The sequence below is a fragment of the Oxyura jamaicensis genome, chromosome 4 (assembly GCF_011077185.1).
Source record: "Oxyura jamaicensis isolate SHBP4307 breed ruddy duck chromosome 4, BPBGC_Ojam_1.0, whole genome shotgun sequence".
NCBI classification, from domain to species: Eukaryota; Metazoa; Chordata; class Aves; order Anseriformes; family Anatidae; genus Oxyura; species Oxyura jamaicensis.
This window is the reverse complement of record NC_048896.1, coordinates 22,805,696-23,037,976: the sequence shown is the minus strand read 5'-3', so window position 1 is coordinate 23,037,976 and position 232,281 is coordinate 22,805,696. Positions and strand designations below refer to the sequence as shown.

Sequence of the window (232,281 nt, the reverse complement as noted above, 5' to 3'; positions counted from 1 at the left end):
TATATAGTAATGTGACGGTAAATTAAAATAAATAAATAAATACCTGAATCTTCTACTTAGAGCATAAGGCACTCTTATTTCTCTTAGAGACTTGTTTTTCCCTGAGACAGGTGCAAAAATTTTGCAAAGATCTGTTCAAAAGACCAAAGCCAAAAATGGGGAGTTGAACTCCGAGCCCAGGGACAATTTCCAGGATCTGTTCACAAAGTCCTGCAGAGGGAACGACATCGCCCTGCTGCAATGCCAGTGGAAAAGAGGAGGGCTTTAAAACTGTTCTTTGTTCAATATTTCCAAAGTTTTAAAGTTCCTACGACAGCTTCAAGGCATTTTGCTGGATGGTGGCAGGAATCTCTTGAAAGAGAAGTCCTCAGAAGGGTGGGGAAGGCAGCAAGTTAGCCAGGAGAGAATCATCCACCTAGGCGAAGTACTACAGAGACTCCAAAGCTTCAAAACCTTTCTTGAAGTGTACGACTTTGACATGGTCCTGCTGGGGAAGACTGAGAGAAGCGAAGGCAACTTTCCCTGGAACAGCACGGCAGAGGGGAGGGGGCAAAATGAGGAGCTGGGACAAAACGAGGAGCTCACCCCCAGGCTGCGGGGAAGCCCCGTTGTTGCCTTGTCCCTTGGCAGAGCAATGCTGGCCAAGAGCATCCCTGGCCTTGCTCCTGGAAACTTTACTATGGGGAGAAAAGCAGCCAGAGCCTGCATGGCACCACCTGTCCAGAACAGTTCAGTAGCAGGCAAAGGTGCGCCAGGCATCCAGCTAGCACGGTGGACACACCACTTATTATGGTTTTCTCTCCGTGCCGTTGGGGCACCTTTTCCTGTAACAGCCTTCCCTGTTTTTCAGAAACTTCTCCCGGGGTGTCTTTCCCAGTTACGGGACCTGCAGACAAGGCAGGTTAACTGCTTGGCCTGTGATCACTTGTGCCAAGCAGCATCAGGGGCATCTCTGCGGAGGCAGACTCAAGTGCCGGCTTGACCCTGCGTGCCAAAACCAAGCCCCACGGTGATTTCAGGCCCCGGAGTCGTGTGGCAGTCACTGCCCATGTGGCTGTGAAGATAAACTGAGCACAGCCAGCAGCTCCTGCTCAGACTCGTCCTCTCGATTCATACCCAGATGCGGATTTTCATAGCAAAGCCCAGCTCTGGCTCAGTTGCCGCTGGGTTTCCCCCGGCGGGCCGGGCAGTTTGGTGAATCCCCGCACACATTTGCCTAGCTGCCGGTCCCCAGGCTGCTGGAAGTTTCTGCTTTGGGTAGGAAAAGTGAAACAGACGTGGACGTAGCGAGAAAGGAGAACTTGACAGAGATAACATAATCCCAGGGTGTTTGAACTGCCTTGGCAGTAGTCACGGTGGTTTTGATGCACGACCAACGTGTACACTGACAAACACTGTGGAAGAAAAGCTTGCAGTCACTGCTGATCGCTAATACTTGCGCATGCTGAGTGGTAATTCTGAAAGGCAGAAGGAGGGTGAGGATCTAGCCCACGACTGTACTCACACCAACCACATCCTGGCTGCCAGTAATTCAGAAAAGCGGCCCTGGCACCTCGAGCAGCGCGTTTGTCTGTGCCATCACCAACTGAAACACGTCAGAAATATCCTAGCAGCTTCTGCATTTTCTGCAGCAGCTGCGCCTTTGACTCAAATCAAAGCCTCGCCTGCATTTTGGGGTTTTGTTATTTTATTATTTTTTGAATCCAGTGGATCCTCCAGGAATCCTTCCTACGGCACCTACACAGACGTGGTGCAAACACCTCCCTAGGGACATGAGCAGAAGAGCAGCGCTCTGCTCGGTGGCTTTGCTGTGCTTCTGCAGCCATCCAACAGCTTAACACACACAATTTAGTGGCAGAGACAGAGAAGGCCTCAGGCTGGTTCTCTGAGGTCAAAGATTTCCTTGAAGGCACTGAAAAATAGATGGCGTGAAATGAGAGGGGAGGCAGGCGAGGCATTTATGGCAAGGAGAAGAAAGCTCACTTTTTGGCAGAGGGTGGCTGGAGACTTTACATGCTGTAGCAGACGAGGGAGGAGAACCTGTGACAGCACTTCCATGCGCACGAGCCAGGGGCAGAGCAAGGATTTGGTCTGCAGTAACGGGGTAACTTTGGAGATGACAAGAAAGTGACCTGAGCTAAGAAAACCAGGAGTAAAAAACAAAAACAAAACAAACAAAAAAGCAAAACAAACAAAAAAAAAAAAGAAAGAAAAAAAAATTGCCATGTGCAACAGAAACCCAACCCTGATGTAAATGAGGTGGGGACACCAGCCATCCTGCCCCTTGGAGAGGATCCGTGTGCTGCACTAGAGAGCAGGTAAGGGTCGCTAAGAGTCGGTGTTGAAGACGTCTGCGGTGAGCAAAGCCACGCTGGAGCTGGAGCCTCTCGGCCGCACTGAAACCCGCTGCACTCGTGGGGAGTGAAAGTGCACTTCCAGCACACCCCTCCCATCCCAGCACCCCTCGCGCGAGACGGCAAAACTATGTCAAAGAAGAAAAAAAAAAGTACCCCCAAGAAAACCCCAACGGCAGCGAATTGCCACCGCTGCGGTTTGTGGTCCGTCACCTGCTTCAGAGATAGATGTAAAGACACATGAGGGAGAGCCGCACACGCACCTGCTTCGGTGCCACTCATGCCTTTCAATTCCCATTTATCGTGTTTAGAAAACTCACGGGCATTTCCACCCTAACTGGGAGCAAAGCCTAAAGCAGAAAAATCAGGAGCTCGAATCTACCCAAAATAACACTGACCAAAGGGCGCAGCGCAGGGGAAAGGAACAACTGAGCTCCTCCAAAGCACTGGGTGAACCTGACCCCCTGCAAGCCGGCCCCAAAGGCTGGCAGAGCTTTATTTATACTCAGAGGCAAAACAGTCGGCGCTTACCGAGGCAAGCTCCAGGTACAGAAATTAAATTTCAACAGGTGAGCACCAGAATTAGAGAAATTCTAACAAAATCAGCCCAAAGCTAGGTCATTCAACCACATACCAAGCTGACGCTGTCCTAGAGCGAAGGTACGTGGATGTGCTAACGATGTGCCATGGGAACAAGATCTCATTTTCTGCTCTGTTCTCCTGGAAGCCAGAGGTCTTTTTGCTGAAGGGAAAGCACAGGAGGCATTAAGCAGTGCACCAGAGCACGCCGCCCAGCCTGAGTGCAGGGGCAGTCTCTGGGACTGTCCGTCCACCCTGGGGATGCAAATAGCTCTGGGCAATTGCAGGAGAAAACCCCCAGACTGCGTGCTAATTTGCACTTGTCGCCAGAAAAGGATGCAGGAGAAATACCCAGCACCCCCGCGCTTCAGCGCCCGAAGCCCTACGCCGGTCTGTCTCAAACACGAGTTAACCTGAAATTAACCCAACGTTGAGCAGAGGAGAAGTGCCATTCCTCAAAGGCACCCCGGGAAGGCACGGCAGGCTGCATTGCACGAGGTGGGAGCAGACCCCCAGGGCTCTAGCAGCGAGCCCTGGTGGCCGCAGGCACACTGATGGGCTGAGCACCCTCTGCGCACATTTGCATGCGGCGGGCGCGGAGGAACCGGTCCAGACGCCGCAGGTGCAGGGCGCACCGTTAGCGGTTTGCAGGGGGACGCCGGGCTGACCCCGACACCAGAGCGAGTCAATGGTGAGATGAAACGAAGTCAGAGCGCGACAGCGAGGGAGCCAATGAAGCGCCAGCCCCTGTGTTATAAGCGAGGCTTGCCTGTTGGCACACCGCTTGTGCCACGGAGCTGGTGGCTTCCCTGGAATGGAAAAGGGCACTGGACGTGGGTGAGGATGCTCCAGCACCTGAGGCGGCTGGCGCGGTGCACCAGGGAAGCAGCTGAAGACTCAGAGCGGCAGGGTTACGTTGCTCGCTTGTCCTGTTTCAGGGGGACTGCCGAGTTGTGGAGGGAGAAAAGGAAGCCTGACAAATGCTGTGAAGGCCACAAATACAACAAAGTTGGTGGCACAATGAGCCCTGAAGGACTGAGAACTCCATACCTGAGGGAGCAGCCTCCTGAAGGCACATTTTAATTGTCCGAGGTGCATTGCACATCATTCCTGTAACTTATGTAGGCAAGTAGGAAAAGTTTTACCACCGCCCTCCCAAGGAGGGCTGCAGCATGGTCTCCTCCCCTCCTTCTTGAGGAAGACCTTGGGCCTTCCTTTGAGAGGCCGGGTACGTGAGCTGCGGACAGACACCTACTGAGCAAGTGGGGTGCAAGCGTGTTGGGGAGCAAGCTCTCTGGGCTGATTACCAGGGCTTTAAACTAGGTTTAACGGGGTTAGGGAGGGGAGCTAAAAGTGACAGAGAAGGGCTGGGGGAAGTCGTCACTACTGTCACTGTTGAAGACAGGGAAAAACCTCTGAGCTCTCCCATAGGACTGGCTGAGGGCTCCTCAGAGAAGGAAGCGTTCCTGATGCCCCGCCTGGTTTCTTCTTCTTGCATCCCCCCAGGGGTAACTGCACCTGCTGCTTCCCTGAAGTGCCTGTACACCAATGTGTGGAGCATGGGAAATAAACAGGATGAGCTCGAGATCTGTGTTCGGTTGCAGGGCCACGATCTCGTTGTGATCACAGAGACGTGGTGGGACAGCTCGCATGACTGGAACGCTGTCATAGAGGGCTGTGTCCTCTTTAGGAAAGACAGGCTGGGGAAGTGAGGGGGTGGGGTTGCCCTTTATGTGAGGGAGCAATTAGAGTGCACCCAGCTACACCTGGGGGAGGGTGAAGGACAAGTGGAGAGCTTGTGGGTGAAAATTAAGGGGTGGGCTGGTATGGGGGACACGGTGATGGTGGTCTGCTTCAGGTCACCAGATCAGGAGGAGGAGGTCGATGAGGCCTTCTACGAGCAGCTAGTAGCCTCACGATCACAAGTGCTGGTCCTCATGGGGGACTTCAATTACCCAGACATCTGCTGGGTAAGCAACTCGGCCAGGCACACGCAGTCCAAACGGTTCCTACAATGCGTTGAGGACAATTTTCCGACGCAGGTGGTGGAGGAGCCAACAAGGCAGGGGGTGCTCCTGGACCTTGTCCTTACCAACAGGGATGGCCTTGTTAGGGATGTGAAGGTTGGGGGCAGCCTGGGATGCAGCAACCATGAGACGGTGGAGTTCCAGGTGGAACTAGGCAGAGGAAGTAAGGCTAAAAGCAGGATTGCTACCCTGGACTTTCGAAGAGCCAACTTCGACCTCTTCCGGGACCTGCTTGGGAGTATCTCATGGGCTAGGCTGCTAGAAGGCAAGGGTGCTTGTGAGAGCTGGGCTACATTTAAGCAGCACTTCTTCCATGCTCAGGATCGGTGCATCCTGAAGAATAGGAAATCGGGGAAGGGGGGCAGGAAACCTGCGTGGATGAGCAAGGAGCTCGTCGATAGGATCAAAAGGAAGAGGAAGGTCTATGAAATGTGGAAAAAGGGCCTGTCCTCTTGGGAGGAGTATAGACATGTTGTCAGGGCCTGCAGGGACGCGATGAGGAAGGCTAAAGCCCACCTAGAGATGAGGCTTGCCAAAGAGAGAAAGGATAATAAGAAGGTTTTTTCAAGTATGTAAACAGCAAGAGGAAGACTAGGGATAATGTGGGTCCCTTGCTGAACGAGGAGGGGGGTACTGGTCATGGAAGACGTCGAGAAGGCAGAGGTACTGAATGCTTTCTTTGCTTCAGTCTTTGCTTCAAGGACACTCCCCCGGGACTCCTCACTTGTGGCAATAGGACAAAGGGTCTGGGAAATGGAGGGCTCCCCCCGGTGGACGTGAGAGTGGTTCGGGAGTGTCTGAGTGGGCTCAACACACACAAATCCATGGGTCCCGATGGGATGCATCCACATGTGCTAAGGGAGCTGGCAGATGTGATTGCCGAACCGCTCTCTCTCATCTTTGAAAGGTCCTGGAGAACGGGTGAGGTGCCTGAAGACTGGAGGATAGCCAATGTCACTCCGGTCTTCAAGAAGGGCAGGAAGGAGGATCCGGGAAACTACAGGCCAGTCAGTCTCACCTCTGTCCCTGGAAAGGTGTTGGAGCAGCTTGTTCTGGATGCCATCTCCGAGCAACTGGAAGAGAAGAATGTTATCAGGAGTAGTCAGCGTGGATTCACCAAGGGGAAGTCGTGCTCGACCAACCTCGTTGCCTTCTATGATGGCATCACCAGCTGGGTAGATGGGGGGAGAGCGGTGGATGTCACCTACCTTGACTTTAGCAAGGCTTTCGATACCATGACAACCTGCTAGCAAAGTTGAGAAAGTGTGGGACAGAGGAGTGGACAGTAAGGTGGGTTGAGAACTGGCTGACTGTCCGAGCTCAGAGGGTGGTGATCGGCGGAGCAGAGTCCGGCTGGAGGCCTGTGACTAGTGGTGTTCGCCAGGGGTCGGTGCTGAGTCCGGTCTTGTTCAACATCTTCATCAACAACCTTGATGAGGGAATAGTGTCTGCCCTCAGCAAATATGCCGATGACACAAAGCTGGGAGGAGTGGCTGACACACCAGAAGGCTGTGCTGCCATTCAGCGAGACCTGGACCGGCTGGAGAGATGGGCAGGAAGAAACCAAATGAGGTTTAATAAGAGCAAGTGTAGAGTCCTGCACCTGGGAAGGAACAACTGGAAGTGTCAGTACAGGCTGGGGGACGACCTGCTGGAGAGGAGCTCTGAGGAGAAGGACCTGGGGGTCCTGGTGGACGACAGGTTGACCATGAGCCAGCAGTGTGCCCTGGTGGCCAAGAGGGCTAATGGGATCCTGGCGTGCATTAAGAAGAGCGTGGCCAGCAGGTCAAGGGAAGTGATCCTCCCCCTCTATTCTGCCCTGGTCAGGCCTCACCTGGAGTAGTGTGTCCAGTTCTGGGCTCCCCGGTACAAAAAAGACAGGGACCTCCTGGAAAGAGTGCAGCAGAGGGCCACAGAGATGATACGAGGCCTGGAGCATCTTCCCTATGAAGAAAGGCTGAGAGACCTGGGTCTGTTCAGCCTGGAGAAGAGAAGACTGAGAGGGGATCTTATCAATGTGTACAAATATCTGAGGGGTGGGAGACAGAAGGATGTAGCTAACCTCTTCTCAGTGGTTTGTGGGGATAGGACAAGGGGCAACGGCTGCAAAATAGAACACAGGAAGTTCCGCACCGACATGCCAAAGAACTTCTTCACGGTGAGGGTGATGGAGCACTGGAACAGGCTGCCTAGAGAGGTTGTGGAGTCTCCTTCTCTGGAGATATTCAAGGCCCATCTGGACACCTACCTGGGCAGCCTGCTCTGAGGAACCTACTTTGGCAGGGGGGTTGGACCCAATGATCTTTCGAGGTCCCTACAGTTCTGTGATTCTTACAGTCTGATGTCTTGATTAACGCAGCTAAGGGCTGGCAGGTTTGGGACAAGGGATTCCCCCCCAAATACTCGTGGTTTCCATTTTAGTCAAGTCAGTAGTTAAGCCATCTCCACATCATTTGGCTTGCAGAATAACCCATGACTTATTTCTCGAATAGCTGACACATTTTCTAGTGGTTAGCTCCCAGATGTACGGAGGAGCACTGAGAGGCACCTCTCACGAAGAGGAGCACCACTTGCTTCCTAGCCCGATAAAAGCCTCTTCGGCCACAACAAAAGGCCTGCCCCCGGCATCCAGTGGCACATCTCCGCTTCACATTTATGTCTGTGACTCATGTCCCTACAAATGTCAGCTGTTTCTTTCCAGACCATCCAGGGCTGATTGCCACAGCACATATGACATTTGCTTCTTCTGTTTTTCACCTGTTCAAAGCCGTGTCTACACGTCTTGTGCTTGCGGTAGCTTGGCATTTCCAGTCCAACCAAGCAACGGTGCATTCATCCATCCTGCCTGTAAAGTTCACAAAGCACACTGCTGGTTTAGCACACACCTCACATCAGGGCTCACTCGATGGGTTCCACTCTGATCAAGTTACCCAAAGGTGACAAAAACTAGCTGAAAGCTTTGCCAGTCCCTTTTGCCCCAGGAACCACTTCTTCAAGAGGGATTTGCTTCAACAGCCCAGGATGAAAGACCTAAAGGACGGGAAACCAGCAAGGCAGGGTGAAGGACAAAAGGACATGAGGGGCTGCGCGGGGTGGGAGGCAACTGATGTCTGGCAGTGAGTACAAATAGCAAGGAGGGGAAATCCAAGTCTCCACGGAAAAGGAACAACACTGCTGCTATACAAATGTCTTCTGGGGGGACAAGCAGCCCCCCCAGCCGTGGAAAGCCCCTTCTCAACACTTTCTTGCTGGACCCAATGCTCCTGAATCAGCACTTCAGGCCCCATGAGCCGACACGGCCACCTCGAGCTGCTCTCAGCAGGGAAGGAGAAATCTGAGGCCAACTTCTGCAAGGGACTTAAAGCCACCCCAGCTGAGAGAAATGATACCGAAAGGGTCCTCTCGCAGCTAAAATAAGCCAGCGTCTCTTCGGGGTGGTGGGGTGAAGGCTGCCCAAGGTCCCAAGTAGTGCCTCCCGAGGCAGGAAGGTTTGGGAGCTCTTGCCTGCTGCCCAGCTGGCTGCAGGGCACAAACAGGGAGGTGGATGAGAGGGCAGCGGTCATGCAGAGAGGAAAGGCTTGGGGAGATAGTGGAAAGTGAAAACAAGAAGCATGAACCCACGAAACCATGAAATCAGCTTTGATCTTTCCTCAGCTTTTATCTCAGTCGTTGCGTGCTAAACACACCCTGAGAACTGATGCGGCCTGAAAAGTCTCATCTGTGGCAGGGCACGGCCTTGGGCTGGAGCCAGGACGTCCCTGAAGCTATCTGCACATCTCCTCTTCCTCTCACATCCCACCTGCCTGTGGCTCAGGTGGCTGCCTGTCACAGGCAAGGCACAGAGCATCTCCTGGCTTGAGGTTTTGCTGCGTCAGAAAGGTCTCTCTCTCTGTACAATCGCCACATTAATCCCACATTTGCATGCAGACGTATTTTTAGAACAGGAAGGAAGGTACGTTGCTATTAGAGAGTACACGAAGCCCACAGAGGGCAGGATTAGCTTCCCAGGAGAGGCACGAGGACCTGTTGTGAAATGCCTGGTAGCAAAACCAAGCCCACTCTGGCTGTTTGGAGGAAAATCACCCAGCCTGTGGTAAGGGACCCACACCACCAGCTGGCTCAGTGCAGATAGGCAGCTGTATGGGCTGCTCGAAGAGGAGTAGTACACGGGGCATGTTCTGGGCTTTTTGAGGTTCATTCCCACCTTAGAAACATTTGCAAGTAAAAAGGAACCCAGTATCTTGTCATGTGGTTTTGCCTAGGAACCTAATTCATGGTAGAAATGTTCGAGTCAGTACAGGCACCTCGGTGATAGATACTCTGCCTTGCTCAGTGCTGGGCAGCCTTAGGCCATGAAAGGCCAGGGACACTGGTAACAAGTGCTTTTATATCGCAGAGTCACACATAAATGCAGATGGTGTTCCAAAACCAGGATGCTGATAGAGCTGGTATGAGGTGAAAAGCTTATCTGGAGGCTGAGCAATAGAAAGGAGAAAGAGGCGCAGTGTCTGCTGAGCCCTGGAGATGAGACTTGGAGTTTAATCACATTCTTGACACCACTATAGACCTGCTGCCTGCTTGAAGATTTAACAGGGCATTGAGACATGTCGTGTTTCTCCAATCTGATAAACTTAACCCTACAAAACGGTCACAAAGGTGTGCTCATAAAGGCCTGGAGCCAAAGGCAAGTGCTGAAAGCGAAGTCATTTGGAAACTCTTCTGCCTACAGTGGTACTTGCTTGGGTGATTTCCCAGGGCCCCAAAGGGAGAAAGACATCTCCAAATACCTTCATTAAAGGAGTGACCGTGCTGTTTAGTCACTTAAACCAATCCTTTTTTTTTTTGTCCAAAGCAAAAAAAGTCAAGCATTTCAGAGGCCGAGCAGAGATGCAAGCAGCAAGAGAGCGTGCACACCCCGACACCTCCTGGTGCCTTCAGGCATAATGAGATACTCAGCGTGAGCATTGCAGAGAGCTTTCCAACTGGGAAATATCCTTTCTTGAAGCAGAAATACTAAATAACTGTAATTACCATGATAAAATATTAATAATTAAACATTAAATCTCACTCATTTCCTAATTGAGGCAACATCGGTGTTTCCGACAGTCTGACATAATTGATAATCCGAGGGAAACTTACTTTCATCTGTCTCAATAAATATTTCATCACCGTCTCCTGTTAAACACACTCCACAGGTCATCCACAAGATAAGCTCCTGCCCTCGCCTGCACCTGGATTTTTCAGAAAACAGCCTTTTCTTTCCGTTTATGTGCTAAGGAAAGACAGAGATGCACACACGGCTTGGAAGAAAAATAGAAACAATATCCTATAGAAAACCTGGATTCTTTGACAATTCAACTATTTTGATGTAGACCCCCCCCCAAAAAAAAAAAAAATTATTTTCCTTGTTCAGACAATATAAAAAAATCTTCTGAGGGTCTGTAACATCTGTGCTTCAAATGAAGTAAGTTTCACAGATGAGGGGTACAGTGATGTGATCCAAGCTGAGCTGATTTTTTTTTTCTGATTACGGTCCTATATTAAAGTATGTTTTCCAATAGCAAGATGCACCTGTTGCACGGTGCTGTGACAAATGGGACTGTTACATAAATCGGGTTTGGGGTTGTATTTGGGATTTGTATTTTAGATCTGTGCTTATGAGAGGATTGCTATTTGCTAGCGAATTGGTTTGAATGCAAATTTTATCTCCTTACTCTGCAGGCTGCCTGGATGTCTTTACAGACTTGCGGGCTGTATTCCACTTTCATCTCTGAAGCTGACTTCTCTTTTGCCATTTCTCAGCTGCTTTGCCATGTAAATAACCTCTCAGCACTGTGACCTTCCTCCTTGCCATATGCATCCACTGCATGCAGGGGCTGTGGAGGACACGAAGGGACTGAATTTCAGTAAACCAAAGTTGGACATCTCATTTGACAAACAGGCTCGTGGATACTGTAATTCCTTCCTGTGCTCGCTGGATAACTAATTTCCACCCCCCCAAAAAAAGGTCTGAACACAGCAGAGCAAGTATCTGCACTACAGAAACCAGAAAAGGTGAGACATTAAGGCTAGAAAAGGGTTTTCCTTTCCAGGACAGGCCATTTTCTTTCCCACAGTCCTTGCCGAGGACATTTGACTGGGTATTAACAGCCTCAGTGGCAGGTAGATGTGGGTATTTCACACTGAGGCAGGTTTGGCTGCGTGGGAGGTTGAAGTGGTACACAAGGGAGGTGCTTAGAAAGGCATTTCTCCCACATGAAATAAGGTGTCCACATAACACAAGACTTCAACATAACAAAATGAGGGACTTTCCTTCTCCCTCTGAGTACGGGACAGGGGAACGCAGGCAGCCTCAGTGCCCACATCGTGTAGATACAGGATTGAGACTTGCAAGGGCAGAAGTGAGCTCTATTAAACAAGCCAACAACAACAAACACACACCAGCTAGGTTCTCTCTTTGCAGTGACACCACTGGATTGATGTACAGCAGAGCAGCATCTCAAAAAACCCCAGACCCCACATTTCAGAGCCACAGTCACCATTTCATTCCATAGCAGCCGTCTTCAGGCACACCTACAAACAGTTTATGAGACGCATGTGTTAGTGGCCAGGAAGTTCTGTCCTTCTTACATGAAGACATACAATTTTTTTTTGAGGAAAGCCCCTAAGAACGGCTGCATGGAGTGAGATACACAGCCCACTTACTCATGGAGGGCAGGGGCCCGTGGTGGATGCCTGGAGAGGGGACAGACAGGAGCACACCCCGATACTTCTCCCTCGCCTGTTTCCAGCATTACGTGAAGAGCTGCTGGAAAGCCGGGTCCCTGCCAGGCTGGGGACTCGGCACCGCCAGGGAGCAGCAGACACTCACGCTGTGGGAGGCAGCTCAGCAGCGTAGCTGCCAGATAGAAAAATAAAAGATAATGGAATAAAAAGTGAGGCTTTCATACAGTCCACAACGTACGGAAGTATCTGAATGATAAGCAGATTGCAGCCAAAGCAGATTGACTGTATGTGAAAAGATTTAACACTATTTTAGGTGTTACATTGGACTTTAAGGGGGATTTTTCACCGCCCCCTTAAGAAAGGGGATGGTCAGAAATATGCCTGACCCACCAGCTTTAAGGTTTTTCCCAGTTCCTCCCTTCTGTCAGTGACCACGATGCAAGCAGGCTGGAGGTGGCCAATGCCCAGTGTCGTCAGACCCAAGCGCAGGTGGGTTCTGCACCACATCCAGGGTGCATGGAGATGGGAGGCAGCTGAGAAGGACGAGGAAACCAGCTGTCAGGGTGGGAATGAACAGAGGAAATGCAGGCCTGGGAATGGAAAAAGGCACTAAGAAGCAGCAGCCCTCCTTTTGCAGAACGCTCAGGTTGGAGATCTTTGCTCTGTTCCCAGGCAAGAGCAGTGACAACCTGTGGAACTGGCTTGTCTTGATGCTCTGCAGCAAAACACTGTTTAGGGTAGGTTTTTGGGTGGGGAGAGGCAGAGAGGCATCCTGGAAATCTAGAAATGCCTGTTAGATCCTACGGCCCCTGCAGCAATGTAAAGGGACCATCTGCTAGAAGACTGCTATGCAGAGCAGCCATCACCCTGAAAGGCCAGGAGAAGGAGATGTAGGCAGCAAAACCCTCTTTTCCCTGCACTGCTGCAGGGCTGGCTGAAGGCTACAGGGTAATTAAGCAAGAGAGGAAAATAACCTGCAGCCACCACATCGTTTAGGATTGTCCCTCAGTTACCTAGAATGAAAGCAAGCTGGGGCAAGGAAACTCAAGCTGCGTGTTGCTGCGCAAAGTGCTCTGTGACTGAAAGCACGGGGATGGAAGGGCAGCAGGCAGGCAAGTAGTTCTTGTACTGCCCTTCAAAAGCTAGCAGCATCCTCCAGACATAGTGTTATTCCACAAATCGAGCTGCAGCAGGCTTATGGATGATCACGGGGATGCCTGACCTTATAAAAGGCACCTCTGTGCAGAACGCAGTGCAAGACCCCCTTTGTTAGTCTGACAAGCTGCATGTGTTGTATGCTGCCAGGCTTTTTTTTTTCCCCCAGTCAAGCTAGATTTTTTTTTTTAGGAATTCTGCACAAAAAAGCTTGTCCATGTGCAATGACTGCTTGATATGTATATAATGGCTGTGCTCCTAACTGGAAAGGCTGTAGGCTAGGCTTAAGCTGAGACATGAGTGTTACTGTTCAGCTGCACACCTGGGAACCACCGGAACCTGGTGGGGTCACTGGAAGCCAGTGTGTAGCACACTAGAAGTGGAGAAATCCCATGCCTGAGGCTTCCCCTGGGAGCAGCTGGAGCACCAGAGCGCAGACCACCTGCTTGGATCCTTTGAACGTGCATTTGTGCTTAACTGCCCAGGGAGCACACACTGGGGATCACAGAATAGTCTAGGTTGGAAGAGACCTCCAAGATCACCGAGTCCAACCTCTGACCTAACACTAACAAGCCCTCCACTAAACCATATCCCTAAGCTCTACATCTAAACATCTTTTAAAGACCTCCAGGGACGGTGAATCAACCACTTCCCTGGGCAGCCTGTTCCAGTGACTAACAACCCGTTCAGTAAAGAAGTTCTTCCTAATATCCAACCTAAACCTCCCCTGGCATAACTTTAGCCCATTCCCCCTCGTCCTGTCACCAGGCACGTGGGAGAATAGACCAACCCCCACCTCGCTACAGCCTCCCTTCAGGTACCTGTAGAGTGCAATAAGGTCACCCCTGAGCCTCCTCTTCTCCAGGCTAAACAGTCCCAGCTCCCTCAGCCACTCCTCGTAAGACTTGTTCTCCAGACCCTTCACCAGCTTTGTAGCCCTTCTCTGGACTCACTCAAGCACCTCCATGTCCTTCTTGTAGCGAGGGGCCCAAAACTGAACACAGTACTCGAGGTGCGGCCTCACAAAGCTGCGGATCTCTGCTTTCAAGATTCCTAAAGCTCCTCTTTAGGATTAGGAGCAGGACTGAAGGTTACAGGAGCTCAAAGTGAACTTTGTTACTAATTTTGCCTGGTTTTTTTCTTGGAAGGGAGCTTTGCATCCAATAGACACACTTCGTGTGATTTACTGAACAGTAACGCAGCCAGAAGCTTGCAGTGTGACACCTCCAGAGATGAGATAAAGGAGGCAGAGGAGCAATGCTATTACCCTGACATCCAGCTAGACCTGTAAACCTCATGAGAAGAAGCCACCAAGTTACAGTTACTCCATCCCCCAATTTGCCTCTGTAAAGTGGGAAAAAAACAGGTAGTGACACATCATGAGCTAATAGTTTTGTGCAGTGTTTCTTTGTTTTGCAACAGCCGGTATTTCTGAGTAAGGGATACAGGTGAAAGCTTACTCAGTAAATCAAACACTTCAGCAGGAACACGAGCTGTGATATAGAAGCACGTAAACGCTTCTCTCTGGATAGCCACCGGAGGGCAATAAGGAGCTGGGGCAGCATTTTCCCCAGGCTTTGTGCAAAGCGGCACCTGGGCAGTGCTCGGGCCCAGTGCTGGTTGCTGTAACCCCCCGGCTTACGGTTAGTTGGTTGTCTGAGCATCGCCTGGGCCTGGCTTTTCCTGTTCGAGGGAGATCCTCCAGCCAGCGACAAGAGGACAGCAAAGTCACTGGAGAGCGATGCAGCCTTATAGGAAGGGCTGATAAAGCGCATTTCCATGCGGAATGCCTTCAGAAGCTAGGATTTTTAGCACCTTGGGAAAACAAAACAAAATAGTAGTTAAACAATGCTTTAATCTATCGCACAGGAACACCTTATCTGCTCCAATGCTCACTGAGCACCTGTACACAAGTGCAGCAGACTCTCCTGACCATTTAATGTGTCACGCTGAGGCAAATGACATGTACCTGCCCCAAACCCAGCAAGTGGGACCGGCAGACCACGCAACGCAGTGGACAGCACCACAGGTGTGATTCATAGCAGATTTACACTGAGCCTCGCCTCACCCAAAGTGCTTTCTGTGCCTGACTTGAATAAACCCGGGAAAGAGTTTAAAGGTCACGGTGCTAAATGCCATTCCAAGGACTCCTTCCTGCCTCAGCCCCAGGACTGCATCCGAGAGCACTTTTTTTTTTGGCTATCCAAGAAAGGCATCCCTGGAAAGTGCCTCCCAGGTCAAAGCCAGCCAGGCATCCCAGCTGCCTCTCAGCCACCGACATGCTGGGAACATATTTTGTCCCAACAAAAGACCAGAACGCACCAGGACAGGTCCAACACCAGCCTGTCCCGAGGACAGACTGCTCTCCTGAGCAGGAGGACAGGCTTTGCAGCCTGCTTAGCCAGCAGAAATGTTTGGGAGGCAAGAAGTGAGTCCGAGGCAGTGCATAAAGCCTGATCACACACCTGTGTCCCACTTCCAAGCTGTCAGGCAGACAGACTGAGGCTGTCACTAGTTTCACCTTCTCATCGACAAGGTCACAGCTATTTTTCCCACTCAGCTGATATTTCCTTGTGGTATTGCCTCACTTTCCGAGACCCGGAGGTATTTTCTGAATGGTTTGAGGGTGTTCACAGAAATAGCAGCACACTCACACCCTCCTCCCCCAGCCTCTCCTAGGTTAGTCACCATCCTGCCTAACCTCAGACTAACCTGCAGGCAGGGAGCCCACGTTTCTACCACACCTATGGAAAAATCCTCCTTTTGAATTGTAGCTGCCCTGTGTTACTTGGAACCAGAATAAGCAATTGTACTCCAGGGTTGCTACCAAGCTTGGCAAAGGGCTTCCTGATGTCTTCCAACACATGAGATCTGAAACATGGAACAATTAAAGCTCATTATTCTCTCCTGCATGATGGGCATTGGTCTCAGGACACGTGGTGAGTGCCCTGCACCTCTGTAACTGGGTACCTGACAAAGCAGTCCCTCCGGAGCTCTGCTGAAAGGGAGACGAGACACTGTCATCAGCCTCAGGCCAGACAACCTTTTTTTTCTTTTTTTTTTTTTAAAAAAAAAAAAGGCAAAGAAGAAATTTCTGTGGCTGCCTGGTGCCCTCTGAACCCCAGCTGCACCAATACTGAGCACTGAGTCACTGGTACGTGGCAGGGGCACGGCTACCTGGCTCAACACACTACTTCAGCTGTAAGGACCGGAGTGCCATCTCAATCCCCTTCACACTCATGCAACAACAATTCAGACTACACTTTATCTCCCTAGTTTAGCAACGCAAGACCTGGGACTCCCAGTTCACGAAAATCTACATAGCCACTTGACTCCAGCTTGCGCTGGTTTAAGCAAAACGCCAGTCGTGTGCCATTCCATACCCCAAACCTCTCACTGCGGTGTCAAAACTTCCTCCCCACCTTGCACTGCAAACACGCTCTGGGAATTTCCACCTCCTCTGCAGTACCTTGCAGCAGTTCATGGAAGCAACAGGTCTTTACACGAGCCTGAGTGAGTTTGCTGTTCACAAAATCCCTGCTCCTCACTGTTTTTACTTTTGAGATGTGGTAGCTTTTTCCGGAAGGCTAGCTACGTCGCTGTACTCTAAAGGAAACGGGACCTTCACAGTTCATTTGCGTTTTGAAATGCACAGAGGAAGCTGTGGCTTATTCTAGAAATAGTCACAAAGAAGAGCCAAACATTCTTCCCCTTTTCACTCTGGAAGGAGCCTGGGACCCGTCAGCAGCTTTGTGCACATCGCTGTTCACACTCAGAGAGGTTATGTACCCAGCAGCTGTTTTAGCACATTTGTGAATTGACTTCAAGTTACAAGTACTTACATTGGAAGTAAAAACATCCACTGTCCCAGCACCAAACCTCCCTTCTGTGTGCATCATGTTCACCAAGACAGGTTGGTTCAAAGACACTATGGCAAAGTTTCAGATGGAAGAAGTAAGGAGCCTGAAGCAAGAATAACAGAACAGGGGTTTATAAAAATACATAGTTTCTTTCCTCCTCCAGATTCCAAACAGCCCGGGCTCTGGCCTGTCCCCCAAAACCAGAAGGCCCTGTCACAGGGCAGTAGGTCTCTTCCTTGCTCACTGTTCTGTTTAAACAGCTACAGTCCTCTGAAGCTAACGTTGTGAGCCCTTCCAATGCTTTGAAATGGCTCAGAGGGAAGGACCCTGCTTTTCCCCCTCCCTTCCTGCCCCAAGCTCCTCAGCTCCTGAGATTTGGTTGGAAAAACCACAGACAGTTTTAGGGTCATTCCTTTTCTCCACAGTGAACATGAGGGTACAACACGATGCTCATGAAGTGTTTGCAGATTCTCTGCTCCCCGGGGCTGTTTGCAAAGGGTGCATCTGCTACAAGCCGGTAGCAGTGGTGTGTCAGTGTCTGGGCTATTGTGTTCTGTGCCAGACAGAGAATTTGCAGGCAGGCTAACTTGACAGCTTACAGAGGAGGGAATTGAGAAAAAAAAACTGTCCAGCTGTGGAAAGTTTAGGACTTACCAAAGGAGCACATCAACCTGATGAGTTGTTGTTTTAATAGGATACAGTTTCAAGACCTTGAAGTGGTCATATTTCCTCTCTAAGTTTTCTAAAATGTGAAGGTGAAGAGACTCCTGCAGTTCACAGGGACCTTGGAGCCAGAAATTCAGCAAGTCTTCAGGGCACAGATGTGGAGAGGCCCAAAGACCACACCGTCAACATGAGCCTCTCCACTGTAGGGCCATTCAATTCCTGAGGCATACTGGCTCCCCTCCTTCCTTCATCCCTTCCCTTCTTACTCCTCTGCTTTCATCTCTAAGCCAAGCCTTGTTTGACATACAGAATACATTACAGCACATCTGTGCCCAGAAAGAACGAGCCAAAAGCAACCCCAAAGGTTATTGCTGTGGGTTCAAAACTGGTACAAGTTTTGAAGCACACCAGTGTGTGCTTCTCATGTCAACTTAATTAGAGACAAGAGACTCTTTGCTGCTTTTCCTTGAAATGCCTTTTCAAACATTTTGAGAACTACTGTATCACCACAACATTTCTTCACAGACGGTGAATTTCAGCTCAACTGCTTCTGAATTGAACTGTATTGACACCTACAAGTCCATGCTCTTCCAAGGACAGCGTGTACCACCTCATACCCCATACCTCATAACACCTACCTGAAAGAAAAGCCCCCTGCCACACGAACAGACACTTCTACTTGCATCTGAAATAAGACAGAGCTAAGGCATACTCCTATCAATAAAGAAGTTCCTAGTCAAGTTAAACAGCAACAGCCAGCAAAAACTACATGTAAAACAATGGGAAAAACTGTACGTACTCACATATTGAGGTCTAATGCCCATCAGGAGCTGTAAAAGCAAGAGGCCCTCTTCCTCTGTAACTCAGCTGTGCTTTACAGCTCTACTCCTAGAAGGCTCTCTGCTAAGAAACGTGGCCACCAGCTTCCTTGCAATCAGCAGGGACTTGCTCCACCTGGGTCAGATAGGGGCTGGTAGGCTGCCGGGCACCTGTGAAGCACTTCCACCTAGGAGCCAAGGCAGGTGAAGTGAGCACGTGCATGCTTTGGTGCATCTCTCAGCTGCCCGGTGATTGGCACCAAGGAGGAGGGATGAGTCAAGCTAATTAGAAGAAGACAGAAGCAAGTTTAGGACATGTACCCCCTGACTGCTTCCCTCCAAGTCTTCTGTCATCCCTTCTCTGCAGTAATTTCCAAGCTTAAATTTTACAATTTCTGTTAGTTTGCAGAAGTGCCTGACCTGTGAGGAGAGCATGTTTTTTCTTTACCGTACAATCCTCCGCATCCTCCCAAACGCTGGGACAGCAGAGTCGTACTGTACCTTCCCAGCCAGGGGCAAGGTAATTCCGGGCATTTCCTCTGCAGACAAAGGACAGGATGCTAGGGGAACTCTACGAGTGCACGATGAGTTTTCTTCGTCGTTTAGAAAATTGCTTCCATAAAGCGGTAGTGAAGTGAGAACACGTTTCCCCAAATCCCCAAATGTATTAGTAGAGCACTGTTTCTTTCAGAAGCATGCAATGGCCCTTTATGCTCTGCTGTTCTCTCCCCTCTGTTTAGCATGTGTCAATCCCTCAAGTGAGAAGGTCGTTTAACACTAAATTTGTGCTCAAGGAATTGAAACAACATAATTAGCAGGTTCTCCTCTCTCCTTTTATTTTGCTTATGCATTTCCAGTGACCCATTTTACACGGCCTTTAGTGCTGAAGGGACTCTGCAGACAGATTTTCCCTACTTGGTAGTATTTCATCAGATACGCAGCCTTGAGCTTGCTTTTCCCTGCCAGTGATTAAGAAGCTGCAGACTGCAAAAGAGGCAGTTTCTCACTATTTCTGCTGCTTTGTGGCAGGCTATGCAGAAAAGCCCTACAACAAAGCAGTGGGAAATAGAGTTCAGATGAGTGATTAGGACTGACACCTAGTACAAAAAGAAAAGTAAACTGCCTTTAATATTTCCTTTCTCTTTTTTTTTTTTTTTTTTTTTTTTTTTTTTTTTTTTTTTTTTTTTTTTGGTGTTGAAGCCTAACTCCCTGAGAAAGCTAATGAAACCACAGGATAAAGCATATGACTTTCATGAGATTATTTTCCTTCCGAGCCTCCGAAGGCTTCGTTTCCTCTTAGTACAGGTAACACTCATGCCTAAAGAAAACTTTAGGAAGTCCTTGCTAGGAAAGCCCTATGTCAGGGTAGTCACATTCACAGACACCCACTCCATTGGTGGGCTGCAGGCTTGGATCACACAAAACTCATCTGCAGCACGATACCCCACAGAAACGCAATGCCTTTGTTTAAAAAATCCCCTTATGGGCTGCAAGCAGAGGCTTGTGGAGCTGCAAGTGCCCTGCAGGCTGCAATTTAAACACCTCTGTCCTGGGTGATTTATCTGTCAGGTACGTTCTTTTCCCTCCCGGCTCTCCCTATTTGCAGGTTATTTTCATCTGAGGAAGTTTCATTTCTGTTGATGCTAATGAAGCTGAACGCAAGGAGAAGACTCAGATTTCCATCAAGCCCTCCACTCCCCAGAGAGTCAGTGTGAAGTCAGCTAAGAAATCATTTCCCTCAACATCTATTATCTTCCCACAATTTCTTCTCAACAGACTTCTCCATATGAAAGCATTTCCCTGCCATTTCCCATCAGCTGCAGATAGCAGCAAAGAAAATGTCCTTTCTCTCATCTTTGGCTTGCCTCTGCATTTCCACCCAGCCTTGCAACAAGATTAGCCCCCAGCATTTAAAAGTGACAGACAGCCGAAGGACCCCGTTTATATGGTAAACCTCGCCCCCCTCTTCTGCATTTAACCAAACCTTGCCTTGAAGACTTTTTGCCCCTTCCTCCTCCCACAGGCTATTTCATATGCTGGTGACAGCTGTGACATTTCGAGCCGCAGGGTCGTCTGTTCCTCTAAGGACAGGATTTGGATTTTATCTTTTGATTTTATCAACACATCTAGCAAGGGGCAGGGACCAGTGAAAGAGGCAAGTGGTCAACAAAAGCCTGAGAGAGATTTGGGTAGGTTGTGGGTCCAAACTTGGAAGCAGTGCAGAAATGAAAGGCCTCCAAGATCTGTAGCACCCTCTGAATAAGGAGCTGACTCTGCTTTACAAAATCTGAGTTAACAAGCGTGCTTTAAAGAAGGATACCCAGCTACAATGGCACAGGATCTTCCCCAGCGGTCAGCATCAATTTCACAGGAAGACTGTAAGCAATTTCTGGACAAAGGGAAACAAACTGGAGAAAGACAATACTAGTTCCTCCATGAGGCTTGTGTCTAAATTGGAAAAAAAAAATACAGCAGAGGTAAAAGGAAAGTGAAAAACCACTTGCCATCACTGTGCTATTAGGACACACGCAGCATGTTGCAACACAGCACCACTGGCCTTCACATCGCTCACTGGATCAACACCAAGCAAAGAGCTGGCAGCCTGTTCCAGGCGGGTATTAAGTGGGCTTGTGCAGCCTGAGTGACTTCGTGTTTTGCAAGGTCAGGATTTTGGGAAACCAGATGCTGCCTGTCACCACTTCGTGGTGTGGAGGGCTGTGTCACAAGGACAGGCTTGGCTGTGTGCCGGAGGGGGGAAGAATCACCTCTTGCATCATTCTCTGAATTTTTCCTATGTCACTCAGAATAGCGTATGCTGAATTTTTTAATGGCTGTGCGCAATGCCCCATCTGATGTTCCTTCTTTGGCCTTGATGTCAAGGTAAATGATTTCTCCTAAGCCCCCCAACCCTGCTTTGGACACTATGCTTCCCTACCTGCACACAAAACAGTCAGCATCACTATTCAGCTCTAAAAAGTGCTTGTGACTACAGATGAAATTGTAAAATGGCTGTTCTCCATTATACTCTGTGTGATCTTTGCTTAGATTGACCTGCTTAAAACTTTTAAACTCCAGGTCTGGCCAATTACTCCTGGCTCAACCTACTGCAAGGTATTTCCTCTTCGGAAATTAAAATGAAAAGACCGGCCTGGTCTCACAGTGCAAATTTGAATTTCAGACTTCCTGAAGTTCAGGAGCATTCTGCCTTTGTTTTAATCCAGCCCACAGTTAACGCAGGACAGTCTTGCTTGCTTGCTTGTTTTCAAGAACCTGTTACTAAGATAAGAACTTACTCACGTAAGCATTTGCAAAGCTCAGGTGTTGATCAGGTATTTTGTTTTCCCAAAGCTTTCCCTCCGGCCTAGCCCTAGGGTGTACACGACGTGAATGGTGGAGCTCATGAATCTCCTCGACTCCTTCGGAAAGTATTGGCAGCTGGAGGTGTTCTGCTGCTGGGAAAATCACGCTCTGCACCATCGGTGGAAAAATGCGGTTCCTCTTTCGCATCCAAATGGGCTCTGTAAACCTCCTCTGGAGATCTCTCTTTGACAGCAAGCTCCATGAAAGTGATTCCAACCCTGCCCATTAGTGCTGGAGGAGACAGGTGATGTGCCAGCCCGAGGGAGGTGGTCGCAGGATCCCAGGAAGGGTAGGTCAGCAGCCGGCACACAGGGGCAATACTGGCTGTGCTCCAGACTTCAAGTACTGTGACTGCTATACAAACCGTTGCAGGAACAATTCCTTCTCACAACTTACCTCCTCTCTTCTCCAGAAGCAGTGAATCCACACAAGGATTAGCCCAGTCCTTGAGCCACTTTGCAGCCCTGATGACACCACCAGACCGAGCCTGACACACACAGTGCTGGCAGCAGTAGCCTGGGGATGTGCAGCTTCCCTCATCCAGAACCAGTTGGCGAGGCGAAATCTGTGTGCAGGTGTGAGGGGTTTTCCACCCAGATGGGCCAGTGGCCTTACTCAGCTGGGTAAGTTTCCATAGCATAAGCGTGTTTCTCAAAATCAGCCTCTCGAGGTCGGGTTTGAAGCATGGAGCAGAGGAAGTACAGAGAAAAGTGTGCCTTTGTTACCTACTTGACAAAGGACTTTGATCTCCAGAGCTGACAACCTAACACCTCCAAGAAGTAAGGCATTTCACAAAGCACTTTATTTGCCTTTTGTGAGACATGCATGGCATTACTTGGGGGATAAGTAGCAGTTACAGAGCACTGTCATCTACTACTGCTTATTGAAAAACAAAACAACACATTATTTCCTGGTAACAGCTGAAAAAATACTCTCAAAAGACACAAACTGATCACAGAGCAGCAACATCAAGCCACAGCCAGCACAGACCTTAATGCTCCACACGCTACAGAGTCTCAAAAATTGGACGGAAAAGATCTAAAGGAGGCAATAACATAAAAGGTTGAACCTCAGCAAAGAAGAAAATGATTTACGACCAGAGCCAGTGTAGATTTAACCCTCTGAGGACTGAAAGCTCTATACCAAAATTGTTCAGCACTGTGACTTCAGGCAAACCTTTTGCAAGAGGTGAATCAGATGCATTGAGAAGACAGGCTTCTGTAGGAACTGCCAAAGCCATAGAATCACAGAATATCCCGAGTTGGAAGGGACCCACAAGGATCACCAAGTCCAACTCCTGGCACCACACAGGTCTACCCAGAATTTTAGGCCATGTGACTCGGTGCACAGTCCAATTGCTTCTTAAATTCAGACAGGCTTGGTGCAGTGACCACTTCCCTGGGGAGCTTGTTCCAGTGTGTGACCACCCTCTCTACCAAATAGAGCAGGAGTTAGCAACACTAAAAGTAGAAAAGGGGAAAGAATGAAACGACAGCTAATTTACAAAATAAATCACTTTTATATAATCAGGAGGAGAGGGGTTGCAGTTCCCACCTGCACAGCAACCTCTTACTCTAAGTGATGTGCAAAGAAAGGCTTTCCACATTGCTCTCGTTCTTGTCATATTCACGCCGGTGGCTCTTGCTTCTCGCAGTGCTCCCAGCACGGTGCTGAGCTGTTCCCCTCAGGCCCAGCTATGCCTTGATTGCTTCTAATAGCAGGGTATCTGTTGTAAATTGCACACGTCCAGCAGCCTCTGCAGCTAAGCATCCCCTAAAGGAACTAGTGGGACAAGGCTGAGCCATCTGCAGTCACTGTCTTGGGGAAACAGCATCTCTTTTTGGAGAAACTGATGATATCCTAAAGAACCGTTTTCCAAAAGCGGACATTAAACAGCAATATTCCGCATAGGAATGGCAGGTCCCACTTCCTGCTTAACTGCACCCAATTCCCAAACATTTCCGCACATGTGCTTGCTGCATATGCAGCTGCCAGGGGCCTATATGACCAGGGAACTCGGAAGGAACAGGGCTCTATAGCACCGTTCCCTCACCAGCTGACAGGTTACTTGCCTGCTTTTTCTTTAACTGCACATCTAAGATCCAATGTCTTCCACCTTGTAACTCTGGCCTGGCAAGAGCAAAGCAGATTGCGAAACATCCCGGGCCAAATCCCCTACTGGGGAAAGGGCTGCACCCTGAGGACAGAGCACTACATTAAAAGCTGGCTGAGCTGGGCAGCAGGGCTGGCCCTGTAAAGGCAGCAGCCAAGTGTTTCCATTTTAATCTCTCAGGCCTTGATGTCCTGGGAATGCTGAACTAGTCCCTGGGGAACAAAGGGAGCTGGGGACAAAGAACAGCACTGGTTCCTTCTGGTGCCTTTGGTGGCTGAAACCTTGCTGGAGTTGCTGGGCCAGTGACTGCGGAGTCGATCCTGATGGAGATTTTGCCTCCAGGACAACCTTGCTGGAAGAGCTGAAAGGTGGAAGAGGCCAACACTGAGGAGCACACGATGGCACAGAGCCAGGAGCTGTGGACTAAAAGCTTTGGTGCTAAATCAGTCCAGAAGAAAAAAAAAGCTGCAGGATTAGTAGGTGCTCAGGAGTCAAGCAGTGCTGCCAGGAAAAAGCAGAAGCACTGTCACAGGGATCAGACACCAGTGGAAATTAAAGCTGCTGTTATTTCCCCAGAAGGAATTGATCTGTATTCATCCTGGAGATCTGAGAAGAGTGCTAAGCTACCACCACAGGAGTTCTTGTTTATTAAACCAGCTAATAGACAAAAGGATAAGAAACCTGAGATCCTTAGAGCCAGCAAATCAGCCCTTAATTATAGTGCTCTTTTGTATTTTAGGAGTACCTGCAGATGCCAGGTGAGATCTTTACTACTGCTAGACACAAATGGTAATTGGATATGCTACAGGCACAAGTAAGTACACCTTTTCCAAACACCCACGGCCACGGCCTTGGAAATTTACCTGCAAGCAGTTACTGTAGCAGTGCACTGCTGGTGTATAAGCAAATCTGTTCTAAGTACTGTGCTAAATGTTGGTCCTTTCTTGTTTTCTCCATCCCTCTGCCTTTTTCTGAACGCAGCAGAGCAGAAGGATGAATCAACCTCCCCTGCCACCAAGAACAGCCCCCAGGAAACTGCAAGAACCCTCTAGGCTGCCAGAGGAAAGAAATTCTCTTGTGGATGAACACACCGGTGTTCAACCTGTTGTCTGCACTGCCTCACTGCCAGACAGAAAGCCTCAGTGTGTGCTCAGCACTGGAAGAGCTCTTGCACACTTACCCTTGCCCTTACCAGCTCCTGAACCAAATTATGTGGAAGCAGAGTGGAAGCACGTTGCTGACTTGGGTATTTAACAAGTGGTACACGCATTAAGGACAGTCTGCAGCCTGCTCACAGGAGCGAAATGCCACAGCCTTTACCTGTTACCCCAAGATCATCCTTAACAGCAAGCACTGGGCAAGTAAAAGTGAAGAACAGTTTTAGTACAGCCCCAGTGGCAATATAGCAGCTATCTTGTTTGAAAAAAGTTGCTGGAAAATAAGAGGAAGTACTATTTATTTCTAACCATACCTCTATGCAAATCTATGAGATACGCTGTTATACATCAGGGTAAGACAAGCTCAGGACCCGGAGCCCCACTCTCACTCCAAGTGTTCACACCACAGATTGCTCTGAGAGCATCCCCTGTGTAATGCAGCTCGGGGGAAGGCATCTCCCATCCAAGTGTTAAATTACACAGTGAAGAGCTGTCGAGCTCTTCACTAGGAACAAAAAGTTCAATACGTCTGTTATTGCATGTTCTTCTCTGCTTGGCCGGAAGAGCTGCACACTTTTTTCCTTTGAAAAACAAAAAATACAAATTAATAGGCACCAACAGCCCGAGAGTGTACATGCATGCAGATCTGAGCAACTCGGCACCATCGCTGGGTTGATGTTAAAGAAAACAAGACCCTGAGAACTCGTGAGAATTTAATGAGCTTGGGGGCAAGAATGAACCCTTCCCATGTGCTTTAAGGAATACTGCAACAGCTACTGCAGTGCGGCGGTTGGTTGTGGAAGTAACCAAAGTACACGTCCTGACAGGGCAACAGACTGCTGCTGGTGAGCCACGTGTGATTTCACAGCTGATGTAAGCTGCTGCCTCGTCATGCAATCAGAGCATTGAGAGCACGTGGCTCCTCTTGGCTGGCCAGAAGGGCAAAAGATAGCAGGGTTGCACTTTAATGGAGCAACACGAGCCCAGAAAAGCAAAAAAGGTGAGACAGATGACCTCTGGATGCACCAGCCAGTGGCCCTAGCATGAAAGCACAGCTCAATTTGGGAAGTGGCAATCCAAGAAGAGGGGTTCACCTCGAGTGGTATACCCAAACAGCTTCCTATGTCGTGGCTCAAATCAGGGACAGCATGCAGCTGCTGTGGGAGCCTAGAGCAGACTTGTAGCACTCCTTCTCTCCAGATACAGCCCAGGAAGAGTACACCACTTATTTTCCTTGGACTCAGAACAGATTTCCCCTCGTGTGTCTGACAAAACGTGCCAATGTCTTGGGCAAGGAGTTGGAATGCAAATTGCACCTCGCTTCTGATCACCTGCAGCACAAACAGGCTAGTGGCCTCTACTTTTGTAACCTCGGCAGGACAAGAAGCTCAGAGCAGGGGTCACCTCAAGTCCTTCTGCTCCCTAACAGTTAATATTTGAGCTCTGGATGAAAACCAGATCCTAGATCCCTGGCTGTCACGGAACACAAGAAAACTAAACTTCAGACCACAGTAATGTTTTAGAAAGTTCCTTGGAGACTTGGGATTATAAACTCAACTCTAACCTTTGCAAAACTCTAGCCCCAGCCACATGAAATCCCCAGAGAGCAAGCACACAGGCCCTCACAAAGTAAACAGATGTTGCATTTCGGCTGTTGCATAACTTCAAAAGCAACTCTTGTTAGCTTGGTCCACGCACCCACATGAGAGCAAGGTGGGCAAAGCTCTAGGTGCACACACAAGGCTGCTGAACCAGGACTCCTAAAGGTGCAGCACAGGGCCTGTCCTGCAGCCACGGGGCATCTGTCCTCACAAAATGCTGAATACCTCCTCCTGCAGGGACGAGGCCAACCAGGGAGGTTGGCAGTCAGCCTTGACACCAGCCCTGCCAGGCAAAGCAGAGGCAGGATTACAGTTGTGTGAACCCCTGAGCTGGTACATTTTGATGTATTTTGATGTAGGAGCTTTACCTAAATCCCCCACTGAGAAGAGACCGGTGGCCTAGCTCCACTCCCACCAAATCCACGAGCTGCTTTCTCAAGAACCCCCATGCATGCAGCTTTCCCGCAACAGCTTTGTAGTTCTCTTTTCAGCTTATTTATCCTTTACAAGAGATACAGGGAAGAGCTATTCCTATCTTTGTTCTACTGAGGGGGCATAACGGAACTAAGAGATCAGCAATGCACAGAAGGTCAAGGAGGAAGCGTGAGAGAGCGAGGAGATGAGTTTGCCTTTCTAGGTCCAGGACGAGACTTCTCCCCATAGGGTAGTTCTTCTCCCACCGACTTCACTGGGTGGGAATGGAGCCAGCACCAAGTGCTCTGGAAATTTCATCACAAATGCTTCCTTCATTTAGATATTTTAATAGTGTTTACATCTCTCTGATGAAGACATACTTACTGCAGCCAAAAAAAACCCACCAGCACTCTTTGAAGAAGAAATGAAATGCTTCATTAATTCAAAAATTGTTGAGATCGCAAATCAGGAACAGAACATACAGGTCTAGAGGCAAGACTACTAATAATTCATGAGCAAAATGTTATGTTTATGCAACACTAAGGATGAGATTTTAATTGCTTATTACTCTAATTGATTTCATTCAGTTGTTATGGCAACTTTCTCCCTTTGGTATATGCACGATATTACACTGTTGCAGGCGTAAGCCATAAAATGAGGCTGTGTGACACAACACGGTTGCAATACGTGTTGTAAAATAAATACTGATTATCTGCCCATGTGAAACGTAGGAGATGGACAAGAATCAAGGCTGTCTAGCACCTTCTACTCTAATGCTCCACTATTACATGCTGATAAATCCCGGTTTCTCCCAGCTGTCCTTAGCTGATGTCTTGCCCTCTTACCTGCACCACTAACTCCTCCTGGATTTCCCTACTTGCCCTGCTTGAGCAAACACAGCTCAGCCATTTTGTTAAGAAGCTAGTCAGAAACAGCCCTTTTGTCAGCACGTTAGGCATTAACTCGTCTGTATTCTGACACTTCTCCAGAATAGCTTTTACACAACAGGAATTCAGAGCAAGAGTTTGAAATCGGACAGTTGAGAGCCTTCAGTCAAAACCATGCCTTTTGGCATTTAGAAGGTATTCAGTATAATTAACCAAAATCACCCAGCACAGGCTCTGCTCAGCTCCTGCCTGGTCTCTTCCCAGTGATGGTGAAACTAAGGTTCATGTCTACAACATACTCACATTCTGTGCATTGCAAAACAGAGCTTGCTCTCCAAGCATGTACACTACTGAGCCACAGACTGCTGGTCTCTGCCACATGGGGACTTCATTTCTTAATCTTACAATCTCTTGGGATTTGTCAATCCAACACACATTGAGCTTTAAGGGAGCTGAGTATAGCAACTGCAAGTCACTGTTGGGAAATGTACCTAGTAGTCCTGCCCCTTCAAACAGGGAAATTGAGATTGCGGCAGCAGTGTCCTTCAGAGCAGCTGTCCTTACTGCCTGGATCAGCCTTCCTGTCCACAGCTGAAAACAGAGCCTGCTCCAAGAACTAGCAGAAACAGTACTTTCTCCTCTGGAAAATAGAAAAACAGGGTGTTGTTAAAGACCAGGGCCTGAATACACCGAGTGATTTATGCTCCAAGTTTTTACTGTGCATGTCACTTGTTGTGTAATTGCGTGGTGGAGAATTCAAGTTCCCTGTTTAAAAAGTCCATTATTTACTGATAGGCTGACAGTTCACTGGAACAGAAACAGTTCCACTATTAATGCCTTGCAGCCCACTTCACCCAGCAGGTTTGAAAGGCGAGCAACATGATACCATCTTGAGATCCTGTCAGAAACCAGGGCTGTCCACGTGAATGTGAACTGTCAGCTCTTCATTTGAAATAGGTTAGGCAATATGCTATTTCACAAAGGCACAAGGCAGGGGAGGAACAACCTAGAGCTCATACAGAAGCTGTACAGCCAGCTGCTGTCCCAGGGGGATCCCTTTCCCACAGAAACGTTCCCTTTCAGCCTCGTTTGCCCCCACTCAAACCTGTCTTAGTGATAGGGCAGAGCACACACTTAAAGCTTTGAGACCGCAAGCATTCAAAGCTTACCTGGTGCAAGAAAGCCCAAAACAGCATTTAAAAAGCACGCAGAGCTCTGCTATTAAAAATAAGCCAACCACCAAAAGCCCCATTCTTTGAACAAAGCCAGGCAAACCTCCTCTGAGGGATACACATCTTTCTGACCTGGCAGAAATCAAAGATACGCCCAAATTACCAAACCACAGGAGTGAGCCTGACAATGTTCTCGCAAGTTTCTTTTCATGCTGGGACCAACTTGAAAGTGGCTGAATGGTGCACCTGAAGCTTCATTAACCGGAGTAATCTCACAGACTGTTAGCTAACCTGAGGATACCGCCCGTGGCTTCCTGCACTCACAACAGCTCACCTACACAGCCACGCATCACCTGCCAGCTCCCGAGCAAGGTGGGTGCTGTACTGAAGTGACCTGAGTGGGCACCTACGAAGTAGAAGCTGAACGTCTTTGCTGCAGCAGCTTTAAAGTTCAAAGCGGCACAGCTGACAGCCAGGAAGCTTAAAACATTACACTGGGTGCTGCCAAGATGAGTGGTTCCAATATATAATTGTCTTTTAGTGGTGCACTTGAGTTATGAGACATAGGAGGGAGTTTCATGGAGCTTTTTTAGAAATAGCTGGAGTCCATCCCTCATCTGTCTTGCGTGGGAAGCGAGAAGCCTCAGGGTATTCCTGTGTTTAAAGAAGTAGCTATGAAGGCCATAAAGAACCTGAAAATTACCCGTTATTATTCCCAGTGGATTATTTTAACAGTAGCAGTAGCCCTATGCTTCCCACACACTCACTGCCAATGAGCAGCAGTGCTCACTGGCAGCCTCACAGCACCCCATTCTTTCCCAGACTCTGCCCAGAGAGAGCCCAGCCCCAGTGCTCAACACCCAGAGGCAGGATTTCCCTCCACAGCAGCAGTGCCTAGGGCAGGAAGACAGGCTGCCTGGTAGAAAGAGCACCTGTTTTCTACGTGCGTAGGTCCTAGCTCCCTCTTTCAGTCCTTCTCGGGCTGGGAACAGCTTGCCATAAGAGCCATTTAGAATCACAGAATCTATCACAGAATCTATCGGAGAATCCATCTATCTGTTGGAGAATCATAGCGTCTATCATGGAATGCGTCGCAGAATCATGGAATCTCTCACTGTATCTATCATAGAATCACAGAACCTATCATAGAATCTATCACAGAATCACAGAATCTCTCAGAGAATCTCTCACAGAACCATAGGATCTGTCACTGTATCATAGAATCTGTCACAGAGTCATAGAATCTGTCACAGAACCTGTCATAAAATCATAGATTCCATCGCAGAAACTCCAATTCCATCACGGAATCTATCGCGGAATCTGTTGGGGAGCTGTGGAATCTGTCACAGAATCTATCTCGGAGTCACAGAATCTCTCACTCAATCTGTTGTGGAACCTTGTAATCTATCTCGGGATGTATCGCGGAATCATAGAACCTGTCACAGAATCATGCAATCTATCTCGGGTTCTATCCTGGAATCATGGAATCTATCTCAGCATCATGAATTCTATCCCAGGATCTATCATGGCATCATTGAACCTATCCCAGGATCTACCAGGGATATCCCTGGCTCTACCCCAGCATCATCGAATCTATCCTGGGATCTATCCTGGCATCCATTCCGGGATCTATGAGGGATATCTCGGCATCCATCCCGGCATCTAGAGGATCAAGGAGGATCTGCTGCTCTCTGATCTTGCCCAGTACAGAGATGAGACTGATTGGCCTGTAGTTCCCCACGTTTAGCTTTTTTTCCCTTTTTAAAAGGGGGGTTATATTTCCCTATTTCCAGTCACCGGGAACTGCACTGGATCTCAGCAACTTCTCAGATATGATACAGTGGCTTAACCATTTTATCTGCCAGTTCCCTCAGTACTTTCAGATACATTTTATCAGGTCCCATGGACTTGTCCACCTTTATGTTCCTTAGATGGTCTCGCACCTGATACTCTCCTACAGTTGGCAGTTCTTAATTCTCCCAGTCCCCCCTTGCCTTTGTGACTTGGTCAGTGAATCTCCTCTCACTTTTCCTTGCTCATCCTGAGTAATTTCCAATGCCTTTCTTCCCGCACTATGAAAGCTCATTGAGGGCCTACAGTGGAGAGCCAGCCAGCCATTTAGGGCTCCTTAACCATTATTTTGAAACAGAGACCAGAAATATTTCCTAAGATGGGCACATTGACAGGAAGAGGAAACTGATTCAAGTTGTGATTTTTTTTTTTTAATGACTTATTGTAGATCTGATTGTAATGATAGATTCATCCAGCAATCGTTTCACCCAGAAGACTGCAAACAGCAGCAAGCACAGATCCAGCAAAACCCAGGACACTTGGTGCATGACCATCCCTAACTTCACCACTAGTGGGAGCTCTCCTTTGCCAGATGGAGAAACACCATCAGCAAAACTCATCCCAGCACACAGCAGAGCGCAGCTGCGGCTGGGTGATAAGCAGGGGATGCCTCTCACCAGCTTTCAAAACTGAGAGCAGCAAAGCTGAGAAGAGATTCGCATCCAGCACCAAGCCACGCACAAAAGGGTTTCTTTGCCAACAGCTTACTGAAACTTCCGGAGGACCAAGGAAACAGCTGGGATACCACACAAGCTAGATAGCAGCAGAAGAAAGCAAGCCAAATGCTTCAAGTACAACCAAACGTGACTCACACCAGTTAGCAAATACAGCAATTGGTTTATTTTTGTTCTCAGCTGGAACAGGACACAGTGGGTTCATTACTTGTAACCAGGGTACCGTTTCCAAAGTGAGCTTCCAGGTGCTGACTCGCAGAAAGTGTACAGTGTTCGTATCATACAGAGTACACAATAAATTAATATCTACATGCAACATACCTACAAAAGTTACAAGGTAAAAAAATACAGTATTTTCTGCTCATTTTTTGTTTTAAATTTTTTTTCTGTACATTTTTAATTTACATTTTTATTTACATTTTTTGTAAACTTTTTGTATTTTTATAAAACTGAAATTGTGTAACAGTTATGAACTTACAGCACTGCTCATATTCTAAAACAACTCTTCCACCTACAAACCGGCCTCTAGCTTCTTTGCTCCTTCATTTCTACTTTGGCACCACCACGCTTCACACCGTTATTCTGAGTTAATTCTGCTTGCTACCTGCCATACTCTCAGTACAGGAGTGCAAGCATAGTTCAGTTCATGTGCTTCATTACAAAGTTTAGGAAAAACCATTACATTAACTACTTCATCAACATCACATTTACCTGATATTACTGCATAAGATCAACGTTTCCTGCACTAACTGCTTTACAGAAGCATGCAAACAAGTCTGATTATGACTCAATCGATAACATGAATATACTGAAATCAACTACAAGGGTTAAATATTCAAAGGAATGTAGACTCCAAGATTTACCATGTCAAAAAGCCTAGGCTAACAATATGGACTGACATGTTAACACTAAGATTTTAAACACACTGAAGCATACATCGTGAGTTTCAGTGTAAGCTCATCTGTATTAAAGAAAAATATGAAAGTAAGCCCTGTCACACTTTATGCTACCACTTTTAGTAAAAGCTCGTATTGACTAGAAATCTCTTACCATGCACACTCCTAATTTGAAACAGGGATTCCTGAAGTGTATGAAAAACTAAGCTTGAAATGAAAACTGCTTGAAAAAACACAAGATTCTGCTGAAAAGGAGCCCAGCACATGAAGTGTTAAAGCAGTTTCAGTATTAAGAAGGCCCATTTGATGGTAAATCATCACTTCAGTATGGTACTGTGTGCACACCATGCCACTTAACCCACTCAGCCAATTTGATCTCATCACAAAACGCCGCAGAGCAGAGGGGCTCTCACAGGAGGACTCTGTGCCAAGCCCCTGCCCAGAGCAGCACCAACACTGAGTTCAGAGAAGCTGTTCAGGGTTGTCACACTGAAGCCTGAGAACCTCTTAGGACAAAGATTGTGCAGCCTCTCTCAGTCCACTCCCATGCTCGACTGTCCCCATGGAGCCCAAGTCTTCCATTACTTTAACTGAAAATCTCCCATTTCAACCTATGTGACATGGCTCATTCTTACTCCATGAATTTCAGTCAAGGCCATGAAATAATCATTTCAGCAACCTTCTCTCGCATACTGAAAGGTTGCTGTTCAACCCTACTCCCCCTCAAAGCGCTCTGTGCCAAGCTGAGTAACCCCATTTCCCCCAGCCTTTCCTCACAGGCCCCGTACCCCAGACCCCCTGACCATTTGGCAGCTACATGTCAGACTTAAACAAGCTGGCCCAAAACCAGACGCTGCTCCAGGCAAGGACAAGTGTCAAGTAAAGGGAAGAAAAACAAACCTATTTCCCTCAACCCTCAGCCTGTTCAGGCAGCCCAGTATGCTGTCAGCCTGCCATGCTGCCAGGGAACATCACTGCTTATGTTTAGCTGCTAAGCATCGGGGCCACCAGGTACAGGACTGCATTTATCCCTGTTGACATCAAAACTATACCTCAACTTTTTGGCTGAACTGGGACCTGAATGGGAGTTGTGTTGTTTTTCCTTAAAAGTTAAAAAAGCAAAAACAAGGCAGGCATTCAAAGCATTGTTGTACCACAGCAACTCTTGCCTTAACACAGACGGTTTACAGAATACCACCTCCTCTTATTATTGCCGAGACTATGGTGCATTAAAAAAATCTTAACCAACTACAATCAAGACTTAATGCGAAGACTGAGAGTTAAGAGTTTGCCATTTTGTTTTAGTTTTGAGTTCAAAGAAGAAGGTGCCTTCCAGATCACTGGGAGGAGAACTGCTAAGGCTTTCTTCTCCGCTGCTCATGTCTTCACAGGAGTCTTCACTGGAAGGAAGAGTAGGAAAGATTTTAAACAAAGCACAACCCCGTGAACGAAGTAAAGTATTCCTCAATCCTGTGTTTTCATGCAAACTGCTCTGCTCCTAGCTAACATTTCAGAACTAAACACAGCTCAGCACTAGGGCTTAAGTCATAACAAGGTACGGCTTCCTTTTTCCTCATGCCACAAAAGTCCTACCAATCAAGACACCAGTGCTCCACACTTCTAATGTAAATGATTTTGTAAGACTTTGTAAGCCTCCTTTATCATCTCCAAGGAACACATCCCACACCCCAAAGCATGCCTTGTGCTTCTTGAACACCACAATGACGGTTCCAGTTTTTCTTCTGCTAAGATGTATTTTTAAGTCTACTAATCTTTTCAAAGGTAACATTTTCTCAAAAGTTACTGACTAAGCCTCATTATTCAGTGTTACCATTAGTACTTCCAGAAAATGAGGACCTCCCCCAAGGTAGCTGCCAGTTTTACCGACCTTTCGCTTTCATTGAAACAGCCACCCTCTGGTATCGTTGGCAACTCAGGAACGCTGTAGTAACTGTTCTGTAGATTCTGGGCTGTCCGTCTTGAAACAATCCAAACTAGCTTTTTATGATCAGGCTTGCAACATTCAGGAGAAGAATAATCTGCCAGGCATTTCGAGACCAGTTCCCTCCAGTAAAGGAGGTCACTATCACTTATCTGGAAAGTGAAAAGACAACTGAATTATTATATTAGCAGGCAGAAAAGATAACCCCTCCCTCCACTTCACCTTAAAGGAAGTGGCTTAATTAAACAGTCAGTCAAGAGAAATGATATTCCTAACTGTCACACCTTTGTCAAGGTGTGCTGCTTTTGAAGGTGAACACCTACCTATACACCCCCTAGAAACACGGGTCTGAGTTTGAGGAACAGTTGCCTGTCAGTGGCTGTTAACATTTTCATTGTTTCCACAGGAAAAACGAGACAGAGCATTTTTGAGAGCTTTACTTCTGTGAACACAGCACAGCAAGACTAAGAGAAGACAGTGTACGAGGGTCCTGGCTGCCCTTTTAATAATACCATCTCTTCAAGATAATGTCATATTTTAAGAACTACTTCCATTCCTCAAGAAACTGGGTTAGTTCAGGTTGACTACAACAGTGATAAGTCTGTTTTAGAGTTATCGCTTGCTACAACATGCAGCTAGAAGCTATAAATTTTATGAGAGCTATTTAGACAAAAAGAATAACTTGCCCTGCAGACAGTTTAGTCATACTAACAGACAGTAGAAGTCTTTAAAACATGCAGCTAGAACTGTACAAGTTACATCAGCTGCTTGTTAAAACATGTATCTTGTAGGTATTAGATCAGCAATTCTTCTCATTTTATACATTTAACCCAGTTTTTAAGCTATAATCCTTTTGCATGTCGGGTAGTTGCCAAGATGTGCCACTGAGAAGTGACTACTCAACCTCATTCTGTACTAAGGAGTGGTTATTTGCATTTGGCATTCTATCAACGGAGCAGTAAAAGAAGAATTTCAGACATGCTTAAAGGCCTGTTTCATGGCTCGTTTCAGCTGATGCCAAGCACTACCTGTGCAGACTGTTTGCTGACAGCAGGTGTCCCTGCATGTAACACTGCACATCGTTAGCTGTACCAGCACCAGCAACTGCGAAAATAACCTACCAAAAATACTTACCTTTGAATGCTTTTGAACACGCAGAAGTATCTCAAACAGCTCAACAGATTTCAAAGTCTGAACTTCAAGAGTGAGAAGGCACAAGGCCAAGACAGATGGCTAGAAGGACAAAAAACACTGTTCAGCATACACGAATCAAAGTCTACTCAGAAGTCAACAAAAAGCTACTTCGACTTACTTTTGCTTTAGAGAAGACTAGACGACAGTTGCAAGCTTTTAGTTGTGCTTCCAATTTGTCGAGATTCAATACTTCTTTCCTGTAAGACACCCAAGAGAAGCAGCATTCATGTCAACAAGCATTAACACATCAGGAAGTAAGACAAAAGGAGCAGCCTCCTCTCTAGCCAACCCCATAATCATTTTAAGATGCAGCTGAAGAAAAAAAAGCCTTTGCAAACAGCATCAACATGCAACTCAGCTCACCTTTCTGAGGTATGACAGAGTACAATAGTATGGTACAAGTGCAAGAAAGTTAAGGCAGTAGTAGCTTTAAATTCAAAGTGCAACTTTTCTGAAATTATCTTTTCCATCCGTTTCAGGTCGGACACAGTGCATTTACATTGGCTGATCCGGATAATCTCATGAGCAGATGGAATATTGCATTCTTCTTCAACTACTCGGGCAGCCAGCTGGAAACAACAAACTCCAATGCAGGATAAATGCTTCGGTTTCACCTAGAAGAGGAAACACCATGAATACTTCCCGCCTGTATATGCGGTGCTTACCAAACAGGGAAAAACAGCTCACCCAGCCTGGGCGAGTAACTTTGAAATATTTACAGTTCAACAGAAAGACTGAACTTATCTCAATTAGGCCTGACATCAGTCCACTCATGCGCCTGATGCAATCATGACTAGTTTCATCACTTAGGTTTCACCAAAACAGAGCCAATACGGCAGTATCGACCTGTCACTGCCAAGTTGAAGGACGCCGAAGTTCAACAGCCGAGCACTGAGCACCCTCTATTGAAGCCGTTCCACACTATTACACTATGAAAACATGACAAAGCAAGAGCTGCACTACCTCCTTTCTCCAAGTGGCAGTGCTCACTTACTCTTTTAAAGCCCAACCAAATCCGGCCCAAGCTTGTTCTAGGCAGTCCTACCCCTCAACAACTTGTCCCTATCTCTGCTGTTCTCTGCCATACACCAGGAAAATGTTTTATGCAACCCTGAGTCAGGCCGGAGAACAGATCCAACTCTAGATGTTAATAATTCTGCCAGCTCAGTAATGTGGAACTGATTTAGGTTCAAACTGCCTGCCACAAAGCAGCACAAACACAAAAGAAAAACACCCAGAAAGTGATCTTTTGGCATTCGTTCCAGCTCAAAACTAAGCTTCTATCACAGTACTTGTATTTAAGTACTACCACTGTACCTAGAAGTAGTTTTCAAACTTTTTTTTTTAATTTAGTTCTTTATTAAATCATACTTGGTCTTTTGCATCTGCCTGGTAAAGGCTACAGACTTACTGTAAATAAAATAAACCATGTTGCTACTTGCCTTTAAAGTTAAGAAGAGGCCATAAAGTAGTAAATGTATCACCACAATATAAGCTCATATTTCATGCAAGAACTGGACTCTACCTCCAAGCTTGCCTATGAGCACTTTAGCAATGTCACTAACCTAAGATCAGTAAATAGCCCGTTGTCTCCTAGAGCACAGTCTTCCCCCCCATTTGTCTGGAAAGAAAGTTCACAGGAAACCTGTATATTCCCAGCTGACACTACAGCAGGTCCCCTTTCCCCCAGATATACCTTCATAAGAGCCAGGAATCTGTCCAAAATGTTAACAGCCAGAACAAACGTTTCAGTTGAAAAACCAAAAAAGTTGGTCAGACTCCAGAGATCTTCCACCTTGGCATTCCTTTGTCTTGGGCACAGAGTATTTTCATTCTGTGGCAAGAAAAGCAGAGTCAGAATTGAACAGTGGACTGTCAACACTCCCAAAGCAATCTTATCCAGACTAAAGGGAAACAATTCTTTGTTTTCCTCCCCTTAAATACTTCCTATTGCTGTCTTTTAATCTAGGAAGGTTTCAGTCACATACCTGAGACTCAAAAGACACTCACCAGCGCAATACCCAAATTTTTAAGTGCACGCTTACCATATGACAATTCTCACCAAGTGTACGCACACAGAGATTCCTAACCTTAGGGAAACATATGCCCAAAACCAGCTAATCCTCTGTTCTGCCTGACTGCAGATAACTACGCAAGTACAAGTTCTGCTTTCAAAACAAGCAGGCTGACTAATTTCACATAGATTTTTCCCATCAAATATTAAAGCAACAACAACAAAACTTGCAAGTATCTGACAGAACATAAGCTTTCCCTGAACTCTGTCAGAAACTCGGGTCATGAACACGGAAGTTTTTATGCTCAGTTTGTTATTTTTCGCTGATAAATACTCCATGTTTTGTGGCTCATTTTCCTAGGCTTCGCTAACGAGAAAGTAGCCGTTAACCCTTTGTTAGGCTGCCTACTTACATCCCAGCCTTCCTGAGGTGGGAAGGAGAGCCACAGCATTCTAGATGCTGTGCGACCCGAGGTGTGAGCGGTAACTATCACACCCCCAGTGGGGGTGTTGTCCTGCTCGTCTCCCTTTGACAGCACAACGCCTTCAAACAGCAGCAGCTTGAGAACAGCGTTAGAACAAAAGCCGGAGCCCCTCGGGGAGAAAAAAATCCAACCCCCTCCCCCCTCCCAGCTGAATCCTCCCAGCTCCGAGGTTCCCCCCTGCCCTAAGAGGACGGCCTCCCTCTCCCCGGACGCCTTCCCCCAGCCTCCCCTCACCTCGGCCGCGCTCTCGATGAGGCTGAGCCCCTTCTCGCGGGGCTGGAAGCGGCCCTCCTGCTCCAGCTGCAGGTTCAGCTGCTTGAACAGCCGCAGCGCCTCGCTGCTCATCTTCGCTCCCCCCCCCCCGGAGCCGGGGGGCGCCTCAGGGAGGGAAGGAGGCAGGGAGGGAGCCGGCCGCTGCCAGCTCTCACCTCAGGCGCTGCCGAGGGGGCGCCGCCACCTCCCCCCCCGCTCGCTTCCCCCGGCGGCGGGCAGGCCGGTTCCCCTCAGCGCTCGGACGCGGGGCGGCTCCCCCGCGGGCCCCTCATCCAGGCAGGGCCGCCCGCGCCCGAGCCCCGCAGCGAGTCACTGCGATGCCCGCGGCGCCGCCGCCATCCTGAGCCTCCCCCCCTCCGGAGTCCGCCGCCGCCGCCCCACAGCAAAATGGAGACGGCGCGGCCCCGCCCCCCCGGGTTTGTTCTACAGGCGGAGTGATCCCTGCTAGGTCCGGCCGGCGGGCGTAAAGTAGTCCGCGCGCAGCCGCGCACCCTAGCGGAGCGCTGAGAGGCTTCGGCGCTCAGGACCCACCGCAGCCATCGGGATAAGCCCCCGCCTAGCGGGCGGCGGGACAGAACGGCGCTTCTCCTAACGAGCGCGAAGCTCCGGCGGAGGCACACACTGAAAGTCTCATCACTCCTTTAAAGGGCCCCGGGACCTTTGTGGCGCCTCGCCCGTTTCAAAAAGTCCGCCCAAAGCCTCCCGCTCCCTGATTGGCCCGCGGCCCCCCCGGCCCCCGCTCTGCTCCCCCCTCCCCCCGCCCCGCCCCGCGCGTTGTGTTGTTTACCGGCCGCGATTGGTCGCCGGGCAAGGGCGGGTCTCTGCCGATTGGCCGGCCGAGATCTGCCTCTGCCCCGCCCACCGCCGCGGGCCCTAGCAACGGCCGTGAGGGGGCGGGTGCGCGCGCGGCCGGCGGGAGCGCGCGGCGGTGGCAGCCAGCGGTGGTCGTCAACGGTCGTTCCCAGTCAGCGTCCCCGCGGGGCACGCCGAGCCGCCCTGAAACCTGTGCCCCGGTGCCATAAAGCAAAGGGCGCGAGTACCTCAGCTCCCCCGAGACCCACGTCCCCCTCACGCTGTGCCTCACAGGCTCCAGGCCCCTTTCAGGCTTCAAAACGCCCCTGCGGTGCTTTGTGTCAAGGGCCCGGTCTATTTACCGGCTTAATTTATCGTTGGGTGGCTCAGTTTTAAGACGCACGCTTCCAAGCCTCTCATAATCGTGGTGCGTTTGTGTTTAGGGAGAGGACGGCCAACGCGCCAACGGTTGGCAGTGGCTGGTGGTTGCCTATCTACCCGCCAGCCACAGGGTGCATCGAAGGGCATCCCTGCAGCCTACCAGGGTCGTAACAACAAAATAAAACAGGATTTCACAAAATAAGTCATCGCCTTGGGGATTTGTGGAACAGCTTCAGTGCGTTCCGTGCTCTGCCGGTCTATTTTTCTGTGGACAAAGGCACAGGAACAAACGTTGTCAGACAAAACCAACGAAACCACGATGACTCGTGATGTGTACACACTGGAGACAGAAATCTGTGGTGGCAACTTGAGCAGATTAGCGTTCAGTTTGATCCAGGGAGGCTCCGCAGTTTCAACAAACAGAAAATGTTTATTAAATGTCGCTGTCTGGAAAAATAAGCCGCCTTCTCTACCAAACAGTCAGCAATGTTGCTATGCCAATCTCTATTTCTAGGCACAGTTACTGTCTGCTATGCCAGCGATGACGGCCAACTATTTCTTCAAGTTTATTTTGATGACGAGCACTCTTGGACTCCCACAAACATGCACAATGTCTCCTTGAGATGTTCCTGACGGGACGGCGCTCCTGTGGTACCGAGAGAGGGAGTTAGGAGAATCTTATCAAGCAGAGATAGAGCGCTGACGGCATTAAGCTAGGATGCTACTTGGTGTCTTTGCTAACTATGGTGCATTGGGCAAATTAACTAAAGCAAGAAGCCTTGGGCCCCTTACCAAGATCAGTCTCCTAATAAGAGTGTGAGCCTGTCTTAAGGAACTGGCAGAAACTGGTCCTGCGGATGGACAAGAGCCAAGGAGCAACTGAGTCTCACAAAGACAAGAGGTCAACTAGTGGTGACGAGGAAGAGTCACCAACCTTCATCCCCACGACCCCCTAGGACCACCACCAGGAGACACTGCCCAAGCGCAGATGGGAGGAGCTTATGGAAATGACTCCTTGGAGCTAATTTTAATATGAAGCAGGGACAGGTTATGAATATGTATAGGCACATTGTGAAACTGCATGCATATGTAACTCTTTGCTGCATATAACCAAAGCAAGTTGCTGCATCAGGTACGCACGACGTTGGTGGGACTACCCCCCATGCTGCCCAGCGCTGAATAAACATACCTACTTTACAGTCTTACTGATTGTGGGGTCCGTTTTCCGCAAGTCATCATCAGATATCTCTGAGCAGCCCGAGTTATAGCACCCCTCCGAGGTGAATGAACTGGCACCGCAGCTGACGACTTCTGACTGAAGCCAGGGGATAAAAGTAGTATTAGAATCTGCAATAGCTGCAGTTCTGCTCCAGTTTGAACAACAATGCTTACTGTTAGCGGAGCTGGCTTCAAACCGCCTGCTTGCAGCGACACTGTGTATGTGGTGCGTGCAGGCTGAGGCTGTGAGCTGCAGCCTGACACCAAATCCCCTTGGCAGTTCTCTCTTCTTTCCCCCACATTCTTCAGTGTGTCTTGCCCCCACTGAGATGCAGCATGGATGTTCTCCCTCTGACCGCTGAACTACACAGCACTGCAGAACATATCTTCCAGTTTACCTAAATGCCAAAAAAGGTTCGTTTGCTAGACACGTGGCATGACAGCTAAAAATACTAATTTGGCCATCTACTTGCATTCTCTTTACTAATTTAAACTTAATAGAGCACTCTGCAAAATGGTCATTCGTATCCCCTGTAATTGGAGGGGGGGAAATCTGTTACATGCTCGGCTGTGCTTTTGTGCAGCTTGGCATCAGATGGGTGCATTTTCTGTGCTAGGAGATGAGGATTGCTGCCCCTCTTTCTTTCTCCAAAATTACCTGAGCTGTTGCAAAGAGCTGAGCTGGCCTGAAAAGCAACAACAACAAAACACAAAAAACCAGAAGGATCCTTAGTTTAATCAATGTACTCACCAGCATCATGTTTGGGATTATTAACAGGGAAACTTAGTCTGCTCCCTGTGCTGCCTGGACCTGGTACTACAATCAAGTGTTGAAGGCAAAGGAGGAGTCACGGTAAGGTCTAGAAATATGATCTGTATTTTTTTTTCTTGTGCAAGGAACAACTAATTTTCTTTCAATGTGCCATTTAATTGTGATTAAGGGAAGGTGGGGGGGGGATAAATGTTTCCAGTATCATGAGAAAACACAATTTATCTATTCTGTGACATGCTGTGCTTTACAGAATAGCAGTTCCTTCCTGACATTCTTTGGGAACCTAAAGATACAGTAAACAAAAAGTTTCAAAGTCCTCAGCTACAGATGCTATAGCACTCATTAGGTAGAAAGTACCAAAAGCTTAACTTAAAAGCTTTGCGTTCCGTAAGACAAGTTTTAAACTAAACAAGGAAATATTTATTGTTTGCTTGTTGTTATGTGAGACTTTTCAATGCCATCAAATGGCATGAGTAATACCTTACAAAGGTAATATTTTATCTAGTCTTGCTAAAGCATCTTCCAGTACAGCTTGGCAAAATGTGCCCTGGCAGGTCTGCACAGCAATTCATTGAGAATTGTTAGGATGGCTAACAGCTGTGTGTGGACTAGCAGATGATATCAGAGATGTTAATTGGGCCTTGTGGCACGAGCACTTCCAAACTGAAATAGGATTACAAACCTTCATGATTAAGGGACACGCGGTAATTAACACTCTAGACACATGCACTCAGAGCTCAGCAATTGGTCACCCAGGTAAGAACAATAAGGGTCACTTGGAACAACAGTTCTATTTGAACCACTTAAACAAAGAGCTTCACATGCTTTACAGCCACTAATTAATCTAACTGCCCTATTGCAATCCCATTATACTGGTATGGAGGTTAGTGGCAACAGGGAAGCAGCAGAAGTGCTAAAAACTGGGAGGCAGAAGGCACTGGAGTCACGACTACTTCTCTCTCTTAGGCCAAACTGCTGCTGTATGATGGTTAGGGACTTAGCCTAATTCAGGGAAAAAAAAAAAGTGTCCACTTTGGCCAACATCCATTTTTTCTGCAATGATGCAGGAGACAACAGCTCATGCAGAACTGGTGTTTTATTTGAGAATGATACAAGCTCTTTTAAGAATATGGGTAAAGTATCAAACATCAGGAGAGCCTGCATCAAATGAGATAAGCCCTAGAATCTTTCCCCCCCTTAAGAGGCATAATATTAAAAAAAAAAAATCCATTTTAATTACATGGTGTGATTTACATTTGTGTGGCTCTTGTTTAACTGAGGGGAGGAAAAGTAGGTGGTGCTTTAAGCAAATAAAATACCCTCAGTGTGTACATTTTTATACATAAAGACTTTGTGTGCGTGTGCCCAAAATATTTTTCAGGCTCTTGTTTGTAGAAACACTGGGACCAGTCCCTGGTGATAAAAGCTTTCAAATCTGAACCCTTTTCATAGGCTTCTCCTCACTAGGCCCGTTGTAAAGGAGCAAGTCTAGGAGATAAAATGATGCATAAGTCTCCTGGAATTTAAAATTTGCCCACCTGACAGCCCCTACGGGAGAGTGCTACTCGATCCTCTAGTAGCCATAGGAGTCAATGTCCCCAGCGGTACAGCTCCTGCCTTCAATACAGAGGTGTGTGATTTCCCACCTGTCACCTTGTGCTCATGGAAGTCGGTCAGGTTCAGAATTCACAAATAACTGAATTTATTCAGATTTATTACGTGCTTCCTAAATGAAGGGAAGGGGAGCAAGGCTTGCCGACCAAAGATGAATGCAAATATGAGGTTGGTGCTGAGGAAAAGGTTCTCTGGCAACATGAACTCACCTAGAGACGAGCAATGACAGTGCATGTATGCCTGAGTGACCCCACCCCGAGTTCAAAATAGCTGTTGAAATTAGGAAGGGAGGGTGCAGAAAAAAGAAACCCAGCTTGTTTGCTCAGGAGAAGGGAGCTATACTTAGCAGAAAATATTTTGAGCAGACAAGAACCAAACACAAACCAATGGAGACATAATCAATTTAGGACAGACTGTTAAGTTTTTAGAGACTGGGATTTTGTTTTGCTGCTACAGCACATGGCAGAACAGTGCAGAAATAACATCTAACAATATTAATGGCTGGATGAGAGGAATTTCCACAGAGAAGGAAGCTTACCACCAAGGGAAACACAAGTTAGTCTACACAAGAACATTTATAATAGCATAGCTATGTTGTTTAGGTGCAATCGCTTTGTTTTGCAAAGGTTAGGTTTAGCTATTTTTTTGATGTGTGTCCTGAAACGCTTTTCCTACACATCCAGAGAGTAAACCTGGCTTGTTTGTTTGGACCTTTCCTAAGCTGCAAGGCCTGCCGCGCGTGGCTGACTGCAGGGCACCTTCAGCAAAGCAGCTTGCATTTCTGGGACAGGCCAAAGGCAAAGGGCCCTGGTTGCATACAGAGCTGGTTGTACGTACCCTAGGACTCCAACTTTCTGTATGTAGACAGAAGGCGTTTATCATTTGTTTATATATTACAGACGTTCACGTACACATAAAATTATGGATGCATTTAAGCTGGTATACAGCTGCCATGTGCTGATACTGCATGCTTTGTTTTCTGAAAAAAAGCTACCGTACGTACACCATACATAAGTACTCCTATACCAGCACAGCTGCACTGAAGTTCTGGGACAAGAGGAAGTGCTGCAGTGTAACTTACATCACAAACCCTCCCAATACTAACAATGCCTATTAACAATGTGTAATATGCAGTGGTACAGCTCACAACCAAGGCACTATAGCTCACAGGCTGGCAGACCTTTAGAGATGATGAAATGTTAATGTGAAACACTGAAGGTGACTACTTTGGACTTCCATTTTTACTCCATTTTTTCTCTGAGTTCCAAGACAAGTTACTGGAAGAGAGATATCAAAAAGCCCATGAGAAAACAGTTCTTTACTAGAAAATGTTTGTATTCCCTGTATAGTAGCTGTCATAACCCTTGCAAAACAGCTAAAATCTGAATTGCTTGTAACTAGTCCTAGTGCTAACATCTTGATTTGTGAAGAAAACCCAAGCCCTCATTAATGATTTTAACTGATTCAAAAGGATTTTGTTTCAGCAACAACATCATGGTTAGATAGGCCCTTATGTATTCTTTCACAGCTCTGAGCATGCCAGTGTGTGGTATGCTGGTAACCACAGAAATCTATCATCCCTAATGCTGACAGAGCGCTAGGAAATGGCTGGAGAGGCAGCGAAGCTAGTCATCAAGCCTGATTCTCTCTGCCCATGCTCTTGTGAAGACCTCTCTCTATGCAGGGTTGAAAAGATCTATAATGGTATTAAGTAGCTAACTGCCAACCTCAGAAGCACAGTGTCCAACGCAACCTACTTCTGCAATGTTATCAAAACTCATTTCCTGGGCCTCAAAAACAGCTCTGACAGAAGAAGAGGAAGGTGGAACTGCACCCACACACCAGTGCAAACACTCACGTAAAGGTGCGAAGAGGAAGGCACTTGTCAATGACTTCACCTGCTGTCATGAAGGCAGCATTTGCAGTTTTGCTGCTCCCAGGTTGTTGTTGCCCCACCTTGTTCAAATTCCACTCTCTGTGCAGCAACAGAAAGGAAGGAACCAGGAGAGACTCCAAAACTGTGACGTATTTCAGTGCTTACCCAGTTAGTAAAATTATTATTCATGATTCCTGTGCTGGGGAGAGTTAGGCGAGCTTTTCATTAGGCCCCTTGCAATTCCTTTGTGAGTCGGTTCATTCTCACTGATTTCCATTACAGCCATTGTCAGAAATCTATATTGCATCTACAGGTCTATTAAAATATTTCTTCCTGTCTTTTTTAGATAATAATATCAAAAGCATACATCAATTTCCTGCAGGAAAACATTGCAGGGAGCATTTGTAATGGCAACTGAAGATGCAGACCTGAATTTGATCCCGCTGACATTGCTGTGCAGCGAGGGTAATCTTTTAGGAGCAAACAATTACAGCAAATGCCTGAGCAACGTGCTTCAGTGCTTTTATGGCAATAATTTGCCTTCAGTGCAAGTTAAATTGGCTGAAAGGAAGCTGTATGTTTCAATAACCTTGTGCTTGTCTAAGCATGACCAGGTAACTAGCAGTTTGCTTAAAGGTCTCTTTTAAGAACGATCTGTAACTGGAAGGTGGGTTTCATTCACTGTATATTTTTGTCACTTATTTCAAGCGGGTTCTTTTATTTAATTGACAAGATAATTCTAGGCAATGTTGTACTTACGGCTTTTTAAAGTTTTTTTGTCTTTTTTTTTTAGAAAGGTAGTTGTGCGTAATTTCAGAAGGCATTTTCAAAATCATATGGATTCGACTTAAAAGGAATTTAAATGAGTCATTAAAAGTTAAGCCAAGAAAAAAAAAAAAAAAGAGCAGTCATCCTGTTGAGTAAAATGACTTGCTAGGAGGCATTCAGTTCGAGGACTAGGAATGGATATTTTAAATTTATTTACAGATTTAGTATGGTGCAAATCCATTTTTTATAATTTGGATTAAAGATGAGATGAAAGACCCTTAGCACAAAGCGTCCACAAAGCACTAGAAAGATATTTCCATCTTGATTTCTATTTTTTAATGATGCAATGCAGGTATCATGAGAGAAAATAGGTAAAACAGCAAAGCGTACACGTTATGTGCCACGGAGCTCACTCAAGGCTACTGGGAGACGACATGGTGAGTCATGTATTGCAGCTGACACCTCATCGGCTCTTTGCAGGAGCCCTGGCTCAGTAACAGTGACAAATTTCTGGCTACCAGATATCTCGTCTGGTTTCTCATCGTCCCACACTCTGCTGTTTCTGAAGTCATTCTCCATTTCTCACACACTTGCTTTTCAAAGATCATCCGGTCTGAGTTCTTGAATACAATAGGCCATTAGAATTCACTTAAGCACATCTTCTAATGACCCAGGCTTAATTTGAAGGCCTAAAGAGATGAAAAAATCCCTTAATTAACTAATGTGCTCTAAACAAAATACTTCTCACAGTCCTTGTAGAGGGTTTCTTAAATATACCTTATTATATGTCTTTGGCTAGAATTGAATTCTTCGGGGTGATGTCTTTTTTGCTTTGCATAGGGACAGGCATTGACCGTAAACAACACATCATGTCAACCTGGATATTCTCCCCTTTATCAGACTATGCAAACACAGACTGTCAGCGATTATCAAAGTCAGAAGCTTTTTTCTAGGCTAAGCGTAAAAAATGTCACGCCTCAAGGCTAGTGGCTTGGTTATTCTTACTCAGATAGCTAGCACTTGGAGTTCTGGAGGTGTCACAGAGTCTGCTGATGTTGCTCTTTACTGCCTGTGCCAGCAATGAAACACTGGATTTTTTGCCCCTCTATTTCCAAACCACTACTGCCTTCATTCATTTCATGTTCATCGGTGCAGAATGTCCTTCTCGTATCTCCCAACAATAATTTATACTTTGTTCCACAAGATCAATTGCTCTGTGCCAGTGTGAACAGAGATGTACAAGTGCACAGTACCACAGATGTTTTCCAAGTAACAGCTGCAGGAACATTTCCAGCATAGCTCCATCTTAAGCTACTATATCCAGGCACATTTCACTAACATACTCTTGATACTTGCCAGAAGAAATAAGTCAGATGTACAGTCAGGGCATAACTCAGAAATACAGTCAGAAATAATTCAGAATGTACTTTCTCAGACGTACACTCAGTGGGTAGCTTTGCCGGCCTGGAAATATCTGGGTTTAGCTCAAGAGTTCAAACTGCGTAAGCTTGTATTTAGGATCACATAGCACATGGTTCCCTAAATACCTACAGGGTGTGCAGAAAATCCTCCAACACCTTGCCTAATCTGTGTCTGCACTCCTGCTGTCAGTGGCAAAGCTCCCATCTCCTTCAATGGAAGAAAAGACAGGGCCCAGCAGCAAGGGTTCAGGAGCTAGGACAGGAAATGCAGACTGCTGTTTCTAGCAGAGTTGCCAGGTGATTGTCACTGTTGTAAAATCTGTAAAACCTTCTGTCCAAACGAGCATCAGTGAATATACGTAATCCTGACCCAGTCCGAGGAGCACAAGTCACTATGTTACTGGAGAGAAAATTGTCCATTTAAAAAAGTATTTATGCAAGTTTCACAGAAATACTAAAGATCTTGCAAGATGGTTGACAATATAAACTCCTGCAACGCTGCCGTGAACTCTCCAGGACATAAAATACCAGTTCTACCTGATGATGTCTACAGTGAAGTATAACCACAGCCAGGGTAAATAACATGAACAGAGTTTAAGTTGTCACACAGAAAAGGAAGGAAAATTGTATGTTCTGGAAGGGAAAATGTAAGAAAACCCGTATTACATGAGCCAGAGAGAATGATTTGTTAAGGTATTGTTACTCACGTTTTCTCCATTTCCAAAGACCATGATGAAGTTGCTTTAACTGACGGCTTGTTTGGAGTGAGTATGCTCAAGAGTACATGGCTGTTGTTGCAGCATCTGGAAGATGTAACAATGCCCTGAGACACGTAATGTTCTCTGCTTTATAAGAAAGTTCTGGTTTTCTTTGCCTTTGCATGAACCTGAGAATTTCTTTGAATGCAGCAGGGAGACAGCCCAAGACTTACAAGACACATGAAATCAGGTCCAATTACAGAAAAAATAATAGATTCAGCTGTTGCTCTTAGGAATCTGTCAACTTTTAAAGTCAAAATCCTTTCTCCCTTTCTTTCTCCTTCTCTATTTTTAGGCAGTGTAGTATGAAAGCAGCATGCTTTCCTTATTGTGGGAAGTCCTAGGAGTCACACATCAATGTTTAAAGATGGCTTAATGAGTTCTTTTTATAGGAACTGGGAAAATGGGTGGTAAGAAAAAATTAAGGAGAACCACAATGGTAGAGGTTTCTGCTATAATCATCTTTCAGAATGAAAAATATCAGGGAAATATGACAGGACTGCTTTTTATGAGAAGATATTAGAAAACCGTTCTGTCTTCATTAATGGCAGTTATGTTATGAACTTCAGCAGCCAGATTATGCATGAGAAAGCATTTTAGCCATTTTCAACTTCAGTGCAGCCTGACTCCAACAGTAGCTGGAGACTGAGTGCTTCTCTAACAGGTATGCTGTCAAATTTAAATTATGGCTAAAATTGCCCGGTGGTGAGTTGATTAACACTGAGCTCTGTTCCCATGTATTTAAACATTATATGCATTACACACAATTTGGAAAACTATTCAACCTGATTTAACTTTGAAGTTAGTCCTGCTCTGAGCAGGAGTTTGGCCTAGAAAACCTCCACAGGTCCCTCCCACCCTCAGCTATTCTTTGATTTTATGACTATTTATTGCAGTTAACACCTCTGCGTTTATAATGCCCCTTACCTTATTGATCTTCGACTGTGAAAGTAGATTATTTTCTGCTTCTCCTGTAGTGCTTCCAGCACTGTTACAAAAGGCTATAAGAAATTATACTGTAGTTTAGAAAGGAATTCAAGAAAATACATCTCTTCAAATCTCTTAAAATCAAATGATGTAAGAATTAATCTTAATGTCAGATGACGTTTATTTGAAAAGGCTTTTTCCAAAACTGGGCAATGTTTTATCACGCAGAAGGTCAAAAAGGTTTGGATGCAGACAGTTAAGCTGAGAATGATTTTTTTCCATATAGTAGTTTGGATTCAGGCATGTTAATCATATACACAAAACAAAATTAAGCAGAACTGTACATGAAATATTACCATCAGCAGCTGGCTGTTCCACTATATCATTCATGCTACCCATACTAGAAGAGTAAAATTGGAAGTACTGTAAAGGAAGACACATTCCTGTCTGCCATTGGCATTCTCACATGTTGCAACAAGCATTTCTGACTAGTCATCTATTTTCTAGGAAGAATGATTGATTTACAGGTGCAATCCCTAGGGTGACAGACACAGTCTGAAGGCTGTACAATTGCAGACTGAGTTAAATGGAATAGTTGAGAACATTTTCCAAATAGCAAAACAAACCACAGAAAATAATCTGTTCTGAGTGAGAAAATTGCCTAATATGGAGCTGTTTATTTAGTAAAACTAGCTCTGGTAAGAATGTTAATTTAGTTCTTGCATTGCTCCCCTCCAAGTACATCACTGAATGTGAAAGAAGGACTTAATTTTCTAAACGTAAGCACGTATTTCACTGATCTGAATGAAAGCAGAAGTGTCCCTTGGTGTTTCAGAAGTTCTGTGGTGAAAACAGATAGCAAGAGACCCGATCCTTTTCAGCTCAAATCACAGGGTTTGTTTTTGTAGTAAAGAATGTATATTCCTGCTGTTAGGAAGAAGTTACGTGAGACTGCAGGAAAACAGTGTGGCAACAGCTATGCAGTCCTGAGAGGCCAAAGAGATGTTACACTTCAGTCATCACTCCTGTGATTCAGCTTACAATGATTTCTACTGTCAACAGACTTTTAAGCAAGCGAGCCTCAGCTCTCCAGACTTGCAATCAAAACCAAGTGGCTACATACCTGAGAGTCTGCCTCTCCCTGCGTGATAAGGGTGATAGCTTCTGATAAGGGAAAGCACTAAAACTGACAATGGGTCTAAAAGAGGCAAAACAGATTGCACAATTGCAGTTTGTTGACTGCATGTGCTACACATAGCCGTGGCTCTTCTTTCTGGAATCTTTACTAAAAAATGTCTTAGGTACCTGAGACTCTTACTGCACAAGACTTTTTTTTTTTTTTTTTTTTTTTTTTCCTAAAGCTGAAAAGGCTTTGGACAAAACTCGTGGTGCTTTTTTTCTTGTCTCTTTTAGAAAAAGTAAGCAGGCTGCATGAGAAAGGGGGCTTACTTGCTGCTAGTGTCTCTTAGTGGCCAGATGCTTCTCCCTGTTCCATCCCAGGACTACAATTTAGCTTCAGTTTCGTGCATGGAGCAGCTGAATTCTTCTTGTGAAACTGGAGCCAGGGTTTGTCCAGCTGCAGTGCAAATCTACATTTTAATCTGAAAGAAATGGATGAGCCCACATCTAGTTTCTTTTTTCCCTTGCCACATATTTCAGGAATATAACATTTATTTTTTTTTTTCAAAGGACAATTCATTATTGCCTGTAAGAACAAGCATAGCAGGTGTAGTAATAAGACAGAACATAGGAATTGTGCATGCCCCATATTAGAATTTGTATGTACTGACTTCCATACTACTTGGAAAATTAGCATTCCATTGATTGACTTAATGCAGATAAAGGATCACATTTACAAAAATAATTGTTTTTTTTTGGATAGTTCAGTTTTCACAGAGGTTAAAATCAGTTCAGTCAGTGTTTAAACCCATTTTATTCCTCTTTGAGAACTCCTATGTGCTCGTTATTTTTGTTTGATGACCACTTACTCCCAGGGAGCTGAGCAAAGCCTATCAGCTAATTTCACCATAAATCTGTTTTTCAGGTTTCCCTTCATTTCCTTGTATTGCTCTTCCCAATGTCCACAATATGTTTTGAAAACTGGGCCTCCGGACAAAGAAAACAGTGTGTAACTAACAGTGTAACTGTCTTTGCAGCTTTTGAAAATCGCTTCCTGGGAGAATGTTCCGTTCCAGGCATTGAAAAGAGGAGTTTCCCCCAAGAAGTCTTTCCGAGCCCCAGGTAAGCCTCGATGTGATATTTCTACAGCACTATCAGCATACGTATCTCCTGATTGCTTTGATGAGCACTCAGGTGCCTCTGCATGGGTTTCCTCCACCAAACAGCCCAAGCTCAGCCTGCCTGCTCCAGGCTCTTCCTCTTTCGTGAGGAACGTGACGTTAGACGACAGCTCTACCACTCACCAAATTTTATGTCTGAGTTTAGTTTAGAAAAGAACAATACAACTTCGTGCATTTTTCTTTAAGCGTTTGTGGGCTTTGTTCTTCAAAACAACATCAACTGCCTTCTCTAGGCTGATCAAAACTTTTCTTTTTCAAAGACCTCGGGTCTGTGATAAATACAGAAAAGCTGTAGTTATTAAACAGCTGGAGTCAAAGCACAAACAGAGGAATTACTAGACTCATTCTGCCACGTTACACTGAGCTCATCCAGTTAAATCAAAAGAGTAATTATTATTAAAAGTTTGCATTTCTCTAGCCCCTCGGGATATTCAAATGCTTCACAAATACTTTAATTTTGCCTTATAACCAACCCAGCATGAAGGTAAATTTTCTGAAATTGTTGTCTGCAAAGATATTTGAGCTCATCAAACTTGCTTGCCTATGTTGGACTTTGTGTGCACATAGGTTGGGTGGTTATGAAAATTAGTATTAACCTTTGCATCTGTAGATTTAACTGACTGGTCAAAAGTCAGGCAGTAAATAGCACTTGGGTCTCCAAAGCAGAGTGCAGAGCCAAACCACAAGACCATCTGTTTTGCCTTCTGAGGGGTGTTTATAGAGCGCAGATAGAAGTGTCTGCTGCAAAGATGTATGGCCTTCCCCTTGCCACACACATTTGGCTGTGAATCCAGCAGTGCCCTCCTCTTCCTCTCCATTCAGTGGTGGAAAAACAGGTATTTTATACGCAAACAAACAGCTGCTACAGGAGATGCCTTATGTGTGTGATGTTCTTGTTCCGCTAGCGTGGATCTCCCACTGGTCTTGTATTTACTGGTTTGTCACCTCCCTAGAGTCCAGCCTGTGCTCCAGCAGCAGCCACCTGTGCATCAATTTATGCATGCGGCCATATGCATGCACCAGGCCGTGAGCCAGAGTGCTGTGAGCCCTCTGCATACCCAGACAGCAAGTCCACAGTATGTGCTGCCAGTGCCAATGCCGCAGTCCCTTCAATCTCCTTAAAAGACATGCCTCATCTCCCCCAGAGGGATAAAAATGCCTTCTCCCCACCACCAAACTGCACTCCTTTGGCTGACGTGGTGTTTGGGGTCCTTACACTGTTCCAAGGCAATCAGATTTCTGCACGATGCATCAAGTCCCTGCATGCTGAACACCTGCTTGTAATGGCCTTCTTCCAGGTGTGCCTCATTGCATTCACCAGGTTACTTTTTTTTCTAAGCTTAATATTGTCTCTTTTACTTTCTTTCTGGGCCACAGGCCCAAACACATAAAGTTCTTGCTGGTTGTCTCCATCTCTTTCTCAGCGCTCTCTCTAAATCCCTCGGCCTTGGCAGCCACTTTCTCATGGCAGCCTGCCCACCCCAGCCCTCAGCTGCTCTGGGCACATGCCGTGTCTTTCTTTTCAGAGGGCGTGCAGCAGTGCTGCTACTTTGACCCTGGCGTGGCTGTGTCCTGGCTTCAGGCACCTCGTAGAGGGGCTGGAAATGTTTTTGGGAGCCCTCGCCTGTGACTGGCCACCCCGCTAGGACAACCTGCTCTGAGGTCCGTCCAGTGCCAGGTGGCTCACTGCTCAGCCTTGGGATTTCCTCCACAACAAGTCCCAGTCCGGTAGCTGGCTGCTTTCCTGCGCTGCTTCCAGCTCGGCTGGGCGCTGCTTCAGCAGGCCCTTCCTACTGTGACCGAGGACAAAGGACTGTAATCACACGTGTCCAGCTGAGGGCATATCCAGCGCGAGAGGAATAAAAGGCGCTCTGTTGCGCTACTTGAGCACGAGAGGTTCCTGCCAAAACATCGATCCCCCAGCCTGCTGGGCTGGGGATGTGCTGCACTGCCTGGGGCTCTCTGTGCTGGCATGCGAAGTGTTCTGGAAAGGGCCCTGGAAGATATCCCCTGAGCAAATACTCACAATGCACACAAATTGCTGGAGCTGTGGGAGGGGAACAATCTTGGGACAGTGCCGGGCAAACCTCCGGTGAGAATTTCCCAGCCGGGAGCATCAGCTCAGTTATCTTCCCTCAGTCATGGCCAGAAACTGCCTGCAGGCCGGGAGATTTTGGAAAGCCCTAGCTGCTTTACAGGCTCCTGAAACGCAGGCAGCGAGGCCCTGAAAAATCAGAGTGAAACTGGGACACAGCTAGGTAAAATTTCAGTGGCTCTTGCCATTTCTGCACTTTCTTATCTCATTACAAAGGGGAAAAAGCAGAACAACGGAGGGGAGCAGCGCGCAGCAGGCTTGGATTCGGCAAGCACGCTGCAGGAAAAGAGCTTTCATCAGTTACCAGCCGTAAAAAAAGTCTGACACACATTTTTCCCAAACCAATTCAGGATTAATTTGTCAGGAAATAAATAGAAAAGACGCTCAGTGGTCTCCCTCCACATGATTCATGTTGCTATCTGAGGAGGAAATCCTTTGTGTGCCATCTGACCAGCTCCTAGCTGCAGACACTGGAGGAGCGTACAGACAACGAGTTGCCTTTGCTCCAACTTCTCGCTGTTCTCTCTCCATCTCAACCTCTAGTGGCACGGCAGGGTTTTTACCGTTCACCTTAACACCGCCAGGGTTTTGTTCCAGGTACCTGCCGCGGCCATGGCAGCTGCTCCTCACGACCCCCGGGAGCGTTTTACCGGCGGCGGGACTCGAACCCGCGGTTCCCGCCGCCGCCTCCAGTCAGCGCAGCGGCCCCGCCCGGGGGCGGGCAGAGCCTGAGGGGAGCCGCGGCACCGCCCCTTCCCCTGCTCCCCGCCTGGCTGCGGGCTGCCTCTCGCTCCCCTTCCCCTCCTTCCCTTTCCCCCCCGTTTTATTTTATTTTTATTTTTTTTCCGACCCCCGCGCGGCGGCGGCGGCGGCCCGCCTCTCCCTTCGCAGCCCGTCGCCGCCGCCCCGCCATGGCGACATGAACCCGCCGGCCGCCGCCGCCGCCTCTCTCCTTTTCCTCCTCTTCCTCCTCCTCCTCCTCCTCCCGGCCCCGGCCCCGGCCATGGGGCCCGCCCGGAGCTGAAGAAGCCGCGGAGGAGCCCCCGGCGCCGCCGCCGCCCCGCCATGGGCTGCTGATGGCCAGGCCCCGCCGGGCACCCCGCCGCCGCGCAGGGGAGGTGAGGCCGGGCGGGAGCGGGGGGCGGCGGGCGGGCGGGCGGGGGGGGCTCCCCTCGCGTCCCCCTCAGGCCCCGGGGTGCCCCCGAGGCAGCGCCGCCCGGCCCCAGCCTTTGTGCGAGTCGTGCCGGGCTGCGCCGGCCTGCTGCTGCCCCTGGGGGCAGGCGGGAGGCTCCATTTGAACATGCAGCTCCGTGTTGACGCGGGGTCGGGCAGCCGGAGCGGTGCGGGGCTGGCTGCGAGCCCCCCACCGCCTCGCAGGGGCGGGTGGCTGTGCCCACCTCTCCCCCTGCACACGGGCTCTGCCAGCTGGGCAGCGGTTCGGCTCCAGAAGCTAGCCGCTCCGTCTCCTCATGTCGAGGGCTCGCTGTCAGATCCCTGCGGCTGACCCAGGTTTGCTCTGACTGCGGGGCCGGGGTGGCTTGCCCTCATCCCCAGGGCATGGGGCTGCACAGACCCTGGTGTGGGATGTGGGAAGCCGATCTGGCCTCACCCCAGCAGGAGCTGAACTTCCCCATGTATCTATACTTCAATTTTCCCTGCACCCCTCCTCGGAGTTCGTGTACAGTTTGGTATTCAGCAGACCCCATCTCAGATGCTCCTTTCACCACGGCCCTCCTGCCTCCTTCCTGTTCTGTATGTTCTGGCCCAGTCCAGAGCTTTATTTGCTTATTGGCTGGCCTTATTTAAAGTTTCTCCAAGGTGGCTTCTGTCCTAGCATCGTTGCACGACTGACAGATGTTGCTCTGCCTTTGCACAAAAGGTGCTGCTCTGAGGATGCCTGCTGGGGCTGGGCTTTCCCGCTGTCCCATGGGGCTGCAGCCGGCCCCCATGGATGCTCCCGAAGCTCTGTGTTAGGGAAGCAGCTGTAGCTCACCCATCCCTAATCCTGCACACCAAAGACCTTGGTACGGCTTTGTATGAGGAAACAGGCAAGCCAGGGGTTGGGACCTAGGTTTTTTGGGGCAGCGCGGCACCCAGAGCTATGTGGCTGACATCTTACATTAACACTGCGGTGCAGTCAGCGTTTTCCTTCCAAAGTGTGTCCTCTCCCTGCTTTCAGATTATTTATCACAACCACCCAGACAGACCTACTGGTTTAAATACACACCAGTCCAAACGTGAGGCCACCTGATGTCTTGGCATATCATCACCCTGGGATAAACTTTTCAAGTCCATAGCTGGACCCAGGCGTTTGCAGCTGTAGCATCACCCCTGTAGTTTCAGTCTCATGTTTTCCCCTCTTACCTGCTCCCCAGCTTACCCTGCAGAGGCAAAGGAGTGAGATCACGCCCAGCATTGGTGCTGTGTTTCTTTCAGCACACGTCCCGCCCTGGGCCCACACAAAGGATGCTTTCCTTTGCACATCCACAGCAGCACCCTGCTAAAAAGCAGTAGCTAAACATGACCTCACACTGAACTGGATTTTCAGGAGCACCTGTATTTGCAGGTTTAATCTTCGTGTTTTTCATGTGGTGCTTTTTAGGAAGTGAGATTTGGTGCAGCTGTCACACAGGTATAAATTATATCTTTAACCTGGGTGACAGAGGAGCACAGCCTGCTGTTTGTTTCACACTGCTCTGTAGCCTGCTGGGGAGGAGTTCAGTATGGGCTGAGCAGGGCTACTGGCTTCACCAAAACTAGTCAGAGCATTCTCGCTGCCAAATGACAACCCTTAGGACTTGGTTGCTTGAGCAAGGAGCAAGTTCTGGTTAGAAATCATGCGTCTCCAGACAGTGAAACCCAACCATGGGACCCGAAGGTCCTCTCGTGACCAGGAACAAACTGCAGTACTCCCCTTAGATCCCAGTGGGGCCAAGGATGCTGCACACCCAGCTGCTGTCACCTGCTCCTACAAAGCAGCAGGAAACCCATCGAGGAGGTGGATTTCAGGGGGATTCTGGTTCACTGACAATGGAGAATAGTTTCTTTCAGAATTCAGGACAATAATAGCTGTTTCTGAAGGCCAAAAAAACAAGATGAAGTCACTCAGATGTGAGGAAAATATCAGGTGTCTCCCTTCGGAGTACAAGGCAGATGCAGTCTCAAGTTTTCCCTTCCTGCGCGTCTGCTAACTGCAAACGTTACCAACGCCGTTTTGGTAGCCATAAAGGGGATTTGCGCTCGGTGTGCAATAAACTCCCCTACACGCTCCCTGACAAATAACATGTTACTGCAGATACTTCGTTTTGCTCAGCAGCCCAGACATCAAACGTGTGCTGTGCCAGGATGACGGGAGGTGCTGCACGCCCCGTTTGCCAGAGGCTGTGCCTTTTGCTGCGCTGTTGCCATACGCAGATCCTGGTCGTTTGCAGGGGTTGCTCTCAGCTTCACTGGTCTCTTGGCTTGATCCCCCAAATCTTCACCACTTACCTTCCCGCTGTAATATTGCCTGTAAGCCTTGGGGTTTAACTGCTCGGAACGGCTGCCGAGCGGCTGAAAAGCCGGCTTCCTTTAAGGACACAACTGCCGTAACAACATTGCCATCAAGCACAGCGCAGCCTCCCTCCAGGGAATAGCCACAAACGCGCCTGTATGTGTGATAGCAGCAAAGGGGGACTGCACAACATGCTCTGCAGGGGCTGAGCCCTCGGACACGCTGTTTTCTTCATCAATACCCAGGGTTTCTTCTCTGAGCTTGTTTTGGGCCGAGGATTCTTGGTTTTAGGTCCAGAATCAGGGATACTGAGGCTATTAAATTCACGCTGGTTGGGCGGGAGAGATGAGCCTGTGCCATCCTATTTTGTGGACAACTGGAATTAGGTCCTTTTCTATATTGTCTCAACAAGAAGCTAATTAGACCGCAAGCTTATGCTCCTGGAGGATAATTAAGCTTTATAACTGTGGGTTCTCTTTGGTTAATGAGAAAGAGGAGACAGTACCCTCAGAGCTTAAGAATGCTGCTCCGCAGCTACTGTGCTGTACCTCATAATTGATCTATTGTTTCTACAGCAGATAATTTCTCATTTCCTCATAATTACCTCTTTTTAGTGCCTCGCACTGTATCCTGGTATTAGCTGTAATCACTGATAATTTACCCTGAAGCCAATCAGAGTCTGCAGAGCAAAATATTGGCCTTGCTGAGCATTTATGCTTTCAGATAACATTTTCTTTTGTTGTTGTCGAGGGGAATTGAGCCATTGTAGTTGCATGTTTTTTTGGATGTGGGTGTTGAACTGGGTAAGAACTTGTTTGGTTTTGTTGCTGTTCATTTACGTTAATGACTGCTTCCAAATGACAAAGCGCTATCGCCGAGCCCTGTTCCAGCCTTTTTGCCCACAGAGGCATTGTATTTATTTGGTTTCGGGGGATTACACTGTGCAAAAGGCGGTGCGTGATGCCTTGCATCCTGAAAGCCTGTTGGCCCTTGTCTGCAGAGTGTTAGCTTGTATAAGCAGGAAAGCCTCTGGCCCTGTTTTCTGAAGTTGCTGCTCGCTCTTAGACTTTGTGAGCTTGATTTTTCTCAGAGTGACTTACTCCAGCTCGCTGTGATTTAGAAGAGGTTACACTGGTGGTGGAAGAAGCGGATCGTGCTCCGCATGTGTTGCCTTTCCTTTGAGGAGGCTAGCTGCGAGACATTACATAATGCCAGGTTTGGTTTGCCCCCTCCTTTTTTTTTTTTAAAAAAAAGCTTCCTGCTCTGCTTTCAGCATTTCCAGAGGCTGTGTGCGCCTGCAGAACTGATGAGCCGCTCCGGGCACACAGCTGCATCCTCACCACTGCTGAGCCTACAAAACCCGGACTGGCTGGGGTGGGCAGGGATCTCTGGAGGCCCAGCGCCCTCTTTTCTCAGAGGAAGGATGCTCCAGTCCCTTCATCACTGTGGTGGCCCTTGGCTGGAGACCCCCCAGGAGCTCTGGCTGTGGGGCTCCCAGATCTGGGGTCTCACCTGGGGTACACCACTCATTAGCACAGTGCCACAGATCACCTGCTGGGCCCAGCTGGGGGCTATTTTTTAGGCCACCTCACTGCTCTTCCAGCTGCTCCCTCCAGGGTCTCATCCCTTGGGACTCTGCAGAGCAGGTCTTTGAGAGGCCAAAGTCTGCTCTCCTGAAATCCCAGTCTGTGAGATTGCTTTTTCCCCTTCTCCCTGCCCTCAGGATCCAGAGCTCCACAGTCACTGCAGCCAAGGCTGCCTGGGAACTTCACGCCCCCACTGAGCCCCTCCTTGCTGGGGGGTACAAGGTCCAGCAGAGCTCCTCTCCTTGCTGCTTCTCCTGTCGCTTGGCTCAGAGGTTGTCAGTGCACTCCAGCAACCTCTTGGATTGCTTATTCCCTGCTGCATCACCTCCACAGCAGATGTTGGGGTGGTTGAAGTCCCCTCACCTTCCCATCCTGGCCTTCCTAAAGGAACCTGGGTCACTCCACTGCAGCGCTCCTGCCACCCCCACAGGATCGCAGCCCCACAGCAGGACCCGCACCTCCAGCTCCTCACCTTTATCTCCCACAGTCCATGCGTGGAGTACTGGCACCTCCAAGAGGCACCACAGCTTGCTGGTTTCCCAGAAAGGATTTGGGGCATTTCTCCATAAGGGTACCTTGTAGGAACCTCCTCGCTCACATGCCAGTGCTGGAGGTGACTCCACTTCAGGCCCATTTTATTGACATGCCCTCAGAAAGTCACGCATTGTGTCAATCACCATTTTTCCTGGTGGTCTTGTACAGCCCAGATCCTGCGCTTGACGGCACGCCTGGTTCCCCTGCAACCCTGAGGGTGGTGAGCCTGGTTTGTACACAGGAGCCCTGGCGTGGCTGCCAGCAGGAAATCCTGCATCTCCCTTCTGTCCTGGTGCCTGTCCCAAGCTTGGACTGCTTCGGAGCCTCGGTCCTTACAGGGGCTGCTGCTCCCACAGCTGCCGGGGAAGGGCTGCACCTCAGCCCCTCCAGTGGTGCAGGGCTAGCAGCCTCCTTCTTCACACTCACCCCACAAAGTAGCTGTGCTCTGCAAGCCACCCTCTTATATAGACTTCTCCCGAGCACTGGCTAACGGATGCTTGACCCTCCCTCATCAGGGGCAGCTCGTTACGCTCGTTAGAGCCTCCTCTGGCCCACAGCCTTGTGGCTTCTCACCTCCTTCCCCAGCAGCAGCAGCCACCTCTGCCTTCCTTACGGGGTCCCTGGGCATTCCCCGATGAGCGGGGGCCTTGTCCCCGCGAGGCCCCACAGTTGGGTGTCACTTGGCATAGTCACGTCCCTGGCCTGGCAGCGCGTCTCTCCGAGGGTGGAGATGTGCGTGCCAGGCAGCAGCGGGGCCGATTCCTACCAAAACATTCGCCTGAGCCCCGTGGCTGACTTTAATAAGCACTGTGAGGAGTTCATGTCTTCAAGAGGCATCTTGCATGCCTATCAGCAGCCAGATGATGAGCCCGCAGTGCTGAAGGGGTATAAAATGGAAGCGTTTCTTTTGCAAGCGTTCATAAAATGGCATGAGGGGGTTTGGTTTGCTAGGGTTTTGTTTTGCTTAATTTAATCCATGCAGGCAAAGAGCCTCCATCGGTTAATAACTTCTCCTTTGATTTTTAGGTTCAAATAAACCAAAATCTCAAAGCAGAACTCATTAAAGTATATTGAGTTTCATCTCCTCTTTGCATCAAACACATACGTTATGCAGCTGGAGCTGCTCTCCTAGGGCTGGATCCTGCGTTCACCTTTTATCCGCAGTTGGCTTTGGGACGTTGCCACACGGTGCCTCAGAAGGGGAAGGAGCTTGATTGAAGCAGCCTGTTTGCCTCACCCGGCGCGCTGTGGCACAGCACGGTTTAAGCCATTGGCTACCAAAGGCCTTTCTGGGCACATGCTGCTCGGACTCTTGGCCGAGGCAGAACGGAGCTGCAAACCTTGTCCTGCGTTTTCAGCAGGCGCCACTGGAGAAGGGGTAGGGCAGGAGGGACCTGGAAGCGTGCCTGCCTCTCGGGGGAAAGAATGGGGACATTGTCTGCGAGTTCAGGCAGGGGTTCATCTCCTGCCTTGCTTTTCAGAAGTCCCTACCACGGGAAATGTCATTTCAGCGTCCCTTAAATAGGGGAACGCTTGTATCAGTCTCGAGTCCTCGAGATGTTTGGAGAAGTTCTTAAATTTGGAAAGCCAGCACTAAAATGAGGTCACATTTGTTTACACTCCCTGGAAAAATCTGGTTGGAGGAAAAGAAGTGGCGAGTGTGTGATGTACACGAGCTTGCCTGAGAGATGCTGCCAAAATATCTTACAGACTTCCCTTTGTAGCAGGTTGTGGGAGTTAGCTCTGGGTGAGTCATGCAGACAAATGGCAAGGGCCCTCTTCATTTCCAGCCCGAATAAAATTGCCTCTCTCGGAATTTAGGTCTGTTGGCTGCTTACACACGAGCCGACGCGCCGCTTGGTAAAGGTGCGCTGTCGTATGCCTACCTGGGGGATGCCTACGTTTGAGATCCCTACATTTCTCTGGGGGAAATTAATTTGAATTTTAATTCATTCCACAGAAGTCAGCTCATCACTGCCCATCCGCTTGCTTACTGAGATGGCGAAATTTGAAACTGCATCCCCAAACACTTCTTCCCTGGTCACTTAACTTGGAAACGCTCACATATATTGTCTCACATCTCCGTCCAGGCAGTTCCACTAACCAGGCGACAGCACGCCTTACTTTCCGCAAGTCAAACAGCCGAACGTTGCTCTTAACCCCTGCCTGTCCTCCGCAGCTAGCTCTCGTTGTGCTTTGTCAGGTTGAAAGGACAGAAAGCTGGGCATTGATTTCCAGCAGTGAGGCACTCACGGGAGCGTTGTCCTCTTAGGGCTGGTGTCCGCGATGAAAAAGATGTAAAAACTGCGAAGGACGTGTATGCCTGCTGATTTTTCCCTCTCAGACCTAGGCATTGCTGTAGATACCTCCTCCTGCCTGGAGCAAATTGTGAGGAAGGAGTTAAGCCGAGAGAAAGCCCCAGATGCTAAAATTAACATCCATCCCACCCCCCGCCCACAGCTTTGAAATTTCTAATCACAACTCGCAGGGAGATGGTTCCTCCTAGCAGTGCACACTACGTTTCGGTGGCTGGGAATCACAGATGGCCGGCTGGAGCTCGGAGGGGCTCCGTCTCCTTCCTCTCCTCCTTCTGCTTCACCGTCCTCCCCCACCCCGAAAAGTCTTGTTTTTGGGTCATCTGTAAGATCGTGTTATTGCTCGCTGCAGCCAAAGCAGATTTGGCTGCTGGCTGCTGAAAATACTGACGAGGTCTGCAGAAATGCCCGTGGTGGATGAGCTCTGTTGGAATAACCCCTCCTGCCAAATTGCCCACCTGGCTTTATGTGCGAAACAAAGGCAACAGCTCTTAGGCTGTCTCTAATCCTAGAAATCTTTGTCCTTTATTATTATTATTTATTATTTTTTTAACGAAATGATCTATGACCAAAAACCACTGCAAAACAAAAGAGGTTTTCATAACCGCCCTGAACGATTTGGTGATCTCGTTCACAGTGCATGGCTGTCACACTGGCACAGCAGAGCTGTGGCAGGCAGGGACGGTGAGGAGCTGAACGCCGAGCTCGCTCTGCCAGGATAATTCAGGGTAATTCATTCCTCCGCTGCACCTTTTGTCTGCGAGAGCCGCCTTCTGTTGGCCGTGCAAGCGATCACAGAGCCTACAGATCAGCTGCGTTGCCTCCTGCACAAGCACCCCCCTGCCGCAGACCAAAAAGCGGCTGGGTGGCCGGCCGCCCCAGTTCCAGCGAACCCCAAACTGCTTCCGAAACCTGCAGCCCGCAGCGCTCGGCAGCGTGCGGCTCGGGGAGGCTGAAAGCGCTCTTCAAGGAACGTCAGCTCAGAGCTTGGAGCAGGGACATCTTCACGAGATGGGTTACGTTTTATGGCCCCGGTCAGCGTGAGTTTAATGGACAGGCTGGTGACTTTAATGCCTCTCGCAGTGCAAACCTCATGCCAGAGATCTGACTCTCAAATTTCAGAGCAAGATGCAGCCTGCAGCACGCGGCCTTGCTCACAGGAGACATCAAACCGAAGCCGATGTGTTCACTTGGCTCCCTTCCCTCTTCCTAACTTTCCGACTGTGCTTTCAGAAATGTGAGTGGAACTTGACCTTCCACTGAAGATTAAGAAACGGAGAGCTCTTTGAACAGTGGCTTCAAAACTCCCGAAGTGACCACAGAAACAAAACCACCCTGGAGCTTGAGTTTTATTTTACATCAGGGAAACGGAGGCAGAAAGCGGGGGCGAGTTAGTCTGTGGCGGCCTCATCTGACTGTCACAGCTTCTCCTTCTCCTGCAGCTGTGGGGCTGTGGAGCAGATAGTTGCAGAACTGCATACACGTAGGGCATGCTGTATTTTTTGTTGTTGTTTTAATGGTGTGCATTTATCTGATGAAGAGCTATGTAAATTTAGATGCAAACAAGCTTCAGCCCTCGGGGTGCTTGGCGACTTGCCTGGTGTGCTCTCGGTGCTGGAAAAGTCTGCGCACCACTCTCGCTCCAAGAAAAACTTTCAAGCGCGTCATTCTTCTCCTTTTTTTCCTTATAAAGGTTACCGTGCCTCAGCCCTCCCTGGTTTACCTCCCTGCTGCAGAAAGGAAAGGTTATTTTCTCCTCTTTTCCCATTGCCGTTACTGCTCGTGATGCTGACCGGCCGCTGCAGCCCAGGGAGAGCCTCAGGAAGGATCGGGGTAGCAAAGGGATGTTTTCTGGAAAGGTCTCTGGAGACAGCCCCGTGGCCCAAACTGGGAAAAAAGACAGGAGCAAGACCAGGATGGGCCCAGAGGACCGGGAAACCCGTTTCTGTCATAATGACGGTGGGACCACCGTCTGTCACAGCAGAAGAAAGCACCTGAGGATGCTGGCTTTGGCCTGCAATTTTTCTTGCCAACCTTGTGGAGGGGTTACTGAGTCCACAGGGATGGGTGGGGGCTGTTTTGAGACACTTCAGAGCATTTCCAGCTGGTCAGGAGTCCTGATCCAAGGCTTTCCCTCCAGCCAAAAATTCGTGTATGGCCCCATTCACCTCGGGCCCGTACACTGAGAGGCTAGAAAGCTTCTCAGGGCTGGGCCGAGCTAGTGCTGCCCTGCCCGTCCTCAAGGAGAAGCATTTTTTTTCTAACAGCCAAGTAAAGAGGGGTTTCTGTTCAGTACCAAAGGCCTCAAAGTTGATTTGCCACTTAAAATCTATCTACATGGCAGTGAGTGGGACTCGAGTGCTGCCCCGTGCCTCGTGCAGGTTCACCTTTGTGAAGTAACAGAAGTGGTAGTCGTGCGCTTCCCTTAAACCTGCAATGGCTCCGGATCTGCTTTTGTTCGGAGCTGCTCTTGTCATCGACGCTAAGTCAAGTCTTTTTGTTTTCACGGCGAACTTTGCTTTTTTTCTCTTTTTCAGCACGTTGTCTTGTTTCCTGTAGATGCGGCGTAAGCTGCTGTATTAACAGGCTGCTCTTCATGAAATACCCTGGTTAGGATTTGGCCAATATCCACCTGCTTCAGATTTCACAAGAGCTCACAAAAGGAATTGAAAGTTTAAATAACTTTCCCATGGATTTACCCTTCAGGGCAGAATTGTTTTGCCTAAGTGATTTAATGCTGTCAAGAAATGTGCAGACAGAGTAATGGTAGGAAGTATTAGCACAACTCAAATAACCTTTTTGGTCGGATCATCGTCTCTCTCTTTAAAAGTACAAGGTGGAATCTTAGAAAAAAACTTCTCCGTGTTTTGTTTTTAAGTTCAAAGTGTTTTTAAGTTCTTGGCGTATTGTTAATGCTCAGGCAGGGGGGCCCAGGAGAGCCCCTTTACGGGTTCTTCTGTGAGAAACTACAAACCGTGCTGCAGAGAGGGAAAACATTGCTCTTTTGGTCGCGCTTCGGCTCGTAACCGTTTAAATTCCCAAACAAACGTCGCTCTGCTTTGCACAGGACTTGCCATGGCTGAGGAGAGTAATGAGACGTGGGGGCCGGGATGTCGGACAAGCGTGTGAACGTCAGTCACAGCTTCCTGGGCCGGCTGGTTTTAGCTTAGGGGGACTGGGGCCAGGGCAGCCAACTCACGGACATCCCCTTTGGGTTTCCTTGGGAGGGTTTGCCAAGTGCCTGGCTGGTCGCTGGCTGCGGTACAGACGAGCCTCTTCCAGTCCCTGCGGCGTCAGTCACCTCTGTGCTTTCTTTTGCTCTTTTTACCCAGTGGCACGGCTCCGTGTCTCACCAGGCTGTCTTTGGTTTTGCAGGTAGCTGTATCCAGCTGGGTGGCAGGTGGATCCAAGGGTTACCATGAAGTTTTCAGGACCCCTGGAGAGCCAGAGGTTGTCTCTCCTTCTGGAGACGGCAATCTCTAGGGAAGCTCAAATGTGGAAAGCACATGTGCCGAAAATTCAGCCCAATCAGGTAATGTCTGCTCTTCACACCCTTCCTCTCGGTAAAGGCATGAATGAGAGTGTCCCCTGGTGTATTTTTGGGGAACAACTCGGGCTGTTGCATGAGGGGTCACCTTCTGCCTGAGACTGGGAAATTCACCTCTGAAACGAGCGGGTGCTTTTCCCTGCGAGGGACAGACCCGCAGTCGGGGTGCAGGACACGTGGCTTGTGAAAGCACGTACGTGTACTGGTGTAATTAAACTCATTTCACAAAGTGCCTGGATTAATTAACACACATTTCTAGCGGGCACCAGCTCTGCAACAGTTCTGAGAAGCGGCCTCATTCTCTTGGACTGGGCTCACCACTAACAGTGCTGAAGTGCTGGTTGCCTTCCACATGAAGCGACGTCCCACGAACCATTCTCACTCGCCTAGCTCGGGCCTCCTGCAGCAGCACATCCACGGGGAAGGCCTGGCTTTGCCGCCTTTTCTTTCTCTGCTGCGAATCAGCCTAGGTGTGCGGGGCAGGCTGTAGCTGTACTGACACGGGCCGGATGAGGGTCTGACTCGGCACGGCGCTGCCTGCTTCAGGAAGAGCCCTGGTCCGTGGTTCAACCTCCTGCCCAAATTTTGGGGCAGGGCCAGCTAAGAGGGCCCTGTTGCCCACTGCTTTTTCCAGCCTGAGTTGCGTTTGTGCTCCTTGCACAGCCGGCATCTGTCTGGTGCGTGCACTCAGAAACGCCTGTGAGCTCCATGAGGTTTGTTTGAAACAGACTGTGAAACGAGAGGAAAGTTGATGAGAAATGAGAGTTAACCTCAGTGTTCCTGCAGCGCTGCTGCTGGTGTGGACAGAAATAACCCCGCTGATCCAGGGTTGCTCGTATTGATTCACACGAAATGTTCGCACGAACAAGGATGTCAGCCAGCACTTGTCAAAGCTAATCAGTGCCGCGGTCGGCTTTCCTGCCTGGCAAACTGCTGCAGCTCTGTAGGAACAAATAGGTTTTTAAAGGCTCGGTGTTAGTTTTGTTAGTCCACAGTTAGGCTTCCAAACACGTGACCTGGTTGTCAGGGGTGTTGTATTTGTGGCTGTCTTCAGGCCCCATACGATGCAGGACCCTGGTTTATGGTAAACCAGCGACCAGGGAGATAAGATTACAGTACAACAAGACAACTAGGGACACACAGAGCGTAACTGAAGCAGATTCTTGGGCAAAGATCTCACAGGGACAAAACCATCCTGCCCTGGTGACTGCCGGCATCAGGCAGCCATCGCAGGGCCGTGCTATCGCCCCCTGAGATGAGGTCCTGGCCCACGGCACGCTGAGGCCTTCGTGTCTCTGCAGCTGAGTTTCCCCTCGTGCAATTTCACAGGATTCCCACCTCCAAAACTGTTGTCGTTGCACTGCCTACATGTCAGTTCAGGTGTCGAGGTAACAGCTAGAATGCCCCAGTACTGGGTGTCTCCTAGCAGTAAATAATCATTAAATTGCAATGAAATTTCTGGGTGCACGTGTGTAAAACACATGGAGGTCAGCTTTAAGGGAGAACATAAACCCAGCCGTCAGCTCTGGGGAAGTCCTGGCTTGCCACGCCAGTCGTTGAGAACCCTGCATCTGTAGTCACGTAAAATGCTTCTTTCTGTTCCTCCGGTTCCTGACACCCGGCTTTCCAAATTGTCACGTGTTCCCTCCCTTGTGCAGTACACATCTTGGCAACGCTGCAGGCACTGAAGTTGTGTCAATTACCTGTTTTCTGTAGTAGCTGGAAGAAGGTCAGATTCCCTAACATCCATTTCTCTTCCGAGGACCTCCGCAGTAGCCTAAACCTCACTTGTATGAAGCTGTTGTTTGTCTCCCATGACAGTCAGGAGAGCCGCGTCCCTGCGTGTATCAGATCTGGCAGCCTGAAGCACGTGTAACTTTCCATTCCTTGCTGCAAAGGTAGACTGACACGGCTGAGTTTTAACAGAGTCATCTGGTTTGCAAATGAGAAAACGTGAGTGCCTGTGCAAACAAACCAGAGATCAGATTGGAGCTACGCCACAAGTATGTTTTCGGGAGGACACTTTCTGTTTTGACTCTCTGGGAGACATTTTTGGTTCTAGTGTTTAAAAACAAAAATTCGGTTTCTAAATATGTGCCAGAGTTGAGATCTTTGAAAGGAAGAAAGAAACTGTTGGGTACAGAAACAGGAAGACACGTTACACTTTTAGTACAGGATGCAGAATCCGTTGCGGACTCCTGTCTTGATAGTGCACATGATTTCTTTTGTTCAGTTTTCAGTTTTGGTCTGAAAGCTCCCATTCCCTGATGGAATGTATATTTCTTTTAGCTTTCCTCCTTCAGATGCACACTGCTGGCTCCAACTATTTGCAGCATATCAAAGCCAGATGTCACAGGGGCTTTTCAGCCTCAGAAGGCAGGTGGGCTGAGATTGGAGCCCTCCCAGTGCTTCTGAATCTATTTGGTTGGTTTTTTTTTTCATTGTTTTATTTTTCTTTTTTCTTTTGGGTTATACAATATGCAGATGACATCCAGAAGTTTTCATGTGATTAAAGTTTGGGAAATCAAGCAGTAAAGACTGGTCAAAGGTTGATTTCTGCATGTTACCAAGTAACTTTGCAGCAGAGAGGTGTGTAAGCCAAGATCTTTATTTTTATTTAGAAGTACACTTTTATCATTTCTCCTTTGTTCTGTGTCTTTCTGTCCTCTTGTTTGCCCCTGTACACCCCGAGGAACCAGGAGCCCTCAGTTTATTCAGTTTTCCACTGCCTCACCGCGTGCCCTTGGGTAGGTCTTTTAACCTTCTTTCTGGTGCCCGTTTGCCTGCGGGTGAATCGCCGACTGACGGACCCGCCAGTCTGGGGAAACAACGCGAGCTGAGCGCGGTCAGCTCTCCTGGCACGCTGCGTGGTGACCGCTCCGCCCGGCGTTTGTGCGCGTTAGTGTGCAGGTGAGGGAGGCTGCGCTGCCTGAGCTCCTTGCTGCCCCGCCGGGCTCTGTGCACACCCTGCAGGTCGCCACTTCTGAAAGCCGTCACGAGGAAAGCACCGCGAATTCCCAGCTGGTACGAGTGGGAAGCGACCCAGCGGGCCTGGCTGGGGGTCACTGGTGTCCAACAGGCGTTCCCGAGACCCAAATAGGGGCCGATTTGGCTGCGATGTTTGCTGCTGCCCTTTTCTGAAACCTCCCAGTGCTGATAAAGGTCACCTGCGTGCTCCCAGATGGGCCTACAGCAGGAACAGGCAGGAACAAGTAGGGGAAAGAGCAAAACATCTCTGCCTGGGACAGCAGACAGTAAAGAAAAGAAATTATCAGGTAAGGTGTTTTTCTTAGATTAGGCAGCAATAAAAGTGAGTCATGTTTGAGTTCAGAGAGAATGTTTTTATTTAGACTGCATTTTCCAGAAGTCCTGAGGTGGTGTTACAGCTGATTTGTGCTGTGCAAGCACAGTGGGGCCCGAGTCATGGCCTCTGGCTCGTACCACAAGGAGGTTGGGGTGTCGGTCAGTGGGGAGCAGATCAGATCAGGTCTCTCCATTGCCAAGGCCTCACCAACATCTGATGGTCCTGTTGGGGTCCTCAGCTTTCATGTTTCAAGCTGGTGCAGGCAGGGCTCGCTGCGTGCAGCAGTCCATCCCTTGCTCCGGCCGACCCCCTGGGGGACGGAGGTGTTTGCAGGTGGAGGAGAGGAAGGAGCTGCGGAAACCTCATCATTTTATGGAGGTGCCGAGTGGGGGAAAGGCGGATGGAGCCGGAGGAAGGGAGCGCAGTTAAAGAGCAGAGCTGAATCCTGCTGCAGGAGTGTTCAGCCTACCACGTTACACAGCACTGTCAGTCCCCATGGCAGGGCAGGTGAAGAGGGAGCTATGAGCTAACGGCTGTAATCGTGCGGAGCAGCTTGAAAGTGTTATTTTAAGGCAGTGCAGCAGCATCACTGCGCCTCTTCACTCAGCACAACCCCGTCGGGCACTTGGCACAAAAGAGCCCTGCCTGTGCCCCACGGGGTTGTCCCTGCAGAGCAAACCGGCGCTGAAATCCCCTGTGCACCGTGCAGCTGCCTGCTGGCTTCCTGCTGGGGTGAGCCAAGCGGCCCCTCTGCAAATAGCTGCACAGAGATTTGGCCAGAGGAGAGCTCCTGGGCACCTGCATGGGCTCAGGCTGCTCTGGGAGAGGGGCTCATCGTGAGGCCTGGGCCCGCGCTGTTTAGTTTTCACTAATTAAAACTTCTGTGTTAGGTCATCGTGCTCTTCCACCCTGGAGATAAGATCTACAACACAGACCTGTGGTGGCAAGACAAAGAGATGACCAGAGGCAGACAGAGTGGCAGAAGACGTCTGTCGGAAAGCACCTCAAAACAAAGAGGAACTTTTGCTTTCCAGCCCAGAGGGACTTTTTTTTTTTTTTTTTACTTTCAGCCACAGCCATCTCATTTTTGCTTCTAATTTTGTACAACTCAAGGAACAGTGACCTCGCAGCTTAATTAATTTTACAGCGCTGTATTTCTTACTCGTGATGCTAGGATGGCAGACGTACACCTTTGGGTTAATGACTGACCCATCCGTCTAGGAAACTCTGGGAACAGTTCTCATTCCCTCGCCTGTCTCTTAAATCGGGCCGTAATGAACCGGGGAATGGTGCTAATGGGAGGAGGCTGGGTTTCACCCCAACTTCCTGCGGGAAGCAATGCCACCCCCTCACCTTGAGCACTGGAGCAGAGCAAGGTCCCGCTGGCTGGGCGTTACACCACAGCAGGGCTCAGGGCTCACCTCTTTTCCTTTGCTCCCCCCTGACAGCTTTTAAGAAGCCAGATTTGGCTTTGAAGCCTTCCCTTGGTCACGTGCACCTGGATAGGTTCACCCTGCAGTTGTTCAAGGAACGTGGTGCTGAGTGGGGCTGTTTGTTGTTTGGATGGACTTCGTGTCTTGCTTAGAGACGCTCTGTTACCTAGTGGTTTAGGCTAAACACCTTTTTTTCACAAGGAAAGGACGGTTGCTACCAGGGGCTGGGTGTACATTGCTGTTCCTTCCGTTGTGGCCTCACACTTACCTAAGCTAACACCCGAGTCCAAAATTTTGCCTTTTGGCCTCAGTGCCCACGAAGAGCGAGGAGACAGAAGGATGGCTCCTGGGAGGACTGAAGACTGAGCAGCAGCACAGCAAGACGATCTGAGGCCTCCTGCCCCGCTTCACAGATGCTGTTTGTAGGAGAAGGCCCAACCTTTTGCCTTGGCAGGCGGAAGGAAGGCAGGGCTGAGCCAGGACGTACATGGCTGGAGCTGCTGAAGCTGATGCCTGGTTCTGCCAGCGGGGAGGGGAAGGGGATGGAAAAAATCCCCCCCAGGGTGCTGGGGTGAGCAGAAGAGATGCCATTTTCACCCCCACTGCTGCAGCAGATTCATAGCAAGAGAGGAGAAAGTTGTATAGTGTGTATGCAGTGCACAGAGATATATATAGTGTACGGTACAGGATATAGCTGTCTAGCAAGTAGGGGAGACAGGCCGCTGTCCTGCAGCAGTGGCGGTGCACCGCTCCCCTCGCTGACAAAGGCCCCAGCCCGCCCTTGCTGGCTTCACCAGTAAGCTGCTGGGCCAGGGCGGTGATTTAGGAGTCACAGGGAGGTTTTTCAATCACGTTTATTTTGTTCGATGGGATGGTTTCCGTTTGGCTTGTCACCGATAGACACACAGAGCTTACCTCCTGGATTCACCCAGCTACTGCATTTCCAAAATAATCCTTTAAGCTGCTAGAAACCTTTGAAGTCTGCAATACTGTCCAAACCCGGCTGGGGCTGTAAGCCCTTTTGTATGGCTTTGTCGCCTTCCTTTGAAAAACAGGTGCAATGAATAGAGTGGTGGGGAAGTTGATCTTAGCCACCGCTCCTCCCTTTCCTGACAGTGTCTCATGTTCACCTGTGCAGGCCAGGTGGGTCTGGCGGTCCCAGCTGAGAGCAGGGGCCGTTCGGAGCAGGGCACAATCCTGCTGACGCCGTTGCACAGTCGGGGCTTCAGAAGAGAAACAAGGCAGGGCTTTGTTCTCTGCAGGAGCACCTGAGGGAGCACTGAAGGCGCGTTGTGCAGGCAGAGGTAACATCTCTGTATTAGACCAGCCAGCACAGCTGGAAGAAACGGCTTTTGATTACACAACCCTGTATCTTTAGCCCAGATCACTGCCGCAGTAGCGGTGTTACCACTTTAATTTTTCCAAGGGAATTGTTGTGACTGCCTGTTGGTGGGACCTGTGCCGGTGCCCAGCAGTAACACAGCCAGAGCCCCGAATCCAGCCCCAGGGCCTGAGCCTGGCCGCCCTCCCCCCTTCTGTCCCACGTGGTGGTGGAGGGGAGCTCTGGTGGTGGAAGGGAGCTCGGCACCAGTGGGAAATAAAGCACAGCGTAAGGACGGCTTGCTGCAAGCAGTAAGGTGTTAGCAAGGGGTGAGGCTGGCGGCCTGTTGGAGCCCCAGCTCTGCCTCCAGCGCTCTGCTTTCATGGTTTTCCGGGCTCTGAGGGAGCAGCTTCAGCAGAGCTGTGCGAGGCGTATGGTAGGGAGCTTGGCGATGGATGGGGCCTGAAGTACTTCCTCTGCGTCAGTGCTGGGTGTTGCAGCTTCTAAAACTGTGCTGCTTTCCAACCCCCCTGCTATTGCTGGGCAGACAGCGACAGCCCGTCCCAGCAGCGATTTCTGTTTGCGCAAGCCCTTCGCGTTCTTTTCCACAGCAGCCTGGCAGCCAGCATTTCACTCGGCTTCGTTCCTTTAAGCCATCGGCTGCAGCCAAACCGCTGCAGAGAGCATAAGGACCCTGTCGGAGCACTGGAAATGCGTTTGGCTTCGCTTCTCACTTCTGGACACATCCTGGCTGATCACCCCCAGTAATCCCAGCTGGAGCGAGACCAGGCGTGCGCTCAGCTGAACTGAAAGGCTCGCAGAAGCTGTAGATATCCAGAGCACAAGCCGGAGAGGTTTGGTGTCAGTGACTAGTCTGTGGCTGTGGCTGGAATTCAGCTGTTGTCCAAAAAGATCAATGATGGTGACTTAGGCCAAAAAGGAAAAAACCACAAACCCAACAATTTTTAGTTGGAATTGTACCTGCTTCACCCCGGTCCTCAGTTACCTGGACTGCTAAAGGTCTTTTGTGAACTCTGTTTAGAATTTTCTATTTTTAACAGTTTCTGAGCTAAAATATCCCCACGATATGAAGGAAAACAAACCTTTCCTCTCAAAATCACCAACTCATTTCCCTCCCATCTCCTGTCTGTCAGGAGCTGGGCACCTGCCTGGCTGCCGTGGCATGTCTGCTTTTTTTCAAGCTGGGCTTTTCTGTGTATCTGAGTGGTTCTAAGGAGGGTTAAAAAAAGAAATGTCCTAGAGCTGAGCTGCACAATACCCTCAGTACTTGAGAACCTACAAGATGCCCTTCCTCTTGTCCCCAGAGTAACATTTCTGAGCCAGGCTGGGGTTGCTGTGAGGAAGGCTGTTAGAGCAGATTTCTCAGGGTGGGGGTAACAGTGAGAACAAAGCGGCGATTCAGGCTGCTTCAGGGCACCACCTTTCCAAAAGGCACTTTTGTTTCTGTGCTGAATAATGCCTGCAGAAGTACAGTGCTTGGTCTTCTCTGCCTCGCTCAGCCTGTGTTTAAGTATAGTTTGTTTTTCTCTCCAACAGGACGTAGCCATTTCTCCAAAGCAGAGGGATGAGGTCATTCAGTGGCTGGCCAAGCTCAAATACCAGTTCCACCTTTATCCAGAAACGCTCGCCCTGGCCATCAGCCTTTTGGACAGGTTTTTAGCTGTGGTAAAGGTAAATATTTGCAGAGACATAAACTGAAATAGATTCCTAATACCCACTCACTTATTTCTGTGTGCAGTCCCAGTGGCATGGCCGTATGGAAATGCTTGCTTCCCCACTCACCTCTCACACCCTTTTTTTCTCACACACGTACAGGATGCTGCCTGCACTACTCCGGGCACCAAATTTTGCATTATGAAACTGAGAGCACACACTGCCACCAGGCACTTCTGGAGGCTGACTGACAAGCACACGCAATTCTTGGGGAACTGACCCAGTGCTTTTACCTGCCAAGGCCCCCTTCCCTTTCTCCTCTGTTCTGCCCATTTCCTTCATGTAACGCACCTCATCATTTAATATCTTAACCTAAAAGAAAAGACACGCCCTTGCCCTTCAACCACATGCTCACTTTTAACTTGGTCTGAAGGTTGAATTTGCCCTCCCACAGTACCCGTCTCCTAAATTACAGCTAGCGATGGCTTATTCAGAAAGTCTGAGCAGAGGTTATGCCTTAAACGACAAGAGAAGAGTCTCTGCCTTACACTAACCTGACTCATGCAGCTAAAGGGAAATGCCCATGAGCCCACAGTCAGAAACGCAGGCCCAGTGCCCTCTCCTACAGATAAGTCAGGGAAAGTCCCTGCTCCCATCTCTCAATTTTTCTGGCGTTTAAACTGTATTTAGTCTCATGTGGGTCACCTCAAACTGCTGCAAGCACCGGCTAGCAGTGAACTAGCTGGAGGGCATGGAGAAGTGAGGACAGGTTTGGGCCTGGCAAGTAGGAAACTGAAGAGATGGGGGAAGATGCAGCCAGAGGTGAGTGCTTTTTGGGGGAGCTGTTGTTCGACACCAAGGTGCTCTACAGCCAGCCCGACAGACCGGGACCTGAAGGCTGATGTCAGCTCTCACAGGCAGAGGTGAAGGAGACGGGGAGGAAACAAGCGTGGGTGCCAGCCATGTCAGCTGTACTGAGCGGAGAATGGGCATGGCTGCTTGGTTTAAGATTGGGATGTCATGGAAACTATTAAAAAAAAAAGTTAAAAATCAGCATTTGGGATACCTGCAACTGGGGTCTGTTGCTCTTCTGCCTGTCAGCCAGTCACGCTCTAAGCCTGCCATGGCGACAAATAGGAAGTGCTGAGCTTGGGGTGTGTTCTGCACCCATGCAAACGACTGAACAAATTATGGGCCAACCCAAAACCCCTGGCCTTGAGCTGTGAGGTCAGGCTTTGGGTAGCCTTATCTCTTCCCATATTTGCTCAGTTACAGCCTGCGCTTGGCAAATCTGCAGCCTCATCTGCACGTGTTGTCTAATCTCATTACTAACACTACCGGGTAGGTAACACAGCTTAGGAAATCTAAGCTGAAAAACACATTTGCAGCCTGCATACATAATTTCAATGTGACTGGTTTCAGTATAACGCAAGTGACATCAGCCCTTAACCTACTCAAGCACTATTAAATGTTGATAATGTTTAAGTTACAAGTCATGGAAGTATTTATTTTCAAGACCTAAAATTGGCTGGTTTACTGAAATACTAAGGTGGGAAAAAGATACTTTAAATCCCCCAACAGTTAATGCCCGTGAGTACAGTTTTTCTTTCAGTTACTTGCAGCAGCCAAAGAGTGTACGAAGAGAGTATGAGCAAATGAGTAAGAGTTCACTGCATGCTCCAGGCAGTGAGCAGCAATGTGGAAAGGTGTTCTGTCAGGGATTTTTCAGCTCATTCTGTGTTCCTTCTGGGTGAGCATTATTCAAACAGCTCAGGGCTTTACACTCCCTGCCCCTGTTTTCCTCTCCCATAAAGTCATCATTCCACTCAATTCCACTCATGCAGCTCAACTCTTTTTTTCCTTTTTTTCCTTTTTTTTTTTTTAAATCCAGGCACTACCACGCAGGATTTTATTATTAAGACAACTTGTCCCTTCCCTTCACTGTGAACGTGCTCAGGCTGGCTGCCCCATGGCTCTTACCATCCCGCTCTGGGGGCCCAGCGGCATTCACTGTAGATGACTGCACAGCACCCGTTAACCCGCAGCTGGCGGTGGTTGTGGCCATGCGCAGCAGCACTCGCCCCTTGGTGAGGAGTGAAGGAGGCAGATCGAGGCTCCTGTAGGAGACCAGGATGGGAGACAGAAGCTTAATGTGCTTGGGGAAAAGACACGGTTATTCTAGAAGGGGCACACTTGGGAAAAAGAGGGTTCATATTTACTGTTCATGGGAAGGATAAACTTCACAGAATCACACAGAATCACAGAATTTCTAGGCTGGAAGAGACCTCAAGATCATCAAGTCCAACCTCTGACCTAACACTAACAGTCCCCACTAAACCATATCCCTAAGCTCTACATCTAAATGTCTTTTAAAGACCTCCAGGGATGGTGACTCAACCACTTCCCTGGGCAGCCTATTCCAGTGATTAACGACCCATTCAGTAAAGAAGTTTTTACTAATATCCAACCTAAACCTCCCCTGGTGCAATTTTAACCCATTCCCCCTCGTCCTGTCACCAGGCACGTGGGAGAACAGACCAACCCCCACCTCACTACAGCCTCCCTTGAGGTACCTGTAGAGAGCGATAAGGTCGCCCCTGAGCCTCCTCTTCTCCAGGCTAAACAGTCCCAGCTCCCTCAGCCGCTCCTCGTAAGACTTGTTCTCCAGGCCCTTCACCAGCTTCGTAGCCCTTCTCTGGACTTGCTCGAGCACCTCCATGTCCTTCTTGTAGCGAGGGGCCCAAAACTGAACACAGTACTCGAGGCGCGGCCTCACCAGAGCTGAGTACAGGGGGACGATCACCTCCCTAGCCCTGGTGATGGTAGGAACTTGCCTGATGGTAGGAACCTGCTCTATACATCTGGTTCTTTTTCCCCTGAACACTGACCTGGAGCCCTTTATTGCTGTAGATTTTTTATGCTCACTTGGTAATTTCCTTCTAACCAGTCTGTGTAGTGAGGAACAAGTTCCAGTCTTGCCCCAAAGGAATTTATTCTCTTCGCTTTCAGTGATTCCTGAACATACATGCAGACACGTGCACAGGCACCACCCCCCAAGAGTGGATTCCCTGCAAATATTTAATTTCAAGTTTAAATGGTGGTAGGAAGCCACAGCTCCAGGCACAGCAAGGTCCTTCTAAGTAGCTGTGGCTAAATATTATTAAACATCTTTAATTTGGAAACAAGCCCGTGTCTTTCCCTTGTGGCTTCCTTGAAACAACCTTCTGGATTTCATGACAGTAATGTGCAGGATCTCCTAAGCTACCGCGTATCTCTGTTCTGTCTACTACAACGTACCCAGCAAGAACTAAACCTGGCAACAGCTTAGGTTAGGTTTTTACATTCAGTGCAGGATTTTCACTCACCTTTGCTTTTGGAATCCCATAAGGTGTACAGGAGAGGACCGGTTGCCAGCAGGCTGTAGGAGGTGGGGGCATGGCTCTGCAGCTGTCTGCCCACTCAGCTGTAACAGGGTTCAGAAGCAGCGCCTCGCCTTTCCTAGCCCCCAGCCACTAAGGACAGGGGTATTCTTACACTGATGTTGGGAGCGGAGCCCTTTGTCAGAGGAGCCCACGGACAGATTGCTACTGAGTAAAACCTCCAGCCGTGATACTATATTCTGAGCACTTACTCTGGCCCATCACAGGGACTACACAAATACCTACAAGCCCATGCACGCTGCTGGTTTTCTTCTTATTCGCCTACATCAAGTCCCATACTTTTTTTTAATGCGTATGAAAAATCACTTTTTCCCTTTAAAATCCAACTTACCTTGCCTAATGCAACTCACTGTAAAGGGGACCGGCTCTCCCTTAATACTTCCTGGGTCTTGGTTTTGAGAACTGCAGTAAGAAATAGCATTCGTGGTATTTTATTTTTTTAAATGGGTGCTTTACCTTCTATAGACAAGACAGCATTTTAAAATTCTTTTAATTGTTTTTGTTCCTTTTGTGTCTGACCCCCAGCAGCACTAAATGCTCTGCTGATAGGTGGGATGGCCATGGTTTTATGCCAGATGATAATCTGGCCCTTCTGCTTTTCTCCTTCCTGTTTCTACTCCAATGCCTAAAAACGAGCTCTTTCCACTCCAGTGCTGCACCTCAGTGGGTGCCAATTCCGATCACGGGGCTGGCAGATCTCTGTCCTGCCTGACGTCATGGAGCGTGGCTTTGTGCTCGGTACAGCTTGCCACCGCCGTGCTGCAGCTGGAGGTCAGCCTGCTGATCTAGAACGCGGTGCACAGGCAGCTGGGACCCTGCTTCTTAGGATGTCCACGCAGAACGGGCGTGCATCATTTCTGCGTCACACTCAGGGCGACTTCTCTGCTCCTCTGTGTTGTAGGCCCGTCCAAAGTACTTGAACTGTATTGCAATCAGCTGCTTCTTCCTTGCTGCAAAGACCATTGAGGAAGATGAGGTAACTTTTTTTGGTTGTTCTTAGTACCTTAGCAGTGTCTGAATATATGCTCTTCGAGTCCTGTCTTTGCTTGCATGTGGCAGCTGACGCTTGCCAGGGCAGGAATGAAGCATTTTCTGGGATTTTTATAGTAATAATGGGTTCTCTCTTTTCTTCTTTGTGTTGGCTTTTGCAGAGGATTCCAGTACTGAAGGTGTTGGCTCGGGATAGCTTCTGTGGTTGTTCTCCAGCTGAAATTCGCAGAATGGAGAAGATTATCCTGGATAAACTGAACTGGGATCTTCACATGGCAACGCCACTGGATTTCCTTCACATTGTAAATAAGGGGCTATTTGCACTCTCTCTGGTGTCTGTGGGTGTAAATATTGTATCAAGAGGTATCTTGAAAAAAAACCTTATCTGTAGGGTAGCGAAGACCTCAGGACGTGGTTCCAATCCCTCCATACAAGTAGTTTCTGATGTAAAAATAAAAGCCTTGCCAGAAAATTTCAGAGGAGACTTGTGCCGCTTCAGGGGCAGTTTTTGAAATGCAGGCCTGCCATCCAGGAATCTGGCCCTGCCTTGAGGCATGTCGAGCTGCACACCATGACTCACTGCTCCTGAAAACCTTGCTCCTAAATCTTTACTGCCAGTGGTTTTGCTCAAAGTGCCAGGTGGCAGGAAGAGAGAAAGGAACCGAGGAGCATGCATGGCTGCTGGGCAGTGGGTGTGCTTGGTGCTTGCTGCAGAGAGACAGGCCAGAGAATGAAATTCTTGGATGAAAGATAAAAGGAAGGAAAGTGTCCTGAGGTTCTCCGTTGATTTTCATCCTCTTGGCTTACTTGAGGAGGATTTTTGTCTGGGCCAGCTGAACTGCCAAACCTGTGTTGTCGAGAAGGGTGGAGGGGGATGGCCTTTTGCAGAGACCCCAGGCAGACGATGTGTAGGATGGCAGGCCCTGCCAGAAAGGCTGTGCCCAGCTGTTGGTGGGTTCAGCACCCTGCTGCTTTTTCCATGATCTGGAAATTGCCTTGAGGATTAATCTGCAGGATCTCCACGCATCAGGGATGCGTCAGTTGCCATTCTGGAGGCCTGACCTGACCTCGCGTGGGGGGCTGCCCCTTGGTGACCCCAGTGGCCTCACGTGTTTGTTTTCCCTCTCAGTTCCACGCAGTTGCGGTGTCCAACAGGCCTCAGCTTCTGACCAGCCTCCGCAAGCTGAGCCCCTCTCAGCACGTGGCGGTGCTCACCAAGCAGCTGCTGCACTGCATGGCCTGTTACCAGCTGCTGCAGTTCAAGGGCTCCATGCTGGCGCTGGCCATTGTCAGCCTGGAGCTGGAGAAGCTGCTCCCTGACTGGCTGGCTCTCATCATCGAGCTGCTCCAGAAGGCACAGGTGAGGGGTGCTGGCACCCGGCGTCGCAGCAGGGAGGGACCGGGTGTCCCAGAGGCTGCATCTCGCTCAGTGCTGCAGGGACACGGCCAGCCGGGGCTGGGATCCGTAGCTGCTGATCCCAGCCTGCAGTAACACGCCTGTGAGGACGGTTCTGCTCCTGGATGGGGGGACTGGTGCTGGGGCAGTTCTGCAAAAACTTTGTCTCGACTGTGGCCAGTAGGTGACAAAGGCAGCCGTGTGTCCTGACGCACGTGTTCTCTCCCTGCACCGGGGAGAAAACATCCCAGGGAGAAAGCCCTAGGTCCTGACGCACAGCCGGTCCTCTCCACGGCAGCGGTCCTGCAATGCCAACGTTTTTGCTTGTCTCATTCCAGATGGATAGCTCACAGCTGATCCACTGCCGGGAGCTTGTGGCACATCACCTTTCCACTCTGCAGTCTTCTCTGCTGCCCAATTCTGTATATGTCTACAGTCCCCTCCAGCACACCCTGGTGACCTGTAACAGAGGAGCGTTCAAATGCCAGCCCTCCTCTGTCCCAGGGCCAGGTTTCTCCAAGGACAACGGCAGGCCAGAAGTGCCAGTCACAGCTACAGCCGCGCTCTACCAGCGTCTGCCAGCTCCCAGTGGCTGCAAGCAAGCCTCTGCCAAGCGCAAAGTGGAAGAGATGGAAGTGGACGACTTCTACGACGGTATCAAACGTCTCTACAACGAAGACGCTGCTCCAGAGGTAGTTGCTCTTGAAAATATGGGCTCTGTTTGTAGCGCTGATGTCTCGAGGCAGGAGGGCAACGCTTCCCCTTGTCCACCTTTACAGCCGGTGTCTGTTATGTAGCTGCGAGCGCACACCACCCGCTGCGCCGTAGCTACTACTCTAGAAACCACACAGACCCTGGCATAGAGTTCTCAGCGGGGGGAGAAGGGGCCATACCTTGTCAGGCTGAACTGAAGGGAGCCAAAAAAAACCCAAAAAATATCCCAGCCCTTTTTTTGATCTTTTTTCTTGTGCGGCTAATTATAGTTCCACTATTTAAGCACTTAAAAACACAAAAAAGTATAAAAATTTAAAAAAGACCCAAAAACTGAACAAAAAAAGTAGCAAAAAATTGTTTCCTTCTAGTGTTGTCAGCTCCACTGTTTTTCTGCTCCTGTGTATTGTAACCCATTCTCCATGTCCGAGAGCTCACATGAGTTGTGCAGAGTTGTTCCAGGTTTCCCAGCCAACTAACACCTCTCTGATCTGATTTCCATCCGCTCCTTGCTCTTCTTTCTGCTTGCTTCTCTTTTAATTCTTTGCAAGTCTTGTGCATGACGTTCTGTATTCTCATGACAGGTTTCTTTTTTCTTTCTAAAGAAAAAGGCCTTTTTTTGTTTTGTTAGCACTTTGGTGTTTAAATGTGATAATATTTAAAAACTGGATTTAAATGAAAGGTTAGGAAAAACACAAAAACAATGCTTGCGAACTGTTCCACACTTACCACAGGAGTGTGAACGTACTCTGGAAGAACACTAGGCTGCCAGCCACCCAGCTCTGTACCTTGCAGTTAAGCAGTAACTGTTTCCAAGCACAGAAAGCAGTTAACAGATTTTGTATCACTTCAACAAAAACGGTATTTTTTCTTGTTTGCACCAGGAAATGTTGCACTCAGTGTGGATATTCACCAACACTCGATGCTCTAAATCAAGTGTAAACCTCAAATTCTGCCAAAAAAAAAGTCTGTTGTTTTCCCGTGTGTTTATAAGCTTAGCATGTGCCCAGCACCATGTGGTGAAGCGCTGGGCAGCCTGAGGTTTGAAAGGTGTGTAATTATCAGTCACAAAAAAAAAAAAAAAGAACAAAAAAAAAAACCAAGAGACCCTAACCCTGAGTTTTGTGTTCATGTAACTTCTAACCAAGAGTAAAACCTTTAAAAGCTTGTCTCTTTTAAATGTTACACCTCTGTTTCTCAGAATGACCTGTCCCAATTGTAAGCTCTCTCCACAGCCCTGAGGAAGGTATTGTATTGGAGCCATTGTACTGATGAAAGCCTTCTGGTAGCAATAAAGAAAGTTGTCCTGGATTCCGAGCCTTGTTTCATGCTTTTTACCCGGGTCCAGGATCAGTTTTACCTGGAGGCTGCAGGGGAGCAGCTCCGTGCCAGAGCCATCCTCTCTGTTGTGCTTGGGTCCACTGTGAGAAGCATGCCTTGGGTTTCAGCTCTCCTCCTGGCCACATTCTGGAAACCGCCTCCCAAGTCTGCGTTTCTGAATGGGATGTGTGTCCCTGTTCTCCCCCCACCGCTGCAGGATTTCTGCGACAACTGGGGCTCATTACGTCAAACTCACTTCAATGCACATCTTTTTCCTGTTGAATTACCCAGCCTAACAGCTCTAAAGAAAAACAGCGCCAGTTTCCAGCAGTAGATGGAACATCAGCACAGGACAGACAGAGCAGGCGATTTACACGCCGTCTGACAGCCAAGCCCAGCACCTGCAGTTCCCTCGCAGAAGGGTGTCTGTGTGCTGGTGCCTGCTGCCCACGAGCAGCAGCGGTGATCCAGCGCACCCCAAAGGAGCAGTTGCTCAGAGCTCTGGGGTCTGCATGGTACAAAACTGTGGAGAGAGTTTTGTAGCACTGCAGCTTGTTTTAGCTGGCTTCCAGCTGTACCACACATATTGGGGGAAGAAGAGATGGGGACAGCAGTGCCACAGCATTGTCATCCAACAATGTGCCTCAGCTGGCTTCCCCCTCTGCAGACACTCCCCCCAGTTTGAACCATGCACTTCTCCCTCCCCCCCAAGAGCTCTTACGCTCCTGGCTCACAAACACAGCACTCTCCCAGCCCCAGTGTTTTAAAAGACTGCAGAGGGAGACACCTTTTCTTTATTGGCACCATGCATGAATTCACGCTGTCTTCTGCTCGGAGACGTGCAACTCCACTAACACAGCACAAGGTCAGAGAGAAGAAACCTGCCCCGGTCAGGGAGACCTACCTGCACAGGGTCCTGCTGGCAGGAGCATCCTGTCGCCTTTTGCTCTTCCAGATGCAAAAGAATCAAAGCAGCTTCAGCAATTGCACCCCTCAAACTCTTCTTTTCTTTGTACACACTGGTGTTCGACACAATTCAAACCAACAGCACAGGGCGCAGACACTCAGGAAGTCTGTTGTGCCAGGGGTACCTCAACACACCCAGCTTTCTGACCGCACCATCAGGATGTACGCCAGTGCAGCCACACAGAGGATTAACTTCCAAAACCACACATGATCCCTGTGCAGGTACCCGGCTCTGCTGTGACAGCCACGCTTCAGGCACCAGCTCACCTCACGCCCGGGCAGTCGTGCTCTGGGGACTGGCCAGCCTGGCTTCCCTGCAGCGTTCAGCTTTGCAGGGCTCCTGCTGCTGCTCGGCCTCCCTCTGTGCCACAGTGCTGCAGGCAGGCTGGGGCTGGTGAGGAGCCTTGGGCACGCAGGCCTGCGTTGCTGGCTGCACTGGTGCAGAGATGCATGGCATTTTGTGGCTAAAAAGGTGATGCTCAATGACACAAGCTTGCTTTGAAAATGGGGCAAGTCCCAGCAAGATCAGCTTCCCCAAGCAGCAAGATCCAGCTGATCTGGAAATAACCCAGACTGCCAGACAAAGCCACTTCCCACATTTCCTCCCCACCAAAACCCCCAGGAGATGAAGTTAGATGTGGCCCGTGCCTGTGCCATTGTCTCGCTCCCACGGCAGCAGGCTGGCAGGCGTGCTAGCCCCACTGCCTGAGCACAGGACTGTCCTGAAGCCCTGCCCGGGCTCCCTGCTGCCCACAGGAGAAAGCCTGATGCTGGTGAGTCCTGGTGTGGTTTCCTCACAAGCTTCAGGCACCCCAGTCCGTCATGCCATGGCACCTGTACAATAATCCCGGCTCGCCCTTACGTGCTGTGCAACACCTCATCCTTCCTCCATGCCCAAGAGGTGCTTGCTTGGGAGATGTGCTAACAATAACCTCCTGGCAATTTTCTCCACTATTTCAATGCTGCCTTAGGGAAGCACTGCTACACTTCCTCCACCCTGCTCAGCCAGGGATCATTCATGAAGTATTTTTGTCTCTTAAGTGAGAACTGCAGGTACCAAACATGGGGGAAATCCTCATTCTCAAGTAGCTGGTGGGTTGACATCCTGGACCCCTCCCGTAGGCATGCCGTAACCCAGCCCATGGCAGCACGACACCACAAAACACCCCTCGGTGCCATGAAGCATGTCCAACCTGGAAGCTGTTCACAGCTCTGGGTTTGGGGACTTCCTTAAAACCCATTTTTACTCTCCAGCAGTGACAGAAGGGTTAAGCCCATAAGCATTTTAAAGTTGGGCACCCGCTTGCTCTTCTGGGTGAAGAGCTTTCCAGCTCTGCTGGGGATGTTTTGTGACGCCGAGTGACAATTAATAGCTCTGGGCTGTCCAACAACACATTCCACACTGCCATCCCCTCCCCGTGCTGACACCTCCTCCCCTAACAGCTGGGTGTGCGGGAGGGAGTGAGCCAAGCAGCATGTTGTCACCGTCCCAGTGTCACCCCCCCAGGTCAGCTCCAGCCCCTCGTCCACACGCACGTCTCAGTGCAAACTCTGCCTGCAGTGCCCCTACATGTCTCCTGGTGCTCGCTCCCCTCCGTCTGCCCCAGTATCCACCACAACCAGACTGGGGATGTCAGAAATTTCATCCCGCTTCATTCCCCTAAAATTCCTTATAGATGCATTCACCTATTTATTTATTGTTTAAACTCCTGTTGATACTATCTGCCTCCTTCACCCAAGGCAACAAATTCTGGAAATCTACTCCCTGCTCTGCAAGAAAATTACTCAATGTTTTGAGCAGATTCCCTCCTCCGTGACCGAGTTTCCCCCCCAGTTCTAGTCCCGCGGGTTTGGTTACCAGCAGGTAGGAACCGCTGCCAGCACAATGGTGTGGACTTTGTAATGCAAACTCGGAAAAATTTAGGCTGGAAGAGACCTCTAGAGGACATCTGCTGCAACCTCCAGCTCACAGCGGGGCCGATCCTCTCTCATCTCAGCTCTACCCTCTCCAAACCGAGGCCTCCTAGCCTTTGTGGTCTCACCTGGCCGGCTGCTGCTCCATCCCATTTATCATTACAGTGCCCTTCTCTACCTCCACTACGTCCTTCTGGAGACACGAAGGCCAGAGCTACAGGCAGGACTCAAGGCACCAGCACAGCAAGACTCTAGGAGCTGTAAAATAAAGGCAGTTCATATAAGTGGTAGTTATTTGCTTTGTGCCTGTTTCTCTCATCATATGAAGCTTTTACATATTTTTACCTGGAGTTTAGACTACAGATAAAGTGACTGACTACATTTCAGGAGAAAGGCTGTAACACAGCAATGTGGTTTCACGGGCTAGACTCCTACCACAAGATAAACCCAGGCCACAAATCTTAAATAAGAAAAAATTGTCCAGGGACTGACGGAAAATTAAGGAGGGGATTCCCTCCTCGAAGCAGGGACCCTGAGGAGGGCATCCCTTCAGATTAGGCAGCAGTCTGCAATTCCATTTGTAGTACAAGTGAATTGTTACAGCATACACGCCAGGCCAATATTTAATAACCTTTCCCATTGTATCTAAAAAGTCACCCGACTGCAGATGTTTCCAGGACAAATAGTTTTTATATCGCGTTAGAAAAATCACCACCCCCGTGGAGGGAGCCTCAGGAGATCTAACCCTTACCACTGAGCAGTGCTGAAAAACATTGTGCTTCTGGACAAAAAGCAGCTGAGTTCAGTGAACACCCCGGCACCTTGCACTTCACGCACAAATTGGAAGAGGCAAACTTAGACAACTTAATAGTACGTTTTCCTTGGCAGATTAAAGGAGGTTAACTCTCTGATTAAGGTTTGCAAATGAGGGAAGTAAATCACTAGTATTTGGTCAGAAGAAAAGCGCACAACCCCACGCAAAGAACATCTGAAGGGGCAGGCTACCTCCTTCCATCCATCTCAGACCAGCTAGAGCTCACCACACACCAAGCTTGTAAGCTTTTTTTTTAAAATTGGACAATGCTTTGGCACTCTTCAAGCCTTTTGAGTGTATTCACTTCCAAAGTAAATGAGTACCCCACATTCAGGGTAGGAAAAAAAATCATCACTAATCAGACTTCGTAAAAATGTAAAGAAGTCAATCTAAGCACAAGTCAGTGCAGCTCAATTGCACAAGAAAAGTCACCTACTCTGCTCATACAGAGGCAGATCAACTAGAAAATAATAAAGCCTTGACCGTCCAGAACAGGTCCTTCAGTGTGGCAGGACGCAACAGCAGCCATCTCCGCTTCACGCAGCTTCATGCTAAAAACAAGTCACCCAGGTCTAAGGACGCCTTTTCACCACATGTCAGAGCAGCACGGGACGTACTTGTGATGAAATTGTGGCGTCTGAAGCAGCCAGACTCAAGCTTCAGAGGCAGAAATGAAGCCCTCTGGCTATGCACACTCACCATCATCCAGTCTGCCAGTCTCTTCGTCATCAGTAGCATGTGCATGTTATGGCAAAAGGAAAGAAAACAGCGAGGGGAGAAACCCCAGAGAAACCCCATCTCATGCTGTGGCCAAGCTCCCTCCTCCAGCCGTTACCTCTGTCATTTTTGGTAGCCTCAATTCTGCTGGCGATGCGCCGGGAGCAGACCGAGCCCGCACAGAGACACACAGCACAGTGCACCCTCAGACGCACAGGTGGAAAACAAAAAGGGAAGGAGAGGAGGGCGGACGTGATGGAAGAATGAGATGGCTCTCCTCCCGGCGGGGGCCCACGTAGCCACAGGCTCTTCCAGTGCCCTACTGTCCGCTGGGAGAGAGGGTGTGGGGGCTTTGGCAAGATGACGGTTACATAAAGAAGAAGCTACAGGAAGAGAAAAAAAAGAAAAGAAAAGAAACAGAGGTTCAGAATTGAAATGAAAAACAGAAAGTGAGAGACAGACAGAGAGAGAAAAAAAAAGGAGGAACAACATTTTAGAGCAAGTAAGCCATGAATGAAGAGTGCGCTGGGGATGTGGCATACAAACCAGCTACACGGGAGCAGCGGGGGCCCGCTCCTCTCCAAGGCACCGCACCTGATTCAGGGAACACGAGAAGGCTCGTGACAGCCACACAGAGCGACTGACAAACAGCAGCACAAGTCTACAGAGACAGCCTGATGGCACAAAACAATCTGTTGGGGAACCTCGAATGTCCTCACCCCTCCCATCACACTTAGGGAACGGCAGCAGCAAACCAGCGTCACAAAGGCAACTCAAAGACCAAAGCATTTGGGTAAAAAATATATTTCCTCTCCCCACTTCAAGTGTTGGCACTATTTGTGTACGTAGCCTAAAGAATATACAAGAAATAACTGAGCTTATGCTATGAGGTTATTATTCAACTTGTAATTCAAAAAAAAAAAAAAGAAATACTTTAACATCAAATAAAGTGACAATATCTAACAGATGCATACATGTAATTTGCATTAACACTGTAGGTTACACAATTATTTAGTTACAAACATGGGTTATTTTCAAATAGCAAGGTAATAAAGTTCTACATCTATAGTTTAAGGCAATCAGGATATTAAAAATGTATACAAATACAATATTTCTACCGCTGTTCACAGCTTTATTTTCCGTTAATTAAAAAACCCTTCATATCTGTATAGTCCCATGCTGATACGCGCTGATGAGTGTCATGATATCGGGTACTGCAAATGCAACCAGGGTCCTTGGAGAAGAGACATACACTTCTAACACCTTAGAAGGGCAAATGGTAACTGGAGTCAAATGGACACATCTGATATGATCACACACAAAAAGACATTTCCATTCTCACTCGGATGTTTTAGGAGAAGCAGAATTAGAACTACCTGGAGAAACACTGGTCATGTTCAATAAGGGCATGCTTAAAGAGACAGAGATGTCAATCTCCTTGGCACGACTTCGAGCTGCCAGAAGCACACGCAGCGAGGGTGAAACACGCATCGCAGGTTTCGGGCTGCAAAGGAGCTGGGGGCAGGTGCCATTTGCTGCTTTCCCCACTCCTCAGCGGCACCACGGGCTGCAGCGCAGCAAGGAGATGCAGTCAGTGACCCTGAGCTCGAAGGGCGCCTTCCTGCCTTCCCAGAGAGCTACTGGGTGATGTCCACCTTCTCAGCGGACTGCCAGACACGTGCATGCCTACCTCTACAGAGCAGTTGTGGCCCCTCTCAACAACCTGGATTTTGTTCCTTTTTCTCTTCTGGGGTTCGTCCCATTCCTAGGGACTGTCATTGTCCCAGAAACACACGTGCCTGTGTGCTTTCCTGCCAGTTTGTGTTACTCTCGGGTTTGAAATCCACCTTATTAGGGACATGCAGCATCATCAGCTAGTTATCATCGTTGTCTAGTGGCACATTAAAGCTTGCAGTGCTTCATGAGCAACGCAGCCGTGCAGCCGTCTAGCCCCAGTTTCACCAGCCGGTGTGCAGGATTGAGGCGTGCAGGGAAGCTATGCAGGGTAACTTTAGACAATCAACAGCAGATGGATGTCATGTTCCTATGGCTATTTTTTTTCCAAAATCTCAGCGAAAGCAGGTTATTACAGGAAGTTTTTAAATAGTTTTAACAATGCCACTTGTACATAAGTGGACTTAAAAGAAGTCCCCAGCAAAACACACCTGGTTTACTCATGTTAGTAGTGAGCAGAAAGGGTGAGTCTCTTACTGCTGTACTTACGTGCAAAAGTGAAAGCACATCCAAATAGATTTGAGAGTATCATTTACTTCATGCAGAACCAGGGACTACTGTGACAAAAAGTGTAAGTAAAGGAAAGAAGTGCAGCAATAACCAGCTAAACATGGCCCGGGGTTTTGAGGAGAAAAAAGTCATTATTAACTCCTCCTTTGGAGAAGAAAACAAAACAATACCTTTCACTTTTACAAGTTTATGGTTATTCCCAGTTTCTCTGAAACAGCTTGCTTTTTGCTGGAGGAAGAAACCCAACCAAAAATACATGAATGCACTTGGCCACGGCTTACTGTCAGAAAAGAAAAATGGCTAGACTCAGCTGATCTCCCCTGCCAAACATCCCTTGGAAAGGCTGTTAAATGAAGCAGGACAAATATACTTTAAAAATAAGTTTTTTACTTGGCACAAAATGCTGGTGATTAAAAAGAGGACGTGCACAGAGACAGCTGAAGCAAAACACATTGCCACAAGCATTCTGGCTTGAGACAGGAGCATATGATGGGATCGTAAAAGATCCATGCCAGCAAGCAGATTTCTTCCTTGATAACTCGAGGTTTTAAAGTTAGGTTTGACAGAAGAACCATAGTTTTATTTTGCTAAATGACCTTCTAGAAAACCTACTTAACCTGACAGAAGCACGTCGTGGTTGATAAGACTAGGGATAGGATCAGGAGGTATGATTGGAAGGAAAAAAAAAAAGACAACTACTACAACTACTTTATTTCCAGCTTGCTCATCTCTGATTTTTGCTGTCTATCCAAGACACTGTATTTAGATATCCTCTTCCCAAAGCCATGTTTAGGCAGTGAGGGTTAAAAAGCAGAAAGACCCAAAACCAAACCCCAAACGCATTTCCCCACCCAAAACTCCAGAAAAGTGATAATTCTGACTTAACAAAAACAAAACAAAACAAAACATTCAGAGAGCCAAGAAACTTCATCCCAGAAACAAGAAAAGAACTGCAGTGTGTGAGACTTAAGTCGAGAGCGCTATTTTTAGGAGTGCTTTAAAGAAAGAAACAGGAGACTACCTAGCTAGGAGCAGTGGAAATGCTGGCAGTACATCAGCAGAAGAGAAAGAAATCCAGCAGTCAGAGGGTAAGCATGGCTCGCCACTTCTTGGGTAGGAAGGGAAAGATTCTGTCCGAAAAGCAATGGCATAGAAAATAAAACATTAAACAGACCCATTTCCACACCGTGCTGGTCAAAGAGCGAAGCCTGGCTTACATTACATATCTCATTTGCACTTTTCAAGGGATATGTGAAAGGGACGCTGTCCCTGCGGTGGGAAGGGTGCACAGGGAGTCTGTCCAGGCACCCTCTCTCTCTCCTTGGCTGCTTTGTCCACCCCTGTGAGAAGCCCAAGTCACTTTTAGGTTTAACAAACCTCTGGCCTCTCCTCAACATGAATCTGTGTGTGGAAAAAGCACTTCTCCCAGATTTTACCCTGTTGTGCAAAGCTCCCTGGGGTTTGAGGCGTTACCTTTCTGATGCTTTTCAGGCGCTGGGGCAGTCATTCTAGGCATGCAGCACATTTTCTACCCTGGTAGCTCCGGGGATGGGGATGCTAATTTGAACCTTCCTTGTTAACCAGCGTTTGGCCAATAAAATGGGATTCCCTTGACTTGAAAACCTGGATGTTGTAAATATGCGGGTCTGTATTTACGTGTGTGCACGAATGCTCCTGAAGGCAGCAAGACGATGTTGAAGGGTACACGCCTTCCTCTGCCTGGGCATTTGATTCCCTAAGCACTGCTAAGTCTTGCCAAGACCATGCACACTGGGAACCTGGCACTATTTTAAGCGAGGTTTCAGAGGTTACGGTCAGGGAAGTAATGCATGGTGAGCAGGAACGAGAAATGGTCCCTCTTCCAGGCACCTGCAGTGCTGTTTGGTTCCCACCGCAGCACTCAGCGAGCAGACCCTACACTGTCCTGGAAGGGTGGCTGTAAAAATATGCCAGCACCTGACAACAAACCCAGGCCAAGTAATATTATCTGATCAGACAACAAAAACAGTAGCTAATAAAAAAAAAAAAATCATGCAAATGTAATGGCATGCAAGGTGAGTTAAACTTTTGTTATCTACACACACATACCCCCCTCCCTCCCTCCCCAACAGTGGGCCAAGTTTTGCTCTCACACACTCGCTCCTGAAGGTATATGGGTCGGACTAAACTTCAGGGTTTAGCGACAGCAGGAACCCAGCTGTAACCCTCAGACAGCAATAAATCCCTGAGGCTGGTTTCTGTGGACCAGGGACCTCTTCAGCACAGGGCTATGGCAGCCGGCCCTCCGAGAGCTGGGTAGGTGCAACGACACTCACCCGGAGCTGCTGACCTCCAGCCCTAACTCTCAGTTCAGATCTGATGCCAAAAATGATTTATCGCTGCTGGTTTTGCCCAGGAAAATATATGGTATCGTTGTGCTTCCACCCCCACCCACCTGGAATTTCCAGAGGCACACAGTCCTGTACCCAACCCTTCTTCCTTTTGTTCCCACTATGTTATTAGATGAGTTAATAGTTATTCATGTTAAAAAAACAAAAACAAAAAACAGATGGCAGAGACACATTACTGCAAAAGCAGGTGAATGCAGGAACATCCTTGGCTTGACAGGCTTTATGTGAAGCTTGCACTGCAAGTTAAAAAAAAAAAAAAGGACAAAAAAAAGTTAGCAATAACAGAACCCAAAATGGAAAAAAAATAATCAAGGGAAGCTGGGAGAGCCAACACCAGCAACCTGCTAGGGTGGGTGGGCATGCAGATGAATTACAGAACTAAAAAGAAATTGAACCTCCCGACTAAGCTCTACTCTAGCCTATGTGACAAGCGAAAGCTCCAAAAAAATCTAAGGAGGAAGAAGTATGGAACAACCAACCATGGAAGCATGCGGTTGGAGCCTTAATGCTTTTTTTTTTTTTTTTTCAGAAGTAGTATTGCAGGGGGACATGACTGCAGATGTCCAGTTCTCATCACGTGAGCGTGGTCTCTGTTGCAGAAAGCTGTGCCTGGCCTTTTCTGAAATGCAGATAGCTCAAAGCTGAGCACCGTGAGGTCTCCCTGCACTTCACCAAACATGGGTTTTCAAGCACAGGTCAGATCCTTCAGACATCACGAAAACCTTCTTTTAACAGGGTGTTGGGCCAGGCCCTGACATACACGTTATAGCCATGTGATAGATCAGGGATCGCTCTGGGACTAAGCGTGGCCCGTGACAGCCAGAGAGTCAACATGGCAATTGGAAATTATATTTGAATAAAGCCAGAACATAGCTTTTCCATCTGGTTTCCAGAAAAAAGAAACAGAGCCCAGGCAGATGGTCCTGGCTCCTAGGCAGGCTGAGGATGAGTGAGCAACCCAACGCCACATGTTGAGGCATGCATGTGGGGATCTACCAAACAACAGGCAAGAGACCATTTGCTGCTCCTATTTTCAAAAGATTTTGCCAGGAACCAACTCCAGATTGTTTGGGTTTGAAGCATGGTCCCATCCCTAAATTACGGCAGCATGCTCAGAGGCAGGAAAGGACTTAAGTATGTGTCTGTACTACGGTCACATGAGGGTCTGAGGCACACAGATGTGCTGCCCTGAAAACAGCACGTTTCTCTGTCATCAGGCCATATCACCAACAATTTAAGATGAAAAAAGCATAAAAGTACAGGAATCTGAGAAATGGAGTAGAAAAAAATACGGTAGAAGACAGCTTGTTCCTGCAGAGAGAGCCTGGAAGTCAACAGGGCCAAGTTCTCCCTCATGGGATCGGGCCTGCAGCAGGTTTGGCCCTGAGCCTTCTCTCCAGCTTGTACAGCACAGTGGAAAGTCTCTGTTGTCCAAGCTGGAGAAATCGGAACTCACCTTGGGAAAGAAGTGTTCCCATGAAATACTTCCTAAGGGAGGTGACAGGGACTGTGCATTGCAAGGATTTCCCGCGGCAACTGCCCGAGCACCACCACAGTGCACGTCAGCACTAAAAAGGCCTTGCCTACCCAAACCCCAGCTCAGCACTGGAGCACAGGGAGAAATTTAAAGCTGTGGGGAGGAATGGGCTAAAAGCAGAAGATTGGTGGGCTGAGGTTGGAAGATTGGCAAGGAAATCCCTGAAAGACTTTAGGGATTTTTTAGAGATCTATCAGCAAAAGAGTGGGGGAAGGCATGCTGGCGTGGGTTTTGTGAGCTTGGGATAGCAGTGCTGCACCTATCCTCTTATTTATGGGTGAAAAGGATCTGTTAAGCCCTATAGCCAGTGATGGTCTGATACAATAAGGATATGGTCGCTTACAGAATACCAGGGATCCTGACGGGCAGGATATTGCTGCACCTACATTCTATCAGTGGTCGTGTGCAGCAGTTTTAACACCATAAGCAGAACCTGCCAAATTACTATCAGCCCTCAGAAATTGGTGTACAATGGTATTAGTTTAGTGCAGCAGGTAGGGATGGCTCATGGCAATTATGGGATCCAACCCAGGCAGGGTAGCAGCAACAAAAAGTACCAAAATGCAGCTCTTGAGAGGGGCAGGGTTGCCTGCTTCACTGAAACCTGAGATTATCAGTAGCACTCCTGACTGCTGCTAGAATGTAGGCACCCTCGCAACTTCCTTGAGGGAAACTGGGGCTGTAACTTCAGGACCATCTGTGCAGGTGGTGAATAAAGGAAAGGAGGCAAAACTGAAAGGAGTTGCATCACAGGTGATGAGGAAACAAACGTGGGATGATCTTGTGCAAGCTGGTGTCCCACCATCAGAAATAAATAGGATCACTACATCAGAAATGCTTCACTGATGGTAAAAGTTAGTGTTAAAAAAAAAAAAAAAAAAAAAAAAGCCTCCTCTGCACTCCTCTGCCACCTCAAAGCAAAGAACTACCTGTCAAATGCCAAAATAGCAGAAATGAAGGTTTGGCAGGTCCCCCAGAACTGCTGCCATGGCAGCCTCTTATGGTGAAGGGGACTGGTGTCCCTGTGCTCCTTTAACTATGAGGTGTGAGTCTGGAGGGGTTTTACATGTGGTAGCTCTGGGGAATACTGGAGCTGAAGTTCCTGCATTACACAGTAATACTAACAATAAAGAAGCCACATCACACATCTGCATACTGGGGTGAAATCCCAGCCCATCCCTCTGACCTACTGCTAATTTAACAACAGGATAAGACCCATTTGCAACAACGCTGTCAACTGCCCCAATTAAAGAATGTATTTTGGGTATTGATGGGGAGGGTGGGAGAGGGAACTACTCAAACCATTCAGGGGCACTTCAACAAGTGGAAATCATTAAAGAAACCATGCCTGCTGTTAATATTCCCACATGGCCTGTTTGAAAAATCAGATGCCACTTGTAGAATGCCTGTAGGTTATAGAGAACTGAATAAAGCCACCCCTCTACGTGCAGTTACAAATCCAAATGTGGTTACTATCGTAGAAAAAATAGCAAAAAATCACAACCCTGCAAGGTGGTGATCGATTCTGCTGATGCTTTCTTTTCAATAGCCATTGCTTCAAACAGCCAAGACCAGTTTGCCTTCACCTGGCAACAAAACCAATATACTTGCTAAATACTGCCTCAGGGATATAAACACAGCCCGGCCATTTGCCACCAAAGGACAGTAGCTGACGTATGGTTGGGTACCAACACTGTTTACCAGTACATTAATGATCTATTGATGGTGGCAGAGTCACAACAAGAAGTCAAAACAGCTGCTGAATCCCTGAAAGAGCACTTAGAGGACCAAGGCTGGGCAATGAATCCAAAGAGAATAGAGAGCCCTAGAACTATGGCGCAGTTTTGGGGAACAGTTTGGCATGGACAGATTAGAGAACTACCAAACGAGGTACAGCAAACAGTCTGGAAATTTCCTGTACCAACCACAGTAAAACTACTGCAGACTTCTCTGGGACTTTTACGGCATTGGAGAATGTTTATTCTACATCTTGCAGTATTAATGCGCCCTCTGCAGCAATTGACTAGGAAGAAAGTTGTTTCTCCTATGATCCTATTATAACACCTCAAGTACAAATTGTTTACGCTGACAGGTTGTCCAAATTTTGTGTCCAAAGAAGGGCAACGAAGCTGGCAAAGGGTCTAGAGAACAAGTCTTGGAGGAGTGGCCAAGGGAGCTGGGATTGTTTAGCTTGGAGGAAAGGCAGCTCAGGGGAGACCTTACTGTTCTGTAAAATTTCCCTAAGGCAGGCTGTAGCATGGTGGGGATCTGTCTCTTCTCCCACAACCAAGTGATAAGACAAGGGGAAATGGCCTCAAGTTGCACCAGTAGAGGTTTAGGTTGGATATTAGGAGAAATTCCTTTACTGAAAGGGTTGTGAGGCATTGGAACAGGCTGCCCAGGGAAGTGGTTGAGTCACCATCCCTGGAGGTCTTCAAGAAACGTGCAGATGTGGTGTTCAGTAGCATGGTTTAGTGGTGGTCTTTAATACTAGATATTGAACTAGATGACCTTAGATTAAAGAAATATAATACTAAATATTGAACTAGATGACCTTAGAGGTCTTTTCCAACCTGAATGCCTCTATGATTGTTCAGTGGGACTGCGACCTGTTAGTCTACACGTAAAGACTCATGTAATAAACCCTGAGAATGCAGTGTGGTTCAGTACTCCAACTTCTCTCCTTATTCTACATCCTCTGTTACTATCAGATTTTTGAATTCTTTTTATTTCAGGTACCTATGACAAATATCTGTGCCTTATCTAGGGTAGACACCAATAAAACAATGTCAATGGTGTTGCAAAAAAAACCCATTGAACTGAAGTTCAAACCAATGAACTGAAAAACCATTGAACTGAAGTTCAATCTGAAAAAGTACAAGTCACAGCTCTTCAATCTGTGTGGGCAGTTACATCATTTAAAGCTACCAAGGCTAGAGGAATATTGGCTGAAGAAGCTGGAGCAACTGTGAATGCATTACTGGAAGGAGATCACACACCTATCTTCCTTTCTTACCATGGTTTGGCTCAAGATGCTTTATTGACTTGTACTACAAGCACCTACCCTGGATATATTTCCCCAAGATCAATAGGTAAATATTTGGGTTTGGTTGGCCTTTACAGTAACCAACTCCTCATTGTTATTCTTTCCAGGTAGCAAATATGGAGTGCCTGGCATCTGCCCCCACACAAGGTTTAAAATGGACAAGTCGATTGCCTTAAAATTGGAAGTACCTGCTGTATGCCAAGGAACCTCACAGCATCGATTGGTGATTTACTACCTCCTTCTTCAGCATCATTACAGCCGTCACAAGGCTGAAGGCGTGTGCCGCTTCAACATAGCCAGCTAGTGTGCAGGATGATATTCAACAGCTGCAGGACTTAATGCATCCAGAGAAACCATCTATTGGCGGTGCCTGGCTAGCTGAGTGGTTTGAGTCTCTGACAGGATGTGGTGCATCTCATTGAGAACATTGTACGTTTATACGTTAATTCCTTTTCCTTTATGTTATTACATGACTCTGTACATTACCCTGCCCCACGCTGCTAGCCCCTTCTTGAGCAAAGGGGGTGGAATGCGGTAGGAAAAGCGTTAAAAGCAGCAGATTGTTGAGAAGGATTGTGAATAGGCTCAAGTGACCTTGCAGCTGGGAATACATAAAGCCTGGAGAGCAGCAGCATAGGAAAACACCTATTGTGACTATTGCTGTTTATCCTCTACGTGTTTGACAAGTAGCACATCTGTGCATAGCTAACATAGGTGTTTGGTAGACTTGGAGGTGCTCAAGAGACACGCTTGAGCTCTCTGCATTGGTATGGAGAAGATCAAAGCACACTGAGGATGACAGCAGGGTGGTAAACCCACACCTGCATGGACTCTCAATAAGCAGGTGTAAACAGCAGGTCAGCAGTCCTCTAGGATGGACTGAGCTCACCAGTGCCTGCATCCCCACCTGCATGCCCCTGCCCAGCTGTTGCTCTGGGGATTCCCCATCTGGCCAGGTAAAGAAAATAAATGCACTCCGAGCTTCTGCCCTGGGCCTGCAGTTCCTCTGCTGCCTGAGCTGACGCACACAAAAGCCTTAGAAAAACCAGGATGTGCTACAAGGCAGAAGCATCAGCATTTCCCTTTAAAGCTTCCGTTAGTAATTCAGACACTACAGAACCATTGAAGCAGTTGCTGCACCTGGGGTGGAACAACACTGGAAGGGCACGCTGCTTACAGACGTGCATGTTCCTCATGACTGGACTTCTGTAAATGCATCAGCAAAGCAGAAACTGCGTTGTTTGTCACAGCTGCTAGAAAAGTCAATGAATCACACCCACAACATTGTGCTTGTACCACCCAACTTCACAGAAGCAAACAGTAGCTAACTGTGGCTACCAGAAGTTACAAAACTTCCCCAACCATTTCATACTACTCTCGTATCTCAGAGGTGGAGAAAGAATGATTGCAGAGTTCTTAAAAAAATATTAAAGTACTGATTCTGTTTGAGATAAGAAAATGGGTCTAGAAAATTTTCTATAGTGTTTAGAAAATGGGCCACCAGGTCTGAATTGTCAGGTGAGAGAAGACGGCATTTCAACCTATCCAATTCACAGGCACCGTCGCAGAATGGCTTGTCAGCATGCTGGGACAACAGCTACCAGACACTTACTTCCACAGTTTGGCATACCACCGGTCGGTCTGTAATGATTTCGTTAACCAAGCAGAGCATGCAGCACAAAACCACTCTACGTATCTCAGTGGGTGCCGAAGGCCAAGTTCTCAGTTCGCATAGAGCAGCATGGCTCCATAGGAGCTACATCAATTTACACCAGCTGAGGAACTAGCCCCAGGCCCACCCCTCCCTCCGCAGAGGAAGGTGGGGGTAGAAGCAATGAATGGTGGCCACCGAACCAGTAGTAGAGACAGGGGATGTACAGTAAGCATCTGTGTAACTTCCCCAACTATAAAAATATATTGGTATATATGCAATGCAGCAGAGCCTCACGGGCCCACCCCGTGAGACAGCTCATGCCTGGCTGAAGTCCTCAGGTTAGCAAGGGAGACAGAAGTGTCTGTATCACATTCCTGCCAGCGTTTCGGTTCTTTCAATGGTTACAGCTTAGTGTTACTCAAGAAGGTTACTCTGCCAGAGTTGACTTAAACACACTTGGTATTGGCTCTTAAGAGAAGCGTGGAACTGTCATTTTTGTGTGTGGGTTGAAGAAAGCAGCATTTCCCAGTAAGACTGGCTGTATTAGCATCTTTACAGCTTTCCTGATTGCAGTTATCAACTAGCGCCGTTATCACAAATAACCCAGAAAATACTTTCACAAGTATCCCCTTATTGGGTATGGAAAAAGTGGATGGAATTTACAATAGGAGGCTTCAAATCAGCCTCTGTACAGTAACCTGTTTTGCTTCACTATACAAACAAGCTGTGCAGTCTACTTCACCTCTGCAATGTTTATCTGGCTTCACTACACATACCACATGATGATGTTGTATTCTGCTTTTTAAAGGATGGTGAAGTAGCCAATATCATGTAATAAATATGAGACTTTTGCACTAATAAGCAAACTAAACATAGCCATCTCCAAGTACAGGCTGCAAGAAAGAGATTACACCAATTTGGATCAATCGAGAGGTTTTCAGCAAAGCTCTGCAGGGACTTAACTCTGAGCCCAAATCAATGGCAATGTTCCTCCAGTTTCAACGGAAGCAGAGTTAGGTCTACGCTGAGCACATCTGAAAATCCTGCCTCCCAGTGCTGACCACAGGAGGGACTGTCCACAGATACGCTTGATTTCTACTGAAGCTGCAGAAATCTCAAAGTATCAGAGGGTAGAGGGTTATACTCCTAGTATACAAATATAAAATAGTAGAAAACAGTGCTATTGTCTTTACTAAAAGGTATGGGGGGTTTCTTAGCTTATAACGTCAACTCGATACAAGTACAAATGCCATTTACCTGCAATTACGGTACCATAGTAGTAGCTTGTTTTTTTAAAAAACAAAGAAAACTTCTCATCTTTAAAGCAAGCTTCCAAGTATTCACTTTTGGCACTAAGATTTCCACGTCAAAATAACATGGCGGTTTTGGTTTCTGATCTACTTCTACTTACAACTATAACCTTAAAGAATGGGAACTGGGGACTACTGTTGGGTCAGAGGAGGAATGGGTTAAGACCCCTTTTTCATTTTGGCTCAGGCAGATAAATCTGCATTCAGAACAACCCAGAGCTATTCCAGAAGATGCTGGACAGATCATGGGTCAAACCTCCACCATCTGATTGCTCTCCCATACCAGTCAGACTTCAGTCAGACTTTGACAAAATTTGAAGGTACTCTTCTGGAAAAAAATTAAGATCATGTCCCTGGCCCACCCTTTAGAAAAAAATATTTTATTTGATCAGGCTGGTAAAAGCCCAGTTTCCAGTCTGGTAATGGGGAAAAGCAAATACAGACATGCAGCAAGAAAGAAAAAACACCCCCCCCAAACTGTAATAAGCCCTACAAAGGATGTGGGTGACATCCGCTTACTTTTTCTTGTCCTTGTCTTTCTTGGTTTGTTGAGAACCTGCCTGCTGAGCCTGTGACTGTAATAGCTGAGCTGCTGCCTTCTTCTTTTGGAAGTTGTTCAGCTCTTCCTCAAGCTCCTTCTTTTTGTCTTCCACCTTTTTCTTCTCTTCTTGGTGAGTCCTCTTTAGATGGTCAAACTTTTCATGAAGCTGCCAGGGCAGAGAAAATAAGAATTAGAGGGGAAGGAAAGAATGTTTTACCCCAATAACAGGAAACAATGCCTGAAGTGGTCCCACTAGCACCGGGGCCTCACTGAGTTGATAAGTCATTGACCTGTCCGCCAAGAAAAATCTGCCCTTGTGAAAAAATGCAATGGACACACACACAGAGCAAGGATTTAAGTTGCCATAGGAATACAACAGGTCTCCCTCTGTTTCCAAGCCCCATGTTCCATTCCTCATTGCCTTGTTCCTAGTGGACTCTCTCATGCTCATGCAATGCAACAAAAACCACAGCCAGTCAAGGTGATGCTCTTTACTGGGGCACTTCTCTGTCCCTCCATGAGGCCCAAGAAACAGCTGCCTCCCCCAGCAAGATGTCTGTGTTTTCCCTGGCCAACAGCATCAGCTCATACACACTGAGCAAATCACAGAGAGCTCTGTCACATCCCTCCAGGACTGTGCTGAGCTGGACTTACTGCCCTCTGGGGAGTCTTCACCTACGTGCTGAAAGTCTCTAGACAGGAGTGACTGCTAGTGGGCAGCACTGGTTGCAGCACAACTGGAGAGCTGCAAATCAATGTTACTTCAAGAAGCAAACATTCTCTCCTTTGGGTGGGAATGAAGAGATGAAGGAGCAGCGAGAACTCCTATGACACAGCAAGGCTGGCATTTCTGTGGAGTTACACAGCCACAGCAGTTGTTTCTGTCACTGCAGCACCTCCCACAGGCTTCAAGGTACATATCCTCCTTCAGATGCTCAAAACCAGGGAACACTCTCACCCCATTTTATGGGCACAGTGCTTGTGTGATGAGGTCACACCACAAGCCCATGGCAGAACTGGGAACCAAGTCCATATTTTCTCCCTCAAACTGTTTATGCCTGGCAAGCCCTTTTTCATTCAGGCTTGATGTTGGAATCTAGGTGCCCACATCCTCAGGGCTCTCTTGGAAAAAAATCTCAGCTCAAACTCTCACACACAACCCTCTTGAGTTACGATATACTCACATCTTTCTCAGCTTCTTTCAATTCTGCTTCCTTTTCCTTCACTCTCATGACAAACATCTGCCTCATTTCATCCTCCTTCTTCTGGAGTTCACCCAGGAACTCGTTCCTCTTTGCTTCGTAAGTCTCTTGGAGACTGTCAAAACACAGAACAAAAACAAAGAGTCAGAACTGTGTTTCATGCAGAGTCATGAGTTTCCAGCCTTTGGTGATCTTACCGCATTGTCCTTTCAGAAAACGTCACCAGAGGTCCCCGACTTGCAAGAAAGGCATGAACCCCTCCACAGAAACCAGTCCTATCTTGTTAGATAGCAGCAACAGGGGTGGCAGCAGGGGTATAAACCAGCAAGCAAAAATGAGCACACCATTAAGGATCCTGTAAATCACTCAGCAGGCAGGATGCCTGTCCTCCAAAATATACAGCCACTATATAAGCAGCCTCTGATGCCAGCACAGCTTGTTACCTGCTTGATTCACATCTTGCTTCTCATGCTGTTTGTCCTGAATCTCTTCATTTGAAGTTCAAGGTTTGTCAAGCAGAGACAGGCAAGTCTGGTTGTATGTAGTTCATTAAGCATGATGTTGACACAAAGCAAAATTAACTTTCACTATTCACTAATGGATTCAGACCAGGAGCTTTATTAAGATAAGGCCACCTTGGGAGACCTCTTTCTCCTTTAGCTCTCAAGGGAGACAGTCTTTGCAAATGACTGGCAGCATTCCTGCTCCAAATAACCACACCACTGGATTCTTTCATTCCCTTATTCCCCCCTCTACTTCTTCACATTCCTTTATTTCCCCAGCCTTGAGATATCACAGCAAATATTTGGGACACAAACACGTTGCCCATGCACCTCTGAGATTTTCAGGGCCTCGTAGGAAATCTGGATGCCAAATTCCTTTTCGTTTTATTCCTTACATGGATTTGGGTATTTCAGCCGTTATGATAGTGTGGGAATGACAACTACTTCCCCAAGAAGCTTCTCTGAAACTGCATTTTTAAAATGAAAATGCCACTGCTATCAGAGAGATGTGCTGCACGCATGCTCCTAAGGAACATGTTAAACACTGGGCCAGTGGGACATTTTAATCCCATTAAAACCAAGGGTTTGTCTTTCCTAGTCTGTGGCGATATTTTTTTTCTTTGAACTGGGGAACAAAACTGGACAAACAGACTCAAGTTCTGGGCTAACGCTTCTAACTGATGGGCACTTGGATTTCCTCTTAAGATACTCCACCGACGAGCCGCCTGGAGCTCCTCTTACATTACACAGCACCCGTCACTGTGAAGTAACCCCATGATTCCAGCTGACCACAGCAGCTTCCTAGACAACAAACCAAAAAGACTCACTGTACAAATGGCAGAAATCTTTTCATGCGAGAACAGAGCAAGAGGCATCTTCGTATTCTGAACTCAATTAAGAACCACTCTAGCCACAGCAGGTAGAGATTGGGCCACTCGAATCAAAGCCTCCCTAAAATTCAGGCTTGGACTTAATCCTCTGACTGCGGACATTACAACTTCCATTTATAAACCCTTCTGAAGGGACTGGCTGGAGCTAGGGAAGCTCTCACTGCGGATTAGTCTTTGCTGCTCAGTGCCCAGAAATGCAATCTGCAGTTATTGACATCCTGTCCTAGGGAGCAGCAGAGCCTTGCGGACTGAAAGGGAAAGCTCTGTGTGCTGCGAGTTGTATCCTGCACTGCAAACCTTTCCTTGCAAAGCTCACTTCCAACACTGCAATGCCAGGTGGTAGGCAAGCAGAAAAAGGCTTGCAGGAGCCAGGGCAGAGGCTTGCTGTTAAATTTTCCCAGGTTCAATGCTAAGCCCAGCTTCAATCAAACGTTTGCCACTAACCTAAAGCCAGAAAGCCTAAATCTCTACAGAAGTGACTCTGACTTCCAGAGAAGCTAAGTTCACAGAGAAACTGGCCCGGCAACTCCATGCTGCATATGAAAAAACACTTCCAGGCCCAGGGAATAACAGTCCAAACCTACTGGGATCCCTACAGCTTCTCACAGACACAGATGGCAAGGGAATTTGCTTTTTAAGTACACAAACATATGAACCTGGGTTACAATAGCATCTGCATTCCCCAACACACATCCCCTCATACACACTGAAGGATGTTCTTGTTAATAATTGTCTTTTAAAAAAATATTTTGAGAAAATTGACCAGAACAGAGAAACCAGCCCACAATGGATGCGGGTCAGCAGAGGGGGCTCTGTGCAGTGGAGGACCCCATTTCACACAGCAAAAACCTACGGTCCTGCTCCCCAGGGCTCCCTCTTCCCCTCCTGCAGCCAGGACAAGCTGTGCGGGGTCTCTGCCAGCAAGGTCAGTCTCGCTGCCACCACCAGCTTCCTTTCTGCACACCTCATGCAAACGCCCACACGGCACCAACAGTTTGCTGGGGTCTTTTGCCCAGCTCACCCCGAGATTTATGAAGGGCTCCCTGGTGCAAACTGGCTGAAGAGCAGTGGTCTCCCAGTACCAGGAGGAAAAGCATGTCTTTGATTGCTGGTCTCAAGAAGAACAGAGAGAACCAAACCTCCTGTTCCTCTCATTTCAGACATACATCAGCCTCAGTCAAACAGCTTGGGTTCATGGGTCCTGTTTGTTTATTGGAGGGAGGAGGCAGCCAGAGCGAACTGTTCTGAACTAGCACGTACCAGATGGAGAAATTCTGTACATTTTCATTTCCTTTCTACTTATAGCTTGGTCAAAAGAGGCCTCGTGCACAGGAAGCAATGGAAATTCCTCAGATTCCTGGAAGGGAAGGGCTGAGCCCATCTTAAGCCATTGCTCTCCAGAAAGGAAATCCAATAAAGCTTCACACTTGGGCCCAGTAACAGAACTCAGCACAGTTTCTCCACTGCAAAAGAAATGCAGCTGCATAGCCTCAGCAAGTCACAAATCAAACCCTGAACTGAAGCAAACTCTGTGTTGTGGCACAGGCCTCGCTCTGCTCTCTGTGGACTGCTGTTTTCCAGAAGCAGGAGCACGAGCCCTCCCCCCCCCCCCCCAGCTCAGCCTCCTGCTCTGGAGCCCACCTGGTTTTTCCCCATTGAACATCCAAGATGAATTGCATCTGTGGTGATCTGCACAAGCCAACTCCATGTCTGCCATCTCAGGGATTGGCACATCAATTCCTGATGTGCATGGGGGCTACAGAGATAAACCAGTGTCAATGCAAAGATACTGGAGTAATCCTGACTCCTTTCCCCTGGGGCAGAGAGGAGCGTGGGATGCTGCTAAGGCAGGGGGGACAATTGGGGAAAAGGTGGGGAGGAACAGGAAATGGAGGAAGAAAACAAACATTCACTCCCAAATTCCCACACAGCTGATGTTCCTGGCTAATGACTTGGGCTTTGGACCAACAAAGCTGTCAGAGGTGGTGTAAACTTTGTAGTTAGCAGTAAGCCAAACCTCAAGCATCAGACCATAGCACTGTCTTCACACGGCACCTCGCACCAGCTGTGGAAAACACTAGGAGACTCAACAAGAACATTTATCTCAGGGTCTCCCCTTGGGTGACCAACCTCCACACATGAGTCAGCTTCATCTCAGCACAGACACAGCTGCCCTGGATGCACTTTTTAAAAACCCAGCTGTTGTACCCGGCAGAGTGAGCTGGCAGCAAAACAGAGTTGAGTCTATGTTGGAGGAAAGGGGGCATTAACACATCACCTTATGATTTCAAAACCGGCCCTGTTCCAGGGGCAGAAAGCATCAGAAGTTCCTGGGGAATTTGCTTTCCAAAAACCAGCTTTCCAACGCCAACACAAGCTTATTCCTGATGACTTGGCATCTTCAAGCTGGAGTGTTAAATGATGGTAACTGTTCCCAGGCTAGGCATGCCCACAAGACCTGATTGCAGACCAACACACCAGCTCTTACCATGTCTTACAAAAACACGCCCACTTCCGTGATGCTGAGAACACAAAGAAACCTGGACAGAGTAGCAATCCTCCTGGCAGGCTCTGCATCACAGCAGCCTCTCTGCCCAGCAGAGCATGGACAGCTAGTTCAGTTTGCAAAGACCAATACGAAACTGCTTTCCACTCGAGGACTCTAGAAATCACTCCTTTGGACACCTTTTAGTACCAGCTGATGGAGAACAGGTAGGAGATAGACTGACAGGCCTTTCAAGTGACAGCCAGCAGCTTACATTTGATGTGACTGAGTACTGGGAGCTCAAAGGATGCAAAGAAAATTGATAAACTTAAGTAACAGGATGCGGGAAGGGTGGTGAACATGTACTTCTTCCTGAATTCCCAGGTTACAGGTTTTTCTGAAATGGGGCTTATCCTGCTCTCAAAAAACATTGCCTTCAAGTATCCTGGTGATATCTTCCAGGCTCTAGAAAGCACGTACGGCCCTCCTACGTGGTTGCAGATATTTTCAAAGCATTAAGGCAAGAATTGGCTTTGTCAACCAGCCAGACTTCTGTGTTCTTCCTTTACAAAGCATAAGCCCTGGGGGCAGGATTGCATTGCACAAAGTCTTACTCCCCAGTCACACTTCAGATCTCGGCTGCTTTAAGTGACCATGGCTATTCCCTCCGTGGTCCATGCAAATGCTGGCACCCTGAAGACCTCCCAGCTCTCTGGCTGTTCAAGGCCTAAGTTATCTTTCCCTACCTGAAAGGCTTGCTGTCTGGATCCGTGTCCTTGAATCCCATTTCTTCTAGCTTGCAGCGCCTGTACAGCTCGTAGTGTCGGGTGTGTGTCTGCTCTCTCAAATCCTCCATATTCACTCGGATCAGCATCTCCCGCAGCTTCACAAAGTCACAGTGATTTTCATTTTCGACTGCAAACAAGACAAACCATCCACTAAGAGAACAAAGAAGGGTCCCCCATTTCCCTGGACCCAGGCCCCAATTTAGCAAGCCTGAGAGGTTTTCAAGCTCGCAAGTACAGCTCCAAGACAAGCTGCACCAATACATCTTGCTGAACTGGGGGTGAAAGCACCCCATGCCAAACACAGGCATCAGTTCAAGGCCTTTCAGTGGAGTTGCAAGATCCCTGTGTTTCCCATCTGTCACAGAGCTGCTGCCTCTGTGCAGCCCTGCATCAGCAAAGGTGATGACCCATTTGGACACAGGATTGCACTTCCCACTCCAATCGATTCTAAACGTGGGCCCCACCAACAGGGGCCCAGGCAGGCAGCAGAAACTCTGCTTGTGGCCATGGTGGAAACAAAGGATATGAGAAGACCCTGGCAGAGATGCTGTAATCATGCTTTCATAACCATTTCTATGCAGAACATGGCTCGGTGTGCCCTGGTGAGCTCCTGGGAGAGCAAGCTGTTCAGCCTAGAGGGTCTGTGGCCAGAAGGCTGCACACAGTTTGGGTACGCTTAAAACTAAGGGGTGGAAATTCTCTTTTTAGGATACAACCGCAAGCAGCAGGCAGCTCTGCTGCTAGCAGATAGCTCTGCAGCTTGCCCCTGGGGACTCAGCAGAGCATTCCAGCTGCTCCCCCTCAGATCAGAGCAGCTGGGACAATTCAGGGCCAGATCTTCAAAGTCCCTCTAGTACCCAACTAAATCTCTTAGACTGTCTGGTCTTAGTTCCTGAGAACAGCAAGAACCCAGCAGGATACATGTCAAGTACAAGACTTAGCAAACATATTAACTTCTTTCCTAACCGCCAGTTATCTCCAGTATTACCCCATGGCGTACACAGCTAAAGGCAGAAAGTCTGAAGCTGCTTCAGGGTCAGATTGTGTTACTGAGATAAACTGGGTGAGTTTTGCAGAACTGTCCTGTAGATGCTCCCCTGCAGTTTGCTGGGATGTTCTCCAATTGAATAGTGCAGCTGAAACCACAAACAGACCACCACGGTCTCAATGCTTTACTTCCCATTGCTGGTTGGGAAAGCGAGGACCAGCCTGTTCTTTGGGAGCTTTGGTACAGCCTGGGCTGCAAACACAGCCCGAGCCAAACTTTGCTCTCCTAAGGTGCTTTTGGTTGACTTTATGAGGGGATTGCATACTCAAGGCACAGGTCCACATTTCAGGATGACAGGAAAAGACATACCAAGCAGTCAACATTGAATTAGTTCTGCTCCCACTTCAAGCTGGCAGGGCAGAGCACCTGCTCCCCTCCCCGGAAAAGTCCCCCCAGCTGCATGTTTGTATGCTGGCTTGTGTGTCAAGTCCAACCCACTTGGCTGCCCCAGCCTTCCCTATTGTTCACACTTTATTGCTGGCAGAAAAGCATATGGAACAGAGAAGGGTTATTATTTTTTAATTAGAGATTCAACAGCTCCTAGTGAGGTTACCCAGATCTTTCCCAAAGCAAGTGGCCACGCTGAACCCCACCCACCCCCTCCAAAACTAGCGTTAGGTTGCAAAGCCCTGTTTTCACAGAGAAGACAGAGAGGCAATCTTGCTTTTTCCAGACAGATTTTGATAAGGGGCATTCAGAGATCACTGCACCTTTCATTAGAAAGGGGGAAGATGACAAGAACTCATTCGTGATTTCAGTAACATACCCTGCACGACACCCCAGGGGTACTGCCTGGCTTTGGCCATCTTATTGCCAATCTTCACTTCTTCGGTGCTGCCAACTACAGCGAATGGAAGGTGGACCTACAGAGGAAAGGGACAACGAGGTTAGGGATTTCCTTTCTTGCCTTGCCAGGGACTGTTTCTGACGAGAGTTGTTTATGTGGCAGCTGTGCTGGATTTAAGTTGCTTAAGTGCCTTTCCAATTCAGCTGGTGTTTTAGAAAGACCAACAGGACAGCCTGGATTAAAAACCTCCGCAAAGTCCGAAATTCTGCAGTCCTAAAAATAAAAGAGACGCACATATTTTACATGTAACTACAACGCACGACTATGTTCAGCACAAAAAAAGGCTTACAAACTTGAACACTGAGGAAAAATAATTGTCAAACAGTAAAAAAAGAAAATAAAATACATGCTCCCAAGCAAGGTAGGCTAAAAAATCAGGGAGTTTCTGCTGCTAGAAATAACTGCTAATGTTTCCTCTTAAAAAGGGCAAAACTGTGTGCAAGGGGAAGAGCCGAGTCAACCCAGCCCAGGGCAGACGTGTCTGAGTCACTGAGCTCTGCTATGTCCCGGTCTCCCCGCGGGTGTGGCGGCAACAGTTTGGGATCTGCTCCCAGAACCGCGCCTGCTGCCAGGAGGGAGCTCGCCTCTCCCGCCAGCTCACCCTCCCGTGCTGTCCCCTGCCCAAATGGCACCCGAAAGGGCTGAGCTCAAACTCTGGGAGCATGTGCTTTGGCCATCAGGTTGTGGTCGCAGGCTGGGCAGGAGGGAAGAAGGCAAGCTGCAGAGAGGATGTGATTAAAACTGGCAAAGTTTCCCAGCAGCCAGGCTGCACCAGAGGAGGGCAAGGCACACACTGCACATGCAGTGCCCTGGCAGGAGCACATCCCTTCCCTGTGCCAGCTTCTCCCTGCTGAGAGCACAACACAGACGGAGGAAAGCAGGAGGCAATACAGAGGTTTGGAGAAGGTCTGATAGCCAGCTGGGTATGCAAGTTTCCTGCCTACAAGCAGCTGAGCAGGGAAACTCCCACAAGTCTTCAAGTTGCAAGGAAATGGCTTGCAATGCCTCTGCTCCGTGTAAAATGCAGATAACTCAATCTTCTGCTCATTTTACATGAACTTTCTTTGGGATCAGCACATCCTCTTGGGCTACATGACCCGCTAAAGCCACCCAAGGGCCCTGAGGGCACCGCAGTGATGCAGGTCACTGCCAGAAATGGGCTCATGCTCTTCCCCTTGCCCTGCAAGTCAGGCCCATGGCAAACTGTTGTTACCCAGGGTAAACTCTTGCTCTACCACAGCCTTATTTGCCCCTCAATTCCTGTAGCTATTGTTAGAGAAAGGGGAAGGAGGCAAAAGCCAGAGCCCATGTTGCTGATGGCCACTGGCCCTCCTGAGAGCTGGAACACCACCAACAGCACCCCCGCTCTCGCCGGAAAGCAAAACAAAGACAGAAGTGATTCACCCCCACAGGGCAACAAGTGGTCGTTTGGGACAGGAAACCCAAACCCCAGCCCCCTGCCTGACCTGCCTCCCATCCTCTTCCTTTCCTGAGATGGGACTACTGCAAGAGGGGAAGGATATGAAAAATGCCCAGAGGAGAATTGTTTGTCAGACAATGAAGTGTATCAGGCAAGGCAGCCCATGTCTTACAGGTATCTCCAGCTCCAAAAGCCTTCTGGCCAGCCTGATCTCAGTGCTCAGACTGGAGTTTGAAAGCCAAAAGACACATGGCACAATGTGCCCTGCCCTCAGGGATAGGCCCACAGAAACCAAGGAAAGCAAAGCTCAAAGGAAAACATACACTCATTGTGGCATTTATCTCGGCCACTGTCTCTTCATCCGTTGGGAACTGGTAGATCTGGACACCGTTGCTGACCAGCTCGCTCATGATTTTACTCTTGAACTTGTGCAACTCGTTTTTTGCGATGGTGTCAGCCTTGGCAATGATGGGGATGATGTTCACCTGCAAGACAAGGACAGCACCCCATGTATAGGGCCATGTTGTGTCACTAGGACAGCACATGGCATGTCCAGAAGCACCGCCAGCCACCACCCAGCCAGCGGAAGGCCTTCCCTGCGGCTGCTGCTGGCAGCACCGTTCCACAGACAGGATATTCAGGCAGCAGCAATGATGGCCTTAAAAAGAAGTCAAATGCAATTTGGCACCACGCTGTTTCCTGTCGTATTCCCCTCCTTGTCCAAATCGGCTGGACGGGAAATGCTGTCACAGACCATTACGAGCTGTTCCAAAAAAAGGAAATTACTATCTAGGCACTCCTCTGAGCTGCAGCCGGCTGGAGAGCTGCAGGCAACAAGCTCAGACAATAGCCTCCTGCGGGCGTTTGCTTGGGTGCTGTTATCAGGGATGCCGGGTTTGTCCTTACGCAGCTTGTAGATGACCAAAGAGAACGGCATGATGTGGTTAACATAAAAATTAAAGATAAGTTTCTGGTACTCTTCTGCACACGCACAGTTTGCAGTGCTGGTAGCGGGATGGCAAACAGCGGCAGCATCTAGAAGCCGGAGTGATATAGCATGGTACTCTCCACGTAGCTGAACAGATCCATGCTCAGCAAGTACCTGCCTTGCTGGGAGAAGGTAAGGACATGCTAGGAGGAAGAAACCTGACTTATTTTCTTTCCCACTCTGGACAGACAATTTCTGCCTTTGATCTTGCAGGATTTGCTTCACCCTCACTCGCTTCCCTTGCAATGGTGGGCAATACTGCTAGTGTGGGAGACGTTAATATTGACCTATACGAAGGGATTTTATCTACAGTACTTGAAAATCCCCTCACATTACATCACTTAATTCTGTTTGGAGGATGTCCTGGAGTTACTAAATCCCCTTTTGCCAAAGGACAGAAGGGGAATGCCAATTAGCTCATTTTGGGTTAATCTCCATAACTGTTTTAAGTTGCCTAGAGCAGGGATCCTTCTCCATCACTGCATAAAGCCCAATCGATAGGCTGCTCCAGGAAGTACAGAACCATTGTCATTTATCTTCTCCAGAGTCAGGATCCAGTGAGCCACAGGTGCAAAGTGGACAGACTTAAATTGCTCAGTCATGGTGCAAAGAAGCACAGACACCTAATTTGAAATACTTGTTCATTTTACATTTGTACATTGGTTATTTTTCCTGGAAAAGGAGAGGTCGAAACTTCTTAGGTTATCTACTAAGAAATCAGGCTTTAAACCGCAAGTTTGGTTCCTGGTTTTGCTAACAAGGAACAGGAAGGTAACATGTTTATTCAGATCCTTGTCGTTTATCAGATCATGGTTACAGTAACTCTACAACTGCCTAGAAGATCAAATCACTGTTTGTGTCTAGAGCGTGCAGACACAGCATTCTGATCTGTTTTTCATTGATTGGTAAGATGTCCTTAAGTGCTTTAAATGTACTTCTCCTCATCTCACACACACAAGGTTTTGTACTGAAACCTAATTAATCATTGGACAAAGTGAAATAGAGATGGCAACCATATTTTATAAGTGCTAAACTCACAGAGTTCAACTTAAACCTCTCATTTTTATTTATGGATTGAAAGAGGAAAACATCCTTTTTTTTCCTTCCAGCAGCCAATTGGTCTTTTGCTTGTGAACAAATTTGCCACTTGTGAACTTGGCCAAGTTAAACCACAGCAAAGCAGCAAGAACAGTGGGCTCCTACAGCATCTTAGCGCATAGTTTCATGCTCTCAGACTTAGTTTTACAGCATAGCTGTGGAGCAAAGCAGCCCAGTTTCCTAACCAGAGATGGGACTAGAAGAGGGTAACAGCCCACACTCTTATTAAGTCTCTGCAATGTATGAACCAGTGAATTATGACCCAACCCAGCAGCCAGCCCAAGGTAATAAAATTTTCACACATCTCTGCAATTCCCACTGCTAAAAACAGCTGGTGTTTCTCTGTGCAGGTTTAGCCAGGTCTGTGGCAAGGTCATAAACCCATAAAAACCAGTAGTGCCAAGCAACAGACACAACAAGGGCAGCAAGTACCTTACTGTCAAGCTTCTTCATGGTGACCAAGTCCAGAGACTTCAGCGAGTGTCCAGTTGGTGCAATGAAATACAGGCAGGCGTGAATTCTGGTGTCATGGTAATTGAACAGGGATCGTTTGATCTTCAGCTCTTCTTGCAAGTAGGCTTCAAACTGTGCATCGATGTATTCTACTATGGGCTTGTAGCTGATGAGAGAGAAGACACAGCACTGAGCAAACCAGGGCGTTCACTGCTGGGACCACGCAGGTCACTGACCAGGAAGCTTCACAGGTGCTCTGCACGTTAACGGGACAAGTGTTGCTCACAGGACCCTCCCTGCCCAACTTACAGTCCTTTCTGACCAGGTTTGTGTTTCTGCTTGAGGCACAGAGAGGTTATTATGGATTTATTAGCAAGGAAGAGTGGCAGAAACCCTGGAATTTAGGTGCACGGAAACCACACAAGGCTGCTATCCAGAAGAGAAATGTATTTTGCAGTCTCTGCCATTAAAGCCTGAATGGCTGCTCTGCCAATGTCATCGGAATCAAGAATCATTGGAAACAAGAAAACTTAACTATCAAGTCACCATCTGCCATAGATTGTCCAAAAGCTTATTTGTGATCTAAAAAGAGGAAAGGGAGATTTGCATAAGGGAAAAAAGGGAACTTTTCAGGAATTGAAACTTGTGAGCAATGCTCAAGAATTGCTGCATGTTTAAGACTGTTTAGGGAGGGGGAGGATCACCTTGATGGAGAAAATTTGGTCATAATTTAACATGCCCTGATTTAATTTATTGTCCTGCTGGAAAGGAAACTTTTCCATTTGTCCCTTCATACACCTCAGGACCTCCAACAAATGGATGCCCTCTAAGGAGGGCACTGAGACGAGGACAATATTCCCACTGCCTCAAGTTCTGGATTCTCAGCAGTGTTCATGCTCGCTGAAAAGCAGCTGTGAGGAAGAAGGAGGCAACCAGGTGTTTTCAGATTCTCCAGAAACAACTTTCTGACAGGCAGTCAACAAGGTTTTGGTCCCTTTGCTCCAGATGCCAGTGCAGCTGTTCGAGCAGTTGCTGAAAAGCCTGGGTAAGGTAAAAGACCCTTGCTCAATCAACCAAGCAAGAGCTACAGCAGAAGACAGCCAGTGCTGCACAATGGCCACTGACCCAGAGAACCATAAGACACTACTCAGCACTGTTTGTTAATTTGCAGGCACAAAATGCTCACAAAATCTCACTAAGCAGGTTTGCAACATCACCTTACACGGGGGGCAGATCACGTTGAGAAAGACCTGTAGCAAAACAGAGTGGAAAAGGAAGGGTAGGACTTGAGCCAGGAGCACAGAGAAACCCCAACTGCTGTGGTGTTGTGTAGGGACACAGCAAAACGAAAGCTGTCCCTAAAAGCTGCTCTGCTACCCCTCTGTCCACTGGTCCAAGAGGGAAGCTGTAGGGGCTTCACTACCAATACTGCTGGCTCCTGTCTGCTGAACAAAGCAAATGCAAAGTGACCCGGCAGTAACAAACTGCAGAGCATCCCCACTCTGAGCACCTGCTCCTCTTCTGAGCAGCTTTTGTTCTCGCCTGAGAGCATATGGCAGTGTCAGACGCACAGAGCTTCCTCCAGCACACACGCCTGTCTCTGCACTGGCTAGGAGCAGGAGCAGCAAAACAGAGGCAACAGTTGCACTTTACTGTCAGGTCAGGAACGGAGGAAGCATTCCAGAAACAAAGCACTGTAAAAATAATAATAATTTCTAAAAATTGAAGAAGTTTTCATCGTAGAACAGGAAACAGTACTTGTTCCATCAAGTACCTATTCAATTCCTGTTCTGCTAACAGGAGTCTCGGTGGAAGCTCTCATTTTAAGCTTGCATTGCCAAAGAGCCGATGTCACCTAGCTACAAAGCACCCTAACAGCTTTTGCTCAGCGCACATAGTGCCGGACAGCATGCCCTCAATTTGTTAGGTGCCGGGAAGAGGGTTGTAAACAACCCTCCAGAGGGAGCTGGGATTACTGCAGTGAGGGAGTCTACGGCTCTAAGATGTAGGAAACGCATTAATTAGCTTATTAGCCATGATCACAGAACGACTGGTTTTCACACAACAGAGAAGCCCATATGGATGCACACAAGGGATTGTGTAGGCTGCCCAGAATACAGGCTGTCCAGAGTATTTACTTCATGCGCACAACAGGAAAATCAGCACCTAGGCACAAGGTTAAAGTAAATCCCACCCAGGCTTTGAGCACTGTGGGATGGTGCGAGCCGGAGCTAGGATCTGAGTTCCAGCCCAAGAAATGGCAATGCAATTGCAATTTGAGTGCACGTTTTCAAATATTTATATATTTAAATTCAAGCAAATACTTAAACTAAACTGCACAGAGACAAGGAGGGCAGAAATGCACTATCAGTTCTGAAGCCTTCTAGGTGATTCGTTTGTTCTTCACTTCACTTTCTTGCCACTTCTACCTGTCTTGCAGGGCCAGCAATGCAGGATCAGGAAACATCCCCAGAACAGCAGGGGACCTACCCTGGTCCCCACAGAGAATCAAGCCCTTCTGATCTCAGAGCACCTTAGCACAAGGATACAAGAAATATATTTACCTGTCATCTTTGTTAATTTGATCACCAAATCCAACTGTGTCAACAATAGTCAGCTTCAGACGGACATTACTCTCCTGGAGCTCGTAACTCCTGGCTTTTAATCTCACGCCAGGCTCGTTGTGTGTTGCAGGCTCACTTTCAAACTTCGTGTTGAACAGAGTGTCCATCAACGTTGACTTGCCGATGCCAGTTTCACCTGGGCACACAAAGGCAGGGTCAGTACGATGCCACCCCTTGTCCCCAGCTCAGTCTCAGGCACATTCACCAGGTTAAGGAATTATTCTGCTTTGGTAGCGGTGGAATTAGGCTACACACCCACAGTGAAGCAAAGTAATCCCTGCAGGAACACATCTTTTGAGAAGGTCCCCATTTTTAGCAATCCCCCAGGACCGAACCAGTGACTTGGCAGACATTGGGAGCTGACAGTAGCTCAGGCTTCTGCTGGGCTCTCATCCATTTCCTGTGCAGGTCACACCACACACCCTGCAGACATCCCCAGTCAAAGCACCACGCACCGCGGCTGTGAATCCAGAATGAACCCCTGCCAGACAAATACTGCTGCTCCGACAGACACAGAGATAAACCAAATGCCGTCAGAGCTAACTAAAAGCCATCACCTGCAGGTGAAGAGCCTGGCTGCTGTGCTGGGAACAGCAAGGGGATTAAATAAAAAGACATAACAGTTTTAAGAACTCAGACATTTGCTGAGTGAGGCCCCCTGTGTGGAGAAGGGAAGGGACCCTGTCAGCAATGCACCAGCAAGTGCCTGCTGCTGCCAGAAGCTGGTTACTCGACTTGCTACGCTGGCAGTGCAGGAAAGACAAATGATCATGCCTTTCCCAAGGAGCTATTTGCTTCCAGCAGTGCTCAGCTGTTACCCGTGGTTTTTACGTTGGTATGACCTGACCGGTGCTGCAGGCTCCTTCCTGCTTGGTGGCATGAAGAACCCCAACCCCCCCGTCTTGCAAGGGACATCTGTATTGAGGTCAGCATGAAGCATTTCTACTCAAGAAATACTTAATTCTATTTTAGCACTGTTGCCAAGTCCTAGCTCTGACACAACTTTCTTTACAGAATCAAACTGTAAATTCTCCTAACCCTAAGTTTGATTCCTAAGGGGAGATCTGGCTCTCCATGCTTTTACATTTGTTTTTTTAATCCCAAACTCAATTTTTCATTTTTCAAGGGAATTACAGAAAAGCCCGTAGGGAAACTGAGGCAATGAAAACTTGAGACAAGTACGTTAAAAGTTTTTTTAAAAAAGAAATAGCACACTATGTAAATACCAACTTTTTAAACTGTAACTGGTCAGCTAATCCCCTGATGCAATTAGTAATACTGATAAAAGCATTAGCCTAAATCCCATTTTGAAGTCAGAAGTGTCTGCTGAGCAATACCCTCTCCAGCTGCTATGAGCAGGAGGGGGCTGAGGGGACATGCCGAGGTCGCTCCAGCCCGAGAGAGGTCAGGATTTGGGACAGGGCTCTGCACTGCAGCACGCAGCTCTGGCATTTGCAGGTCAGGCTTGCGAGGGGATCCTACCCCAGCCTCTCTAGTGAGTTATGCTGCCATTCATCACCTCTGACACATGATGATTAGCCAAGATTTCAGAAGAATTTTCTCTCTGCATATTATTTCATGGCAGAAATGCCAAGCTGCATCTCTTCTGGTGAACTGCAAACCACATTCGCTGTGGCACTACAGTTAGCATTGAGGCAAACCACTCGCTTGTGAACAGGACCTCCCCTCCAGAAAATCTTAAATTCAACTGGTTGATTAATCAGTGCAAAAACTAAGGTGGTAGAAGGGACCCTGCACTTGGGATGGTCTCCAAGCAGCTCTCTGGGTTGTATGCAGCTTTCCTAGGATGAAAATCTCTCTCTCAAAACGTGCAACCCCCCCACTTAGAAGGCCTCAGCAGTATTTGCATCCACAGAAATGAACTCTGCTATTCAGCAACTTTGCAATACTCGACGGTTCACTTTGCTGGCTTTGACTTTGACCACTTCTGTGCTAGGCTCAGGAAGGTAAGGGATTCTTTACAGACCAATAAAACAAAATCAGCTGCACACATGCCTGTCACAGCTTTCCTGACCTGGGAAGCCACAGGATATAAAACAAACTTCAAAAGAACAACCAAATGAAAGAAGAGAGGGGGAAGACAGCACCTATGCACAAGATGTTAGCTCCAAATCCAGACCCACAAAGCGCAAGCCACTTGAAAAGATCAGCCCTAAGCTGATGGCACAGGCTGTTAAACAGGCAGCTACACATTTTAGCGAGCTCCTGATGCAAATGCAACGCTGCTGCATGCTGTGCCAGATGGACTTCACAGCATTTCAGCCATTCACCCTACAATTAAAAGCTTTGCATTACCATGGCAAAGTTAATTGTGTCCTTTCTCAAAACACCATTTCTAAAGTTTCTTTTTTAAGAGGGAGGTTTCTCCTCTTTGGAGGACTGCAGCAATTTGTATGAAATCTTAATTTGGGGCTAAAAATGGTTGATCAGCACATTTTATAAGAGAAAGGAGTCAGACCAAATTGCTATGTTAATGGAGACATATCAAGTCACACTAAGAGAGGAATATTTACTGCCAGAGAAAAAGGCAATTAATTTATGCCATTTTGATCAAAGAGCTGCCTGCTAATCGGGATGTTCCCTGCTGAATTTTAAATGGTTTCATGCTGCTAGAAGCATCACGTGGTGGCTGATAGCCTGAGCGTGCACAAGTATACTACTCTCTTATCTCTTTCTTCAACATGCAAAGCTACGGAGAAGAGTCAAGTTTGTTCACCAGATCTTTTCAGATGGCTTATCTGGCACTGCAGACAAAGCCTCAGCTTGCCACAGAAAAATCAGAGGGCTGTATTTTTTTTCCTAGCTAATTAACGTAACTTGTTAGACGGGACAATATTGCCTTCTTAAGGGCTTAAGCGAACAATGCATGAACAGATGTTGTTTGTGGACTGCTCTGTCAGATTAGTAGTAATTGCCAGCTTTTTTGTCTATTTTGTCTCATCACAGGGGACACCTTGAAGATGTCCACCACCAGGTCAATGCTGATTTGGCACACAGCTCCCTAGGGTTGAGCGATGGATTCCTATCTGTGCAGAGGGCAGAGACAGACTGTACCTTCCTATATTCTCAAGAATCAGGTACCTTCCCATATTTCACCTCTGAAAAATTGAGGTAAAGTAAGACAATAGCTCAGGCTATAAAACCAACTTGCAGCACCCCGATTAAATGCAGCAGAGAACAGGTGACAGGCTTTATTCTCAAGTACATCATTTGGAGACTAAAAATGGCATCGTTTCCAACTGGAAAAACTAAAAATATAACAAGACAGGCAGACAAAGCCTGGAAGGGAAGGAATGCAATTTATTGAGAAACAGCCTCTGCACCTAACTCCAGGAGAGACAGATTTAAGTTAACATTCTTTTAAAAATTCATTTAGTTCCCAGATCAACTTATTTTCCTTATGGCAGCCTTTGGGAAAAGCAAGATTGCAGAATCATCAACAGGGCAGATTAACACCTAGAAACTCCAATATTTTAAGTCAAGGGCCAGGAGGGGGGAAGGGAAAGAAGAGCAGATTTTACCCTGAAGTAGCTCTGCAAAGGAACAGTAACTTTCTTGCTGCTATGGTCACAAATTGCTGAGGTCTTACCCCTTGGACAAGGGACAAGGGGCTAGTTTAGGGACGCACATGCACCCCTTGGTGTGAGACGGCTGCCCAGCAGTGCAGGACGACTTACCCACGCAGAGGATGTTGAAGCAGAAGCCCTGGGACGTCGACTTGTTGACCAGCTGATCGGGGAGGCTGTCGAAGCCCACGTGGCCGGAGAGGGACAGGTTCCTAAGGTCATCGCTCTGTAAAGCCAAGAAGAAAGGCAAGTAATGGGGACACTGAGCAGTACACTGCACCCAGCACCTGTCAGGGTGGCACAGGAGTTTGTCAACACATGTGTACTGCAACGCTTCAGTACGGCCATGGCAGGACACAGCTGACACTGCAACAACACCTCTGAGTCCAGCTACATCTCTTCCCAGCTTTCACAGGCCTTCACAGGAAGGGGAAAAAAGCACACACAATGATCTGCAGATGCCTTGGTTTACAAATAGCCTCGTCTGACACGAGGTGGGAAAGCAGGGCACCGTTCCCAGCGCTTCCCACGCGATTTATGAAGCCCTGCCGCTGCTCAGCGCCTCCAGCAGCATGGCACCAGGCCAGGCACCCCAGGAACCCCAGCTGCAAGGTGCCCCCAGGACCCGTGGGGACCTGACTGCTCATGCCAAAGAGCCAGGGCTCCTTCATGGGCAGTAAGGTGGTGGCAGAGCAGGGAGATGTGGAGCAGCTCCAAGATTATATTTAGGACTTCTCCACAACAGTTGTACAGTAATTCACAGACGGGCTTGGAAAAAGCAGCCAGCTGGGTTATCTCTTTCACCAGCAAACCGCAGTTATGCCAACATCCTGAGCACAAACAAACTCGGCAGCCCTGGAGCAGCTCTGCTGTTATTCCAGACCATCTTTCTCCACACGTTTGTCCCTAAGTTAAGGCCTTAACTCCCTAACTTGAGGCCTTTTTCCAGTCCCAAACACCTCCAGCAGTCACTCCACCTAAGCTCTGCTGCTCAGCTAAATTCCAGCCTCAGCCTGGCTTAAAGGTGCTGGCAGCACCAGCTCCTTTTCCCCCAAATTAGTGTGCTTTAGAGCAGACAAAGACACCCTCTGGTTGCTAAAATAAGAATCCAAAGCAGAGGATGACTTGCCGCTTTCCGCATGATGGCTGAGCGTCCCCGCTTCCCTCCTCAAAACACACAGACCGGCCACTGGTTGCAGTTACAACAGGGCTGGGTGCTGCTGAAAATAACACTCAGACTAAAAAAAAAAAAAAAAGAAAAAAAAAAAGAAAAAAAAATCTTTAAGAAAGAACGCATAGAACAAGAAAAATCTTAGGTCTGTGCTGTTGCCATGTTGAAGATGGATGCAGCAGGGGCATAGGGCTCCTGTTTGCCTTCACCTGCAATGGACGCCTGAGCCCTCCCTTCTCTGGCACCCGAACCAGGCTCGTCTGAAGGTTTATGGCCAATGTCCTGAGTGTTCACCTCCATCCCTCCCTGCACGGGAGGCTACCCAGCAGCATGGAACCACAAGAGCTTAAAATGATTAAGAGATGCCACCCCCTTGCTATGGCTGGGAAAAAACCAACACAAAACCACCCTCACCTCATTTACCCACAACAGAGATTTTCTGGGAAAAGCCCCAGACAATGGAAGGACACCCAGGGATTTAGCATGCTGTGAACGGGTTAAACTGAGTATTTGTAACATGAGTATTTTTAAAACACCAGTGGGCTTGGGTTTATGGTTAAGTGAAGGGAGTCGGAGCAGATCCCAGAAAGCAATAGGTGCCCATGACTCACACGCTTCACAGAAAGCGGTGGGTGTTAAACACCCCTCAGCGCAGCACCAGTATCTCCTTCCCCGGTATATTTTGGGAAAGCAAGTACCGAAGCACTGCCTCATCATCAGTTACTCAGCAGGAACAGGAGTTAGACTCATCTCCTGCATCTGTGTCAGTTATTTTTTGCTCCACGTTTTTATTACCGTTTGTTCCCCATCCCCCTTTCTTTTTCTGCAAGTGGCAAACATCAACAGTGGGAAAACCAAAAGCCAGTATCTGCATGCTTTTCAATGCCGGGTATTTTCCCAAGCTGTGCCACGTAACGGGAGGCAGAGGAGTAGTCTGATATCTGCCTGGAACAGCAAAACCCCAGGAAAAGCTCAGGAGCCCAAGGCATGGGAGATGAAACACAAGCCCACGTCTCCATCTCCCCGCAGCGGTCTCCAGTCTGCAGCACATCTCCCTCAGTAGCGAGGATACGGAAAATACCTCAATTTCTGCTGGAGTGTTGCAGATCTGCATTTTGAACTAGGCAGGAGGACCACAAGGTGATGGCATTTATAAATATGCTACTCCAAACACAAAAAGAGGCACCGTGCAGCATGGCAGCCAGCTCCAGCACACACACTTCCAGCACTTTGGGGTGAAAGCTGAGCAAAAGCCTGCCCCTTTCTTGCCGCCCTCCCCGCAGCAGGGCTTTGCCAGCAGGCTGGAAGCTGCAGGACAACCCCGTGGGGCTCCAGAAAAATCCCAGCACTCAAGTTCTGTCTTTCACCCTAACACCATGATTAGCAGAGAGGGACCCTGAAACTCCCTTTGCAATGAACAGCGTGGAGCTGCCTGCGTGGCCAAAACCGCTCTGCAGTCACCGCTTTTCCCTTCGCCACTGCCAACGAGCCTGGAGGCACTGGGCTGCGCTAACAAAGCTGAACCGCGCGGCAGGCCCCAGCCCTGCAGCTGCCTGGGGCAGCTGGAAGGGAAAGCAGTGAAAGCCAGGGCGGCACACGAGCCCAGGCTGTAGCACCACGGAAAGGAAACTGCTGGAGAGCCACTGTGACTGCTCAGCATATAGTTAGCAGGATGGGAGAGTGCTTCACGCGTTCAGGCCGGCAAGGCAGAAGTGTTTTGAAACACAAGGGCCGGTAAGTCAGATGGTCACGCTGCTCTGGCTGCGAGCTGCTGCGACAGGCTCCCAGGAGGAGGGTCAGCAGGCTGCGTTTTGGCCCCAAGCAAGGCATCCCGATGCAAACGGGGTGCCTCTTGTCAATGGGCAGTCCGAGGTCGCCCAAGGCAAAGGATCTTTCAGGATCTTTTCCCCACAGATGGGCCCAGAGCCCCCATGTGCACCCAGCAAGCCCGGGCACAGAGCTCAAAGCCCCAAGTTACTCCTCCTGCCGCAGGAAGGCAGCGGTGGCACCTCCCCAGGGGGAAGGCATGCCAGCACCCTGCCCACCCACCTCTTCCCAAGGGATTTCCTCACTTCCCTTCAGAGATACGGGATCAGCATGCCTTTGAGTTCAGCCCAACACCTCTCTTTCCTCCACGCTGCACCTAAACATACTTGTGGGTTAAACCAACTCATCAGCTGCCCCTCTGCCAGTAACACTGCCCTAGGAGACACCTCACAGATGCCCAGACACGTTGCTGAATCCAGAAGCACTGGCCTCTTGCAAGCACACCGAGAGGATAACTTTGATGACTGGGCACCTCTCCCTGCCTGCAGCTTCAAGAGCTGTGGACGAGATCAGCCTGGAGAAAATGGCAGCTCCCCAGGCCTCCACAGAGGGCAGCCAGTTTGCACCAGGGACGCTGCTGCGCTCGGGTATCTGGCTATTCTCAGAGGGTGGATATTCTCAGACGTCACCAACTTTAAGGCTTTCCAAGAGCAGGCTTTATTTTTAAACTCTTTCTTAGGACATGGTCATGCCTCTTCTACTGAAGAGCCCTGCAAGCTGTACTTCAGATCTGGTTTTCTTCACACGTGGCTCCTGGTGGTAACGTTTTTATAGGTCAGGCAGCGCTATAAGGGATGCTCTGCAGCAACCGGGGGCCTGCCTGGATGTAATTCAGCAGAGCTTTATAAAACAATTTGGCTGACGAGGCACGTGCAAGGAGAGAATCAGCTCATTCCTTCTAAGCCACGGCGGCTTGGCAGAGCTAGCAGGAATAAAGGGAAACAAACTTATTTTTCCCCTCGCTGGAAACAGCAGCAGCACGTCTGTGTGAGAAGGGGAGATGGGTGTTTCTCAAGTAGTCTCAGATGCTGCATCCAGAGTCAGGGACCTCAGAGATACTTTAATCAGCTCAGACAGGGTGGCTCAGGAGACAGCAGCGAGCACGGAAGCAAAGAGCAGTGAGGACGAGGCAGATCTATCATTCCCTCTCCCCACGTTAAAGCTGAGTGCCAGGGGGGCACAAAGAATTCCCAGTGATGGTTGAACCTCTAATTCTTGGGCGAGGTAACTCAAGTATAATAAAATAGGGGAAAACAAAAGGAAAGAGCCACCCCCTCCCTGCTGCAGCTAGTGCCTTCATGCCACGAGCAAACAGCCCGTAGCAATCACTCAGTTAATCAGCAGAGGTAGGACTTGTGTTGTTTCAGGCTAGGATAACCATCAGTGTCACCAGCAGAGGAGGGGGAGTTCCTGTCTCCGTGCTTTGGCTGCTGGCTGGCTGCAGACTCGGGCAGACACATCTGCAAGCTACTGAAGTCTGGGAGGTCTTTTTTTTTTTCCCACAAGGGAACGCAGACCCTTTGGAAGGCACAGCCTTGTTCTGCAGATTACTAGGTCGAGTAAGCCATGCAGATCCATGGGAGAGGTAGGCCGGCTGGGTGGCTAACACCTCCCACCGTCCTGCCGGGTGACTCACTGCTGCAGCTCCCTGCCGACTGCCCGGAGGGCCAGACCTCGGAAAACCATCCTCTTCTTCCTAGATAAGAGCTGGCACAGGCTGCAGCTGCTTAGCAGTGTACAGCTTCTTAACACAGTGTGCTTAATTCATCAAGCCCCTGCCCCAGCCCTCCAGCAGTGTCCAAAACGACAGCAAGGATCCAGGTCTTCTGACTGCCAGTAAAAAGAAATACTGTCAACAAAATGTTGTGCCATAGTTGGCTCCCTCTCTTGGTACCCATGGGGGTCACAGGGAATATAGAAAGGCTCTCTCTGTGTGGGCTAGTTTTCCTTTTAATCCTGGAGAATCAGGAGAAAAGGTTGCTCCGGGGGAGCAAGGCAGGAAGCAGCACCCCGAGCAGGGCAGGGGAGGTGTGGGTCTCATGCTGACCCCTCACACAAGACTGCTGCCCATAGGACAAAGCTAGAGGCCCCCAGAGCAGATGCCCTCAGGCCGGCTGATGCTGGACGAGCCAGCGTTAGCACAGGCAAGAACTAGGGAGGGAAAGGAAGACCCCACTTGCCAAGGCTGGCTTACAATCCCCTGCTCAAGGAGACTCCAGTTTCCTTCTTAGCCCATCAAAGCCCCTAAATACGCCCCGGCAAATTCCCTGGCCGCTGGAGGGAAATCCACATGGGCAAACCGACTGCCCCCAGCACAGACAGCTCCCTAAGGCCCAACACCAAACCACCCAGGGGCTGGGGGCTTGCAGCCCCCGCCACATGGCAGGGAATTGTGTCCTGTGGCCAGTGGCACTGCCGCTGCTCCCGCGCCTCCGAGCACGCCGGCGGGGAGCTGCTTACATTGGCAGGCTGCAGCAGCGCAGCAGGAGGATGGAGAAAAAGGATACAGTCGCATTCTTCTGGGAAGAGGGAAGTCAGCAAAATCTGACAATTCCAAAGTGGCTGCAGAGAGTGGGAACGAACATTTATCTTCCAGGCAAAATGCTTGGCTAAAGGTCAGCGCAAGCTCGCAGCAGTAACGGCTGCGCTTCTGCCAAGAACTGACATAAAAGACATTTTCCTCCATAGGTTTCCAAAAGCCACGAACCTTTCTATTTGGAGTAAAAGTGACTAATGCCTCTAACGGCCCCTGATGTCACAAATTGCTAACCAGGAAAAAAAAAGCTGGACTTTGGGGATGATAAGGACCATATGTGCATTCCAGCAAGACTTGTAAACTCACTGAGGGGAGAAAAAAGGGCTGAGGAAGGAAGGGAAGGAGGAAGGGAGGGGGAAGAGAGACAATGTGACAAACAAGAATGAAGACCATCCAAAGGCAGAGCCCAACGAGAACCAGATGCTCGTTGCTCCTCTGGCCAATCTCTCCCAACAGCAGGATAACATACAGCCGCCTTTTTGATCTCTTACATGAAGCAAAATGCCAGTTGTTAGCCAGCACCAGGCTCCCCAGGCTGAAATGCCCCACGATTTATTGCAATTTCCCTGCCTTTTTGTCTTCTGAGATGCTGCATGGAGAAAGGCAAGTAAATCCCTTTTGGTGTCCCCAGCCACCCTCCCTGTGCCAGGCACAGATGAAGTCGCAGCAAAGTGCTTCTGAGGGGGGCCTCAGCCCAGCAGCCCGCCAGCTGCCGCACGGTGTGTGAGCGGCACTAGGCTGCTCCGTACTGGCACCAGAAAAGGTCGAGCTTTTGTTAGACCTGAGAACATTTAGGCTTAGGAATTAAAACTGACTTGGAGCAGCCCGGCAGAAGCTAAGTGCAGATGGCAAGAAGGCATGGCACTCTATGGACAGAGACTTTTTTTTAGTTCTTTTCACACCCCTGTGGCTACAGAATCCCGCAGCACCACAGATGTAGCTCAGCAAGACAGCAGAGAGGAAAAAAACCAGCCATTTCCTTCTGCGTTCCGCTGTCACACACTTAAAATAGCCCTGAAACAGCTGCTGTTAAATAAGTGGATTTAGACTTGACTAAAAGCCTTTAGCTGGAGGCACCGCGCAATATGGGACTTGACACAGGAAAGCGTGATGCATGAACCCGGCAAGACTCGCGCTAACGCGGGGCCTGCTCGCAGGGATCTCTCTGGGACATGAGCCTTGGGCACGGCAGGGCAGAGCTAACAAACCTGGGAGCACAGCACCCGATCCCATCGCCAGGTTTTCCTCAAGCCCTCCCCAGGTTTCCACCAGCCCCAGCCCAGCTCGTGGCGGGAACACAACCAGGGCGAAATACAGAGCTTTTTAGAAAGGAGAGCAGCCCACAGGGCTTTCTTACAGAGCTGTAACAAGGCAGCACTGTTCCTATACCTGAATCAAATTAAGGCCCGCTCCAAACACAAAAAGCAGCAGTTCTCCTCGCGACGTGGTGCGGGCACAGGCGAGCGGGGCTGCTTTAGCCATTCCTTAACCTCATGTTTTCTTTCCTGAAAAACCGCAGCCGCACATCAAGGGCACGCTTTGTCAGCTCCCATTCAGCAAGCTCCAGAACTGAAAGGTGCCCCATATCGTGCTCGGGATAATTAATTAGCTCTGGGACCTATTAGCAGGATCGGCATTAATACCATGCCCTGCCGGCTTGCTCGGAGGCGGGGGGGGTGTCACAGCACAGCGCTGCCCTGCAGACACCAAAAGTTGTGCTACAGTTCTCTGCACAGACCCAATTTCCAAGTGAGCCTTGCAGAGCGGGGTATATAAAGGCATATAGCTTCAGAATCTTTATTTAGCCGAGGCCCAAGACCACTAGTAAAGAGTTCTACCTTAGCACAGTAATTCTCCTCAGGTTAAAATCTTACAACAATACGACATTCATACGTGCTGCACGCTTTGTTCATCGCACAGGTACCACAGCGGTGAGCACCGATGGTCCTGGCTTCAAAGAAATAATCATTCAGCTGCATGAATTCACACAAGTGCACTGACAACTTGTCTTGGGCTTGGACGTAAAGGAAGCAGGCAAATGAACTCTTTAAAAAATCCCTACCAGGACTTCCAGGGTCATGGCAAATGCTAGATAGAGGCTGGGATTCCGCGGTGAAACTTCACTGGCCCAGCACTACCAAAATCCAGCATCATCTGGGTTGAAAGAGAAGAAACTAAACACTTGAGTTTTACACAAGGTCAGCTTTTGACACTTATAGACGATGAGTGTACTTGTACGTGGTTCTAACCAAGCAATGAAGATGACAACAAAGCAGCAAAACCAGATTTGAACCTGTTCATTCAAATCTAGAGGAGGGTGATTTTGGGGTGTGAAGCCACAGCCCTTGCACCTGCTTTGGAAGAGGAAAACAAGAATGTGCAGCCCTTTAGGGCAAATCAAGCTATTTTAGGGCACCACACAGTCTTTCACCATTAATAACAGGTTAGCAATCAAGGAATATGGGAGGCTACAAATATTGCAGTTCACCTTAGCATGCACTTTTCTTTTTTCACCAGGAGCAAGAGTGAAATTAGGTTGAACCAAATCTGCGTGCAGAGAAAAAGGTCAAGGCTTACTGAATTATTTAGCTGACAGTTTTGAAACATTAGTTGTCAAGCTCTCAGCTGACTCAACAGCAACGTTCCCCACTTGCCTTCAGTGAGTCTTTGCTTTCCTGTCTTTAGCAGGGAAAGCCTACACAAAGCATTTTATAAATAGGCCGCAGCTTCGAGGAGCGGTTCCCCATTTTGGCTGAAGTACTTCCTTCCCTTCACTTCATTAATTCTGAATTTTTGTGGTTGCCTTGAAAGACTGTATTTTGTCTTTCCAGAAGCATTAATTGGACAGAGTTCTTCCCCAGGAAAGCAGATCCCATCCAGGCCTGCAGCACAGCCACAACACTGGTATCGTTCGGAGGAGATAGGACGCAAGGACACATCACAGGCTTCTTATCCCCCTCGCGTCTGGCTGCGCTGACAGACTGCTGCAGAGCCCCCACATTTCTGGGCTCGATGGGAAGCACAACACAAAACATTTTTCTCGCATGCGGACTGCAGACAGGAATGTTCCCACAGCCGTCTCCACATTCATCACTCGCTAAGGGGCAGGATCACAAAGGCGCTGGATGACCACTGCAGTCCTGGTGATCCTCCAAGTCGTAAAGAATCCCCAGACAGGACACCGGCAGTTGCCCAACACACACTTGAACTGTTTGAGCCCCATAAATGCATTGTAAGAGAGAAGGCTAAACAAACATTCACAGCACCAGAAGAAAGGATTAACTCGCTAGTCACAAGGAATCCAAACACGAGCTTTACAGCCCCAGGATTGGGCTGTGGCTGAGAGAGGGTTTTTGTTCCGGAGATGGACACCGACTCCCATCCACGTGGAGGGCCCTGCTCTGCCCCACCTCTATCCTCCGCAATGGATTTTATGCTGAACTCCCCTGCCAGCTCCCAGTAAACGGGAAAAAAAATCTCTTTGCATTCTAGCCGATCACAGATGCTGAACACAGCGTGAAAGATGCTACAGAACTGCAAGTCCCCACCACAGCATAGGCCACCAAAGCCTCTTACCCAGCACAGCCAAACTCTCAACCGAAGCTGAATGTTTCTGCCCTCTCTGTAACGCATCCTCAGTCTTCACTGCAAACAGATCAGCAATGAAAGCTGGCTCCTGGGACAAAGTATGGCCCACGTGCTTCTTTTTTGCCTGGGCCAGAGGAGCCAGCTACAAAACCATGGAGATGCTCCAGCACATGAATGTCTCCAAGAAAGAAGAGACTTGAAATTGCATCTCCCACGGGAGTCAGCCCAGGGAGCCCCTGCTAGCACTGAAACAGAGAAACATCATGTTTCTCTCCATCCCTCCCCAACCCCTGCATCAGCCCTCCAGGACTGCAGACAGCAAAGCCTGGGCACCATCGATTTCATCCACAAATTAGCTCAGGAGGAGCCCGTGTCAGCAAGCCTGTGAAGACAGCCCAAATTAAAGCGTCTACCTACCATCTGGAACAAGTCAGCCACAACGAGGCTGTGCAGATGCTGTAGCCGAGGCAGAGAAATGTCGTGCTGCCACCGCACAGGAATTCAAGGGGATCCCCACAGTGTCACTGACCCACGTCAGCAGGAGGCTCCTGCAGCCCTGGCCGGTCCCACATTGTGGGTTGCAGCCTGATGGTCGTCCACTGACAGGGGTAAAAAGGAGAGGGTTGCTGGCAAGGCTGATCCCCTCTACAGGAGCTAGAGAAGCAGAGGCTTGTTTTGTGTCCCCCCACAGAAACCTCTCATCCCTTTCACAGAATACAGACAGCAATCTCCTCCCTCCTCTGCACCCTCCGAATGCCCTCACCTCACCTCCAAAGGAGGCTCGGGCAGATGCCATCATCCCAAAGGGAGATTGGGGTTTTCCCCACAGGAGACGAGCCTGGGAACGCAGCCCAGCAAGGAGGGATCCTCCCCCAGTTATAGCAACAACACCAGTGTTAGGCTCGTCAGACAAGTTTCTTCTGCAGGGACCTATTTTCCAAACACCTCTACTACGGCCACTGGAATTCCTGGGGAATAAAATAAATAGTGTCACCGGTGTGGGTGGGAATATATTATAAAGGCAATGAGGCCGCACCGCAGCTCCCGAGCCATTCAAGCACAGCTTCATCCCCAGCACTGGATGCAGGGGGTTTGAGGCACATCCCTGGCACACCTCTGGTCCCTCACCTCCAGGGCCCCTGGATACCCCCTTCACAAGGGGCCTCAGCATTTGCACAGCTCCCACCTGTATGTGAGCTTGCCGTGCCAGCTGTGCCACCAGGCCAAGCTCGGGGCACATCAGCAGCTTCAGTTTCTGTAGCTACCTCACCTGTCCTTGCTCTTTTAAACAACCTGTGATGATTTCCTTAAATATTTAATAACTTAATGTGGCTTGCTTAGCAGCAAGGTGCTCCTTGGCAGGAAAATCCATGTTTTAGGGCAGCCGCAGAACTTCTGAGAGCTACAATTGCATAACCTTGAGTAAAAGCAACAACCTCGCCTTTTAAGACATGTCTAGGAGGTAAAAGCTGCAAAGGAGAAAGGACCTGGGAAAGCAGATAAGTCCGAGGTGCTCAGGATAAACAGCCACACAATTTGCCTTCATTTTCCTGCGCCTTTACCTGCAGTCAGACAGGAACAGCTATTGAGGCAACCGAAACGACGAAGCCTACCAGAGCTGGGAGGAAATTCAGGCCTTACCTTGTCAGCAGAACACACGAGCACAGACAAAGCTGTCATTTTAAACTGCTGTGGCCATGCACCCACCTGCCTTGAGCGCTAAAAACAGGCCTGGCAATAGTTACGAGATGGCTTGGTACCATGAACTTGTACCATGTACCAAGTAACCTGGTTTGGTACCATGAACTGATAGATACATGACTTGTGGCCTTTGAGCTAAAACTCATATAACTTTTATCCTTCTCCTTGCTTCTATACCCTTTCCCCCTTCCTCGCCAGAGCCCAAAACTTGCTGCCAGGCTTCCCCTCAAGACACTACATTTGTAAGCACAGGCTCAGAACAGAGCTCACCGCCTCCTCCACTCCAGGCTCCAGCATATTCCCGCACCGCACTGCGGAGATCCCTAGGGCCTGTAACGAAGGCAGATGTCAGCTAACATAAAAGGCCATCATGGATGATAATTCACTAAGAAAGAACAGCAGCACGCGAGCGTGCAGCACGAGCTTCGCAATCTGCCGTGCGGCCCATGCACCCGGACTGGAGGAAGCCTTTGCTTGGCAATACAGCGCTGGCAAATATCAATTCCCCAGTATCTAGAATTTCAAGCAGATTAATCTTAATAACACAAATAAAGCCAGATGCAGAACTGGCAGAAGTCACTACACATGGAAAACCTGCCTGTGCCCCCTGCTGAATGTCTCTCAAAGCACAAGCCTGCAGTCACCCTTTTCCTCCTTCCTCATCATCTCGCAGTTGAGCACAGCCAGGCTGGGCATGCAAGGGGGACAAGGCTGACAGAGGTGGCATTTCAGACACTGGTTTCTCTCCTTTAAAGGAGGGAACCTGCTCACAAAGCGGATGAAAGGACAACAGCTAGTGTTAGCTAAAGGATTCGGGGGGCTGGCATATGAAAGGAGAGAGCTTGCACAAATCTCAAGCTCAGCAGCACTGCTGAACATCTACAGCATTTTTCAGAAGTGCATCTGGATTTCAGGGGAGGAAGCTCATTCTTTCAGAGATGAGGCTGATCCCACGTTGAACTTCCCACCAACACCAGCCATGCTTCGGAAGCCCTTGAAAGGGAAAAAGCCACATGGAAGTCCCAGGGGAGGGAAGAGGAAAGTCTCTTCAAGACTGTCCAATGTGAAATGAAAAATAAGTAAGTAAAACCTCAAGGTCCCACACTTCCCCTCGTGCAAGTTGCTTCAGATGCTACCAGCCCCTGAATCTTCAGCCAACTGTATGTTTTCTTAAGCTCATTTTTTTTTCTTCTCCTCTTGTAGGCCAACAATTTTAATTTTTGGTGTAGAAAAAGCCACATATATCCCAAGACACCAAATCAGCACCCCAGAACAGGAGAGCCCAGTGCGAACAGCATATAAAGCATGAGGAAATAACAGTTACAAGAAATACTGTTCTCTCACTTAAGTTTTATGAACACTAGGTATTATTTTGAACTACCTGTAAAAAAAAAAAAGAAAAAAAAAGCTCATAAACAAAAATACTAACAGTATTTCTATAAACAAACTCCCATGAGTGGCTAGATTCCAGGCGCTAATTAAATGTCCTGTAACCATTAAAGCCTATTCTCATTTATAAATAATTCTGAGACCTTGATCCCAAGCTAACTAGCAACTTGAAAGGGCCTGATGCTCCAACAGCAAAGTTTAGTACATAAGGAAAAAAGAACAAGAGGCGATCCCTTAAACCTCAGAAAACATATTGAACACTAAGCTGAAGGTGGGGGGAGGAAAGAAAAGGAAAACAAAAACCAACACAAAAGTCCTCCAGGAAGGACTAAGAGCCCACGGTCAGCGTGTCTGCTCTCAGAAGACAGCCGCAGCCTCCAAGGGCAGGAAAGGAAAAGGCTGTGTCTTGGGGACTTATTCTCAAGTTCCCCCTCACATTGAGGCAGGGAATCAGCCCCAGCACCAGTCCACCATCACCCACAGAGTGAGGTGACAATACGCCGCAGTCACATAACGGCACAGAAGGGCAAACTGATTTATAAACCTCGGGGGGAAGACAGGCAGCCCTGTATCACCACCACCATACAGACAAATTAATTCATGTGACAAATGAATTACCCCTCTGGTGCCTGTACCTAACTCATCAACAGGATCGTTATTATGGCCTATAACCCAATGGACTAGGTCAGAGATTTGGAGCCATTTTCCAGGTGCCTTAGCAGGAAGGGGTGGTGATGGCCTTGGGCAGTGTAAATCAGCAGGCACAGCTCTGGTTCAGTAGCTCTCCACACTCTGGAAGTCTGCTGGAAGTCCCCTTAAAATCACTTACGTAATGCTGCATACAGCTCTAAGCCTTGGATCAAATTACAGGGACTTCCATTTCTAAAGAAGAGGAAATGTACTTTCGAACTCAATGGATATTTTCCCATACCTCTTGCCATCAGTCAGGTGGGTTTTTTCCCCTCCCACACAACAGCTCCAAAATGAGCCTTGCTACAGGGATCTTTTCTAAAGCTCTGTCCCAGCATGTTCCCTAGCAGAGCTGTGTTCACAGCCTTGCTGATCGAGCGAGATCACAAACCCCAGAGCATCTGAGCATTACGCGCATTGCATCCTGCCCCCCAGGAAGCACCGGTGCTCACAGCAGGAGAGGCAGCGAGCAGCCACACACAGGAGCAACACGCCTGGAAGCCAGCAGGGGAGGATGCTCTTGTGCCAGGTGGAGGCATAAGCTCCAGCTAGTGCTCCGAGGCTGCTGAAAGCACCAGCCAGCCAGCTCTGTGCAGCCCCTGGGAGGTGTAGTGCTCTCTGTTGAGCATGCCAGCTGTGGACCTGGCTTATTTTGCCAAAACTCAGGGGGAAGCTACAAAGACAGCTCTGCTCTGCACCCCCTAAGCTCTGCTGGCCATTGGCACTTCATCGTGAGTCCCAGCAACACAGCTCTGCTGGGAAAAGGACCCCAGCAAGCCTGTTTTGCCTATCAGTGCTGTTCAGAAGGACAAGACGACCTCGTGCATTAGGACCAACACTTATTTAAAAAAAAAGATATCTTGTGGGAACATGGGGTCTTTAACCAGAGGACAGTGCCCTCTGGTTTGGGGCTGGTCACTGACCCTTGTGTGAGCACACAGACGTCCCCGCTGCTCTAGCTGCCAGCTCACGGCTCCGCAGAGTACCCACAGCCCCCAGGGTTGGGCAGGCAGTGGCCTGGGCACTTCCTCCAGGTGACAGCTCCAGACCGAGCTGCAGAACTGCTGTGCGCCTGCCCCCAGGGAATCTCCCAGGGAATTCAGAGGAGTTTCTGCTTGGTAGTTTCCCACAGCTGAGCACTCCAACACGCAAGGACAAGGCTGACACAGAGGAGTTTCACCCTCCCACTCGGAGGCCACCACCCCTCCATCCAGTAGCTCTGGCAGCGCACCACAGAGCGGTCCCATGCTCTGACACCACAGAAAACACCCCTGCAGGAGGCAGCCACTCCAGCTGCTTGGGTGTCTGTTGCGTGGCCATGTCTGGACCAGGCACCAAAGGCAAGTCGCCTTGTAGCCTTCTCTAATGATTGCCTAAAAGACAACAATTTTCAGAGCTGCACAAAGCTGTGCGAAGAACCAGAGCGTCCAGCAAAGGAGCTCCTATCATCTCTGCTGCTCCCTGGGAGCGAGGATGCGCTTTGTTATTAAAAGCGGTATGAGGGGAAACCACCAGACTTCAATGGTGTGCTCAGCCCTGTCACGGAGCAAACAACCCACAATTAGTGGGAGGTAGGTGCTGACCCTGCCCTACGCCTTGCCCAAGGCTTCCCAGCCGCATACCAGGGCTCCCAAAGGCCTTTGTGAGCTGGACCTTTGGCCACCTGGCTCCTGCTCTGCCTGTGGTGTCGCGACATTTTAATTAAAAGCAGGAGGCTCGAGAGCTGGAAACAGACAGGAGAACACTGCTGGTTCACATCTGGCTCTCGAGCACAGTGCCATGGTAAGGCTTCAGTTCCTTCAGCCACAGGAAAGGCGCCCAGCACCTCGCTCTGAGCCAGAGAGCAGCTCTGAGGTGCTACCAGGACGCCTCGGAGCTGTGCTGTGAAGGAACCTGGCATTCGCTCAGACAGCCCGAGTACCTGAAGTGAAGGGATTGCCTTCCCAAGCGGCAGAGGGACTGCAAAGGCTGCTCGGGAAAAGCCTGTAGCTCAAGATCTCTCCTTGTGCTGCTTCCCACATCTTGTCTGATGCATGAAGAACACTTCCAGTTAGTACACTTTTCTAGGTAGTACAGTCTTTAGGAGCTAAGTGCAATGCTTCCATGCGTCACCCCGAGCTAACCCAATGCTGTTTCTCCTGCAGCACTCTCACTGCTCATAAGACCACTGGCATTCACCCATGCGCTCGCTGGAATCGTGTTCTCCCAAAGCCATAAATTATTCCACGCACAGGCTGCTGCAACTTACATTAGCTGTCAGTGGAGCCCTGCTAAAAGGTTAAACTAGAGCCTGCACCCACCTCTGCAGATGAATTAACATTGGCCACCTTCTCCGCCGACTGTCCACCCCAGTTGTGTTTGTGCTTCAAAAGAAGGCAGAAGTGGTCAGATCTACGCTTGTAATCTCTACCCTCCTGTCAGGACTTGTGCTGTAACAACCAAGGCCTGCTTGTAACAGACCAGTGTTAGAATATGTACTTATAATGCTTTTTCCTTGATATACCCCAAAAGAGAAGTTGTGTCCAGCTGCTCACTCTTTCCCCAGACAGTCAAACTAAACACAAACCTGCTAGATTTCAAAGTCCTGGAACCTTACAGAAACAGGCAACACATATTCCACTCCATCTCATTGAAATACATTGCTCAAGGACAGCTTTTGGAAGGGAAGAACAGGTATTTTGTAAGGCTGTTGCTCAGAATGACAGTAATAATAAGCAAGAGGATTTGCCATTACCACGCATCTCCTGCAGTTACTTTATGCTGTAGCTTTGCATTCCCACATAACTCAAATATATCTCAAGACTTTATTTTCCTCTCAAAGGTGGGGGGAGCACAGGTCCCACACAGGTCACAGGCTGCCCATTCTAGATCCCAGTTTCCAGGCTGGATCTCCATTCCCTTTTCTTCCCCTAAATCACAGGGACACACAGCAGGCCACATCAGGTATCCCTGTTTGGCTGCGAGCTGCTCAGCTCGGCCAGCTAACTGCCAGCACATACCATGTAACAGCTGAGCACGAGCCGTGAGGAGCAGCGACAGATGAGCAGGGGTGCTGCAGAGCAAGCAGCCTCCACCACCCTGAGCTTCGTCTCGCTGCAGCAGCCAGGATTTAGAGAGCTGACGGAGCAGGTAAATCCGGCCACAACTCCACGGAGCCGAAGCTCAGGATTTGGGAAGACAAACATACCCAAAGGCAAATCGAGCCTGCTCCCAGCAAGCGTTTCCTGCGGAAGACTCGGCAGGAGCAGTTCACACGAAGGGGCTCCCTGCTCTGACAAGCTCAACAACTCCAAGTGCCCGAGAGCTGCTTGTCCCAAAACGGGGGCACAATTCCCATGTGGAGCCATGCCAAGATTTGCATGGGTTGCTTATGCCCCAGACCAGAGCAGCTGGGGTTTGACAGGTCAATAACAGCCCTGGGGGTTTGGCAGGACTTCAGAGAGGCAGACTAATGCCCAGATCTTTCTCCTATCCTCTCAGGACTGCCCAGGAGAAAGAGCTGGGTTTGTACTTGTAGCTCCTGGGCTCCTACCCTGTTTGGGCATGCCATGCAAGCCTGGCCCTGTGGCAGGCCCCAGGAGAGGCAGCGCAGGCTGGAGAGCACCCTTCCATGGGTGGGTGCACGATGCTCATGCCTCCTTGGGCCGCTCAGTGTCTCCCAGAGGTGCAAAACAGCAGAAGCCTCAAGAGCAAGGTTCCAGTCGTCCTACTCACACAAAATCCAGAAGGACAGCAGCCATTCTCCCTGCTACCCGCCCAGCACCACTGAACCCAGGACTCATTTACCACATGTAGCTTGGGATGGGACAGCACCAGCCACCCACTTCACTCCACAAACACTGACTGTTTTTTAGCCAGCATGAACTTGGTGCTTCCTTTCATCGCATGTAAGCTCTAGGACAGCTAGCATGCCTCGATCCATACTCCCAGCTTTCTGGCTCATTTCACTGGAAGAAGTCATCAGGTTGCTTGGTTAGGCTATAAAAAATACTGCTTTCCTTAGGTCACATCGAAACCAAGTAAGCACATCCCATGGAAAATCTGCTCTTCTGAGCTCCGTTCCTGGCAAGGCCAAGACCTGGGGGGAAGTGTGGCTGCCTTAAATAACAGACAGTAGTCACGCATCAGGCTACAGTTTCAAATAATGTTTTTGTTTAAGCAACAAAACCAAAACACTTCCAGCTTTGATGCTTAAATGGTTCTAGCCTGCAACACAGAAACTCACTGTATCTTAGGAATGCTCTATGTGAAAACTGCCCTCTGCTGCATTTACATAAACCCATAAAAACAAGGTCAGCGGAGTTACTCATATTGCTCACTTTTAATCCCCTCTTCCTTATTGAAATTAGTTGTTAAATCTCCCCGAAAACATAACTTTCATATTACCTCATTTGAATAGTTGTTTTCTTGAAAGCGTTTTTAATTAAAAGCATTTAGTCTGGTAATGCCTCTGTGCCACAAGATCTCACTAGATTTGGTGCTAGGTCTATGAAGCAGCTGTGCTATTAATCCATTCATTATAGCCATGCACCTTAAAAAAAGAGGAAGGGAATTATCATCTGCCTTACACATGGAGAAAACAAGGGCACAGCAAATTGAAGTCCTTTGCCCAAGACTGCCCAGCAAATCAGGGGCCAAAGCACTTGCAGCGTGCCAGCCATACAAGCCCTAATCCCCAGTGCCTCTTGTAATTAAGGATCTAATGATGAATAGCTGCATAACTCCAAATGCAGAACAGCAAGGGTGATTTCCAGCAGGATGAATATTCAACTACCTGCAAACACAAAACCCAAGGCCCCCTTCCACTACTACTTTCTGGCAATTACATACCAGAACCCAAGCTAAGTTACTCCTTCTTTGTCCCAGCAACCATCAGCTGGGCATCCCAGAAGGCAGCCCACTTCAAGTTTGGTTTCAACCTCCAGTCCTGCTTCTTTGTGATTTGGAGCATCAGGAAGGGTTTACAGCTGCTCTGCTGAAGGGCTGAGATTTACAGGCAGGTCTTCCCCAAGTGTAATGCAGCTCCCAGATCCAGCACCCCTTGCCACCTCTGCTGGACACCAGGGACTTGTGCTGCAGTCACCAAACCTCCCCATGCCACAAAACTGAGCCAGGCCTCAACATTTATAAACCCTACAAGAAAAACAGCAGCACTCAGCAAGAGCTCGCTCAAAGCCATGAAGGAGAGCGCGCTGCATCCAGACCTTGACTTGGGATTCACTTTGTTACTTCTGAAACGGGTCCAGCCCACTGGATGCACATCTTCCATCTGCAGGAGCAGCACCCTGACCCTTCTCGTGCCTGGCCTCCTCGTCATCAGGAACCCCTTGCACACAAGCCTTGACCTCCATCGGGGAGCACCTTCTCAAAAGCAGGCTGACAGCTCTGAAGTCCTGATGACTAACCAACCTCTGAGAGCAGATTTGAGGGGGCAGCAGGAGAAAGAACCACAAATTAGGTCAAATGGAAAATGCCAATTATTTATATATAGCAGATTGCACTCGCATGTCACTTAATCTCAGCTTGCTGTTGTCAGATATTAGCTGAAATTCCGTGCTCTGCTTCAGCTGCTATATTAGAGCACCATGTATTCAATATTAATGAGACAGATGAAACAGAATGAGACTAGGTTGGCATTTTCCAAGATAAAAGAGACTTTGTGACAGGAAAGCATTCCTTTAAAAGCAATAAGGATTTTTCTTGGCTTGGATACTGCATAAAATATACAGGAAGTAAAAAAACATTTTCTAAAGTAATTAAAAATCTTAATCTCTGATTCTATAAACTAACACAAGAGTATTCATTGACTCATTGTTTCTTATGTTAAAGATAGGAAAAAACAGCAAGTAGACTTACTTTGCCACAGCCAGGGATAAGTTTGCCACTTTAGAGATAAGTTGCTGACGGGGGATTTGAGAAGTGACTTGGTTTTTAAGAGTCTACATCCTTGTGCTTGCACAAAGGAAAAAAAAAAAAAAAGTTCAGAGCTCAAATCTCTGAGACTGACCAGGAAAGAAGAGACACAGTGAGACCTACCACTGCTTAACCTGGATGTGAAATAGTTTTGAGGGAGAAGAAGGAAGAAACAAATGAATGTGGTGGGTAGGAGGTGTGATTTACTACCAGAACAAGCCACCAGAGGATCTGGCAAAATCTCTGCTCTTCTTGGGGGCTTGACACAGATCTGAAGACGGTGTGCACACAGTTCCAGACAGCTGCGTTAAGCCTTGATCGCTGCTGGTATTTACAGCTAGCAACATACCTGCTCACAGCATGGCAACCTCATCTTTTAGCCATAGAGGCTGCAATAAACAAGAATTGTTTCCAGTGACTTAATTCAGCAATTTCTTAAAAAAAAAAAAAAAAACAAAAAACAGTCTTGACAACATCTCAACTTATGAGCAAAACAAAACCAGAAGAGACCACTGAAATCTCATCAGTCGTGCTGTTTCTAAGTACACTCGTTGCACAGACGTTGCACAGAGATTTACTTCTACTGATTAACACAAGAGGAGGCAATGATGAACAGAGAAACCTTCAGTCAAATGTAGAAGCAAGAAAAGGACAAGTAGCTACGCTGATACACAACCTCCCGATTTGTAATTCCATACATTTGCTACACAGCTCGGGAGGATCCGGGGTGATGCACGTCATTAAGGACACGTGCCAAGAACCAGTGTCAATGATAACCAGACACCTTCACCTTTCCAGGCTGCTGATTCCTTATTTCCAAGCCAGGCTGTTGCCTGCTAGCCTTTGTCCTGGAAAAATCAAGCCAGGACTGTCACCCTGGCATTCTCCACTCATCTGAAAGCTGCCAGAAGCTCCCAGGCTGACTCAGATTGGAGGAGATAGGCTTTCACAGGGGTTAAAGGAGATGATCTGCATGCCTTGAAACGCAAAGATTTGGCTGCGGCTACAGATGGGACCCTCTAGCTGAAAGCACAGAAGCAGGCTTGCAGTTTGACCTCTGGGGCAGCCTGGGCTCTTGCACTTCACTGCAAGTCACTCGCTGTGCTTCCTTGCGGGAGGGGGAAATGCAGCCTGCACCGTCACTGGGCAAGCCAAGCTAGCCCTCCACCAAACCCAGCCCTCTCCCACCATCTCAGTCTGTGCTTACAGACAGAAACAGAGGCTGCCACCACCAGCCTGCCACAAACTTCATTCAAGCCATGCTAACGTGCTGAGGTAAAGCATTTGGCATACCCGCTGCATTTAGCGCACGGCTGGCAGACAGATCCTGTCGAGTCCCTCACGTGCAAAGGGCGACCCAATTAGTGCTGCACTCCGTTCACCCCGGCACAGCGCCCACAGACTGCACAACACCGCCAGATCCCAGACGGCCCCAAACAGGGGAGCCCTGTAAATTACTTACAAAGATGCCCCTCAGGATTACAAGCACTGCTTCTCCCCTTCCACTGCCATCATGCCAGAGAGGTTACTACAGTTTCTCGATGCAATTGATGAGATGCACGCAGCTCTCCAGAAACAATTCTCTTTACAGCTACCGCTGTTCATAGCGATCAGTTCGCAGGAGCCGCTGGCAAAACCAAAACATCCCTAAGATGAGCCTTTTTCGGTTAGCTTGTGCCAAGTATTCATGACCAGATCTGCTAAGAAATAACCTGCAATTAGGGCATTTCAATAAGCTAGACCCCATTTGAAAATAAAGCTCAAATGCAGAAACAGTAGCAGAAGATTCACTTATATAATAAAAAGATCTAAAGCAGCTATAAGCTGACATTAAAGTACAAAAAAACAGGTGATGGCTTCTTTTACATGGAGCAATACTAAGGAAAACAAAAAGCCTAAGCCTGCGAGAAAAGATTCCCTCCTCCAGTTTTTCAGCAACTTCAGAAGCACTCAGCGCAAGATCAGTCCTAGGGCTATCTATCCAGCCGCTTTTCAAGAGATGAGAACAGCGCGTTGTTCCATCAGTCCCGTGCTATCTCTGCGGCTCCTTATCAACTGCAGAACTCGAAAATAATTGTGCTGCTCCAGAAGTGGCAGTGATAGCCTTTGGACTATGGGTTCCGTGCCAGCAGCGGGTATAACTTCTTTCAGAGAAGCAGGGAGCGCAGACACAGGGAGAAGCTTACAGAAGGGCTGGGCACTGCTAACAGGAAACCACAGGGAGTTCTCCTTGCCGTGGCTCTTCCTCCATTCACAAGAGGCCATGTGGGCCTTGCCTGCTCTTGTGTTAAGTCACACCAGCCTGACCTGTGGATGCAGATGGCAGCTCCTGGCCCACCCACCTCTGCACCAGGCCCCAGAGCACAGAGGAAGGTGCCCAGACATAACCAAGCAGCCAAGGGACAGCATCTCTTACGGCTTCCTGCTGAGCACGACACATAGCAGCACTCAAACTAGCACTTACTGGGAAAAAGGAGGAACATTTGGAGCAATAGTTGGTTACCACTGTTCTTCATTAAGACAGCAGGACCCCAGCTTCATTTTCTTTTTTTGCCTCTGCTCTGGAGCACTCTCCAGCAGTATTAACGCTGGCTGCTAACAGCACCGTGGCGTTTGTCTGAACCATTATCACGCATCACTTATTACAGCAGGCTGGAGAGCTGCTCACAGAGCTGGAAACGAATGGAGCTGGATAGCGTACCTAAAAAAAGCTCGAGGAACTGCTGTGTTTTTGGTTTGTTTTTAAATCACCTGGTTGGGCCAACTGTTCTGAGCTCAAACTGCTTCACTGCCTCTTCCTACAAGAGCTGCTGCAGCTTACAGGGCCTGAAGCCTAGAGCCAACAACGAGGTCAGACAAGGCAGAAGCACTCAAAGGCAGCAGAAGACCCCCTTGTCCTTTGCATCTCTCCTACAAGGTGAGCCACAAACTGCATAATCGTCGTTTCAGGGCCTCACTCAGGCACTAAAATTGATTCCCTGTGATCCCATCTGCCCAAGACAAGGATTTTCTGAGGACCTCCATCAGACCCTGCCTCCAGGTCAGCTCAAGTCATGCTGGAAGAGCTGGAGGCCCCGAGCTCATGGTGGGCTGGACACAGCCTACCCAAAATCTGAGGCTGTATTAAAAACAAGGCAAGGAGGAGCCAGGTTCCCACCATTGTTAACATCAACAGAAGCGATGCAAATTGTCTGAAAGCATTTCCTACTGCAGACAAGGCACCGAGGTGAATAAAGAAAACAAAGGGTTCACAAACTAAAATATCACCACGTGTGCCACACAGCCCTGCTTCCCTGGCACAGGCAATGAGCCAGGCCAGTCCCCAAAAAGCCATGCTTCACAGCAGGCAAGGAAGCCTTCCGTGCTAACAAGCACAGAAACACCCTCAGAGATGTACCCCCTTTCGAAGGGCTCATCTCAGCATCAAAAACAAGTGGTCCTGGTGGCTCTGCTCCACCCACCAACACACGCAGAAGTGGCTCTCTGAAGATGCTGCCCCCAACTCTTGCTGATTTCAGGGGGTGCTGCTAGATCTGTTGTTCAGAGGAAGCCAAAAAAATGCCAATTCCTCAGCTCCGCTAGCCCGGCTCTACCTTCTTTCTGCTCTTCCACTCCCTCCCCTCCATGGAAACTGGCAGTCTCTCGTTATGAAGTATTTTTAAAACAGATTGAAGAATACACTGTGCTGGTCTTGTCTCTCAGATAACATATTTCAAGGCCCCCGTGTAAGAGTCAGCATTCCAGCTTCATTTTCCATCAGTTTCTGTTTGACTGGCAGGGGAGAAGGCACAGTATTTGTGTGTGTGTTAGTGTTGCCTTTAACTAGGCCGAGCTGTGATCCTGTAGCCCTTTAGGATAAACAAATAAAGAGAAGGGTAGGGAAGCCAGAGCCCCCTTCCACGCTCTGACCTCCTGAGGCACCATCCAGCGTTGGTCAAGATGCTGTGGAATTAGCCCAGCGGGAGGTGGGATCCCCGTCCAGGGCACCGCAAGCTTCCAGGCTGCAAGTGGCTTATCTCAGAGCGAGCCCAAATAGCATCCGCATGCTTCCACCCAGACGCATGTTTAAGCATATGCATGGCTTTCATCAGCTGAGAGGTCCCATGGCAGCTCCCAGCACCACTGCTGCGAAAGCTTTGCTTATGCATGCCTTTGCATTTACATGCTGAGATCAGCCTCCATTAAGTCAAATGAAATTACAGGCGGTGCATTACACATGTGCCTTCACATCTGTGGGATCGGGGCCTTAAAATGAAAGCCACCCATCCTACCAAAACACGCCCTGCTCAGCTACAATTAAACACAGACACTTCAGAGCAGCTCGCTGAAGTTCGTTTTTTATGCATGCTTTTACAATTAGCATAATGTTGTATCCTGCCAGGACGTAAAAGGTTGTGACTCAGGAATGTTATCTTGGTTTTCAGAAATCAAACTCACTCATTTCTAGTTTCATTCCTTCCCTTAATTCTACCCCCCTCGCTCCTTCCAATGACACACGCCACTCAGCACCCTTACAGAATCTGGTGATTAGGCTGAGAGAAGCACTCACCACTTTTGCCTCGCTCTCCCATGTAATTAACTGTTTCTCCAGGTTCCCTGCCACCTCCCCAACTCCACAGCAGCAGCAGAGAGGCAGCAGAGAGGACTAGATAAGGTAAAGGAGATGATATGCTCAGCACCTACCGAATGCCAGCCCACTGTCCTTTATTTTGCCATCATCCCAGGGTAAAACAACTCTTTGAGAAGTATGCATTCGGTGCCTGGTCTGCCCACCGGCTGCTCACGAGGAAGCTGCGTCCCCTCGCCCTTCCCTCTCCCACACACATGCTTCCCACCCCGAGGGATGCTTTATTCTGCAGCCGGCCTCACTGGGCCAGACTCAACAGCACATGGTCTGAATTTAGCTGAACCACTCTGCAGATGCTGCTCTGGGATTGCGAGGGGACTGCCATTCACCCAAACCAGGAGAGGCTCAGTTTAATATAACGAAGGAAGAAAAGCAGCGCACACACGAACAAACAGCAACCACATCTTGCAATAAATGGGCAATAAACCACTCCCAAGCCCATTCACATGCTGAGGTCGCTGCTCCACACAAAGCCAAACGGCTCCGCTTCACAGTACCCTTCAGCCTGCCCTAAACACCAGCCAAAGCAGTGATTTCAAGGCATCTTTTTTCCACCGAAACAAAAACTTCAGCTTCCAAGCGTATTTTAGACCTTACAATCAAGGAATAATTTCAGAAGCAGCTTTATAAACAGCTGGGATAATTTATAGGTATTCCGCTCACCAACATCAGCTCTCGTTTTGTTTTGTAGCCTAACTTCCCCACCTACAGCCTCACCATTACCACCACCTTCACACATTCCCCGTGCCACATCAGAGGAGCCATACAGCCTGGCAGCTCCGTAAGCACATCATAAACCCTACAAGAAACCGTCTCGTCCCGGTCCCACCTTGAAGGCAGACCATTTGCTCACTGCGAGAAGGAGCCACATTCAAGTCCGCGGCTCACGGGCAACATCTGCTTTACTCCCAAGCACTGCAAAAGTTACAAGTCGGTCAAGTCTGTCTCCCTCCCCCGGCCGCCCAGGCACAGGAGCGCGCTCGCTCCGGAGCTCCATCCCCGTTTCTGCACGCAAGATACAGGACACAGACTTTCCCCCACCCGCACCAGCATCTGTTAGCTTTTGCGGGTATGGGGGTGTCTTCCATTTTTTATCCCTCTCTGCAAAGGAGAAACCCTTTGTCCCTCTCGGCAGGGATGTAGAACAGCGAACCTCCCCTCCCGGCCGCGCCGGAGGACGCGAGCCACGCGTGTCCGCACAGGCGCCCACGCCGGGGGGTCCCCAAGCCTCCTCTCCCCCTTCCCGGGGAGCCCCCGAGCGCAGCCCCGTTGGGAGCAGCCCAGGACCCCCCAGCGACGAGCCGCGGCCCCAAAAAGTTCCGCGGCGAGCGCGGGACAGGGGCACAAGCGGGAAGGGGGGACCCCGCGGCCAGCCCGCCCGGCTCCCGCCCGCCCCCCGACCCCATCCCGCACCCACCGCCGGTCTGCCCACGGCCACGGCCATCGCTGCGCTCCCCGGCCCTCCTCCTGGCTGCCTGCTAGGGCTGCAACATGGCCACCCGGCGGGGAGGGCCCATGCGCAATGCGAAGGGGCCGGGCGGCGAGGCGGGCTCCCCCCGGCCCTCCCCCGGGGCCGCCCCGGCCGGCTGCAGCTGGGGGCCTGCCGCTGTCACCCCCCCGAGGGGCTGCTGCTGCCACCTCCGGGTGGGGACCCCGGCCTCTTTGCCCTGTTCCCCCCCCCCAGCTCGGCTGGGAGGTGCTGGGGGCAGAGACCCCCTGCTCCGGGGACCCCTGCGAGGAGGTGGCCGAGCCTGGGACCGGCCAGGTCCTCCCGCTGCCCTTTGGGGCTAAGAGGATGGGGACGTTTATGGAGGTGAGGCTGTTTGCTAGCAGGAGCCCCCAACACCGTAAAGACCCGGAGGGTGAAGCCAGGCACCCCACACCTCTTGTTTCTCCTTGATCTCACCACAACACACCTCTACTTGGTTTTTCAACACCCCGGGTACACCAGTAACAGGCTCTTGTTCTGCAGGAAGGGATTCCTGAGCACGACACGAAGCACAGCCATCCCTTTGCTGCTCCTGTGGGCACATAGCTTAGCATCCTCAGCCCACGTTGCTGCATGGTGCCCTCCTACCTGCACAAGTGGGAGCAGCAGGGCTAAACGCAACACCTACATTCATAGGTCTTACACCAAACCATCAACAAACAGCGGGCCCTGGGTCAGGTCCTAGGGTGTTTTGCAAAGGCATAAAACCCCGAAAGGCACAGGCCTGATTCTCTGCACACACAAAGGGCGCTACAGCTCTACCCGCTTAAGGGAGCATCTGAAGAGCAGAGGCAAAAAGACAAAAGGGTAAAAGCTAAAAGCAGCTCCTGCGAGTAAATCAGCAGTCAGTAAACAGACCTTAATGGCGTGCTTGGTATTCATACACCCTCTAACCTAAAGGTTTTACCTTGTCACTCCAAAAGTCATCCTTGGATTGCTACAAAGAAGCACAAGGCTGTTTGCAGAGGCTATGAAGTCCAAGAGTTTCCATTCCTCAGTTCTTCTGACCATGTTTTGAAGAATGCAGGGAAGTGATTGCCCCCCTGTACTCGGCTCTGGTGAGGCCGCACCTCGAGTGCTGCATTCAGTTTTGGGCCCCTCACTACAAGAAGGTCATGGAGGTGCTTGAGCGAGTCCAGAGAAGGGCATTGAGGCTGGTGAGGGGTCTGGAGAACAAGTCTTACGAGGAGCAGCTGAAGGAGCTGGGACTGTTTAGCCTGGAGAAGAGGAGGCTCAGGGGTGACCTTATTGCACTCTACAGGTACCTGAAGGGAGGCTGTAGCGAGGTGGGGGTTGGTCTGTTCTCCCACATGCCTGGTGACAGGACGAGGGAGAATGGGCTAAAGTTGCACCAGGGGAAGTTTAGGTTGGATCTTAGGAAGAACTTCTTTACTGAACGGGTTGTTAGTCACTGGAATAGGCTGCCCAGGGAAGTGGTGGAGTCACCATCCCTGGAGGTCTTTAAAAGACGTTTAGATGTAGAGCTTAGGGATATGGTTTAGTGGAGGACTTGTTAGCGTTAGGTCAGTGGTTGGACTAGGTGATCTCAGAGGTCTGTTCCAACCTAGATGATTCTGTCATTCTGTGGCATTTGAGCATGGTCCTGCTGCCTCAAACTGCCCAGCAGAGCAAGGGGATGCAGTACTGCCACCCAGCTCCTCTTCCTCCCTCCTTCCCAGCAGGGGTTTGAGGATCTGCACCTGGGCACAGGTGTGCAGCCTTCATTAGCAAACGTGCTGCACAAAAAGCTAGGGGGCTTTCTCCCAGTAACATGGGGTTGGGGAGCACAGCTGAATAATATTTATACACTCATATCCTTAGGAGGCTGCTCTATTCATCTCATCATCTCGCTCTTGTAGCAAGTTCCTCCTCCTGCGTGCACGGCTCCAGGAGAGGTGCTGAGCACACCTGTGCTGGGACCAGTGCAGCCTCTAGTGGAAACCTGGTGGTGATTTCCAAAGAGCTGCCCTCGTTGCACCTGTGAGTGAGGCGGATGGCTTCCCCTCCTGTGAGTCAGTGTCTTGCACGATACTCCTCCATCAGCACAACGTAACTAACGCAAAGATCTCCACATGTGTGCAGAGCCCCGATGTGACTCACCACCAAGGCCAGGAGAGCTGCGGCCGAGTTTTCTCCCCAGCACCCATGTGTACAGACCTTCCTGAGCTGTTCCTGCTGAACGGGTAGGAATCCCATCAAGTCGAGGAAATGTGCTGCAATCTCTCTAGACCTCAGCTAGCGTAGTTCCTCGCATTCCTCGTGGTCAGTGGGAAGAAGCAGGCCCCTTGCTCCTACAGGTTTTGTGGCTGCTGCTGACAAACGCATCCCCGTGCAAAGGGAAACACCAGCCTTTCATTCTGGAGACCCTGTGGGAACTGATTGAATTTTTCCAAAGCTCTTTTGCATCATTTTGCTGCAGCAGCATGTCATTGCTTTACCGACCTTTTATGTCAGCTGCGGGGCAATTTGTCAGATTACAGGGGATGAGAAAATACACAAGCAGACACAGAACTCAGGTTAACTTTCCTCCTGTTTAAAATCAACCGCAGGTACATAGCTCCCTAACACCATCTTGTACAGCAGCAGGAGGCTACAAGACGGAGTGGTGAGCTTATAATTTTGAAATACTGCTTGAGCCTGCCGCCACTTTGTGATTAGCACTACTCAAAACTTACTCAAATGTCACCTGAAGAGACCTGTTGTGTTCAGAGCTCCCAAAGAGGGCAAGAATGGGGTAAACTATGTCTTTTTGAAGGCTCTTACCCACAACCAAAAGTGACCCATTTACAGACAGCATAAACTGCCAGAGGATAAGGGAGCCAAGAGTCCCTTTAAACCTCTCAGTGTGAAGCAGACAAAGAGACTGCAGGTAGCAGAGCTGCACATCTTCTTGCCAGCATGCAGCACTACACTCCCTTAATTCCCAAATGGGATTTGCAGCCGAGGCTGTATGGGGAGAGACCTGCCCCAGCCTCTGAATCAACATGAGCTACTCATTCAATGCTTTTTTGCGGGTGCCTCTCAAGGGTATCAGAGCCACCCAGGAAGCGCGGCGCTCCCAGCCAGTAGGACTGTCAGGTGAGATCTGTTAGCGTAACCCACGTCACGCGAATAAGCTCAGCGAGGTTTTTCCATCCATACCAGCATTCAGCGTCAGCCCCACAGATACTCCAGCAGTCGCTTTGCGTTGCCTGAGCGTGTTCCTGTGCCTTCAAGATCATGGCTTGCAGGGCGAGAGCTGGCGTTTCTCAGGAGAAAAACCTTCCAGTCTGCAGTCAGCGCTGGGCTTATGGTAAGTGAGGTAATACTTCCCAGTGGTGCTTAAGTGGAAATGCAGCATCAGGGAAAGCTGTAAAATGCCTCCTGCTTGCATCTGAGTTCATTAAACCCAAACAACATTTTCATAGTAATGCTGTTGTTTGCCACTGTTATTTACTTGGATTTTTTATCTTCACAATCTCTCCTCCTCTCTTGTTTGTGATCACAATTATATCATTATGCTCCACGCACTGCATCCCAACCACTTCCGCTGAGGGTGTGCTGCCATCAAACACAGAGTTGTGAATGCAATTTAGAGCTCAGGAGGAGGAGAAAGGTGTTTATGCCTTCAAAAGCTGTACCAAAGGCATGTGCAGGATGTTAAAATATTAACTTTTCAGATATGGCATCCCCCTTCTCCCAGCACCTGCGCCCTCCTCAGATGAATGCTTCCGAAGGGACGTAACCACACTCTCCTGCTCCACACCGCAGTAAAAACCCAAAGCAAGATGTGGTGTAGCACAGAAGTGCAGTTCCTCTTGCTGCTGCCACCTAAGCAACCCACAGCTTGGCACACTGCAAAACTCTCCTGACACACTGCCGAAACTGTAACTTCTGCCCTGGAAACTTAAAAGTTTCTTTTGGGGCTGCCCCCACCATTCCAGAGGTTACATTTTAGCAGTCCTGCAACTTCACAGTGCAATTTATCATGCAAACCAGCATGGTAATGTACTGTGGCAGAAACTAATCGTCCAGAATCAGCAACTCAGAAGCGCAGACCTGTGCAGCTTACTTTCTGGAGAGCAAAACCACCGCACACATCCGCTCTCGCAACCTCAAATATTATCCTAAGGTTTTGTGTTACCAAAGCACAGCTCGCAAACCCACGCACAACATCTACTGTAATCCCTGCCTCGGGTTTGTGAAGGTTGTGCACGCGCACTTCTGGGTTTGCAGTGGCTGTCCAGTGGACAGGCAGCTAAAAATATTTCTGGTCACCTGAGAGCCTGCCGTAGACTTCTGGAGCGTGACTGAGGGCCTGATCCAGACTTCTTTAAAGCCAGAGAGCCTGTACTGAGCTCAGTCCCTCTGTGCCTCTACTCCCTGACTGCAAGACAGAAAATAAATAAATAAATAAACAAATAGGGAAAAAAAAAAAAAAAAAAAAAAAAAACAAAAAAAAAACCTCTCTCATCTCTCTCACACACTTTCCTCCCACTGTCCATGCCCCAAACTCCTTGGGTCAGGGCTGTCATTTGTCTGGTACGTAAGGGGCACATTGCCCACCAGGGCACTGACCTTATCCGTGCTTCTCAGCTGTGACGTACACACAAGCGGTAATAGTAGAGACACATAACCAAAATCAGCTCCCCGGGATCTAGTGAAACCCTGCCTGACCTCCCTCAGCCCCACAGTGAACGTGGAGATGATATGAGACGCAACCTGACTCGAGGCACTCGTGGGGCTTGTGTGCAGCTGTCATATGGGGGCGCGATGCCCGGCAGGTGTGACAACAGCCACCCTGACCATCGCTGCATCCCGTTCGTCTCCGTTCATTGCCAGCTCTCACGAGCCTCAGAGTCCCCCAACAGATACAAGGTCCTCTGGCGGTGGCCGGGCCCGGCCCTGCTCAGGGGGGCTCCCACGGAGCTCTGAGGACACCAGAGGGTGGAGGCCACCACCAGCTCACCACCGGATGGTTTTTTCCCCGTGCCTCAGTGGCACAGCCAGCTCAGAGTCCGGCTGAAACGACCCGTCTCCCCAGCGCACGCCAGCAAATCGGGGTGGCGTGTCCTCGGCGCCCCGCCGAGCCTGCTCCTGCCCCTCGCCTCCTCTTCCTCGCCACCCCGGGCGAGGGCGAGCGAGGGCGGAGAGGCCCGGCGGGGCGGGAGGCGGGTTCCCCGGCCGGCCTCGGCTGCGGCAGCGGCAGCGCCCCGCCGTGCAGCGCCGAGCCCCGGGAGCTCGGACGATGGCTCGGGAGCTGAGCCAGGAGGCCGTGCTGGACTTCTTGTGGAGGGCCGGCGGCCGAGCCCCCAACGCGGCGCTGCTCCGCCACTTCCAGGCTTTCCTCCGCGACCCGGCGCTGACGGACGAGCAGCGGGGGGAGCGCCGGGAGCGCTTCAAGCGCCTCGTCAACTCCGTGGCCACCGTGCACCCCGCCGCCCCCGGCGCCTCCAAGGACATCGTCCTCCGCCGCAGGTACCGCGACCTCCTCGACGAGGAGCTGCCGCCGCCACAGGAGCACCGGCCGGAGGAAGAGGAGGAAGAGGAGGAGGAGGAGGAGGAGAAGCAACCCCCGCCGCCCCCATGCCAGCCCGGCCCGTCGGGGAAGGCGGTGGAGAAGGGGCTACGGGGCGGGGAGCAGCGCCCCCCGGTAGCCGTGGTGGGTGGCTGCGCCTCCCGGGGCCGCGGGGGGCTGTGCTGCGAGTGTCGCCGGGCGCTCCGCGATGCTGCCGCCCGGCTGCCCCCCTACCGGAGCCGGCCGCTGGCTTTGGGGCCCGGGGGGGCGCTCTTCGTGTCCCCGCCGCCCTACCGGCCCCCGCAGCCGACCCCCGCCGGCCCGGCCCCCTCCCCGGCCCTTCCTGGGGGGCTGCCGCCTTCTGGGGCAGCCCCCGCGGGGCCCCTGACACCACCGGACCCCAGGGGGCCACCCCCCGCTCGGTCCCTGCCGCTGCCCCCGGGCCCCAGGCTGTCCCCATCCCAGTCCCCACCACTGCCTGCTGTCCGCCTGCCCCTACCCAAAGCCTGGCCACCCTCGGCAGGCTCAGGGCTACAACCCCCCACCATGCCATCCCAGCCCCTGCCACCGGGCCCCAGGCTGCCCCCGTCCCAGTCCCCAACGCTGCCCGCTGCCTGCCTGCCCCTAGCCAAAGCCCCGCCACCCTCAGCAGGCTCAGGGGTACGACCATCCCAGCCTTCCCAGCCCCTGCTGCTGTCACCCAGCCCCAGGGTGCCACCCCCCAGCAGGCCACCCCAAGCCTGGACCCCACAGCCAACCCGCCGGCAGCCACCCCTTTCACAGTCTCCACTGTGTCGGTCAGCTCCGGGGACGCTGCCCCTGTCCCAGTCCCAGTCCCTGCAGACACTTACAGCTGAGCACTCCCCATCCCAGACCCCACTGCTTTCATCATGCCCAGATGTGTTACCCTCCACCCGGCTGCCCCTGTCCCAGTCCACATCCCTGCAGCACCTCCCCACCACGCTGTCCCCATCCCCACCGCGGCCAGAGGGGTCCAAGGTGCTGGCCCCCAGTGGACCAGCACGGTCCCGAGCCCCGCTGCTGCACACTCCCGGACTGCCCTCACCCCTCTCCCCGCCACCACCAGCCAGCCCCACAGTGCTGCCCCCCTGCTCCCAATCTCCCCCGCTGACCCCCACGGGGCCACCCCCATCCCAGGCCCTGCTGCCGGCCCCAGGACCAAAAGCCCTGGAGAGCAGCCCCGCAGCCCCGCTGCCTGTCTTCAGGAGCATCAGGTGCCAGCTTGCGTTGCTAGAGGTGCAGGGCATCCCCCCATCGCTGCTGGACGACAGAGGGGGGCTGCCCCGCACCCTGCCCTTCAAGAGCTCCCCCGTGCATGCCCCGAACCGGGGGCTGGTGGTGCCACTGGGGCGGCGGGAGCACGCCTGGCTCGTGGCGGTGTCGGCGGGGCGCTGGACCCAGGTGCGGGGGCTTTTTCTGGAGGAGCCAGAGCTGGCCCTGCAGCGGGACTTCGTGTCAGGCTTCACGGTGCTGCACTGGCTGGCCAAGCACGGTGATGGGCCAGGCCTGCAGGAGCTGGCGGAAGCGGCGCGCCGGGCCGGGCTGTCCCTGGACGTGGACGTGCGGTCGGGCTGCGGGTACACTCCACTGCACCTGGCTGCCATACACGGCCACCAGCTTGTCATCAAGGTGCTGGTGCTGCAGCTGGGGTGCCAGGTGCAGGTGAGGGATGGCAGCGGGCGCCGGCCCTGGGAGTACCTGGGCAGCAACACCTCTGGCGAGATCTGGCAGCTCCTGCAGGCGCCCCGGGGCACGATTATGTTCCCCACGCAGCCCCTGGCCCGCAGCGTGTCCTCCGTCAGCAAGGCCTCGCTGCCCGCTGGCAGGGCGACGCTGGCCGCCTGCCTCAAGCCGCAGCGCAGCCGCGGGGCAGCGTCCCACCGAACCGGCAGCGAGAGTGACTGAGAACCAGCCCCCCAGCACCCTCTGCTACTGGAGATGCACCAAGGGGAAGCCAGGTGGGCACAAAGAGCTGCGAAGCAGGCTGGACCTCTTGAAGAATGTACTCTTAAATTATTGCAATGAAATGTTATTCGAGTCTCTCTGTTCTCCTTCCAATTTCTTGCTTTTCTGTGAGTGAGAGGATGTGACTCCTCGCCTGGAAATGTGTCTGAACCTGGGGAGGCAACCTACGGGGTGCACCAACAACCGCCAGCTTTTGTGGGACTGTGGGTTTGGGGTCTCCAGCTCTGCTGTGATGCTCACAGCCTCCCAGCCAGGTCAGAGTGTTCCAGGGACAGCTCGCTGTTAGTCCTGGGGCTTGCAAAACGCTTGCTTACACCACTGTAATTCTGGGGAGTAGCTCTGGCTTCCTTTCTAATCCCAGCAGATTAAGGATGAGCCCCACCATTAAAAATGTGGTTGGTCTAGGTCCGGCCTTCCAGCAAGAGCCCTCAGAAAGTGACTGTAGCAGAGGGCGGCAGCCAGAGAGCCGCGAGGGGAGGAGGGTGTTAACACACCCGCCCTGTTCCTCAGCCCTTCTCGCCCACCAGTCCCCACAGAAAGGAATGCAGGGAAGCCCCGCTCCTCCCCACAACTGCCCCAGGCTGCCCGGCAGCACCGATACTGCCCCCTCTCTCTGTGTGCTGTTCCTCACCCCACAGGATGAGGAAGTGGTACCCGTGTTGTGGCTCCCGAGGCCCGTTCCCACACCTCGGGGACACAGGGCAACACCGCACCGATCCGGGTTGGATGGACAAGGAGCTGTGCCACAGCACGGGCCCCAGGCTCGTGGGGGGAAGGCAGCGTTGCAACCAGAGCTGTGTTTCCCCAGAGACCCCAGTACTAAATTGCCTCAGAGGTGTTTTGGAGTTGAATGGGGGTCCAGGTGCAAGGAAGTGATATACAGCATGGTCATTCTTGAGGGCTTTCAAACCACAAATGGGCTTTAGGAATCCCACTGGATTAAGAGAATGACATGCAGGAAGTGGGACTGCTGATGTATTTGAGGTATGTGTCTAAATGTCTGCAGTTTCAGGGAGGAACAGGACCCAGGGCAGCAGAACCTGACCATTGCATAACATGCATGCCTGGGAATACCTCGAGTCCGCGTTCAAGCCATAATTGAAGTCTCCACTCTGCTTGGGGTTTATTTGAGAGAGGAACTCTTCCCTTGCAGAAGGGAAGCTCGTCTGTCTCTCTCTGTGGCCACGAAAGGTAGTGGCCTTTTTCCAGCCCAGTTTTCTCCTTTTTGCAAGGGAAAGAGGGAACTCAGCAAACCAAGGCAGCATCATGTGAACAATCACTCCTTGCTTTGAGAAGTGTTCAATGCAAACTTGAACTCATAAGAAAGTCAGCTCTGACATGACCGCTGAGCCATTGGCATGGGCACCTGGAGGGCTCCCCAGGACTCCAGCACTGTCTCCCTTCCTCTTACTTCCAGCCGGGGGCTGGAGCCTGCATTAACACAAACGTGCAAAGCAGCTGTTGCTTGTTGAAGTCTGTTCCGCCACATTCAGAGACACTGCCACAATTCACATCACACACCAGGCTCCCTTTGGAAAGTGCTCTCTAAAGGCTTCCGTGAGCCTCAGCTAGAAGCCCTGGCAAGCAACCTGCTGATGGGGGGATTCCAGGAATGCTACCAGAGGCCTGGCATACAGAGAGCTTCAGGGAAGAAATACAAAAAGAAAGACATTTGTGAAGAGACTAGAGCTAGCTGAGGGCACAGGACACATACATTGTGAGATCAGAAGCAAGGCTCCTTCCCTGGAGTGGCCATTACCCCTCCTCTGTCTGGTGGAGAGCATACGTTTGCTCACAGACACCTAAACCTTCTGAAGCAGATGGTTTTGCCCGCTAATATCTCTGGCATTACTAAGACAAAGACTGAGAAGGACAGTGTTACCTTGGGATTCTCGTTTTACAGTCTTTCCATGCCCTTTCTCCATGACGCAAATCTAAGTAACGCTTTTTTTTTTTTTTTTTTTTTTTTTTTTTTTTTTTTTTTCCCCCGCACACTGTTGCAGACCTTGTCTGTCATCCTTTTAAGAGCAACTTTATCTCCCTCGCACTATTTCAGTTCAGCAGCGAAACAGAAACCTGGGAAGGCACTTTGTGAACACTGTTTACTCACCTGTAGGGATGACACAGACAAGCTGCATTCCCCAGATTTTACATTATAAGGCAACCCGTAGGAAGCCTGGAACTGCAGAAACCTTTCCCAGTGCACATTCACTCTTTTTCATCCTAGAATTACTTAGTCCTTAGACCGCTGACATTGGTCATATTGCACACTGCACTGTTTTTCAAAGCACTCAGTCAGTGCTTGTGGGAATAACCATTTGTTTACCCCTCAGAAAGCCTCACCCTCCAGGTTTGCTTTCACAGAAAGGGTGAAATTGATCTCCAGCCTGTTACGGTCAGCAGGCAGTGTGATGCAGGCATCCTAGGCTCAGTCCCCCAGGAATAACCCACCTATGGACACACACACATGCAGCCTGAGCACCTCCACTTCAGAGTGCTCCTGACCTCCTTGCTACTTACTCGTCAGCCTGTCTGGCCCCTTCCACTTGTGTGCATGCAGCTGTTTCCTCATTACAGGTGGACGTGGCTCCTCTGCTCACACCCAATCCAGGCATCTGATTTTGCACCACCCTGAAACACAGGACGGTGTGGATTAATGCGCAGCAGGACTCTGCCCTCTCCTCACATCATGTTTGGAAACACACCTCCCACTTTACAGCCGATGATGATAAAGTCCACCCCGCTGCTCTCCAGTGCTTATCTCTACTCATCTGCTTTGAACTCTGAGAGCCTTGTCCTTCATGGGGAGGGGGGGCATTCACTCAGTAGCCTTTGCCCACCCCATACTTGTAAAACCCTGGGTCTTACAAAGTTAGCAAGCAGGTAACCCTGAAAGTGCAATACCCCCTCTTCTTGTCACCTCCCTGCTGCAGGGCTGCGTGCTGCCATACCCGCTCCTGGGATTGCTAAAAGCAGACAGCACAGCAAAGCTGGACATTGACCTGATTCATGGAGCTTCTGGTAAGATCCCACTTATGTTTCCAGAGTGTGACTCTGATTAGATTCATGCTGCAGCCTTTACTAACACAAGTTGCACAGGTGAGCTGGCAGTCCGACGTGACTGCTCAGCTATCAAGCCTTTGTTAGTCACAAACTGTCCTTTGCTCACAGGGTCTTCATCATTTTAGCTTGGTGGAATGACTTCTCAAGCCCCAAGAGTGTGCAAGGCTAGCATTTAAACCAGTAATCATTTATGCTGAGTGGGGTAAACCTCAAGTTGAGTCACATTTTATGGCAGAGCCATTCCTTGAAGATATGAAGCTCCTCCCAGCCAGAAAATGAAAGCTCTCCAGCTCTGAGGGAGCTTCCCATCTACAAACACACCAAACACATGTGAAGCTTTCCAATCAAAGAGCAGCAAGCTGGTAACAAGCTACCATGCTTCAGGGTGGTTGATTTTTTGCTTTTAAACAAGCCCCCGGACAAGGGCTGAATACAAGAGCAGTTGTTGCACCTCAGCTCATGCACCCCAGAAGACTTTTATGCAATTAAAAGGCATTCTTTGGCAAAGCAGATAAGCAGCACAGCAGAATGCCGGTAACTTAAATTAATGGCCAGGACACGCTTTGTACCACAGCACCTTTCTGAAGCAGCAAGGAAGGGAATTTGCAGTTAAAAATGCACACATCCAGGAATCCATCTCACAAGATCTACTTTGTTCTACTGTGACAAATGCCAATGGGTTTAAATTTTTTATATGCAACACCAGAGTGAGATGAACGTCTTGCAGATTTTAAACAAGTAATGAGACAAGCCCGATTGCTATTAAATCTTGTTAAAGTTAGCATTTCTGATAACAACATGTACTGCAAGTAGAACCAGGTGGTGGGTTAGCAGGGTGGGCTTTGCAAGAAGGAAAAAACAATTAACTGTGGAATTTTCTGCAGTAAATACCCCCATTAAAATCAGAGTTGTTAGCCCTTCAGAGGAAAAAATAGTGTCTCTGGAAGCTAAGTTGCACTTGCAAAGCATTGGAAGTTGAATTCTCAGTTTAGTCAAAACAGTACCCTTTATCCCCAACGTAAGCTATGTAAGCAGACAAACAAGTAGATTTGTTTTACAGTCAGCAGGGAAATACTTAGAGATATCAGCCTAAACGGATGTAGCGGAAACATTTCATAATGATACGTTCAGGAAAACTATCCAAAGAACTTATCTGAACTAAAAAAGAGAAATAATTTTTTAAAAAATTAGCTCAAAATAAACATCTTTAACAATAAAAACAAAACAAAACAAAAAACACAAAGCAGAGTAAACAACAACATTTCCACCTCAAAAGTGTCTAAGACTATCTAAGGATATTCTTCTCTGATCTGCATGTCCCCAGTCACATGTATAAGCCCCAAACCTGAACAAAATAATAGTACCTATCCCCTTGTATAGCCTCAGCAGTGGGTATAGTCTGCTTAAAAGGAGGCTGGGAAGGCTTCATTCCTACCCTTTGCAGGGTTTGCTTTCCGAGGTCTTGTAGTTTGCCTAGAGAGCAGCAGCAGGAAGGGGAATTAGCAAGAAAGGAGAGGAAAAAAAAAAAAAAAAAAAAAAGATTTCATTGGCATCATTTTGCAGTTAGGTAAGCATGGTTGTGTCTTAGTTATGCAGATTTTAAAATAAAAGGGACTTTATCTTTTTGTAGGGAGAGTGTAAAATGGATATGGGGGAGAGGTAGGAAACTGTTGGAACAGAGAATGTTATTGCTGACTACAAGAAAAGGGTTGTAAAAAGCAGAAGAGTATCTTAGTCCTCAGAGGGAGGGAAAGGGAAAAGAAAGCACAGGAAAAAGATACAAAAAAGCAACCTGTTTTAGGAGGTGTTGGATAGGAAAAATAATGCACTTGCACAACTTCAGTGTTAGCCAGATCTGGTAGAGAGGTCAGAGCCTTATGTAGCTGAGTGTCTGGGTGCACTGGGTGCTACCAGGTGCTGAGGCACCAGTTACCTGCCTCACCCACCGCAGCAAGTGCCAAGGCAATAGCCTGTCTTTAAAGATGGAATATCTTGTGAAGGCTGCGCTCCCTTCACCAGAGCAGACAGCCTGACCTGGTGGGGCAAACCTGGTTCTGGAGAGTTTAAATAATTCAAAGGGCAGGGTACTTAAAAATCTGTATTGGAGCTATGCAAAGCTAGGGCACCTATGATCCTAATGTGTGCCAGGGCTCATAACTGCCCTCCTGTACAGCCTGCTCATAAAGAGCAAGCAAAGCAAGAAAAGGTGTATTTATTTATGTAATATACCTTTATTGGGATTGTTAGCATCTCTTCAGCCCTGATGGCATTGAAGGGGAACACAAAACAACACGTACCATACTGTTCTGATACAGACTTCCCATGCTCTTGCCTCTGGTGTTTGCTGGGCAGGTGCACCGTGTTGGTTCACGTGGATGTAAGCTGGCTACTTAAAACCATGGCTTTCTTAGTGTCACGGTTGCTGCTGTGAAGGAAGCAACCATCAAACCCATCACAAGTTCCTCCACACAAACACGTCAGTCTGTGGTGGCTGGTCCTTAGTTCGTGTCTGTAATGCCGATGTGGGAAGCAGTGACCATGGTCGCTCAAGATGTGGCACCGCAGCTGCCGCTTGCTGCTAGGCCTCTGTCAAGTTGGGTATGGGTTGAAGTCTTTTCTTTCAGTTCTCCTAGGCACAGCTACGGCCTTGAGGAATAAACTAATGGATGTGATAACAGCAAAGGTGTTTTGTTGTACCAGAGGTAGCCCAGAGTATTTTAGTAGAAGTGGGAGCCAGAAGAATTTGCAGCAGTGCCCCACACCCAGGTTCCTGTAACTCAGCGGGTGACAAATAGCTTTGCACAGCCAAGCACAGAGTGGATGTTATCACAGGTTGTCCAAAGTCCGCATGGCAGTTGCATGCCAATGGGTAAACAGAAAGCATTGCTTAGGGGAAAGGGGAAGGTCTTGACGCTCGCTTGCAGCAAGCACAGAAAACACTTATTGGGGAGTGTGGTGTTGTCACAGGGATGCGGAGCTGGGCTCCCTCCACCAACAAGCACTTCACCCTCCTTATCTCCCCTGTTTCTCACTGCACTGGGACAGTATCTGCAGTGCGAGGATTCGGGCTATTCATTCATCAGAGGTAGATGTGTGCGTGGGGCTGCAGCCATTGTCTGGGGGGCCGATGGCACCCTTGCTGTTCTGGCATCCTGCCCTTGCCCACCAGCAGCCAGCACGGGTCCTTGGGTTTGAGTCTTTTGCTGGCCCTCGAACAAAATGGGGAGCTGATAAGGAGGAGGGCAGGGCTTGTCCTCGGAGCCAGGTGGGGCAGGGGAGGGGAGAGGGGCCTTCAGAGCACAACATGCCTCAGTGAACCCAAGTATGAAGGCTGCTGCTCCCCCCTGCAGGGGCTGTGCAGGGGCTGTGCAGAGCTCAGGGGCAGCAGTGTTGCCCGCCTTGTACTCCACCACTAGCTTCCCTTTTGTAGCTTTGGCCTCCTTGGGGCTTTTCTCTTTTTTTGTAGGGGCTTTTTACTCTTTCCCTACCTGGATAGTCTCTTGCATTAAAATACTTCAGCTGGGTTTCAGCTCTGTGCATGAGTCACAAAATTAGTGACAGCAAAGGTGAAGCTTAAATCTTGATTTAACTTTTTTTTTTTTTTTTTTTTTTTTTTTTTTTTTTTTCTGGAGGTTCATATGGCACAAACATGATATCTTGTATTTGCTCTCCCATCTCAGTTCTGCTCACTCCACTACAAAGGCAAAGACAAGACCTGTGCCAGGCAGGAGACACCAGTTTGCCGCAAGCACAAGAAGCTGACAAAACTCTCAGAAATTCCTATGTATAAAGCCTCTTCCAGGAAGGGGGGGATGAGAAACTTTGTTTCATAACACATAGTATGTATATGTTAAAACACATCTGTTTCCAGAAAAAGACGAGCAACTGCATGGCACTGTACAAAGTTATATATCTCTACCAGTAGATGCGGCTTAAATGATTATTTTAAAAAAAAAAAAAAAAGGCAGGGAAATGCTCTTCCCAAGGCAGGGCAGCTCCTGGGTAAGTGGCTTTAATAAAGACCGACCATCCAGAGGAGGTCAGCAAGCCTGGCAGCACTGCCTTCAGGTAGAGACACGGCTGGGCACAGACAAGGGAACGTACCCATTTTGCTTTGCATAAACCATGGAGCTGGTTTAGTCATCAGCTGAATGGCATGCTGGAGGAAAACCTTCATCTTTCTGTTCAGGCATTGCATTGCATTTGTGTTTTTTTTCTTTTGCTTTACAAACACTGAGTAGGTGAGTTAAGGAAACAGTTTGCAGTTTCTCGTTGGTTTCTCCCTTGGTTTCTGGTTGCTTCCTCACGCCAAGCCCACTCTTCCTGACAGCGCTCACCTACTGATTTCAGGTTGGATGGCTTTGTAGCTGCTGGGGCCCTTCCTGGCACGGGGGTGACAAAACACCCCTGCACACAGATGCAGCATCTAGACGGGCCCCCTTCCTCCTGCTGGTGGCCAAGGGGAAGGGTGGATGTAGTTAATGGTGCTTGCCCTGGGTTCTGCTATCACCTGAATTTTCACAGGTGTGATGCTTTTTTATCCTTGGCCTGATGCTTCTGGAGCTGCTGGGGGGTTATGTGCTGGCAACCTCTTTCAGACAGCTGGCTGCTCCTCCAGTGGGTAGCACAGGGTGCTGCCAGCTCCTACATGCCAGCGAGGGCAGTGTCTCAGAGCATGCCTTGGTGGAGTCTGCCACCTCTTGCTGACTAATGTGGTGGTGGCTGCATTAAGTTGTTCTGCTCTCACACTCGGGGGCATGGTGCAACCCATGCCATGAGTCACGGCTGAGGCTCTCGCACAACTCGCCCTCTCCCAATTTCCTATTTCCTGTTGGTGTGAGAAATCCTGTCTGCCCTCCTTTTTCCTTGCATCCTACAGAGCTCAGGGATCTCCACTGCTTCATCTCATCATGCTGTGGCCAGTTTCTTTAGGGACCCACCCAAAAGCTCCAAGCAACATCACAGCAGCCCAAGGGGGATTTAGGAGCAGGGTTTCTGATCTGCTCACGGTGCTCAGTAATGACATTCTTGCTACCAGAGTTTGTTGAACTACCACTTGCAAGTACATTTCTCAAGGTCTTTTTGTGCATATGTATTTCTAACTGCCTTTATTCTTCAGCTGTCACCCGAGAAATGGCCTGTCATCAATAATGGAAGACAACCAAATGATCTGCCTGCCTTTGATACTGATTTACAGCCTGAGCCAACTTGGTGCCTTTCCATAAAAAGGTCCAGCAGCTACCTGGGCTGATGACAGCTGTGGAATGGCTGAAGACGTGTGCTGCATGTTAAGTTACCCAACCTGGCATTCTCTAACCCTAACCCTAACACCACCCCCAACCCAGCACAGTGTCCTTAGGCCTGTGCTGCTGCAGCTGTCCAGCTCTGTGTTGGTGGTTCTGCCTCTCACCTGGGTCCAAGCCTAGCTTTGCAATGAGATTCCTGGGCTCAGGCACCAAAGCAGTAGCCCAAAATATCTGCTAGCTCTGGTGCTTGTGTTCACTGCAAGGAGTATTAGTAGCCCTTACTGTTAGTCCTGTGCAGAGGAGGGTGATGTGCTGTCTTAATGTTTCTCTGTTCCTCTTCCCACATGGCCCCTGGCACCCACTGCAACTCATCAAGTGCTGATGCGCTGGTGCTCGCTCTGCTGGGAGAAGCTGCCTGGAGAACAACAACCCACAGACACCAGTGAGGGGCTGGCATCCACCACAGACCTCATAACCACACGGCAGCTGGAACAGCCAGTCTTCCTGCTCTTGCTTCTGGAGAGATGCTTGCTGGCCACGGAGCACCCTGGCATGGACACTTTGTGTTTCGAGGGTGCTTCCCAGGCATTTTATCTGGGTGTCACTGTCTTGTCTTCTGCCTACTGTATCAGCACTGCTGCCTCCAGCCTCATACAAATGGCAGGAGCAGCCGCCAGCTTAGAACAGCTGTGAGGGGATGTTGGCCGAGGTGCCTGGGTGACACGTGTCACTGCCAGAAAGCCATATGGGATTCACTCTGGTACGGGTCAGGGGAGGGTTGCTCTTCCATGAAGAAGTCCCCATGTTGCCTTGGTGGTTTTAATCACTGCTTTCAGATGACCTCCAAATAAAACTTATAGTCAGCCTTTTTTATGACCTCCTGAGTGTCATGGCTTCTTGCCAGAATCCCCAAATCATTCCTGTTTAAACATCTTGTTTCTTGGGGCAGTGCCCTGTGTGACAGCCACCCCCAGCAGCTCTCTGTTCTCAGGGAGCTGCAGTGTGGCTGCAGAGGGTTCGTGCTCCCAAACTGTAAGCCATTATGTAGCAAAATATCGACAGTATTTTATAACGTCAATCGTAGGTTTTATAGCTCTTCTTAGAATGCTTCCCTGCATTAATTTGATTTAGCAATCAGCTGATAAAACCATTGTACTAAAGGGATCCAATAACGTTGGTCTTATACCTGAGTATATCTTTGGTTGTTGCACTTCAATACACAGAGAAGGTCAAAGCTTGTTTTTGAAGCACGGGAGGCCCTCGTGACACAAGATTTATTTCAGGTAAACTCTAAATCTGCTTGGAAAACATGTAGCAATGGAGAAGAGGGCAGGAAAGGAAGAAGCTTCACCCCAGGGAGGCTTCACCCCATTTTGAAGGCATTTTAGTATCTTGGGGATAATGGAGAGGGTTAGTGCTTATTCAAAGTTTGTTGCTACATTTTGTAATCAACTTGTTCTTTCCAAGGCATTTTTCAAATACTGATTGACATATTTTTTTTCTGCCTAAAACTTGAATTTGAAAAATTTGAGCCAGCTTTAATAAAATCCTTTCTCACTGTGTGGGTGGCTCAAAGAAGACCAGTTCTGGCACAGAAATGCCTTTGTGGGGAAAGAACTCCAGATGGTTTCAGTTTCTAAACCATCCTGGCATGTTGTACGTGCTATGTGACAGGCTAGAGAGCTCTGCTAAATGAGTCCAGCTTAAGGTTGCTGACATGCTTTAGTGGACAGAGGACCAATGCAGAAGGCCAAGTCCCACTCTATCCCAAGTCAGTGTGAGGTATTTTTCTCCTCTGATTTGAGCTAAGTTCCAAACAAAACTATTTCAGGGTCCTTCAGTACTAGGGACACTTCTGCCTTGCAGGTTTTGTGTAGATGGACACAAAGAAAACTAAGCTTTAGAAAACAGTAGAAAGGAGAAATAAAAGCACCAACAGACATCACTTTTCTGAGCTGCTGAGGGAAAGCAAAGACAGTTTGTACTGCCTTAATCATATATATTGGGAAGCTGGGGAGGTTGATTTTGCCATTGCTTTTTTACCAACAATCCATGTTACACTTGCCCAGGTTCCCCTGCACCTCTCCAGACAACTTGAGGACAAGAAGGCCTGGCAGTGTCTGTACCATGGACCTGTCACCTGCCACATGAGTTGATACAGACAGTTCTTCAACTCTTAGCTGGTACAGATCTAGTCCTTTGGCCTGGAATCAAGCAGATCTACAATAAGCTTTAAGAAAAGCAGCCCAGGTTTACTGCTAAAGCCCAGGAACTTCAGCTTTATGGATGGCACTGAGCAGTGGAAGTTAACTTGTGAATGAGGCTAGCCCCCAACCTGTGTGCAGCCACCAGAGCTGCACAAGATGAAAGCTGCCCAGAAGGCATGCTCCCATGGTGATCCCTCTCCACCAAGACACCCTTCTTTTAGCTTTAACTGGGACAGGTTTTGTTGCTTGTAATCTTCTTCCAGTCCTATAGGGTCCAGACCCAGCTAACAAGCTCTGCTGCCCGAGCACCTCAGGGAGGGGAATGCCGGTGCACTCCTTCCAGCTGTCCTCACATCTCGCGTGTTTGTAAACAAGTTCAAGGCCTGTACACATTTAATTCAGCTGCCTAAGGACAGGGGAGGCCTGTCTCCCCTCACCAAGCCACCTTGCAGGTGATCATGAGTTACAAATTAAAGCCATCTTGTCTGGAGCTAGACCACACGAATATATCATGTCAGGGAAGCGCTGCTGAAGTATCCCAGGGAAAAGTGTTTCAGAGTGTGTGCTCCCTGTTGCAGAAGTTTGCGATGTGATCGTAGCTGTCATACATGTGAAGGTAATGTTGTAAATAAGTACCACAAATTGCCAGAGTTGTCAGACCTCTAGAAAATACACAGTTGGAGAGGGGCTGGCAGATCTGTCCCAGGTGGTGTGCACCTCAGACACTAAAGTGGTAAGAAAGGGGGAGGAGGGGTGGTCTAACTGTGCTGCTTTCATAAGTAAGTTGAGAGTAGTGGGGATATCAAATAGGCAAGCCTAAACAGCTCCTTAGAGATGCAGAAATAGACGATGAGGAGGTGTTTGCCACCTGCAAATTTATGGAGTATGGGGATATGCAAGAGTGAGAGAAACTCAAAATAACGAAGCCCCAGTTCTCCTGGGCAGCTAGCAATTTGCTCCCATTGAACCTGCTCCCCAGAGAGAAGAAACACGGGCATTGTCGGCTTGGGTCAGTGTTAATGAGGGATATAAAAATGATGAGGCTTACTTTAAATCCCACTGAGGGGATCAGCAAACTCCTTTCATTGCTCAGTGAGATGGTGCAAGAAGTTCTTTATAATTAACTTTCTAATTAACTTAGAATAGAGGTGCTTCCTTTTTAATAAAGGGGAAGCTGAAATCAGGAAATGCTCTGGGATAAAAATGCTGTAGTGGTATGTGGCCATGCAACCCCAGCGAGCATCCCAAATGACCTGGGCCTGCAGACCCTCTTTGTGGCACAAATTTCCCTCTGAAACGGTGCCTGGGGAGGCTCAGTGCCCACAGGAGCTGGGAGGGTCTCCCAGCCTCCTGCTAGATTGGGCTCTGGCTCCCAAGTCATGCTTGGTCTTTTCCAGAGCAGCCTAAAGGATTTCCCTTGTGGGGTGTGGGGAGGGGTCCATTTCCTTTCTGGTCTCCAGGCCAGCCTCGAAGCTCTCCCTGTGGATAGCACAGAGCCGGGGACACCATGGTGGTGTCAGTGTTGTAGCCAGCTGTGTAAGGGGTCTTTGGTGCAATAGGTCCAGAGAAACTGCGCATTAAAACTCTTCAGGGTTTAGGAGCACTTAACCGGCAAAAAGGCACAAACTTCTGCGAGGAGATCCAAACTAACTTGCTAAAGGAAAACCAGGAAGAATCAGACCAACAGCAGTAGCAGATGATTACATGGAAGTGCCCAGGTAGCCTTAAAGTAGGTAACAGCCTTGTAGAAACAGTTTTCATTCTAGCAAAATGATGTAGGTTGCAAGAGAAACCAGGGGTTGTTGCTGAGGCCAAGATCCCATCCAGACACTGACACAGATCTTCGCTAAGGAAAGCACAAGAGGCAGGAGCTGTCTGTACTCAATGAACTGGGCCACGGAGCAATGTAGGCTTTGGCTCACTAGAAAAGCGAGGAGTGCTTCTTGTTTCCCTGGTCTAATCCTTGCCCTAGTGAAAATGTACTGGGGCAGTTTCTTGTCCTGCCCTGGCCAGCAGAAGTGACCCTAGTGTGAGTATTTCTGCTGGTAGGAGCAGCTTTCCCTGTGCTGGCTCTGCAGGCCCTGCCAGCGAGTAGAACTGCTCCTCCTGGTACCTACTATGCCCTACTATGGAAAAGCGGGGGTCCCTTCCCTGCTCTGGGCCAGGCTCCCCTCTACGTGCTGCCTGGAAAATGAGGCAGCAGGTTCTGAACGATGAGAATGGCCACAGCATTCATGAGAGAGCCAGCAGCAGAGGTGTGTGCTCAGCCCTCCCCAAATCAGAGCTCTCCTGTAGCATGTCATTTCTAGTGACAGGAGTCATTACCAGAGATAAGACTTGCCAAGGGCTAGGGTGTACCTTCTCTTGCAGAAGATTAAAAAGAGCAATGATCAGCACATTACATCTGCTTGGCATTTATATTTTTAAAAGCAAATCTGGGGCATTTCTGGGGACTGTTATGAGAAAATCAGACTGGCTGGTTGTCTTCCTCCAGTTTGTGCAAATTGAGAGAGAAACTAAGTGTTTGGGCTGGGGACCTGGTGCTGGGCAGGCCTCCTCAAGAGTGAGCCCTCAGAGCCAGGTGCTGCAAGAGCACCCTTAACTAACCCCTGGGGAAAATTCCCCTGGGCATCACCCTCTGGAAGAGCAAGATAAGACTCTCCCTGCCTCTGCCAGAGCTGCCTGGCAGGTGCACGACCTCCTGGAAAGCACGTCAGGCTGCAGGTCCTCAGAGTTACTACTTGTGTTGGGAGCCAGACAGAACGAGCACCGACTGTCCTCCGCATCCCAGCTCCTGCCCTTCGTGGGATGAGGCTGGGCAGTGTGGTCTTGCTTTGCAGCCTGTCGCCCTCTACAAACTCCCTGGAAGGGAAGGAGACACACTGGGGAAGCTTCTCCCACTTTTTCCTGCTGGAGGCTGCAAAAGGGAAGACGTCCCTTCTTCTGCCTCCCCTCTGTTGCCTTTTCCCTTGGAATAAAGGAAGGCGGTTTGGCATCTTGGCACTGCTGCCTGAGACTAAACACTGCTGATTTTACAGGACCTAAGACCGGGAGTGCTGTAAATCAAGGGCAAGACCAGAGGGTTTGCTGCTAATGCAGCTTGGCTGCCAGTGCGGAGCACTCAAGGAAAACAAACAGTGTGGTCTCCTGTGTGTTATTAGACAGATAGCTCTCTGTCTGAACAAAAGGGTGGGAGGAGGAGAAAGCAGGCAAAAAAAGCAGCCCATGAGAAATGTGCGTTTTGGAAAGGGAGTTGGGGTGCACAACACTATGGCACTGTGTGGCCCCAACACTACAACCCAACTTGGCAGCAGCTCTGCCGCCAGAAAAAATACTGCAGCACTGACAGAAGGAGAAATCTCCAGGGGTTTTGCAGAGCTGAATGGAAAACAAACACAAAAACCCAACCGACCAAACAGAATTTGCTCAACCCCTCACACGTGGCAGCAAACAGGGGAACAACTGCGACTAAAGCCTCTAACACATGATCCCCATTAACATCGTGCCAGAGACAGGGGCAAACTTAAGGTGGAATTTCTTGGGGTTTCTCCATGCTGCCCGTGCTGGGGGCTGCTCCTGGTGGCATTTGCTATGGGCACTGGGTCTGCTCCTGCAGCTGATTCCTGGCTTCAGCGTGGCCCTCGTGTACACGTGTCATGGCCAGGGAGTGAGTTGGATGCCAAAGGACATGTGGGATTTTCCCACCAGTACTTTTAGTCAGCATTTTGCCTTTTTTCATACACCCCAGTCACAGGGCTCCAATTCAGACCTGTGACTTTCTAGTTCAAATGCAGCTCGGCTTTGATTCGCCCGGAAGCACATGGGATGCAGAAATGCCTCGGGAATGTTCAGAAATGGGTGTTGGGGGGAGCTGGAGTGAAGGATGGTGTCAGGAGTCAGGATGCTGTTCATGTAAAAGCAAGCATGGTCTGCTGCAGCATCAGCAGCCTCCTGCGTGGCAGCATGTCTCCTTCTGCTACCTAGCCATAAATTCCTGTACTCGGTGTCATAAACCGCCCCACACAGCCCACCCTAATGTTATCTGCAGATTTGTATCTCACAGGCCAGTCAAGGCTTAACCAACAAGTACCGTGCTGCATTTACACAGCAGCTCCGACCCAAGCTGTGGAGCTGTGAAGCTGCAAGTAATTAGTGTCCCTCCATGCGTGAGGGAAACTGAGGCACAGAGGCCTGAGGACCCTGCTAAGGCTAATCCAAAGCTACACGTGGCACTCAGCTGACCTGGCCACGCAGACCCGCATAGCACCACTGCTGCTCCCAGCTTCCCCTCCCTGCTCTGCAAAGCCCCTCGGGGCAGGGACAGTGTGCTTGTAAGGGATGCAGCAAAGGTGAACAGCAGGAGTTAGGGACCAGCTGGGAAAACAGCCTCCTTTCTCGCTGCTTGCAGTCAACCCTGCCCAACTTCTTTGTCCGCCAAAAAAGCATTTCTCTTTTCCCTTTGGAGTCTGAGACTGGAATCGATCCAGCGAGATCATGCTACTTTTCAAAAGCTGCAGCCTGAATTCTCACATCTGGTAGTGCCTCACACCAACAGCCTTAACTTTCAGGCACTTTTTAAGCACTGGCACTGAACACCACAAACCACTGGGTTTTATTGTACTGTAAGCAGTAATGTTTCATACCCTGGGGCTCCCAACAGCCCGGTCTCTTTGCAAGCACGAGGCCAGGCTGAGAGGGTGAGTACACACATATTCCGAGAGGCAGTCGCTTTGCAGCAGCAACATGAGGACTCCAGCCCTGATTTTAGGCAGGGATCACTTAACAAAAAGCAGCCACCTCGCTGTAGGCACAGAGCCACACTCGGGCTGCGAGCCAACATACACTGCCTAGCAGCTAGAAGAGCTTACAGTAAGGATTTCTAGGATCACGCAGAAGCAAACAATCGCTAGCTTTAAAAAATCACACACATCCTGCCCACAAAGAACAATATCAATAGAGATCTCCCGCTGCCCACTTTAAATGGCTGGGAAAGCTCCAGCTTCCAAACAGCTGCAACTGATCCCCTTCTTCGCCCCCCCTCCATCATGTGATGGTCCTGCCCGAGTGATTTAAGCTGCTGGAGCCGAGTGCTGAGTCACGCTGGGCTGTGGAGCAGGGGCTCGGGGGTGTCCTGCCTGGTGGGGCTGGGATCTGCAGCATGGAGCAAGTGAGTGCCCTCTTCAAGTCGGACTGGTGCGCCAAGCAGGACTAGGGTTTGCCTGCCTGCGGGTTTTGGGCTTGGTGCCAAAGGTAGGAGAGGAAAAGGGTTAGCAGAGAGGAAATGCTCGACTGATATGTGGCTGTGGGAGGAACAGTTAGGGTTGACCAGACGTTTTTCTTTTCCTCCTCTTCTCTGGCATGCTATTGAAGTGGGAAAGCTGTTTTAATGCATGCTTATATCTTTGAGTGCTCTAAAGTTTTGGGACCAGTTTGAATGCCCTTTCTCCGTTAAACTCCTTATTTTCCTTCTGAAAAAAAATACAGGATGGGGCTAACAACATAGCGGAAGCAGAGGAAAGAAGGACAGCAGTATGTGCTGACTGTGCCCTGAGCTCCCTTTTCCTCCAAAGGTCTGTTCCCTGCTCTGCACTGAGGCTGTGTGCCTGTAGGGCCCTAGAAACAGAGCCAGAAGGCAGTGTTAGTGCCACAGCAATAAGCAGCTTAGCGGCTGCAGGGATCTGACCTCAGCAGGGACTGAACAGGGAGCAGACATGAGGCTGAGCACCGTTAGGGCTGGGTGGCTGTCTGAGGGGGCTCTGGGTACTGGAGCAGTAGCCCAGGTGAGCAATGGGACCAGCCTGAAGTTGTCTCCCTGCCTTATCTGCCATGTCGCTAAGTGCAGCTCAGCGTTATTGCACCTAGGCCTGGAAGCACAGGTACCAAAGCATAGCTTGAGTTATGTCGAACCTCACCAAACAGCTTCTTCCTCTTAGGTGAGGGAGGCTGGGGGATGTTGAGCCCTACTTGTGAGGTGTGAGGCTTGGGGACTGAATAATGTGGCTCTGAGGATAGGAACAAGCCCTTCTCTGCCCCATGAGAGCTTCCCTGGGGGTGTTCCACTTTAGTGGGCGGCAGCTACAAGTGGCTCCACCGCCCCCTCTCTTTCAGCATGCAGCTCTAAGTCAAGTGCCCAAACTGTTTTTGGTAGCCCCTGTAGGCTGGAGACATGCCTAGGGAGAGGTAAACATGTCGTGTTATAAAAGCTGTGTAACTGCTGTTAAACATGTGCTAGTGCCTGCTGCTGACTTCAAGGCGCAAGCTTGCTTGCGGGGATATCTTTTGTAGCAGTCGCAAAACAACTGCTAAATCACCCCCTGACCTTGCTGCTCTGGGATGAGCACCTCACTGTCAGCTTGTGGTGCTCAGAGGGGTGGTGGACGCATCAGGTGGATGTGAGCCTGGACTCCCTGGTGAAGGTGGCTGGGCTGACTCAATCTCTGCCCTAGCACTAAACTGCAGATGCCCTTGGGTCTGCCAGACCTGGCTTGTGCCTTGGCCCAGGCAGGGCTGGAAGGCTTGCTTTAGGACAGACTAACTCCTGCCATTTGGCCCCCCAGGGACTGGTTGTTACTCAGCTGGATGTCGAGCCTGGAGAGTGCATCAAGGTCAAAGGGAAGATCCTGTCTGATGCCAAAGGGTGAGTGAGGAGACAGCAGGTGGCTTGATGAGGCACTGCAGGGGGGCTGCAGTCCAGGAGGCTCCTACCCTTGCTGGGGGTAATGGAGCTCCTGCTGGGTTCAGCTTGTTGACACAGGGTGGCTGGAGCATCGCCTTGGCGCTGCCTCTGTCTCCCCAGGTTTGCTGTGAATGTAGGGAAGGACAGCAGCACCCTCATGCTGCACTTCAACCCTCGCTTCGACTGCCATGGGGATGTCAACACTATTGTGTGCAATTCAAAGGAGGATGGCACGTGGGGTGAGGAGGACAGGAAGACTGACTTCCCCTTCCAGCATGGTGACAAGATTGAGGTGAGGCTCCTGGGGTCTGTGCAAGGCCCTGGCACGGGGCACTGATGGGCTTAGGGCGCTTAATGCTGCCAGGTTCCCCCAGTGGTGGAGAATGGGCAGGTGTGGAAAGGGAATTAGGCAGCAGGGGAAGAGTCTTGCTGCTGAAGCTGACCAACTGGACCTGCCCCAAGTCAATGCCCAACAGCTTGGCTATGTAAAGTGTCCCACTCTGGCCCTGTTTTGCAAGGTACATGAGCAAGGGCAATTAAAACACTGACCTGATTGAGACTGGGCTTATCTTATTCCTCTGTTGCAGAAGCTTAGACCTGACCTCAGGCAGAGCAAACTAGCTTCTTCTCCACAGCTCTGCTGGGCAGGGAGGGGGCTGAGCTGCTGGGCATGGCCTTGACCACCAGTGGCCACCTCAACTGTCCTGCACCCAGCCCGGAGGGAGTGGGGAGCCTGGCTTGTGACCAGTGATGCATTAGCCTTCCTTTTTGTGGTTCTCTACAGATCTGTATCTCCTTCGATGCAACAGAGGTAAAGGTGAAGCTGCCTGAAGTGGAGTTTGAGTTTCCCAATCGGCTGGGCATGGAGAAAATTCAATACCTGGCTGTGGAGGGTGACTTTAAAGTCAAAGCCATTAAGTTTAGCTAACTGCTATAGCTTGTCTGGTTTTCTTTCCCCCTGCATAGTGAAATAAACCCAAACTTGCCATGGCTGCTTTCTCTGCTGTTTCCTGCTCTAATTTGCTTGCTCCTGTGTGTGCTACAGGGGTGGACTGGGGGAAAGGTTATGTATCCACTTACGTGCTTATTTACACTGCTGCCTTGCAGCTGGTACAGGGCTGGACCACATGGCTGGCAAAGCATGACCTACTGTGACTCAAGCTACCTTAGCAGTAGATGCTCCCTTAACCCTGTTTGCTGCAGTAAATGGTTTCCAAACTCGGGCTGGTCCCAGCCAGGCTGCTGTGACAGGGAAGTTCAAATAAGTGTGTATCAGGCATGCCTTGTGCCACCTCTGCCCCATTCTTCCCCCCAGGGACAGGGCAGTAGAGAGGGGTATGGGGCATGGCTTGTGCTCTTATGGAAGGCTTGGCTCTCCACAAGCATGCTCCATGGCTGGGCACGTTGCAGGCTGGCACTGGTGTACCCGAGCAGCAGAGAAGAGCAGGCAAGTCAGGCTAAATACACATGGGGAAAAGACACGGAGTGAAAGGTGAGACCTGATAGAAAGCTTAGGAGCAGGTCTTGGATAGAGCATCCAGGCTATTTGTGCTGCTTCACAAACTGCAGCCTCCACACTGCAGGAGACCAGCTCCTTGCTATACCATGAGGTTGGTGGCTCAGCCAGGTGACAGGGATGGGTAACAAGGCACGTACCATGGGTTCTAGAGCTGTTGGATCCTGAGTGCACCAAATACAAGTAGTTTGAGTTAGGCACATAAAAATAAGATTAGTGAACTGTCTCTTCTGCTTAAAACCTCTTTGCTCTGCTCATGCAATGCCTTGGAGTGTGTCTGCTACTGCTATTCCTGAGCTGCCTGCTAGCCATGCCAAAACAGGGACTGAGTTGGGATTGCTGCAGTGTTTGAGGACCTGATGAAAGGTAATGGAGCCCTGCCTGCTGAGTGAAGTGGGAGCCTGGGCAGGCTGCTTGGCTGTGAGGCAGGCCCTGTGGCTGTCACAGCTGTGATGTTCCTGACCCCAACTGTGCTGGTGCAAGGTGCTACCTTAGCCAAATGCTGCTGAAGTGGTGGAATTTGAGTCCTGTTGGCTAATCTCTGACAGCAGGGCTGCTATGGACCAGGGCTGTAGCTGCTTTGAACAGCTGAACAGCTGGGCCAGCTGCTGGGATAGGGGAGTAATCCTATGTGGAGTATTTCAGCCACTTGAGTACTTTCTATGGGGAGGCTGACAGGCTGCAGTTGTGCTGCCATTGTGCCAGCACATGTGCTGTGTGGCAATAGCACGGTCCTGACCCGTACTGCAGCAGCTGCTGTAGAGTTAAGGAATCTGTGAGGTGACTTGATCTGGAGGCAGCTTATGGACACCCTTTTGTCTCTGCTGTCTGGCAGCCCTGCTATGGAGGCCTTCTTGGAGCTCTGCAAGAAGGGCACAGGCTACAGCTGTGTCTTGCCACTCACCTTGTGGGCACAGATGTGGAGATGGGGCTATGTTGGTTTCACCTCAGAGCTGATGCAGCTAATGACAGTGATGGACTTGTGGAGTGCCCATGAGCTGGAGGCTTTCTGGGTGCTCGTCTCTCCGGGGGTATGTGGGTATGGGGAATGCCAAAGGGCTCAGAGGCTCAGCAGAAGTTTCAACTGTGCATGTGTTGGGAAGGGGTTGCTGTAACACACCTCCTGTGTGGGTAGAGATGGCACATGCCTCCCTGCATTGCAGGGAGCCTGCCTATGCTGCAGGACCACCTCATCTGAACTGGACATAGGCACAGATAATGGTGCTTATAACTCCTATCCTGTGTATGCTGCATTACACAGAACCACAGAAAGGCTCATGCTTTGCCTTGTCAAGTAAGTCTTGAGGTTTTTTTTTTTTTTTGAAGGCTATTGAAACTTTGTGGTAGGAGGGAAGAAGATGGCTTTTGGCTTGTTCCCCTCTCCGTGTTTTAACGTCTGAAGGTACACTAAATTATAAGGTGTTCTCCTTATTAGAAAGGATTAGAAAGCCCTTATGTTGCAGTGGGATATGGAGGTTAGTTCAGGTGCCTGTGCCAGCTACTCAGGTTAGATGAAGTATGTGTCTGTCAGCACTGATAACAGAAAAGTTGATCTCATTTTTGCCTGCTAAGCTGGCAGTCCTCACTTCTAGGCAGGCTAGCCACATGTGGTCCTGACCACTATGCTCAGAGTACCAAACAGTGCCTTCATGGGGACTACCCCTCCCCTTGTACTTTCCACAACAGTTAATTAGGCTTATCCTGCTTTCTAACACTGGCAGCTACCACTAAGGAGACCTCAAAATGGGAGAAAGGGGAGGAAGGAAGCATGCCTTTGCCAGCACTTCCTGCCTCTTGAGTCTTGTTCTCCCATGTCTCAGACTTAGGAATACTCCTGTTTCTGTAAGTGACACTGTTAAACAGGCAGAGTAAACATGAAGTGCTCTAGCTGGCTCCTAGAGTAATGATGAGACTTCTCTGTGAGAGAGAACAGGAAAGCAAGAATGCTAAGCCCTGCTGCAGACAGAGGGTCACAGTGAATGTAAAAACAGAGCTTGTTCCCTGCCAAGTATGTCCTCCTTGAAACGCATGGTGAACTTTTGCTTTTCAGTATCCTTTGGAGGAACCTGAGCTCTGCTTGCTTTGGGTGGAGCACAAAAGCTCAGACAGCATGGCCTAAAGGCGTGGGTTTCCTCTATTTAAATCTTGTCACATCTGTGGAGAGTCTTTCAGTCCAGTAACACTTCCCAGAAGAAATCAAGATCCTACAGGTTGCCTGATCACTGAGACCAGGAGAGGGAGGAAAACAGCACTGATCCCCATTAAAGGGGTTGCATGTACTGAATCCTCTAAGTTTGCTACATGCAAGTTGGCCTTGATTCTTGGTTATTCACCAGGAACCAAAGCTGCAGCACTTTCTTGCCTTATAGCATCATGGGGAGGCATAATGGAAAGACCCTGGAAAGCAGCTGTAAGGCTATGACAATATGAACACAAACTGTGTTGTATATTATCAACTCACACTTAAGAAAAGGAGAACAAATGCACAACTGCAGAAGAGGTTAGTATGGAGACAGTAAAGGTGACAGAGGAATTAAAATCTTATGCAGGACCTGAAAGAGTAGTAATAGGCCAGACAGACTGGCAGCTTTGTCTTCTCAAAAATAACTTCTCCTTGAGCAGTTCACATTAACTTCACCTGACAGAAATAGGCCAGCTGAGTGACTCTAGCTACATAAGTGTGCATATACCACTCTACCACACAACCTCAGAAGACAGTTGCAGGACACTACATCCAGAAACAGGGAATAGTGTAAGTATGAACACTGTGTGGAGGGGAAAGCTGGGGAAGCCAACGGGCAATCAAAGTTATGGTGGGGAAGGGGGTGACAGCTGGGTCACCTCCCACTTAAATTACATGTTCACCAGCTAAAAAAAAAGATGCAAGAGTATTTCTTTCAAACGAGAGACTTATAAGAAGAGAATTAGCATGTGTTGTACAAAGTGAAAAGGTGACCTCTGGTCAGCTTTCTCCAAGAGCACTGGATGTGCTTACAGCCATGTTCTTTCTTTGCCTGTTCACCTTCTGCTCCCTTGATCTTGGTCTCACTCTTTACAAGGCAATGGGCAATTCTGTCACCCACTCACTTTCCAAAATCCACCCTCAATCTGTAAGCTGCATTACCTGATAAACTGCCCCCACTTTCTGGGGCTGTGCACTGGAAACTTACTACACCATTTCCCTTGTAGCACAATGGTAGCCCAAGCACAAACCTGGCTGCAGCTGTGGGACACTGGGTCCTCAGGGTCAGGTGGGTACAGACCATGGGAAGCTGTCTGGTGACAGGAGCCAAGGGATAAGACAAGCACCTGGCTACCACCACTGTGCCTGCACACCGTGCTAAGAAAAACCCTAGACATGCACCATCATGTCTCCACACGCTGTGTCCCTCCCTCTGAGGAAACACTCATGGAAACCAAACCCCCAGCACACACAGTGGGTGCAAGCAGAGAGGTTCAGGCTTCAAAGCTTTCTTATGTGGAGAAAAAAAAATATAAAAATTTATATATACTCACCCTTTTTCAGGAGGCTCCCGGCAGCATGCTGTATGTGGACTCCTGACTGACCATCCTGAGCCTTGCTGTCCCTCACTGCCCCGGATTACTCCCAGGTTCTAATGGTAAAAAACACCTGGGGGGGCAGGTGGCAAGCCCTGCTAACATTCTAACATTTTTTGGAGATTTTGGTGCTGGGGGGGGGGCATAAGGTTGTCTGTGGCATTACCTGGCTGTGCACTGCTCCCTCCAGTTAGGCAGTGACAGATGAGAGGCAGCTGGGGAGGCCCTGCCCAGCCCCATCGTGAGGTAAAATGGCACCCACCTGGCACCGCTGAGGTAAAATGGCGCCTGCCCACCACCTCCTCTGGCTCAGTGCCTCACCATACGAAACTGGCTTGCATGACAAATTGGTATTTGCAGAAAAGCCATTTTCTCGTTTGAAATCTTCCACAATGGTTTTTCATTCTCAAATCCTATCCTTTTTAAGTTTTTTAAATCATGGTCTTACTTTAGCTCAACCAAATAGCTACACTGTGGTGACTTTTATTAGAAATCTTGGGCAACCCTGACAGAAATACATGGTCCCAAGTTGTGAATCACAAAGGGAAAAGAAAAGAAAAGAAAAAAGAAAAGAAAAGAAAAGCTGTCTGGCTCACTTTTACCAACTCTTCCTTATGGGGTACAGGAAACACATCCTTATTCCTAACCCCCAGAGAAATAGAGCAGATGTGCTGACAGCAGTCAGCCATTCTCCACAAATAGCTCCAGCTCCCAACTCTACAAGGGGACAAGAAAAAGTGGATTTCTGTTATGATTTTAGTGCTAACGCACAATGTGTTGCATGAAAACTGGACCTGCAGCTGAGGAGGCTGTGCTACTGTATGCACATAAGCTGTATACATGTAAGCATCTGGCAAAAGCCCCAGGCTACTTGTCTTTGCCATCCTGAATCCAGCCTATTTCTATAATTTGTATTGCAGAGTGACAATGGGGTTTGGCCAAATGGGGCGGAAAGGTACCAACTCCTAGTCAGAGACCACTACGGCCACATACGCATCTTCAGTCACCTAACAAACAATGTTCAGTAACTTATTGCCAGAAAAGCCCTGTAATTTACAAGCATACGATACTGAATTTATGTGCCCTGTGGGCTGCAGGGACAAGTGAAAGTCCTGTAGGAACACAGCCAAACCATAAAGCCATGGCACGGTCAACAAAAATCCCCTCCAGAGGGGACATAAAGGAAAAAACAACTCTTAGGTGAATCAAGCCCAGCTAAACCTGAGGAGCAGGTCCCTAGATATGCCCCTAATCTGCTCACACTGATTTGAAGCATGGGCTCTCTGATGAAAAGCTGTTTCCCATCTTGCAAACAATGAGTCACTGCTCATGTTAATATTCAGGATTTGTGTGGAGTCTCTGAAATGTCATCCAGGTTTATTTGCATGTTCCTCTTGACCAGTCTAAATGAGTGTGCCAGAAGCTGAGCAGTGGAGATGATGGATCAGTCCCGATGCATGGTTTTGGTGCTCTGTGTTTGATGGATTTTATAGGTAACCTTCACAGATCTTGTGTATGAACTTATAACCAACAGTCCCTAGTGTCTAAGCACCCCTTACTAGATTTAGTCTCGAGGAAAGCATCTGACATGAATTCTTTGTGACCATCAATGGCCCAAGGGCTCAGTTAAAAAAAAAAGAAAATTGAAAATTCAGATGACTAGATTTTCACAGTGTTTTACATCATGTGGAACAGCACAGCCAAGCAGACTGCAGGGGCAGCATGTTGCTGAAAGCATGTGAGGACATACTGAAAGGTTGGCTGAAGAGATTTGCTTCAATGTCCTGTACTACACAGACAGCATTGAAATGTGAGTGTATGCATCCATCTTTTTCCTTTTCCCTGTGCTGGGTCTGGGTGCAATGACAGCAATGCAGTTTGATTGCTTTCAAAGGCCAGGAAAATTGCTGTGGGGCAATTGACTTATACCTGCCTTTTTTTTTTTTTTTTTCTGACAGGTCCCTCAGAAATTGGCTGGAAATTGAAGGTAACAATTTAAGGAATGTTAACTCAGAAAAAATGATCCCCCCTCTATTTTCTGTGACTTTTCTGATTGTCCTCAAAAGCAAAGCCAGTTAGCACTGGGTAAATTGGAAGTTTCCCCTGCAACTGAGATGTTTACTGTGAGTGAGAATGTAGGGAAGGCAGATCACACAGTTTCATCCCTTTTGTACAGCTAGCTTTTACCTTGAACTGACCAACTGTATCAAAAAAGCTACTGCTTTGTCCTTACTCGGATTTGCCTCAAGCTAGAGAAGCCAGGCATCAATTGCAGCCAGCTGAATGGGCCAGGTAGCTGTTGCAGGATCCTTTGACTGCCAATATTCTAAAGAGAAAGAGACTTCTCCAGAGACCAATTTGGAGAAGGCACCTGACCCAGGTATTCTGAACTGACTTTGGGAAGAATCTCTTCCACCTTCATCTACAGAGGGCTGGCTGGCAAACTCACACAGCACCACCATCCCCACAGCAGGCTAGGAGGTGGAGTATTCCATTCCAGTATCCCAAATTTATGTTTCATTTATAAAAATAATGCTCCTTTTTAGCTAAAATGCTACCTGTTGAGAACCACTGTTTGTTGCAATATGTGTTCTGAATAATTTGCTTTGAACATGCTATAACGTTCAGCCTGTGCTGCAACTGAAAGGGGAAATACCCCAGATCTGAGATAAGTGAGACACTGCATTTCAGGGAAGGGCTAGCAATGAAAATCACGCTCTCTGTATCTAGCTGGCAGGTTTTTGCTACTGCAGCCACATAGTTACGGGTTCAGACGTGGAAATCTCACATAGCTAGACCCCAAATTCAGATGTTTCAGTAAGCATATAAGGACTAGATGATAACTGTAAAATTCTACCCATGGTACTCCTGTCCCATGAAATTATGCCATCATTCTGTGAAATGAGTTTCCATTATGCTCCAGTTTTAAGAACACAAGAGAAAAACAAAGTGGGATAAGGAACAATGAATAGATCTTCCTTTTTTTGCTAAAGGCACTGAGAAATAAATCTACTAGGAAATAAATCTACTGGCTTGGCCAATGATTGGTTACCTTCAAATACATGTCAAGATGTGCTTCTGCCAAACTCAGCAAATCCTGCAGTTTGAGGAGCATTTTTTGAAAAAAAGTTGTGCAAAGACTGTTTCCCTAATGATAAAGAAATATGGGCTTTAATTCATTTTTCACCTGAAGATCTCAGCTATTACAAAAACATAAATTACTATCACATCCCTCATTAACTGATGCTTGTGTGTACAGTGGGAATCTTAGCAGGAATCCCCAAACTTGGCAGACTGCAGAGCCATGCCAAACATCTGAATTTCTTGCAAACCACCATGAACCCTTAACCTCAAACTTTTTAGCTGGAAACCCTACAAAAGAAACAGTTTTACACACTATTTAGTAAAGCCTTATATACCACCACCGCAAGGCTGGCCGACTGCCCACCACTTGGAAACGCTTGACTTGCAGCATAATGCCAGCACACTGAGTGAAAATTGGTGTCGCTGCTTGCAGTACACATGGGCGAGGGTGGCTGGACTTTGCAGCCCATGCAGCCTCGCATGCTGCCTCTGAAATGGGTGCTGGTTTCTGCAGCACACAGGCAGGCCCTGCTTAGCTGGGAGGCTCTTCCTAGCTGAGGGCAGACTGCAAGGCTTTCTTTCTCAGGAAACAGTAAGTGGAAAAGGCAATGTTGGCCAGTTCTAAACGATTCACAAAAGCCTGCCACATCTGCCAGGTTTTTTTATTGGTTTCAGTATGTCTAAGATGAAAGGGTGGCTTAAAAAAAAATCTAAATGAGCACAACTTTCAAATATGCTAAACTAAAAGAACTGTGGACGGTGTTTTTTTTTTTTTTTTTTTTCTTTTTCTTTTTAGAATAAATTAAATGTTTTGTTTGGCTGGAAATAGCTCCCCCCACTGTTTTCCTGAAAATATCCCAAAGAATAATTCTTGAATTACCTCCAAAATACTTTTTCTTCCAATTTTTTGATTCAGCTATTAAGGCATAAAAATGAGCTCTCCTGCTTAGGGTTCTCATGAAATGCTGTATAAACCTGAACAGCATTTCAAGTTCAGTAGTAGTGAAAAAAATGTTTGCTGTCACGTCATTTGCTGCTTCAAAAAGCATTAAAACATCAAGTAGGTTTTACTTTGAGTATTGGAGAATTGATGCTTGATATGACAAAAGGGCACTGGTATTTTTTTTCAGACTGCCAAGCTGCGTGTGGAAGAGCTACGTGAGCTATTCAGAAAAACAAGTAGGGATTTAAAACTAGCACTGAAAGCACTAACTGTTGTAATTTTCAGCCATGTGCTGGGCATGAAATTCAAAATGAATTATCTTTTTATCACATGACTAAAATCTCTTCTGTGGTCCTGGTGGCAAGATAGTATGCAATTAACAATGCAACCCCCTGGAGAAAGGTTGAAACTTGAATTGCTTCCACAGCTGGAAGTCTCTGCAAGGTTAGAAGAGAGATGACCCCAGTCTGTCTCATCAATTGCAGTGGTGATCTGTTCAGGCAGCTCCTAGCCATTTCGTTTAAATGGCAATGCAGCTCAGTAGAGAGGACAGCAATGTCCCTGACAGAAAGAGGGTGTTTGCCCCAATCTGCTTTGCTGTGTGCAAACTGGCAACAACCATCCAGCACCTGGTAAATTGATACAGCAAAGTTCAGTTGGGCACATTTAGTTATTTCAGGTTGGACTGACCAGGAAATATAGACCTTATGGTAGGATTTCAAGTTAATGCCTCTTCTGGCTTGTAAATTGATTTCTGATGAAGTAGGTTCAGTATCTCAAATAAGATACTACTCTATGAAAAAAGTCCAACTGCACATCATCCCTTCATAAAAACAGGCCTATAAATAATGTCATTAGAGATCCCTTTCTCATCTCACAGAAATACAAACAGGCTGCAACAGTAACACAGATCATGAGTTTGATTATTTAAAACAAAGACAGACTCCTCCCAAACTTCCACAGTGAGTAAAGAGCAAGATTCATTACTTCATGCTAATTTGGACTCCTGTGATGCAAGCTTTCTTAAAAGCATGTTTAAACTCCAGAATCATTGGATCAAAAGATCCTGAAGAGGAACGATTGTATTTTCCTGGTCAAAATGTCTTTCATAAGGACACTTACTGGTATATTCAGCATGTGTTGAAACAGGTTGAAGCTTCTTCTGGTAGCCCTTTATTATATTAAAAAACAACAACAAAACCACGAAGAGATGTTCCAAGCTAATGTATGACTATCTTTGGGGTTCCCTCTTTTTGTTAATGTTTTCACAAAATACAAAATTAAATGTCTTTTCTACATACAGAACAAAGTAGAATCAAGAAACTGATTAGAGTATGTACAAAAACTTACACGTTGTCTTGTTCTTTAAAAAATATAAATATCATTAATGTTCAGTAGAATGGGCTGGTTTTATTTTTAAGGCTTCATTCTTTTAGATCCTTCATTATTTAATGAGGTGCCAGGTAGGCAGGAAAGGGAGGAAAGAAAGGAGGTGATGTTTTTTATTAAAGGTAACGTTTATTTCTCATGAGAATTCCTCTTCTCTGGCAGGAGGAGATATAGTTTAGGAGGAGATACAGTTTAGTTCCCTCCAGACTGATTTAAGTTTCCAGGAAGCAGTGGTGGAAGGAAAGGAAAATAAAACCTTTATTATTGCTATTTTTTCCTTCATTGAAATCCTGTTTAAACCTGTCTCTGTTCATTGTCACTGTAGAGAACCATCTCCAAAGTACTTGGATTAAATAGACTCAAGCAGAAAGACTTTGCCCAGGGCCACATGGGAAAGGTTAGAGTGAGGATGAGACCACTGGAAGCGTTTTACCACCGACCCCGGCGGAGGTAGCAAGTGCTGCAGCTAGGGCAGCTGCTGCTGTTGCATCCCTGGGTGTGAAGTCTGTGGGGAGGCTTTCCATCAGGCACTTGAGCTGTTCCTGTCCCAGTTTGATTTTATCGTCTAGCTCTCGCTGCTCTATGAGGAGTGCAGACTTCATCTTTACAAAGTGCTGGTAGTCCTGGAGCTGTTCCTCAGAGAGGTAGTTGCCCAGGATCTCCAAGACCACCCGTTCTCGACGGTCAAGATTTTCCTTCAGTTCCCGGGCGTCTTCATGCTGGCCAGCCAGCAGTTTCCTCTTCTCGTTCAGAGAACTCTGCACATACCAGAGAGAGCACTTCAGTATCAGCAGTACCAAACTCACTTATCTCCCCTCTCCTTCCCCCCAGTACAGTGTTTGCCCCCTTCAGGGGAGGAACGATGGCTGCTAAGCTCCTGGACACAGGGTCAGGAGCCTCTGGAAGGAGGATGGATGAATGGGAATCCCACTGAACAGGACTGCAACTGCTCTAGTCAATGTGGGGCAGAAAGGACCCCAAGAACATAAACAGAACTTGTTCAAAAGCAGCAACTACTAGGAAAATCTGGCTTCATCTTTTACAGCCACGCAAAGAATGATAAAATGTGGCTGCAACTGAGGTAAAAGGCAGTGGGCTGTTCCACAATACAAACCGCCACACAGTCCCTCCTCCACACAGACATGCTGTGCCAAACACAGCCACTGTTTCGAGGTAAAAGCCATATGATCTGACATACTTGTACAAACTGGGATCAAGATTCCTGGGGACAGAACCATGTTTGCTACTGCTTACACAAAATCAGTGAGGCACCTGCCTCCATGGGAGCATTTGGAGGTCCTAGCTTATACAAGCAGGTTCTTGTGACTGAGGAAAGACCAAGACACTACAGTTGTGCAGATACGTACCCGCTCTTCACTGTTGGCATTTTCCCCTAAGCTACTTAGAACATTCTCAACCCGGGCCAGGCGTCCTGAGAGGGAGAGCAGAAGGTTCACCACCTTATCTAAATCGCCAATGAACATCTTGTATTTGTCAAACTCGTTTGGTTTGCATAGCTCGCTGATCAACAGCTCCACCTCCTCTCCAAGAGCATTATTCATCTTAATGTCTGCAAGCAGGCCTTCCTTGGCTTCCTTCAGGATTTCCAGTTTGTGGGTCAAGCTCCCGATGAGCTCAGCCTGTCAGAAGGGAAACACATTGCCACATCGGTTATTATCATGATCACACTGCTCATACGGATGACGACAACAAGAGGATATGGCTACAGTCCCTGAGGAGCAGGGTCAAGTCAGCAACAACTGACAAAGGAAACATAACGAAGACAACAAGCAGGGAACAGAGAAAACTCTGAAATTCCACATTTAGCTGATAATCTGAATCTGATAACCTGATCAGATTACACAAAGATATATTAGTTCCATCATCAATGAACATCTTCAAAAAGAACATCCAGTTTGGTTTGCCATATTCTGATACCCAGATGCATATATCTGAAAGAGGATAACCGCATGCACCTTCCTTCAAAAGGTTCTGTTAAGAGAGGAGCTACAACCACATCTCCTGCATCTTCCCAGCTCTCCGTCCCAGCCTGTGATTCTGTGTTGTGATGTTACATTTGCATGACCCAGAACTGTATCTAACAACTGGCAGGAAAATTATTTTAAGCCATATTATTAATGACATGACAGCAGCCTGAGCTGGCACTTGGTAGTTACAAAGCTCAGCAGGAAAGAAGGAATTGTCATGTATTCCCCCTGAAAGTACTGACTGCTCCTTATTATGCTGCCTCAGTGTTGTGGTGTAAGCCTCAAGTTCAGCTGTGGCCGATGAGATATCACCAATACTCCCTGGTTGTGCAGACTCTGCCTCACGTGGAGATGCACCAGGCATGCACTTATACCAAAGCTGCTCTAATTTTCTTAGTGACTGATCAAAGACATGGAGAGCACGCACTCATTTTGCGACAATGCTGGCAACTGTTTCACTGACAAAGCAAAGGAGGCCCCCAACGTTCAGTTACTCCAGAACCACCACAGCTGCACGTGTGCTGGAGATCCTAATTTCTGTTAGGATTTAGGGGAAAGACATATATATGCAAAAGCAGAAGTCTGTGGCCTGGGGTTTGCAATTTGCTTCCATTCTGTCAGAAGTGAGAGCACAGAGAGCAGAAATAGCTCTTGATACAAGGGTTGGGCTATGTTCAGTCTCTTTTATGCACTCTTCTATGTTCAGTCTCAGTTTATGCACTGATGAGGCACCATTATCTGTATGTTAATCTACTCTGCATACCGATGCTGCAGGATTCAATAGAAGTAAATCACAAGCTTGCCTGAAAATATTCAAAGTTTTCTAGCACAGTCTTCTTTCCATCAAAACTGATGATAATTTCAAGTGGGATTGAAACTGTACTTCAAAGGAAAGAGGATCTTTAAATGCAGGTCAGGCTGGGGGCTGTAACCAAGAAATAAAGAGCACTGTTGAGGCAGACACCACTAGATGGTACACTCTGTGCATGCTCTGGAGCTCATGGTCTTCTGGCTGCACTAGTCCACTGGAAGCTTCTGCATATATGCAAAAGCTTAATAAAATGTGAGAAATACTTTCTTAAAACAAGTGTCAGCTACCAGGTTTATGCTGGAATAACTGGTAACTCGTGCCATTTCTTAGTAAAGTAGTCGAGGGGGAGAGGAGAGAAAAAGTGATCTTTTACTACATCCCACCTGGTAGGATAAGGGACAGCCAAAACTCCTTTACTTGGATTCTCCCCTCAGTATGACAGGTAGCATCCAGGGACAAGAACCAACACTTGTCCTTTCCTTTGCCTATGATGCTAATGCCACTTCCACACGAAAGATCTGAGATCCTTACTAATTAATTACCAGACCAACTCCTGTGGACAAGGGATCCAATTTCAACAACTATGATGGCAGGCGAGAAAACCTTATTGCAGGGCTCTGTGGGCTGGACACAAAGTCTGGCATTGACCTCTGCAGGTTTTCAGGAGGCCTGAGCTGCTCAGAGGTGGCAGTCATTCCACCTGCTCCGGAAGATCTGCACAAGGTGCAAGCCTGCTCTACAGGACTGCCAGGGGCGAAGTATCTTTGTTCTTGAAGGCCTGGGAGATGGACAGGAACTGCTTTGTATTCATTAATCAGTGACTCTCCTAAGATCCCAAACCAACATAACTCTTCTGCACATTTACAATGGAAATGAGCATAGTTTACCCAAATGACCTCTCAGAGTAGCTGCCTTCTCAGATAATGCCTATGCAAATGTTGTTTCACACAGACCATGAACAAACATGCCAGGCAGATCTCGCTGTCTGGGCCTAATCATTCCCATCCATTTCTTTTTTTCCATGCCAACGTAACCTTTGAGGTCTTGGATTTGTCCTCCAGTGGCAGGCACACATTTACTTGCAAGCCCGTCAGATGCTTGCAGCATGCCCGCTGACTCCTTGGAGCATCCTCCTCGTATTTCATCAGCAGGCAGTCAACTTCGAAGTGAACGGTATCACAAGAATCAATCGAGTACTAGAGGCATGATGGGCTGTGATTACCTCCAAAGCTGCTTGCTCTACAACCAGCAGCTGGGGCCAGATAAATCAAGCAGCATCTGACACACACGTTATCCGTACATGTGCAGGACCACAGATATTTGTATCGATGGCAGGCACTGAGCGTCTTTGGACCACTCCAGCAGCAGGGTGTGACAGCTCCTAAAGACCTGACAAGGGCCTACCTGCATCTCAAATGCACAAAGAGTTAATCTACTCACTCACTGCTGATAATTTGCGTTACGGAGCACTTTGATGGAGCTCTCATTGTATCTGTCACTGTATTAATGCCTAGTAGGGAGCATCCTTTGCTTAGCACATAAAAGCTGAGAACAGAAATGGTAAGGCAATGTCAAGAAAAGTGGTAAGGTCTCCAAGTCAGATCTGCAGGACAAACTGCACATTCCCAAACACCACACAGGCTCCCATCTTCTGCTTTTTAACCCTTGGCATGGGAGTGAGGATCCAGGGAGCAAATGTGGAGCTATGCTAGAAACACACGAATTCCCTGCACTTTGACAAAAATGCAGTGCAGATTTCAGTTCAGGAGGAATTAAGGACTGTATTTACAGTATATGGGACTTGCACAAGTATTTTTATCCTTCAGTGTGTTTAAACTCTGCTGACAATCTGCATGAAACATGGACTATGTTACTCCATCCATGTCAATGTAGGACTTTTTAGATTTACAGGCAAGCATAACTGCTTTTGACGTGAAGGTGATAGGTGTGTAAAGAGAGGCATAGACATGCAAGTAACCTGTCTGTGACTCCTTGAGATTTGTGAGCTTCCCAACTTATCTTTAATTAGCAGGTAACCAATGTGAGACAATGACAGGATTAAATTAGAGGGCCCTGCAAATGCCCTGGAAGACAGAGCATCCAAGCCTACAGCAAGAATTGCGGGGCCATTCCTCAAATATCGCCTCAATAAAGGAGGAAAAGGTTTCCTCCTCCCCTGCCCTGCTCTCCCCCTTCCCACCCAAGTCATCGCATTGAGGCTGTGCTGACTGAACTGCTGAGGAGCGCAATTTTCAGTGCGTCAGTGAAAACAGTAAGGCGTGGGAAAAAGGAGTAACCAACATTCCTCTGGAGGTGGTGTGTGCAGGCAGCAGGTAAAATGGGTAAATTGGTTTTGGTCAGGAGGAAAATCATAGGGTGAAACCTCACGCACCAAGACAGTGCAGTCACCAGCTGGAATCTGCTCCTGTTTCTAAGCCGAGCTTGCTCAGGTAACTCCACCTCTCCCTTTTACTTCCTTGCTACAGGACAGGGACTGTCTCTTACAACCTGTACGCTCACCATTTGGCACAATACAGGCCAGCCTCGGGGCTGTGCGAGATTTGTACTCAAATGTGCAGTCATATTAACGCTCTTCACTCAACCTGAGTCATCCCAATGAAGCTTCACAAGCAGCCTAAATGCATCCAGCCCCCATGCAACTGAGGACTGTATCAGCCAAACGCTGACATCAAATAGAAATGCACTTTACTTCAGGGTTTATTATTATTTCAGGAATGTAAACAGCAAGTGATGGTGTGTACTTTGAATTTACCTTCTTCTCATTGATGTCCAGCAGCTCCTCTTCCTCTCCTGCTTCTTCTGGCAAGTCTTTGATTTTATTCAGCAGCTCTGCTTTGGGTGCTGATACGTTGTAATAAGCAGGACAGGTGACCAGGGTTACAGGAGCTTCCTTTTCTTCTCTCCTACACCACGGTGAAGAGAAAGGAGGAGGTCAGTCTGTTAAGTCTGAGCCTGACTTTTCCCATGCCTAAATCCATGGTGTTCCAGCACTCCCTCTTTGGTACCTTCTCAGTGCAGTTAACCACGAAGGAAATGGCTGATCCTCACCATCAGAGGGTGCACGTCAGCCGCTTTCATCTCTATCCCCTGAGCAGAACAGTACAGCTGCTCTGTTTAAGCATGGACTGGTTAACTGCTCTGACCAGGAACAGATCCTTGCTAGAGGAAAATCAGCACAGCTCAGCTGGTGATGGCTAAACTGATCATTTTATTTGGCATCATCATGCATTACCACTTATTGCTGTGTGGTTCTCCAGCTATCCTTTGGAAGGATACCTTGGAACAGTTACACTGCAAGACTTGGGCCGATCTTTTTGTCTGTAATAAGAAGGCATCCCCACCCCTCCTTTCAAAACTGGGCCTCTCATTAGCTTTCTGCCTACCACTGGTTTGGTCCTGATTTTACTGTTGTACCTGTGTTCTTTGGACTGCATTGCTTCTGATTACAAAAATTAAGAGAGCAAAATCAAACACCTGCAGAGATGGTTCATTTCCTGTCCGGTCACCAAGCTCGGCATTGTTTTCTATGTGGTCCAGAGAGGTGAGCTCACAGGCCATGCACAGTCAAGCTCACGAGAAAGGGCATTCAGAAGCTCCCTGCCAGTCTCATGCCTGGGACCTGAGAAACTCACTCTCTCCCAGTGAGGAAAAAATTGGCACAGTCGTCCTTAAAAGCAAGCGAGCAGTGAGTTCTGCTGTGACATTACCCACAAGCCAAACAAAGAGTGCTTACGTGTTATCTTCTGCGGCTGTCCTGCTAGATTTCTTCTGTGTCATCTTCCTTTTCATGTTGTTCTCCTTCAGCAAGCTGGTTCCACTGGGGAAAAGCCCTTCCATTAAGTCCATGGTTGTCTTCATTTTGGAGTCCGGATCCAGGATATCAGCCAGAGACTTGTCTTTATGGACGATCTCTTTCGCTAGAGCCTCTGACTTAAGATCCTCTGGGCTCTTTTTCTTTGTCTTCACCGGAGAAGCTGTGCTGAGTGTCCCCGAGTCTGGGCTGCCCTTTTCTGACTCTCCAGTGTTAACTGCTGGCTCTCTGTGGTTGCTTTCAGGTTGAGTTGTGGGCTGTCTATAAGAGTTTTGAGGCCCTTCAGAAGAAGCAGGTAACTGGTGCTGCTTATCCACAGCAGGTGGAGAACTAGTCCTCTTTGATGCAGGCGGTGAGAAGGACCAATTCTTTTCACCGATATTCATGCCCAACCCTGTTATCTCCCTCTTGGCCAGGGCTTTGGGAAAGCTTCTGAAGCTGTTATGGACAGAAAAATTCTGTGAGATGAAGGTAAACTTACCACACAGGATTTCTGTGAAAGAGGATGAAGGCCTAAGACAAATAAGTTTTCTTTCACTCTCACTCATTTCTGTCTTAGCATTTCAACACAGAAAAGCCCACACTATGAAGCTACAGGTGCGAGATGCACTTTGTTCCCTTAACCTGGATGCTGCTGTTTTGTCATTCCATCACAGAACCAGTGAGTGACAAGTCAGTTTGTTTTCTGCTCATGGGCTGGAGACATGGAATCTCAGCACCTCTGAATGCCACCCTGAGCAGTCCACACTTGATTTCTCCTTTTTATGTTGGAAAAGCCCTGGCCAGATTCTTCTCCGATGGAAGGATCCCTCCTCCTTCCTTGGGAGCAAGGGAAGCTGTGCTGAGTTAAACCAGCTGGGCAGCCAGCCCAAAATCCTTTCCTTCAGGAAAAATTCACTATACAGAGTTACTGTGACATATTTGTGTTGTCACTTCTTGGCACGTGTTCACTGTTTCATAACAGGATTGTTTCATGCCAGATCTAAAATGTACTCTGGGAAGTCTAACAGTTTGGAAAAAGACAAATTTTCATAGTTCTCTCTCAAAACACAATAACTGGATGGAGTAAGCAGCCATTTTAACTCTTCATGCTGGAGTGAGTGAGAAGCAACCCCACTGAAACCTACTAAGGAAGTGCAGGGAGAATGAGACCAGGATATTTCCTCACTCATCACCCTCTTTGCTTTGCCCGCTAAGCACCTGTCAGTGCATCTGCTGATGGACCACTAAACTTTTTGTCTTCTTGCTTTCTGCCCTGGCCCGGCCACATCATTTAACAATGCTCTTGGCAGCCAGCAAAGCCTAGCGGCAGCGAGTCTGTCTGTCCCTGTCCCCTTGTAATGCATGCAATCCTCCGCAAGCTTCCCGCTCAGCTAGCAGCTGCGGGTGGGTTGTGGTGGCACGCAGAGCTGTGGAGGTCAGTCACATTTGGCTGGAGCCCTGCATTTCTTACTGTATATGGCCCTGCAATGCCCAAGACGTGGCATGACAGCTCTCCCTTACCTCACTTTGTCCTCCTCTGGGAGCCTGGTGGATTTGTCTCCAGCTGCCCCATACCCCTCAAGTGCCGCTGGTGGGGGAGGAGTTGGGAATTCCTCTGTGCCGTTCACAGAAGTGCAAGAGCTCAGCTCAGGAGGAAGAAGGGGTGGCGGTGGGGGTGAGAAGGGTGGAGGGATGACCCCGGGCTGGGAAGGCATAACAAACACCTCGTCGTCTTCATCGTCCTGCAGCAATGGCGGAGGCGTGAGCTGCAGGCAAGACTCCGAGATCCGGAGGTGGGTTGTCCCCTGGGGAGAAGGAGTCTCTGGGTCAGAAGAAGTGCTGCTCTGTGTTGGAAGGGACTGCCACCTCTGGGAGAACTTTGGCCCAGCTGCTGGAGGAGACGCTATAGCAGGTGGTGAGCCGTTGTCTTTGACTGAATGAGCCCACATCACCTTGGCTGGGAGGGATCTGTGCAGCAGCCCTGCTTTCCTTCTCCACATGATTTCTTCTGCAGGAGACTCAGGGGATCTATCCTGAACAGCATCCAGAGACTGTTCCTGTGTAGTACCACTGCTCTCAGGGGGAAGAGCATCTCGTTTGGCATGGTGCTGTCTCAGAGCCTGGCCATCATCTGCAGTCAAAAAGTCTGAGGGAGTCTGTGTGGGCATGGTAGGTGAGGACTGGCCGGATGCATATGGATTAAGAGGAAGAAACATGGGTTTAAAGCCTTGCTTTTGCTCCTGATAGTGACTCCTTGCCTCTGTTGGAGATGGGACAAATGCAGAAGTCCTGATATCTTGCCTGGAAGATTCTGAGGTCTTATGGCTCTCGGTCACTGTGGAGGACCTGGTGGCAACCTCACTACCATGGAGTGGATGGGGATAATAACTTGGAAATGCCATTTTTTCAGAGTGGCTTCTTTCTTTCTTGCTAAAAGACCTATAAAAAACAAGAGACAAACCACTTTAAGATAAACAACTAATCAATGAGCAGAAAAAGCTACCGTGCATCTTAAAAACCAGGTTAGATGACCATTTGAGGCCTGTGCCAGTGCCTGCTGATCCAGGTGAGGTGCAGTTGTGATACTGAAGGGAGAGGTAAATACAATCTACTAATTCTAAGGACACGGACCCAGATCCATTCCTACCCACCATCTCACATCACTTTCAATGTGTGCTGTGTCACATACATGTGCACGCACACACACTGAACATTGCAGCAATAACTCAGCAGAAAAATATCTTGGGAAAACCCGAGTACCTGGCTTCCCTTCCAGCCTCACTTTGAATTCTGTTTATTACAGATGGGGTAGGTACTGACCACAGTAAGGAAGACTACTTGACATTATCTACCACCAGAGTCTATTCTCAAATGCTGGTAACTTTCACAGTTTAAGTTTTATGGGCCAAACATTTGCCATTGCATTATCTGTTCCTTTTCGGAAGGTGCAATCGTAATGATTCAACTGTCTTCAAGAACAAAGCGAAGCAAAAAATGCAGTATTTTGACTGTGGAGAAAAATAATAATAATAAAAAAAGTTCTTACAAACTTGGGATCCCGTTAGGAAAAAGAGCTCCATTTATATATGCAGGTGTTACAAAAAAAAAAAAAAAAAAAGCAAAGCCAAGATACTTCAACCAAAACAGGATGTTACGGCTGCAAAGTCCGCAGATTAAATTATTTTTTCCATGTCTTGTAAAATGCTCTCATGTGAGTCTGAGAAACAGTGTCTGGCCTTTGAAGAGAGGATCCTGCTCAGAATATGTTGCCAAACCTACTTGCTCGTATGGCTGTTTAGCTGGAAAACAAAATGAGCTGTAATAATAGCGCTAGCAGATGCAAGAGAAGATGGCCTAAAAACATGAGGCCATACCATAAAACAATAAAATAAAATAAAGCTGAATTGCCAACACATTTTCTGTTCTCAAGACGCATTGTTCGAACAATCTAATGCTGCCAGCTCATGATGTTTGAGACTTGGGGCCCAAATTTGCTCTCAGGCGTGCTGATACAAATTAAGAACAACCTTGTCAAACACATGGGTCGTTCTGGCTTTATTCTGGTGTAACTGAGAATAGAATTTGGCAGCCTTTGCCTGGGGGTGGGGAAACTTCCCAGACAGACTGATCTTGGTATTGTCTGTGGTTCCTGGACAGTAGCAATGTGTATTCTTCTCAGATGCTCAGTGTTTGTCAGAAACACCAGATGGTAATTCTCTAATTTAAAGCTCTGTCCTACCGTGGAGGCAACTGTGGGTTCTAAACTGGCAGAAAAACAACCATTCCCAACAGGGCTTATGAGCCAGCTATTGCACGACACCTGCGCGGCAGTGTAAGAGCACAGCACGTGTGGCAAGACCAGCTGATTGCTGACCAGGGCTTGTGTAACTTGGCCATTTGATAGTTTTTCTTCCTCGATCAAGTGAGGCAGTAGAAATGGTCCCATCTCCTCTCCAGCACATTAAACAGCTGTGTCCCAAGGGAACACAGAAGTTTAATTCCTACTGCTTGATACTGCCTCTCTTGAAGGGCCTGGGCATGTAGCATGCTGCAGGCAGAGACAGGATGGTAACAGTTTTATGTGAGAAGACTGGCTAGAAAATAGCTACTGGGGGCTGACAATCACAGGACAAAGATTTGCATCTCCTGAGAGATGGGTGAAAGATGCTGCAATAATCCCACAGCCCAGATGGTGACATACGCACTCACACTGGAGCGGGAGAAGGTTCAACGTCACCCAATAGCAGAAATCCTTCTGTGAATCATTGGCATATGGTTACGGTCCTGGTCTACCCGGCCCTTTCAGTCTGCGGAGGATTCAGATCTCGTTCCCACTCAGAGTTAAATGCAAAACTGCCTATGGCTTCAGGAACGCACAAGCAGAGCCCACTCACTTCCTAAACTCATGCCCACTCTCATTTAGTTCATTTAGTTCAGCAACACAGAAAAACACTTCATTTAACAGCCAAGGCTCATGGGGAGTGCTCTGCAGCCTTTGTGCTATATCCTAAGAGTCAATGGCTTTTTCCTGTCTTCTCCCATCCTTTTGTTCCATCTTTTGGGAAATCCAAACGTGACCAAGAAAGGAAAGCAACATCACACCTCCCAGGAGAAAATGCTTGCAGAGCAGGCATGATGCACAGCAGAAACATCATAAAACTGTTAGATTAATACTAATAATCTTTGTCCAATGAAGCATGAAAATGAGAAACCTGTATTTCATGCCACAATAAACATTTTTTAGTCTGGGTGTTCCATCCCATTACTTGGAAAATAGATTGAGTTAAAAAAATAAATAAAATAGAAAATAGTTATTGAGAATGATGAAATGCAAGCTCTAGAACAAATGGGAAGGCAGGATGAACTAAATGCTGTGCTGGTCTTTCAGGAAAAAAAGGAGAAAGATGGTCCAAATTTAAGAGAAAGGATGTGTTTTAAATAATCATAAAATGACGTGCCTGAAGGCAGAACAAGTCCCTCTAAAACAACATCTATGTTTTCTTAGGGGCAAAAATTCATAGCCAGTAAGATCCAGCTAGACTAGGAGCCTTCCTCTACTTCCAGCTGTCACTCCCTGACCCAGAGCAGCACGGTGAAACCTTTGGAGACAGAAGTGTTAACTCCCAGTGTGACAACAGAGTGGGATAACATTTACTGAAAGTTTGTAAGAGCTCCTCTGTGAACAATTCTTTTAGTCCCTCTTGGTGGTTTTTACTGTAATATGACTTAGCTGTTTGGGCACTTGGAGCTTAGGGCAAACATCTATTTAATATTTAAAAGTAAATACAGCAAGATCAACTTCAGTGCCAGTGAACTTCAAAACAATCTACTGCTAAGTGGATAGTTACCTAAGTCCTAATATTATGAGTTTTATGATTACACTTTTCTATTTTTAAAAACATTTCTCTCTCCTGTTGCTGAGCAAATGTCCTGCCTGTGCAAAATAAAGCAGCCTAATTACAAAGCTCCCAGATAAATGAGCTCTCTCCATTTCGGTCCATGCAGATGTTCACTTTGGGGAGGCAGCACCCTGGACTGGAGAAAGCCAGCCAGAGTGGGACGTCATGGTATTTTTTCCTTTACTATCCTTCAGTTAGGATCAAGTCTGGAGGTGAGTTCTAACAGCAGATCAAACACGTTTTGGAAGGTACATAACTTGCTGCTGCAGAAACATGCTCCGAAATGGCATGATTGCAGAGGAGGAATTTGCAGTGAGTTAATGTCTCTAGCGGCCAAAAAAAGCTCACAGCAACTTACTCCTTCTAACTCTGCTGGGCACAGCACACCCAGAACTGTGTCCACGCAGATATTTGCTCTAGTTTCTCCTGTCCCACCTGTCTACACAGACAACACATCGCAACTGCTGCTGGCAGCAGGGTGACAAGAGCTGGCCCTGCAGCGGCCAAGGGGACATGAACGTATACCTACCTGGCTCCTGCGCTGATCACGTAGAAAGGATCTCTCACCATGGCGCCAAATTCACTGCTTTCCCTTCTCAGCAGGTCCTGGAGTGCAAAGGGGGTATTAGCAGCAAGCAGGAAACAAAAGGAAGTAACCAAACACTGGTTCTTCCTCGTAAGAAACCACTGCATGTGCCATATAGTGCGGGGTGGAAAACTGAACTGATGGGCAGGCTTATCCAGGTGAACATTTTCTGAAAACCTCTCGGCTATTCCTCGCCTCTTCCAAGAGAACTTGCCCAAAGGTATCAGGGGGACCTGCGTGCTCACTGCTGGTTTGTATGCAAGCAAGAAGCTGAGACATCATTAAAGCAGCCTGAAGCAGGGAAACTGAACAGTGAATGAACTGCGTCCAGTGCAAAATCAGGACCAAAATGCTGCAGAGAGATGCTGAATGCCACATAGGTTGGAAACTCCAGACACAAGCAGAGGTGCTGAGAAACACCACCAAGGCTGGCACTTGGTTCTTTTGAAAACTGAAGTGGAGGACCTACCTCCTCTTTATGCATTTATCTCATCTAAAACCAGAGAAATTTTGGATTTGAAATAGCTTTGTAAATCGGTTTCTCTCTGCCCTAGAGCTCCTGCCATAAGACACCAGGCTATTACGCGACATGAAAGCAAATGCTGTGCCTGCTTTTGAAGATGTTGGTGTTTTCTCCCGCATGACCTTTTCAGCACAGAGCATTTCAGTGCTTGTTCCCCACATCCTTAGTTGTTTGCTTCTTTGGACAATGCTGCTGCAGGGCAAGGGTAAGAGCAGATCTTGATTTAGGAGGCCAGGGGCTGGGAGATATGTGGGCTGAGACAGACTAAAAAAGCAGAAGGGAAGGAAGGCTGAGAATCTGCTCGGAAGACTAGAGCTAATAATTCCACACGGCTATCAATTTCCTTATATCTTTAAACAAATTCCTGCAGTGACACTGCAACGTGATTTATATGCAGCCTGAAAGGAACATTATACACTGCACAAGGCCCTGAAAAATATACAGTGAGGCAGACAAGTCTGCTGCTAAACTGGAAATAAACATTTCCCACAAAAAAAAAAAAATCACAAAAGGTCTCCAAAAAATCACCCTGTTGCTTTCACTTTGTCCCCGACTTTTGTAACTGTTGTTTTGCATTGGAGACAGTTTGGAAACAAACTGAGTTAAGAGCACTCAGATATACTTCCTTTACAAACAGACACATATTTTGGTGTCTATGTTTGAAGTCAAATGTGCCTTCCTGAATTAGGATTTCAGAACCTGATTTTCCTCACTCCAGAAGTGGATACAGACAAATCATTCTGGAAAACAGCAGTAAAGGCTCTACCCTCTTTCTGGACTTGCACCAAGACCCTGTGAGCGGGTCTGCACCGCTGTTCGTCTTCCTTGAGTCAGCTTCCAACAGGCAGAAACTCTGCTTTGTCTGCTGAATATATTCAAGATTAAAAATGAGCTGACGGGGAACATAAAGATCTCAACAACTTCCCTGTCTGTTCCCTGCCTGAGACAGCAGGCTGGGGAGATATGAACTAGGGCTGCTTGTTGTCCAACCTGGCACTGAGAAGTTCGTTGTTGTGATTTTCCTCTATCTAGATGTTGTTGTAGGACTGTCCTCTCACTGAACACAGGGCTTCAGGACTGGCAAGTTCTGTGAAGTTGCCCATAGGAGCCTGTTGCCTGGTCTGGAAAAACACTGGTGACGGGATGAGACAGCAGTGGCTTTGGGAATACATTCTGGTCACTTGATAGTCACAAGCTGCTTTTTCATTCTCTTTATTTAAAAATGTAGCAGGGGATCTGAGGTCTGTTGAGAGAGGACATTTAGAAGGAAGCACACAATGGGTCTGGGAGGAGGGCTCCTTCCCCTGCACCCTGGTCTGGGGCTGTGTCCGAGAGCACAGCAGAGTGCTCTAGCCGTAGCCCCCTTGATATTTCTCGACTCCGTGCCTCTTCACTGCACCTCGACAACTTGTTCTGGGCCAGCGACAAGTGTAGGAATAGCAGGAGGTGTCCTGGCTCTCAGCTGTCCCTTAACTATGCGAGACTGTCCAAACACTCGGACTATTTGCAGCTAGAAGCCTGCCCACCCATTTTAGTTGTTTCCCCCCCCTCCCTGTGATGGAGCCTGGCATGGAAACGGGGATGGGGCAGCAGACCCACCACTGCTGTAAATCTCCGCGGCTCGCCAGTTGCGAGGACCTAAATAGGTCTGAATAGATTTCAGCCAGCTGAAGAGCTGGCCTGGACAGTTGTTCTTTAAGAAGTTAGCCCGTTTCTACTATTTACTGTCAGCAGAGTCAGTCAAATTCCCTGTTCGTGACATCAGTGCAATGTTCCCAACCACCAAGCAGGGGACATGGAGACAGCGGCCAGGGTCTGCATGGGGTTTTCTCTGCACTGCTTCCCTCCAGGGCTGGAGGCAAAACATAATGGTAACTTGGCAGTGTTTCTGCCCAGCATTTCCCAGCACTGTCGACCACAGTGGGAGCTTGGGCAATCTCAAGCAGCCTTTAAGGTTCTCTGCTTTGCACTAGGGAGGTGAGCTAAGAAGAGTGGCAGCACCAGCATGACCACCTTCATGGCACACCCCCCAAGAAACATCCTAGTGCCTCTCCAGTGATGCTGACAGGTAAACTAGGACACCTCAGATGGGTTGGTGGGGAAGGAAGGCCACAAGCACGTTATCATCAGCACATGCACTGAAATGCCAGCAGCTCTGAAATCCCTGAAGCAGCCCCAGCAGTAGGAAAGCAGAGCAGAAGCAGTACCCCACTGGCAAGCACTTAAACCAGCATCCCGGTAATGTAAATGCAATAAACAGCCTGTACTTCAGCATTTAACCTCTCTGCAACCAAAGGAGTAACTGCTGTGACAGAGCAGCAGTCTGTTCCCTGACATCTCCCCTCTTTCCCTGGAGAGCCCTGCTTTCCTGAATATGATCCCACTTCCACCTACCTGGTGCTTCTTATCCGCTGTGGGAGATGATCTGGAACGCGTGTGCACTGGGACACACACTTTCCTCTGCTGATTGTCATACCTCTCGAGCAAATCTTCCACAGACACTGATTTCCCAGATTTCCTGGTGGAGGGTGTTTCGAAGCCCTGCTCCTGCTTCCCAAAGCAAGGCTGGCCCTGCAGGCCCAGAGGGTCTGTCTGCGTGCCTTTGGTGAGCTCCGTTTTGGCCCTGTAATCCCAGCATCTGTCTGTTTTGGATCGGCTCGTGACCAAGCCTTCCCGGTGCCCTTTCTTCTGCTCATCTCCGCTCACATCAAAGCAGCCCATGAGCCCGGGAGGAAGGGTAGAAGACATCCGCCCCGTCCTGCCTATCCGCTCTACCGACTCTCTGCGGCGATATAGGTTCTGGTCCTGGAGGGAGTTCATGCTGGAGGCAGAGGAAAGGCTCTGGCTGTCCGGGCCACCTGCCTGCAGGTAGGAGCTGTGGGAGCGCTCCCTCAGCAGCCCGACGTCCTGCGAGGATGGCCGCTTCCCTGTTTTGCGCTCGATGTAGTCAGCGAGGGCGTTCTGCTGGAGCTGCTTGAGCTCCGGCTTGGAGAGGCTGGCCGTGGAAGAAGCTATGCCCTCCCTTTCAAAGATCTTACGCCTGTCAGCCACTGTATTCTCTGGGAAGACAAAATGGAGGCTTTTCTTCTGGAAGGAGAAAGGCGACGGCTCCCCATCGGAGATGCCCACCTCATTCATCTTCTCTGGCTCCGAGTAAGACCGCTTCTTCTGCTCCGCAGTCAGCCGCTTTCGGCCCCCGATGCGCAAGACGTGCTGTGTCTTGGTGTAGTCCAGGGCAGAGAGGCTGCCTTCTGTCGGCGTCACGCTGTGCCTCTCCTTCGGGGTGTGGGGAGACGCTGCTGTGCTCCTCATGCCCACGTGGGCCGAGGCAGGCCGCTGGGCTGTCCTCTTGGGTGTGCTCCCAAAGGGGGGGCTGATGCGGCGGAACGAGGTGGCCCTCAGCACCCGAGACTGAGCGTCTTTAATGCTGTTCCTGTAGGCCCTGTTGAACGGTGTGTCCAGCTGCGACCCATGGGCATCCTGGACGTTATCCTTCCAGAGGACTTCCTTCTCAGGCTCCACTCCCAGCTGGAACGTGCTTTTGCTCCGTGGCAGCTGAGCTGCCCTTGTTTGCACCTCATTTTCAGGAGACGGGCTGTAGAATTCGCTGGACCTTGTCTGCTTCGCCGAAGCTGCCATCTGCAGCTCCACGGAGTGCCAGTGAGCCTCATCCAAATTCCCATTCCTGACAGAGGGGCTGGAGACCCTGCCCAGCTCCCCGAGCAGCTGGACGGGCTCGCGGGAGCTCAGCTTGCTGCGCATGTCCTCCTGGCTGTTCAGAGAGCACTTCGTGCCGGAGGGCTGGCTCGCCCTGCTGGGCCCATAGTGCTGGCCGAAGCTGGGAACGTTGGCACTATGGGGCCGGTGAGTGCTTTGCTCTCGCTGCTCGAACTTGCTGACCTTCTCCAGTACAGAGCAGTGGGACTTGATGGGGTCCGGTTTTCCGTAGGGAACACAATGGGTGCTGCTAGAACTGAGCCGGCTCCTCCCAAAATCAGAGGTTTTCTGGTGCTGCGGCAAAGGGGGCTCTTTGTATTTTGTCTCAGCAGCATGGAACGGGGCCACGCTCGTGCCCTGTTCCTCCTGCCTCGCAAAGGCCTGCGGGTCTGCATCACTCCACTGTTTGGGCCCCTGTCCCCTCTGGTCCTTCTCCTCTTTGCTGCTGCTGTTCAAGAAGGACATCTTGGTGTTGGAATAACCCTCACCCGGCTGTGTCTCCTTTAGCTCAGAGCTGCTTTGCCTCCTGGTGCTCTCTGCGATGTTCTGCAAGGAGGAGAAGCCGTACTGCTTGGCCTTGCTGTGACCCCACTGGTGGAGAGCGGCAGCATCTCTCTCATTTATCTGCGCGTTGCCATTTTTGTCCTCCTGGGATTCAGCCACCCAGTCCTCTCTGGGCTGGTAAGGGCTTCTTCTCTCACCAGCATCCCTCGGCTCGGGCTGCAGGGCTTGCAAACTGTGTTTGGAGGCCTGGGCAGTACTTGTGGTGTCGCAGGTGCTGTGTGCCACCTTGTAAGGTGGCAACAACTCCTCCTTCCTCGATGTGCTCAGGTAGACTTCTGGGCCTGCTGTGTTAGGAGGTTTTTGCTGGGCAAGCTTGGCTGCAGCATCGTGCTTTCTCTCAGCGGCCAGGGGCTGGTAGAAGACGGTCGATCTGTTTGCAGTGCTTTGGTTTCCATTCTCATCAAAGCCCAGTGTGCTGCTGGCTGCACCTTTGTCGTATGAGATGGGAAGAGACGAAGAGTAGCCACTTTCTTTGGCCAGAGCTGGATAAACCGTCCCGTTATTGCTTGCGGAAGGCTGGGGCACCTGGGCGTAGTGCGGCTCTGGGGAAGGCACCGGGTAGACCCCTGTAGGCAGCAGAGGCTGCCCAGGCTGGGAATAGCTCTGCTTGGGCTTCACTGTGGGGCTGCTTTCCGGGCTCTTCTCCAGCACCGTGTGCAAGTGCCCTTCTCCGAAGTGGCTCTTGAGCAGTGGCCCCTGGGAGAGCGTGCTGACAAGCGGAGGCCAGGCCCCTTTTGGCTGGGTTCGGCTGGACTTGTTCGGATCAAGGCCGGAGCATTGGCTGGGCCTCTCGTGATGCCTGATGGCTGCATAGCTGTCGCTGCGAGTGGGAGGCAAGGGAGGTCCCTTGGGGGGCTGGCTCTCACTGTCCGAGGAGCCCTGGGCTGGCTGCGCCCAGGAGGGAGCCACATTGTTCCGGCTGAAGCCGTGGAGCCTGCCATGGCCGCGACCATCCATCGAGGCCCGGGCCTCGCAGCTGGGAAGTAAGGCTGAGGACTTCACCTCGTACTCCTCAGAGATCCCTCGCTGGGCGTCGTAGACTGTCTTGACGTACCTGATGTCAGCCTGCCTCATCCCCTCCTGCAGGCCACCCCGGGAGTGCATGCTGTCTGTGGAGCAGGAGTGCTCCTTGCTGAACGGCGGAGCAGGGTACTCGGGGATGCTGGAGTTGGTGGAGAAGGAGCTGTAGGCTGAGTCTCTCTTGCTGTGGAGGTGGGAGAGCTGGTCGATGCTGTTGGTGGATTTGGCTGGGGACAGGTGACAAGGGTGGTAGCCAGGGGAGGAGTGTTCCAGGCTTTCCATGCTGCCTCGGGAACTGTACTGGTCAGGACTTCTCCTCAGATAGCCATGCTCGTAACCAGAGAGATCGCTGGTCGAGGAGCTGGGGAAGAGTGAGAGAGGAGTGAAATCCCACTGTTAGCAGAGGAGAGGCACAACAACTTATAAGTGAGCTCAGAAGCAAGATGTTTAGCTTTGAGAAGTGCAGATGAAAACCCATATTTGGGCCTTGCTCCATCCCCTGTTTGCAGTCATCCCAGTTCACAAAGAGGAACTGCTTGACATTGCAACACATGGCTCTTATTTACCACAGAGGGGTGGGAGGAGGGAAGCACAGACAGAAAGACAGTGCATCTCTGGAGCCAGGGAGGATCAAACCCACCCATCAAACCTATCCAAAGCACTTGGAACGCTGAATGAGTGCCGATGCCACTGAGGAGGAGGAGAGGAGTTTGAGAGGCGTTCTGGGGGGAATCTAATCTCTTCCTTTTTTCCCCATTTCATTCCTTTTTATGGAGATGAAGGCTATGCCCTGGCAAGCTTCCTGGAAATTCAGCTGTCCCAAGGATAGTTTGTTTGCTGCAAAAAGAGTAAGCTGACGAGAGAGAGAAGAGATGCATGTGTTTGTGTGTGGAGGCAAGTGGGGGGTGCAACACTATTAACAGTTTGAGAACAGCCCCCTCACCATGTAGCTCCGCAGGTACAGGTGCACCTTGGCACCTGCTCCAAGAAATGCACATGTTGACAGAGGATTTGTGGCCTCCAGAGAAGTGTTCAAAAAAAAAGGATGTTCAGAGATCTTTCTATCAGCTGGAAGGGAGCTCCTTGTGCTGGATGCAGTTCTTGTATACCTCACATGGGGACATCACAAATTTCTGTGGAGTTTCCCCCTGGCTAATCTCTCTTCCCAGACTCCAGCAAATGCAGGGAGGATTGTGGAGTGTAGCCTGATGATTTCCTTTCCTCTGTTCCCAGCTCCCCTCCTTTGGATATGGCTCTGTCTGGTTCCCTGTGCAGCTGCAAGTGCCATCCTGGCAGAGCCACAGGCAAACACCTGGAGAGGAAAAGCTGCTGTCCCACGTAGGGCTCCGAGCTGCAAGCAGGAATGGAGCCTGGGGCTGCCAGGGTGCAAGCTGCAGCCTCGGCTGGCAGAGGGAAGGCAAGCTCCATTTCTACGTGCTTCACAATTTCTATGTGCCTCACCCCACTGGGATAACAAAACCAAACCTGCTTCATGCAGCAGGGGAGCTGGGGATGCACAGCAGCCCTGGGAATTAAGGTGCCTTTTCTGGGAGGCAGCAGGTACGTTTGTAACAGCCCCTTTGCTAACTAACGTGTCTGCCGAAGAGCCTAAAGCCTGGGATCATATCCCAACCACAGTCCCTTCCCACAAGCCCCAAGGACAGGTAGGGGCAGAAGGCTGCTAAGGACAAGGAAAGGCAGAAGGAAGTCTGCCTGCCAGGGGAAGAAGCAGCAGCTCTGCAGAGATGCAGAGGAACACAGAGACAGAAATGGATCTGGCAAAACTTAGGATAAAGCTGGTTTACTCATCTGAATGCACCACTAAGTGTTTAACAAAATATTTTAAAAATCTCCCTGGCAATGCCCAGTGCAGCTCTGGCCAGCTGGCCACTAGGTGTTCCCCGTGCTCCTCTTCAGGCTCCCAGGAGACAGCCAAATGCTCTGCTAGAAGCTGTGGCTGGGAAGCAAAGCCCTTGGGTGGGAAATAAATACGCTACAGGATGATCTGTGCTGAAAGCCAGTCAGGAACATACATTTTTTCTGTAACCACCCGCTCACTTTTTTTTAATGCCACTTTTTCTCTTTCCTCCCCTCTGCCGAAGCTGTTTTGCTTGTAGAAGAAATGAGGTTTAAATCCCAGTGGCTGTAAGGAGAATTTCCTGCTCCCAAAACCCTTCTGCCTTTCCAAGGAAAATGCTCCAAGGGCAGAATTAAAAGTTGTCCCCCCTTCCCAAGTTGGCCCAGGGCTCACCACCAAGTACCTCAGAGGGGCCAACGGGTGTGTCTGCCCTGGGTGCTCTTCTCCCAGTATTGAGCACTCCTTGCACTGGGACCACATCGCTGCTTCCAGTCTCCCTCAGTCCAAAGCCAAAACCAGAGGGACCTCACCCAACCTTTGTTTAACAGCACTAAGGTTCTCGTTTAGACTTCTGGGGACTGGCAAACCACTGCACTGACTTCCTAGTTATGGTAAAACTGACCCCTGCAGAAAGAGATTGCCAAAAGCAGGAAATCCCTCGCTGAACTTCTCACCCTGGGAGTACTGACAGTGATGCAATGCTGCTGGAGAGCAGCTCGGCAATGCTGATGGGTGCAGCAGCCCTGCTGCCAAACCCTTATCTTCCTTAATAGGTTCGGTTTCATTCGGGATTTCTTTTCCTCTGCTGGGGAAATAAATTTGCTGTGTTTCTGCATGGGGACACCTTGCAGGACGCAGAGCAGGACTCCGACTCCTGTATCAGTACCCAGAGACAGCCACCTCAATGTGCTGGCAGTGGGCTCCCATCTTGGCAGGAAGGGGAATTTTTAAAGCAATTAATTGCATAGGTGTTAATCACCTCACAGAGCACTTAATTGAGGAATACACGTCCACTTTATCTGGGTAACCAAAGAGGAAGAGAAGCCCTCCTACCTCCAATCCTAACCCTGGCTGTCTGTAAACCCACCAGCTGTACGGAGGCAGACGGTAACATTTTGCCATCAAATCTTTTGTCCCCTTCCTTCACTCCTGAGCTCTAGATGTAGGCTGCAATCTTGCAGTCAGCACCACCAAGACAGTTCCTTGGGTATGAGGCAGAGCCTCCCCGAAGGCAGTGTGAGACTGGAAATAAAGACATAGGATTTGTGGGATGGCTTAGAAGCACGCTAGCTTGGGAGCCTGATTCTACACCCATGTAAGGTATGTAAAAAGAGGGAAAATAAGAAATTAAAAAAGCTGGTGGCTCTACGCCTCTGGCTACGTGCAGCACAGGACCACAGCTGTGTAGTGCTTACCTGGAGTGGTAGGACTGATGCCAAGGGATGCCAAGCGTGCCCTGAGATATTTGCATCATGCTGGGATCGGGTTGGTTCTCTGCAAGTTTGGTTGAATGCCAGGAGTGAGGTCGGCCTGGAGTTTCACTCCGCCTAGGTAAAAGCAGAAGGATTTTGCATGTAAACAACAGGCCAGCTCCTTCAAGGAAGAGGAATGCGAAGAAACACTGAGAGGCATTTAAAATTGCTAATGCTCACTTCTGTTTCACTGCTACATTTTTTCTTTTCCGAGCGAATCCCGAGCCATTCCCAGCATTCACACAACACATACCCCCTCATGTTTGCAAACCAAAGAGCATGGGCAGACAAGCATCCCCACGGACCAGTTCAGTCTGGGCTGCGTGTGGGACTCCCACACCGTGCACTGAGCATGTGATTCCTATGGATGCAGAATGAGCGCTTTTCTCAAACGGTTCCCTTCATTTTAAAGTGACTGCTGGTGAAGTCATTGAAAGGATCAAATGCCACGAGGGGGTGGAAGCCCGGACAATGCTGTTTTGATCTCTCCTGGGTGCTTATAAAAATGCAGGAAGAGATGTGACAGCCAGGTGCCAGCAATGCGCGCCCCTCGCAGCCCCCAGGGCCGTGCAGCCAGGCAGCTGTCCTGCTGCTGCGTGTAAGCACGGCACAGCCAGCCGGGGGTTCTTCCAGTCACCAACACTAAGAAGGCCTCTGGCAGCTCTCAGGAGAAAAAAACACACCCAACAACCTTATTTCAAGTACATAATGGTGCAGTGGAAAGTCGAAGCAGGGGTTTAGCAATCAAGTACCCTGAATGTGCCGCGCAGACTCTCCTCTGCCCCAGCCTTTGTGCTTGGCTTTAATCCTCCCTCTGCTTTCCGTGGGGATTGCTACCCTGCTCTAGCACGCATCCCTGCAGTTTCCAACTCTTCCTGCAAGAATGAGGGGCAGTACGGGACCTGTGTAACACCAAAATCCCAAATGTGACAGCCTGAAGGTCAACCTTGCCTACTCCTATAAAGCATGAAGCCAAGAGGAGGAGCTGACACATCTTCAAAGTCATTGTCTCACTGAAATTTTCATGGTGCAGCATGTCCTGAATAATGTAAACAGATTAAAATGCCCTCTGCGGATACAAAACATAGGCCAAAAGAGGACTCTCCTAGCACTGCCTGAGATTGGGAAAAGAAAGAGTACGGGAAAATGTCCAAGGCAAAATCTGCTTGTTAGGGTCAGACTGCATACCGGCACAAACTAACACTTAGTCACATGGTCTGAACTTTTGGGTAGACCTGTGCGGTGTCAAGAGTTGGACTTGATGATCCTTAAGGGTCCCTTCCAACTCAGGATATTCTATGATTCTATGATTCTATGATTCTATTTGCAGTGACGGATGTTCTGCTCCATAGAATTGCGCTGGCAGACACTGAGAAGCAGAACCACTTCACCAGGAGGTTTTCCATGCAGATTTCAGAAGGGCAAATCATTCCCTCACCATCAGATAGAAGAACAAAAGAGGGACATCTTTTTCCTTTCAACATTTGTTGTGACAGATTGTGTTAAGGAGAGCTGCAGTGGAGGGTATTGGGGGTGAGCTGAACCAAGCACCCTTTTACCATTTCATGTGTAGGTGTGTTTAAAACAGAGCTCTCTTGTTACGCTCCTTGCCCAGAGAAACAAGGAAACTTGTTGGCAGGATGGAAAGCTGACAAAACTGTTTATTACAAAAACCCCATGCTTTTGCCTTCTCTGTTGCAGAGATTTAAAGACTCTCTTTGTACTTGGAAGGAGTATGAGCCCCAACATTAATCTTTTACTTGTGAAAGCACAAGGGATGATCACAAGCAAAGCACATTAGCCCTTGATTTGATCAGTAAAAAGCTTCAAGAAGTAGCAGAGCCAATCCTCTGAGCCACAGATATTTAAAACCCTTTTGGCCAGTATCCTTGTAACAATACAACACATGGAGAGCGAAGCTGTGAATTGAAGTCAGAAGACATGCCGTACCAGCTCAGCGCAGGATAACCTTGCATTGTTTCCACACCTACCTGATCCTGGAAACGTGGATTAAGGGTAACCGAATCTTAGCCGAGCTTAAGCCAAGAGAGGAAGCGCTGCAGTACACATGATCTCTGGCTCATGTTGCAGACTCACACAGGTGATCTCTGAGGAGGAGGCAGGATGGAGGCACGGGGTGCCCGCGTGCACACGTGTGCACTGAATGGCAGAGACCGAGGGCTTGATACAGTCCCCGCTGAATCAGTCAAGAGATTGTCCCTGACACAGAGCTTAGAGACTGGAGAACGGCACAGCCCTGTCTGTGTGTGGGTGTCTGGGGAATGCCACAAGTTCCTACCTTCAGCCTCCTGTAACACCTGAAAATAGCACCTTGCTTCACCCTACTTCCTTAAGCTTAGTTTATAATTATTGTTATTATTGCCCAATAAGGGAAAAGGGCTAGAACTGGAGTATAACATAGCAGTGAGCAACGCAGTGTCTACAGAACAGCTATCTCCCATTAGAGAGCTGGGGGGAGCTGAACGTGGTTCATCTGCCAAGCTTGCAACAACTTCTGGTTACACTGGTGCTACTGCAGAGCACAACTGTCAGGAAACAATTAAAAGCAGCGCACGATTAAACTCCTCTTGGCAAGTGGGGCAGAACTGCTCTTGTAAAACCCACAGTGTCAGATCCTGATTCATCCCAGACGAACTGGCTGAGTGATAAAACTTGCAAATGCAGCAGCTAATTCCTGACTTGAGTGAAGACATAAATAATTAGACCTTTAATTGGTGCAAATTTGGTATAGCTCAGTTGCCTTCAACAAAACCAGGAGCAAGAGCTGATGCTGTTCTAAGATATGTAAGATTTCAAAATGCAGAACTTTATTAATAATAATAAACCACCTCAAGCCCTTACCCTTTATACCTGTTCCTCAAGGGCTATAAGTACTATACTTGCAAAAGAGTTTGGACAATCATATTACTAAACAATTCTCCACTTCAAACGATGCGGAAAGTGATCCCTCAGTTGTAAATGCCCAGGCTGGAAAAGAGACCCCTGGATCTTCATGGACACCTCCAGTGATCAGATAACTTGGGCATCCAGGTCAGGCTGGCAGCCCGACAGATGCCTCGGAGCAAAGGTACTCGGGTCAGTCACTGGACCTGATGCAACGCTGGCAGCTAACAGGTCCTGCGGCAGCTTTAACACTGATGACATACCAGATACTGCCAAATTCACACCGTAAACTGGAAAAATGAAGGGAAAATGAAAGCCTTTCATCTTGTCCAGCTGCTGTTATCTGGGTGCTCCTTCTTGCTATCCTCGTCACAGCATTTTCAGACAGAAATGTGACTGGCACATTAGCAGTCTCCTCGAACACAGTCTGGCAAAGGCTTGATGCAGGCTGGGCTGCGAGGGCCGTACTGCCATTTCTGAGGCTCTTTACCACTAATAGCTCTGTAGCTCTCTTTTATTAGGAAGAACTGAGTGTGTTCACCTCTGTTATCTCGGTAGAAGATTCTTTTTATGCTTTGTATGCAAAACAGTTATGGAAGTACACACTATAAAGATAGCTTGGCACCAACTGCAAATGAATCAGCACCTAAAGAACAGCCATCAGAAGCTTTCTTCACAGTGTAACAAAAAGGTTGGGTTATGTTTTTCCCATGCCTACAGACTAAAACCATACAAAACAACACATTCAGTCAAATTTCTGTTCTTTATGTGCTGTTCCTTACCAGTGCCACAGCGCATGCACAGCCTGAGTGCTTTGCTTCAGCCATCCTCCAGCTGTGTCCTCTGAGAGTTTCTATTTCTGTGCATGAAGGCCCACCTTACCTAAAGGAGACAATTCTGTTTCTTCAAACTACCATTTTCTTTTTTTCTTGCCTAGAAAAACTTCCATTTTCCTAAACCTCCAAATAGAGCAGTTTTGAGGGAAAAAAAAAAAAAAAGGACAAAAAGATGTTCAAACAACCCCTACAGACTCCAGATTTCTCACAGCAGCCTCCAGGTTGCCAGCAGCCTGCTGCACGTTTTGCCCGAGGCTGAGGAGCAGTGCAGCAATGCCAACCACTGCTGCCCCAACAGCAAGAAGTGCAGGTGGATGACTACTGTTGCCCAGTTCATGGGGACCAGCTTTTATGGTGGGATGAGAAGCAGGAAGGAAGCAGCTTCCTCCTCTGCCTCACACAGACTGACTTAATTTTCTCCTAGCAGACAATAATGGGATGTAACTCAGCCTTTTAGAAAGCTAATGACTGAGAGCCAGTGAGGGGACGTTGCGGCTGACTGAGTAGCAGCTCTGAGTTCTCCATGCCCCAGTAAACCCACCTATTTTTCATGCAGCTCATCCACAGTGCTTGCAGGAAGTTAAGTTTTCAGCCGTCTCATGCCTGGCAAACACATCATTCAAGATGTGTTTGTGAACAAGTTGTCTTCTTTCTACTATTGACCTTGTGCGCATTTTGTCCCTGTCCCAGCAACCTTCAAAATCCTCCTCAGCAGAGAAATGGGCTATGCTGAAGAGAAAAGCATCAAAACTGGTCAAGAAAAGTAGCTTTCCTGGAGGAGCAAAATCAATCTGTGGATGCAGGCAGGAGCAGTGGTCAGTGGGAATCCATTCCCCATGATCAGACAGATGGGAAGAAACAAAGAGATCTAACGCCAGCAGAATTGTTCTGTGCCATCGCAGCCACTGTGAGCCCTGTGAATGGTGTTTTCCCCAGCAGCTGTGTGACCCAGGTGGCTGTGTGGGAGGTTGCTGGAGCTGGGATAACCATGGCCTGGCACATTCAGCCAGGTTGGAAGGACTAGGGAACCCTGCAGCAGACCTTCCTCCTGTAGAAGAGAAAAAAGCTTTGGACACAAGTGCAGAGCTTGTGCCTATCAGATCCAGTCCTGGGCACAGAGTCACAAGAGAGACAGACAGGAAGGCAGGTGCCCATCTTTACCACATCATCCTTGCAGAGGTTAAGATTTCAAGCTAGGGATGTTTAGAAACTGACAAAAAGTACGTGTCAGAGGCAGCATGTTCTGAGCCGTAGCCCACTGCACAGTGCTGTAGGCTTTCTGTGTGGTGAGACCCCGATCACAGCAATTTCTGTGTAATCTCCCAGGACAACTGCATATCTGCATAAAGAACAAACAAGAGTCTGATTTCTCTCTGCTGCAGACATGTCTCCAAGATGGTCGTATCCAGAAGGAGTGCTAGCATAACAAGGATACCTTCTACAGACATCCTAACGCATTGCTGCAGTCCCTGTGCCCAGCTACTAAGCAGGAGATGAAGGAAAAACTAAAGCACTCGGAAGCCTATTAGGATTTCAACAGAGTGAGGCCACAATCTACTCAAAGCAACGTCACCCTTAATTAAGGTTCAGTCATGGTTCTAAAAATAAGCAGAACAGACGAGGCCAATTAGAAAGAAGTCGGACCATAATGGCATCAGCTTGGTGTGTCTTTCACTGAATCTCTCTTTTCAGGCTCACGAAGCCCTTCTGGTAAATTCAACGGCAGATGAGATCTGGAGTGTGCTCTGTTCCTTCACGATTTTCATTAAAATAAGGAGAACTCATTAGAAAGACATGAAGTATAAGAAATGATATTTCAAGTCATAAATCTCGGGCAATGGTATCTCCTCACATATAAAGGAAAGGGAGAATTGCATCCTCCACCCGTCTTTATGCTCAGAATAAAACTTTCCCTAAGTTAAATAATAATTAAAAATGCATTGAAAAAACCTCACGTCTGGACATTTAGGTCAAACGTGTAGACACAACCTTCTTTTCTGCAGTATGCTCCTCTCTGCCCCTTCCAGAGGACATCTCCCCAGACAAGGAAACCCCCTGAGCATATCACAGCTTTTAGCAGTTTCAGTCTTTAATACACACACAAAAGAGAAAACAACTTGAGTAACGTATCCCAGCTGAGTTCAGCACCCTACCCCAGATCAGTCTGCTCTCATTCCTCTCTCAGACACCTTTCCCAGTGATGTTGTCTCTGCTTGTTGCTTCCAGCCCACATCAGATGCTATTTGTTTTTTTCCCATTGATGAGCATCGCTTGGGATGTCTGGGTTGCATCAGACCAGGCCTTGAGCTCCATGTCTGAACTGGCAGACAGGCACTGAGCTTCCTGAAGTCTCTTGGGGGCAAGGAAGCAGAGAATCAGAGGCTAATCCTCACGTTTCCTACCATTACCATCACCAACTCTTTGGGAAAAGCTCCCTTCCAGACCACCATGGGGAAAAAAAACACCCTGGGTGAAAGCTGAGATGACAACCACAAACATGGATGTATGGATGGATTCCTTCTACCATTCTTCTCAGCTCCACATACAGGAAGCAGCCTGCCTGCCTTCCTCTTCTGCTAGCACCAAAAGCAGACAAAAAAAAATTTGAGGACAGATTATTTGGTGGAAGGGAACAACCAAGGGTACAGAAACGTCTGTCATGCTCACCCTGGTGAAGGACGAGGTGTGGATGGCTCTGGATACATGACAGCATCAAGTGCTGCAGCAGAGTTTGCAGGAGACAGAAAGTAGCTTTTCTTGAAAGAAATGCTCTCCCCTGGGCTGTGGAAAAAAGCCCTGAGATCACTCAGAGGTGACGGCAGCTGCGAGCAAGAGTCGCTCCTTGGGTGAACTCATGAACAGTCAAACATTGTAATTAATGATTATTGGTCTGGTACATCACACCTCTGTGTTATCACATTTCTCTGGTAACCCCTAGGCTGTCTTATCCAAGGCAGGGGCATTTATCCCACTTTCCAGAAAAGGAAACAAAGGCCTTAAGAGGTGAAGTGACTTACAGAGAATCACCCAACAGGCCTACCGCAGAGTGCCGCGCCAGGATCTGGGCCATGCGCTGCTGCTTCGTTTTCCCTTCGTCCGAGCACCCGTCTGACAGGCAATATTTAGATTGAGGGCTTTGCCCTGCACAACGAAAAGGTCCCACTGACATTCCCTGACACTAACCAGACAGCAGGCTTGAACAGGAACAGCGGGGCTTTGGTTATTAGTGTGAGAGGTGATGTATACAACCTTCATTCTTGCTGATTACTGGGTTCAAGGACTCTGTCCTACTGGGATCTTCTGACAGCTTTCTTTAAAAAAAGAAGCAACATTACCAAGCAACATGGTAAGTATGACTTAAACTGCAGAATAAAGAGCATTTCAGATCTCTGTCTTGAGAAAATACTTGCCGCCAGGATAGTCTATCTGTGCTGCTCACACAGGGCTGTGGCTTAGAGGTGGGGGAGCTGCTGCAGGCTCCTCCTTGTTACTTAGAGCACCCAGAGGCTGGGATGAGGAGCTGGTGAGCACTGGCTTAAAGACCCTCTGCAATTTCACTCATCTTGCCCCAGTTTTACTGTTTCCTTCACTGGAAAAAGACTAAGAAAGGACAGACACGGAAAAGAGACAGCTGGCCAACAGATGGAGTCTTTGTTTTAGCTTTCATCTCTGAGAAGGCCCGTGCTATGTGTTCTCCAGGCGTTCCCATCAACTCCCAGAGCATGGGTAGAAAACCTCAGCTGCCAGACCCTAACATGGTTTAACCTGCCCGTGTCTTTGCAGAAGCCACAATGCTACATTGATTTATCCTCATTGATGAATTGGCCCAACGGGCTTAATTCAAATAATTTTTTCTCATTCTTCTCCAGCCAGTAAATTAGTTAAAAAGACAGAAAAACAAGCATAGCTTAGATTCTTTTGCCCTCTGATATCAAACACACAGCAACTTGCAACAGGAGAGACTTAGAAACAATGGAAGGAATGTGTTTTCTCAGTCTCCTTCAGCTCTTAGGAGGAACTCGGGGGCTGGCAGCAGAAATGCTGCCCAGTGAGCCTGATTATCCAAATGTAACACGGACAATGGGTCGCGGCAGGTAACCAAGGGGATTCTCAGGGCGAGCGTCACAGATGGTAGCTGGGTTCTGCTCTCAGCGGGCTACAAATCACAGGCAGCCCTAATACACTCCTCACCAAAATCCTGATGGGGAAATGATCAGCGTGAGAGACGATGGTTGAGATGCTCCATTGTGACACCTGAGAGACCGGTCCTGAGCGCTGGCTTCCCCCTCTGACTGAGGACGTTCGTTCATCACCCTGAACTTCAGAAACTGCCGACAGCCTTCGTCGCCTTGGGTGTGTTTGCAGAAAGTAAACAAGCAGGAGGACTGCACCCAGTGGTACAGCTGAAGCAGAGGCCACCAGGGCTGAAATGCCCTCCCACACTCAAATTCTTATACATGAAAGCAACTTCCTGTTTGCAAGCAAAGCTTCAACACGAGTTAAGCCACTGAGATAGGCAGACACAGCCTCCGACACTGCCGGAAAAGGGAAGGAAAACATTGGCACCGCATCCAAAGACAAGCTAATCCAAGTGAAATGCTAAACTCTGGAGCTTCTACAGATATCTGCTAATAGATCGACAGGCCAGCAGGATTTACAGCAGGCATATCCTGAATAACTCACTGCTATAGAAAGGTGGTGGATGCGTGGCGAGCTTCTTTCCCAAATTTGCTGCGGGTCACATACCTCAGACACTGCAGAGCCCCACACCCTCAGAGTCACAAATAAATCTGTCCCTGATTAAACTAGCTCAAGGAGAGATTTCAGCCTCTAAAATATGCTCCATCCCGAGGAGATGCACAGTCTGTAACTGACAGCAGTGGCTAAAAGGTGGAACAACTCCACTAAGGCCAGCGAGTTTGCTCCAGATGTGCATCTTTGCTTATAAGATCGGAACGTGACTTGACAAGCATCCCATCCCCTCCTCAGCTGCTCATTTGGACTTCAAGTAGGTCACGGTCTGGCCCAAATTCAATGCTGCCAATAAAAGTCACTCCTTCATGGTGCGAATCTCAGAAGGCTGAGACACAAACATCTATGAGGTCATCCAGATTACCACCTGGCTGATGCAAAAGGCTCTTTTGATGCCACTGAAAGCTTTGCCTGAGCAAACGCTGTAGGACTTGGCCCTACACTGCACGCACAAAGGAAGGAAATCAGGCCCCACCACAACACTGGTTGATCCAGAGCAATTCAGGAAGCGAACTTCTGAAGACGTTTAGTCATTCAGATAGGCACTCAGCAGGCTTGTCATGAACACCAAACTCCCCTAACACTCATAGGCTTGGAAGAAGCAAGCTGGTTTTGGAAAGCCAGGCACCTAAAGCTGTGAAGCCACTGCAGGCTTACATCAGTGCTGTGGAGATATTTTGGTCCCCCATCTCATATGGGAGACAAAACTAAGCTTTTGAAAAGGATGGACACCTCTTCCAGCACCCCTTCCCAGTGAGTCGCCCTCTGCCAAAACAATACCATTTTTACACCCAGCCCTGCATTAAATGTTACTGACATCGAGCAAAGTTGATCCTTGACTCAAGGCCCAAGAGGTCAGTTCCTTTCATTTCCCTGGTACTGTCTTAAGGACAAGGAAACCACAGGTGGATGTGAGGTTAAGGAACTGTCCTGTACCTCTTCCACCACGTGATGCCATGGATGCTGGAGATTCACCCTGCTCCAGCCCAGCACTGCTGCTGCCCTCGCTCCCACAAAAGGGAAGTGGAATTTGCCAGCCACTCTCCAAGAACAGCAGCCACTGAACACATGCAGCAGACAGGGACGTGCATGCACATGCTCTCACCTGGTCTTCAGCCGCAACTTAACTCCCCCTGCCCACGCGGTTTTGCTGGGCTGAAAGTCAGTGCTCACGCGGTCTGGCCTGAGCGGGCTGGGAGACAGGTTGGTGCATCCCTTTGCTGCATGTGTGTCCCTGTCAAAAGAAACCAAATGCAGGTAAGCATCAGCACACAAAAAACTCCACCTTCGTACCCTACATTAATAAGTGTTTTCAGAAATAAGATGATAATACGCACACAGAAGGGGTGAGGCAGGGGTATCAGGCTGGTTTTGTGCAAAAGTGCAAAGAAAATACTACAGAAAGCCAGTTGTAGCCCTTTTCTTCTCTCTGTCACTGCTCATGCAGGCTGTAAGAGCCAGGCTCTGCTCTCCTTTCTACCTCGGCAGTGCTCAGCCCCTGCGAGTGCCCCTCACAAAGCATTCTGGAGGAGCTGCACAATACTCAGCATGCAGGAGGGAACTCAGCTGCAGCATCCACGGCACAAAACTCATTACCCTGCATCTGCATTCTGGGATTCAAAATCCCTGTACGTGGAATTCAGGAGCTCCACGGCTGCATGTGCCCTACCCGCACATAACCACCTTACAAACGCTCTGAACACACAAGAGAAAAGCTGAGAGAAAGGTCCGCACGGTGACAGCAAGAAAGAGAAGTCTACCCCCGCCTCTACTCGTATTTCCACTGAGTTAGCAAACAAATATTTACCCCGCTTTACCACGCGCGTGCAGAAGTCACCCAGACACCATGCGCTTCGGCTCCTTCCTTCCCGCAGGCACGCTGCTCCCACTTGCTCCCATTTTTAGCACCGAGACGTGGGCCAGCCTTGCGATTTCTGCCAGCTCGAGGAACCCCCACACCGAATAAAAGTGCGGCTCAAAGGGCCCCCTCCGTGCCTCCCTCCGTGCCTCCCTCGGCCTGCAGCGGCCGAGTTGCGCCGTAATTGCCTCTTGTTGTGCGCTTAGCAGGCTGCAGGCTGAACGCACATGCCGGCATCTGGGGCTTTGGATAGCTGAGATGGCTTGGATGCCATTCCGGTGAGAGGCCGGCCGTCTTTGTGTCCGGCTCGGTCCTCCCCCACGCTCCCTCCCCAAGCCCCACGTGCCAGGCAGGAATGTTAAGCCGCGCGCTGCGGATGAGACAGAGCCGGGGAGCGCGCAGCGGCACTTTCACCTAGATTAGGGAAAGCGACTGGTCCACAACAGCCTTTTTTGCTTACCCTGCTTCTCTTCATCCAATTTTACCCCAAATCCTGCCTTAGCTGCCTTGCTTTTCTATGTGCCAAATCCCATTCTGCTTTGTCCTCTGCCACCTGCTCCGCTCTCTGCACAAACCGTGCTGGGTGCGACGTAGATCTGGCTTCAATGTGTTTAGTAAAATGAATGCAACAGGTCAGGGACACAGAGAGCAAGGCAGCACTCGCTCACTACCTGTGTGTTCAAACAAATCACATCAAGCCTCTCATCAGACTGTAAAGATGCCCCTTCCTGCTGCAGCACTGGCTGTGGGACACGGCAGGGGCACAACCTCCCTTACCACTCCATGGGACATGCCAGGACCACCAACTGCTCCGCTTCTCTTTGCCTACTAAGTTCACCGTAAGAAATCCCCAAGATTTTTAGAGAAGAGCTGGGGGATCGGTACCAGGGCAGTCTCACTTGCAGAAGGGCTGATGTCTGTGGCTCCTGCTGCTTTGGAGTGGCAATGTGGGTGCTCTTTGGAAAAGGCACCTCGATGTCCCCCGGTGTTGCCAACTCACCAGGACACAGAAACAAAGTCAAGGGGATTTCCTTGCGTGCAGTTCCAACCTGTTTATAGGCAGATACTGACACAGTAGAAGATGATTTTTGCCATGTTCAAAGGGGGCAGCTTGGGATCAGCAATGAACTTTCCTAACACCTCTGGCAGTGCTAAGTCATAACCTCTCTGCTCTGCTTCGGCACAGTGCACTTTGGCTCTCTGAGGCTACACGATAGCTGTGTTCCTGCACTGCGTGAAGCTGCTCCTGCCTTCTCTCCAGCCAGCTATCACAGAAGTAGCCAGGAACAACATTTAGGACTGGGGAATTGCCCCTGTGCCTAATGCAAAAGAAAAAAGAAAGAATAATCAGCAGCTGGAGAAACTGATACAGAGGAGTAAGCGCACACAGCCTCCCCATCCCCACAGCCTAGTCATCTTTCAGCACTCAAGGCTTTTTTTTATATAGCTTTAGAAACACATGAAGAAAGCAAGAGACAACAAACACAGACTCCGTAAGCTCCACTGCGAGCAGAGTCGTCCCAAAGTGCCACTTCCAAGCACTCCCATAGGGATCCACGCAGACCCAGACCTCACAACCGGTGGCTCCGAGCAGCAGGAGGGCAAGCAGCCTGGGTGTTCCCCCTCACACAGGGAGAAAACCCAGCTTGCCAGCATGCATAACTTCAGGGTTTATTTCAGAGACAAAGAAACGTTAATTAGTGCCTGCATGGGCTCCAGGGCTGTTGTTTAGGGGTAAGAAGGAAATGCAATGGAGTTTCTTCCCGGGCCTCTCAAAAAACCGTAATTACTGAGCTCTGTGTGGAATGATGGGCTCGCTAAGACATTGAAAACTAATCAGGCAGTCTATAAATAACACCATTAATCAAGCCCGGTGGGGAACGCAAGCGATGAGGATCCCTCCGCTAGGGAAACACATGCAGTGCCAGGTGCTTTGCCACAGAGGATGCAGCGGTGCCTCCAGCAAGAGCCCGGCTGCTGAACGAGGGGCAGGGAAAACACCCAAGGCCAGCGTCAGGACTGCAGCCACCGAGGGGGAGAGCTCCCCAAAACAGGGCCCACAAACCCAGCACCTTTCCTCCACTCACCACTTTCTGCCCCACACTCAACCAAGCGACACAGCTCTTCAAGCCAGATTTCCTAAGGTGTTCCCAAATCATTTCCTAAGGCAGCTCAGCCCTGCCATCAGGAGTGCACTCATCTCTAGAAAGAGACTGCTTCAGCAGTGACATGAGAGCAGCCACCTCGCTGCAGACATCCAGAGCCTACCTTGCATCTTGACTGTCGCTACTCACCCCTTTTCCTTCGAGCAGCCTTTCACCAAAAGCTTGCGCTGGCAGCAGGGCGCCGTGGCGTGCCCCTTCCCTGCAAGGGCGCCCAGCCCACTGGGATTGTCCTTAAGGCTGCATTTTATTTCGGGATGTTGCAAAGTGCCTCACAACTGCATAGCTAAAAAGTCTCCCGGCAAGGAGTGGCCCGCAGTTGTTCTTTGTGTTATCATGTTGTTTCTAAAGTTCACAAGCGGGAGACAAGAAAGCTAGCGGTCTATTTAAGTCTCCTTTACCTCCCACCTGAGGCTGGCAGCTGCCTCTGAAATCTTTCCTTTTCTAAAGACTTCTTGTTTAATTACGAATTGTTATTTATATTCGCTGCTTCAATAGCGTCCTTGGTATTTAATACCACACGTTAATGACTGGCTGTACAGAGGCACTCTGCTCAGCTTTTCCCTCATCTAAAAATATGGCCTGCTAGGTTTTCTTTTTTGCTATGTTTGACCAACAGCAGATGAATTCACTACTACAGACTTCAGCCTTTTTTAAGAAATGCCTACGGCCAGCAGCAGCCCAACGTTACAGGCCACAAGTTTCGTTGTGTCAGGGCACAGCCACCGCCGTGCTAGCAGGGAGCTGCAGCCAGCAGGAGAAGCAGGCAGCGCCACGCCAGCCAGGCAGCATCTCCCCTGCCCTTCCTGAACTGAGCATCTGCAAAACGTTTCCCTATTTTTCAGCATCTTTTCAAAGCCCTATAAGAAAGCAGAGGTAGCCTTATTTCACATGGCTCATTCATCGACTCCCTACAAGACTGGTTTGCCTCTTTCTGCCATCTGACATCCCGTGCCCTTCCCAAGCTGTCACGACCCTGTAGAACTCATTCCATGTTTTAGGGAGCTCCCCGGCTTTTGACCATAACCAACTGTGACCTCCTCTGGCCGCCTTATCTGCCTCCTGCACTGACCTCCCATTACCTGCATACCTCAAATATTTCCTACCATCTATCTTAACCTTTCAGGCTCTTGGCTTTTCTCTCGCACCTTTTTCAATTTTCCTTATCATTTCCTAAACCAATGCCCCATTGAGAGGTGCGGGTGTGTGCCTCTGCCCAGCAGACCCCCCAACAGCAGTGTCTGGACCTGCTGACCAATTTCAGCCGGGCTTTGCAAAGATAATAGCCTCAGAGATTTAAGCTCCAGGTATCATAAAATAGTTAGCTGAGTAACGGGAGTGGCATAAATCATTGCTCTCACTGATGAAACGCTGCAGTGTAAGCTCAGATCTCTGGCTACAGCTCCTGAAGGGGAGAGATTTGACACAGGGAAGGCACGCAAAACCAAGCTTCTGAAGTCTTCCTGCTGATAGCATGCTTTCCAGCACGTTAGCCTTACATTTCTCTGTCGGCACTAGCATCCTGTATGCTGCTTTTCTGCTTAGCTGTCTGTGATGCCAGGTGTGGGTCTAGGACAGGGCTGAGATCATCCATAAACAGCACCTGGAACTATATTTAAAATTTATTTATGTGTTTTTCTTTTCTTTTGAAATCTCTTCATAATAGCTATTTTTCTAATGGTTCCACCTCTTGCAGTCATGGTGACTTACATTTTCAGCTAATGCCAAGTTTCCTGCTGTGGCAATAGAAGACCTAATTCCTACAGGTTCCGATCCACAAACGACAGGTTTAGTCATTTTTAATGTCTCATTATTTCTATGCCAAGAGGATGGAGCTCAAATTCTGGTTTTTGTTTTTGTTTTTTAATCACTTGGGACCGACAGGAGTGTTTATAACCGGTATCGGAATTAAAAGCTTTCCTAGAAAAGTAATTCACCTGCTGATGCTCCTCAAATTGAGATTAAAGCGAGGAACTCCTCTTCCAAGTTCTACAGTAATTGTTAGGCATTACCTAATACCTTTTCCCTTTGTCTACAAGGAGAACATACGAGGCAACCCTCCTCCACTACAGAAGCAGCCAACAGCACAGCACAAACACAGAAACGAGGAGAAGCAGCAACAACGCAGGACTCGGCTCCGACAGCCCTGCGAGGAGGGAGGTGAAGGGGTTAAGACCAGGGTTTTATCCCGATAGCGTTACATTATGTCACAGGGTGTCCTGAGGTCCCCAGCTCAGCCAAGTGAGGTAAGGACAGTTCGGCAGCTTCACCTCTGGCTATCCTCATCCTGCAGGCTGCGGGCGAGCTCTTGGCAGCTGAGGAGCTGGAATCATGGCTCCTGGCGAACGAAAACGCCGCCTCCACGGCAGTTCCCCATCTCCTGGCAAACAGAAAGCCCTTCTGCCTTCTCCACGCTGTTAAAGAGTGGGTTCCCCTGGGTAGTGCTGCAGGATGGGAGGGAGACCGCGCTCATCCCGGGCTCCAACCTTTCCCTCTCCGGTGGGCATGCTGTTTTGCGGATCCTCCTGCTCTGCCTGAAGTGAGAAGACCGGATTGCTTACGTATTTCTTATTTTGTTACCTCCTGTGGCTGGTCCAGAAATAGCCCGTAATCCACATATCCGTCACGCTTACAGAATCTCCTTTAGCTGAAGTGCAAGCGTCCCTGTGTGGCAGAGCACAAAGGCCCAGGTCCTCCCCTGCACAGGGCACACGTGGCTCTTAGCTGTAGGGAGCTGCAACAGGTTTGTGAGCCTGCACTCAAGGGACCTGGGAGCAGGACAAAGCCTTCTCCAGCTGGAAATGTGTGAACAGAACATTTTTTTCCAACAAAAAAAGATCTTGCTTGTAGAAGTGGAACTTTTCCTTGGAGAGCAGGCAGTTTGGGCTGAAGCTTTCACTGGGAAAAGTCCTTCAGGCCCTGGGTGAGCTTTCTAACGTGCAAGTTAGAGCACTCACCTGAGATGGAGGACCTGGAGACACAGCTTCATGTCCAGAGTCTAACGAGGCAGAGAAGGAACTGAGGGCTGTTTCATGAGCACCTCAAAATGCACCAGGCTCTGCCTGGGGAAACCCTTGAAAGGACTCAGTTGCATCCTAACACAGAGCAAGGCAGGTCTGAAATCACAGGACTGCTTACTGAGCACGTCAGTCCTGGGACCAAATGAGATGTTTGTCCCAGAAAGCTCTGCAGCAGTATCCACATCCTAAGCAGAAACAATAATGTCCACCCCTTGGATTTCAATGGGTCTGTAAAGCTCACAGAAAAAAATACTTGACCCAAAAACACAGCATTGCTGGCTGCTGCTTCTGAGATACAAATCACTACAAATATTTTTTCTATGCATCGCAGGGACATCCGTGCTGATTATCTGTTAAGATGGGATTAGTAGAGCTGATCCTCATGCCGTAAGCCAATCACCAAAAGGAAAAAGAAGGAATTTTCCAGGAACAGCGCAGAGCAGAGGTGGCTTGTGCTCCTCTAGATGCACGACCACTACTCAAGGCAAGCTAAAGGGCTAAGAAATCATTGAGCTGTCATGGGATAGGAAATTTTACATAAATATGTTTCATTTGTGAGCACTCACCACTTTCAATCTAATAGCTCCTATGCAATTATGCTGAGTACACAGTGTGTCAGGGCAAGGAAAAACAGGCTGAGAACTCACCTGGAATGAAATCATACTTAGAGCTTTCCTTCCAGGAGGGCTCATCACTTAATTGCAACTTAACCAACTTCCAATTAAAGGCAGAGAATGAGCACTGACCTCCAGGTCCAGAAAGGCAAAATCTGGAGAACAGAGACTGGATTTTGTCTGTATAATACCATCAATTTCTACTTGTCCAATGCTTTTCTGGCTTTCCCTTTCTCTGAGATTGGACGGGTTTTATGTGACCTGACCTCAGTCCCACAATCTGGCCATGCTGTGTTTGCACAGACCCACACAAACACACACAAATAAGCTGCTTCGGCACTGTACCTGTTTGCAAGCAGAGATCTGAAAGGAGTATTCACATTCATTCGGGTTCCTCACTGAATTTGGTATTGGCCAAGGCACCTTTGAGAAAATGAACTCCCTCTTTGTCTGTGAGAGAGCCCTAATCCTCGTTTTGCCCTGGAGGATTACTGGGTACTTAGAAAGGCACTCACATGCACATTTTTGGTCCGTGCCAGCTGCATTTGGGTCCACAATATGCAGCGTTCACTTTGTTCTCAAGGTTTGATAATAGGCATTCCTTGCACCCAGACCCCAGCGATTGCCACCCTTTTAAAGACACCCTAAATCGAGGCTTTCTGAAATATGGGCCTTCCCCTGCTTCGCGTGAGTAGTTCTCCCTCAGACAGCGTGTGTGAACTGAGCGTGCAGGCAGGCAGCTGGGCACGCCGCCCTGAAGCTCAGAGTCTTTTCTTGTGCTGCTGAGCTGGTGGCCGGAGCGCACGATTCCCTGCGTGGCCCTGCCAAAAAGACCTGAGCCCTAGATGGAAGGAATAACCTGAAGGGCTGAAAAAAAAAAGAGGAGTTTTTATCCTTAGTTATTTCCTGGCTTTTTGTAACAGAAGTTCGTGGTTATACTGAGGTATAGCTTGCTGTTTGTGTCGTGGTACCACCCAGAAAGCCAGTCCAGGCACTGGAGCCCCCCACTTCTCAGTGTACACATGCATATATAATAAAAGGCGACTCCTTCTTACCCAAGAGCTTGCAGTTAAAATAACCCAAACACTGGTGATCAGATGCATGTTTCCAGGTTCTGGTTTCCACAAACTTTAATTCCAACATCTCTCACTCTCCATCAGAACCAAATTAATGCCAGGAGAGCATCGTGGTGCTCTAAGGCAAACTGGGGCACAAGACCACGTCCACACAACTGACTTCTTCTGGCACAGCGGTGGCAGGCCTGGCACCAGCACGTGCCCAATGCTGCAGCACCTTTACATCCTGCTGCTGCTCCTGCACATACAAAATGCTCTCTGTGCAGCTCTGACCCAAATCTTTCCAGGATTGTGGCTTAATTCTGTAAAGTAGCATTTCAGGATGTAGTTCAATGGAAGTACACGACTCTGGTCTTCTCTGCGTAAGCCAGTGCTGACTTGAGCAGCACTCTGCCAGCTCAGGGGAGACCTCCCCTTCTCGGGAGGTGAGAAATGAGAGCTTACAACTGCCTCAGTCTGCCAAATAACATCATGATGGCATCCACAGAAAGTGGAGAGCAATCTGCTGTGCACCCCAGCTCTCCCCACAAGTGAAATGCTTTCCTGCACCTTGCACTCACTGAGTTTTAGCCACTTTAGAAAACAGGCCTACTACTTACTCTGTCAAAACAGAAGCAAAATTACAGAGAAATGACATTTTCATTCATTTTTACCCCTGGGACTCTCACAGGCATCCACAGCCTTGCTCTTGAGCATTATGAACTACTCATTAGATTTTTGGAGACAGCAAGCCACACTGGCCTCTGGACAAGGCACGGGATTTGCCTGGGGAAGCAGAGCTTCAACCCTCTTCGTAAGGACCAAGATTCATTTAGGAACAACCTTTTGGACCTGGCCATAACTGATGAGGATCAGCTCTCTCCAGGTGCAGCAGTGCTCATACCTGTTAGTCAGAGGTACCTCAAGTGAGAACGATGTACTGCAGAACACGGAGAAGGTCAGGAACACATCTGTCAGTTTTAGGACCATAACCACTGCACACAGGTAAAACAATAAAGTTATCTGCACGTGACCTGGGATATTCTGATGCTGAATCATGTTGATCAGAAGTCATTTAATATAAATTAAGACTTCTAACTTTTCGTACACAATACAAAACAAGGTACCAGCTAGTTGTAAAGGACAAGTGTAAATGAAAAAAAAGTTGCAGCTCCTACAAAGAAAGGTAGCTATGAGAGCCATACTCATATACTGTAAGAACCTGTTTCCATTTTAGGATTACAAAATCCAACCCATTCCATGGGAAAAGTCAAGCCTCCATGCTGAAGAAGTGATGTTCACACCGAGAGATTCACTAACCAGAAAAAGCTCTTCCAGAATTACTTTTTTACACTCACCCTTCAGAACAGTGATACTTGCTGGATGAAGAAGAGCTGTCCCTGGGAGGGGTGGGCATGTCAGGCAGGAGGTGTCCCACCTGGGATCCAGCTGTGGGATAGACCCGAGACCTGAAAGGCAGGACCAGCTCCCACTGGGAACCGTTTCCACCAGCACAGGAGCTGGGGCCAGACTTGATCTGCTGGTGCAGTGGTTTGCGTGAGTGTTTCCTAGTACGTTGAAGGCAAAACAAACTAGGTCAGTTCAGACCAGCAATTTAAATGGTTTTAAGCTAAAGATTAAGGGAGTGCTTACATGAACTGTTCCAGTGGCAGATGGATGAGATCTCTGGCACTGATGAGCAAGCAAGGGCATTAATCTCTTCCGCCAGCACAGCTGGATCTCTCTCCCTGGCCTGCATACACACGCACTCCAAGGAACCTGGCTTTTCACCCTGGCAGCTGTCCTTCAAAAATACGGGCGTTACTGAAATGCCAGAATGGTAGCTGAGATGCTTTTTGAAAAACCAGTCTCAGTGGTTGGTACCAAGCAAGCGACAAACTGGGCATCTGTTCAGAGGGACAAGAGAAAGCCTCCTATTCACACTTGTCACAGGCATGGTGGATGTTCAGCATCAAGAACCAACTCAAGTCTACAGCTGAGTTTTCTCTCTGCCCTCTAACCTGACTGCTTTGCAGTGTTTCCAGGTGTGCCAGATTTTAATTGCAGTAACTGGAGGGGTGGAGTGAGTTTTAAAGAGCTAAATCACCTTTATGTGTGTAGCAACGTTTAATCCCCATAATAGGAACTGCTTCTTACTGAACTGCTTCTCTATCCTACTCACACAACTCTTCTTAGACAAATTACTCAATCCCTTACTCAACACAGCGTGCATTTACTTCCTCAGGATTTCAGCAGGAGATTTGCCTGAGTGAGAAATGAGCAGAGATTGAGTGAGGAGATAAGGATTTGGCCAGCTGCTTTACAAAACACAGAACCTCTGCATTACCTGGAGCATGACTCCGCACAGAGTTCGGAGACCTGCAGTTCTCAGGGACTGAAGCACAGAAGAGCAAAGAGAAAAATCCTCTTATTACAGAACCCAGCTGTGCTGGTTACTTGTCCATCCATCCCCGAGACAAGAAATGCTGTAGGTTCACCATACGTACCTGCTCTGCACCAAGGTAACTGGGCAGGTTCGGTGAAAAACTGGTCCAGGGAGGGCACAAAAATAGCCTGGCAACAGCAGGAAGGACTTGAGGTTTTCAAATACATACAGAGCCCAAAGAATAACCACCGAATATGTAAGAGCCTGTTGAAGGCAGCTGAGTTGCAATCTGGCTGATCACCTCCTTGCATTTTTATTTGTAAAGAATACACACTGAAATCATTTTTAGCATCTGCCCATCCTGCAGAGATGTGAACTATGTGACAACAGTCTGGAGCAGGACGAGGACTGCAGCCAGAGGAGAGGAACCCTTCATCTCCCTTGCCCGGTGTATGCCCCAGTGCATTCCTACCGTGCTCACACAAACCACCTCAAAGGAGGAATCTCCTTTCTCTCCCCAGCAGCAACAGAGATTATTATTTGCCAGTGTGAACAGCAGCACCATCTCAAAGGAAGCCACATCTTTGCTAGGGACATGCAGTGATCTGTAGTCTCAGTCTGTAAATCTTTGTTCTTCACGTCAATACGAAAAAGGGGAGCAATGCATATCCCTAATCGCAGCCTCTCCTCGTGCACAGGACATGCTGTGATCAGCCTCATTAAAAATAATAATAATAATAATAATAATAATAATAATAATAAAAACCCTCCAAAATTAAGTCTGGGTGGAGCCAGTCTCAAGCACAGAGCGGCTTTTGAGTGAGAAGTGCCAAACTCTTTCACAGGTTGAACAGCAAAAACAAATCCTCTTAAGCAGCCATCAGTGTCAATATTTATTCCTCACAAGTCAGGGACAAGTAGCCTAATAAATGGTGTCAGACAGAGCCTGGTGAGATGGAAGAGGAAGGGGACAGGCCTGGGGAAAGGGCATGACACATTAATCAGCATCACCCCTGCAAAACCCTTGACAGAAACAAGGTAGTAAACTCATTAGCCACTTAGAAACTAAGCTCCTTTTGTACTTCATAGAGTGATAGCCGCCAGGTTCCAGCCTGACGGTTTGCCATTCTCCACAACAAAGCTACCAGGCCCCATAAAATGTTTACTTTTCAATCTACCTCTCAACACACACCTCTCTGGTCTGGAGACACTTTGCTGGCTTTTCTGCGCCCTTTCCCGATGCACAGCAGCACTGTACTGAGGTCTGGACTCCAATGCATTAAGCACTCAAACCAGCATGGAGTAAGAGAGCTCCTGGGCCAAAGCCATCTGCATGGGAAGACAGACAAATAAAACTATGATTTCAAAGGCAAAATCCTTAGCCTCGAGAGCCACTTCAAATACTGCAGCTTCTCCTTCTCCCCGTGGATCATTCCTGCCCCTGGGTGGTGGTATACACCGTCCTGTTGGGCGTGTTAGCAGCACCACGTGTGCAGCCACAAACCAGAGCAGGGAGCCAGCCCCTCTTAACTTCACCCAGGTGACTCCAGGTGATGCCTGAAAATGCCTGTATCAGAGCCCAGAGAAGGACCCAGCTTTCATCCGCATCGTCCTCACAGGAAGGAGTTCATGTCGGGTGAAAACGCAATGTCGGTGCCAGGTATTTTGACTGATGTAGCTCAGTGAAGCTGTGTGTATTTATGCTTGCCCCTCACTTGAGAAATGTAAGCCACAGGCAAGATTTTGGTTTTGTTAGCATGACATTGCTTAGGTCTTCTTTTAGCAATGTATTTTCTTGTTTCTTGTTAATGCTTGCTACCATGCTCCTCATTCTGTGTTTGGGATCTAATAAGCTGCTCGAAACAGCCAGGACCAGCACACGCCCTTAACACACAGGAGTACAAAATGTTGGGAAATCCACTTATGACAAGCTTGTGAGCTGTGTAACTACATGGATTCTTCCTCCCTGCCCAGCTGGGATAACGCTATGAAGACAAATGGCTTGATCTTTCCATCGGAGCTGTAGCATAGTTTTTAGAGTGATGCCTTACAGCACAGATTAGACCCCATCTATCCAGGGAAATGTAAACTGTCTCAGCACGACTGGGATGTAGCCATGTTGCACCGGGGGCCCTGTACCCATTATAACTCTGCTGTGCATGGGCCATCAGTTATCATCACGTGCTTTACTTAAATTAGCCTGAAATGGAGTCTGTCTCCAGCCTGGAGCCTGTTTGTAACTGCAAAGGAATCTGCGCCCTCCGTAGCACACGAGACAGGATCAGGGCACTGCTGGAGAGCACTTGGCCGGCTATTTTTGTTGTCTGGCTGAATACTTTTCTTTGACGCCCGCTTCAAGTTGCTGAAAGAACAGTAAAGATGCATGTTTTTTTTTTTAAAAAAAAGGGTACACTGATAATCCATAGGAACTGTGTCCTTTTAACGTCAGGACATTTCTCAAATTTTTGCCCTTGTTGCCAGGATGCTGAAGTCACAACATGATGAAATCTAATCAGGGTGAAGTGGGCTGGTTTCATTTGCATCAGATTCCTCTTTCAAAGGCATAAATTTGCCCTTCTGATCCTCCTCCCTACCACTAGAACAGAGCTAATGCAGCAGCTACTGCTACATCAAAAAAACCCACATGCCTCTTCCCATCAAGAACAACTGATGATTGAAATTCTTCATGTTTCGTTAAACCCAGAGGAGAGCGCTGCTAATTCAAGCACTGGTGCAATGAGAACATAAAGGATTGGAGAAGTGGCTCTCATCTGAATACAGGCAAGCATGCATCACATCACAGTTAGCCAAGCTTTTCACTCACGTTTAACTTGGTAACAATCCCCCTAAATCATGGCTTTCAGACACAATGTCTTCTCATGCGGCTCTCCTTTCCGCTTGGGTATCACACAGCTTCAGATATTTCTATTCTCTTGCCACTTTGGGTTCTTTGGACAGAATTGCCTGTTTTCAACACAGCGCTTGCCAAGAGAAAGGAAACGCTCTCAAAGATGTGCATGCCAATCGATCGTACGCAACCTTCTGGGTCTGCTTCTCAGGACGGACGACCCCAGGGAACATCCCTGTTGCATCCACGAGACGGGTGGCAGTGGTGACAGGGGAAGGGGCACACCGGTGGTGACTGCCACTGTCAGAATGAGGGATGCCAGCAGCCTGGAGGCTGACAAACAGGGTGGCTGGGACAGCGGGGGCTGTGAAATCCTGCTTTTAAGTGCAGTCGGGTCTCGTCTAAGACTGGTAAAAGCACCAGGGAAACGCTGCCATTGTCCCTGCCCTGGATTACAGGAGTTCAGCCGAGCTCCAGGTAATTGTTCATTTGCTTTATCCCCACTGCGCAGCTTGCTCGCATGCCCGGTGGTATAAAGGTAGTCTTTGTGTGGGGAGACTCAGGGCTCCCAACTGCACTCCTAGAGCAATCCAGAGCACCAATAGGCTTCCACTTGGGGACGCTGATGAATAAGCATTTGTAACGGGTAATTAGTACTTCATTTCAAATGTCTGACCTGTCACAGATTTGGGGCCAGGTCTGCAGCCAGCAGAACAGGCCTTATTCCATTGCCATGTCGCTAACAGGTTTCCTTCCCAGTGTCTTGAGCACCTGATACGCTGGTATCGCATTACCCAGGCTAGAAACTCTGGTAGGAATTGGGCATGGCTAGGGAGCAGTGGCATCATATAGAACACCCCCTTTGATTCATATCCTGCTTTTTTATTTATTTACGCTGCCACTGAGGTGGGGAAGCCCAGGAACTGACCTGGCCCCACCGTGCCAGGTGCTCTGCAAACACTGAGATGAAGAATGATTGCTCACCCAGAGGATTTACCATGAGAGTCCTCCCTAACTAAACAAACAAGGGAAGGATCTTTTCTGGTCACTGCTGCTCACTCAGCACCCTTCTGGGATCCATCTGCTCACTGCCACTGACCGCATCCTACAGCAGGGAGTGTGGATTTTCTCCCAGTGCTGCCAGGAGCTAGGGCTCTATGCAGCAGGAGAAGGGCTCTACACCACAGTGCTTTTCTTCTCACCACAAACACAGCGTTCGTTTGCAGTCTGCTGAACACAGGGACATCTGAGACGTTTTGGCTGCCGTGGCATCACAACCTGCCTGTCTCCCAGTGGCAGGACTCCCACCTGCTGCAGCCCTCTCTGCAGGGCCATGCCAAGGAGGCTGGAGTCAACTGCTGCATGCTCAGTTGTTAGTTTTTTTTTGCCATGTCTTGTACCTAAACCAATCTCTGGAAGAAAACCCCCTATGATTATTAACTGTTAACTTTAACTTTCTCAAAAAATTACAGTAATCTGCATTTCAATCAAACTAAACTTCTCTCTTCCACGTTAAGCACACAGCACCACTCCTTATGAACCAAGCAGCTCTCAACCCCCTGAATTCCCACATCATGGACCTGCAGGAGCACTCCCCTCTCTCCCTTGTGCACATTGGCCTGAGCCTCACCTCTCTCAGGAGGGAGGCTTAGGAGGCTATGATTTTTCTTTGTTGTTCCTGCTGGAATCATCACTAGCCCTCAAGACCTAGCAGGACTTGAGTCAGGTCTCTGCTGCTGAGAAAAGAAAGCTGCTGCTGCGACTCACCCATCACTGGCTGGGCACAGCTGAGGTTTGGAGCAAAAATCCACGCGCGTGAACAGGTGCTGCTGGTGTGACTGCATGGGCAGGGAGTGCTGAACGGACAGGAAACAGAAGGCTGGGTGTAGGCAGGAGAACACGCAGAGAGCGCTCTTAAAAAGGAATTATTATCACAGGGAATGGGAAAAGGGGATGTTTTGATCTTCTGGGCAGGAGAAACAGAGGAGAAAATTGCAGTGAAGATAAATGGATGGATGAGGTCTATGGGTTACATTCCTTCCAAATGCACAAGGAAAGACGTCGGCTGGTAACGTTACACTTGAATGTAATTCTGTTCTTAGCTGCTTTAAAGGGTCTGTGGGCCACTCCAAGCAGGTGATAACATTTCTCAGGCTACGTCCCTGGATCTCATTGCAAGGCACCTGCCAGCCACGCTAGCTCCGAGAACATTACACTACCCACTGAAACATGCAACCGCCACGCGGAGCATGCACACAAGGAACCTGCTGCTGCTGCTAGGATGCCTGGTGACTACCTCCAGGGAAAGTGCTGCAACAGAACCCTTAAAACACCACAGCTCTCACCTGTTTGCTCTCTGGATGGATGGGACAGTTGAATGCTGTGGTCCTAGAAGTGTGCATGCAGCCAGAGCAAAAAGGTGGCTTTTCGATCACATCTGAAGAATCCTTCTGGGGAGGGAGCATTCACATGCAAAGAGCAAAGTGCAGCAAGGCAGGGTCCACTCCTACACCCCTTCCCTCCCTCTCTGGTGCCCCGCAGAGGCCCCAGAAACACCAAACATGAAGCTCGCCTGTCAAACAGCCAGGGAGGCTCTGCAAAACTCCTCCGCTGCCAGCCGAGCCCTGGGGCTGCCCTTTGTTCGCCTGCCCCAGCTCTACCCTGGCTCCCATCGCAGCCCGGCACCCTGGGAGCCCCCGCACTCACCCTGCCCTGGGCCACTAGCTCCCGGTGGCACTGCACTGCCAGCCCCAGGGACAGCCAGCGTGGGCAGCCCGCTAGCTCTGCTTGCTGCGGGTGCTCAGGCAGCAAGCCGCGCTCAAAGTGCTTACAAGCCGTGCCAAGGGAATATCCAAGCATCCTCCACAAGTATGCCTGTCTGACAGAGGCAGAAATTCTTGTTTTACAGAGGGAGGAGATGTGCCCGTAATTCGAGGCTGTAAGAGCAGCGAGAGGATCCCACTCCCCGATGCGCTCTTCATAAGACAGAGGCTCTGGCTTCACCTCACCTGCCGTTAAGTAATCATAAACGGCTGCACGGATAACTTTATTTCAGTTCATAAGTAACTTATTTTGTCTTGGCTTAAAATGGTTCCCGCCAGCCTTCCTTGAACAAATATATTCTACTCTCCAGATAAAATAAAAGTGACGTAATGGCCTTTTGCACCGGTGCGTCTGTATCAGGAGACACGGTGTTCTGCCGGGGCTACTTCTCAGGATGACATCTCTTCCTCTATCTGCTAACTCATAATGTAACACAATGCTTAATGTTTAACGAGACACATAAATCAAAGAGCCTGTGACAAACACGCTGGGAGATGTGGAAGAGCAATGGCAGGTGACGTTATAAAGGATGTAAAATGTTAGCTGTGAATCTTATTTATGAAACCCACCGTCTGACGCGGTACCTCTCACAGCAGAGTACCGTGTCCTGTGGTTTTTCCGCTTGTGCTCCCTAGAGAAAAACATTTTTCTCTACAAAACCTGGCATGCTATCACATGCCTCAGAAAATGACTTGGAGCATGCCACGCAGTTCACACGGCCGTCAACGCCAGGTTTCCAGCTGGGGTGACCAACATACTCCTCCCATGTGCATCTTAGAGGGTGCACCATCTAAACAGGTTAAACACTTAGCAGCCCTAAATTGCTGTCTTGGACATGAAAGGTAAGGTTTGGGGTTTTGGGGACACAAGATTAAACAGCCTGGTAATAATAGTGAGGACAGGTTACTGTGACACCTGCCCTTCAGTTTGCTTTGCAGGCATGGGTCCCTTTCTGACCAAAGACGCCCATCGCCCAGCTAAAAAGCTGATGACATTATCAGGCATGATTATCTGCTGCCTGCGGAGCTCTTGCTTGGAAACATCATTGTGCTATCACATCTCCTGTGCATGATTTCACTCTCTAGCTGGAAGGCTATGTGGCACACAGGTTTTCCCTATCAGTGTATGTCACCTGCTCAGGATCACTCACTTCATTAGGCGCCAAATGGGCTCACAATCATTTGCTTCATAAAATGATTCCAAATGCTTTTATTGGGATTTGAAAGCGTTTAAGTGTACTTTGCATCTTGGCCTGCAACTCTGAGAGATACCAAGCAGTAAACAGTTTCCAAGAAGTTACCAGGCAATGAAACAAAGTCCTTTTTGGGGATGTAACCATAAAACCTCATGATCATTTGTCCTTCTGTGATAAAAACAACAAAAAATTACCAGCCGTAACGTAAACCCAAGGCTTCCCATAACCTGAGAGTATGTATTTAGGCATTATGTACTTATGACAGCACAAGTACTCACCCTGAGGCAGATGACAGGCAGACAGTCCAAGTGGAAATTAACCATGTGTGATCATAGGAAGCACACAGAGCTGACAGAAGGAAACCTTCAACCAACTTCCAGCCCTATCACCCTGGAGCGATGACCACAGCTTCCCTTCCAGACAAAACAGGCGTAGGTCGGGCCAACATCCACGCTGGGGAGTGGCGGTGCTGCAGGGAGCTCTGGGTGATGGACAGCCACATAGAGGAGGTGCTCACTGTCCAGAGCTCACCTTGGGCCTCTCCAGCACCAGTGACACTTCTTCCACTTTGTGTTAGGTGGCAGGATCTTCCCAAAATGCACAGACATTCCCTTGCAGAACACAGCCAACCTGTACACAACCTGCATCATCAGTGGACCTGCAGAGTGGTGGTGTCTCAGCAAAGATGCCTCACTGACCTTACCAGGAAAAAAAAACAACAACATTGTGCTCACATCTAAAGCCATGCTCACATCTTGCTGGGTGATACTTGCTCCTCCTGCCTGCCAAGTGTCAGCTTTTAAAACCTCACTTTTGCCTTTGTGCAAATCTCTCCTGCTGCTGCTTCAACAGGAAAGTGAATTTTCACCTTTTGTTTGGAGCAGCCCTGGGGGGCACTCTGTCCTGTACATGCTTACGCTTTGCATCGCAGAGCAGTCTGCCTGTAGCCAGCACACCAACTGTCCTGCACGCTGAGCACATCTCTGACACTGCTTGGCTCAAAATGAACCACCTCCACGCCTTCATCCTGCAGGGACTAGGCAGGATGCAAGCACTTATTCTGAAAAGTCCTTCCATACAAACCAGTGAAACACTAGGGTATATATAGCAAAGCGTGATTTCCCCATCAGGCGATTCTGGTGCTGCTAGTATCAAATGATATACTCTGCAAAGAGAAGGGCTTAGCAGGAGGGCTCCAAGGGTTGTTCCTAACTTTTTTTGCAGGGTTTTGGTTTCTTGCTTGGTGTTTTCTTTTGATGGCAGTATAATCCTATTTAAACAAAAGAGTAGGGGTCATACAATCTCCCTCAGCAAACTGCAATCATTGGTATAGTGGATTTTCCTCAGTCCTGTTCATGTTTGCACTACCTCTGAAAATGTACGTCCTTTGACACAAAAGAAAAATAAAAGAAACTAGACCTGGCCTCCCCAGTGCTCCGATGGCTTTCCCACGTGCTTCTCCCAACTGCTGCAAGTTGAATTAGAAGCTGAGTGAAATACAGCAGAGATGGATGAGACTAGCAGCGCCCAATGAGTGCAAAGAAGATCTTGCCCATCCCACTGCCCCTTCTCATCTGGCAATAATGGGATTCAGACTGAAAGCTGGCAAGCAATTTCCTTTTAGCTCCCAGGTCACAGCTAACATCAGCCCTGGAGCTTTGCATGCCGTCAGTTTGCTCGCTGTCGGTGGCCACTCTGAAATAAAATGTAGCGTTTTGGTCAGCGGACCACACAACGTTAGCTGTGCACCTTGTCAGTGCAGACTAGGGGGTTTGCTGAAGGTCGTGGAGGCTTTCAAGCTATTAGCTGCTTCAGCTCATGTCACTGATGGACTTGGTAATGGAGATGGAAGAGTAAACACAGCGTGCTTCTTCGAGCTGAGGCCAGCGCCTATTAGCAGGATCAATGCATGTACATGCTACGTGGGTACAATTGCCCTAGACCTGCAGAGCACTCAAGCACATTTTTCAATTTAATGTCATGAATAACTCCAAATACCTCCCTTCCCCATATATTTCACCATGAATGACAGGAGTAACTCTGTTGTGGGGAGACAAGGACTCAGACTTTTAGGAGTTTTTTCTCTCTTGCATTTTTCTGGTCGCCACAAAGAAACCTCCAAACCCCCACATCAACAGCAAAAAAAAAAAAAAAAAAAAAAGGAAATAAATATTAAAAGACGTGTCAGAGGTTCAAAAGCAAATTAAATAAAAATATAGGCTATCTGGCGGAACGAGAAAGCCTGGGTGTTGCAGAGAATGTGAATACTGAGCGCATTTTTAGGACGCTGCATTCACCCCGAAGCTTCTGGACCCTGCCTCTCAGTGACATTCAGCAGCGCTGGAGGCAGCAGGATCCAGGGCTACCGTTCTCCAGGTCACAGGCCACAGGCTGCCTGGCGCCTGGCTGCCAGGTACTGCCATGCTCAACGAGCAGAATGTTCCCAGGGAGCTGGATAGCTGAGCAAACTTCCTTCTTCCTCTTTGAATAGAGCGCTGCGTGCCCGCGTGCCCTGGCGATGACACTGCAGAGCAGCTCGGTCCTGCAGCGGCACAGAGCGCTGGCACACCATGCTGCCCCTCACCTGCACGCCCCCTCCTCCTGTCCTCTGCTTTCTGGCAAGCTGCTGGACGCAGAGCTAGGCTACAGCTGCTTCACAGAGATGGAAAAAAAGATCGTGTTTGGAGGATGAAAGGACAGTGTCAGCTGCCCCCAAAGGAAACTGTCTTGTGCTTGTAATTTATGTCACCGGTTATGCCACTTTCTGGTCAATGCAGATGCCAGGCCACAGTAAATTTGGGCCAGTTTGTGCGTTTGCTTGGGCAGCTGGTGTGAAATGCGAGCCCTGTGTCACGTTTGCTGGTGGAGGAAGGGGGAGGCGTGGGACGGATGGAGGAAATTAGTTTTTGAAATAAGACATGGGCTGCATTTAAGAAGGATGATTTCCTTTGAGGAGTTGTTTGCAGTGCTGACCTATCCACAGACCATGAAGAGCAGGAGCCAGGAAGGGCTGGAGCCAGGGCTATCAATCAGAGGAGAGCAAAACTCCAGGGGAGTTTCAGGTTTTGCAAAACTCGCTCAGTTGCCTTTGGACTCTGCAAAGCTGAACCAAAAGCTGGTTGGTGCCAGGACCATTTGAAGCCAAGCCCATAAAAGCCTGGGGAATTAGAGAAACTCCCCATCTTGGCTCGTCTCCAATTCAAATTAACTCCTGCAAGATGAGGAGGTGTTCAGATAAATCTCAGAAACTGCTCTCTAATGGGTCAAGGCAATTTTCTCCAGCGTACAAAAGCGATTTTTCTTGGCTCTGTCTTTGCACTGCATATCTCAGAGTGTACTTAAGATATCTGTGAAAGAAATAAAGAAGTGAGGAAGTCCAAACCCCGTAGCAATCAACAAAATCCATTACTGAATTTTCTCACAGGCACCGCTCCCAAATAACACCAGTGAAAAATTGGTTCAAATTTGCAATGAATTTGACCGCAAGTGCTTTGTAAGGAAGTGTCACTGTTATCTGAAGGGGAATTTGGGAAGAAATTCTATTTTCACATGTGCTGGCTCAGGAAAAATAATTCTCAATGTATGTTTTTAACCAATTATCCTGCCCTCAAGCATTGAAGCTTTCTAGATTACATCCCCAGCCTTTTCCCAGGATCCTGGTACAGCGGTGACTCTGAGCACTGCTCTGTGGGAGTGCAGATACTACTGAGATGTCAGATACTGCTGATATATATAAAAACGAATATAAACGATGGTAATTACGATAGCATAAAGAGGAAATGGAGGAAGGCTTCTTAAACATATCAAGGAGAGGAATGGAGGAAAAATAGATATGTAGCTCTATTTTTTTTCTCTAGCTTCCCGCAGAGGAAGGCAGCCAGGATGGCCGTTTTCTCTTGCTGTGAAAAAGCTCTTCGCTTCTGCTTAGCTACTGACATGAAGATTTAGGGAAAAAGAGGAAAAAAGGACATTTGTACACCAAAGAAACAAATGGAGGCGGCTTTTGAAGACCTAATTAACAGACTCTGTCCCAAGTCATTTCAGTTCAGCTGCAACACAAAAGTCTGACAGAGATCCATGGGACCGCAACAACCTGCCTGAGAGTAAGACCCCTGTAAACAAAACCAGTCCCTCCAAAAACCCACCCCCCTCCAAATACATGGGGCTGGGAAGGGGAGGATGCTGCAGCTGAAGGCCTGTTTTCCTGCTCACTAATAAATTTAGTTTACAGAACCCTTTGTGGGTCCCTTTTAAGGTTGTTTGTTGATTAAAGCGGCAAACAACAAACTTAGCCTTAATTTATGCTTCTTTTAACATTTCAAGCTTGGGGAGGATGCTTTTTATAGGAGTTAATGAGGCAGAATAGGTTCTTTATGGGGAAGATATTTTCTCACCAAATTAAAACCTGTATTGAAAATAAAATAATGAGATGAAGGTGGCTTTTCTTTCAGAAGTAAATAAATCTCAGACTAAGAAACTTCTCACGCACTTGGATCTGTCCTTATCGGGGAGATCTGAGAACAGCAGGTTCATAAGATGTTCCCTCTCTCTTTTAATTTTGCCTTCCTCCTTTCACCAAGACAGTAATAATGCATTGTTTGCTGAAAACAAGCGAGCAGCTCTACTTTGTGAAGGCCCAGAAGCACTGGGACCTCAGCAAAAGAGAAAATGTCCATCTCCTCCCCTTTGCTACAGTGAAAGCCCATGGCACTGAATCATCCGGGCACCCTGGGTACCTGTGGGGGTACGCAGGCAGGGCAGAGAAATGGGCCACCCCATGCCACATTATATACACTGTGCAGGTCGTAAAGTATCTCCTAGCAGAACCCCGTGCAGGAGATCGTTTTCCACATTAGAACCTCCCTGCTGCCCCAAATCTGCTGCGTTTTGCCAGTTTGGTGGAGTGGCGAAGCAGAACAAGGTACCTGAGCGCGCAGCACTGGAAGCTCCTGTATGACAGGAGTAGTCAGCACAGGATGCTATTCATTAGGGACAAACAGAACAACGTCCCTGTGTGACAGGAGAGCACTAACCCTGGTTCCTCTTAGCACTGGGAAAGAAAGCCTTCCTTTCATTCCAGGCCACAAGCACACTTGAGGTGATAACCCTGCTTGTCTTCACCGGAAAGGCTGCACAAATGCAGGCCTCGGAGGTGTAAGGTCAGGCTGGGGCACTTTGCTGTGCAGGGTGCCATACACGCAACTGCACTTTTGAGCTATCCTGTTTTCCAATGAAATGTCAATACTCTCTGTAGGAAAAAAAATAAAATAAAAAAAGAAAACCACCCTTTGGCTTGTTCGTTACCAAAAGGCATTTGAAATGTTTTTCTTCCCAAGTCATCCTGAGTTTACGGGTGCGAATGGGGCTAAGCCTGCTCTGGAGCATGACGACAGTATTTTCTTGTCCATCTTTTGACATTTGCAGATGAGACACACGTTTCCTTGGGATTACAGGGGCAATCCTGCCCCTGCCCTCCTGCTGCTGGCAGGCCGACACAGCGCAGATAAGGCCGGTGCACCTGCGGCCTGAGGAAAGCTGTGGAAGTGCTGGTTGCCTTATGCAATCAAGCAACAACCCACCTCAAATTTCAAAGCAGTTGCAGCCACCCAGCCCCATTACAGAAGGGTATGAATGGGGCTGTTTTCATATCTCTTATGCAAATGTCTGGGAGGACAACAATGTTACCCATTGTTAGCCACAAACAGCAGGATTTTATCTGGCCCTGGGTCCTGGTTCCTGACCACAGAAAACGTATACAAAGTATAGTTAAAGAAACTTGAGCCAAAAGACAGCCACTCCCCATGAAACCACATGCTGCAGGAATGAGAAAAAGAACTCAAGAGGCAAAAAGAAGTCAAAACCTGGGGAAATTCCAGCATTTGGCAGTGGCTGGGGAAGATCAGCTCCTGCAAACCCCAATGCTATATGCAGCTCACCTGCAGAGCAAGGGTGTGAGAGAGATAAATCAGCCACAGAATGAGTAAGAGATGAAAAAAGAAATTATATGCTTTCCTTCCAGTCTATGAAAATGTAACAATAGTGCACTCGCATTATCTACAGACATCTATCCACTGAGAGGCAGGAAAGCAAGGAGAGCAGAGAAGTCCCCAGAGTCAAGCAGGGAGAAGACAGGATATCAGAAGGGTAGAGGCTGTCTGCAGTGAGCTGTGTAAGATGACAGCACCTCAAATATCCAGCAGAAAGATTTGCAAGCTGTGTGACTATGGAATTGGCAATGTGAGAGACATGCTGGTGAAGGAAAGACTCTGATGTCATATAAACTGGATGAACGCATTTCCAGCAGGGTGCAGTTTAGAGGGTCAGGAAGCTAAGTTTCTGCATTAGATTCCATCCTGCTTGCTATCCACGCACCCACAGAGTGCAGCCTGAAGTCCATCAGTACACTGAGCATCACTTAAATATGTTTCCTAGGCTGTCCTGCTGGAAATAATAATCTAAATGAAGAGAAGATCCTTCATCTCAGATGCTGTGCACACAATGACTGACACAAAGCTGCTGAAATGAAGACCTTATGTTCAGTACCTATAGCTCCCCCCAGTTACAACTGCTCCGAAGAAGGACCACAGCACTTACCATTTCCTTTCTAATTAAGAGGTATGAACTAGACTCCAAGTCAGACTGCATGAACCAGCGTACCTTCACTTTTCTTCTATCTCTGGTGATGCTGGAAGGGAAATATCCTGTGCTGACCTTGCTGGGTAAAGTTCCAGTTGCCCCAGTCACGAGGGAGAGGCTGCACCTTGTTGCAGATACAAACTGCAACAACCGCACCGTGCTGTGGGGCAATGACAATGGGCTCCAAGACTTACTTGTAGGTTCAATCCTGCTTCTCAGATGGACTCCCTTTCAGACACGGGTTGTTTCACCTTGGAATGGGATTGAAACGACAGCTGGTCAAAAATGTACAACAGACACCGGGTCTGTTCACTGAAAGGCCTGCAGGAAATGTCTACTGATTTATTATATAGTTCAAAATAAATTGAACTCTTCGGGTTTTTTTGGAATGAAATCAGAATCCTCCAGATTCATTCTCCAGATGAGTATTTTTGTGCATATCACTGAATCCTCTAATTACTTCATACTTCAAATCATTTGCTCACTTCTTTTAAAGAACCCTCCTGCTGTCAGTTAGTTCCTCCACTGCAGGTCCTAGTCCCTTCCAATTCTCTGAAGCAGTGCTTCCAAACTCTCTTGTCTTCAAGAAAGGATGCAGCAGTTAAAATCAAGCAGATTGTAATTTTTGGAATTGGTGATACTAGGCTACATCTTAAAAAGCATGTTTTCACCCTAACAGGGATGAAGAGTCAGTATCTGAAACAAGAACGCAAACAGGTTGCTACAGAAGGAGAGTGGAAAGCAAGCAGCTGGTATTTACATGAGAAACCGTGGTGTTGGAGGCCTCCAGCACAGCCCTCCACCTTGAGTAAATACGTGGTGGTGTTTGTACAGCACTTCTGATCAGCTTAATAGGCCAATGGATGTCACTGTTGCTCTACATAAACCAAAATGGGAAAGCAAAAAAAAAAAAAAAAAAAAAAAAAAAGAATTAAAACAAAATAAGCTTACAAGAGAGGGTTCCCAAGGGCTTCCATTTAATACCCTCTAACCTGCTGTGCTGGTTAGGCTGGACAGCTTCATCAGGAGCTTCATAAAGACACATGTAACGTATCGTATTGTTAACTGCAGAGATAAGGTCTGGCTAATAGCTATGTGTAAAAAAGGAAGGCTATTGCCAAGGCTAACAGAGATGCAGAATGGAAATCAGAGACATCTGTGTACAAACAAGTAGGGCTTGCAGAGCAGGCAGGATACCAGTTTCTGCTCTACTCCATGTACCACCACTTCTGCAAACTGCAGAAAAGTGAGAGGAAACACTGTGAAATCGCCCCATAGGCTGAAAATCGGGCTAGTTTTTATTTGTCCCTCTGCATCTTAAAAACCTACAATACATACATTTGGGATCTGAAAACGAGGACTTGGTCATTTGAATCTGAAGCAGCCATTCAGATACTATGAAAATCTGCACTCACAACTGAACGATTCTTGTCTTCGAGGCTTAACTAAAGCCAGATTTTCCCAAGCAGTTATCAGCATCACGGTTCCTCCCATTTCACCAGTTCATTTGCGACTTCTCTGAAAAGTCAGCAGCAAGAAGCATTTGTTGATAAGTTCACTAAGGAGGATTCAGGCTCGCTCACTGCTAGGAGAAATTAGGTCACCAAGAGGCTACTGCAGTGACTGCCAGAGATGCAGCTGCCGTATTTCTAGGTCAGTGGTCACTTCCACGTTAACGGCTTTATGAAGGTTTAACCAACAAACGGAGTTTTTGCTTGCATGTCCATGTGCAAGTCAGTAGCCTAACGTAATGAGAGGCAGCCTTCAGCTGTTTCTAGCTGTTTAAATGTGGGCTAATTTACACTGAATTACTCAAAAAGCTCAGCGAAACCAGTGGAGAGGGGCAGGCTTACCAGAGCACAGAACAGAGGAAAGTATGCCCCATCTTTACACATTTGCTGTTCTAACACCTCCAGGGAAAGGTACACGTCCAAAAACAGCCCCATAAATGCAGTACCTGGCCTCCAACTGTTTTAAATATCAGCTGCTTTTTTAGGGTAGCTGCAGAGAGAGCCAGCCATAGGGAAAGCTGCTTCTTACAACCTTTTGTTGAGTCCACGGCTTCTGTCCTGTG

At 48.8% G+C, this 232,281-nt stretch overlaps 6 protein-coding genes and 2 long non-coding RNA genes across 22 annotated transcripts in view; 4 read left to right on the top strand and 4 right to left on the bottom strand.

The window, feature by feature from the left end:
* Positions 1-31,557: 31,557 nt before the first annotated feature.
* On the bottom strand, positions 31,558-38,603 carry CCNG2 (cyclin G2). The gene is made up of 7 exons (XM_035324156.1): positions 38,180-38,603; positions 37,143-37,280; positions 35,810-36,060; positions 35,565-35,643; positions 35,387-35,485; positions 34,199-34,404; positions 31,558-33,710 (listed from the first exon to the last, which is right to left on the bottom strand). Exons 1-7 carry the CDS (start codon positions 38,288-38,290, stop codon positions 33,572-33,574), a joined length of 1,023 nt encoding a protein of 340 aa, XP_035180047.1. The 5' UTR covers positions 38,291-38,603; the 3' UTR covers positions 31,558-33,571.
* Positions 38,604-45,800: 7,197 nt separating this feature from the next.
* Positions 45,801-53,642, bottom strand: LOC118165828. Of its 3 annotated transcripts, XR_004750259.1 has the most exons (4): positions 49,869-50,792; positions 48,746-48,819; positions 47,768-47,863; positions 45,801-46,328 (listed from the first exon to the last, which is right to left on the bottom strand). It is a non-coding gene; the product is annotated as an uncharacterized LOC118165828 (long non-coding RNA). The 3 variants fall into 3 exon arrangements; XR_004750260.1 differs by lacking the exons at positions 47,768-47,863; positions 49,869-50,792 and adding an exon at positions 53,072-53,642 and having other exon boundaries at positions 45,801-47,693; XR_004750258.1 differs by lacking the exon at positions 47,768-47,863 and having other exon boundaries at positions 45,801-47,693.
* Positions 53,643-53,903: 261 nt separating this feature from the next.
* CCNI (cyclin I) lies at positions 53,904-80,195 on the top strand. Its single transcript, XM_035324155.1, has 7 exons — positions 53,904-54,258; positions 64,444-64,600; positions 72,231-72,365; positions 76,689-76,763; positions 76,939-77,079; positions 77,907-78,137; positions 78,512-80,195. Exons 2-7 carry the CDS (start codon positions 64,487-64,489, stop codon positions 78,968-78,970), a joined length of 1,155 nt encoding a protein of 384 aa, XP_035180046.1. The 5' UTR covers positions 53,904-54,258; positions 64,444-64,486; the 3' UTR covers positions 78,971-80,195.
* Positions 80,196-82,032: 1,837 nt separating this feature from the next.
* SEPTIN11 (septin 11) lies at positions 82,033-150,330 on the bottom strand. 4 transcript variants are annotated; one of them, XM_035324153.1, is made up of 10 exons: positions 140,130-140,266; positions 115,382-115,496; positions 111,624-111,819; positions 109,039-109,225; positions 106,844-107,005; positions 105,020-105,116; positions 103,164-103,332; positions 98,522-98,654; positions 97,316-97,503; positions 82,033-83,342 (listed from the first exon to the last, which is right to left on the bottom strand). In XM_035324153.1, exons 1-10 carry the CDS (start codon positions 140,154-140,156, stop codon positions 83,336-83,338), a joined length of 1,281 nt encoding a protein of 426 aa, XP_035180044.1. In that variant the 5' UTR covers positions 140,157-140,266; the 3' UTR covers positions 82,033-83,335. The 4 variants fall into 4 exon arrangements, with proteins under 4 accessions (XP_035180044.1, XP_035180043.1, XP_035180045.1 ...); XM_035324152.1 differs by lacking the exon at positions 82,033-83,342 and adding an exon at positions 83,755-84,998; XM_035324154.1 differs by lacking the exons at positions 82,033-83,342; positions 140,130-140,266 and adding exons at positions 88,523-89,485; positions 150,205-150,330.
* SOWAHB (sosondowah ankyrin repeat domain family member B) lies at positions 145,304-149,617 on the top strand. Its single transcript, XM_035324150.1, has 3 exons — positions 145,304-146,204; positions 146,334-146,843; positions 146,877-149,617. Exons 1-3 carry the CDS (start codon positions 145,429-145,431, stop codon positions 147,622-147,624), a joined length of 2,034 nt encoding a protein of 677 aa, XP_035180041.1. The 5' UTR covers positions 145,304-145,428; the 3' UTR covers positions 147,625-149,617.
* A 331-nt stretch (positions 150,331-150,661) lies between the features above and the next one.
* LOC118165826 (16 kDa beta-galactoside-binding lectin) lies at positions 150,662-165,868 on the top strand. Of its 2 annotated transcripts, none has more exons than XM_035324157.1 (4): positions 150,662-150,705; positions 164,758-164,837; positions 164,997-165,168; positions 165,661-165,868. In XM_035324157.1, exons 1-4 carry the CDS (start codon positions 150,694-150,696, stop codon positions 165,802-165,804), a joined length of 408 nt encoding a protein of 135 aa, XP_035180048.1. In that variant the 5' UTR covers positions 150,662-150,693; the 3' UTR covers positions 165,805-165,868. The 2 variants fall into 2 exon arrangements, with proteins under 2 accessions (XP_035180048.1, XP_035180050.1); XM_035324159.1 differs by lacking the exon at positions 150,662-150,705 and adding an exon at positions 163,214-163,367.
* A 4,657-nt stretch (positions 165,869-170,525) lies between these two features.
* Positions 170,526-174,311, top strand: LOC118165827. 2 transcript variants are annotated; one of them, XR_004750256.1, is made up of 2 exons: positions 170,526-171,937; positions 174,165-174,311. It is a non-coding gene; the product is annotated as an uncharacterized LOC118165827 (long non-coding RNA). The 2 variants fall into 2 exon arrangements; XR_004750257.1 differs by lacking the exon at positions 170,526-171,937 and adding an exon at positions 172,340-173,626.
* Positions 174,312-175,127: 816 nt separating this feature from the next.
* The window catches only part of SHROOM3 (shroom family member 3), a 148,808-nt gene continuing 91,654 nt past the window's right edge, over positions 175,128-232,281 (bottom strand). For 4 of the 8 annotated variants that reach the window (XM_035324141.1, XM_035324140.1, XM_035324145.1 and 1 more), the window contains 9 exons: positions 206,716-206,844; positions 197,062-197,193; positions 190,882-194,149; positions 187,908-187,984; positions 183,501-184,418; positions 181,920-182,435; positions 180,939-181,089; positions 176,734-177,006; positions 175,128-176,124 (listed from right to left, as the gene is read on the bottom strand). In XM_035324141.1, the coding sequence (XP_035180032.1) occupies positions 175,765-176,124; positions 176,734-177,006; positions 180,939-181,089; positions 181,920-182,435; positions 183,501-184,418; positions 187,908-187,984; positions 190,882-194,149; positions 197,062-197,193; positions 206,716-206,844 (5,824 nt within the window). In that variant the 3' untranslated portion in view covers positions 175,128-175,764. Of the gene's footprint in view, positions 176,125-176,733; positions 177,007-180,938; positions 181,090-181,919; positions 182,436-183,500; positions 184,419-187,907; positions 187,985-190,881; positions 194,150-197,061; positions 197,194-199,109; positions 199,388-206,715; positions 206,845-207,417; positions 207,775-209,762; positions 209,950-232,281 lie in introns of those variants that run through there. The other 4 variants (XM_035324147.1, XM_035324144.1, XM_035324146.1 and 1 more) reach the window with 4 other exon arrangements.

What these genes read in the sequence shown, in the direction of transcription:
- CCNG2 (XM_035324156.1), bottom strand. Translation starts at nt 38,290, where the DNA reads ATGAGCAGCGAGGCGCTGCGGCTGTTCAAGCAGCTGAACCTGCAGCTG. An exon ending in GATTCCTGGCTCTTATGAAG is followed by an intron (nt 36,061 to 37,142) that starts GTATATCTGGGG and finishes TTCCTCTTCTAG; the next exon opens with GTGAAACCGAAGCATTTATC. An exon ending in TGTTTCAATGAAAGCGAAAG is followed by an intron (nt 33,711 to 34,198) that starts GTCGGTAAAACT and finishes TCTTCCTTCCAG; the next exon opens with TGAAGACTCCTGTGAAGACA.
- CCNI (XM_035324155.1), top strand. Translation starts at nt 64,487, where the DNA reads ATGAAGTTTTCAGGACCCCTGGAGAGCCAGAGGTTGTCTCTCCTTCTG. An exon ending in GGTTTTTAGCTGTGGTAAAG is followed by an intron (nt 72,366 to 76,688) that starts GTAAATATTTGC and finishes TCTGTGTTGTAG; the next exon opens with GCCCGTCCAAAGTACTTGAA. An exon ending in AGCTGCTCCAGAAGGCACAG is followed by an intron (nt 78,138 to 78,511) that starts GTGAGGGGTGCT and finishes GTCTCATTCCAG; the next exon opens with ATGGATAGCTCACAGCTGAT.
- SEPTIN11 (XM_035324152.1), bottom strand. Translation starts at nt 140,156, where the DNA reads ATGGCCGTGGCCGTGGGCAGACCGGCG. An exon ending in CTTCAACATCCTCTGCGTGG is followed by an intron (nt 111,820 to 115,381) that starts GTAAGTCGTCCT and finishes TTGTGTGCCCAG; the next exon opens with GTGAAACTGGCATCGGCAAG. An exon ending in TGAAAGAAGCTGAGAAAGAT is followed by an intron (nt 97,504 to 98,521) that starts GTGAGTATATCG and finishes CTGCCCTGGCAG; the next exon opens with CTTCATGAAAAGTTTGACCA.
- SOWAHB (XM_035324150.1), top strand. Translation starts at nt 145,429, where the DNA reads ATGGCTCGGGAGCTGAGCCAGGAGGCCGTGCTGGACTTCTTGTGGAGG. An exon ending in CGCCTGCCCCTACCCAAAGC is followed by an intron (nt 146,205 to 146,333) that starts CTGGCCACCCTC and finishes CCTAGCCAAAGC; the next exon opens with CCCGCCACCCTCAGCAGGCT. An exon ending in CCGCTGACCCCCACGGGGCC is followed by an intron (nt 146,844 to 146,876) that starts ACCCCCATCCCA and finishes GCCGGCCCCAGG; the next exon opens with ACCAAAAGCCCTGGAGAGCA.
- LOC118165826 (XM_035324157.1), top strand. An exon ending in ATCCTGTCTGATGCCAAAGG is followed by an intron (nt 164,838 to 164,996) that starts GTGAGTGAGGAG and finishes CTGTCTCCCCAG; the next exon opens with GTTTGCTGTGAATGTAGGGA. An exon ending in AGCATGGTGACAAGATTGAG is followed by an intron (nt 165,169 to 165,660) that starts GTGAGGCTCCTG and finishes GGTTCTCTACAG; the next exon opens with ATCTGTATCTCCTTCGATGC.